At 47.3% G+C, this 255409-nt stretch overlaps 2 protein-coding genes across 13 annotated transcripts; both read right to left on the bottom strand.

Moving 5' to 3' along the window:
- Positions 1 to 23124: 23124 nt before the first annotated feature.
- On the bottom strand, positions 23125 to 55702 carry ttc32 (tetratricopeptide repeat domain 32). Of its 4 annotated transcripts, XM_072498905.1 has the most exons (7): positions 55535 to 55683; positions 46494 to 46656; positions 43228 to 43378; positions 37083 to 37295; positions 35299 to 35361; positions 29662 to 29798; positions 23125 to 23721 (listed from the first exon to the last, which is right to left on the bottom strand). In XM_072498905.1, the coding sequence occupies exons 2-7, from the start codon at positions 46552 to 46554 to the stop codon at positions 23654 to 23656; spliced, it is 693 nt and encodes a 230-aa protein (XP_072355006.1). In that variant the 5' UTR covers positions 46555 to 46656; positions 55535 to 55683; the 3' UTR covers positions 23125 to 23653. The 4 variants fall into 4 exon arrangements, with proteins under 4 accessions (XP_072355006.1, XP_072355008.1, XP_072355010.1 ...); XM_072498907.1 differs by lacking the exons at positions 43228 to 43378; positions 46494 to 46656; positions 55535 to 55683 and adding an exon at positions 40393 to 40761; XM_072498909.1 differs by lacking the exons at positions 23125 to 23721; positions 29662 to 29798; positions 35299 to 35361; positions 37083 to 37295 and adding an exon at positions 53262 to 53428 and having other exon boundaries at positions 43273 to 43378; positions 55535 to 55702.
- A 10697-nt stretch (positions 55703 to 66399) lies between these two features.
- Positions 66400 to 229074, bottom strand: wdr35 (WD repeat domain 35). 9 transcript variants are annotated; one of them, XM_072498896.1, is made up of 28 exons: positions 228903 to 229074; positions 222733 to 222850; positions 217936 to 218007; positions 211588 to 211680; positions 210027 to 210155; positions 206099 to 206232; positions 204827 to 204992; positions 199424 to 199569; positions 186532 to 186657; positions 184970 to 185155; positions 181449 to 181481; positions 180497 to 180557; positions 160999 to 161143; positions 157809 to 157881; positions 153564 to 153617; positions 146076 to 146185; positions 139654 to 139864; positions 136232 to 136312; positions 130856 to 130992; positions 123459 to 123662; positions 120902 to 121048; positions 112041 to 112173; positions 99869 to 99979; positions 98859 to 99023; positions 95696 to 95836; positions 82929 to 83085; positions 70826 to 71066; positions 66400 to 69085 (listed from the first exon to the last, which is right to left on the bottom strand). In XM_072498896.1, exons 1-28 carry the CDS (start codon positions 228924 to 228926, stop codon positions 68932 to 68934), a joined length of 3552 nt encoding a protein of 1183 aa, XP_072354997.1. In that variant the 5' UTR covers positions 228927 to 229074; the 3' UTR covers positions 66400 to 68931. The 9 variants fall into 9 exon arrangements, with proteins under 9 accessions (XP_072354997.1, XP_072354999.1, XP_072354998.1 ...); XM_072498898.1 differs by having other exon boundaries at positions 66400 to 69082; XM_072498897.1 differs by having other exon boundaries at positions 157809 to 157878.
- Positions 229075 to 255409: the final 26335 nt, after the last annotated feature.

Raw genomic sequence — 255409 nt, 5'->3', positions numbered from 1 at the left:
ATAGTTTCTATAAACTCCTCAAGGCTGCCTTGACCAACCTGGTTAGACCAATCGACATGTAGATTAAAATCCCCCATGATAACTGCTGTACCATTTCTACATGCATCTGTTATTTCTTTGCTTATTGCCTGCCCCACCATAATGTTACTATTTGGTGGCCTATAGACTACTCCTATCAGTCACTTTTTGCCTTGCTATTCCTGATTTCCACCCAAATGGATTCAACCTTATCCTCCATAGCACCAATGTCTTCCCTTACTGTTGCCCGGATGTCATCCTTAAATAACAGAGCTCCACCACCTCCCTTACCATCCACTCTGTCCTTCCGAATAGTTTGATACCCTCGGATATTAACTCCCAGTCATGACCATCCTTTAACCATGTTTCAGTAATGGCCACTAAATCATAGTCATTCACGATGGATTTGCGCCATCAACTCATTTACCTTATTCCGAATACTACGGGCATTCAGGTAAAGTACACTATGTTGTTTTTTTTACCTGTTCTGAATCTTATCTATCAGTAACCTCCTAAATTATATTTCCTCTTCACTTTTCTCCTAATTTTCCTTGTCGTTGAACCTAGATCTTCATGTAACAACCTGCCACGTCGCTTACCATTAATGTTTTTACTTCCAGTTTTATTCCTTTTCTTGTTCCTGGTCCTATTCAGCGTTTCCCCTCAGTCACTGTACCTTGTACTGTCGCCTTTTTTGATTTTTGACTGGCTTCTCTGCCTTACACTTTCCCCCTTACTGCCTTTTGATTCTGTCCCTGTTTTACTACCTTCCAACTTCCTGCATCGGTTCCCATCCCCCTGCCATATTAGTTTAAACTCTCTCCAACAGCTCTAGCAAACCCCCCCCCCCCCCCCCCCCCCCCGGACATCGGTTCCAGTGCTGCCCAGGTGCAGACCGTCCAGTTTGTACTGGTTCCAATGCCCCAGGAATTTGAATCTCTCCCTCTTGCACCATCTCTTGAGCCACGCATTCATCCATCCTATCTAACCTGACATTCCTACTCTGACTGACTAGCTCGTGTCACTGGTAGTCTTGCTCACCCTGTCCTTTTTTTTTTTCTGCTGATCGACTTGCCTGTCTCTTTCATTCTCTCTGGCTGGCTTTCCCTTTTATCCTTTCAAATGGTGGTGGTGGTGTATCTTGCATGAATGTTGGCTGTGCTCTAGGCAAATGTACCCTCCGAAGTCTGATCATAACATGATGGCTACAGCCCAGCTCTTAGTGCACATTGTACCAAACCTTACACCAAACCTTACAACTGTTAACCCCATTTCAACAGTGCCTGATGTAACAGTTCATGTTACCTTGAGGTCTGCACATCTCTTGATGAGTTGCATACTGGCCTTAGCTACTTTATGTAGCCCAACAGATCTTTGATCTGGACTGGATGTTGGTATTTCTCAATGTGCTTCAAGTCTCAGAACAAACACTAAATGGCCAGGTGCAAATTAGGCAACCCTAAGCACAATAAGTTGATCAATCACATTATTCAACCAGTGAAGTCTATTTGACAAAACAAGCTGGTTATCCTTCTATGCTGCCAAAATCTATATCACTTTTTTTTCTTTTGTAAGAAACGAGTAGATTCATCAACTAGGACAATACTTAGCTGGCTGTACTGTTAATCAGCTCTCAGCAGTGACCTCTGGACCAGAGCCACTGCAAGTCCTGTTTGTTTATAAAAAATAACAGAACAAACCCCAACAGGTCCCATTAAAGAGCACTTGCATGCAGCTCTCATTTCACTTATATGGGCAAAGGCAAGACTTAATTTTTACAAGCAATTTGTCTTCTGTTATGGAAGTTCATTTCAGAACATTGTTTTCCAAGCCTGTCTGGATCTCCTTCTGTACATTTTCAAACCAGATTCTTGCAGCTGTTTTCCCACTTTACTTTATACAAAAAGAACAGCCATGTGATTTGAGCATCTCTCCTTCCATTGACTGACACAGGCCATCTGTATTCCATTTTAAGTCTGAACTGGACAATGAGATTCTGGCCAGGTGTGGGTGTATTCCTGTGACTCTGTGGCAGTCTTCCCCCTGTCTGTTCCACCCCTAAATTGCCTGCTACATCTTTGTCTCCCTTGTGTACTGTTCCCAAAAGCTGACTCCAGGTCCTGGAGCTTGGCTGCAGGGGGATATCCACAAAGCAATAGGTGTGTAAGGGGCTTGGTAAGTTACCAAGTCCATTTAATTGTTTCTTTTAAAAACATGCAGGTCATAGGCTTTGCTGGCTAGGCCAGCATTTGTTGCTCATCCCAATTGCCCTTGGTGATGGTGAGCTGCTGCCTTGAATCACTGCAGTCCATGTGGTGTACACCCATGCTATTGGGGAGGGAGTTCCAGGATTTTGACCACGCAACAATGAAGGAATAGCAATATACAAGTCGGGGTGGTGTGACTTAGAGGGGTGCATCCAGGTTGTGGTGTTCTGTATCTGCTGCCCTTGTCCTTCTAGATGACATAGAATTAGACATAGAATTTACAGTGCAGAACGAGGCCATTCAGCCCATCGAGTCTGCACCGGCTCTTGGAAAGGTCCAAACGTCCACCCTATCCCCATAACCCAGTAACCCCACCTAATCCCCGTAACCCCACCCTACACTAAGGGCAATTTTGGACACTATGGGCAATTTAGCATAGCCAATCCACCTAACCCGCACGTCTTTGGACTGTGGGAGGAAACCGGAGCACCCAGAGGAAACCCATGCGCACACTGAGGATGTGCAGACTCCACACAGACCGTGACCCAGGCCGGGAATCGAACCTGGGACCCTGGAGGTGTGAAGCAATTGTGCTGGCCACAATGCTACCATGCTGCCCGTGCAAGGGTTTGGGGTTTAGAAGGTGCTCCTAAGGAGTATTGGTGAGTAATGAGATGTTTATTAGTTAGTCTAGGGTTATATTGGTTAGGGTACATGTTGGAAAATGTACACTGAAGTAAGTTGCTAATCTGTCTATAGACAATTCTAGGAAGTCTTCTGGAACCGGAACTGTTGCTTTGCATAACTTCTGGATTTTTGATAGTTAAATCTGTAGATGCATGAGCTTTAACTAGAAGAGAATTTACATTCTTTGCATAACTATTACTCCAATTCAGTTATGGCAGTAGAAAACTCTTGAATTTGGCGATCTTACACTGTTGCTGTTTTTGAAATTGGGAAACCACAATTTCTCTCCTTTTGTTGCGAGCAACATCTAATGGGCAAAAGTGCTTCCTCCTGCAATCCTGATTTCCATATGGAAGAGAACAAGAGCAACTAGTTCAACTCTCCAACCCTTGCCTCTGCATTTGGGTGCTTCTGCAATTCCAATTTGAATGTTACAATCCAATTTCACTCCTCCACATGCAAATGCTGGCCATTTCTCTTTACATTCTGATGGCTGTTCTTTTGCCAGAATGTGTAGTCTACCTGCAACAAGGAGCATATGATTACTTGCAGAACAACTCGCAGGGTGAGCCTGCTGGAACAATTTCCTTCCCCTTTTTTAAAAAGTGGATGACTGTCTCTATGATGACTGCTCCCACAGTCAAGTCGAGTGAACTATAGGGCTTTCTCTTATCTCTCTACCTGCAGTGCACAGTTATTAAAATCATTAATGTCATGTTCGCAAGGACTGACCAGTACAAACAGTTCTCTGTTGGGCTATGTAATTGTTCAGAGTAGGTGATTACTACATAGCTGATTAACTGTGCCTCTTCTTTCTGCTTTTGGATTTTAATTTATTATCATTCTTAATTCTCCTTGGAATAAGATTTTGGTTAATTGGGTATCCTAATTTGGGTTGGACACTGGTATTCGGGAGAAGTACCAACTCCAGGTCTCTTGAGGACTAGCCCATGGACATCTGTACCCTAAATGGGAACATGACTGGGTTTATACAGAATGTTTCAATGGTTATTTGAGAGATGTGATTATGATGGTGGTTATGGGGTTGGTTCTGGTAATCTGTCCCATTGGAGCTTTTATCATCCATAATATGGATGACCCTTACTTTCTGTTCTTCAGATGTCCTAATTTCTGCATAAGCTGTTTCTCAAGGTGGGCTAGTCTGACCTTGGCAAATTGGTATTTAGTAGTCCAATATCACTAGCATGATATCTTGTGCGTTTGGACTCTCACACACACACACACACACACACACACATATTATCTGGGGGGAAGGATTTGAGAAAGCCACAGACAACCTGGGCTCAGCGGAGTGTGTATTTGACCACCGCTAATTGGTGTGCTTAAAGAGGCTTTGTGTTAATGGGACCATTGCAGTTTATGATGTACTACTGTGTTAATATCTGTATGTAATTGTTTAAGCTTGGGGTGACTAAATTAATTTGTGGTTCTGTGGTGACTACTCCACGTTTAGTCTTTGGACTTCCAGTGCAGCAGCATGTAGCAGACGGATACACTTGGGTGGCTTCCCTGCTGGTCCCGGCACTTGGGCTTTTCTGCCCTTTTGTCTGAGGAATTTTGGGGATCCAACCCAACAGCCTAGAAAAGAGAATCTGGTGATGTTGAGGTCAACATAGAGGGGGGGGGGGGGGGAAGATTTGAAGGACCAAACCCAAATTAAGAAGGAACCAACATCATCCTCTGTTATGGCAAAAGAGCTGGAAATCGGTGGGCAGATAGACTGAGGATGGCAGATATGAGGGCATCATTTATGGTAAAGGAGGCTCTAGGCTTGGTTGAAGAGTAGCTGGGCAAGATGGCTAATGTGGTAGGTGAGCAGAAGTTGAAAGGCACAGAGGAGGCCTTGTCTCTGCACGAGGACTGAATGGGCTTGTTGGAAACTGAAATGGCGGTGATTGTTGGTAACAGCATGAGGGCCTCCAGGTGAAACCTGAGATTGAGAACAGATCCATGAACCTGAGGCTGGTGGGGCTGCCAGAGGGAGTCGTGGGTGCGAAGTTCTCTCTGTTGATAAGGGGCGAGGAGCTGTTTGCTGCATCAGAGTTGGACACCGTGCACTTGGCCTCGAGGTGGCAGCCACAACCGAGAGACATTGTGTGGTGATCACTGTTCCACTGTTTCCAGAGGAAGGAGTGGGCCGAGAAATGATGGAGCATTGGATTTACCAAGGCATTGGCATGGAACTGGCGAGGTGATGGTCAGCCTTCAATAAGGTGAAGACTGTCTTGTAAGTTTTTTTTTTTGGGGTGGTGACTCTGGGAGACCATGGGCTGGGCACTGTTTGAGGGATGTGGGTGGCTGGGGTTTGCTGTTCAGGTTCATGTTGTGGGGGGGGTGGGGGGTGCTAGTGCCAAGAAGCAGGCTGGTTAATGAGAGTAAAGTTGGAAATCTGGCTGCCATGTGTTGGGTTGGTGGGAAGACTGATGGTGACGAGGAATTTTTATTGTTCGACCAAGAAGTTTCACCACTGAGGTGGTGACTGGTCACCATCTTGTGTGGGCATATGGCCTGGGAATCTTCAGTGAAGCTATGGCCTATCGTGGTGGAGGGGTTGGGGTGTTCCCCCCCCCAAAAAAAAAAACTCGGGTGATCACCTGGAATGTGGGGGACCCACCTGGAATGTGGGAGACCCAGTTAAGAACAATTGATTTTTCTCATGCGTCTGGGGCTGGGTTCCGGAGATGATCATCATTTTGCTTGATAGGGAGAAAGTGTTTGATCGGGTAATGGGACCATCTGTTTGGAACGTGTGAATTGGGAACAGAAGTAGGCAATTCAACCCTTTGAGCCTGCTCTGCCATTCAGTCAGATCATGGCTGACTCTTCCTGGTCTTGAAACCCCACCCTCCCTACCTACTCCTTGTATCCCTGTACAATACTCCAGATGTTGTCTCACCAACACCCTATACAATTGCAACAACACTTCTCTTACTTTTATACCCCAGTCATTTTCCAGTAAATGCTAACATTCATTCCATTTGCTTTCATAATTGCATGTTGTACCTGCATACCGACTTTCTTCAATTAATGAACAAAGACCCCTAGATCCATCTGCCTAGCCGCATTTTGAATCTGCTTTCCATTTAGATAATTTGTCTTGTCTATATATTCTTTATAAAATCCTTATCGCCTCTTCACTTCCTTTCTTACCCATGGGAGCACAGTGGTTAGCACTGTTACCAAGGTCCCGGGTTCGATTCCTGCTTGGGTTACTGTCTGTGCGGAGACTGCACGTGCTCCCTGTTTCTGTATGGGTTTCCTCCAGGTGCTCTGGTTTCCTCCCACATCCTGAAAGATGTGTTTTTTAGGTAATTTGGTCATTCTGAATTCTCAGTGCACCCGAACAGGTGCTGACTAGGGGTTTTACACCGTAACTTCATTGCAGTGTTAATGTAAGCCTACTTGTGACAATTACATTGAAGGCATTTTTCATATATACATAAGCCAAACATTGGTATCACCACTCCTCCCAGCCCTCTGATGCCTCCATTCACTTGATTAAAGGGCTTCCACCTCAGGGTTGCCCCACCTCCTCCATTCCACTTATGGTGAACAACATTTTCCAGGTGTACCAATTCTGCCAGGCCACTCATCCATACCCTTGCTTTTGGTGCCTCTGAGTCCTGCCAACTCAACAGAATCCATCTCTGGGCTATCAGGGAGGCAAAGGCCAAGATGTTGTTCTCCGTCCACCTGAACTCCCAGATCTTCCGACACTCTGAATATCACCATCTCCAGACTCTGAGCCACCGCTACGCCCCAAATCTTGGACATTACATCCAAAACCCTCAGACACGCTCAAAACATATACACTTAGTTTGCCAGCCCGCCTGCACATTGCCCACGAACCTCAATCATCCCGTTCACTTTTCTAAAAAAGGATTTGGGAACAAAGATAGGGAGGTTCTGAAATACGAACAAACTTGGGCAGCACTGTCATTTTCACCCATCTGTATATGCCCTGACAAGGGCAACATATCCCACCTCTTGAAGTCTGCCTTCATACACTCCACTAATCATGCCAAGTTCAACTTGTGCAGCTGGGCCCAACTCCACACCACCTGTATCTCAAGATAGCAGAAACTCTTCCCCCACCACCAGAAACTCACCCCTACCACCTGATGTGTTGGGTGCTCTGGATCCATGGAACACATACAGGCCACCAACAAAAATAGTGCAACACTACTTCATTAAGTTAGAAACTGTTGAACATACTTTCACTGTGGGTTAACACTGTTAGATTAAACTAAAGACCTTTGCCTATCCTAACCAGTCTATGCACTCAGCACATGGTGAAGATCTGTGCTGTAAGCTCTGTCCTTCTAAGAGGCTGCATCCCAAGTGAGTGGGAACTCTGATGCCCCCTGTCTTTATAGTGAGGTCTTTATAGTGAGGGTACTCTAACTGGTGATTGGCTGTGGTGTTGTGTGTTGATTGGTCTTGGTGTGTCCATCAGTGTGTGTATGTCTGCACCATGATATACTGGTGTATATTATGACATTCCCCCGTATGTGTATGGCAATAAATAATGTATGGTGTGAATGTCCCTAACTACGAACACAGGTGAGGTGCGAAGACATATTTACAGGACTACGTACATGAGAACTAAGCTATTTACATGGGAAGGTGCCTGGTGCAGAGAAGCAGTATGCAACAAGGGTAACGAGATCAACACTATATACAAACCAGGGAAACGATCAAACAAAGCAACGAAACAATTCGCCAAGTTCATAAATTTAGTCTGAGGCGGATGACGAATACTGGTTGACCGCCTCCAGGGTGGGTCGAGAGCTGCCGGTTCAGGAGGGGGCTGGACTTAAGTCCGTGGGATGCAGAGTGACAGGGAGCTCTGCATAGTCCGTGGCAGGGTCAGCAGGAGGGCGAGGCGACACTGGAGGATCACGTGGCGAGCGTGGAATGAGACGAAGGGCACGTCGATTGCGGCACAGAATAGAGCCATCCGGTAGACTAACCAGGAACGAGCGGGGGGCCACCTGCCGAAGGACAACAGCGGTTGCAGACCAGCTACCATCCGGAAGATGGACACGGATGTTGTTATCTGGAGCCAGAGCAGGGAGATCAGCTGCACAGGAGTCATGAGCCGCCTTGTGCTGTGCACGAGACAGCTGCATCCGGCGAAGGACAACGTGGTCGAGGTCTGGGACATGAATGGACGGCACCGTCGTCCTCTGGATACGACCCATGAGTAACTGGGCTGGCGACAGGCCAGTGGACAGTGGGGCCGAGCAATAGGCCAACAAGGCAAGGTAGAAATCGGACCCAGCATCGGCAGCCTTGCATAGGAGCCGTTCGACTATATGTAGTCCCTTCTCCGCTTTGCCGTTGCATTGGGGGTACAGGGGACTGGACGTCACATGGGAAAAATTGTACCGCCTGGCAAAGTTGGACCATTGCTGGCTGGCGAAGCAGGGGCCATTGTCCGACATAACCATGAGCGGGATGCCGTGTCAAGCAAAGGTTTTTTTACATGCACGAATGACTGCAGATGAGGTGAGGTCGTGCAACCTTATCACCTCCCGGGTAATTCTAAAAGTAGTCCACGATCAGGACATAGTCTCTACCCAGCACGTGGAACAGGTCGATGCCCTCCATGGTGACGTGACCAACTCATGGGGCTGCAGGGTCTCACGTGGTTGGGCCGGCTGGAAGAGCTGACGAGTGGGGCAGTTGAGCACTGTGTTGGCTATGTCCTCATTAATGCCGGCCCAGTACACTGCCTCTCGGGGCCCGTCGGTGACACCTTTCCATGCCAAGGTGGCCCTTGTGTAGTTGTTCCAGGACAAGCGGGCGCATGCTATGCGGGATTACAATGCGGTCCAGTTTTAGAAGAACCCCGTCTACTACCGCCAGATCATCCCTGACATTATAGAACTCGGGGCATTGGCCCTTGAGCCACCTGTCCGTTAGGTGGCGCATGACAAGCTGTAGCAAGGGGTCAGCCGCCGTCTCGTAGCGAATTTGGACGAGGCGTTCATCCGAGACAGGTAGATTGGAGGCTGCGAATGCCACATGGGCGTCAACCTGGCAGACCAATCCCGCTGGGTCACATGGAGTGTTGACTGAGAGAGCGCCAGCAATGATGAGGTCTTTGCCTGGGGTGTATACCAGCTGAAGTCGTATCGCCGGAGCTTGAAGAATGTGCTGGAGGTGAGGCATGTCGTTCAAGTCTTTCTGTATTATATTGACCAGCGGGTGATGGTCTGTCTCGACGGTGAATTGAGGAAGTCCATAGACATAATTGTGAAACTTAACCACAGCGGTCGGAAGGCCCAGGCACTCCTTTTCTATCTGCGCGTAGTGCTGCTCCGTGGGGGTCATCGCACATGACACATATGCAACGGGGCCCCATGATGGGGCCTCATCACCTTGAAGGAGCACTGCCCCAATGCTGGATTAACTGGCATCGGTCGAAATTTTGGTCTCCTTTGCTGGATCAAAGAAAGCTAAGACTGGGGCCTTGGTCAGTTTTGTTTTGAGTTCTCTCCATTCGCACTCGTGGGCAGGGAGCCATTGGAAGTCTGTCGTCTTCCTGACCAGGTTCCTGAGAGCTGTGGTATGAGAGGCGAGGTTAGGGATGAATTTCCCTACAAAGTTGACCTTGCCCAGAAACAGAGGACCGCCTTCTTGTCCTCTGGTGTTTTCATAGCCGTGATGGCAGCTACCTTGTCCGTATCCGGCTGCACACCTAATTGGGAGATGTGGGCCCCGAGGAACTTAATTTCTGTCTGACCAAAAGAGCATTTGGCCCTGTTGAGGTGGAGGCCATGCTCATGTATACGTCTGAATACGCGCTGGAGGCGACTGACATGCTCCTGCGGGATGGTGGACCAAATGATTATGTCATCGACATAGACGCAAACACCTTCAATGCCTTCTATCATTTGTTCCATAATCCTATGGAACACTTCTGATGCAGATATGATCCCAAACGGCATCCTGTTGTAGTAATATCTGCCAAAGGGGGTATTAAATGTGCGAAGTTTCCTGCTGGATTTGCCAGAATCCTTTTGAGGTGTCGAGTTTGGTGAAGAGCGTGGCGCGAGCCATCTCACATGTGAGCTCTTTGCGCTTGGGAATTGGATAGTGCTCCCTCATGATTGCGATTTATATCCTTTGGGATCAATGCAAATTCTCAATTCGCCGGAAGGCTTTTTTTACACATACCATGGAACTGATCCAGTCGGTCGGTTCCATGACTTTGGAAATCACTCCTTGGTTCTGGATGTCCTGCAGCTGCTGCTTGAGGCGGTCCTTCAGGGGTGCTGGGACCCTGCGAGGTGCATGCACCACAGGCGTGGCATTCGGTTTTAATACAATCTTGTAGGTGTACGGGAGCGTGCCCATGCCCTCGAAGACGTCGTGGTACTGGTTGATAATGGCGTCGAGCTGCGCCCTGAAGTCGGTGTCCTGAAAGGCAGACGTGTCAGCAAGAGCGAGAGTGAACTCTCTGAACTAGGTTCAACAGCTTGCATGCCAAGCAGGGTGGCTTTTGAGAAGCCCACAATTTCAAAGGGAAGGATGGCTTTGCGTGACCTGTGCGTCACTTCAAATTGGCATGAGCTGCTGGCAGCAATGGCATTGCCATCATAATCAAATAGCTGGCAGGCTGATGGGAGGATGGCTGGTTTGACACACAGGCTTTGGAGGTCAGACCGCGCAATGAGATTGGCGGAGGCACCAGTGTCCAGGCGGAATCGTATTTGGGACCGGTTGACTGTCAGGGTGGCACACCACTCATCGTCTGAATCGATGCTGTATACCGATAGAGGCTGGATTCTTTGCTTCGGGGACACCCTGTTTTTTGTAACGATACCGACTCAGAAAGGCGTCCTCGGTGTCAATATCGGGTAGCAGGTCCACATCGGACTTGATGACCGTGGGTTGAATGGCCCGGATGTTCCTGCGAGGCTGGCTGGAGCGATAAGAGTTGGCAGGCTGAACTGATCTGCATAAAGCAGCATAGTGTCCAAGTTTGCCACATCTCGGGCATCGTCGGGATTTGGTGGGGCATTGCCGCTTTAAGTGGGCGGAGCCACAGTTGCTGCACATTGTAGCATCAGTACGTTCGCTGCGCCACCGCGCATGCGCGGTGCGGTCGTACGTGGTGCACGCCCGCACAGTACGTTCGTCTACGTCCCCTCGTTCGGTGCGCACAAGCGCGGGAGTCCACGAAAAGCGTGCAAAATGGACACCCTCATCCAGGCTGAGGCCCTGGAGTTGCTCGATTGCTTGGACCTGTTCTGCCTCATGGGGACCGTGCCGTTTCAGCCGCTTGGATGTGGGAATACCGACTAGTGGCGTGTTCATGTAGCACGCAGGTCTCGATGGCAATCGCTAGGGTGAGCTGCTTTACCTTGGAGGAGCTGCTGGCGTAGGGGGTCCGACTGAACACCAAAAATGATCTGGTCGCGTATCATGGAGTCGGAGGTGGGCCCGTAATTACAGGACTGCGCAAGGATGCGGAGGTGGGTGAGAAAGGACTGGAAAGGTTCATCCTTACCCTGCAAACGCTGTTAGAATACATAGCGCTCGAAACTTTCATTCACCTCGATGTCGCAGTGAGTGTCAAACTTAAGGAGGACCGTCTTGAATTTTGATTTGTCTTCACCATCAGCAAAGGTGAGAGAATTGAAAATGTGGATGGCATGTTCCCCGGCTGTGGATAGGAAGAGAGCGACCTTCCTGGTGTCTGAGGCAGCTTCCCGGTCTGTGGCTTCAAGGTAGAGCTGGAAGCGTTGTTTGAATATCTTCCAGTTGGCCCCTAGGTTACCAGTGATGCGGAGCGGCGGCAGCGGGCGGACGCTGTCCATTTTGCAGGATGGCTGTATGCTGGTGAAGGCCGATCACACATACAGGCCACCAACACTTAAAATAGTGCAGCACTATTTTATTAAGTTAGAAACTGTTGAACATACTTTCACTGTGGGTTAACACTATGTTAGATTAAACTAAAAGACCTATGCCTGTCCTAACCAGTCTATGCACTCAGCACATGGTGAAGATCTGTGCTGTAAGCTCTGTCCTTCTAAGAGGCTGCATCCCAAGTGAGCGGGAACTCTGATCCCCCTGTCTTTGTAGTGCGTGTGCTCTAACTGGTGATTGGCTGTGGTGTGTGTTGATTGGTCTTGCTGTGTGTCCATTAGTGTGTGTGTGTGTGTCTGCACCATGATATACTGGTGTATATTATGACACCACCCAGAACGGCAACTCCCCCATCCACCTCTCCTGCACCCTGGCATTCATCGGGAACATTTCGCTTTTCCTCATTCAATTTATATCCTGAGAAATGGCCAAACTCCCAGGATCCTGGGCATCCTGATCAAAACTCCCCACCGGGTCAGGAGGTCATCTGCATACAAAGAGCATATGTTCAACCCTCCCTGCTCAATCTCCCTCCACCCCTCGACACCCTAAGCGTCTTTGCCATTCTATCGCCGGAGCAAAAAGCAGCGGGGAGAGCGGCAGCTTTTTCGTCCCTGGTGTAGCCCAAAGTACTCTGAACTAATCCCATTTGCCTGGACACTAGCCTTCGGCATCTTTTTAGAGCAGCCAAACCAAATCCACAAACCCCTACCTGAACCAAGCCAACACCTCTGGCCATCAATATGCCCAGTCAAACGCCTTTGTCCATTGCCACCATCACTTACACTTCCTGCCCCTCCAAGGGCATCATAATAATGTAGAGCAGCCTGCGTACATTTACTGAATCTTTACGAACCCCGTCTGGTCCTCTATCATACCTGGCACACAACCCTCCATCCGCAATGCCAAGACTTTTGCCAACAACTTTGCATCCACGTTTAACAGTGAAATCTGACGGTATGATCCACACTGCTGCTCCTTTTAAAATCAGTGATATGGATGCCTGCGCCAACATGGGGGGAGATCCCCCTCCCCCCCCTTGCCATTGACTCATTATATATTCCAATAAGCAGGGACCCCAGTTCTGATCCAAACCCCTTATAAAATTTGGCGATTATAACCCATCTGGACCCGGTGCCTTCCCTGCCTGCATTGAACCCACACAGCATCACCTCTCTCGGCCCAATCGGGTCCACAATCCCTGCACCTTCACCAGCCCATCCAAGAACAATCTCCTACACACCTCCCCAGTCAGAGGCCCCCGATTCAAACAGCCTTCGATACAAGTCCTCAACGACCCCTTCAGTCCCTCTGGCTCCAACACCACCGTGCCTTTCTTATCTCTCATCCTTCCAATCTCCCTCACCGCCACCTACTTCCTCAACTGATGCGCCAACATCCTGCTCGCTTTTTCTCCCATACTCCTAAACCACCGACTGGTCCTCGGCAGTTCTCCTATACCTTTCCTATGGACACCAGCTCAAACTCCGTCTGAATCCTCTGTCTCTCCTTTTGCAACGCCTCCTCTGACACCACCAAATACCTACAGTCTGCCCTCAGGATGTCCTCAAGGAATCTCAGCCTCTCCTCCCATTCCACTCTCTCCCTATGTGCCCAAATCAGGGCTTGGAGGCCGTGATTGTAATGTTCTTGTCAGGTGGCCTGATTTATATTACAAGAACACTTGTAGCTAAAGCTATAAACAATTTATTAACTTTAAATGTGGGTCAAACATATACAAAACAACAGATGAATAACAGTATGAACATGCCCAAGCAACACCTCTCCCAGCTCCCCAGTCAGTCTGGGGTTACCGGACTCTAACATTCACTGATATACTAATGAGATTCCTAATGGTTAGTTGGTGAATTATAACACAACCATGATATCACTACATCCCCTTTCCTTTGAAGGAATAAATTAATACATTATCATCAGTATATTTACATGTGATATCATTAGCCTGTGAGTCTAACGGAATCACCCAGATTGGCTGCCATTGTTTTATAATATGTACACTTTTCTTCGTAAAATCTTGGGATCCATACCCATATCATTATAATTTACACTTGTGGTTTGTATCTGATTCGCTTGAGCCCCCTCAGAACTTGTAGGTAATATTTCAACATCAAAACTGAAGTACTCAGTTCTTTTTTTGAAAATATTTTTATTGAAGTTTTTAATATTTTAACATACGCAACTTAACCAAAAAAAAAATCACAAACCCCAACCCTCCCACCCCCAATAACCTAGAGCAACACCTACAATTTCCCCCTCCCCCTAAGAAGCTGACAGTAACCAGCTCTTTAAAATGTATTAAAAACAAACCCCATCTCTTGTGGAACCCCTCACTTGCTGCCTGAAAAAAATATTTGACCTTCTCCAAATACCATTAGATCCTCCAGCCATACTGAGACACAGGCTGACCTGCACCCCCAAAATGACCAGCCTGTGAGCAATCAGCGAGGCAAAGGCTAAAACATCTACCCCCCCCCCCCCCCCCCCATCCCATCTGCAGCTCCAGCAGAGCAGGTCCGACACTCCAAATATGACCTCTAGGGGACTGGGCTCCAAATCCACATGCAAGATCGCCAACATGGTGCTATAGAACCTCCCAAATTTCCTCAACTTCGGATAGGACCAGAACATGTGTTAGAGGTGAAAATATTCACATGTAGGCCTGTTTGAGTAAGAAAAGAAGCAGTTTATTATTTCAGATCTGGGAGAAAGATTTGGAGACTACGCAGTCTCTCAATACTCTTTCTCGCTTGAGCTAAGGCTCGCCTTGGGTAAATATACAGATTCAAGGGGTGGAATTAGTTGCATTCTCATTTACATACAATCAATCAACTATATTTGCGTCACAATTCATTACATACAGTCAATCAATCACTTATGGTTAAAGTGGGTGGTGCCTTATCCACCCCTATCTTCATGCAAAAGTCACTGAAGGCTAACATAAGGATATGTCCTGTCTGCAGCTGAGGACCTTGAACTTATTAAGGATACATTGCGTTCCTTGTTCTGTGAAGCTGTTATCAGCGGCTGTTAAAATACTCCCTATCCATACCCACGCCTGGTTCTCCGTTTACACAGTTTGTAACTTATTGTTCAGGAATGGGGCTAGTTCAGCCATTTTGTGTCTTTCGTATTGCTATAATAGTCCTTTCTGATATTAACAAGCATTGTGTATACAGTATCTATTTTTACAAATTGCCTCTTCTAAACAGGCATCTAAGCCAATGAGTACCTTTTGCCTCAGCAGAACAATTCAAAAGTAATATAGGAATAAAAATGTAGTTACAGAGCCACCTATAATTTATATCATAGTCCGGTATCAGAAAATGTCCCCCAACATATGTATGTGATTGGCCGGGCCCCTCCCACACCGCTCACAAATTTCCTCCACCCAACAAACAACCGGTTCATCTTCAACTTCATCAGGTCCACTCCATGTACTACCTTTAGCTTCATCAACCCAAGCCTTGAATACGAGGTTGAGGCATTCACCCTCCACAGCCCACAACCCCTCCTCCAGCACCATTCCCAGCTCCTCCTCTTGGCTTTAATCCCCTCCAGAGATGCCATATCTTCTGCAAAATCCTCCTGTAGATTGTCAGAATGGCCCCCTCCAGCCCGATCACTGACAACACCCCCTCAAACAGAGAGGAGGGCGGTGCCACCGGAAAAGCTGAGGAAAACGTCTGCACCTGCATGTACCAAAAAACTTCCGCCTGCGTGATCCCAAGCTTCTCCCCCAACTCCTCCAAATTTATTTTCATCACTTCTCGGTACTTCCATCCTCACTGGCTCAAACTCATGATTCCCTTGGATCAGCATCTATGCTGACTCCACCCCCTAGCCTAAAGTGCTGCTGAAATTGCCTCCATATCTTCAATGTGGCCACCACCACTGAACTCACCGAATGTTTCCCTGGGGCAAACGGGAGTGGTGTCATTGTCAGTGCTCGCAACCCTGACCCTTTTACAAGAGCTGCTTCCACCTTCTCCCACAAAACCACCGACTCCCTGATCCAGCCCCGTACCTATTCTGCATTCACCACCCAATAATAGAAGGACATGTTTGGAAGGGCCAGCACCCTAATTGCCGCCCTCTCTGAAGCACCGACCTCCTAATCCTCGCTACATTACCTGCCCACACAAACATGAAGGCCACCGACCGTTGGTCAGTGAGGAGAGTGAATCTCCTACTGGCCATGTAATGCCTCCAATGCCGCACAGCTTCCACTATGGCCTGGGCCTCCTTTTCCACTGCGGAGTGGCAGATTTCTGAAGCATGGAGGGTCCGGGAGAAAAAGGTCATGGGTCTGCCCGCTTGGTTGAGGGTGGCCGCCGGAGCTACGTCGGACGCGTCGCTCTCGACTTAGAAGGGGAGAGACTCATCGATCGCGTGCATCATGGCCTTTGCGATATCCGCTTTGAAGCGGCTGAAGGCCTGGCGGGCCTCTGTCGACGGGAAAAACCGTGGACTGGATTAGCGGACGTGCCTTGTCCGCGTAGTTGGGGACCCACTGGCCGTAATAAGAGAAAATGCCCAGGCAGCGTTTCAAGGCCTTGGAGCAGTGAGGGAGCGGGAACTCCATGAGGGGGCGCATGCGTTCGTGGTCTGGGCCTATCACTCCATTTCGCACTACGTAGCCGAGGATGGCTAGACGGTCGGTGCTAAACACATTTCTCCCTGTTGTATGTGAGATTCAGGGCGTTCGCGGTCTGGAGGAATTTGCGGAGGTCGGCGTCGTGGTCCTGCTGGTCGTGGCCGCAGATGGTGACGATGTCGAGGTACGGAAACGTGGCCCGCAAACCATACCGATCAACCATTCGGTCCACCTCCCATTGGAAGACCGAGACCCCGTTAGTGACGGCGAATGGAACCCTTAAAAAGTGATAGGGCCGCCCATCTGCTTCAAATGCAGTGTATTTGCGGCCGCACGGATATGCGGGGGAGAGGTACGCATCCAGCTGCGTGTACTTTTTGATGGTTTGACTATAGTCTACGACCATCCTCTGCTTCTCCCCGGTCTTTACAACTACCACCTGAGCTCTCCAGGGACTATTGCTGGCCTGGATTATGCCTTCCCTCAGCAGCCGCTGGACTTCTGACCGGATAAAAGATCGGTCCTGGGCGCTGTACCGTCTGCTCCTAGTGGCGACTGGTTTGCAATCCAGGTTCGCGAACAGGGAAGGCGGATTGACCTTGAGGGTCGTGAGGCTGCAGATAGTGAGTGGGGGTATAGGGCCGCCAAATTTAAACGTTAAACTCTGTGGAGGTTACACTGAAAATCCAATCCCAGGAGTGTGGCAGCACAGAGGTGGGGCAGAACGTAAAGCCGGTAGTTCTTGAACTCCCGCCCCTGCACCGTGAGGTTCGCGATGCAGAACCCTTTTATCTCTACCGAATGGGACCCTGCCGCCAGAAAATGTTTTTGATTACTCGGGTGGATCGGAAGGGAACAGCGTCTTACCGTATCGGGATGTATAAAACTCTCCGTGCTCCCAGAGTCGATTAGGCAGGGCGTCTCGTACCCGTTTGTAAATACTGTCGTTGTTGCTGTTTGGAGCGTCCGGAGCTGCGACTGGTCCAGGGTCACAGAGGCCAGTCGTAGTTGCTGCATCGGTGCGCTTTCTTCAGGCACCGTGGGGCCGTCCATCCTGGGGTCCTTAGCCGTCAGCTAAGATGGCGGCATCCACGGGTCCCACATGGTCGGGGGTGGACAAGATGGCGCCACCCATGGATCGCACTTTGCCGGAGGAGCACAAAATGGCGGCGCCCATCCCTCCCGCATGGAGTCCGGGACCCAAGATGGCGGCGCCCGTTGGCCGCACATGGATCGCTGGGGGGGGTTGAGTTTGGGGTTCTCCCCCGGAGATTGCGGCTACCCCCCTGGCCTGACACACTGCTTAAAAAGTGCCTCTTTTTGCCGCCCCATTTACAGCGGGCCGAGCGGGCCGGGCAGCGCATTCAGGGGTGTTTCCCCTGCCCACAAAAGTAGCAGCAGGGCCCCCTTGGGTGATCTGCCACTCTGGCAGCGCAGGCCTGCGGGGGGGGGGGGGCAGGGGCCCGGGGTTTCCGTCGCTGCGGGGGTCCACGGTGCCCAAGGGGCTGCCGCGCTGTTGGGGGTGTAGGCACGGGCGTTCTGCGATGCCACATCGAACGAGGCCACGAGGGCCCGTGCCTCTTTGAGGCCTAATGCGTCTCTTTCCAGCAATCGCTGGCGAATTTGGGATGAAAGCATACCTGCCACGAACGCATCTCGGACCAGTAGCTCTGTGTGTTCGTTAGCCGAAACCGATGGGCAGTTGCAGTTTCTCCCCAGTATTAACAGCGCACTGTAGAATTCGTCCAGCGATTTCCCAGGGATTTGCCGTCTCGTCGCGAGCTGGTGGCGTGCGTAGATTCCTATGAGCATGGCGAGCGCCGCCTGGAAATCGTCCACATCCTCTATGAGGGTGTAAATTTCAGGGCTCACCCTGGCATGCAGGACCTGCATTTTCTGGTCTTCTGTTGGTATGCTGGGGGCCGTTCGGAGGTATCCCTGAAAACACGCTAACCAAAAGTGGCCGCTGAGTTTGCCGCGTGGGGGCTGATTCGCAGACACTCCGGAATGATTCGGAGATCCATGTCCTTTAAAGTCTGCATAATAAATTGTAGCAGAATCAATCACTCACGAGACGAGATGAGAAGGAGTCGAACGATGGCTTTATTCCGCAGACTTGTTCCCCAGCAGCACAGTTACAGAATGCTGCTGCTCGGAGAACCCAGGCTCTTATACTCCGCCTTACTGGGTAGCGCCAGTAGGCTGCTGATCAAATCGGGACCCAGTGTCTATCCACCAATAGCCTCACGGAATCGCAGGGTACCTTAATACCCCAATACATATCACCTACCACAGGGGGGACTTTATCAGTGGCTGGGGGCACTGTTGGGGGTGGTCTGGGGTGTGCGAGCCGGCCAAAGTGGGGTCACTATTTCGCAGTCCGGATCAAAACTTGCCTTTAATCCCTTTCTCCACACCAGAAGATTCGGGGTAGGATCCTCCGCATACCTCCCATCCATTTCCAAAATTTCCTCTAACAGCCGTTGCCGCTCCTTCTTGCCTCCCTCTCCACCTGAGCCTTAAACAAGATGATCTCAACCCTCACCACCTCCCAAACCACTGATGGCGAAACCTCCCCATTCCTATTAAACCCCACAAAATCCTACCCTACTCTTAGTCACTATCAACCAACTACCCCTCCCCCTCTTCCCAAAAGCCCCCAGCCACTTCCTCTCAAAACCACTTCTCCTTTAACCATCCTCATCCGCAACCACCCCCCCCCCCCCCCCCCCCCCACCATTCACACCTTCCAGGCCCATCGAAACCTGTCCATACAGATTTCAGCAGCTGTGGCCCCTCCCCCCACCTCACTCCTGTTCACTATTTACGTTGGCTATCGGGGTGGCTCTTGCCAGAACCCTCTTCCCCCACATACCCATTTACAAAAAGAAAGCCAACACAAAGGCCCCTCACACAACGTCTCCACCTCTGAAGTTGTGCGTGACCCCTCAGCTTTGCCAGGTAGACCAGCCCAAACTGCACCTATACAACGCCGCCTTCGCACGACCAAAGGCCGCCTGCCTTCTTGCCAGCTCCGCCATGAGATGCTGGTATATCCGAATACTACTACCTTCCAAGCTCACCTCTCAATTCAGCTTCGCCCATCTCTGCACCTATTCCTTCACCTGATAGCTGTGAAGCAGACTATCACAGCTTTTGGTGGTGCATTCGCCTTTGGCCAGAGTGACCGGTGAGGCCTGTCCAGCTCATGAGGGAGGGGTCCTCCTGCACCTCCCCCAACAACATGTCAAATATCTCCGCAAAATACACCGTCAGCTTCCATCCCCTCGGACAAATCAACTCCGTGGGGCAGCACTGTAGCATTGTGGATAGCACAATTGCTTCACAGCTCCAGGGTCCCAGGTTTGATTCCGGCTTGGGTCACTGTCTGTGCGGAGTCTGCACATCCTCCCCATGTGTGCGTGGGTTTCCTCCGGATGCTCCGGTTTCCTCCCACAGTCCAAAGATGTGCAGGTTAGGTGGATTGGCCATGATAAATTGCCCTTAGTGTCCAAAATTGCCCTTAGTGTTGGTTGGGGTTACTGGGATAGGGTGGAGGTGTTGACCTTGGGTAGGGTGCTCTTTCCAAGAGCCGGTGCAGACTCGATGGGCCGAATGGCCTCCTTCTGCACTGTAAAGTCTATGATAATCAACGATCCTCAGATTCTGCCTTTGTGACCTGTACTCCATGTCCTTCATTTTGACTCTCAGCCCTTTGTTACTCTCCTGCACCTTCCACAGCTCCTCACCAATTGAGGTGAACTGGCCACTGTGCTGCGACAATGCCTCCTCCACCCCCTTCAACACCTCTCCTTGCTCCCGCACTGCCGTCAATGTCTCTCCCAAGGCCTCTTTTATCGGGGCAAATGTGTCATCCACCAACTCCTTGCTGAGGCCATCATCTCCTTTCAATGCCTATCAAAGTACTTGATGAACTGCCTCTCAAACTCAACCATCACTTGGGCGAGCGTGTCCACTATAATTGGCGCAGCTCCACCTGGCGAGCTTGCACCCGCCATCTTTCCTCCCACAGCAGTTTCCACCGAACTTGAGCTCACCGGCGAAGTATCACTTGCACCCTTTCTTCCCATATTTTTCTTCTGGTATTTCGACATCCTTTGTCTGCCTCAACTTTTCTCACTATCAATCACGTAAAATTCTCCCCAAATTCCTGGTGAAAAGAGCCAGAAAATGCAAGCTCTAGCAGGAGCCACTCAATGGCAGCACGGTAGCATTGTGGATAGCACAATTGCTTCACAGCTCCAGGGTCCCAGGTTCGATTCCGGCTTGGGTCACTGTCTGTGCGGAGTGTGCACATCCTCCCCGTGTGTGCGTGGGTTTCCTCCGGGTGCTCTGGTTTCCTCCCACAGTCCAAAGATGTGCAAGTTAGGTGGATTGGCCATGATAAATTGCCCTTAGTGTCCAAAATTGCCCTTAGTGATAGGTGGGGTTACTGGGTTATGGGGATAGGGTGGAGGTGTTGACCTTGGGTGAGGTGCTCTTTCCAAGAGCCGGTGCAGACTCGATGGGCCGAATGGCCTCCTTCTGCACTGTAAATTCTATGATCATCTATGAATGTGCGACCTCCACCTACCTACATGTCGCCACCGGAAGACCCGCAATACTCAAGTTTTTTTTTGTGAATGATAGAACTATTGTAGCGCATGGTCCCACAGATAAAAATGGGATTAATGATTATCAAAATAGTTCGACACTTCAGCAAACCTTAGACACTTCCACAAACCTAAGTTTACAGATCTAGCTTGGTAGCTTGGACTGCAGCTTCAAGTCATAATTTATACATTCTTATGTGCCCCACCCTTTAGTAACTCACCAGAAAATTCTCTGTAGTCTGGTTCTGAATGGCTGGCTGAGTTTCTACAAATCACTGATAGTATTTATGTCTTACAGGCCAGTTTATCTTTAGGTGTGTGCAAGGAATCTGCTAAAGGTGGGGTAGCACTTAAAAGCAACTGTCAAAATGGAAGCTCTTGCAGCATCCAGGAAAAAGTCTGTGTAAAGACTTTAAATGTAATGAAAGAGCCTAAAGTAGGAATGGAGAGTAATGTGATTAGGCAATTGCCAGAGCAGCCTAGTAAATCAGGAGGGTAGATCTTTTACTGCCTCTCCATAGCTTTATTGCCATTATAATATGACTGATACGAGGTAGAGATTGCCGTTGATAATTATATGGTATGATTTTGCAGGAGATATAAGCTCTGATTTCTGTAGTGCGAGCATGAAGATTTGAATTTATTAATCTCATGGAAATGTCAAATTTTACAATCCATTGTAGTACCATACCAATGCAGCACAATCATCTTCATCCACTCTATTTCAGATTTTGTTTCCTTGGCCAATGTGCAACACTATATAGGAAATCAGATGACCCCAATGCATTGACATTAGTGAACAGGCTTGCAGAATATTTAATCCTTTACATCAAATGAAAGACTGTTTTCTCCTTTTCAAATGCACAATTTTAAAATGTTCTGCTTAAATCTCTTAACTACTCCTAAAATAATTCTACTACATTTGGGTGATATTTTCCATCTGGATTGAATGATAGAACAGCAAAGGTTTGTATCATTCTTTAAGTGGTCTATTGAGCTTTCCTTCCTCTCTTTGCCCTCTACAGTATTCTAACCAAGCCCTTCAGAAACTAGAACCCCAGTTATAACATTGAAAGAAACAGCTTCAGACTTTGGTTATCTTGCTAGTTTTCCTGACTGTTCCTTACAACTAGGTTGTATTTTAACCTCACTCCTATTGCCAATTGTGTTTTCTTTATATTTATCTACGTTTTACGTATGTAATTTCATGTCATTTGAAAGACAACTGCAGGTAATTCTATGATGGAAGCTGGCATATCTGATGCTACTTAAATTGCTACCTTTCTTATATCCCAATCCTCAACTCACATCCCTGATATTTTCCACTTCTGAAACCAACAGCTCAACGCTAATAGGCCTAGTGTGTATTTTCACTTGTTTTTCAAAAAAAGTACATACATTTTTATTTTGAAAATTAATCCAAAATATAAACAGCTGGATTCTCCGTCCCTGAGACTAAGTGTTGACGCCGGGGCAAGATTAGTGGAGTTCCACGACAGTAAAACTGGGGCCGCACCTAAACCAATCCAGCGACTGTTAAGGGGCTAGCCGTTACCGATGCCATGTGGAACACAATCGATTCCAATGCGAAATGGTGAGGGATTCACCAGTTTCGCGATTGACACTCAGGAGGCTGAGAAGCCGAAGCCGCACATACTCACTTCACTTCCCACACACACCATCCCAGCCAACAAGGTGGCAGCAAGACACACAGAGCCAAGATTCACAGACGCCAAACTAGAGACCCTGCTGCCAGGGGTACCTTTGGCTGACACTGACTTTACTAGCGGTATGCTCCACGGCCCCCATCTGGCGTCCCCATAGGGGCTACTGTGGGTGTTGCCCTTGAGTGGGCCATATGATGTCCCGCTGGCGGCCGGGAGGTGGTATGGCAGAGGGTGGGGTCCAGGGGTGGGGCATCCATATGGCCGATGTCACTGTGGAATCAGGGGCCAAGGTGGGTGGACAGTGGTGTGTGCAGGCAATGGTGCTCTGTGCCTGGACAAGGCTCCAGTCCCATGGGGGTTCACCCCAGCCACAGCCTGTTTTCCCCCCCCCCCCCCCCCCCACCCACCACCCTAGCCTCTGCCCCGCCCGGCAGCCCTCAGTCACGCCTCTCTGCGTCCTACCTCCTCTCTCCCTCATCAACCACGTGCTGATTTCACGATTTTTTAAAGTGCAAGTGAACCTCGCCTTCAGGAAATCGGCCATTGGAGGCGAAGTACTGCAGAGGCTCGGAAAATACCGGGTCGGGCCAGCTAATGATGTGCCGTTGAGGCAGCGGGGAATGGCGATTTGGCCATGAAATCGGCACCAACCGCGATTTCAGCGTCGGAAACGATTCTCCGGCCAATCCCGATTCCGGCGTCAGCCGACGGAGAATCCCGCCCCAAATGTCTGGACTATTTTCTTTCACCATCAGTGGTGATATGCTGTTACAATCAGTCCTCCAAAGCATCACGACTAAACCTGAACCAGTTTTGTTTAGATGGTATGGCAAACAACTACTGAATGCTTCTTAAAAATTATCCATGTTGAGATGAAACTCCTATAAGGGATCTGTACTTTAAAAGGAAATGAGGTTCCTCTTGATGAACATTCTCAATGCTTCAGTAAAATCCTTTGCCTTCAAGTAGTTCTCCTTTTCCTGATCTTCCTGCATAAATTGGTGTTGTGCCTGAGGAAGAATAACAGGTTTTTAAAAATACTTCTCATTGAACTGGGAAATATGGAAAAGCTTGTATTTCTTTGTATTTCCTGAAACTACAGAGGCTGAATATAAACCACAAACTGAAAGCAAACTTTGAAGAGAAGTAAGGAACTCTCCACAAAACTCAGAATAGCCACGAGCATTGTACAGAAATATAAACAACTTTTTTTTTGAAGCATCAGTCAGGAATGTGCGCACTGCTGCCAATTTGTGTGCACTGCGACCAAATCAGATCATTTGCTTCTGGCGTTGATCAAAGGGAAAATTTTGCACAGGACACTGGGAGTAACTCCACAGTCTTTTTTAAGTAAGGGTCCTTCCTGTTTATTCCCTTACTTCCCCTTTTATTTTGCTGTTCTTATTTTGATCCATGGATGATTATTGGACACGCAGCACAGTGGTACAGTGGTTAGTACGGCTGTCTCACAGCTCCAGGGACCCAGGTTCAATTCCGACCTCAGATGACGGTCTGTGTGGATTTTGCACTTCTTCACCATGTCTGCATGGGTTTCCTCCAGGTGTTCCGGTTTCCTCCCACAGTCCAAAGCTGTGCTGATTAGGTGGATTGGCCATGCTAAATTGCCTCTTAAGTGTCCATAAGGTTAGGTGGGGTACTGGGTTATGGGCACAGGGTGGAAGCGTGGACTTAAGTAGGATGCTCCTTCCAAGGGCCGGTGCAGACTCGATGGGCCAAATGGCCTCCTTCTGCACTGTAAATTCTATGATTCCACATGTCTCTTTTTTTAATATAAATTTAGAGGACCCAACTCATTTTTTCCAATTAAGGGGCAATTTAGCGTGGCCAATCCACCTACCCTGCACATTTTTGGGTTGTGGGGGCGAAACCCATGCAAACACGGGGAGAATGTGCAAACTCCACACGGACAGTGACCAAGAGCCGGGATTGAACCTGGGACCTCGGCACCGTGAGGCAGAAGGGCTAACCACTGTGCCACCGGGCTGCCCTCTTTAAGGCAAGCAGCCCGTATCTTTAATTCAAGCAGAAGAATCCAGAGGTTACAGGAGAGATCATTTGCTAGCCTGTCCTGGTTTGAGCAGGAGACTGCAGACTTGACAGAATCAGTGAGAGAGATGGGTTGGGACTCGGTTTCATTAATAGATTGGTGGCCAATGAATTGGTCCAAAAGACAGTACTCTGCCTGGTAACAGGTGGTGATTGGATTATATCCAAGTGGAATGTTTTTCAGAATCCCAAGGTTTCAGTTTTGATTCTGTAAGAATCTATTAACTCTCTCCTGAAAGCTTGTGGAGCGGGCTATCTCTCTCCAGAAAGCTGCTGTGAGTGTTATCTCTCTGACAGATAGCCTGCTGTGAGTTCTACCTCTCTCCAGAAAGCCTGCAGTGAGTACTATCTCTCTCCAGGTAGCCTGCGGTGAGTGCTATCTCTTTCCAGAAAGCCTGGGGTGAGTGCTGTCTCTCCAGAAAGCCTGCGATGAGTGCTATCTCTCTCCAGATAGCCTGCTGTGGGTGCCATCTCTCTCCAGAAAGCCTACAGCGAGTGCTATCTCTCTCCAGATAGCTTGCTGTGAGTGCTGTATTCCTGAAACTATGGAGGCCTGAATACAAAGCACAAGCTGAAAGCAAAGTTTGAAGAGAAATAAGGTTCCTATCTAGAAAGGCTGGGAGTACTGTATTTCTAAACTACACAGAACTTTAGTGAATGAATGATTCTACAGAGAAGACCGGTGCAGGCTGCAAACAGAGACTTTAACTTGCAAGCTTGCTGTGAAGAAAGGCGTGCTAAAAACCGTCATCTGAAACAAAGACTCTTTTTCCTCTTTCTTATTATTTTTACTCCTTTCCTCCCTCTGCGTTCACCTGTCTTGTGTGTGTGTGTATATATATAATATATATATTTATTAGAGGGTGGGGGGCAAGTTAAAGTGGGGAGTTAGAAATTAGTTAATAGTTAACCAGTTATATTTGCTGCATTGTTCATTATAGTTCTTATTATAAATAACCAGTCATTGGATTTAAACGTAAAAATCTGCTGACCCCCATTTTCTGAATCAGGGGAGAATACAACCAACAAATTCACAGCTGGGATTGGCACAGTCGGCGTGTGTTGCTCTTAAACACACACAAGGTTATCATTTAACTACCACAGTTTTAAGGTGCTTAATTCAACAATTTTATTATATTTAAAGACTGATGTCAGACAGCAAGCATCCTGGGACTACAACATGCTCCTCATTTATTACACTAAACATTCTGATTTCATGATCATATACTTAAAGGCATACACAGTTTAAAAATGTTCCAATCCACAACTAACACATTATTGCATTGGGGAAATATTTATAATTGGGTGATTGAACTAGAACTTGGATTCTCCTATTGACACTTTTGCAATGTGGTGGGTCAAATGACTGTTAATCTGAAACCCTGCCATATCTTTGGAGAACCTTCAACTATATGGAATGGGTTGGAGATCGGAATATTTTCCTTCCATCAATTTTCAGAGGGAAGCATATACACAGGACCTACCGCATAGAAATAGGCCAGAATTTAACCCAATGAGTTTATGCTCCACTTGAGCTGCCTTCTGTCCTTCCTCATCTATCAGTGTTACCCTCTAATCCCTTCACCCTACTAGTCCTCAGACTCCACATTCTCTGACATTCATTAGTCTTTTATTTGTACATTATACAAGATCTTTTTTTTAAATTAGATAAATTGTGCTCCTTCTTTCTGTTTCCTCTTCAAAATATTCAAAAGGTTGAAGAAGCATTACTTTCCCTTGCATGCTAACTATTAATCTGTGCCATTGGAAACAGATTATCCTTATTATTCTCATCAAAACCTCTTTAAAGTTTGCTTTAAGGAACATCTTCAAATATTCCACATAAGTGAAGCCTCTAATTTCCAGCACTATTAAGGCGAGTGGCCAAAGGACCAACAGTAATATAAAGAACTTTTTGTGCGGCAAATGGTTTGGATCTGGACTGTACTGCTGGAAAGCATGATAGAAGCAGATTCAATCATGGCCTTTAAAGGGGAATTGGATAATGACCTGAAAATAAATAAATTGCAGGGCCAAGGAGTAAAGGTAAGGAAGTGGGAGTATCCGAGTTGCTCTTGCAGAGAGCTGTCACAGACAGAACAGGTCGGTGGTCTCCTTCTGTGCTGCAACAATTCCAGGGTGGCAAAGCTGAAGGAGCTTCAAACCTAGCCTCCTCCATATCTTTATTCTTCTCCTGTTCAAAGCATCAAAATAAACTTCTTCCATTGTAAATCTATGTCTGAGTGCTGCAGTCTTCAAGTAGAACTAAGCAGCAACAAAATATGTTGAGTTTAACCCCAAATTTCAAAGAAAAGTCACTGCAGATAAAGAAACACATACCCTTGGCAGAAGCAACACATTCCTTCCTCACTGCATTGCGCTCAGTGTTTCCTTCATAGAAGTGACCTTCATGGTCTCAACCTTCCTATCTGTAACACTCGTGTAGCGCTACAATCCTCCAAGATCTCCGTGTTCCCATAATTTTGGCCTCTTGCACATCCCCCTAGCTCTTTGACTGAGCTTTTGATCAACTGTCCAAATACTTTTGTCAAATTTTGTCTGTTAATTAATGCTTCTGCGAGTATTTTGGGATATTTTACTACATTAAAAGGCTAATTAAAAGCAAGTTATTGCTGATATAATGGCAGCAATTATTTAGGTATAAAGGATAAAGATGTCCCCTTGACCCAAATTAAAGATGGCAGAGCAGGGTTGTGGTGAGTGTTAAAGGTACCTGGTACTTTATTGACATAATGTGGAGATGCCGGCTTTGGACTGGGGTGAGCACAGTAAGAAGTCTTACAACACCGTAAGAGGTTTGTCCAACAAACCTGTTGGACTTTAACCTGGTGTAAGACTTTTTACTATTTTATTGACATAGTAACACATTTTTATGGTAGATTTAAGGGAGAAACCTTTAAGAGTGCATTCTATAGCCCAAATTCGTGCCAAACATAAGTCAGAGGAGACTTGGGTGTAATTTTGGATCACACTAAAACAACAATCTAAACTTTAGTATGTAATTTCACATTACTCCCTTTAATCTGTGGTTTATGGGGCGGGATTCTCCGAGCCCGGGTCAGAGAATCGCGGGGGGGGGGGGGGGGGGGGGTGCCATGCCGTTCCGACGCCGGGCCACCGATTCTCCAACGACCGGAGAATTGGCGCCAATGGTGCCAGCGCAGTAGCCACGGCACAGCGCCCGTCGGGGGCTGCTGAATGTGCCCCCCCGCCCCGGCGATTCTCCATGCTCAACGGGCCGAGTGCCCGCCGAATTCCCCCGAGTCCCGACTGCCGTTAAAACAGAAAATCCCGCCCATGGGGCGAAATTCTCCCCCAACGGCAGGATGTCCGCCGACTGGCGCCAAAGCCGGCGCCAATCAGACGGGCATCGCGCCGGCCCAAAGGTGTGGAATGCTCCGCATCTTTGGTGGCCTAGCCCCAACATTGAGGGGCTAGGCCGACGCCGGAGGGATTTCCGCCCCGCCAGCAGGCGGGAATGGCGTTTGTTTCCCCGCCAGCTGGCGCGGAAATGCGGCGCATGCGCGGGAGCGTCAGCGGCCGCTGTCAGTTTCCCGCACATGCGCAGTGGGGAGAGTCTCTTCCGCCTCCGCCATGGTGGAGGCCGTGGCGGAGGCGGAAGGGAAAGAGTGCCCCCACGGCACAGGCTCGCCCGCGGATCGGTGGGCCCCGATCGCGGGGCAGGCCACCGTGGGGGCACCCCCCGGGGTCAGATCGCCCCGCGCCCCCCCCAGGACCCCAGAGCCCGCCCACGCCGCCTGGTCCCGCCGGTAAATACCAGGTTTGATTTACGCCGACGGGACAGGCAATTTCTGGGCGGGACTTCGGCCCATCCGGGCCGGAGAATCCAGCGGGGAGTCCCGCCAACCGGCGCGGCCGGATCCCCGCCCCCGCCCAATCTCCGGGAGCGGAGACTTCGGCGGGGGCGGGATTCACGGCGGCCAACGGCCATTCTCCGACCCTGCGGGGGGGTCGGAGAATGACGCCCATGGTCTTTTAGTTGATTATAGCATCAATGTAAAAGGAAATAAATAATCATCAAGAAATCATTCGCGTGTGGTCCTACCCGGCGGCATCTTGCCGTTCTGGCTGTGGGGGCGTCCTGGTGGGGGAGAGGGGGATCCGACTCCGGGGGCCTCCACGGTAGCTAGGCCCGCGATCGGGCGCTACCGATCGGCAGGTGGGCTAATTCGGGGGGGGGGGGGGGGGGGGGGGCCTATGTTCCTCCGCGCCAGGCCCCTGTAGGACTCTGCCATGTTGCGTGGGGGCCGTTGCGGAGACTGCAGCCTACGCGCATGAGCGGACCCGCGCCGGCCGTGCTAGGGCTCGTATCGGCAGCTGGAGCTGCGTGAAGTACTCCAGTGCCGTGCTGACCCCCTGTGGGTTGGGGGATCGCTGCTCCTAGCAGCGATGACGCCGTCGTAAAACACTCCGGCGTTTACGACGGCGTCAACACCCTGCTGCTAAAACAGAGAATCCTGCCCATGTTCTTTTAGTTGATTACAACATCAATGTAAAATGAAATAAATAAACATCTAGAAATCATTCTCAGGAGGGAAGGCAATCTTTAAGCATTAGGATAAATTGATCAATGATCAGATTGTGCTGCTATTTGATCATTTCTAGAGGATAGTCTGCATATTTCAACTTGGATGAATTGCTCCCCAACTCCCCCCATCCCCCGCTAAACCCCATGATTGAAATGTAAAAGCAAATATCCTTTCTTTCATCAGTTCAATATTTTGAGTGTTTTCAGGATACCTTACATGCCACATTTCTTACAAGTGCTTGAAACCTGAATAAGTATCAAAGCATTCATGTTTATATTGTTAGGCACATATCCAGAATGTTAATGGCCATACCTGGATAGTCAATTCTGCTAAATAAGTGATCTTTATGACTTCTTGTGTAGAAGCACATGGTACAGTAGTCAAAATTGTCACATTCGGTGCAAACAAATCTGGTGCCCACAATCGGGTCTCTTCCGCAACCATCACACCTTTTTAGATCACAATAAAAGAGAATGTGCTGTTAAATTTTACATGTGGTTAAACTGCTGTTTGTATAAATTATTTAAGAACATTTAATACCATAGAACCAGGCTTTGCTGTCATAAGAAATTACAGCCACAATTATGTACAAATTATGACTTAATTTTTATCTTTTCCTGAACAGTTTCTTGAATTGTTATCAACAATTTGCTATGTTACTAAGTGTTCTTTGCCTCTTAAGCACACATATACTCGGAATAATTTTGTCTAGTCAGTTCAATTGCCCTGAAGTCACAAGAAAATGGTGCGACAAGTGCAAAAGTATTTTCCTTTCTTAATGAGAACACTGGACTCTGGCCTGTGCAAAAGCTTCATTTTTGTCAGTGTGAAGAACGTTTGATCGTGCAGTACAGAGATTTGGAGGAACGGCGGTCTGGATATATCATCCTAAAACGAGAGGCAGCTTTGCATGCCCAAACTGTTAATAATAATCTTTAATGCTACCAGATAAATTAAACTCATTATAGTGACCCAGGCTCATTGGAAGCCTACTCATGATATAAGAATGACATCAATCCTCTAACATTATACATTGGAGAAGTACCATCAGTACAATTTTCTTTTTCTGTTCCGGTTAGGTGGCCTTTTTGAAGTAGTCCAACTTACTCATCTAGAGGGACACATTGGAAAGTATTTAATAGAGACAATGGGAGGCTTGCTCACCAGCTGGTCAGCCAAGGGGAGCCCCATTTTGCCTCTTTTAGGGAAGGCCCGCTGTATTAAGTGTCACCCAGGGACTTAACTGGACAGCAGCAGGCCTTCCCCTCGTTCAAGCACATTGGGACGAACATACAGGTGCGAGTAATCTGAAGGGTGGCTGCTCTATTGAACGTCACAACCACCAGCTGAGGCCTAGTTTTGTTGTTAGATCAGACGCAACAGTTGAGTACTGGGGGAGTCAAGAGGGAGGTATGTCAGCAGCATCAACATAGAGGTGTCTCTCAACAGGACTTCCCCCTTCCCAACGCTTAGTCTCTCACTCAGGCACTGAATGAGGGACTTCCCTGGGAGCCTTAAGCAAGTCCAGCAGGTTTCCTTTTTTGGGCTTCCCACATGACGAGTACCCTGCTCAGTGCTGGATGAATGCCAGCAGCAGTGGAATGAGACCCTTAACATACAAACATATGAATTAGGAGCAGGAGTAGGCCACTCGGCCCTCGCGCCTGCTCCACCATTCAGTAAGATCGTGGTTGATCTGACTGTAACCGCAACCCCACATTCCTGCCTAGGCCCAAAACCTTTCACGTCCTTGTTAATCAAGACTCTATCTAGCTCTGCCTTAACAATATTTGAAGACTCTGCTTCCATTGCCTTTTGAGTGGTAGAGTTCCAAAGACTCACAACCCTCTGAGAGAAATTATTTCTTCTCATCTCTGTCTTAAGTGAGTGGCCCCTTATTTTTAACCAGTGGCTCCTGTTTCTAGATACTCTGACAAGAGGAAACATTCTCTCCACATCCACCAAACCTAACTTAACCTCTTCAACCTTTCTCCATAAGACAGCCTGCCCAATCCTGGAATTAGTCCAGTAAACCTCCTCCAAATTGCTTCTAACGCATTTACATCTTTCCTCAACTAAGGAGACGAAGATTGTACACAATATTCCAGATGACTCTTAAGATGGAGCCGGAGTGTGACTACTCTCGGAAGCTCTCTCCCACAGATCCTCTTCCCACATCTCTTATAACCATACTAACTTTTAAAACTTAATTCTACCACTAACACTATCTCTACCTTTCTTTTATTTACAGAATTTACAGTGCAGAAGGAGGCCATTCGGCCCATCGAGCCTGCACCGGCTCTTTGAAAGAGCACCCCACCAAGCCCACACTCCCACCCCATCCCTATAACCCAGTAACCCCACCCAACACTAAGGGCAATTTTGGACACTAAGGGTAATTTATCATGGCCAATCCACCTAACGTGTACATCTTTGGACTGTGGGAGGAAACCGGAGCACCCGGAGGAAACCCACGCACACACGGGGAGAACGTGCAGACTCCGCACAGACAGTCACCCAGTGGGGAATCGAACCTGGGACCCTGGAGCTGTGAAGCAATTGTGCTAACCACTATGCTACCGTGCTGCCTTTATGTTCACTTACAGGTCTGAAGATCCTCCAACATCCGTGAGCTGGCTCACATGACCCGCCTGACCTGATCAGGCGGGCACCAACGACCCGAACCTGGCCTTGACCTGGAAGTGGAAGAGGCCCGAACCGGAAGTCCAACCCCGATCACACTTAGGACATCACCTGGCTCCCGGAAAGTCCGACCTGGCCTGGAAAGTGACCCTGGCCCCCGGAGCACCCGATCCAGCTTCTGGAACCCCCGACCCGGTCCCGACCACATGACCTGGCCCGAATCGATCCGACCTGGAGAGACTCACCCAGTGACATGACCCGGAGAGGCCGGCCCAGGCCTACTCAAAGGCCCGATGTGAAGCACGCCCGACAAACCATCAACACTGGAACTGAACACGTGGCCTGGCCCAACGTGACTCAGGAAGACCCTGCCAGCAACCCAAACCTGGACTAAAGACCCCAAAATGGCAGAGACCCTGCGCCAGGACCCGAATGTGCCAAAAGTTAGACCCATCCTCATGGAACCCAGTGCCCAACTGGAGCGCGAACATGCCCCCACCCCGGCAACCCCAAAATCGCAACCAGTGCCCAGGACCTGCCAGATGCGACCCCGAAATCGCAAGCAGCACCTGGGACCCCGCCAGACGCAACCACTTACCTTCCACAAGGTCAGGCTTCTGCCACCAGATCCCGGGACCACCCAGAAGCAGCCACCGACTGAGGAAATGAGGGAAATGGGTGGTCTGCTGGTGAGACTAAAACAACACAGTTTCAAGATTCCTCTCCCTACCATACTCCCAGCAAACGTCGAAGCAATCAAAAACAAGTTGGATGAGCTTAATGCTAGACTTACCTCTCAGAGGCAAGTAAGACACTGTTGTGTGCTCTGTTTCTTGGAGACATGGCTCACCCCTGCCTCACCGGACCGTGCCATACAACCTGAGGGTTTCTCAATACACTGGATGGACTGCATGGCGCCATCTGGCAAAGCAAAGGGTTGAGGGGTTTGTCTCCTTATCAACTCCTCCTGGTGCTTGGACATGGTGACCCTGGCGAACTACTGCTCCTCGGACCTGGAATACCTGACTGTGAAGTGCAGCCCATACTACCTTCCACGGGAGTTCACTTCTGCCATCATCATGGCAGTCTATATCCTACCCCCAGCAGAAGTGAGAAGGTGCTTGATGAATTGTACACTGCTATAAATTACAATGAAACAGAACACCCGGGGGCCTTGTTCATCTTGGCCGGGGTCTTCAACCATGCCCACCTCAAGGGTGTACTGCCAAAATTCCACTAACACATCTCCTGTCCCATCAGGGCACCAACACCCTTGACCACTGCTACACAAACATCAAGGGTGCCTACTGATCCATCCCCCTACCGCACTTTGGAAAATCGGACCATAAGACAGTGCTCCTCCTGACATACAAGCAGAAACTTAACAGGGAGAATCCAGTTAAGAGGGTCATGCAGTGCTGGTCCGAGGTAAAAGAAGAGCTCCTACTCGACTGCTTGGAGTCAGTGGACTGGTCCATATTCAAGAATTTAGCGGCCAACCTAAACGAGTATGCCACCACTGTCACAGTCTTCATCAGCAAGTGTGCCAATCAAGGCAGTACGTACTTTGCCAAACCAGAAACCATGGTTTAATCGGGATATTCACTCCTTGCTGAAGGCTAGATCTGAGGCATTCAAAACAGGCAATCCTGACCTACACAAGAAATCCAGGTATGATCTCCACATAGCCTTCAGTGATGCCAAGAGACAATACCAGACTAAGCTAGAGTCACAGACTAACGACACGGACCCTCGTCGGTTGTGGCAAGGCTTAAGGAACATAACGGGCTACAAAGCAAAGCTGAGTAGAATCCCTGGCAGCAGCGCATCCCTCCCCGATGAACTCGATGCATTCTATGCGCAAAAAAACAACAAACCGTTGTCAACTGCCCAGCAGCCTTGGACACACCCATACCTAAAGTTACAACTTCCAAAGTCAGATTGGCCTTCTTGAAAGTGAACCTTTGGCAAGCAATGGGTCCTGATGGAATCCCTGGTCGTGCACTCAGATCCTCCGAGGACCAACTGACGGGTGTGTTTGCGGACATCTTAAACCTCTCCCTACTCCATTCCGAGGTTTCGACCTGCTTCAAGACAACCATCATACCAGTGCCAAAGAAGAACCTGACAATGTCCCTCAACAGATACCGTCTCGTGGCCTTGCCATGTATCATTATGAAGTGCTCATGCCTGGAGCATCTCGACAACAACAACTCCTACATTAGACTCCTATTCATTCACTACAGCTCCGCCTTCAACACCACAATTCCAGCCAAGCTCATATCAAAACTCCAAAACCTAGGACTTGGCAACTGAATTCTCCAATTCTTGACCCACAGACCACAATCAGTAAGGATAAACAATGACAACTCCTCCACGATAGCCCTCTACCGGGGCCCCGCAAGGCTGTGTATGTATCCCCCTACTATACTCCCTATACACACACCTCTGTGTAGCAAAATTTAGCTCCAACTCCATCTACAAGTTTGCTGATGACACACCATAGTGGGTCAGATCTCGAACAATGATGAGTCAGAGTACAGGAGGGAGATAGGGAATCTAGTGGCATGGTGTAACGATAACAATCTGTCCCTCAATCTCAGCAAAACTAAGGAGCTGGTCATTGACTTCAGGAAGTGAAGTATCGTACCCACCCCTGTCTGCATCAATGGTGCAAAGTGGAGATGGTTGACAGCTTCAAATTCCGAGGTGTGCACATCACCAACAATCTGTCCTGGTCCACCCATATTAATGCTACAACCAAGAAAGTACAACAGCGCCTATATTTCCTCAGGAAACTAAGGGGCTGGTTTAGCACAGTGGGTTAAATAGCTGTCTTGTAAAGCAGCCCAAGGCCAGCAGTGCGGGTTTATTAGTGTCACAAATAGGCTTACATCAACACTGCAATGAAGTTACTATGAAAAGCCCCTAGGCGCCACATTCCAACGCCTGTTCGGGTACATGGAGGAAGAATTCAGAATGTCCAATTCACCTAACAAACACGTCTTTCGGGACTAGTGGGAGGAAACCAGAGCACCAGGAGGAAACGCAGACAGGGGAGAACGTGCAGACTCTGCACAGACAGTGACCGAAGCCGGGAATCGAACCTGGGACCCTGGCGCTGTGACGCAACAGTACTAACTACTGTGCTACCTGTGCCACCTATTGGTAGCAGTTATGTATCCTTCCATAATGGCAGTAAAAAAAATTGCAAATCAACCTTTGTTAGTGATTCTATATTTCAGTGTCATTTCACTTTGTATGATTGCAGATAATTTAGAAACATAATAATACACCAATATTTACAAAATAAAGAGTTCTGTAATATAGTGTATCCATCCAAAATCGATATCATCTGTTTCTAGAATCCTGAAGTACAAAAAAGAGACAAGTGTGAGATGCATTCTTCTAATTTAAAGATATTTAATACAACGTGACGTCTTGCCCAATATGTACAAATTTAAGATTAAGGCTAAGATTATAAAGTTAAAAGCAGGATTCAAAGCAGATCTTTTTCACTTATTTACAGTTAATCATCATAACCTGCCAAAAGTTAAATTTAAAGAAGCATTGTTACTGATAGTGGGATATTGCAGGCTTGCCCACTTCTGCATTCCAACAAATAACCATCCCACCAATGCCTCTCATCACCTGAATCTGAGCTTAGGTGTGACAGAGGCAGAATTTTCGACATTTTAAAAATGTTTTACCTCCAAGGTTGACTGTGGGATTCTTAATTCTCTTTATTTTTAGTAAGCTTAGCCCGGAACATGGTGAACAATTCAATACAAATATATTCTCAAAATATATTTTTTTAATCCATATGTGTAAATTTCTGTTCAATTTGTTCATTTTTAGGGATTTTGTAAAGTATATTGTCAACCGCTAACGTTTTCATTTTGATACTTAATTAAAGGTAATCGTGGGTTCATAAAATTTGGATATCCAAATATGCTTTGAGAACCCATTCAAAAATCTTGGAGAGTATTCATTTAAAATGGGCCACACGGTAGCACAGTGCTTAGCACTGTTGCTTCACAGCACCAGGGTCCCGGGTTCCATTCCCGCTTGGGTCACTGGCTGTGCGGAATCTACACGTTCTCCCCGTGTCTACGTGGGTTTGCTCCGGGTGCTCCGGTTTCCTCCCACAAGTCCCGAAAGACGTGTTTGTTAGGTGAATTGGACATTCTGAATTCTCCCTCCGTCTACCCGAACAGGCGCCGGAATGTGGCGGCTAGGGGCTTTTCACAGTAACTTCATTGCAGTGTTAATGTACACCTATTTGTGACAATAATAAAGAATATTATTATATCTAAACAATTTCCATATTTTAAGATTTCAGCATTTGAAGTCAATGCAAACTGGTGTGCTATTTCTGTAATCGATTTAAATAGGCTCTGCATTAATTTTGCAGAAAACTTTATTTTGGTCGGGATTTTCTGCCCAAAAGTCCATTGACTTTGGCGGAACAGGAAGATCCCGTCAGCAGGCAGGGCCGGTGTCTTCACTTTTTTTTGTTTTTCATTTGAGGTTCAGCCAACAATTCATCTTTTCCTGGGCTTGGCTATTTACATTTCTGTAATTTCACTTCAATTTGTCGGAGTGTATTTTTATTTCCTGGAATTACCTAACTGCATTTATGCCAAAGATATCAATTCAAGTGACGACTGAATTGTTGTACAGCAAGACAATGCTTCAATTTGCTCCCTACTGCATACTAGGTTCTTATGTTTCAACTAGCTAGACATAGTTTTATTTCATTTCTTTTCTGGTCCAGACACTGGAAAGTGATTGCCAGAATTTCCTTCAGTTCTTTTAATCCTCAGCTAATGGAATTTGCTGCCGGGGTTGGTGATGTAGTCAGAGGCCCTAAACTCTTTTTAAAAAGTACCTGGATCTGCACCTTAAGTGCTGTAAGATACAGGGATATGGGCAGGATGCAGGAAAGGTGGGATTAGAAATGGCACCTGGGTGTCCTTGAGCTGGCATGAGCAAGATGGGCCGAACGGCTTCCTTCTGTGCTGTAACTTTTCTATAGTTCTATGGCTTTAAAGTTGGATGTGGATGATGATGAATAACACAGAACCTACTTATTTTCCTGTATCCATGTTTGAGCATTTTCTGAGCGCAGTACATGTCGCAGCACTGTTTTCTGACCAATACTTATGTTAAGAGTGTCAATGTCATTTTTCGTCATGTTCTTTATGCTTTCAAGTGTGGAAAGACCATGGTGTTTTAAGAGATTAATTGTTTCTTCATTCAGATAATGACATCTGCACCAGTCTTCCATGCTCCTCACAAACCTGTTAGTACAAACAGCATTTAGCTTAAAATCCTAACTATCTTATGCTGAAAGAGGATCTTTCATTCAGAAAAGCATCATATAAATGAAAATGATTTATTCCATATATGATATATATCAGCAATGCAGAAAGCTAACTTCAACTTCACCCGTAAGCTGTGTGACCTCTACCACAGGACGAGCAAGAGCAACAAAATCCTTAGAATTTCATCAGTGTTAGAATACTGATGTAAAATCTTTGTCTGTTCTGTGTTTACTTTTTAATTTTTGTCCTGGCTGCCTTTAATCTACAATCTTCTTGCTAGCTGCTGCAAACCAAAAACACCCATGGTCAAAAAGATTAGCTAGAACTTCCCCTTTAGGTTTAGTGGCAGAGCCTGTGATGTCAGTTTGATGGACTTGGCAAGCAGCCAAGTGGTGAATCTGAAATTCTGAGCCATCCCCTGTTGTTGCTTGCGATTTATGGAGCCATTCAGAATCTTCCAGAAGAAAGGCAGGTTATGTGAAGAGCTCCATTTCATCCTGGGTTCTGTGAAGAGATTCAGCCAGGAAGCAGCTAGAAGGCACTCTCTCTCTCTCTGCCCTCTCCCTCTCTCTCTCAAGTGATTTAGAGGCTGCTAGTCAGACCTGTGAAGGCACTCCTAGTTTAAAAGATGGACAGCAGTCAGAACTGTGGAGGGGTACTTCTTGACTGAAAGATTGCAAGCAGTTTTTCAACAGATCTGTAATACTATAATCCTCTGTCTGAATGGCTGGAAAGAATCCAAACTGAGAACTCGCTTTGTAATATAGCCGGACTTTCTGCACAGAGATCAGGCGAAGAGAAAAGCCTATAAAATTCTCAGGTATAAAGCTCCAGTATTATCTTAGGGAGACAGAGGCTCCATCTGGTGGCAGGAGGTCAAAATTGCACCAATCTGAATTTCCTGTGCAAAGCTCCATCAGGTGGTCGAAGGTCAGAATTGCACTGACCTGAATCTCTTGCATGAACCAGTTCCCAGAAGGTTGCATGTGGAGAGGACCAGTGCCTACCTACAGAGGCCACAATCACAGAAGTGGAGATTCATCTCAACCTATTTCTTCAATTCCTATTGTTTTAATTCTTCCCCTACCCTTACTGTGTCTGTCTTGTGTATGTGTCTGGGTGGAGGGTGGGACAGAGTTTGGGGAATAGGTAGACTAATAGACACTAGTGCCAATTATTTACTTTATATGTTCATCTTTTACTCTTGTTATAAATAAAGTTTGTTAATGTTCTACTTATAAATCTGGTTCTGGGAACAGTGTATTTCATTGTAAATCTGCCCCAGCCTTTATGTACATTTGCAATTTTTAAAATCGGTTTTATACAGAATTAATTTTGTGACAAAGGGTACATCTTTTATTGAAGCTTCTTAGGTAGAATTGTGATAAACCTTTTTGTTCTTCAAAGTATCAAACTGTAAGACACACAACAACAATAATAAAGTGAATAATTGTCACTGAGATAAAATAGTCTAGTCAAGAGCTTTGATTATGTCTGCTGTCAGCTATGCATCAATGAACAATTCAATAATATTGTACTGATTATTATTTTTCAATATTTGCATTCCCTTTAAACCATTACTATGGACATCAATTTTTTTTTACTCCAAGTCAAATCTCTATTTTTAAAGGGAGCATTTTGAACTTTGATTTGTGGAAGGCTAGCAGCCAGATTCTGCAATTACAGGACAATTATCTTGCTACAGTATTGTGGCTATTCAGCTTCACACAGTGTGACCTTTGTAGTTTTTTTTTAAGATAAGCTTTATGTTATTAAGCTGAAAGAGAAAGTTCTGAGATTCCATATTCATGTTCAGAAAACAGGAATTTCCAAGCCAATTATCCATTTGTGTTAGGAGAAACTGTAATTTCTTACTCCTGTGAAACAGTTAGTAAATACTAACATCAAAGAGAGAGAAAAAAGCATGATAGAGAAAGGATGACAGGCACCATCTTTCGTCATTTGACTTTTTAACTGAAGCCGAATTTTGAATACACCCATAGCACACATGAGCCAGATAGGATAGAAAGAAAGTATAGGACACAGGTAGAATGTGAGTGGCCTTTGAAAAAAATTAATTAAAATGGTAAGTGGATGAGTTACAGTTGGTGAAATGAATGACTAAGAGTAAGGGAAGCAAACAGTTAAACAAAGAATGGACAAGAGGGAAGTGCAAGACTGGAGGATGTGATGGGAGCAAGGCTGAAATAAAAATATGGGCTGGGGGGGGGGGGGGGGCACCCAGGGTCACATTTTCTCCAGAACACCCATCACCTATCTGTCCAACAGTTATCAGTGCCTCCTTTCCTCACAATACCACAGCAAGCCATATTACACTACATAAAACATAAAAGGAAAAGAAAAAGCAGTTGAGAAAAAGAGAGGCAGAAGTCGAACAGATAATGAGAAAGACATACAAGGGATAAATTAGATCATATTCTCTGACAAGTGCAACATGGAGTGAGGTTCCCGACCAATATTAATAATTAGGAGTTCAAATATCAAGACAAAATAAGAAATGAGATCAATGAATATATTTGCACACCAGCAGCATGATTCACACATTTAAGTAAACATTTTGTGCATTACAACAGTTCTGAAGTGCTGCATTGGCTGTAAAGTGCTGAGGAGCCTCCTGGACTGATGGAAGATGCTGGAAAGCAAGGGTTTATCTTTGATTAGATCTGCTCGGATGAAACTTTTGGCGATTATTCGGAAGTGACCATTCTTTTGATATTCTCCCCCTAATAGTTCCTAAAACATGGGTCATTCTTTCTAAACAACGGAGCGCACAAAACGGAATGAGAGGCGCACTGTAGTTTCCCAGCATGTTCAATTATAAACATGACAATTCTATCCGAAATTAACTGAAAATGTCCGTATATTAAGTGTAGATGGGCTATTCCCTTTAAAATACCGTACTTGCGCAAGAAGAATGGCTTAGCCCACAGTCAATGTCTAAGTTGTCTTCAAATCAAGAACAACCGGAAAGTAGTAAAATGCCAACAATATAAGCGGTGTCTCGGAAAAAAGAACAGAAAACAGTGCAAATTTCTGCTCTCAGTCAAGTTACCCGAATGCTCTGGCAATGTGTTTCTGCTCCCTCTCCAAGGATGGCTGTCGGCAACAACTACCCACCTGAACAACGTGAGCTGGTCTCCAACAACACTGTCACCATGATCTCTCGCCTGCCCATTGCACCAATGGGCGTGCAGAACACTGCCACTTTATATTCTCCATTGAATTAGGTGGGAGTTTCTAAACCCAACAGTAACTTTCACTAAGGAAGATTTATTCTTTAATAAGAACATAAGTTGCTCAGCAGGTCAGGCAGCATCCGTGTAGAGAAACAAATGTTTTAGGTCACATGAACATAGAAAATAGGAGCAGGGAGTAGGTCATTTATGATCATGGCTGGTCATCCAACTCAGTAACACTTAACCCCGCCCCATATCTTTTGATTCCTTTAGCCTCAAGAGTTATATCTAACTCCTTCTTGAAAACATTGTGGGCTGCATTCTCTGTCCCGGGATGCCCGGAATGCATTCTCCGATGAAGCAGAGAATCAGGCGTCAGAGTAAAATCGGGATAGGTGCCGGGCGCCAACCCGAACACGACGCTCCAACCGCCCCGCTAGCAGCATGAACAGGTTCCACACCGCAGGTCAGCGGGAGCATGTAAATTACAACCCATTCGCATTTATTTAGCAGGCCCGTCATCTATGCTCCGGCCTCCGGGTCCCCGCAGCCGGGAATCATGTGGATGCAGTTCACATGTGGTCTGTACAACTGTTGAGAGGGCCACGACGGTAGAAACAACCAAGGCCATCCGAGGCCCAACCCCCACCCCCACCCTGGCACTGCACAGCAGCCCCCAACCTCCAGATTGCTTGAATGCCCCCACACCCCCAAGTATGGGGTGACCCGACCTACCCTCTCCCAAGGATCCCTGTAATAAGTAGACCCCCCCCCCCCCCCCCCCACAGGGACCCATGATAGGAAGACCCCTCCAGTGACCCCTGTGATTGGGACCCCACAGAGGCCCCTGCAGAAGGGGGGACCCCTATAATAGGGGGGAGTCCCCACGTGCACCGATGTAATTGGGAAACCCTCCATAGGGACCCCTGTAATACAGGGATACCCTCAGAGACCCCTGTAATAGAGATGTAAGTGCACTAACAGCATTCCAATCACTCAAACGTGTGATTTCTGTGATGAGGTCTCAGTCTGAAGGTATAGGGTAGATCATTTAGGACTGAGAAGAGGAGAAACTTCTTCACCCATAGAGTGGTGATCCTGTAGCATTCTCTACCGCAGAAAGCAGTTGAGGCCAAAGCATTGTATGTTTTCAAAAAGGAATTAGATATAGCTCTTGGGGCTAAAGGGATCAAAGGATACGGGGGGCGGCGACAGGTTACTGAGTTGGATGATCAGCCATGAGCAGTCTCGAAGGGCTGAATGGGCTACTCCTGCTCCTAGGTTTGTATATTTCTATTGTTTCGTTTACCGAAGCCAGGAAATATTACCTCTGGAAAGACCACTTTTCCTGGGCTAAATTACCTACTTCTGATCTAGTTTCAGTGCAAGTTTATAACTTACTTCTAGATTTAACTTTTTATTGGCAAAAGTATTCTGAATAATTCTCATTGAGTCTCAGACCAGACATAAGCAATGCTATTGTCCACTGAAAGTCTTTAGAAACATGAAAAATGGTAGGAGTAGGCCATTCAGCCCATCAAACCCGATTACCCCATTCAATCCGATCATGGCTCATCCTCTATCTCAACCCATATTCCCGATCTCTCTCGTTACCCCTTGATCACTTTCGAGGCTAGAAATCTATTTATTTCTTAAATATTTTCAATGACTTGGCCTTCACATCCTCTGAGTGAAGAAATTTCTCCTAATCTCAATCCTATATGGCCTACTCCGTATCCTGAAACCATTACCCCTTGTTCTAGAACCATCCCCCCTCCCCGTGAAAACATTATTTTTTAAACATTTATTCCTTCGTGGGAATGGGCATCGCTGGTTGGGTCAGCATTTATTGCCCATCCCTAAGGGCATTTGAGAGCCAACTACATTGCTATGGGTCTGGAGTCACATGTAGGCCAGACCAGATAAGCTCGAGTTTCCTTCCCTAAATGACATTAATGAACCAGATGGGTTTTTACACATCCCTGCAGCCAGTCTGTCCAGCCCTGTCAGAAGTTTATACGTTTCAGTGAGATCCCCTCTCATTCTTCTAAACGCCAGTGAATAAAGGCCTAGTCGACCTAATCTCTTTGCACATAAACATTTCTCAATCTATCAGAATTGAAAAAATACTTTGCCATTCTGTTTTTTCCACACGCTTATCCACTTTATACTGCATCTGCCATGTATTTTTCCACTCACTCGACTAAATCACCTTGGAGCCTCTTTAATTCCTCATCACTCATAATTCCACCTGGTTCCTGGTTTCGTGCACACACATACACTCTGTCTAACTTGGGTTATATTGAGAAGTGCATTAATATCTCATACCTTGTCTATAGGAGTTTGCCCTCTTATTGATAGGATATTTGGAAGCTATTATAAATGTAAATCAGCTTCAAAGAAACTAAAATGGAACACAATAAATGCAGTTACCAGAGGGACTAAGCGAGTCTCTGGGGTGAGAAGTAAGAATGGAGCTGCCTTGACATTTAATCCTAGCCTTGATATATAATAGCAAATGTAACTCCTTTAATCAAAAGGGGGAGTCAGAAAGCAGGAAACAATAGTCTAATTAGCTCAACATGTCATAGGAAAAATGTTAGAAGCTATTATTAAAATATTGTAGCAGGGCACTTGGAAAAATTCAAGGTAATCAGGCAGTCAACATGGTTTTGTGAAAAGGAAATCATGTTTAACAAATTTATTCTCACCTGATGAAGGGGCTACGCTCCAAAAGCTCGTAATTCCAAACTAACCTGTTGGACTTTAACCTGGTGTTACTTCTTACTGTGCCCACCTCAGTACAACGCCGGCAGCTCCTCATCATGAATTTATTGGAGTTCTTTGAAGAAGTAACATGTGCTGTGGATAAAGGGGAACTGGTGGATGTACTGAGATTTCCAGAAGTCATTTAATAAGGTGCCACATCAAAAATTATAAAGGAAAGTAAGAGCTCATGGTTTAGGAGGTAACATGTTAGCATAGGTAAATGAACAGGACACAAAGTGGGCTTAAATGGATCATTTTCTGGTTGGTAATATGTAACGCGTGGTGTGCCACGGGGATCAGTGCTGGGGCCTCAACCTCTCACAAGTTGATGGCCCCAGCACTGATCCCTGTGGCTGGGATTTGGACGAAGGGTGTGAAAATCCAGTTGCGAAATTTGCTGATGACACAAAGATTGGTAGGAAAGTAAGTTATGAAAGGATAGGAGTCTGCAAAGGAATATAAATAGGCTAAGTGAGTAGGTAATGATCAGACAACCTGCGTATAATGTGGGGGAAATTTTGCAAACATTACTTCTGTTATAAAATATTTCATTGAGGTCAAAAATAAAGTTATAATAACCATGTAAGGAAATAAATTTAACAAAATTCTCATGCAAAGTGGAGTGAAAAAAAAAAATCACTGCTCAGAGAAAATAACTGTGTCAACTACTGCTTTGGGCAGAACCAATGTGACAACACAGTCTGGGTGCACATAATATGTCATTTTGCATGGTGTCCTGGTCTCTACCCTGGTTAAGTAGGTTGGATTCATATTCCAGCTTGCATGCAAGCTAACTCCAAAGATATACTCCCATCTTTGCAGTAGAAATTGAAGGAAGCGGCCCTAGAAATAGTAGATCCATTGGTGGTCATTTTCCAAAATTCTTTGGACTCTAGAATGGTTCCTACAGATTGGAAGGTAGCAAATTTAACCCTGCTATTCAAAAAGGGAGGTAGAGACAAAACGGAACTATAGACCAGTGAGTCTAATGTCCGTAGTAGGGAAGTTCCTGGAGTCCATTATCAAGGATTTCACAGCACAGCATTTGGAAAGCAGTGGTGTAATTAGACAAAGCCAACATGCTTGACAAATCTACTATAATTCTTGATGATGTAACTAGTAGAGTTGACCAGACTTTCAGAAGGCTTTCGACAAGGACTCACATAGCCGATTAATATGTAAAGTTAAAGCGCTTGGGATTCCAGGTAGTGTCTTGAGACGGATAAAAAACTGGGGCGGGATTCTCCGCAATCGGCGCGATGTCCGCCGACCTGCGCCAAAAACGGCGCGAATGAGACCGGCATCGCGCCACCCTAAAGGTGTGGAATCCTCTGCCCCTTGAGCGGCCGAGCCCTAACCTTGAGGGGCTAGGCCCGCGCCGGACTGATTTCCGCCCCGCCAGCTGGCAGGAAAGGCCTTTGGTGCCTCGCCAGCTGGCGCGGAAATGACATTGCCGGGCGGCGCATGCGCAGGAGCGTCAGCTCACGGCATCCCCACGCATGCGCAGTGGAGGGAGTCTCTTCCGCCTCCGCCATGGTGGAGACCGTGGCGAAGGCGGAAGGAAAAGAGTGCCCCCAAAGCACAGGCCCGCCCGCGGACCGGTGGGCCCTGATCGCGGGCCAGGCCACCGTGGGGGCCTCCCCGGGGCCAGATCGCACCACGCCCCCCAGCGCGCCTTGTCCCGCCGGTAAGAGAGGTGGTTTAATCCATGCCGGCGGGACAGGCATTCTAGCAGCCGGACTTCGGCCCATCCGGGCCGGAGATTCGCCAGGGGAGGGGCCGCCATCCGGCGGGGGGCTGGCGTGAATCCCGCCCCTGCCGGTTGCCGAATTCTCCGGCACCGGATATTCGGCGGGGGCGGGATTCACGCCAGCCCCCAGCGATTCTCCGACCCGGTGGGGGGTCGGAGAATCGGGCCCCTGGTTAGTAAACAGGAAGAAAAAAGTTGAAATAATGTGTTTTTTCTGATTGGCAGGTAGTAACTAGTGGGGTACTGCTGGAAACTGTGCTAGGACACCAACTGTTCACATTATATATTAATGATTTGGTTGAGGAAATTAAATGTTTTATCTTCAAATTTGCAGATGATACAAAGTTGGGTGGGAGGGTAAGCTGTGAGGAAGATGCAGAGATGCTTCAGCGGGATTTGGACAGGCTGAGTGAGTGGGCACATGCATGGCAGAAGCAGTATAATATGGATAAATGTGAGATTATCCACTTTAGTAGCAAAAATAGGACGGCAGATTATTATTTGAATGGGTGTAAATTGAGAGATACGCAGTGAGACATTGGTGTCCTCATGCATCATTTGCTGAAAGCGTGCAGGCACAGCAGGCAGTAAAGAAGGCAAACGGTATGTCGGCTTTCATAGCGAGAGGATTTGAGTATAGGAATAGAGATATTTTACTGCAAGTGTACAGAGCATTGGTGAGGCCACACCTGGAGTATCGTGTGCCTTTTTTGTGTCCTTATCTGAGGAAAGATGTTCTTGCTATGGAGGGAGTGCAGCAAAGGTTTACCAGGCTGATTCCTGGGATGGCGGGACTGTCATATGAGCACAGACTAAGTCGGTTAGGATTATCTTCATTGGAGTTTAGAAGAGGGAGAGGGGATCTCATAGAAACGTACAAAATCTAACAGGTTTAGACAGGGTAGATTCAGAAATAATATTCCTGATGGTGGGGGGGGTCCAGAACTAGGGGTCATAGTTTGAGTATAAGAGGTAAACCATTTAGGACTGAGGTGAGGAGAAATTTCTTCACCCAGAGAATGGTGAATCTTTGGAATTTGCTACCACAGAAAGTAGTTGAGGCGAAAACGTTGTGTAATTTCAAGAAGGAATTAGATATAGCTCTTGAGGTTAAAGGGATCAAAGGATATGGCGGGGGGGGGGGGGGGGGGGGGAGAGCGGGATCAAGGTTTTGAACTTGATGATTAGCCATGGTCAAAATGAATGGTGGAGCACGCTTTAAGGGCCGAATGGCCTCCTCCTGCTTCTATTTTCTATATTTCTATGAAACTGTTTTGCATCAATTCACATATGTCAGCAAAAATGAAAAGGATTAATTGTGGGCCAAATTGAACAAATGTTTATAAATCTCTGTAATTTCTGAGAAAATGTTAACAAAATGTACCCTCACAAACACTGAACTTTTATTCAAGATTATTTAGAATTGCATTTTTTTTAAAGCTTAGATATTGTACATACACAAAACCAATGTTTGTAATCCAGGTGCTATATCTTTAGTATCCTCTAAATTCTTTCTCATTTTTATCTATCAGTGTCTGTTCAAGACTCAATCTGGCATCTTTAAAGTCTGGATTCAAGGTCAATGTTCTCTTGAAGTCTTCCAATGCCTGGTCAAAACATCCTGGAAAACAAAAAATAGCAAGCAATTTTGTTTTCTATTATATAAAGTATGTGAATAATGTGCTGTTTTTTTTTTTACTATAACTGATAAAACTATTGTAAACCTTAGAATTATGTCTCAAGAAAATGTGAAAATGTTTTGTGTTTAAAGGGCATAATTAATTGAAATCCTTTGCAGAATTGTCACAAATAATGAAATAATGTGTGGGCATATCTATAATTGTTTTAAATGTGTACACAGGCTGAGAGTGGTACAGCAAGGGTGTATTCATAGCCAGCGGATGGAGGCTGCTTCGTGCAGGGGCACTAGCTTAGCAGCCCTGGTCACGGCGCCTCTGCTGCTTTCGCCGGCACGGTATTCCACCAGCCTGATAGTCGTGGCGGCTCTTCGGATCTGGGGCCAGTGGAGGAGGAATGTAGGGGAGGTAAGAGCATCGGTGTGGACCCCAATCTGCGTCAACCACCGATTTGCCTCGGGGAACATGGACGAGGGGTATCGACTGTGGAGGAGGGCGGGGATTGTGAGGATGGGGGATCTGTTCCTGGAAGGGAGCTTTCCGAGCATGAGGGCGCTGGAGGAGAGGTTTGGGCTGACGAGAGGGAACGACTTTAGATACTTGCAGGTGAGGGATTTTGTACGCAGACTGGTGCCGTCCTTCCCACGTCTCCCGCCGAAGGGGAGGCAGGACAGGATAGCTTCTAGGGGAGAGGTGGGAGAGGGTAGAGTTTCAGACGCCTACAAGGAGCTAATGAGAGCTGAGGATACGCAGACCGAGGACCTGAAGCTTAAGTGGGAGGAGGAGCTCGGGGGAGAGCTGGAGGACGGTATCTGGGCAGAGGCCCTGAGCAGAGTAAACACGACCGCAACATGCGCCAGGCTCAGCTTGATCCAGTTTAAGGTCATGCACCGGGCCCACATGACGGTGGCCCGGATGAGCAGATTCTTCGGGCTGGAGGACAAGTGTGCTAAATGCACCGGAGGGCCAGTTAACCATGTACACATGTTCTGGTCGTGCCTTAAACTCGTCCAGGAAGAGAGGGAGGCTGATGTTCTGGCCTTTGCTTCCCTGTTATCATGGAGGGACTCAAAGCCCCCGAGGGCTGAGGTATGGCTATCGGACATGGCGAGCTTTCGTGGCCTAGAGAAAGTCAAGTTCGCCTTGAGAGGTTCGCTACTAGGGTTCGCCTGAAGGTGGCAGCCATTTATTGACTTCTTCGCAGAGGAGTCAGCAGCAGGGGGGGGGGGGGGGGGGGCTAGGGTAGAGTAGGGGGATATTAAGGCAGGTCCGTGGGTGAACAGAGCCGTGGTTTGCATTATGTTTAATGTGTAATTTGTGTCTCAACTTCTTTTTTTGTTTGTACTGTACAATGTCATTTTTTCTATATGCCTAAAATACCTCAATAAAATTGTTTGTTAAAAAAAGGTGTATTCATAGCCCCATGCCTAGTTTTTCCCAGAAAGGGGGCAATGGGCTATCTCCTTGAACTGCTGCAGACTTAATGATAATGATATTCCCACAATAGTGAAGGAATTGCAGGAAATTCATCCAGTTACAATGGAGGAATGACAATATATCTTACCAAGTAAGCATAATGACCTGGAAGAGAACTTGAAGGTGTTATTTCTGAATGAAGGTGGTAAGATGTAGAAGAACATTTTTGCAAATATGAATTATCACAAAATGTTATAAAATTGTGACATCTTTGCAGCGAAATTTTAAATAAACAAACAAATTACATTTTCACCTCAATCAAAATCTTCTTCAAGCAAATAAATACTTTTAATAAAAAGCACAATGGCCTTAATCAAAGTGAACTCTCAACTGCATGATAAATCTCAACGTTCCTTGCAGTGAGCTCACTCGCCAATGACAACAAACTTCTGCCTAGCCACTAGATGGCAGACTGTGCACTCTCCTCAAAGGACTGGCAAAATCAGTCCTACTTTACAGAAGATAGCACTGATTTTTTTGGAATAATAGTCACTGTCTCAGCAATAAGAAGGAGCCACACAGTAGGAAGTAGCCTTTAGGGGTCTTTTTATATGTTAGTTTCTCAATAAGGAACAAAGCACCAAGATCAACAGTGTAGGATATCACCAAAGCTATAAAGAGTAAAAGAGAAAACAAAGTGAATTAGAAAAAGGAAGAATTAAATGGCCAAAGAGAAGGAAAGTGAAAAGAAAGACTCAAATTTTCACAATTGTTAAGGGGGAGTTACAGCACACACCAGTACTATGTTCTCAACACACTAGAAACGTAGGGATGAAGAAGAGCATATAGGAAATTTCTTAGAGCTTACAAGGAATGAGACAAAAGTTCAGAGGAGTTCTGGTCTTAAAAATATTGTCAAATAAAGAAAGATTGCGAAAGGCCAGATGTGAATGAAGGATCAACTATCAAACAATTTCTATCTTTTTTCTTGTCCAGAAAAATAAGGCAGCTGGTGGAATATCTGGGTGAAGTCTTGGATTGATTTAGGCTTCATGAAGAATTAAGAGTTGTCATAGGAAAACAAATGTTCGGAATGTTAGACGTTTTAGTTGCTGTGATATGAAGAGTCTAAAGTTCTGTTCCTTTTTCACAAACACCCATTTATTTAATTCCAACTGCCTTTGCACAAAACTCTAACTATACATCACCTGACAGAGGCCACCTGAAGCCCCTTTACATATCAGTGTCAATTAATGGATACTTAACATAAATGAGACAACTAATTGCAATGTCTCTTAACCCATTACTTAACACGGAACAATATAAGATAACAGTAGCAGGTTCAGCAAGGAGACATGGAAGTTCCACTTAGAGGTAGGATAATTAAGAATTTCAATGTATGAAGGAGAAGTAAGGGTGGCGCGATTAAAAGTAACTGTTGGTTAAGCTTGGGATCTAGAAGGGAAAAGCTAAGAGAGGAAACACTTCACAGTTTCTAAGAAGATCTCTTCTAAATTCCTTTTCATTAGTGATCTACACTCCTCATCCACTCTTCTGAACTAGATTTATAAGCAATTTACTGGGTGGGAATCTCCAGTCCCCCAGCCGCATGTTTCTCAATGGCGTGCTGTTCGCTGGCGGCAGGATCTTCTATTCCGCCGTTTGTCAATGGGATTTCCCACTGAAGCTGCCCAACGCCGGCAGGAAACTCGCAGGCTAGGGGAACGCTGCCGACGGGAAAAGAGAATCCCAACGGCCATAGAATTCCGGCCACTGTCTCTCATTTACGTCGCCAATTTACAAGCATCAACAATTAACCTAATTTTCCCTGGGCGCACTTAAGCAGCGGCCTCAGAAGAACAGCCGAGTAGCTAATAGAATCGTACTTAACCACCTGTGAATACCCATTCGTTGCACCAAATTATTTTTGCTAAAGCGTCAGGGCCCACAGCCTTTGCAATATCCAATGCCTTTAGCTGTTTCTTGGTATCATGTGGAGCCACCACTCTAACTCTTAGTTGCAGCACTAGCTGAAGCAGGATTATTTCATTATAACTCAAGCAAATTATTTTTGCGAAAGCCTTCCTGGGAATGATCACTCTGCAGTGTGAAAACTCTGCAACAAATGCGACCGGAAGGACTATCTACAAGATCATTAATTGATTCAGGATCTTTGTGTTCAAGCCCAGAATAAATTAATTGAAGAAATTATGAACTAGGTTACTCTCATATTAATGCCTGCTAATTCATGACCTGAAGTGTGAATGCCTTCTCCATAGTTTCTTCTTTCGTCTTTTCCTTTTCCTCTTCAAAGAAGATGGAAAGTCTCTCTGAAATCATTGGTTCTGGTGACTTGACTACAATAAAAGGATCATTAGGTTTTTAAAAAATATTTCATGGATGAAGCCATTGCTGGTAAGGTCAGCATTTGTGCCCATCCTTAATTGCCCTTGATCTGAGTTATCTTGCAAGGCCATATCAGAGAGTGGTTAAGAGGCAACTACATTGCTGTGGATATGGAGTCAGGTAAGGGTAGCAGATTTCATTCCCGGAAGGAGATTAGTGAAGCAGATAGGTTTTCATAACAATCAAAGTTACCATTACCGAGATTACTTTGCAATTCCAGATTTTAAAAATTAATTGAATTTAAATTTCTCAGCTGCAGTGGAATTTGAACCCATGTCCCCTAAGCGTTATCCTAGGCCTCTGGATTACTTGCCCAGTGACATTACCACTATGCCACCGTCTCCCCATTAGCATTGTTCTTTGCTCATTTGGAGCCTGGTCTTGTACTGAGCTTAAGGTATAATGAAATAATCCTGCTTCAGCTAGTGCTGCATCTAAGAGTTAGAGTGGTGGCTACAATTGATATCAAGAAACAGCTGAAGGCATTGGATACTGCAAAGGCTGTGGGCCCTGACAATATACCGGCAATAGTACCGAAGACTTGTTATCCAGAATTTGCCGCACACCTAGCCAAGCTGTTCCAGTACAGCTACAACACTGGCATCTACCTGGTAATTTGGAAAGTTCCCAGGTGTGTCCTGTACACAAGAAACAGGACAAATCCAACCCAGCCAATTACTGCCCTATCAGTCTACTCTCCATCATCAGCAAAGTGATGGAAGGAGTCATTAACGGTGCTATCAAGCGGCACTTACTCAGCAATAATCTGCTCACGGATGCTCAGTTTGGGTTCCGTCAGGGTCACTCAGCTCTTGACCTCATTACAGCCTTGGTTCAAACATGGACAAAAGAGCTGAATGCCAGAGGTGAGATGAGCGTGGCAGCATTTGACCGAGTGTGGCATCAAGGAGCCCTAGCTAAACTGGAGTCAATGGGAATCAGGGGAAAACTCTCTGCTAGTTGGAGTCATACCTGGCACAAAGGAAGATCATAGATCATAGAATTTACAGTGCAGAAGGAGGCCATTCGGCCCATTGAGTCTGCACCGGCTCTTGGAAAGAGCACCCTACCCAAGATCAACACCTCCACCCTATCCCCATAACCCAGTAACCCCACCCAACACTAAGGGCAATTTTGGACACTAAGGGCAATTTATCATGGCCAATCCACCTAACCTGTACATCTTTGGACTGTGGGAGGAAACTGGAGCACCCGGAGGAAACCCACGCACACACGGGGAGGATGTGCAGACTCCGCACAGACAGTGACCCAAGTCGGAATTGAACCTGGGACCAAAGATGGTTATGGTGGTTGGAGGTCAATCATATCAACTCCAGGGCATCACTGCAGGAGTTCCTCAGGGTAGTGTCCTAGACCTAACCATCTTCAGCTGCTTCATCAATGATCTCCCTTCCATCGTAAGGTGAGAAGTGGGTATATTTGCGGATAACTGCACAATGTTCAGCACCATTCATGATTCCTCAGATACTGAAGCAGTCCATGTTCAAATGCAGCAAGATCTGGACAATATCCAGGCTTGGGCTAACAGTGGCAAGTTACATTCTCGCCATACAAGTGCCAGGCAATGACCATCTCCTAAAAGAGTGGATGTAACCACTGCCCCATGACTTTCAATATCATTACCATCGCTGAATCCCTCACAATCAACATCCTGGGGGGTTACCATTGATCAGAAACTGAACTGGACTAGCCATATTAATACTGTGGCTATCAGGGCAGGTCAAAGAGTAGGAATCCTACGGCGAGTAACTCACCTCCTGACCCCCCAAAGACTGTCCACCATCTATAAGGCACTAGTGAGAAGTGTAATGGAATACTCTCCACTTGCCTGGATGAGTGCAGCTCCAACAACACTCAAGAACCTCAACACCATCCAGGACAAAGCAGCCCACTTGAATGCTCCCCCTTCCACAAACATTCAAACCCTCCACCACCGACAAACAGTGGCAGCCGTGTGTACCATCTACAAGATACACTGCAGTAACTCACCAAGGTTCCTTAGACAACACCTTCCAAACCCACGACCGCTACCATCTGGAAGGACAACAGGAGCAGACATCTGGGAACCCCACCAAGCTAAGGGGTTTCCCTCCAAGTCACTCACCACCTTGACTTGGAAAACTATCGCCACTCCTTCAATGTCGCTGGGACAACATCCTGGAACTCCCTCCCAACAGCACAGTCAGTGTACCTACACCTCAAAGACTGCAGCGGTTCAAGAAGGCAACTCACCACCACCTTCTGAAGGGCAACAAGGGATGGGCAATAAATAAATGAATTTAAAAAAGGAGGCAGTCACTATCTTAAACAAGCTAACCATAACATCCATTACTGAGGATGCAATGCTAAATCAGTTTTTTCAGGAAATCTCGAAAGAGATCTTTGACAAAGGCTCTTTCTGTTCAGAGAAGTACATTGGTGTTGATGGGTTCATTCAATTGCTGGAGTTTCTTCTTGGGCGTCAGTATCAAAACAGCCTCTGAATGACATTTGATCAGAACTAAGGCAAATGTGACAAACAATACAAGACTCTGGAGGAGGAGGGCAAAGACATTCAAGAACATAGGACATCTTTACCAATGCCGAACTACCAGTCTGATCAAAAGTATAGCAAGATATAATTTAAAGTCAGAATTTAAAACAGTTGATATCAAAAATATATGATTAACAATCTAACCTGACAAGGTTGATGTTATTTCAATATCCTACAATAGAAACACATGTGAAATGTAAAACAAAACATTACCCAGTCTATAATGTATCAGCCCTCGATTATAATAAGGAACTTCAAAATCCTCTTTGTTTTGAATTGCTAATGTGTAATCATCCATGGCTTCATAAAAGTCTACTCTTAAGTACTTGATTTGGCCTCTGTTGTTGTATGCATTAGCCAGATCCTCAGCACAGCATTTACTGAACAAGAAAAAAAAGTAGCATTAGTTACTAAGATATTATTAGCATCAATATTACAACCTATGGAGTAATTCTCGAACTTTAAATTGCAATAAATGATTGGAAAATACGATGCACTATGTGGCCAAACTTTTATATGTGCTTTTAGCAGATGGGATAACTCAGAAACAGCCACTTTTATCTTGAGATCAAATGCACCCTGTGCCCTCGGTATGAGGCAGAACCGGCTATACTTTACTAAGCTGAGTACTAGCGACTGTACTTGTAATCAGGAAATATTTAACCCTATTTTGTACAGATGACGATTGAAAAAGAAAGTTAAATGGGATTTTGATTGCTTCACTCGATTTATTTTTTTAAATTCAACTTGCTGTATAAATATTCAACAGACACTCAAGAAGAACAACTATCTGATTGGAAAGTATAGAAAACAAAAGCAATGGTAATGCATAATAAAATCAGAAAATCCCAGAAATATTCAGAGTTCAACCAGCTTCTGAGGAGAGAGAAACAGAGTTAACGGCCGGTGGAATTCTCTGGTCCTACTGGCAGCGCACTCCCACCCACGGGTTTCCCGACGGCACGGGGTGGCTTCAATGGGAATTCTCCTGCCGTTGAGATTCTCTGTTCCCGCCTGCAGTGCACCCCTGTCCGTGGATTTCCCGGCGGCATAGGATGGGACAGGGAGAGAACAAAAAGAAAGGTCTGTAATAGTTGGAATGCAGGCGAGATTATTGAGTGGCAAAAGGGATAATGGTGCAAGGCAAAAAGGCTTTGGTAAAAGGACGGCTAAAGGAAACCAAAAGACTGGTCCGGAGGAGATCAAAACGTAACAGCAGAAACATTATGGCCAGTACATTTTGTCTGAAAACAAAATGGGAGCAGTGGTTATGATCTGAAATTGTTGATTTCCCTGTTGAATCTCAAAATCGTAAAGCGACCAATCAAAAGGAAGGTGCTGTTCATGGAACTTCTGTTCAGTGTCATGAGAAAAGTATAGGAGGCTGAGGAGAGAATTAGAAAGGTCAGAGTGGGAATGGGATGATGAAAGAAAATGAGTCAGGGGGCACGATTCTCCACTCCCACGCCGGTTGGGAGAATCGCCTGGGCCGCCAAAATTTCCGGGGACGCCGGTCCGACGCCCTCCCAAGCGGCGGGAACGGCCCGGTCGAGTTTCGCGGGTCGCAGGCCGGAGACACGCAAAATGGCGATTCTCCGGCGCCCCCGCTATTCTGAGGCCCGGATGGGCCGAGCGGCCAGGCCAAAACGGCGGGTTCCCCCCGGCGCCTTCCACACCTGGTCGCTGCAGTCGTGGGCGGTGCGTGAACGCTGGGGGGGGGGGGGGGGGGGGGGGTGGGGGGCGGCCTGTGGGGGGCGAGGGGGGATCCTGCACCAGTGGCTTCACCTGGAATGTGGGGTGGCCCGCGATCGGTGCCCACCGATCGTCGGGCCGTCCTCTCTGAAGGAGGACCTCCTTCCTTCCGCGGCCCCGCAAGATCCGTCCCCCATCTTCTTGCGGGGCGGATTTGGACAGGACGGCAACCACGCATGCGCGGATGATGTCCGTTATGCGGCGCCGCTTTTACGCGGGCGGCAAGGCCTGGCGCGGGAAGATGATGCGGCCCCGATACTGGCCCATTGTCAGGGCCTGAATCGGTCGGGACCGGGGCCGTACGACGGCGCGGCCACTTCGGCGTGGGGGTGGAGAATCCCGCCCAGGGTCTCTGCGGTGTGGAGGAAACCGAATTATAATCTGCAAATACCGTACTCTCATGTTTTTTAAAGTACAAGTGACAACAATTTGACAAAAGGGTGAACAATGATTATTTAAATAAAGGCGGCAAATACGCACTTCAAATGAACAACTCAACCAGCGTCATGTATTAATTTCGGATGTAATCTAGGCGGGGGGAATCTGTAAATTAGAAGTCTGAGCTGCAGTTCACTGGTTTTACTGTAGCTGGGTGAGGTTGTTGTTTATCACTAGTGTCACCCCCCCCCCCCCCACCCTTTGCAGCTGGGGGAGGGGGAGATTCCACGGCCACAGTACAGTCGCTCTCTTCACAGTCCCAAGTCCTCCTGGCTGCGTCTAAAGGCCAGACTCACTTTTTCCATTCCCCCGCCGTGCAAATATGAATGAACTTGGTGTAGAATTCCTCTGCGGTTCTGAAGTTCTCCTTGTGGAATTGGAGCTCCGCTTCTCTCAGAACAGCCCGACAGTCCATATTCTCCCTTCCTGCAAGAGCCAGGCCTCCTTCCGGGATTACATCAGTGGGGGAGGCGCGGGCTTCACCTGCTGCATTTCACCCATTCACAATGCATGTATATGTTCAGTTCTGAGGGATCCAGAGGGGGCTTGAAATATTGCATTTTTATTTTAAAACAGCTCAGTTATAGAGTCATAGATGTTTACAGCATGGAAACAGGCCCTTCGGCCCAGCTTGACCATGCTGGCCAGTTTCTATCACTAAGCTAGTCCCACTTGCCTGCATTTGGCCCATATCCCTCTATACCCACCCTGCACATGTAACTGTCTAACTGCTTTTTAAAATACAAAATTGTACCCGCCTCTACCGCTGCCTCTGGCAGCCCTTTCCAGATGCTCACCACTGCTGGGGTGAAATTCTCCGTTATCGGCGCGATGTCTGCCGACCGGCGCCAAAAACGGCGCAAATCCCACCTGCATCACGCCACCCAGTCTCCGGCCCAGAATGGGCTAGCAGCGACGTAACGGGATCCGCGCTGGCTCACGTGGTTCACGCCGTGCGGCGTCATGCACGCCGCACGGCGTGACGGCTCAAAAGACGCGCTGCTACCCCCACCCGACCAGAAGACCCGACCGGATGGCCGCCGCTACTCAGCCCCGAGGTTCCAGTCCCGCGACATTCAGGCGCTCCTGGACGCAGTGGAGCAGAGGAGGGAGGCCCTGTATCCCGGACACGGCCGCAGAGTCGCCCCACGCCACAGCCGGCGTCTGTGGAGGGAGGTGGCAGAGGCCGTCAGCGCTGTGGCCCTGACACCACGGACAGGCACCCAGTGCCAGGTCAGGGCAGCCAGGGTGAGCCCCCCCCCCCAGCCCGATATCCATATCCCCCCCCTCCCCATATCCCCCTCCCCATATCCCCCCTCCCCCATATCCCCCATTTCCCCAAGTGAATCCAGCCCTAACCTTCACCTCTGCAATACATGCGCAACCGATGGCGTGCATTCATATACCTGTCTAACACTGTTGCCTCTTACCCCTGCCACCACCCCCCACAGGAGAAGCGCGCACACAACACCAGGGAGCATGTGAGGACTGGAGGAGGCCCAGCTGATGAGAGGCCACTGACCGAACATGAGGGAAGGGCCCTGGAACTGGCTGGCGGACCTGAGGACCGGGAGGTTGCTGATGTAGAGGTCGGGGGCCCACCAACAAGTGAGCCACCGATAGCCCGTCCCCATATCCCCCCTCCCCCATATCCCCCTCCCCCATATCACCTAATCACTGCCTGCGTGTCTAACCATGCATGCTTCATTGTGTATCGCAGGAGCAAACGTCGAGGCACCCATCCCCGCAGATGCAGACCGCCCGCATGATGCCCCTCGGAGACCACGGGAGACGGAGAGAACCCGGACCCTCTGGCATGCGACGCCCGCACGATGCCCCTCGGAGACCACGGGAGACGGAGAGACCCGGACCCTCTGGCATGCGACGCCCGCACGATGCCCCTCGGAGACGGAGAGACCTGGAGCAACAGGGAGACGGCGCCCCCGTCTCATGCGGGTGCGGCGATGCAGGCGTATTCCACCCAGCGACGAGAGGGGCAGCCACAGGCCCCCGTCACAGCCGAGCCACGAAACCACAACCCAGGACACCCCTACCCAGGACACCCCTACCCAGGAAACTGAAATACAGGACAGTGACACAGATTGGATGGGCGGAGACGAACCGCCACCCCAAAGTGCCATGGACTCAGAGTCGGACGATGCGCACGACACAACGCCACTGCTGTCACCAACACCCTCCACCATCGCAGAGACGCTCACCTCGGTTGGGCACTTTAGTGATGAGGCGTCTGACACACTCACTGGTGCGCACAACACAGCCGTCCCGGTACAGCAGGTGGAGGTAGGAGCAGCAGAGGGGCCGGGCGGTCGGAGGGCAGCCCGGCGCAAGCGAACATCTGCCGCCCAGATGGATCCCGGGTTCCTGGAGTTACCACACCCACCCATACGTCCGATGCAACCACCGAACCGGAGACGAGCGAAGAGGGTGACGGCCAGCTTGCGGCGGCTGCAGTCGCAGGTGGAGGAGTCCACCCGTGTCCAGGAGCTGGGAGTGGTGCCGGTCATCCGTGCCACCCAGGCCGACACCTCACGGGTGGCATCCGCGGTGGAGCCAATGGGTGCGACGGTGTCAGACATGGGGAGCGGTTTGCGAGGCCTGGGGCTTTCCGTGCAGGCGGCGTCTGTGGCCCAGGACATGGCTGCCCTCTCACAAGAGGCCATGAGCCAGCGGCAGGTGGCAGAGGGGCTCAACTCCGTGGCACAGTCTCTGAAGGCCATGGTCCAGTCTCAGCAGGCCATGGCAAGTCTCAGCAGGCCAACGCTGAGGGCATCGGCGCCATTGCCCATGTGCGAGCCGGCGTCGCACAGTCACAGACAGGGATTGCCAACCCCCTGAGCTCCATGGCTGCAAACCTGCAGACCCCTGTCGATACCAGCAGGGGCCTCTGGGACTGGCAGCGCCAGATGTCGGGGCCAGTCCGTTCGCATCCCCCACCCATGTAGAGGCCTGGGGGCCATCGGGCACCCCGAGGGAGGAGGAGGTGCTGGGGCCTGTTCCGGGTCCCATTGTAAGGGAGGTCCCGGAACACCTCGGGCTCCCCCCCTTCCGTCCCAGGTGCATCGGGTGGGCAACGGGCAGGACAGGCTGGCAGCTCGCCATCCCAGTCGCCCGGGCCGCAGCCTGGCCCATCTAGGCCAGGATGCCCCAGGAAACGGCCGCCAAAGGGATCCCGTGTCAGAGGGCAGGAATCACAGGAGTCCACCTCCAGTGCTGCTGTACCGTCTGGGGAACCACCTAGGCGTAGTCAAAGGGCCCTTAAGGCCAAACAATTAGGCACCGAGTAAGTTGGCACGGGTGCAGGGCACAGATGAGTTTTAGGGGCTAGGGCACGTGCATGAACTCCTTTCGTTATTAAAGTCAATGTTACACCTACAGAGGCTGCCTTTGAGCTCTGTCCAAAGCGTGCGGGGGTGTCATGTACGTTGAGCGCAAGTGTGTGTGTGAGGGGTGGTCTTACCTCAGCCCCAGGTGAGTCTGCCCCCTTCCCCCTGGGCCGCCATCAACATCCCCCCGGGCAGCGGACGGGACCGTGCGCTGCAGTGTCACAGCCGCATGCAGGGATGGTCCGGGTGGATGGTGGTACTGTGGCCATGGGTCAGATATAGTCCAACGATGTGGAGCCAGGAGCTCATCGCAGGGCGGGTTGTCATCATCCTCCATGATGTGGAGATGCCGGCGTTGGACTGGGGTGAGCACAGTACGAAGTCTTACAACACCAGGTTAAAGTCCAACTCTTGGTTTCCAGGTTGCGTCGTCTGCTGTAGAGCTGGTGTACGAGGTGGTTGAGGAGTGTGAGAGAGGTGCGACGGCAGAGTCTCTCAGCGAAGTCTGTGTTGTAGGTCGACTTGAGTGGGTTTGTGATCTGTAGCCCTTTCGGGATCTTGTCTGCTTTCTTGCATCTTTGTAGAAACTTAATGTCAGTGTCTATATGCGCGATCTTCCTGGAGATCCTCTCCACTTTGAGCCGGCAGTTTGCGGTGTCGTTGGTAGCCGTGATGTGGAGATGCCGGCGTTGGACTGGGGTGAGCACAGTACGAAGTCTTACAACACCAGGTTAAAGTCCAACGTTGGACTTTAACCTGGTGTTGTAAGACTTTGTATCATCCTCCATGGCCTGCAATAGACACGTGTCCACCGGCAACTGTGTGAGCCCGGCCTTTGTGCCGCAGGTGGATCGGCAATGGGGGGGTGGTGTGCATGCGGGTGGGGGGGTGGTGTTGGGGAGGGGGGTGAGGGTGCTGGGTGGGTGGATGGGTGGGGGGTGTGGGTGGTCGGGTGTTGCCATGGTGTGCGGTCTGTGGCCATACTACCCGATTCCCACGCCCATCTAGTCAGTGAAGCGGGCGTCTATCAGCCTGTCCCGTGCCCGCTGGGCCAGCCGGTAACGGTGGACAGCCACCCGCCAGAAATCGTGCCCGTCTGCCCTAACCGTTGCCCCCATCCCCCTCATCTGTGGAGGACTGCGCCTCTTCCTGCTGCTCCTCCACTCCGCCGTCCTCTGCCTGCGGCACATCGACCCTCTGCTGGGCTTTATTGTGCAGGACGCAGCACACCACAATGATGCGGCCGACCCTATCTAACCGATACTGGAGGGCGCCCCAAGGCACCTGAAACGCATCTTCAGCACGCCAAAGCACTTCTCTCACTCCCCTTGTCGCTACATGGGCATCATTGTAGCGGTTCTCCGCCTCATTGCGTGGCCTCCGTATAGGCGTCATCAGCCACGATCGCAATGGGTAGCCCCTGTCGCCCAGCAACCAGCCCCTCAGCCGGGGATGGCGTCCCTCATACATGCCAGGGGTGTATGACCGCGACAACACGTATGAGTCGTGTACACTGCCCGGGTAATGGGCGCAGACGTGCAGGATCATCATGCGGTGGTCGCAGACCACCTGTATGTTCATCGAATAGGTCCCCTTCCTATTGGTGAACACGGCCGTTATCTGCAGGTGGCCGCACGGCGACGTGCATCCCATCGATCGCGCCCTGGACCATGGGGAACCCGGCCACGGCAGAGAAGCCCATGGCCCGGCATCTTGTCTGGCCCGGTCCACAGGGAAGCGGATGTAGCGGTGCGCAATGGCATATAGGGCGCCTGTCACTGCCCGGATGCACCCATGTCTGCGATATGCCGGACAGGTCCCCACTCGGTGCCTGGAATGACTCCGTTGCATAAATGTTCAGGGCCACCGTAACCTTGACGGACACGGGGAGAGGGTGTCCCCCGCCAGTGCCACGCGGTGACAGGTGTGCTAGCAGGTGGCAGATGTGTGCCACAGTTTCCCGGCTCATCCGTAGTCTCCTCCTGCATTCCCGGTCCATGAGGTCCTGGTATGACAGCCGGGGCCGGGACACACGGGGCGCCTTCGGGTGCCTCCGTTGCCGTGGGGCCGCGACGTCCTCCTCCCCCTCCTCGTCCTGTCGGTCAGGTGTCCCTCCAGCCTGGTCGGCTGCCGCCTGCCCCTCTGCGGCAGCCTGCGCCGCCTCTCTGGCACGCTCCTCATCCTCCTCCTCATCCAGGGCAACATGGACATTAGCGGCTGCCGCCACGGCGGCCAACATCGCTGGTCTCTTTTGCATCTCTTTCCTCTCATCTTAAACCAATGTTGTAGACTCCTCTACCTTTGGGAAAAGATATCAACTATCTACCTTATCTATGCTCCTCATAATTTCATAGACCTCCATAAGATCACCCCTAAGCCTCCTACGCTCCAGAGAAAAAAGTCCCAGCCTATCCAGCCTCTCCTTATAACTCAAGAGGTAGCATCCTCATAAATCTCTTCTGCACTCTTTCTAGTTTAACAATTTCCAAGTGTGCTAGTGATCGGGAATTGTCGCGGGTTTCCTGGCACTTGTCCGGCGTGGCCGGCAACACCATTCAACACTAAAACACAACAACAACAAAAACACACCAAAAATAATAGCTAGGCCCCGGTGCACCTGTCTCCGTCACTCGAACGGAGTGGGTAGGTAGGGGGGCGGGGAAGGGCGGCTAATCAGGTTAAGCTCAGGCTCCCGTGCGGTGATGTTTATTTCTGCCGGTGTTCAGAGCCGCTCTGACCCCAGCGACAAGTTTTGTTCCCCCTGGTCCACTTAACGAAGCCTCACGGGCTTCTCGCCCTGATTGCCGGCTCGCCAGCTGATTCGCCAGGACCACGATCTCCAGCCCCTTGCTAATAAGGTCAAGCAGCACTTAAAACTGCACTTGCTCAGCCAACCCCAGCCAGCTCGCAACAATGCTGACCTGGGCAGGCACCTGGGCACGGTGGAGGCCAAGAGGGATGTCCTGTTCCCCCAGTGGTCCCGGAGAGTCAGCAACAAGGCAGCCAGTGCTTCCTGGGCCAAGGTGGTGGCAGCAGTCAGCTCAGGCAGTGTGACCAGGAGGACTGGCCTCCAGTGTTGGAAGGTCAACGACCAAAACTGGGCAGCACGAGTAAGTACACACCAACGTCCCCCCCCCCCACCCCAGGGGAGCATCCCCCCAGACAACCCCCAACCATCCCTCCACCTTCAGAACTCCCTCCACCCACCCCAACCCTCCCTTCATATCCATCCCCCCCCCAATTGTGAACCATGCGTGTGGATAACAATGCCCTCTCGGTGTCTCCTCAGGAAAAACTCTCCCGTAATCGGTGGGAGGGGGCTCAGACTGGCGGTGGAGTGCCAGACTTGAGAATCCTCACCTCCTATGAGGAGCGTGCCCTGGAGGTGACTGGTGTGGCCGAGGACAGGGCGGTCACCAATGCGGAGGCTGGCAGAGGCCGCAGAGCTGAAGGACCACCAGGCACCACCCGGAGGGCCTGTCAAACGCGAGTAGTGATTGCCTTACTGACCATCCCATCCCTCCCACTGACCACATGTCCATTCTCCCGCAGGCCCCCCAGCCAACAGCGCCGGCCCATCCTGGGTGGCACCCTCTCCTGACCCAAAGGAGAACACCTCGGAGGAGTTCTCCCGAGGATGCAACCGTTATAGACACAGCACAGCTGTCATCCCCACCCTCTACCAGCGCAGATACACACATCTTGGTGGGAAATGTTAGTGGACAGGCTTCGGAGGGAAAATCTGGTGAGCACCACAGTGCTGCTGATGTACATCTGGTGGAGGCAAGAACCCCAGGCGAGACAGCAGTTGGAGGTTTGCTGGATCCCTTGACCCAGCTGGGTCCCAGCTTGCTGCGGAGCCTCTAGAACAGGATTACCCAGAGCTGATGGAGACGATAGGGAGCGGCTGGGATATTCAGAGGGAGATGTTAGCGTCACTCCAGCAGGTCCATAGCTGATTGGAGAAGTCCCCAAGGCTACCGGCGCAGGAAATGGTGCTGGCAATGAGTGGCACCGAGGCCAACACTGCTAGGCTGGCGATCGCAGTGGAGAGCCTGGTCAGCACCATGAGTGAAGGTGTCAAAGGCGTTGTGTAGTCAGTGACGGGCATGGCTGAGGGTCTCGGCAGTATGTGCCTCATTAGGGGATGTCAGCCAGTACCAGGCCGACTTTGAGGAGGTTCTGCATGACATGTCCCGCTCTCTGATAGGAAAGGCCGAGGCGCTGTGGAGCTTGTCCCAGTCTTAGATGGGCATTACCGAGGCACTGCATAGCATGAGTCAATCACTGAGGAGCCTTGCTGAGGGCGTCAACACGATGGTGCAGATCATGGGCAGCCGCCAGGTCTGGCATAGCCAGATGATGATGGGGCAGCCGGGGCTCGAACCAGCTGCCCCTCCGTCCCAAGGTGAACCACAGGGCCCTATGGGTACTGATTGGGTGGAGAGGGTGCTGAGTGCCAACCCAGACTCATCCCATGGGGCGGCGACGGTGGCCACCAGCTCTCCCAAGTTCCACCCCTCTGATGAGGCTGTGTCTTGAGGTCAGCACACGGGACACAGCTGTGCATGTGCCATCGACAAGTGAGGCGAGCCCTCCGGCCCAGAGGACATCCGGCTAGAGCACATCAAGGATCACTGAGGGAGGGAAGGGGTGGGTGGATAGGGGGCTGCTATCGCGAAAGTGGGGACATATATTGAACAATAAATACCCTTGTGCAACAACCAGTAGGAAGCCTCTGTCACGTTCTTCTGCAGTGCATCACCACGTGCAGGTGATGGGTGTGAGCGAGCACTCTGCAGACAGGCAGGGGTCAGACTATAGCATAGATTGAGCACCAGCGGCCAACTCTCTGTGGGCTATCATCAACCCCCTGCCCTCGACAGTGACCCACTGACAATGCTGATACAGTCCCAGCACCCTGGGGTGATGTGACACATACCCTGGGAGAGTGGGTATTGGGGGTGGTAGGTGGGTAATGATGCGACAACGGACCAGGCCATGTCCAAGGTGAAACCAAAAAGAAAATGCTGGAAAGGCCACGTCCAAGGTGAATCAGGCCAGTATGAGGGTCTACCTCGCCCTCCGGGCTTGCCGGACTCTCACCACTGCCGTCTGTCCTTCAGCCTCTGGCTGGACCTCAGGTTCCTCTCCATCTCCTCCTCCGAGGTGGCCACATGTTCCTTGTCACCAACCTCTAGCTCGTCGCCCCGCTGCTCTGCCAGGTTGTGGAGGAAACAGTAAACAACAACAAAATGGGCGACCCTCCAGTGTACTGGAGAGCACCTCCGGAGCGGTCGAGGCATCGGAACCGCATCTCGAGGAGTCCGATGAACTTGTCAATACCAGCCCGAGTGGCCGCATGAGACTCGTTGTAGCGAGTCTCCACTTCGGTCTCTGGCCTCCGTACTGACGTCATTAGCCAGGTTCTCAGTGGATACCCCTTATCCCCCAAGAGCCAACCGCCCATCCTGGGATGCTCCTCGAAGAGGGCAGGGTTGACCGTCTGCCCCAGGATGTAGCTGTCATGCACACTCCCCGCTAAGTGGGCACACGTGCATTATCTTTACCTGGTGGTCACACACGAGCTGTATGTTCAGGGAGTGGAACCTCTTTTGGTTTGTGGAGAGCAGCCTGTCATCTGCAGGTGCCCATAGGGCACCATGCACCCCGTCAATCGCCCGCTGGATGCGGGACATCCCGTCGATGGTGGCGAACCCCGCTGCCCAGGCATCCTGGTGGGCCCGGTCTACATTGAAGTGGGTGTATTGACCCGCTTGATGCTCCTGTGCACCGCGATCTGTGCGATTCCGGACAGGTTCCCACTCAGCGCCTAGAAGGAACTCGTGGCGTAAACGTTCACGGCAGTACTCACCCTGACAGCCACCGGGAGCGGTTGTCCTACCCCATACCGTCACGGTGCCAGGTGTGCCATCATCTGGCAGATATGTCGCACTCAGTCCCTGCGGAGTCTTCAACGGCATGCCCGATCCGGCAGGTTCTCGAATAACAGGCGGTGCTGGTACACACAAGGCCTCATATGGCGCCACCTTGGCATCTCCTCGGCCTGTTGGGCAGCCTGCACTACAACATGGGCAATGCCACCTGTCCCTCTGCGGCCCCCTCCGCTGCTGTACGTTCTGCTGCTGCAGAGTCCTCCTCCTCGTCGAGCAGCACCCGCTCGTACAGCCATAGGGCATCCCCCAAGGCTGCGGCGAGTAGCAGGAAAGCCACCATTGCCGGTTGAATTCCAAATACATTGTCTGCAGGGGGTTAAAGGCCGACATGTTATCATGGTGCAAACCCCTGTGCCCAACCAGGTCTACCGGGCTACATGGTGGCCCTAGTTGGCATCCGGACTCTGCCCCCGCATGTCCCTCCCCCGCAACCCTGGTCCCACGGTGGCTGGCACCATGGAGACCTCTGGCCCCCGTCCTTGATGTTAGCTGGCAGTCCGTGCCTGGGCACCGCCCCAATCCCGTGAGGGGTCACCCCAGCCGCTCAGCCTGTTCCCCCCATTCCCCTCCCACCCCGGCCAGTGGTGCTCTTCTCTGCATCCTACCTTCTCTCTCTCTCCTTCATCAGCCATCATGCCAGTTTCAAGGCGCGGGATTGTCCGTTCGCCGACGCTGAAATTGCGTTTGCCGATCGGCCAGAGAATCAAAATTCGCGACAAAATCGAGGGGGCGCAGCGTCGTTTTTCACAATGCTCTGCCCCCTCCCCCCAATCGGCCGAGTTCCCGAAGGTGTGGGTCTGTCATCCTATTATTTGTCGGGAACTCGGCGTGGCTGCTGCGGATTCAGTCCAGTGCCGCCATAGTCGGGGGAGGGCCGAACCACGGGCAGGGGGGAAAGTTGATCCACAATCTGTGCTAATGTCAGATCTCAGAACTAAAGTTTTAACCGATAACAAAATAAGGAAGTGGAATTATGTCCAAATCATTAAAAATTCTACAAAATAATTTGCATGTAGAAAGAACTCCCAGAAAATACCATCTTAATTAATTTCTTTAACAAAAGATTTGGATAGAACAGTGTAGGAGCAGGGCTGCAATTATAGATAATTGAATGCTGTTTGTATTTATGCTGTTGCAATCTGAGATGAATCGAAATGCGACTGGACAAGTGCAATTATAAATCTAATGCTCTTCCAAATTATCCTTAAAGATCAGGGAGAAATTTCAGAGAACTTCTTGGAGGTTTGCTGCAGTTAGTTTACATTTCTCAGGAAATTGAGTGGATTGGATTGGGGACTGTGACGGAAATAGTTGAATTCTTGTTCCATGCTTTATATTCCGATATACTCAATAAAGGTCACCAGAATACGTTTAATTGACTACCTGCTGAATTTTCTGTTGTATATCCAAGATCTCAAGTTCTCGTGGCAAAGTGGGTCTGCCCCTGTCTCTGAGCCAGAAGCTCCACATTCAACTCCCACTCCAGAACTGATGGCCAAGGATGGAGTGTTCATAATGCAGCCAAACAGGCACAGTATCAACTTGTAAATCCTTTTAACATACACCAATAACTGGTGGTATGAGGGGAGAGATTCCTGGTCAGCCATGTGTTTGCAAAAGGCAACAGCAAACCACTGCAGTTATCTTGCCAAGCAAAGCCATGGATCAAGAAGTTCACGTTTGCCAACAACCTCTCAGGGCTTGGTACCTGAAGAAGACACCCAAAATCAGAGGAATTGCAGAGCTCTGAAGATCTGTGGCAGAAATCCTGAAGCTTTCTGTTCCAAAAGATTGTCTAAAGCCATTTCTAAAAACCTCACATTTAAAAACAATACATGTACTGTAACAGTGAAGAGTCTATTTTTGCAAGTGTAAACTCAATGTTTTATTGATATACACCAGAAGAGAAAATTACCACATTTAAGCCATATTATAATAGTCTGCGTTAAATACTCAGACTACACTACTACATACAGTATAAATTGTATAGATTGCAGAAAGTTAAATGAAAATTGAAATTAAAATCAACTTGTGCAACATTTTCCTGATCAATAGGCGACTATAGTAAAAAGAGTAAGGTAACAGGAGAAAAGAACACAGCTGTTTGTGATTTCACTGGACTCCATTTTATAGAAAACAAACTTAACAAAGCCCAAACAAAATTCTGTACTCTATAATAAAGTGATTGAGTTGGAGTATATAATATTCATTTATAAGGATATTTCTCGATCTCTTGAGCCTTGTAATACTCCGCTCCAACTATTGTGTACAACTTGATTCATTAATTAACTTTCATAACTATGGTAGTTAAATTGCCAAAATAGTTTCCTGTAATAAAAAATGTCATGTCCCTAAATCTCATCTTTCCTCAAAATCCAACTAAAATAATGTAATTGTCTTTGAAGACAATTCACTAAATGTTACTAGTATATACTAAATTGTTATGAAAATCTGACGTTTATATAATGCCTTTAACATTGAAAAATATCGAAAAGTGCCTCACATATTATAAAATGCGGAACCCAAGCCAAAGATGGCCTTAGAAATGAATGAAATGAAATGAAAATGAAATGAAAATCGCTTATTGTCACAAGTAGGCTTCAAATGAAGTTACTGTGAAAAGCCCCTAGTCGCCACATTCCGGCGCCTGTTCGGGGAGGCTGTTACGGGAATTGAACCATGCTGCTGGCCTGCCTCGGTCTGCTTTCAAAGCCAGCGATTTAGCCCTGTGCCAAACCAGCCCCAGTAATAATCTGGGGATTAGGCAGGGGTATGGGACTGATTGGACTGCTCGACAGAGAGCCGACATGAATTTGATAGGCTGAATGGCCTCTTCCTATGTTGTACTGACTTTATGCAAAGGTGTCAAAAAGGTTTGCAAATATTCTACCAGGTGATATCATTATGAGGAGAGGTTGTAAAAATAGGACAATAATCCTTGGAACAGAGAAGATTAAAAAGGTTCTATAATAGAGGTTTCAAGATGATGACAAGGTTAGCTAGAGTAGCTGGAGTAAAACTATTCACTCAGGGAGTAGTCAATAACCCGAGGCAATAGATTTAATATTTAGAAGGGGTAAGAATCTTTTTCTAGAGTTTTCAGGATCTGGAACTTCATAGAAACATAGAAAATCAATCTTCTACTTGAAATGGTGATGGAAGCCGGTTTCCTAAATAATTTTCAAATGAAGTTGGACGGTTACTTGAGGCTGAGGAATTTACAGGGTCATGGACAACAAAAACAGGGACGTGGGGCTAATTACAATTGTTGTTTCCAAGAGTCAGTACAGGCACAATGGGCCGAATGACCACTTTCTGTACTATAAGATTTTATGATTCTATGAGAAGTGGGCCATCACAGTTATAGATGGTCTTTTTGGATTCTGGTTACAGAAATTACAATAGCTGAAACATGGTTCGAGAGATTTAAACAGGAATTTGGTAGTGGCATGTTCATCAACGTAAAAGGAAAGGGAGGTTGGAAATGGGGCAGCAGTGAGCACGGACAAATGAGTTGGGAATGATGCTGGTGATTTTAAAAGGAAGAAAGACTGTAGATGAGAGAAGGGAACCATTTAAAATGTCTACTAGCATGAGAATTCAGAAGTTAAGTTGGATAGTCTGCAGTTTAGCCGGAAAACAGTCAAGGGAACATGTACGTGGTTGCGATGATTTGATAGAGAGGAAATAGGAAATAAATTAGAGGGAGAAATAGGTTCAAACGTAAGAGGAGAGAAGCAGCAGGGAGGTGAAAAAGTGCTCTCAATCTTAGTGACAAGTCAGACATGAGCTCTTACTGGAGGTGGAGAAGCAAGGCAAAGAGGATTAATGATGCATTTGGCAATAAAATAAATAAATGAAGAAGCCTTGGCTGTCCAGGATGATTCTGGAGTAGTGAGGATGATTTTGGCAGAGGAAAATGAACCTCAATGTTGCTTTGCATGATGCACCAGATCTGGTGGTGGATGACTAAGCCAATTGTGTACCAGATACACTCTAATCTGCAGACCTCGAAGTTGGGGAAGCAAAGATAGGAATCAATCTGAAGGGAATCCAAGATGGGAGGCAACAAATATTTTGCTGGGGAAAAGGTATTAAAAGTGTAAGCCCCAGATGGGCCTCAAGATGGCTGATACCGTACATAGAAATGGAAAATGTCACATTGGTAAAGTACACACTGATGACCTGAGTCCACATGTTTCTGAAATGGAATATATTGCAAGCCTCACCTCTAATATTAGCTCAATGAGACTTGGAGGAAAGAAAAAAATCATAAAATGTTAAAGTGGAGGCAATTCATTAAAAATAATTTTAACGCAACAATAAAGCCCAGCAGACATTTCTAAACCAACAATGCTTATAAAATAAAAGTTTACTTTAGCCTTTTCTAATCTATCCAACAGGATTATGACAGAGAGGACAAAAATTGTGGTTGCTTATGTCCTGTTCATGAGCACAATGTTTACAGACACCACACATCCAGAACTGGTAGTCTGCGATTGGCCGTCCGGTCACAACACAAGTTGGAAGTTTCCCTTCTCCTCTGCTGGAAAGAAATGAGGAAATTACACAGTTTTCATCAACACAACGTTTACAACAAATGCTCTGCAATATTCATAAGATTACATTGAAGTAATCAATTTAGAGAAGGCAAAAATCAAATAAATAAAAAAGTCGGTTTTAATTAGCTCTTCAAGCCTGTCTACTAACATTCAAAATGAAGAACAAAGCAAGAGAATAACAAGCATGGCTGATGTGGCCTTATTAGCAAAAAAATCCAGACAATACCTATCACGATGAGATGGTTCGCACACTATTAATATTTCAAGTTTGTGTGATATGTCACCACAGTGCCACTTTTAAAGCAAAATAAAGCATGAAATTATACCTTATCACATCTCCCAGAAACATCCCCAAACACTTCAATTACTGCTTTTGTAAGCAAACGTGTGGCCAATTTTGTTTACAAATCCTAATATATTCTGTGGAGTCCAGACCACTTTCTATTCATTGAAATTCTTCTAAGCTCATGTTGCTGCTTTTAGTTGCAAAATATCAATTTCTACCAGGAATTAATTCATAAGTACCGTAAAAAGTTCAACAATGTTTCTCATCCACCCATATGATCACTACAATAGTGCTGAGATTTCAACCTTGGCCTTTTTTATTTATCATCTATGCAGCAGTTATTGGCAGAATGATACATAGCTATTGACTTGACTTCCATATGTATGCTGATGGTCTCAACATCAGCTTCTACAATGCTTGAATCCAAGATCACCATTTGTGCTCTTTCACTGCTCATTTAACTTCAACTTATGAATCAACCAGAGCTGTTTTGAACTTAACATCTACAAAAAATGCAGCTATCAATTTTGGCCGCTAGCAAACTCTCGTCTCCATTTTCACCACCACTCCAGCCCTGCCCTTCTAATGCTTGGTATCCTGTTTGACATAGAACTTCAAAACATCATATCTCATCCATCATCGAGGTCACCTAATTAGAGCTCAAAACCATTATCTGCCACTCATCGCTCCCTCATCACCACCAAAACTTTAATCCATGCTTTACTCACCTTCAGGCTTTTTGAGTTCCACCCTATATAAACTTTAACTTGTCACATCCTGTCCCACACTAAACACTACCCTTCTAGTATTCCTATCCCCACCACCTTTCAGTGCTTCACATTTTCCAGTACACTAAATTCCAGATCCTTAGTCTTGCTGCCAAGTTCTTCCATACCCTGGTCACTCCTTTCCTCTGAAGGACCAACATGCACATTCTGCTCTTTCCTACCTGACCACATTTAGATTCCCTGACCCTGCTCCAATTTGGTGACACAGCATTCAGCTATTCTAATCCCCTACTGCATACTGAAATCCTTTCCTTATCTGCCTTCTAACCCACTGTCAAATAAGGGGCTGGGGCACAGTGGGCTAAACAGCTGGCTTGTAATGCAGAACAATGCCAGCAGCGTGGGTTCAATTCCCGTATCGGCCTCCCTGAACAGGTGCCAGAATGTGGTGACTAGGGGCTTTTCACAGTAACTTCATTGAAGCCTACTTGTGACAATAAGTGATTTTTAAAATTATTATTAAAATCCTTCTTAGCATCTTTTAGCCATTTAGTTATCTCCCCCAACTCTTCTACGATTGCATGGTGTAACTTTCCTCATTGAAGTACCGTGTAAAGTTTTACCATTTAAAGGCTTCTAGCTGTTATTACTAAACATCCTTATTAAAACCTTTTTGCAATATTAAAAACAATGAAACAATTTGTACTGACCCTTCTGGGAGACTGTCCAAATCAGATTTCTTGCCATCTTTGGGGCTGTGCTTGATGAATATCTCGAGGGCCAGATCTTCATACTGCAGTCTCTGTTCTGAAGTCAACATGTCTAAAGATTCAAGCTTTATAAAAGCTTTGGAACATGTCCCAAAAGCCCGATTAGCACATGCAGAGAGTGCCAATAAAGAGTAAATCTCCACTGATGGGATTATGTCTTCGTAGTCCCGCAAATGAAGTGCTGCAAATTTACAATGTGAAATTATATTTGGTTTCATAACAAACTTGCTTTAATAGTCACAAATAATTACAAGACTGTTCTGAAACAAAGGACAACTTCCGAACTAATGAAACTCAAAATTAAATTTTATTGAAGCGTATTATACATATATTTGCTTTGATAATTCTGATCCATATGTTTTGAGTCTCAATTATGTGGCTCAGGATGATCCTCCTGGGCAATGGACTTTCTGCATCAAGACTGAACTTGGGGAATAGCAGAGTCTGATACTGACTCTTGTTCTAAAACAATTACTAAACATGAGGTGTACAATACACAACGTCTCTATCCTAAGGATTGAACACAAAAGTTCATTAACATCTAAATATGCAAAAGAAAATGTAATCTCAGAGGGGCATAGGAGGCCTCAAATCCTGTAGGTGTGAGGTGATTCCAGTGATGTCCTCATGGTTGTCAGGTTTATTTCAAATGTTTCTGAATTTGTTGGATGATAATTTCCATTACGGCAGCGGTTTCTTTTGGGTCACTAATATTTATCAGCAGTTTTCAGACAGGTGGCTCTATCAATATTTGCACAAAGTCATTCCACAAATGTCAATATTAGTAGGTAGTTCCTTATACATAAAAAAAATAAAAAACACTTCCTGAGAAAATGTGATCGGCACAAATCAAACTTGCTTAAGAATAGGAAACAGTGGTCGCGATTCTCCCAAAAGGGAACAAAGTCCTCTAGCGAGCACGTTCAGCCACGTCTTTCCCATCAGCACGCAGTGAATGAGGGGCCTGAACGAGGATTGGGCGGCCGAAGCCTCACATAACCCCGTTTTGTACAGTGAGGAGCTCCACTCGCCGGAACTCCCCATTGCAGTGCGCGCTCAGGACCCCATTTCTCTGCAACCCCTCTCCCCAGCCTGAACACACTATGGGAGGGTCCCCAGCCCTGCCCCCCGCACGCCCCCTCCAAACAACCACGCTGGGCAACCCCGTCCCAATTGCGCATGTGCAAAAATGCCAGCTTGGCAATGCCAACCTGGCACCCTGGCAGTGCCCGTGCCAGATGGCAGTTCCACCTGGGTACCTTGGCAGGTGGCACTGCCAAGGTGTCAGGCTGGCACTGTCAGGTTGCCTAGGTGGCACCAACAGTACCAGGGCACCACCCTGCCCAGAGAACATGCAGCTGGAGGCCTCCTATCCCCTGGGAGACCCCCACAAGTGGTGTTCTGTCTGGTCCCCATTCGTGGGGGCCAGTGCTGAACGGCACTCGCCCAAGGTCTGTGAGGTGAAGTGGTGGAATCCCAAAGCCTCAGGTACCCCGGGAACCTGCACATTAGAGGGAGACATATGCCTCGCTCTAATATGCAGATTTTCCAAAACGTGATCCTGCCCATTGTGGGTGGGATTTACCTCGCAATGTCTCATGAGATCGCATGGCGGTCTGGGTAGATCCCGGGAGCGCGATCTCTCGTGGCGCAGCGTGGCCGTTGATCGCGCCCAGTACTACTGAGAGGTATAATGTCACATGGAAAGAGATAAAGAGACACAAAGTGTTCAATGGCATCTCACACAGAGCATTATTTTTAATTCCAAAATGAACTGGAATTGTGCTAATTTGCAGATATCAAAAATAGGAAGAGTGGGAAAGACTGAGGTTGCGGCAAAAGATTTGTAAAGGCATTCTGATCAGTTCTGCAATTGAGCAGACACATGGCAAATGGAATTTAATACCTAGAAAGATAAAGTATTGCACAGAAGTAAAAAATCTGCGCCATTACAACAGTGGCAATGCTTCAAAATTAAAGCCCTTTGGGACTGAGTTTCTAATGGCACAGTATAAGAAAGAAAGACTTGTAATAAACAATGAGTGGAGCCAAAATGGACAAGAGGACCAAGAAGTTCATTTTCAAATACAGAAATAGTAAAGAGTAATACAGGCAGTCCTCCACTTTATGAAATTCAAGTTACAATGAACGACACTTACAACATTTCCAAATTGGTACCTTATTTCGACTCTGCAATGTCCGTTTTGACATTACGGCGCCACGCCAGTGCACTGTTGGTCTTAAGCAATTGTTACATTCCTTTACGTTCCACCTTTTACAGCCGCAGGAAGAACAAATTACTTCTCAGATACAGTATAGTAGTGTTTTTGAAAGTGTAGGCACTATCATGGGAAATATACTACTGTGCACTACTGAACCAAAATCTCAAAAACTTTTCACTATTCAGTGAAAATAGAGTATTGTGCCTCGATTCAGGAACCAATCCCCCATTTATAACATTGTTCGAATGGGAAAACCGGTTCTGGCTTACGACTTTTCGATTTACAATTGGTTTCTGTAAACCGCATTGTATTGTAAATGGGGGGACTGTCTGTATTACTAACCCAAGGTGTAAAGGAGCTATGAAGAAAGATTAAAGAAGTTAAAGATTTCATCCAGAAAGAAGACGGTTAAACAAATATCAAAGTACATGAGAATATAGTTAGCCAATGAAGTAGGATCAAGGGCCATGTATGGAAATTGATAAATGTTATAGATATCACAAAAATATTCTTGATCAAAGAATGATACTAAGGAAGACAACAGGGGCAAAAACCCAGGTTGTCCGCTCTGCAATGACATGCCAAAATAGTTTAATGAATTAGAGGCAAACTGCAATAACAATGTGGACATTGCTGGTGAGGTCAGCATTTGTTGCCCATCCCGAAATGCCCTCGAAAAGGTGGTGTTGAGTCACTTTTGTGGACCACTGTAGTTCATCTACAGTACGGTAGCACAAGTGGATAGCACTGTGGCTTCAGAGCGCCAGGGTTGCAGGTTCGATTCCCCGCTGGGTCACTCTCTGTGCGGAGTCTGCACGTTCTCCCTGTGTCTCCAGTTTCCTCCCACAATCTAAAGACGTGCAGGTTAGGTGGATTGGCCATGCCAAATTGCCCTTAGTGTCCAAATAGGTTAGGCGGGGTTATTGGGTTTCGGAGTAGGGTGGAAGTGAGGGCTTAAGTGGGTCGGTGCAGATTCGATGGGCCGAATGGCCTCCTTCTGCACTGTCTATCTATCTATCTGGTGTCTGCAGAAATTCAGTATAAATGATTGGCTTGCCAGGCCATTTCAGAGGGAAGTTAAAAGTTAACTATTTAGCTGTGGGTTGGAATCACGTTTAGGCCAGACCAGGTTAAGGAAAGGCAGATTTACCTTCCGAATAAACTAAAAGATGCACCAATTTACATGGTGGGATTTGAACCCATATACCCTCAGCAATAGTCTGGGCCTCTGGCTTGCAAGCTACACTAGTGCAGTGGCATTATCAATATGCCAATTTGCCACTATCTCCCCATAATGATCCTGACTTTTCTTGTCTTCTTAAGTGTGCTAGAAACTAATTCAAATGCTTGTTTCCTTAAACAACTAGAGAAGATTTCGGAACATATGAGAGATAATTATTTCCTCTTATTCTATCACACAATTCGACTGTTAATTTTGTACTGTCTAACTCTTGTGAACAAAATGTATAATGATAGGCTCACCAATTTTAAACTACATTTCTAAAAGTTGACCAAAACAAATTTTAAAACAGCTCAAAATCTGAAGATTTAGAAACCAAAATCCTTGTTTCACCGACAAGGTGCAACAGAAACAATAAATATTTAATAACTCTTCTACAGTGTGAAACTTTGTATTTATTATTTTGCATGCATTCATTTTATTAATAGTGCATGGAAGAAGACACACTGAGAACTGTTGGAGCTTTTGATAGACATTTCATAGTTTTAAAATACTTTTGCTTATTAAAACATCTTCAATTTGGGATATCCCAAGCTCATGAAAGGCACAAAATAAATGCAAGTGGATGACAGGCAAGCATTTATGATTGACAAATATTTAAACTAAAACCAGGTGTTTCAATGTTCAAAGCTGTGCTGCAAACTACTTTACAAGAAAAGGCAGTGTTGTAGCAACCTAAAATATAACAGACTGCTTAATAAAATAAATTGGTGTCTCCGTGATGGTTTCCCAGAGTAAAATAGAACAGTTGATAAAAGATGCACTAGACATTCCACTGCGGTACCGCTACACAAGATTAACAGCATGACAGTATTGTAGAATGTACTGAAAGCAAGGAAATTGCTAACCAAATATGACAGTTTATCCGAGAACAACCTTTTCAGATAGATACCACTGCATATTTTGGAATCGTCCAAAACATATACATAAAATATACTTCTTTCCTACCCCTCTTATTCAGAGCCCAACTTAACCCTGCTTTCAAGCCAACCTGACCAGAAAATATTTTCAGGAGAACTCAACTCAATATCAAATTTGACCAGAAATGCAAATCAGTTATTCGAAATTCAGCTGCTCCATTTGTGAACAGAAGCTGATCCCATCAGAAAATACAAAGATGCATTTGCATATTTTATGCCAAGATCAGATGAAACTGGAACAGGGCAAATGCCACATCTTAAACTGAAAAGCTATCAAACGACTACCACTAAGGCGATAATTTAGACATGGAAGTGAGAATCAGCATTCTAAATAACATTGACTGGTCTATATTGTCAACTCTCATCTTAAGTTGTGATAAATGATTTGGGACTGGATTCTCCATTTGAGAGGCTAAGTGCCGACATCGAGACTAAATCGGTGGTGTTCTACAACCACGGAAGTGGCGCCTGTCACGGAGTAATTCAGGATCTGTTAATGGGCTAGTGGAACTAGTGCAATTCCAATGAAAAAGGCCATCTGATTCGCCAGGGTCGGGAAAGGTTGACAAGTTGCAGCTGCATATCCGCACTCCACTCCCCAAACACACACTCATTCCAACTAACAAAATGACAACCTGAAGAGCGACATCCTGTTTTGCAGATGTGGAGCTCGAGACCCTGCTGGACGCCATGGAGGAGAGGCAGGGCGCCCTGGTCCCCGGAGTGGGAAGGAAGCTGCCACCCGCTGCCATACACCGGGCTGGAAAAAGCTGCATGACCTCCTCAGGGTGGCCAGGGTGAGTAGCCAGCACCATGCCGCTGGCACAAACCCCTGTGCCACAGATCCGTAAACCAACAACACCACCACAGGGAGAGTGACTGAACTCCACTCACCAACAGTCTGTTCGCACCTCTTCCTGCAACACATGCCAACTCCCATACTGCGAGCCCTGGCCAGTTGCCAGGGTCACAAAGACCAACAGCTGCCCACCACCTGTGCGGCCCGCTTCCGACTGCCGACTGTGCATTTTCTGTCCCTTCCCAGGAGAAGGTGGCACACAACAGTGGGGGAGAAGACTGGAGGGGACCCGCCGGATCTGCAGACCTTCACCGTCATGCAGCGGTGGGCACTAGACCTGGTCGGTGGGCTCGGAGAGCTGTCGCAGAGGCGAAGGTCGGCATCGGGGAACCAAGTGAGACTCCGCTGAGTTGCGGTGCCCCTATGGCATGCATGGCACAACTCCCACACCGCCCCGCCTCCCCCACACCGCCCCACCACCTCCACACCCCTCCACCAGCCTAACAAGCAATCCAACCATGCCTCATGTCTTGTGTCTTGCAGTATCCCCTGGTGATAAGGAGGGCCCTTCTGGTATCCTCTGGCTCTGGCCACAACCCCAGGTCATATCGTGCGAAGACGGCACCAGACAGCGATGTGAGTCGACAAACGCCACCCCGCAACTTCCAGGAGCCCCAGTCATGGACGACACCGATTTTCCATCACAGCTGTCTCCAACACCCTCCACCATCCCAGAGACACTCACCTCGGTTGGGCATTATAGTGAAGAGGCTCCTGGGGCACTATCGGGTGTGCACCACACACATACAACAGTACATCAGATGGAGGTAGGAACGCCCGAGCGGGGGTAGGGTCGGAGAGCGGCCCAACCCCAGGGACTAGCTACCATCCAGAAGGGTCTCAGGCTTCTGGAAAGGGCAGTCCCATCGTTGCTGGAGATACAGACAGAGCTGGGGAACACATGAGGGGTTGTCAGCAACCATCCAGTGCCTGCGGGTGCAGTTGGAGGAGTCCAACCGCTGGCAGGAGCAGGAGATAGTACTGATCATGCATGCCACCCAGACCAACACCGCAGGGATGATGCCCACAGTGGAGGCCTTGGGGTTGAAGGTTTCAGCCATGCGTCATGATATCCAAGGCATTGGGCACTCTGTGCGGGAGGTGGTCACCTCCCTCTGGGACTGTGCCACGTCCCTTTGTGGCTGTCTCAGGTCAGCCAGCGCCCAGGCAGTGCCTTTACCCGCAGCCATGACAGGGCGGCCCTGTCACAGACAGCCATGTACCAGGGTCACCTGGACATGCAGGGGCACACCAGAGCTTGGCCCAGTCACAACAAGTCATGGCTGCCAGCGTCTATGACATTGCCTGGGCACTGGTTGACCTGAGCCAGTCACAGAGGGAGGTGGCCCAGTCCTTGTGCTCCATGGCCTGTAGCATCGTGCCCCAGTTGAGACGGGAACGGGCCTCCAGGCCTGGCAGCGGCAGGTGACGGTGAAGCCGCCAGTGCTTGCACCCTGTAGTGAGGCAGGTAGGAAATATGGAGGGGGTTGTAGGTGTGGGTGGGTGTGTGTGTGGAGGGGGGGGGAAAATGGGCAGTGGTTGGTGCAGGGAGGTAGGACATTGGGGGGGGGGGGGGTCAGCGGAGATCAGAGGGGTTTGTGGGGGTGGGACGGGATGGTCGTGTCGGCCGGCTCCCCTAGTCGGCAAACTTGGAGGTGATTAGCGTCTCATGTGCAGCGGCCCAGGCGCACACTTTGTGTGGTCTCCTGAGCCTGCCTGGACCCCATGCCTTGCCCATCCTGGCCCTTCCCCGTATCCTTCTCATTGGACAAGGCCTGGCGTTCATCCCCCGCATCCAGAGGGGCTGGTTTAGCTCATGGGGCTGGTTTAGCTCAACGGGCTAAATCGCTGGCTTTTAAAGCAGACCTAGGCAGGCCAGCAGCACGGTTCAATTCCCGTAATAGCCTCCCCGAACAGGCGCCGGAATGTGGCGACTAGGGGCTTTTCACAGTAACTTCATTGAAGCCTACTCGTGACAATAAGCGATTTTCATTTTTCAAGTTGCCCATCTGCTGTGCAAGGATGCAGCAGGCCACCAAGGTGTTGGAGATTATGCCAGAGCTATACTGAAGGGCCCTCCAGAGCAGTCTAGGCACATGAATCACAACTTCAGGACACCGATGCACCAGTGCCTTGGTCGTGGCTTGGGCGTTGTTGTAGCGGGTCTCCACGTTGGTCTGTGGCCTTCAGATAGGTGACAACAGCCCTAATCACAGCGGATAACCCCTGTTGCCCTAGAGCCAACCCCTCACCTGGGGGTGCGCCTCAAAAGTGTCTGGAACTGTCGAGTGTGGCAGGATGAAGGCATCGTGCACACTGCCTGGGTATTGGGCACAGACATGCATGATGTGCAGCTCATGGTCACACACCAGCTGCACGTGATCGAGTGGGAACCCCTTCTGGTTTGTGAAGACCACCCCCTCATGCGCTAGTGCTCGTAGGGGGACATGCATCCCGTCGATCAACCTCTGAACCTTGACCGTCCCTGCAAAACCTGCTACCTGGCATCCTGGTAGGCATGGTCCACATTGAAGCTGATATATTGTGCCGACAGGGCTTAGAGGGTCTCAGTTACGATGCAGGTACACCTGTGCATCAACGTCTGCAAGATCCCAGACAGGTCCCCACTCACTGCCTAGAAGGGCCCGGTGGCGAAAACGTTTAGGGCAACCGTCACCTTGATGGCCATCGGACGTTGGTGTCATCCCCCCCATACCCCCGCGGTTCCAGGTGCGCCATGATCCAGCAAATATGCCATAGGGTGCCTCTGCTCAGTTGGACTCTTCGACATCATGCCGGTCTGGTAGGTCCTCGAAGGACAGGCACTGCAGGTTCACGAGGCCTGATGCTGCGCCTCCTTCCCACCTCCTCCTCGGCCTGTTGGGCGGCTGGCTCTCCATCCTCACTGGCTAGCACCTGTACCTATGGGTCAAGCTCAGCTGCTGCAGGACCGTGCCCTCACATGCTCCTCCCTCCTCTCCCCCCCCCCCCCCGGCCATTCTCCTTGCCACTCCGCCCTCCACATTGCACCCCTGGTCCCATTGGTGCATGGCACCATGGGAGCCACTGGCCCCAGCATCCATCGCTGCCGGCAGGGGTACTGGTGGTTGGAGCTACCCATTCCAGTGGTATGCACCGCGGCCCTCACCCGACGCCCTCTTGCAGGTCGGAATTAGGGTTAGGATTTATGATTACATTGTCAGATGGCCTTATGCACTCAGATTAGCTGAATTATGTCTGGATGTGGTCTCTGGGAGCAGGCGCCATGGCCACACCTGGCTTCTCCTCACTTACTCTTCCTGCAGCTCCACTCCTCTCTGCAATGTGCTGTTGTGAAATATATATCAGACCACAACCATTCTGGAGACGCTTGATGGGCATATTGAAGGATGTTAAGGCACCTGAACCACATTTTCAGAAACCTATGATGGCTGCTGCGGCCATGTGGCTCCTCTATCGTTGGTAGGGTGCCTTACAGGAATCATCAGTCATGTCCTCCCAGAATATTTGTCTTCAAGCAGTCACCCTACAGGCAAGAACCTATAGATGTGTGCCATGGAATAAATCATGGCAACTTCCAGGATATCTTGCACAGACATATATATAATAACCTTCCAATGGACATAAATAAGCTGAGCATTGAAAGCGTGGAATCCCTCGCAACTGTTGTGAGGACATTTAGAACGTCACATGTGTGCAATCTATGACTCCTATACCTGTGTGAATCCACTTTAGCAAATATGACAGCCCTCTATGTTTGACTGGCCTCATCCGTGGTAGAGTTTATATAAGTGGCAGCCTTGGCAAACAAGGCATTCGTGACCTGGGAGATACATTTATATGTAGAAGATTGAGATTCTAGAGATGTCATCATGTCTCTGGAAGGAAGAAATTCAGAGCAGCAGTGACCTTGATGGCCATGGGCAATACGTGCCCACCTAGCAGTCTCGGAATGAGAGCTTGTTCCAGGAGCCTGCAGGTGTCAGCAAGTCCTGAGACACTGTTGCTCCATCATATCCAGAAAGCTGACCTCCTGTCTTTGTACCCTGCACTAGAGCACCACCTTCTTTGGCCTGGATCTTTGATTCCAGTCCCTTTCTATGCAGAGCAGACAACTGCTATTAGCGTTGCTGCTGCTCCTGATGTTTGTCTAACTGCTACTGTTGCCCCCTCAATTCTTTAGCTGCACAGGTTGTTGTAACAGAATTTACAGTGCAGAAGGAGGCCATTCGGCCCATCGAGTCTGCGCCGGCTCTTGGAAAGAGCACCCTACCCAAGGTCAACACCTCCACCCTCTCCCCGTAACCCAATAACCCCACCCAACAATAAGGGCAATTTTGGACACTAAGGGCAATTTATCATGGCCAATCCACCTAACCTGCACATCTTTGGACTGTGGGAGGAAACCGGAGCACCCGGAGGAAACCCACGCACACACGGGGAGGATGTGCAGACTCCGCACAGACAGTGACCCAAGCCGGAATCGAACCTGGGACCCTGGAGCTGTGAAGCAATTGTGCTATCCACAATGCTACCGTGCTGCCCTACCGTGTTCTTATAATTCAGTGTAGGTTGACAGCAAGAAAGTTCAGATCAAGGTGAGTATGATCCAAGATAGGTGAAATGACTGCTAAAAAGTTTGAAATCACCCTTAAAAGCACTGAAATAAGGCGCTAAGTTCAAATCCTGTGAACACAAGCCTTTGAACGGATGGTCAGGAGCTAGGCCATTTCGTTCTTTGATGGCTTTCCAGCTTGTCATATACCTTGAACATAATTCTCCCCTCGGCTCTTGACATGCTAACTATGGTAAATGCCACACAATTCAGGAAGCCCATACGTTGACTGTTAAAGCTAAATGCAGAGTTCAATTCACAATTAATTAGCTATTTCCACATTGAAATTAGTTATGTCAGCTCCACTGGCGTTTCCCGCTTGCCTCCAAAACCTCCCAGGTTCAATCCACAAGTGGGCAGGATCATGTTCGATTTCTGACCCAATGATACTTTGAAGCTTTAACCTCTCACCCCCTGTCTGACCTGAATCAACTTGGCAATTTTGTTCCTGCATTGTATTGTTCTTTATACATGGACAGGATGGGTATAGAGGGATATGGCACAAGGAAGTTGAGGGTTTTGGCCAAGGTTGGTATCAGGCTGTATTGTTCTTTGTTCTTTAAACTTCTGCTTCAGGCACCAGTTGATAGAGCAGCACTTCTCGGGACTTACAGATTATCCTCCCCAAAAATGTTACACAAAGCGTTTCTGTATTGACAGTCTTTGTTACCCTCTTTACCACTCCCTTAAATGGCACACTAAAATATATTTAAACCAGTTAACATTTATGCCAATTCAGATGCTTAAAAGCCCCATGGCTGGATTCTCTGCAACCCAATGCCGAAATCACGGCCGGCGCTGGGGCGGAGAATCCAGTTTGATGCCGTAATCGGGCCCGGCGATTCTCCAGGCACCGAAAATCGGCGTCACCGGGGAGTACGCCACGCCACCGGGGGCCATTGGCAGAGGCCTGCTCAGCAATCCTTCACCCCCGACCGGCCAAGTTCCCGACGGTGTGGAACTAACCTGCTATTGCCGGTTGGGATGCTCGCGTGGCGGCTGCGGACTCAGTCCACGGCCGCCCTGGTCGGGGGTGGGTGGACTGGAGGCCAGGGGGGGGCCTTATAGGCGGCCGGGGACTTAATGTACGGTGTTTGAGGGTCGGGCGCGCGGCCGAGCGGGGGGGGGGGTCTCCTTTATGGGTCTACCTCCGCGGTATGAGTCCGCCATGGAGCACGGCGCAGCCGCTGGACACCGCTGCCGTGTGCATGCGTGGCCTCTGACCCGGACGTGCGGGGACCCGGATCTGCAGCAAAGGCTGCGAGATTCACTCCGGGTCCCTGCGAGCCCCCTGCAGGGCTATAAATTTGTTTCACTTTTTTGCAGGATTTTCAATTTTCAGGAGTAAAATTCCACAGTTCGGACGCTGGGGTGGGGACATCGTCTCAATAATGGAGAATCCAGCCCCCTGTCTATTAGTTCTCCAGTCCCTCTAACGTGGAGTCTAGAGTCCAGACAGCAATCATTTGAACTTTCACCAAGTTGCATTTCTATTCTGCAATTATTTGTATTCTAACATGATCATAATTGTACAACCCTTTATTATTTTATGTTATTTTAATGGTCATATATAACTAACTATGTTGTGAATCATGCTTACTTGGTTTATTTGTATCATCATAACTTAGCAATTGCTGCTGTAAGAATTTTTCAATAAACCAAGTATCTAACTAAAGGCTGATGACATGCATTAGTCGCATGTTATGAGGCCCCAGTGCAATGTCCCTGGAGAAGACCACAAACTCCAAAATGGACTGCGGATCGATGATGCTATCTGTCAAGACAATACACCAATGATAGATTGACTCCTCTATAATTACAGCCATGGCGCTGAAGCTCTTCAACGTGCCTTTCAGTGTATTGTCTAACTTCTCGTGTGTGGCAAGCAGTTTTATTTTCATTGCTGGTCCAGAGGTAAGATTTTCTGGCCTTGACACCAGCAGGCATTGTTGCGGGCAGGAAAGAAACATTTGTTGACTTTGATTAGCTCTCCAAATGTTCCCACTCATCCTGAGATGATGCTGCTGGTATGAGGGCCAGAAAGTCCTGCTGCACATCCCTGTCCTCCCAACCTCACCCTCTTCCAAGCTATTACACTTCCCCTTTTGCACAAAATAATTCTAATTTCATGCCAAAAGCAGGGAGAATTTCTAGGCTTATTTATTTTGTACATCACATGAACCATACCTGTTTTCATTGCAGCATCTACATAGCCTTCATAAAGCTGACGTTGTGCTAGCAAAAAGAAGTGATATGCCTCCGCCCCACGCCAAGCATTGTCGATAATACGATTATCTGACAAAGAGGCATCTTCTTCAAGTAACCCAGCTAGAGCTGTTGTAGCCTGAAACAAAGCAAAGAAATATAGTACACATTATTGCATTTCATCTTTAAGCCTAACAGAAATTTAGAAAATTAATATCAAAATGGAAAATATGCTGTAACCCAAAATATTTATTAATCATTTTCTTTTCAGATGTTGCTTGATGTGCTGCATATTTTCAACATTGTAAATACCAATAAATCAATTAAGTCATTCTATAAACGAAAATGTGCAAGAGTACAATTTCTGGTCTCAATGAAGAAAATCGAAACAGATCTTCAGAAGATAAAGCTGAAGCATTCGCAACAATATTCAGCCAGAAATACTAAGTTACCATTGGCGGCAATGTTGGATGTTCCCTGAGCAAAGGGAAACCCCGGAGTTCAGGGGTCAAGTCTCATGGTGAGAACAGTGACAGTGGCAATTTTGGATGACCCTCTAACAAAGGGAAACCCTGGAATGCAGGGGCGCATCCACAAGGTAAGTATGGTTGATCCTGCAGGGTGGTGAACATAAACCCCCCAGGAGGGGGGAGTCAGAAACCCCCCATCAGTACGTCACCTGGAACGTTAGGCGACTTAACAGCCCAGTGAAAAGATTCAGCGTTTTCGCCCACCTGAGAAGTCTGAAAGCCGACATAGTCTTCCTCCAAGAGACGCACCCGAGGGAGAGGGTGGGTAAGGAAGGGCTGGGTGGGATAGACCTAACATTCCTGCTACGGGACAAGGGCTAGAGGGATAAGCAAGAGGAAGGCGACAAAGATGGACACGGACCAAGGGGGACATCATTGATGTCCTAGACAGAGCACTGGTAAGTCCCAGTAAATGTGTACGTGCCCAACTGGGACGACGTGGATTTTAGAAAACAGGCCATGCCGGAAATCCCAACATAGATATACACCGACTAATCATGGGGGGGGGGGGGGGGGGGGGGGGTATTTTAACTGCGTACAGGAGCCATTGATGGATCGATCAAACCCCAGAATGGGGAAACGACAGGCATGGCTAGGGAACTGGAAACGTTTATGTAACAGATGAGGACAGTGGACCTATGGCGTTTCCTGTACCTAGGTGAGATGAAACGGTTCTTCGATGGACTGGATGTGCCAGTCGAGGGGGACGACAGATGGGGGGAGCAGGAAGCACCAATACAACTGGAAGGTCATGGAGAGTAGCAACTCCATGCCGGCAGGGAAGAAACCGGGACCGGACGGGTTCCTGGTGGACTTGAACATAGAACATACATTGCAGAAGGAGGCCATTCAGTCCATCGAGGCTGCACCGACCCACTTAAGCCCTCACTTCCACCCTATCCCTGTAACCCAATAACCCCTCCTAACGTTTTTTGGTCACTAAGGACAATTTATCATGGCCAGTCCACCTAACCTGCACGTCTTTGGACTGTGGGAGGAAACCGGAGCACCCGGAGGAAACCCACGCAGACACGGGGAGAACGTGCAGACTCCGCACAGACAGTGACCCAGCGGGGAATTGAACCTGGGATCCTGCCGCTGTGAAGCCACAGTGCTATACACTTGTGCTATTTCACTGCTCATTGTGGACGGGAAAGTACTCGTAAAAGTCCTGGCCAGAGGACCAGACAAGCTTTGTCAAGGGTAGACAGCGAACATCAGACGCTGCTGAATGTGATACTGACCCCATCCGGGGAGAGAACACCAGAGGTGATCGTCTCCCTGGACGCAGAAAAAGCCTTCAAGAGTCGAATGGAAGTACCTCATCGAGGTACTGGAGCGTTTTGGGTTAAGGACAGGGTTCACCTCATTGGTGCAACTCCTGTACAATGCCCCCAAAGCGAGCATTCAGACCAACATCACCAGCTCCGAATACTTCCAATTGCACAGAGGCACCAGACAGGGATGCCCACTGTTCTCGCTCCTTTCCGCTGTGGCAATTGAACCCTTGGCGATCGCCCGGTGAGACGCGAGAGGTTGGAAGGGTATCTGAAGAGGAGGCAAAGAGTGATGTGAGTCTCATTCACATCATGCGGATGATCTTCTCTTCTACATCTCAAAACCGCTGAACGGCATGAAAGAAATCATGAAGCTCAGGGAAGAGTTTGGGGGCCTTCTCAGGCTACAATATCAACCTGGGCAAAAGTGAGGTTTTCCTGGTGAACCTGAATGGGAGAGGGACAGAGCTGCAAGGTCTCCCATTTAAAATAGCCCAAAACAAATTCCGCTACCTAGGGTTTCTGCTACCTGGGGATCCAGATAGTCCACGATTGGCCACGGATTCATAAGTGGAATCTGACTAGTCTTTATAATAATTTTTATTGTCACAAGTAGGCTTACATTAACACTGCACTGAAGTTACTGTGAAAATCCCCTAGTCGCCACACTCCGGCACCTGTTCGGGTACACGGAAGGAGAATTCAGAATGTCCAAATTACCTCACAGCGCGTCTTTCTGGACCGTTAAAAAGGATCTACAGAGATAGGATGTATTCCTGCTTTTCCTAGCGGAGAGGGTGCAGCCGATCATATTAAACATACTTCCAAGGTTCCTCTTCCTGTATAGATCCATACCGATCTTCATCCCCAAGGCTTTTTCCAAAAAAATAGACCAAATGTTTATGGAGTTTATGTGAGATGGGGAGAAATGAGAAATCCAAGAATCCCGAGGACAACATTTCAGAGGAGGAAACGCATGGGTGGCTTGGTTCTTCCGAATTTGCAATACTACGACTGGGTAGTCACAGCCGAGACAGTGAGGGGATGGGTAAGGGAACCAAACATAGAATGGGTGAGGATGGAGGTATCCTCTTGCACAGGAACGACCCTCCGAGCCCTCACCACGACAGTGCTCCCATCCCCACCGGCAAAACACACATCCAGCCCAGTGGTAGTGGCAACACTTAAGAACCTGGAATCAGATGAGACAACCCTTCCAAGGTGTCCACCATGGCCCCCGTCTGCGGAAATCACAGGTTCTCACCAGCCATGCTCGACGCCACTTTAAGAGATGGAAACAGGACAGGGGGACGCCAGCTGTCAGGGACTTTTACATGGGGGACGAACCTGCGATCTTGGAAGAGCTCACGGAATGACTGGAACTACCGAGCAGACAGGAACTCTGACAGGTACAAGTGAAAACCTTTCTCCGCAAGGAGAGGACGAGGTACCCTAGAGCCCCGAGAGACACAATGTTGGAAGAGCTACTGGACGAGGACAGTACGGGAGAAGGAAATTGCAGGGACATATATGGATGACTTTCAGAAAGGACATGCTCACCACTGGACGGAACAAGGCAGAAATGGGAGGACGAATTAGGGACGGAAGGAGGGTGGGGACTCTGGAGCGAAGCACTGAGCAGGGCCAACTCCACCTCGTTCTGCGCAAGGCTAAGCCTCATGCAGTTTAAAGTGGTGCACAGAGCATACCTGACAAGAACCCGAATGAGCAGGTTCTTACCAGATGTGGAGGACAAATATGAACGGTGCCAGGGAGGCCTGACTAACCACGTCCACGTATTTAGGGTATGTCCCAGGCTTGTGGGGTTCTGGACAGCCTTCTTCGAGGTGATATCTAAGGTTGTGGGGGTGAGGGTAGAGTCGTGTCCAAGAGTGGCAGTCTGTGGGGTATTGGACCAGCCAAAACTTCATATGCGGAAGAGGGCCGACGCCCTTGTATTTGTTTCCCTAATCGCCCACCGGAGAATCCTGCTCGGCTGGCGATCAGCAGCACCGCCCACAGCTGCAGGCTGGTTGGCAGGCCTATCAGAATTTCTCTATCTGGAGAAGATCAAATACACCATACGCGGGTCGGACGATGGCTTCCACAAAGCATGGGGGCAATTAATCAGCCTGTTCCAAGACCTGTTTGAAGCCAACGACAGATGGAATGGGGAAGAGGGGGTAGAGGACACATGTTAAAAATGGGAATGCAGACAGGAACGAGGGGGCGGCAAAGGAGGGAGAGACCCAAGAAAATGCCAGGAGGGATACCAGGGAAAGACTGACATGGGGCCAGAGTGCCCCTCACAAAGCTATAAGAGCAAATCAAAGGACAAATTAAACCATTTACGTAAAGCTTCCGGCGGAGAGGAAACAGGGGGAAGGTGGTTTTGGATCCAACGGGGGTAAATGATGTGTTTGGGTAGTTTTCTACTAAATTGTATAAATCGGAACCCCCAGCCGGGGAGGAGGGTTTGAAGCCATTTTTGGGAGGGCTGGAGGATGGATGAGGTGTTGGTGGAAGATTTGGGAGTCCCAATTGGGCTTGGGGAGGTTATAGACGGGTTGGGGACAATGCAATCGGGTAAAGCCCCGGGACCAGACGGATACCCAGTTGAGTTTTATAAAAAGTTTTCCGGGCTGTTGGGGCCACTCCTGGTAAAGGCTTTTAATGAGTCAAAGGAGCTGGGAGAGCTCCCCCCAACGTTATCGCAGGCAATGATTTCCTTTACTGGTATAAAGAGCTGTGGCTTGAATAGGCCAATCTCCCTGTTAAATGTAGATGCAAAATTGCTGGCAAAGATGTTGGCCACACGCATAGAGGATTGTGTTCCGGGGTAATAGCGGAGGACCAGACGGGATTTGTTAACGGACAACACCTGACGTCCAACATTACGCTGCTCCTAAATGTAATAATGATGCCTGCAGAGGGGAGCGAGGTTGAGGTGATGGTGGCCATGGACGCAGAAAAGGCCTTTGATTGAGTGGAGTAGAAGTACTTGTGGGATGTTCTGGGGAGGTTTGGGTTTAGGCAGAGATTTGTAGATTGGGTCCGGTTACTATATCAGGCACCGGTGGCGAACGCAAGGACAAACCGGGTTCAATCAGAATATTTTAGTCTGTGATGGGGGAACAAGACAGGGGTGTCCACTCTCCCCACTACGGTTTGCCCTAGCCATAGAGCCTTTGACAATGGCGCTGAGAGCATCGAACATTTGGCGGGGGATAGTGAGAGGGGGGTGGAACATAGGGTCTCGCTCTATGCGGATGATTTTCTCCTTTATATACAGACCCGTTGGGGGGAATTGCAGGAATTATGGGGATACTGGAGGAATTTGGTTGGTTCTCAGGTTACAAACTGAATATGGGGAAGAGTGAGCTTTTTGCAATCCAGGCAAGAGGGCAGGAGAGGAGACTGAGGGAGATGCCATTCAACGTGGTGGTAGGGAGTTTCAAGTACCTGGGGATTCAAATGGCAAGGGACTGGGGTAGGCTTCATAAACTAAATTTGGGCAGGTTGATTGAGCAAATGAAAGGGGACTTCCGTAGGTGGGACGTGCTCCCGCTGTCAGTGGCGGGGAGGGTACAGACGGTGAAAATGACAGTCCTCCCGAGGTTGCTGTTCGTGTTTCAGTGTCTTCAAATCTTCCTCCCCAAGGCATTTTTTAGGAAGATGAATGCGGCGATCTCAGGTTTTATATGAGCCGGGAGAGCCCCGAGGGTGAAGAAGGTCCTTCTTGAACCGGGGCAGGAAGAGGGGGGCTTGGCCCTTTTGAACTTTATTAATTACTTCTGGGCGGCTATTATATCGATGGTTAGGAAATGGGTATTGGGGGAGGAGTCGGTGTGGGAAAGAGTGGAGGCGGCATCTTGCAAGGACACAAGTCTGATGTTTTGGCCTTTGCCTCCCTGGTGGGCCGGAGACGGATTTGACTGGGATGGAGGGATTCGGCGTCTCCAAAATCAGGGGTTTGGGTCAGTGACATAGCATCAAATGCTGCCTTGATATCAAGGACAGTCACTCTCATCTCACCTCTGGAGTTCAGCTCTTTTGTCCATGTTTCTTAGGCTAGAGAAAATTAAGTTTGCCTTAGGGATTCATTACAGGGGTTCATTTGGAGGTGGCAGCCGTTCAAGGAAAATTGACCGTCAGCAGGGGGGGGGGGTATTGGGGGCATGGAAGTGACGAATAAGGACAGGGAATCTAATGTATGGGTAGCTAGGGTTTAGGGCTGGGGGGCGTTGGGTGTGTTATTGTGGGTTTTTTGCGTGTGTTGGATCTCTGTTGTTTAACATGTTAAAATTATAATTGCCTCGTTAAAATATTTTCTAAAGAAAAAAGTAGCATTTGCTTAGCAATAACATGCTCACTGATGTTCAATTTGGGTTATGCCAGGGTCACTCAGCTCCTGACCTCATTACAGCCTTGTTTCAAACATGGACAAAAGAGCTGAACTCCAGAGGTGAGATGAGAGTGACGATCCTTGATATCAAGGCAACATTTGACTGAGTGTGGCATCGGTGAGCCCTAGCAAAACTGGAGTCAAACTCTCCGCTGATTGGAGTCATACCCAGAAGGCAGGAAGATGATTGTGGAGGTCAATCATGTCAGTTCGAGGACATCATGACAGGAGTTCCTCAGGGTAGTGTCCTAGACACAACCATCTTCAGTTGCTTCATCAATGACCTTCCTTCCATCATAAGGTCAGAGCTGGTGAGGTTCATTTACAATTGCACAATGTTCAGTGCTATTCACAACTCCTCAGATACTGAAGCAGTATCCAAATGCAGCAAGGTCTGGACAATATCCAGGTTTGGGCTGACAGGTGGCAAGTAACATTTCTGCCAGGTAATGACCATCTCCAACAAGAGAGACTCTAAATATCACTCCTTGATATTGTAGCGCACAATGACTTACGAGAGAGATGAGTAGAGATGAAGTCGATGAGGCTTTATTAAGCGAGACTTGTCCCCAGCAGTTCAGCAACAGAATGGAGCGGCGGGGAGAAGCTCGGGTTCTTACACTCCGCATTCAGGGCGGAGCCAGGAGTCAACAGCCAACCAGGACCCGGGATCTGTCAGCCAATAGCATCACGGCTTCACAGTCCCACATGACCCCTAATACATACTACCACATTCACCCCTTGTTAAAAATGAACCCGGCGGGGTGGTGGTTCGCATGGTGGTAGGGGTTTACAAGCTTCGTCCTGGGAGGAAAATTTTCAGGCATGTCATTACAGTTTTAGCCCTACACTGGGCTATGTACAAGGTTTGTGAAACTATTTACAATATTAGTAAGAGATAAAATTTTTGTTACAGTCCAACAACATTCTTGGTGTCACGCCGATGCCACGAGTCGAGCGGGCGGTCTGGTCTTCCTCGTCGATCGCCTCAGCCCCGGTGGTGGTGCAGGTGCTTGTTCCGGCGTTGTCGTCTCCGGGAGCGTTTCGGTGTTTGTTCCTGTTTCACTCCTGGGCGGACACGGGAGGAGGACCGATCCTCCCGGGAAGGGGGTGATCGCGGGGTGCGCCGGTGGCAGGGAGGGGATGATCGGTGTCGGGGGGGTGTGTGTGTTGCCGGCGGGCGCCAGGTCTCGCAGGGAGACCGTGTCCTGTCGGTCGTCGGGGTATGCCACGTAGGCGTACTGCGGGTTCGCGTGGAGGAGGTGAACCCTCTCGACCAACGGGTCCGACTTGTGCGCCCGCACATGTTTCCGGAGCAAGATGGGTCCTGGGGCCGCCAGCCAGGTCGGCAGCGACGTTCCGGAGGAGGATTTCCTGGGGAAGACAAGGAGGCGCTCATGAGGCGTTTGGTTAGTGGTGGTACACAGCAGCGACCGGATGGAGTGGAGAGTGTCCGGGAGGACTTCCTGCCACCGGGAAACTGGGAGATCCCTGGACCGGAGGGCCAGTAGGACGGTCTTCCAGACCGTGCCGCTCTCCCTCTCTACTTGCCCGTTCCCCCGGGGGTTGTAGCTGGTCGTCCTGCTCGAGGCTATGCCCTTGCTGAGCAGGAACTGGCGCAGCTCGTCACTCATGAAGGAGGATCCCCTGTCGCCATGGATATATGCGGGGCAACCAAACAGTGTGAATATGGTACCAAGGGCTTTAATGACAGTGGCCGCTGTCATGTCGGGACAGGGGATGGCGAAGGGGAAACGGGAGTACTCGTCCACCACGTTCAGGAAGTATGTGTTGCGGTCGGTGGAGGGGAGGGGCCCTTTGAAATCCAGACTGAGGCGTTCAAAGGGGCGGGAAGCCTTGATCAGGTGCGCTCTATCCGGCCTGAAAAAGTGCGGTTTGCACTCCGCGCAGATGTGGCAGTTCCTGGTGACTGTACGGACCTCCTCCAGAGTAGGGGAGGTTGCGGGACTTTATAAAATGGTAGAACCGAGTGACCCCCAGGTGGCAGAGGTCCTCGTGGAGGGCTTGGAGACGGTCTATTTGTGCGTTGGCACATGTGCCGCGGGATAGGGCATCGGGCGGCTCGTTCAGCTTTCCGGGACGGTACAAGATCTCGTAGTTGAAGGTGGAGAGCTCGATCCTCCACCTTAAGATCTTGTCATTTTTAATTTCGCCCCGCTGTGCATTATCGAATATGAAGGCTACCGACCGTTGGTCGGTGAGGAGAGTGAATCTCCTGCCGGCCAGGTAATGCCTCCAATGTCGCACAGCTTCCACTATGGCTTGGGCTTCCTTTTCCACTGAGGAGTGGCGGATTTCTGAGGCGTGGAGGGTTCGGGAGAAAAAGGCCACGGGTCTGCCCGCTTGGTTAAGGGTGGCCGCCAGAGCTACGTCGGAGGCGTCGCTCTCGACCTGGAAGGGGAGGGACTCGTCGATGGCGCGCATCATGGCCTTTGCGATATCCGCTTTGATGCGGCTGAAGGCCTGGCGAGCCGCTGTCGACAGGGGGAAGGTAGTGGTCTGTATTAGCGGGCGGGCCTTGTCTGCATACTGGGGGACTCACTGGGCGTAATATGAAAAGAACCCCAGGCAACGTTTTAGGGCTTTGGAGCAGTGGGGGAGGGGAAATTCCATGAGGGGGCGCATGCGTTCGGGGTCGGGGCCTATTATCCCATTGCGCACTACGTATCCCAGGATGGCTAGCCGGTTTGTGCTAAAAACGCACTTTTCCTCGTTGTATGTGAGGTTCAAGGCGTTAGCGGTCTGGAGGAATTTTTGGAGGTTGGCGTCGTGGTCCTGCTGATCGTGGCCGCAGATGGTTACGTTGTCGAGATACAGGAATGTGGCCTGCAACCCGTGCTGGTCAACCATTCGGTCCATCTCCCGTTGGAAGACCGAGACCCCGTTCGTGACACCAAATGGGACCCTTAGGAAGTGGTATAGACGCCCGTCTGCCTCGAAGGCTGTGTACTTGCGGTCACTTGGACGGATGGGGAGCTGGTGGTAGGCGGACTTGAGGTCCACGGTGGAGAAAACTTATACTGGGCAATCCGATTTACCATGTCGGATATGCGGGGGAGAGGGTACGCATCGAGCTGTGTGTACCTGTTGATGGTCTGGCTATAGTCTATGACCATCCTTTGCTTTTCCCCGGTCTTTACTACTACCACCTGGGCTCTCCAGGGACTATTGCTGGCCTGGATTATGCCTTCCTTCAGCAACCGCTGGACTTCAGACCGAATAAATATCCGGTCCTGGGCGCTGTACCGTCTGCTCCTAGTGGCGACGGGTTTGCAATCCGGGGTGAGGTTTGCAAACAAGGACGGCGGTTCAACCTTGAGAGTTGCGAGGCCGCAGATAGCAAGTGGGGGTATTGGGCCGCCGAATTGAAATGTTAGGCTCTGCAGGTTACACTGGAAATCTAATCCCAGTAATGTGGGCGCGCGCAGAGTTGGGGAAGGACGTAGAGCCTGTAGTTTTTAAACTCCCTCCCTTGCACCGTTAGGTTCGCGATGCAGAACCCTTTGATCTCTACGGAGTGGGATCCTGCAGCTAGGGAAATCTTTTGCGTACTTGGATGGATGGTCAGAAAACAGCGTCTTACCGTGTCGGGGTGAATGAAACTTTCGGTGCTCCCGGAGTCGATCAGGCATGATGTCTCGTGTCCGTTGATCAGCACAGTTGTTGTCGTCGTCTGGAGCTCCGGGGCCGTGATTGATCCAGCGTCACCGAAGCCAGTCGTGGTCGTAGCGTCTCGGCGTCTTCTTCGGACCCCGTGGAGCAGTCGATGCTGGGGTCCTTTGTTGTCATCCAATATGGCGGCGTCCATGAATCGCACGCGGCCGGGGGTGGACAAAATGGCCGCCCCCATGGATCGCACGTGGTCGGGGGTGGACAAAATGGCCACCCCCATGAATCGCATGTGGCTGGGGAGTCACAAGATGGCGGCGCCCATCCTCCCTCATGGTGGCCGGGACCCAAAATGGCGGCGCCCGCGGGTCGCACATGGGGCGCTGGGGGGGGTTTGGGGAGCATTTGTGATGCGTTGGGCTCGTTCTTCTCCGGGGATTGCGGCGACCCCCCGGGACCGGCACACAGCCGCGTAATGGCCCTTCTTGCCGCAGCTTTTGCAAATAGCTGCGCGGGCCGGGCAGCGCTGCCGGGGGTGTTTCGCTTGCCCGCAGAAATGGCAGCGGGCCCCCCCGGGATGATCTGGCGCTTTAACCGCGCAAGCCTGTGAGGGAGTAGGGGTGAGTTGTCGCTACGGGGGCCCACGGAGCCCAAGGGGCTGCCGCGCGGTCGGGGCCGTAGGCGCGGGCGTTTTGCGAGGCCACATCTAGGGAAGGTGCAATGGCCCGTGCCTCTGAGAGTCCTAGCGACTCTTTTTCTAAAAGTCTTTGGCGGATTTGGGGAGAGTTCATACCTGCCACAAACGCATCGCGAATTAGCATGTCCGTGTGTTCAATCGCGTTCACCGGCGGGCAGCTGCAGCCCCGTCCCAAAATTAGCAGCGCGGCATAGAATTCCTCTAACGATTCTCCGGGACTTTGCCGTCTTGTTGCGAGTTGGTAGCGTGCGTAGACCTGGTTCACGGGGCGAACGTAGATGCTCTTCAGTGCTGCGAGCGCCGTCGGGAAATCCTCTGCGTCTTCTATGAGAGGGTAAATTTCCGGGCTTACCCTCGAATGCAGGACCTGCATTTTCTGGTCTTCTGTGATCCGGCCGGGGGCCGTTCGGAGGTAGCCTTCAAAACAAGCTTGCCAGTGTTTAAAAACAGCTGCCGAGTTCGCTGCGTGGGGGCTGATCTGCAGGCATTCCGGGGCGATCCGGAGCTCCATAGTCCTTTAAGCTCGCTTAATAAATTGTAGCGCACAATGACTTACGAGAGAGACGAGTAGAGATGAAGTCGATGAGGCTTTATTAAGCGAGACTTGTCCCCAGCAGTTCAGCAACAGAATGGAGCGGCGGGGAGAAGCTCGGGTTCTTATACTCCGCCTTCAGGGCGGAGCCAGGAGTCAACAGCCAACCAGGACCCGGGATCTGTCAGCCAATAGCATCACGGCTTCACAGTCCCACATGACCCCTAATACATACTACCACAGATATTCAATAGTATTACGATTGCTGAATCCCTCACTGTCAACATCCTGGGGTTACCAATGACCAGCAACTGAATTGGACTAGCTATATAAATACTGCAGATTCAAGAGCAGGTCAGAGGCAAGTAATCCTGCAGTGAGTAACTCACCTCCTGAATCCACAAAGCCTGTCCAAAATCTACAAGGCACAATGATGGAATACTCTCCATTTCCCTGGATGGGTGAAGCTCCAACAACACTCATGAAGCTTGATACCATCCAGGACAAAACAGCCTGCTTGATTGACACCCCATCCACAAACATTCACACCCTCCATCACCAAAGAATAGGGGTAGCGTGTATACCATCTACAAGATGTTTTCTTATAAAGCACATTCCAAACCCATAACAACAAACATCTAGAAGGACAAGGTCAGCATATACATTGAAATACCATCTGGAAGTTCCCATCCAAGCGAAACACCATCCTGACTTAGAAATATATCACCGTTCCTTCACCATCGCTTGGTCAAGAATTCTGGAACTCTCTCCCTAACAGCACTGTGGGTGTACCTACACTGCAGCAGTTCAAGAAGGCAGCTCATCACCACCTTCTCAAGGGCAATTAGAGATGGGCAATAAATGCTGGCTGAGCCAATGATGCCCATATCCCGTAAATATGAAGAAGAAATGTAAGCATTAGCGATTTATAGAAAATTGTTCTTACATATGAATTTCCAACCCTTGTTTAATTTTAAATTAATAAACACTTGCTTCACTAATGGGTCCGTTTTTAAACAAATTGTGCAGTGTGTAACTGAGCCATATCCGGAGGTGGCTGACCTCAGTCAGACTGCCTAGTTCTCCAAAGATTGAGAGAGTGGATTCCCATTCATAAAGTCAACAAATGACATGCCAAAGTAAAGGTCCCAGGCACTCATTAAATTGTTAAGAGAGCCTTGAGCTCGACAGTGGGACTCCTGTTCATCCTGGCTCCACTAGGCAGATTAAAAAATGAAAATCCTCTTATCTTCTGACTCTGCTCCCCTCCCACTAGGTTGACCAGGTGGGAAGCCAAAATGGCTTTCCCATATTTGTAGTCAGGTTTCGATGTGTGCCTCGCTAACTTACAATGAGAGTAATTTATTCCAGCTCAGAAGAGCAGATTAAGGTCTTTAAAAAGTGGTCTTTTCCATTAAAGCCAATAGAGTTAAAATCAGCTTTTCATATGTGTACTCAAGCATAAAGAATATTTACTTTGGCAACATAATTAAGCCAGTAGCTATGGAACTGCATTCCAGCATCTGTCTATAGCTGAATAAGAGATACAAAAAAGTACATACACTAAAAATATCAATATCCTTTACGCAGAAAACTAAAAAAAAACATCAATTTAAGTACTTTATATCGGTGAAATTAGAAGTTGACCAAAGTCAAGGATCAAAACTATATGCAATACCTCTGATCTTCTGCCTTTCAATTTTGCTCTCTGGGTGTTCTTTATCTGTTCATGGTAATCTTCCACAAGTAGTGCTGCCAGCACGTAAAGTTTTTTAACACGTAATGGTTTGGTTCTCTTTTTTACTTCTCCCTCAGCAATCTAAACAAAAACACAAAATAACTGATTTCTGGAAGAGAAGATGAAAAAGTATACTAAACAGATAATATTCCAAAACCACAACACAGTGTAATATTTAATAATTTATAACATATCACTTTGTGAAGACCTAACACTTTATTTCAGAGATTCACAGTTCATGGGGTATTTCATGGGGTATTTCTTTCCCATCTCAAGACAGATGAACGTTTTACACATAATAATGGTGAGTGACGCTAAATTCACCATTATTTTGGCCACAAAATCTAGGCTAGAACTAGCACTTGCTGTAATTAAAGAATTGAAACAGCAATACAACTACTGGTACTTGTGTGAACAGGGAAACTAACTGGCTTCTCATGCAGTTGAAGAATTCTTGCTGAAATATGCACAGCATAACTTTTGATAGCTCCTTCAAAGGCTAAAGAGCTTCTGGTAAATATGGGATCTTGAGCTGAAATGGTGGTTTAGGCCATGTTTGACATTAGACAACATTTTAGTGAAGGAGTTGAAGCTTGCGCTAAGAACAGTTGATTGGAAAAATGCCAAAGGGATGATTGCCTGCTTAAATTACCTACTAGTTCTCAACCATGAAGCTGCACCGCATTTTGGTGGATAGTTTTTGACCCAATGGCTGTTCTCAACAGCCACCAGCTGTTTGGGGGTATACAAGTTATTTCATTATGCTCATTATTTCAAGACTTACTCAAAAGATACATCACACTTCACTTTTTACCTACTGCTGGAACTTTTAAGTGAACTTTGAAACACATCAGAAGAATCTATGGAACCTTTTTTCAAGACTTCAACAACAATCTATCAACATTTATTCTGTCAATTCTCTATGCAGCTACACAGTATTTCTCCTCCTCTGGACCTCCTCCAACAGTACCCTGCGACATTGCATTGAGGCGTCTCCGCCCTCAGACCAAGATGTCCTGAAACTGTTTGTGTGCCAACCAGCACACACTACGCCTTAAGCAGAAGTGGATGCATGAAGCCCACATACACTGCTCCACAATATTTGTCCCTCATCAACACTTGAATGTTAAACATGCTGGTATCTAGTTTAGGCGTCCAGGCAAGTTCAAATTATAGTAATCAGCAATTAGAAACAAAATTGTGAGCTAAAACCAGACTTCAAACAGGTGGACATTATTAGTACAGTATCTATTTTATCCTTTCACCAAAATATCCCTGCCGAGTCTAAACTAGGAAAGTAGGGAATGTCTAATTCAAAGCCAACTCACAAGGAAGGAATAAAGTGAGTAAAAGAAAGATGCTATCAGAGTGAAAGCTAAAAGCACCATAAAGAAGTTAAAAAAATTAAAATCTTTAATTCAAATTGGAACGAATGAGATGCGACAGTTTTTAAGCAAATATTTAGAGCCTGGTGGATTACTTGAGTTAACACACTAAAAATTCACTTACACTTGAATAGACAAACCCTAACTTTTATAGGCAAGCCCTAACTTTTATCAGCATGTTTATTAGGTAAGTAGCCCAACTTCACATCCTTCGTGCATTTGAATGCAAAATTTCTTGGAGAGACACCAGTGCAGTGAACTTTCTGGAGGACAACTCGGACATTAATTTCCTGATTTCCACATTTAACAGCCTGTGTTCAGGCACCAGAAGTTGCTTTCCTATTTATTGCTTAGTAACAATCAAACCGATAGCAAAATCTAGACCCTTATTCCAACAATTTCCGATTATATCTATCAGAGATTATCACCTTTTAATAGTTTTTGAGAATTACAGAATCTTGCATTTCAATCTGATTATCTAATCTACTGCATTTTTTAGATGACAGAAATACCTATTATAAATTACTGTTAAATTTATGTTAAAACAATAAATGATATCTTTGCAGACCAACTTATTTGTCAATGGGAAGATCAGGAAATACATGGCTGAATTATTTGACTTTACATTGTGACACTGTTTCCCTATGATCGCAAGATCCATAATTTTTTCACATTCTCCACAGGTACAAACAGATTGTGCAAGAGTTGGTCAGTGAACTGCTCTTCATAATGCACCATAACTAATTTAAATTTGCTGTATTCTAAGATTGGTCTGTAAATCGTTCAACCTTTAATTGGTCAATAAAATTATCGGATAAAGGGTACAAAACCAATTGTAAAATTCACCTGCTCCTATACTTCTAATTATAAATTTCAAAATAAGGGGCGTCATTCTCCGACCCCCCGCCGGGTCGGAGAATGGCCGTTGGCCACTGTGAATCCCGCCCCCGCCGAAGTCTCCGGTACCGGAGATTGGGCGGGGGCGGGAATCGGGCCACGCCAGTTGGCGGGACCCCCCGCTCAATTCTCTGGCCCGGATGGGCCGAAGTCCCGCCGAGAAATTGCCTGTCCCGCCGGCGTAACTCAAAGCTGGTATTTACCGGCGGGACCAGGCGGCGTGGGCGGGCTCCGGGGTCCTTGGGGGGGCGCGGGGCGATCTGACCCCGGGGGGGTGTCCCCACGGAGGCCTGGCCCGCGATCGGGGCCCACCGATCCGCGGGCGGGCCTGTGCCGTGGGGGCACTCTTTCCCTTCCGCCTCCGCCACGGCCTCCACCATGGCAGAGGCGGAAGAGACTCTCCCCACTGCGCATGCGCGGGAAACTGTCAGCGGCCGCTGACACTCCCGCGCATGCGCCGCATTTCCGCGCCAGTTGGCGGGGCACCAAACGCCATTTCCGCCAGCTGGCGGGGCAACAAACGCCATTTCCGCCAGCTGGCGGGGCGGAAATCCCTCCGGCGCCGGCCTAGCCCCTCAATGTTGGGGCTCGGCCCCCAAAGATGTGGAGCATTCCGCACCTTTGGGCCGGCGCGATGCCCGTCTGATTGGTGCCGTTTTTGGCGCCAGACGGCAGACATCGCGCCGTTGGGGGAGAATTTCGCCCAAGATTTCCGACATTCTTATGGGCAGACATCCAAATTATGAAGATGGGACAAAATGCCTCTTAAGAAATCAAAATATGTACTCAATTACGGCAATATGGGGAGACTACTGCTGTACCTTAAACATGAGCTTTGCAGCATCAAGAAAATGATGGGCCTTTCGGTAAAGTTCAATTGCTTCCAAAATTTTATTCTTCTCCAACAAATGAGATGCATACTTAGCCAGAAGTGATCCAATTTCTTTCATATTGTGATTCTTAGCCAGTTCAACAGCTTTGTTCCACTGGAATGTTTTGAGAAAATAGTAAAAATTAGTATGATTTAGTTCATTTCAGTAGGAAGAATGAGGAGAAACAATAACTAAATGGTCTAATTTTAAAGGGGGTACATGAACAGTGATGGCTTACATGCACAAGTGTTTGAAGGTAGCAAGACAAATTGAGAAAACTGTTAAAAATCAATGCAGAATCCTTGACTTTAAAAGAAAGACATTTATGGTAAAATGTATAAAACACTGGTTAGACCCCAGCTGAAGTGCTCTACCAACTTTGGGCAACACACTTAAGAATGTCAAGACTTTAGAAAGGGTGCAGAGGTGATTTAATAAAATGGTAACAAAGGTAAAAACTTCAGTTTATGTAGAGAGACTAGAGAAACTACAGTTGTACTTCCTTGGGCAAAGATAGTTAATTGGAGATTTGAGAGGTGTATTCAAAATCTTGAAGGGTTTGATGGAGGAAATAAGGAGAAGCTGCTTCCAGTGACAGAAGGGTCAGCAACCAAACAACACAGATGTCCGGTCATTGACAAAAGAACCGAAGGCAACATGGGGACATATTATTAAGGGCAATAAGTTGTTATGATGTATTATGCACTGCCTAATAGCATTGTGAAAGCATTCAATTGTAAAATACAAAAATGAATTGGGTAATTGGGTTACAGGAGAGGAACAGAGGAGTGGGGCTAATTGTACAAGTCTTTCAAGGATGGCACAATGGACTGAATTGCCTCTTTTTTTGTTATATGATTCTTAGTAGTCGACCGCGATATATTCTATATTTTGCGAATTCATTAATAAAAAGAAACTATTGCAGAAAATTGTACATTTCTCTTTTTTTATTATCCTACCTGGTTCAGATGTATACAAGTTTCAACTGCAGCTTTGGCTTGGTTACATTTCAGGAATGCAGCTACAGCCTGCTCACACATACCTACAGTAACAAACATGTGAGCTATTTCCTGTAAAAAAAATCAAAGCATTCAAAAATTCTGTTGTGTCAAAAAGTCTTAACAACTGTATAAAGGAACTACTATAGGTTGAAATTGTTGAAGAAAATTCTTTCCGGCATCTGAATGTTGGAGGAATTCCCAGTGGAAAGGGAGACAAAGACAAATGTTTCACTGTGAAAGCATTATTTTGTTTAACTTGCCAATGGAAATTTCAGGAGATTTTCTTGGAATAAGTGGAATATATGTCAAGAAGCTCAATTTAACAGGGTTATCAATTAAATCCCACTTTAAATTATTAATGAGACCTTTCTGGAGCAGTGTGATGATTTTAAAATGATATGTTTGATAGAAATACATTTCTTCTAGCAGCAGATATAATGTTAGTCATCCATCACAAATATGCCAATATGTCTAGTGAATACATCTTTTTTTAAAAATAAATTTAGAGTACCCAATTCATTTTTTTCCAATTAAGGGGCAATTTAGCATTGCCAATCCACCCAGCCTGCACATCTTTGGGTTGTGGGGCGAAACCCACTCAAACACGGGGAGAAGGTGCAAACTCCACACAGACAGTGACCCAGAGCTGGGATCGAATTTGGGACCTTGGCGCCGTGAGGCAGAAGGGCTAACCACTGTGCCACCGTGCTGCCCCTCGAGTGAATACATCTTGATAATGGGCTTGATTCACAGTTTTGGAGACCAAAGGTCTCGTTTTGGGCATGTTTAGGGGGGGTGTTTCTTGGCGCCTGCAGTGCCGAGAACGACACGGCTATTTAACAGGACTTTGCTAGGTTTTTTTGGCTTTGGCGAGGAACTCCCCGCCGAGGCCCCACTTACCTCATTTCCTACAAGTTCAGCTTGTGGATGGTGCCCCATTTTTAATTGCAGCCCGGAACTTTCAACTACCTCAGCCATCCCACTGTGGCCTCCGTGTCCCCCACTGCACCCAACTTACCTCTTCCAGGGTCCTCGAGTCCCTCCTCACCCCATCGCTTAAGGGCACGGAATTCCCGGGTCCGATCCTTGGCAAGGGCAAGATGCCATCCGGGCACCTTGCCACTGCCAGCCTGTCACCTGGTCAGTGCTCCTGGCAGCACCAATGTGCCAGACTGGCAGTGCCAAGGTTCCCAGGTGCTACCCTTCCCAGAGCCTGGGAGTCGCTAATGGCCTGGGAGACGACACCCTCCTCCTCCCCCTCCCCCCCACATCCCCCAGGCTCTCTGAACATTTACAGGACCCATTGAGCAATCAGCAGTGTGAACAGCCTGCAAGTACGTTACGCCTGGTCGACGTTTGTGGAAACCAGTGCTAAATGGCACCATGGCAAGGTCTCCTAGGCGAGGCCATTAAAGACCCCCAGGGCCCCGGGAGAATACGGTGCCGACATATTTAATATTTAAATATGTTTATCTGGGTCTCCCACTGAGGGAGAGATCCAGATTGCATTTTTGCGCGAGATCTCGTTAAATCTTGCAAGGCATTTCTATTTTTACTATTTTCTCATTAGTCGCTTTTCACCAAGTTGGCGCAATGAGGCCATTAAATCGCACTCTCTGTGTTCCCACTGGAACTGAAGAGCATGTAATTTGCGTTCCCATTGGGGGCACTATTTGTTCTGAAAATGAGGACTTGCAAATGAGCTGGCACTCTGCAAGTGTGAACTAGAAGCAGGGGCTGAAGAGCCTGATAAGATAGAGCTGTTTATAAGCACTCCAGTCATCGCACACATTCCAGGCACAAGGTGGCTCAGAGAAGACCTGTCCCTGATTTCGGGAGTGTGAAGTGGACCTCCGACACGATGCCAATGAGAGGGACACCTTCTTCCCCAGAGTGGGCCACACACTCAAGCCCGCCCTCCTGAACAGCGTCTGGGAGGAGGTGGCAAAGACAGTGCTTCCAGGAGGAGACAGCTTGTGATCCTGAGGGGTGGGTGTCACTGGTGTGGCCTCTACTCTGAGGGGCACTGTGCTAGGGAGGGTTCCAAAATCCATGATTGGGTGAGCTTTGCTAATTCCCTGCTTCCTCTGCAATGGGGCTGCGCCTCTGAGGAGTGCACTTGGAGTGCCAACACCTGGTGAGCCAGTGATTGAGCATGGCCATGCCCAACCCCTTGATGCTGAGGTATGAGAGTTTCCAGAGGGGCAGGCTCAGTGGGCTCCCACATCACCAGAGGCTCTCTGAACGTTTACAGAACACAGTGAGCAGTCAGCAGTGTGAACTGCCTGTAAGTAGCACCAGAGGGATGCATTTACCATACATACGGCAGCAATGGCAGTCTGAGCCAAGCCACCCCGATCCAGAGGGGGACACCCCGAGTCATTCCCCCACTACTCCCAGTGGCCCAGAAAGCCCAACAAGTTTTGAGAGTTTTCTTACCCTCTCGCTTTCCCTTAACAGCTATGGTGCCCAGGCCTCGCTTGTAAATACTTGCACTAATCTGTACACTATCTACAAGATACAAGTCAGGAGTGTGGTGGAATACTCTCCACTTGCCTGGATGAGTTCAGCTACAGCAATACTATTCAGGACAAAGCAGCCTGATTGATTGGCACCCCATCTTCCACCTTCAACATTCACTCCATTGATACACAGTGGCAGCACTATGCAGCATCTACAAGATGCAAGTGGCAACTCACCAAGACTCCTTTAACAACACCTCCCAAACCCATGGTCGTTTTGAGGATGGCAGCCGGTGACTAGTGGTGTGCCTCAGGTCTTGATGTTGGGATCACAACTTTTCACAATATACATTAATGATCTGGAAGAAGGAACTGAGGGCACTGTTGTTGAGTTTGCAGATGATACAAAGAAATGCAGAGGGACAGGTAGTATTGAGGAAGCAGGGGGGCTGCAGAACATAGAACATGGAACATTACAGCGCAGTACAGGCCCTTTGGCCCTTGATGTTGGGCCAACCTGTGAAACCACTCTAAAGCCGATCAACACAATTCCCTTATCGTCCATATGTCTATCCAATGACCATTTGAATGCCCTTAGTGTTGGCGAGTCCACTACTGTTGCAGGCAGGGCATTCCACGCCCTTACTACTCTCGGAGTAAAGAACCTACCTCTGAGATCTGTCCTATATCTATCTCCCCTCAATTTAAAGCTATGTCCCCTCGTGCTAGACATCACCATCTGAGGAAAAAGGCTCTCACTGTCCACCCTATCTAATCCTCTGATCATCTTGTATGCCTCAATTAAGTCACCTCTTAACCTTCTTCTCTCTAACGAAAACAGCCTCAAGTCCCTCAACCTTCCCTCATAAGATCTTCCCTCCATACCAGGCAACATTCTGGTAAATCTCCTCTGCACCCTTTCCAATGCTTCCACATCCTTCCTATAATGCGACGGCCAGAATTGCACGCAATACACCAAATGCGGCCGCACCAGACTTTTGTACAGCTGCAACATGACCTCATGGCTCCGAAACTCAATCCCTCTACCAATAAAAGCTAACACACCGTACGCCTTCTTAACAACCCTCTCAACCTGGGTGGCAACTTTCAGGGATCTATGTACATGGACACCGAGATCTCTCTGCTCACCCACACTACCAAGAATCTTACCATTAGTCCAGTACTCTGTCTTCCTGTTATTCCTTCCAAAATGAATCACCTCACACTTTTCTGCATTAAACTCCATTTGCCACCTCTCAGCCCAGCGCTGCAGCTTATCTATGTCCCTCTGTAACTTGTAACATCCTTCCGCACTGTCCAGAACTCCACCGACTTTAGTATCATCTGCAAATTTACTCATCGATCCTTCTACGCCCTCCTCCAGGTCATTTATAAAAATGACAAACAGCAGTAACCCCAAAACAGATCCTTGTGGTACACCACTAGTAACTGGAGATCAGTCTGAACATTTCCCATCAACCACCAACCTTTGTCTTCTTCCAGCTCGCCAATTTCTGATCCAAACTGCTAAATCAACCTGAATCCCATGCCTCCATATTTTCTGCAGTAGCCTACCGTGGGGAACCTTATCAAACGCTTTACTGAAATCCATATCCACCACATCAACTGCTTTACCCTCATCCACCTGTTTGGTCACCTTCTTAAAGAACACAATAAGGTTTGAGAGGCACGACCTACCCTTCACAAAACCGTGTTGACTATCTCTAATCAAATTATTCCTTTCCAGATGATTATACATCCTATCTCTTTCAACCTTTCCAAAACTTTGCCCACAACAGAAGTACGGCTCACTGGTCTATAGTTACCGGGGTTGTCTCTACTCCCCTTCTTGAACAAGGGGACAACATTTGCTATCCTCCAGTCTTCTGGCACTATTCCTGTAGACGAAGATGACTTAAAGATCAAAGCCAAAGGCTCAGCAATCTCCTCCCTAGCTTCCCAGAGAATCCGAGGATAAATCCCATCCGGCCCAGGAGACTTATTTATTTTCACACTTTCCAGAATCTCAGTATTCTCCTCGACAACATTGTCTTTTTCCTGTGTGAATACGGACGAAAAATATTCATTTAGCACCGCTCCTATCTCCTCAGACTCCACGCACAACTTCCCACGACTGTCCTTGACTGGCCCTACTCTTACCCTAGTCATTCTTTTATTCCTGACATATCTATAGAAAGCTTTAGGGTTATCCTTGACCCTACCTGCCAAAGACATCTCATGTCCCCTCCTGGCTCTTCTTAGCTCTCTCTTTAGGTCCTTCCTAGCTAACTTGTAACTCTCGAGCGCCCTAACTGAACCTTCATGTCTCATCTTTACATAAGCCTCCTTCTTCCTCTTGACAAGTGTTTTGACTGCTTTAGTAAATCACGGTTCCCTCGCTCGACCACTTCCTCCCTGCCTGACAGGTACATACTTATCAAGGACATGCAGGAGCTGTTCCTTGAACAAGCTCCACATTTCCATTGTGCCCATCCCCTGCAGTTGTCCTCTCCATCCGATGCATCCTAAGTCATGCCTTATCGCATCATAATTGCCTTTCTCCCAGATATAACTCTTGTCCTGTGGTATATACCTATCCCTTTCCATCACAAAAGTAAACATAATCGAATTGTGGTCACTATCACCAAAGTGCCACTACCTCCAAATCTAACACCTGTCCTGGTTCATTACCCAGTACCAAATCCAATATGGCCTCGCCTCTCATTGGCCTATCTACATACTGTGTCAGGAAACTCTCCTGCACACATTGGACAAAAACGGACCCATCGAAAGTACTCGAACTATAGCGTTTCCAGTCAATATTTGGAAAGTTAAAGTCCCTCATAACAACTACCCTGCTGCTTTCGCTCCCATCCAGAATCATCTTTGCAATCCTTTCCTCTACATAGCTGGAACTTTTCGGAGGCCTATAGAAAACCGCTAACAGGGTGACCTCTCCTTTCCTGTTTCTAACCTCAGCACATACTACCTCAGTAGACGAGTCCTCATCAAACGTCCTTTCTGCCACCGTAATACTGTCCTTGACTAACAATGCCACCCCTCCCCCTCTTTTACCACCTTCCCTGAGCTTACTGAAATATCTAAACCCCGGCACCTGCAACAACCATTCCTGTCCCTGCTCTTTCCATGTCTCCGAAATGGCCACAACATCGAAGTCCCAGGTACCAACCCATGCTGCAAGTTCACCCAACTTATTCCGGATGCTCCTGGCATTGAAGACACACTTTAAACCACCTCCCTGCCTGCCGGTACACTCCTGCAACTTTGAAACCTTACTCATGACCTCACTACTCTCAACCTTCTGTATACTGGAGCTACAATTCAGGTTCCCAATCCCCTGCTGAACTTGTTTAAACCCCCCCGAAGAGCATTAGCAAATTTCCCCCCCAGGATATTGGTACCCCTCTGGTCCAGGTGTAGACCATCCCATTTGTAGAGATCCCATCGACCCCAGAATGAGCCCCAATTATCAAGAAATCTGAAACCCTCCCTCCTGCACCATCCCTGTAGCCACGTGTTCAAGTCCTCTCTCTCCCTATTCCTCGTCTCGCTAGTACGTGGCACGGGTAACATCCCAGAGATAATAACTCTGTTTGTCCTAGATCTAAGTTTCCATCCTAGCTCTCTGAATTCCTGCCTTACATCCCTCTCCCTTTTCATCCCTATGTCGTTGGTACCTATGTGGACCACGACTTGGGGCTGCACCCCTCCCCCTTAAGGATCCCGAAAACACGATCAGAGACATCACGGACCCTGGCACCTGGGAGGCAACACACCAACCGCGAGTCTCTCTCGTTACCACAGAATCTCCTATCTATCCCCCTAACTATGGAGTCTCCAATGACTAATGCTCTACTCCTCTCCCCCTTTCCCTTCTGAGCAACAGGGACAGACTCTGTGCCAGAGACCTGTACTCCATGGGTTACCCCGGTATGTCCCCCTAGTCCCGTCCCCCCAACTGTATCCAAAGCGGTATACTTGTTACTAAGGGGAACTGACTGCTTCCTGCCAGCCCCTCTCACCGTCACCCATCTATCTTTATTCTTCGGTGTAACTACATCCCTGAAGCTTCTATCTATGGCCATCTCTGCCTCCCGAATGATCCGAAGTTTATCCAGCTCCAGCTCCCTAACGCGGTTTCTGAGGAGCTGGAGATGGGTGCACTTCCCACAGATGAAATCAGCAGGGACACTGACGGCGTCCCTCACCTCAAACATTCTGCAGGAGGAACATTGCACTACCTTCCCTGCCATCCCCTCTAGATAAAAAAAGAAAAAGAAAGAGCTTACCTGTTATTCACTCTACCCCTTAAGTTAAAGGAGGTGGAAGGACGGGGGAACACTACAAGTGTAGTGTCTAGGGTTTTGAAACTGCCCACTTAAATACAGGTAAAAATAAAACACTTAACCAGCAACCACTGCGCCCCACACAAAAACAGCAATCAGCTGTTATGGGCATGCACAAACAATTTAAACCCTTACTACTTACCCAGCAGTCACTCTGTCATCACTCCGACTGGATTCAGCTGGAAACTCCCTACAGTAAGTTTTTTTTAAATTTACTCCCCTTCTCAGCAAGCACTCACTCAGCAACGACTGCGCCCCGCACGATAACACCTCAGGGAAAAGAAATACTACTTACCAGTCATCAGTCAATCACTTACCTGCAGGCTGTGACGTCACGGTTCAACTTCTTTCTACTTTTACCTGCCCTCGAGCCTTCCTCTCGGCTGGGATCCTTCCAGCGGTTGTTTTGTTTTGGTTAGAGGAGGGGGTAGGGAGGGAAACACTGAAGAAGTTTTTCGGGTTTAAGTGTCCCTTGACAACAGCTCCTCCACAAACCACCTTCAAGTTATGGTGACCACAATGCACGTATGCAAATATCCCCTGCAACAGCCAATCAGCAGCTCTGCTCTACTGCCCTCTGCTCAGAAGGAACTGAACAGGCTTGGAGAGTGGGCAAAGAAGTGGCAGATGGAATACAATATGAAAAAGTGTGAGGTTATGCACTTTGGTAGGAAGAATGGAGGCATAGACTATTTTCTAAATGGGAAAAGGCTTAGGAAATCAGAAGCACAAAGGGACTTCGGAGTTGGGAAGGCAAATGCAATGTTAGCATTCATGTCGAGAGGGCTAGAATACAAGAGCAGGGGATTACTTCTGAGGCTGTATAAGGCTCTGGTCAGACCTCATTTGGAGTATTGTGAGCAGTTTTGGACCCCGTATCCACGGAAGGATATGCTGGCCGTGGAAAGGGTCCAGAGGAGGTTCACAAGAATGATCCCTGAAATGAAGAGCTTGTCATATGAGGAGCAGTTGAGGCCTGTGTCTGTACTCGGTGGAGTTTAGGAGGATGAAGGGGGGGACCTTATTGAAACATACAGGATACTGCGAGGCGTGGATACAGTGGATGTGGATGATGTTTCCACTTGTAGGAGAAACTAGAACCAGAGGACACTATCTCAGACCAAAGGGACGATCCTTTAAAACCGAATCTAAAGAGCCTCTCTCTCCGCGCTCTTTATTGAAGTCTCGCCTCTCTCTCCGCACTTTATTGAAGTCCCGCCTCTCTCTCCGCGCTCTTTATTGAAGCCCACCTCTCTCTCTGCGCTTTATTGAAGCCCGCCTCTCTCTCCGCTCTTTATTGAAGTCCCGCCTCTCCCTCCGTGCTCTTTATTGAAGTCTCGTCTCTCTCTCTCCCGACGTTATTAATGTCCCGCATCTCACTCCGCTCTTCATTGAAGTCCCGCCTCTCTCTCCATGCTCTTTATTGAAGTCCCGCCTCTATCTCCGGGCTCTTTATCAAAGTCCCGCCTCTCTCTCTGGGCTCTTTATTGAAGTCCCGCCTCTCTCTCCGGACTCTTTATTGAAGTCCCGCCTCTCTCTCCAGGCTCTTTATTGAAGTCCCGCCTCTCTCTCCGCTCTTTATTGAAGCCCGCCTCTCTCTCCGCTCTTTATTGAAGTCCCGCCTCTCTCTCCAGGCTCTTTATTGAAGCCCGCCTCTCTCTCCACTCTTTATTGAAGTCCCGCCTCTTTCGCCAGGCTCTTTATTGAAGCCCGCCTCTCTCTCCGTGCTCTTTGACGTCTCGCCTCTCGCTCTGCTCTTTATTGAAGTCTTGCCTTTTTCTCCGCTCTTTATTGAAGTCTCGCCTCTCTCTCCTGTCGTTATTTTAGTCCCGCCTCTCTCTCCACGCTCTTTATTGAAGTCTCACCTCTCTCTCCGCTCTTTATTGAAGTCCTGCCTCTCTCTCCACACTCTTTATTGAAGTCCCACCTCTCTCTCCACGCTCTTTATGTCACTGGGTCCTTCCAGGGCTCAAGTGGGGACGTGTGTGGCATATCACACTTGCCCACAGTTGCATCCGGGAGGTCACGGATGCTCCGAATCCCTGGACATCAGGCTATATCATCTTCGAGCTGGACCAGACCCACCAAGATGCCCGGGCTGCAAGATTTACTGCCATCACCGGGATGGCACGCATGTCACCCTGTGAGCACTGGGGCATCAGGGAGTGCCCTATATTAACATGAAGGGGTTCTACTCTCTGAATGTTCAGATCATGTGCGACCTCCACCTCAGAATCATGTGCCCGCTACTTTGGGAGCATGTATGACAGCTACATCTTGGGAAACCCGAGATCCCCTGTGTCTCCGAGGGTTGGCCCATGAGGGACATGGCTGATGACGTCTGTGTGGATGCCGGAGACCGAGGCGGAGGCCTGATATAATGAGGACCACGTTGCCACCCATGCTGTAGTTGAATGGTGCATCGGGCTGCTGAGAATGCGGTTCTGATGTCTTGAGCATTCTGGCGGTGACTTATAGTTCTCCCCCAAGAGGGTCTCCCGCTTTGTGGTGGTCTGCTGTGCCCTCCAGAATCTGGCACAGCAGCGGGGCGACATGCAGGATGAGGAGGAGGTGGCGGAGAGACATGCGGCCTTGTCTGAGGATGAGGTGGTCTAGGAGGGACTGGAGGATGAGCCAGAGGAGGAGCAGGAGGATGGAGGACAGGCCAAGAGGACCACCAGTTTCTCCTCAGACGAGACTGTATCCGTCAGCACAACCTTCCTCTGCCATTTCCCCCCACCCCCATCCTTCCCTCAGCACCCCATCCCCCACATTCCCCACTTCCTGCCCCCATAATGCCCAGCAGTCCCGCCCCCTCCCCCCATTCCTGGCCTCTGCCGCCTATTCCCCGCCACGCATTTCCCTGGGACTGCTGGGCAATATGGGGGCGGGGGGTGGGGTGCTGAGGGAGGGATGGGGGTGGGGGGAAATGGCCCCAATCCCAAAGCCCTTCCCCCCCCCCTTTAACTTCCCTCATTTGTGCCTTAGGGGTGGGACGGGGGGTGCACAGGAGCGGGGTGAGGGCAAGATTAATGTGACAGATGCTTCACATGTATGAGGTGTGACATGTTTTAGTAGTGAACATTTTACTGTGACAGATGTCCATTCCTCCTACCTACAGATAGCCACCAACGCCGACTCAGTGCTCCTCTTCTTGGTCTTTTGTGGTCTACTGCTACTTTTAGGCATCTCTCCAGGATGCACATCAGAGGTGGAGGCAGCCTGCTGCCTTCTGTGACATTTGATGCCCTTGGCGGATGTCCTCTGGAGGGCCTGGAGTCACGAGAGCCCTGGCCAATTTACTGGTGTCACTGTGCCATCCTGTTTTGCCCGCTACCTTTGAGATGCGCAGGTGTTAAAGGAGGGAAATTTGGAAGAACTGGAGACCACCATAGTCTCCCTTGTGGCAGGCCCTGGGTTGGCCTCCATTGCTTCCTCCTCACTGGAGTTGCCCGTAGGGCCCTGAGACCTTTGAGTCACCGGGCGCTGACGGTCCTGGAGGCTTCCCATTGCCTGCACCATGGTATCGATGCCCTTAGTGACTGGGCCATGCTCTGTAATGCCTCGGCAAAGTCCTGTCGACTGGAACATGATGTTGAGGCCCTCAGCCATGGTTGTCTCAGACTGAGCCTTGCCTTGGACACCACCACTCAAGGCGTGGATGTTGTGCTCCAGGTTTCCAACTCCAGTGGCCATTCTAGCAACCTCAGTGCCATGTATTGTTGGCACCATCTCCTGCTCCTGAAACCTTTGGGACTCGTCCAATTGGCCTTACAGTCGCTGGGATGTCGTTGACACCTCCTTCTGGTGCTCACCAGATTGTATCCCAGACACCTGTCCACTGTCACCCACCGAGGTATGTGTCTCTGAAGCTGTGGGTGACAGCTGTAACACATCACCAGTGGTCTCGAAGCACCGAGGTGCTCTCTTGGCTGGCAGGAGGATACAACTCTGGATGGCCCAGCCTCATCAAATGGAGATCCTGTGAGACAATGGACATGTGGTCAGTGAGAGGCAAGAATTATTTTGTCTGACATGAACAAATTACTTGACAGGTCATCTGGGTGAAGGGACTTTGGATCCTCACCTCTCTGGTGCAGGCCAAACTCGCTGTTGGTGGCTGTTCTCTCCTCAGGCAACCCCACGATTTCCAGGGCCTATTCCTCCTAGGGGATGGGGACTCGAATCTCTGGGATTTCACCCACAACCCGCGACAAAAAGAGGCAATGTAAGCAGCATGCTTGATGGATCAGGGAAATCTATAGCAAGTGACATGTGTGGGCACCACACAGCAGGGTTGTGCTGGTAGATGCCAGGGGGTGCTGAGGAACAAACATGAAGATCGGATGTGGGGAGGGTGCGAGGTGTAACCCAATGGATTGGACAGGGGTGGGTAGCAGGCGGAACTGATGTCAGGAGAGAGTTGGTAGCTTACTCTTGCAGCTCGTTGGAAATCGTTTGTCTTCTTCCTACACTGGACGGCGGTCCTCCTGGTCATGCTGCCCACACTGACAGTTGCTGCCACTGCCTCCCAGGTGGCATTGCTGACCCTGCTGGCCCTCCGACCCCCTCGGGGGAATAGGGTGTCAGCCTCAACCGGGCCCTTGGATTCATGTCTCACTTCATTTAACCCCCTCCCATCTGGCCTGGGCTTGCGAAATCCTACCAACAGTCCTGGCTTGAGACAATTCACACCACTTCAGTCTGTGATTATCCCTCTCTCCAGTCGCACCGTCTGGACCTGTAAAGACTTAATTACCTGCAAAGACTCGCATTCAAAGTATCATCTTGCATCATTCGTCATTGGCTTTGTCTATATATGCTGTGTTTGTGCAACCTACCTCTTCACTCACCTGATGAAGGAGCTAAGCTCTGAAAGCAACTGATTCCAAATAAACCTGTTGGACTTTAACCTGGTGTTGTAAGACTTCTCATATATATATATATATATCAACCCGTTTTCAATTAATTTGGTAATTAGGTTATCAAAATTTTAAATTTCACCCAAATCCAGACTTTCAAAAATATTTTCTTTGGATCAGTAGGTAACAAAAGTTTTAAATTAAGCGCCACTTTATTCCAATACAGAGGAATAGATTCATTAATCATTTAATATGTACTAGTGTGAAATGACTTATTCTGATTCACTAGTTAAATTTCATTCGCTTAACATTTCCCTTACAATTTATTATAACTTTAGACAGAATTCATAATGAAGATCTATTTTGTCCTACTTGTACAGAGAGAGAGATGAACCTCAACATTTTATTTCAGTAAGAAAATATTATGCCCACGACTTACAGGAAGCAGTTTGTTATTTTCTGGTAGGGCATTTGCCAGTTTCTCCAAACCTTCATAATCTTCAAGCATATAATAGCATTCTGCCAGTCGCTCCTGATTCCGACCTTGAACATAATATTGAACAGCATTCATCCTGCAAATGCAAAAGGAATATTAAATCACACCTATTCTGAATGGTCTTCTTTGGTATCAACTTTTTCCACAAAGTATCTGTTTCATAATTATCCAAAAGTATCGATATGATCATGCAAGTCTGAATATGTTTTTTGCTTGAAATTATAGACTATTGTATCTATTTAACTGGGTGGGATAGCCAGCTGAGAAATGCTATGCCCCTGACAAAATTCCCCAGGTGGACTGGCAGGATACCATAAAGTTCTCCCCAGGAGTACAAAATTGGCTAAGAGATAGAAAACGTTGTGGGAGTACCCTAGATTTCAGTACTAAGGCAATACTGTTTTTACTATATATTCATAATGAACTTCGGGTACAGGCACAATTCTGAAATTTGAAGATGATGCAAAATATGTAAGTGTAACCTACCAAATTCCCGCCCAACATTTCCACAACTCCCTGTCTGAATTCCGACAATCAGGTTTCTGCTCCTGCCACAGTACCAAAACAGCTATTATCAAAGTCACAAATGATGCAAATACGTTATTACTAACCAGAACGAGGAAGTCTCACCTTCCACGTCCAGGGAGGCACTGAAGGCTGTGATCAGGGGAGAAATTATAGCCTACAAGGCTCGCAGAGACAGGGAAGAGAGCGCAGCCGTGCAACAATTGATCAACTCCACCCTGGAGGTCGACAGGAAGAACTCCCAGGACCCAACCGCAGAGCTTCTGGCGGAGAGGAAAAAGCTGCAAATGGACTTTAACCTGATATCCATACCAACTCCGCCAGACATGGGTGACCTTTTACGAACATGGAGAAAAGGCTAGCTGCCCACTGGCTCACCAGCTGAGAAAGCAGGCACCCACGAGGGAAATAGCGCAGATACAAAACAGCGGAGGCAGACTGGTAACTGAGCCAAAGTGGTCAACCGGGCATTTGAGACCTTTTATCGAGGGCTGTATATCTCCGAGCCCCCCCAACGAGGGCGCGGGGATGAAACAGTTCCTCGACGGACTGAGAATGCCAGTTGTTGGGCAGGACAGGCGGGGGGAACTGGAAGCACTAATAGATCTGGGAGAAATCATGGAGAGCATCATCTCCATGCAGGCTGGGAAGGGTCCGGGACCCGACAGGTTCATGGGCGACTTCTATAAAAAGTTTGAGCCGACCTTGGCCCCACACCTAAAGGATATGTTTGCAGACTTGCTAGTAAGGGGCACCCTGCCTCCTACACTAACATAGGCCACGATTTTGCTGATACCCAAAAAAGTCAAGACCCGACAGAATGCAGATCATGCAGACCCATTTTGCAGCTCAATGTAGAGGCAAAGATATTCGCGAAGGTCCTGGCCAAGAGACTGGAGAACTGCGTACCAGAGGGCTTTGTCAAGGGTAGGCAGCTAACTGTGGACATCAGGCGGCTGAAGAAATGTAATACTGACCCCGCCTTGGGAGAGAACACCAAAGGTGATCATCTCCCTGGATGCAGAAAAGGCCTTTGATACCGAGTGGAAGTACCTCTTTGAAGTACTGGAGTAGTTTGGGCTAGGAGCAGGGTTCACCTCCTGGGTGAAAATCCTGTACAACGCCCCCAAGGCGAGTGTTCGAGCAAACACCACCAGCTCTGAATACTTCCAGCAACACAGAAGCACATGGCAGGGATGCCCACTGTCCCTGCTCCTGTTTGCCTTAGCAATTGAACCCCTGGCGATCGCACTGTGAGATGCAAAAAAGCTGGAAGGGCATCCAAAGGGGAGGCAGAGAGCACAGAGTCTCATTCTATGCAGATGATCTGCTCCTCTATGTTTCGGAACTACAGGAAGGCTTGAGAGCAATCATTCAACTGAAAGAGTTCGGAACCTTCTCGGGTTATAAACTTAACCTGGGCAAGAGTGAGGCATTCCCAGTGAACCCAAACGGGGGAGGGACAGAGCTGGAGGGACTCCCATTCAAACTAGCCCAAAACAAATTCCGCTACCTGGGGATCCAGATAGCCCACGACTGGACACAGATCCACAAGTGGAATCTGACCAACTTGGTGGAGGAAGTCAAAAAGGACCTACAGAGATGGGACTCGCTCCCTCTCTCCCTGGCAGGGAGGGTGCAGACAATCAATCAAAATGATTATACTGCCACCTATACCGATCTTCATCCCCAAGGCCTTCTTCCACAACGCAGACAAAATGATCATTGCATTTGTGTCGGGGGGTAAGAATCCAAGAATCCCCAAATCAACACGGCAGAGGAAAAAAGTAATGGGTGGTCTGACACTACCGAATCTACAATACTACCATGAGGCAGCAACGGCAGAGAGAATGAGGGGATGGATCGGTGAACACACCACGGAATGGGTGAGGATGGAGGAGTCTTCCTGCAAGTGGTGCAGAGGGCGCCTAACCAGTACCTGAATGAACAGGTTCTTCCCAGAGGTGGAGGATAAATGTGAACGGTGCCAGGGAGGCTCAGCCAACCACACCCACATGTTCTGGGCTTGCCCCAGACTTGTAGGATTCTGGTCAGCCTTCTTCGAGGCAATGTCCAAGGTTGTGGGGTTGAGGGAGGGGCCGTGCCCGAGAGTGGCAATCTTTGGGGAATCAGAACAGCCAGAGCTACACATTGGGAAGAGGGCAGACGCCCTTACTTTCACTTTCCTAATCGCACACAGGAGAATCCTGCAGACTGGCTGGCAGGCCTGGCGGACTTTCTCCATCTGGAGAAGATCAAGTACACCATCCGAGGGTCGGAAGAAGGCTTCCTCAAAGCATGAGGGCAATTCGTCGGCCTGTTCCAAGACCTGTTCGACTAGGGAAAGAGTGAGAGACGGAGGAGAGCAGACAGAAATACACAACACGGAAGAGGTACAAAAGGGAAGGGGAGGGGGAGGAAACTCAGGGGAACCACAGGAAGAAGCCTGGAGAAAGGGGAGGGAGAGGGGACAGGAAGCCCCCCACCCCCTCCCAAACACACAAGGCCTGCAAGAAAAAACACAAAAGGAATTGGGGAGGGCAGAGGGGGGTCGGTGGGAAGGGGAGAACAGGAGCTCAAGGACAGAACACCCAAAGCGGAAGAGGGGGATGCCAAGGAGGGGCCTGGGAGAGGGGAAGTGGGGGGGGGGGGGAAGAGAGAAGGGGATATATCTAGAAAGATTGTATTTTTAAATAAGAACTGTATAAATTGTCGGATGCAAAGTTTCACTATGTAAAATTGAAAATGCCAATAAAAATACTTTTTTAAAAAGTCACAAATGACATGCTGTGCCACTGTGACAAAAGTAAACTACTCCTCCTCGTCCTTCTTTGACACTGTTGACCACATCGTCCGCCTCCAAAAGCTCCTTTGTGTATCCAGGTTAAGATTGCCCTTGTCTGGTTCCATCCTTACCTATCTAATCGTAGTCAGAGTATCACTAGCAATGGCTTTTCTTCCTGCTCCAGCACAATTACCATAAAACCATAGATCCACAGAATCCCCACAGTGCAGAAGGAGCCCATTCGGCCCATCAGATCAACACTGACACCTCGATAGACCAGTCTACCTAGGCCCATATCCACATACCCCGCCCTATCCTGTACGCCCACCTAAGCAGCACACCTTTGGACGCAAAGGGTCAATTTAGCATGGCCAATCCACCTAACCTGCACATTTTTGGACTGTGGGAGGAAACTGGAGCACCCGGAGGAAACACGGGGATAGTTCCACACAGTCACCCAAGGCCGGAATTGAACCCAGGTCCCTGGCACTGAGACAGCTGTGCTAACCAAAATTTCAATCCTCCTCTGTTAAAACTCAGGGATCTATTCTTGCCCCTTCTTATTTCTCATCTACATGCTGCCCTCAGCAACATCATCCGAAAGCAAATCATAAGTTTTTACATGTGCTCAGCTCTACCTCATCACTATCCCTCTTGACTCCCCCATTATTGCAGAATTATCAGACTACTTATTCAACATCTAGTACTGGGCGAGCACAAATTTCCTACAATTAAATATTGGGAAAATGAAGGCATTTCTTTGAGTCCCCACTCCAAAATCCATTCCCTAGCTACCAACTCCATCCTCACTCCAGCAAATGTCTGAGAATAAACCAGACTTTTTGCAACAATTATGTCATTTTTGACACAAGATAAGCTTCTGATCACATATTCACATCATCACTAAAACTGAATTTATTCACTTCCAGAATATCGCAGAACTTCACCCTCAGCTCATCTGCTGCTGAAACCCATATTCATGCCTTTGTTACCTCGTGACGTGAGCATTCCAACACAATCTTGGCTGGTCTCCCACATTTGTACCCTCTATAAATCTGCGGTCATGCAAAACTCTGCTGCTAATATAACTCATACCAAGTTCCATTCACCTATCGTTCTTGTGCTCCATATCTCCATCTTGCTTTCCTCCTTTAAGTCACTCCTTTAAACCTATCACTTTGGCCAACCTTTGGTCATCTTATCAAATGTCTCTTTATGTGGGTCAGCCTCATATTTTGTTTTATAATGCTCCTATGAAGCATTTTGGGACCTCTTAGTACCTTAAAGAGGCTGTATACCACAGAACAACAATTAATTATATTTAAAGTGTAGAGGGAAAGATAGTCATAGACTTCAAAAAGACAGTCTGATGGATAGGGCGGACACATGGCAGATTAAGTTTAATGCAGATAAATAAGGTTGTACATTTTTGGTAGAAATAATAAGAAATGACAATACAAGGTAAATGGTAAACAAAAGTATTTGAAGGTTACAGGACAGTTTAACAAAGCAGTCAATAAAACATTTGGAACCCTGGACTTTATAAACAGATGCGTAGAGTAAAAAAACCAGGAAATTATGCCAAACCTACATAAACTAGTTCACCCTCAACTGGAGTGTGGTGTCTACTACTTGGCACTCTACTTGAGAAATCACAAGATGGCTTTGGAGAGGGTATATTGGGCTGGATTCTCCATCCCGCTGCACCAGATTTCTGGTTCAGCATGATGGGGAGATGCTCTGTTTCACCTGTTGGTCAATGGGGGTTCCCATTGTGGGGCAGCCCCACGCCGTCGGGAAACCCCCGGCCTGCTGGCAAAATGGAACATCCGACAGCGGAGAATCCAGCCCACGGTTCTAGGGATGAGGGATTAGGCATGAGAAGCTGGGGCATTCTTCCTAGAGCATAGACGATTAAGTGGAGATTTGATGGAAGTATTCAATATCAGAAAGGATTGAGAATGTATGAAGATAATCTGTTTCCAATAGCAGAATATCCTGTAGACAGAGAATGATTGGCAAATTAACCAGACGTGACATGAGGAAAATTAATTTTACAAACAAGTCACACTCAAGATGGCGCCGGAGCGTGGCGACGCTCTGCGAGCTCTCTCCCACAGATCCTCTTCCTACATCTCTTATAACTGTACTAACCTTTTAAAATTCAATTCTAACACTAACACTATCTCTAACCTTTCTATTTTACATTGTGTATTTATGTATGTCCTATATTTTTTCATGTATGGAATGATCTGTCTGGACTGCACACAGAACAATACTTTTCACTGTACCTCGATACACGTGATGATAAATCAAATTCAAATCCAAAGTGATTAGGATTTGCAGTACACTGCTTGATAGGTTTGTGGAAAGAGATTCACTAGTAGCTTTTAGAAGTGAATTAGATGAACACTTGAAGAAAACATTGCTGGGATCTGGGGAAAAGAGTTGGGAAGCGCTCTTTGAAGAAGCGGGAGAACGTGCAAACTCCACACAGAAAGTCATCCAAGGCCGGAATTAAACCTGGGTCCCTGGCGCTGGGAAATAACAGTGCTACCGTGCCACCCGTATGGTTTATGAATATGGCTATAGATTTTACTGGTTAATTATTAGATGCAGTATTGCTAATGCAAGTAGTGAAATTGTTGAAGCAGATCTTGCTAATTGTGAAGCAGAATAGTTTATGTTTCATATGTAGAACAAACATGGGGAAAGTTACTTTAGGAAGAATCTATTGCTAGTTTGTTTATGTAGTAGAGTGGAAATCATAAATTATTTTAATATTTTAAATTAAACGTTGCGTAAGTGGTAGAATTTTGTGTCTATGTTCACATGTGTTCCATTCCATTTCCATGAGTACTCTGCCGAAAGGCAGGTCTTTGGTTCACTGTCTTCTGATACTTGATCCTGGCCGTTTCTCTTGGTAGTTTATTTGTTAGTGATGGCGTGCCATTGCCTTCAACTCTCAGGGCAGATGCCAAGACAGGTCCCAAGTCTTTCCCAGCCATAACGGAAATCAAACCCATGCTGTTAGTGTTATTCTGAACCACATGCTAACAATCTAGCCAAATGAGCTAACCGGACCCTTGGCAGAAATGGGCACATGGACAGTTGACTATGCCTGAGTGACATGTAAATTGAGTAAGGTGTTGGGAATTTGGTTCAGGTGGGAATGAGGGGCAGAGGAGTAAAGAGGTGCTCCATTTACTACTTTTTCAGCTCCAGTGGTTTCCGAGTATCCTTCCTCGCTACCAAGTGTAACTTGTACTACTTATTGTGCAAATTATTAACTAATTGACTAATTAAATAAATACGGTTGGATCAAAATGGCAGGTGTGATGTGACTGCAACATGTGGGATTCTGTGGAATGCACTGCAATCTCGGGCAACCGATACAGTGGGGGTGGGGTGGGGGAGGAAAGGGGGGGCTATAGAACCAGAGGACACAGTCTCAGAATAAGGGGTCGGGCCATTTACAGGATTTGAAGGAATTGCTTCACTCAAGAGGGTAAGTGTTGGGTCTCTGTATCTATTCATATACCAGTAACGCCTTACCATATACCAAATAAAAGAGACTCAAGACTGGCTTCTTGGGTTAAAGGCAATTTGCCACCTTTATTTTGTCAGTTTCTAGTGTAAAGTTTCAATTTTCACACAAGTACAGAATTTAGAATGTTCCGACTAGTCCTGTAGCAAGCTAATCAGAATTATTGCCTTTCGCAAATACAGATAAGTTGAATTCAAAATACAATGACAGCTCATAGTAATTTCTTCAAATCACGATACACAGTACAAAAGGACTGCGCAGTTTAAAATAGAATAAAATAGCAATTTTGCAAAGCAAGAGGATAGAACAGATTTTGGAGGATAGGCGGAATTGATTCTGGAATGACTTTCCCGTCCCGATACCTAAGAAGATTACTATCTATAAAGTCCCATCCTCTCTACAGCTGTGATTGGTTTTAATTAATCTATAATTTGTTTAATTCTACTAAGGTGTCTGTTAATTTAAGAGATAAAACATTTCATGTATTTTTTCACTCGATAAAAAGCTTTCTCAGCAAAATTCCTTTCCATGGGGTGATTTTGTGGTTAGCATGGACACGGAATTGGATCTTAGCCCATCTCTCTAACACAAAGAGTCTTTCTGTCAGTTCGGCCTTGCAAACCCTTGCAGTTTTCTAATCCATTCTTTTCACAAGCTCTCAGCATTTTCTGCTGTTGTGGTTAATATATGACTTTTAATAGTATAATATCACTAAATCATTTATTTCTTTAAACTTTATTATCTATAAGAAAAGTAGATTTCTATCGGTAGGGAATCTTTGGAATTCCTTGCCTCAAGAGGGCAGTGGTGGCTCAGTCATTTAGTATGTTTAAGACTGAGATCAATAGGTTTCTGCCTATTTAGCTCAATTAGCGAACAGCTGGTTTGTGATGCAGTGCAAGGCCAACAGTGCAGTTTCAATTCCCGCACCGGCTGAGGCTCTTCATGAGGCCCCACTTTCTCAACTTTGCCCCTCGCCTGAGGTTAAATCACTACTAGTCAGCTCTCCTCCTCCCACCCCTTTCGCCCTCTTTGTGGGCATGAATCTTGTGACTTTGCCAGTTAAGGCGCGGGGATAATCAGGAAATACAATCTCTCTGGCAAGAATCGTCTTTACTGATTCTTTTAGGATTTGCTGCCCGCAACGCAGGTCCTGTGGACGGCGAGTGCAGGCTTAACATCATGTCCATAGTTACACAACCCACAACAATCTTCACTAATACGCAAAATACTGGCTCTGTACTTTTTTTGCACTTGTGTGCATAAAGGACTGTCTGCATAAACTGCTTCCGGTTTGGTATTTACATAAATGAAGATGCAGCCTTTTACATATCTCTCCAAAATACCAAAGAGATAAATTAGTCAATATTTCTCTGTTCTTTGAGGGACCTAGTTACATACTAATTAGCTGCCTTATTTGCTTACAAGACAGCAACTTGAAAACTATTCTGCTGTGATGTGATGTGATATGGGGTTTTCTGAGTATGCATACCATATAATACAAGTTATTTCTTCTTTCAAGGGTAGACAGTTAAATCTTGGTGTTAATAGAAAATTAGAAATGTAGGCAACTTTTGCTTTCAGTAAGAGTGTTTCAAGACTTGTTATCTGCTGGGGTGATGGATAAGATAATTATGGAGAATTTAGAAAACAATGATGGGACAATTTTTAGGAAGGGAATACTGGGACATTCAGAAAAGTGATTTGGAGGGTAGGCTATATGGACCAATGGTCTACTGCTTCCAGACATTACTGGCTTGAAAATTTCACGGGGCTTCTGCCAGTTCCATTACTATAGAAATAGTTTAAATGGCTGATTTCACTTTTCTCCAAGATATTCATCAGTCCCCCACAAATTTATGACAAGAAACTGGAAGAATATTCATGGACCTTTAGAGCCTCCTACTATTTATTTTAATTATCTTGCATAATGGCGCTGTTACTTACCACTTCTGACGATCTGCAAAATAATCTCCAATGGCATTGTAAGCCTGCTCAAGCAGGGCATCATCTGCATCGCCAGAACCAGTTTTTAACAACTGCAATACTCGAAACCAATCTCCCAACTTGATCCTTAGATCAATAGCCAGATCTCTAGAAGCAGAAAAGAATAAAAAATCAAATTCTAACCACAAACATGTGAAAGCCAAAGTAAAACCAAAACTTTGGCTCAACTTTGCTTTGCATCTTCCAGATCATATGCTCTGGGCGTGATCCTCCAGCCACACTGTACCGGAAATGTATCTCGCCGCGCGCGGAGCATGGCCAGTGAAAGCCGGGATCACAATCTCGTGAGATGTTGCAAGTGGAATCTCCCACCCACAATGGGCAAAATTAGCAAATCTGCATATTAGAGTGAGGCAGCAAGCCTTACTTTAATGTGCAGATTCCCGAGGTACCTGAGGCTTTAGTATTCAATCCCTTCGCCTCGGGGACCTCGGGCAAGTGCCATTTGGTAGTGGTCCCCACAAATGGGGACCAGACGGAACGGCACTTGTGGTGGGCTCCAAGGAGATTGAAGGCCGCCAGCTACATGCCCTTTGGGCAGTGTGGTGCCTGGGCACTGCTGGTGCCACCTGGGGACCCTGGCACTGCCAAGTGCCCAGATGACACTACCAGCTGGAAGGGGCACTGCCAGGGTTGCCCCAATCTCTCCCATGTTGCATTTGGGGAGGGGGAGCGGATCAGGACACCACCAATCTCTTGCTACAATGGGGAGCTCTGCTCGGTACAAAATGGAGCTATATGCGGACTCGGCCATGCGTTCCCCTTATTCAAAGTGAGTCGCGTTGAATAGCCACATGTTTCTCGGCACAGCGAGTGTCGGGAAACAGGCGGTTATACGCGTTCACTCGGGGGCTTTGTTTCCTTTTGGGAAGATCACACCCTCTACCTCATTCAAGTATCCAGTGTAAATATTGCTACTCCCAAAGCTAAACAAACAATTCTGCACATCTTTCAGACATCCTTTTTTCTTGTCAGTGAACCAGGTCTGATAAAGTTCTATTAACCATCAACCCCCCATCCATCAACCCAAGCATCAAAGCATGTCCGCTCCTCTGAAAGTCCTGTTCAATTAGAAAATTTACTCATCACCAAATATTTAATACTTAATTTTAAAAGAGTTTGTCATTGCAGCCTCAACTGCTTTTCCTGGGAGTCTTCGCCCACAGACTGGCGGACATGTGAAGGAAAGGGGAACATTTTAACCGTCAGTACTCTCAAAGCAAGTATGCTTGTTGGGCAAATGGAAAACCGGCATTCCGGAGCTGGTACGGGAATTGAAATGTGCTGCCGGCCTGCCTTGGTCTGCTTTAAAAGTCAGCTCTTTAGTCCTGTGCTAAACTAATGCAAGTAAAAGCTAGTGAGGTAGATGGGTGGAAAAATATGAGGGATGCTTGCATGACAACCCCCACCATCTTAACCCCTTGCCTACACCATTCCCGCTAGGTTGGGTGTTCCTTCTAACTTCTAATAAACTGACTCTGTAGTTCTATGCTCAATATCAAGTTAAATAACAGGCTTACATCAATAACATTAAGCATTTTAAACGCATTGATCAAGATTCTGCTCAATAATGTTTTCTCTAATGAAGAACTTTAAGTCCTGAAATCAGGAAAGAAAAAAACACTTCTGTAAAAGCATCAAATGATTCCTAAAGAGGCAAAGCAGAAAGCTTCCCATTATTTTGGGGATAAAGGAGCATCCCAGGCTTAGCCTACCACCAAGAATTTGACTAGTTTATATACAGCAATGATGAACTCCTTTAGTTTTTCATCAGCTGATAGGTGTTGACTGAATTCTATGGTAACTTCACTGGAGATAACTAGCAAAATAACAATAATTAGCGGCAAGCGGCCATATCAATATGCTGCAAACAGACTCCAAAGACTCTGGGAGCAGAATCACTGATCAACTTGAACAGAATCTATCTAATGGCCTATCTGATTTTAAGCACTAGCTCAGGAGTCAGGATGTGAAGTAAGCTCAAAATGGGAAAAGATCTAGTACAAATCCATGTCATACCAAACAGGAACCCTTCAACAATATTGAGGGAAGAAAACCAAACAGTTCTGTAGAAGGGTTAATGGACTCAAAACATTAACTGCATTTCTCAATCCACAGATGTCACCAGACCTGCTGAGTTTATCCAGCATTTTCTGTTTTATTTCCTATTTTGGTTGGTATTTAACAGTTGAGGAAAAGGAAATAAAAATAATATAGCAAAATGGCCTTTATCACAGATATGAAAACACCAATGATATTCTTTTTGTCTTCATTCTCCACTCCACATTATCCCTCACACCCACATCTGATCGGAACTTAAATTTCATTTAGCCTACATGTCAGGCAGCATGTTTTAAATGCTAACCGACAGAAATTTGTTCAAAAAATCTAACCACTTTCAAATGATAAAAAAATTGATAATTAAATTAAAGAAAAGCACCATGTGCAGTTTTTAGTTTAAAGCAGCTGAAGAATATACAATAAGTATTCTGAACACCTTCTATCCATGTTTAGATACATCCTCTCGGCTTCCTCAAATCTTCCAAAGTAAGCTGCAACTTCCGCCTGTTTCATGGATTCACTCTGAAGGTTTCCAAGGCGTTTTACAAACTCAATCCCCTGGTAATCCTTACAACGGACAAATGCCTGTTCTGCTGTTTTAAGGTCAAGTCTCTGGAGAGCAGCTTCTGCAAGCAAGCGCCTAAAATAAAAAATAAATTACTTTCTTAGCAAATAGGAATTTAGTTAGTTGCACTTCACATTAAAAACAAACTGGTACCTCATTTTGAGAGTAACATAAAATTGCGTAAGTAAACATGTCAGTGTAAGTTAGGTATTACTTAATCAATGATGCAAGATAACTGATGGGAGTCTGTATTACACACTCCACATTGCAATGTAAACTCTACCCAGTGGAAAGCCACATTTTAAAACGGACAAAGCACTTAATTGGAGCTTCTTCAAACTTCTGAAATTTCAGGTTAAATTGGCCACTTTCTCGTAGTATTAAAAATAAACCACCACTACAAATACATAAAAGTATGCATGTGCACAGCTCTGTTATAATTTGGTGTTGTTTACATGGAGGTTACACTGCTGTATGGCAAGAATTTACCAACTATGCATCACAGACAGGAGATACCACTCTCAGATCAATACCTATCAGTATAATTGTAGCTTATTAACTAGGGGGTGATAGGAATATGGGGTTGAAGTTACTATAAGATCAGCTTTGGTCCTATTGAATGGCGGAACAGGCTCAAGGGACTGAGTGGCTAACTCCTGCTCCCAATTGATATAATTTTATTTCCATGAAACCAGATATAAGGGGCGGAATTCTCCGACCCCCGCCGGGTCGGAGAATTGGCGGTGGGCCGCGCGAATCGCGCCACGCCGCCCCGATGCCGGCACTGTGGAGAATCGGCGCCATTGGGGCCGGCATGGTCGGCGCGGCGCTGGTCGGGGTATGCGACGACTCTCCGCCCCAGGCCAGCGCACCGGTTCTCCGGCCCACATGGGCCGAACTGCCGTCATCAAAAGGCCGAGTCCTGCCGGCGCCGTTCTAACATCCTCTGAGCCGGCGGGACCTCGGCGTTGAAGGGGCTGGGGGCGGCCTGTGGGGGGTGGGGGGTGGGGGGGGGGGGTGGAGGGGGTCCGACCCCGAGGGCCGCCTCCCTAGTGGCCTGGCCCGCGATTGGGGCCCCAGCAATCGACGGGCCGGCCTCTCAGCCCCCCGGCCTCCTTTCCTCCGCGTCGACTCCTGTAGCCCTGCGCCATTTGGCGTCAGGGCCGGCGCGGGGAAGAAGGCCACTGCGCATGCGCTAGTTAGCGCCGGCCGAACTGCGCATGCGCGGACCCGCGGCGCCAGGTTCAGGCCAGGATCGGCAGCTGAAGTGGAGTGGGCCGCATCAGCGCCATGCTACCCCACTGTGGGTCGCAGAATGGGATCCCAGAACGAGCGCCGACGTTGGAGTAAAACACTCCCGTTTTTACGCCGGCGTCGGCACTTAGCCGCCCAATGGGAGAATCCTGCCCAAGATGAATTGATTTAAAGGAAGGATCGAATGCATCCACGGAAGAAATTTAAAAATATTATAAGATTAACTGCACAATCTTAGTAGAGTGAAAGTTCATCCTTGATCATATTTGAAAACAAAAAAGGGCATCAATTTTAGTCAACTTCAAAAGTAAGCCGACCAAAAGAAATAATTAACCAGCTCAACACTTGTGTACTTAAATGAGGAGCAATTATTCTGTAATTCCACATCTGTAGCAAGTGTCATCAGAATATATATATATTTTTTAATAAATGTTTTTTATTGGATTTTTGAACAGATTATATTTTGCCGTTATGTACACAGGATATGATATATATATAATATATATTATATATATATATATAAGTAGGCATCCATTTGTGCAGGGAGGCACTTCCGGAGAGCTATCCTTGAGTGCGTCTGGTGCCGGTGTTGCCCCTCGCTTCTCCCGGCCGGATTTCGCCGCCGTTGTCTTCTCGTGCACGCTGTCGCTTCAGCCGGCCCTCCCGTCCTCTGCCGGTATTCTCCTTTTTCTCTGTTCCTGCGGATGTCAAGTTGGTTAACGTTTCCCTGCCTCCGCCCCCCCCTCCCCCTCCGTCCCTCCCCCTCCCCCTCCGTCCCTCCCCCTCCGCCCCCCCTCCGTCCCCCCTCCGTCCCTCCCCCTCCGCCCCCCCTCCCCCTCCCCCTCCCCCTCCGCCCCCCCTCCCCCCCCCCTCCCCCTCCCCCTCCCCCTCCCCCTCCGCCCCCCCCCCCCCTCCCCCTCCGCCTCCCTGGCTCTCTACTCTATTGTTCCCTGTCTCTACCCCCCGCCCTCCCTCCTCCCCTGCGGTTCGCCTTTCCTTCCCCCCCCCCCCCGCGGTTCGCCTTTCTCTCAGTGCTAGTGGTGCTTCCAAGCCCCATTTTCTGCCCTCTCTCACGACTGGTATGTTCAGTCCATCAAGGAACCGTTTCATCACGGATTCCCCCATTGGGGGCTCTGAGGTGTACAGCCCTTGGTAAAAGGCCCCGAATGCTTTGTTGATCTTTTCTGGCTCTGTTTGTAATGCACCTCTGGTATCCCTGATTTGTGCAATTTCTCTGGTGGCTGCCTGCTTTCTCAGCTGGTGTGCCAGCAGGCGGCTGGCTTTGTCTCAGTGTTCGTATCGGGTCCCACGTGCTTGGCGGAGTTGAAGCACTGCTTTCCTGGTGGAGAGCAGATCAAAGGTCCTTTGTAACTCTTTCTTCTCTGCCAGGAGCTCTACGGTCGGGGCCTCAAAGTATTTACGGTCTATCTCCAGTATGGAGTCGACCAGCTGCTGCCTAGTCGCCCTTTCCTCCCTATGTCTTCGCGCTTTGAAAGCGATGATTTCCCCTCTTATTACAGCCTTTAGCGCTTCCCAGAATGTGGAGGGTGAGACCTCCCCATTCTGATCGTTCTCCGTGTATTCTGCTATGGCCCACGATATCTTTTCGTTGAAGGCCTTGTCAGTTAGTCGAGCAATGTCCAACCTCCATGTGGGGCGTTGCGCCCTGCCCGTTTCCAGCCTCACATCCATGTGGCGTGGAGCGTGGTCTGATATCACAAATGCGGAGTATTCCACTTTGCCTATCCCCGGAAGCAACGTTTTCCCCACCACAAAGAAGTCAATTCTGGTGTATACTGGGGAGGAGGAGGAAAACTTCTCCCCTGGGTGGGTGAACCTCCAGGGGTCCACCGCTCCCATCTGTTCCATAAAGTGACCGAGTTCCCTTGCTATGTTTGAGGTTTTCCCGTTTTGGAGCTCGATCTGTCAGTCGTTGGGTCCTGTACACAGTTGAAGTCCCTCCCCATGATTAGCCGGTGCGTCGCTAGGTCAGGGATTTCTGCCATGGTCTCCTTGATGAAGCTCAGGTCGTCCCAGTTGGGCACGTACACGTTAACTAGTACTACAGGTGCCCCATCCAGGGTCCCGCGAACCATGACGTACCGTCCCCCTGGGTCCGTAACCATCTTTGTCGTCCTAAACATCGTCCATTTGCTGATCAGTATTGCCACCCCCCCGGCCCTTGTCCCGTAACAGGAATGGTAGGTCTGTCCCACCCAGCCCTTTCTTACCCGCAGTCGGTCCTGCTCTCTCAGGTGCGTCTCTTGAAGGAAGATTATGTCTGCCTTCATGTTTCTTAGGTGGTTGAGGACTCTGGATCGTTTCACTGGGCCGTTGAGTCCCCTTACGTTCCAGGTGACTATCCTGGTGAGGAGCTTCTGTCCCCTCGCTCCTGTGGGATTAACCATACTTACAAAAATTTGTGCATCCGCACGATCACTGCGCGTGGCGGCTCCCCTGTTTTCGGCCTCTGCCTTAAGGACCTATGAGCCCAACCACTTCTGGAGCCTTGTCCAATTTTTCCTGCTCCACCAGCCCGGTCAACATCTTAGTCACATATTTTGTGGCGCTCGGTTTTTGCACGCCTTCTGTCAGCCCCACGTTTCGAAGGTTCTGCCATCTGGCCCTGTTTTCATGCTCCTCCACCTTCACCCTCAATGGTTTACACAGGTCCCCAGGGTCCCCACATCTGCCTCCAGGGATACAACCCAGTCGCACTGGTCTTATATGCAAGTTGAATTTGATTTGGGGAAGCCTACATCAGAAAAAGAACAAAGAACAATACAGCACAGGAACAGGCCCTTCGGCCTGTCATGATACCAACCTTGGCCAAAACCCTCAGCACTTCCTTGTGCTGTATCCCTCTATTCCTATCACATGTATTTGTCACGATGCCCTTTGAACGCCAGAAAGTATGGATTGTTTTGAACTGATGTTTTTTTTTAAACTTTATGTAGTCTGCAGATATCTGTGGCAAATGATAATGAATGTCGACTCATTCCAACTCATCTTTTTTCTCATGCATGGAAGATGGTTCATAAATCCTGTTCTTCATACTTTGCTCAAAGTTGTTTGAGTTTCACTTGGCTCACAAAATCATAGCTAAAGTGATCTCCGCTTCCTCATATTGCTGGAATTAAAGATACCATCGGGGGGGGGGGGGCACGGTAGCCCCCCACGGTAGGCCTGCTGGAAAGTTTGTGTAAGGAGCACGGAGTGTTCCCCATTACCGGCGGGACAAGGCGGCGTGGGCGGGCTCCGGGGTCCTGGGGGGGGCGCAGGCCGATCTGACCCCGGGGGGTGCCCCCACGGTGGCCTGGCCCACGATCGGGGCCCACCGTTCCGCGGGCGGGCCTGTGCCGTGGGGGCACTCTTTCCCTTCCGCCTCCGCAACGGTCTCCACCATGGCGGAGGCGGAAGAGACTCTCCCCACTGCGCATGCGCGGGAAACTGTCAGCGGCTGCTGACGCTCCCGCGCATGCGCCGCCCCGACATGTCATTTCCGCGCCAGCTGGCGGGGCAACAAAGGCCGTTTCCGCCAGCTGGCGGGGCGGAAATCCCTCCGGCGTCGGCCTAGCCCCTCAATGTTGGGGCTCGGCCCCCAAAGATGCGGAGCATTCCGCACCTTTGGGGCGGCGCGATGCCCGTCTGATTGGCGCCGTTTTGGGCGCCAGTCGGCGGACATCGCGCCGTTTGGGGAGAATTTCACCCCTGGTGTTGAACAGGAGCAGTAGAATCTTGGCAAATTTGGAAAGAGCTCGAGAAACAATAGTTTCTAAAGTTGAAAATACCTCCATATTCCATCCTGATACCGCATGTGAGAGCAGAAAACAAAATGCTTGGTTTTAATGCTGCAAACCTTTAGGAACAAAACTATTGAAACCGGAGATCTTGTAAAAGTCAATTGAAATTCCCGAGGGCCATTATGGTGGATTGTACTATTCATCCAAGTTAGCATATTGATGAAATAGACTCCTTTCACATCCTTCCCTGACAGGTCTGGAGCTACTCTAATAAAACCATCAGCTGAGTTTACAACTAGGCTTTTGTTGCTGAGACTGGAAGTTACTGAGTGATTGAAAAGAATGTGGATGTAATGGACTTTTCTTTCGAGGTTCATGCAGGTTTAGTCTTCAATACAAATTTGCCACTGGTCTGAAAGGTCAATTCTGGGCTGTAAGGGTTCAAGTTGGTTTTTGTACTCAATAATTCCTCCAAGAATATATTAAGAATGACAGGATTTCTTGATACTTACTGGTTCATAGAGTCATAGATAGAGTCATAGAGTCATAGATAGAGTCATCGATAGAGTCAGAGATGTTTACGGCATAGATAGAGTATTTTGGCCAATAAAACCTAGCATGCTGAATGTCTTCTTCACCACCCTGTCCACCTGCGACTCCACCTTCAAGGAGCTATAAAACTGTACTCCTAGATCTCTTTGTTCTGTAACTGTCCCCAACTCCCTACCATTAACTGAGTAGGTCCTGCCCTGATTTGATCTACCAAAATGCATCACCTCACATTTATCAAAATTAAACCCCATCTGCCATTCATCGGCCCACTGGCCTAATTGATCAAGAATTCACTTGATGTTAACTTCAATTCAAGGTAGTTGAAAAAAATGGTATAGTAAAGCTACCAAACAAAACTGGAGAAAACCAATAGAATTTTGACAGTTGTATACCCAAGAAAAATTTCAAATGAATCCAAAGATTTTACAGCATGGAAGACAAAGTATTCCATGAATTGAGGATGAGCCTTTGTATATAGCAAGGACAGAGAAGTCCACTTGAAGCAATACAAGTAAGTAGTCTCTCTACCTTGGGATAACTGCAAAGGTAATTTGCATGTGAAGACTGTCACAGAATCATGCAGCACACAAAGAGGCCATTCAGCCCATCTTATCTGCGCCAGCCATCAGGCACATACCTATTCTAATCTTGTTTCCCAGCACTTGGTCCGTAGCCTTGTATGCTATGATGCTTCAAGTGCTCATCTAAATGATTCTTAAATGTTGTGAGGGTTCCTGCGTCTACCATCCTTTAAGGCAGTGAATTCCAGATTCCCACCAACCTCTGGGTGAAAATATTTTCCCTCAAATCCCTTCTAAATCTCCTGCCTATTACCCTTAATCTACACCCCTTGGTTATCGACCCCTCCACGAAGGGGAAAGTTTCTTCCTATGTACCCCATCTATGTCCTTCATCATTTTGTACACCTCAATCAGATTCCCCCTCATCCTTTTCTGCTCTAAGTGGAACAACCCTAGCCTAAACAGCTTCTCTTCATAGCTGAAATGCTTCAGCCCAGGCAATATCCTGGTGAATCTCCTCTGGACCCTTTTTAGGGCAATCACATTCTTCCTATAGCATGGCAACTAGAACTGCACACAGTACTCTAGCTGTGCCTAATGATCATTTTACACAGCTTCATCACAACCTCCTTCTTCTTAAATTCTATGCCTCGGTTAATAAAGGCAAGTATCCCATATGCCTTTTTAACCACCTTATCTACCTATCCTACTGCCTTCAGGGACCTATGGACATGCACCTCAAGGTCCCTCTGGTCCTCTGTACTTAATTACATATTCCCTTATCTTGTTAGTCCTCTCAAAATGCATCAACTCACGCTTTTCAGGGTTAAATTCCATTTGCCACTGTTCTGTCCATCTGACCAGCCCATCTATATCGCCCTGTAATCGAAGGCTTTCCTCCTCGTTATTTACCAAACCACCAATTTCTGCGTCATCTATGAACTTACTGATCATACTGCCCAGGTTCCCATCTGGATCATTAATGAACACTACAAACAGCAAAGGACCCAGCACTGGTCCCTGCGGTACACCAGTGGACACAGGCTTCCCAGTCACAAAAATAAGCTTCAACCAACACCCAACGACTGAAGTATGAAACTGAGACTTTGCCAACCAGCTGAAAAGCTAGTACAGTGTGATGCAAGTTGAAAGTAAAATAACAGAAATAAAATATTTGTTATGTAGATACACTTCTTACCAAAGTCTAGGATGAGGATTTTCTTCAATGAACATGCAGGCATCTTCAATCCCAACAGTCTCAATAAGACTTCGGCTATCACGTAGTGAACGGATTTCAAAATTAATTATATAGTCTTTATTGGGCTGGCTTGGCTCCTAAGAGAAAAATCAACATGCACCATCTTTATTAAATTAAATCCACAAGATAAATGATCAATAGCATATTTTTCATCAACTTATAAATTAGACATTCTTGTATAATAGTAATGGGGCTGCAGAAAGCAGGCGAGACAGTGCAATGAATTTATTCATGCAGCATGACTCCAATGATAGGAACACATTTTTTCAAAACAAAGTAAGTTTCTGATCTTCGATGGGAAGTTCAGACCAATTTGCTCTCTTGGGCCCCTATCACTGAATCAACAATAAACCAAAGGTTTGGAGACTGCTTGACTATCATATGTACGGAATCAAAAGACCTGATAAATTAATAAACCATTTTAATACAGAAAAACAACTGAAGTACAGCGCAAGCCATTTATAAAAGAGTAATTTGTCTTACTTGCTATAAACAGTTTTACGCTATAAAACCAACTTTAATCCAGGGAACAATGTATTGGTGAGTTAAGTCATGGACCTCAGAACCTGGCAAATAATGAGTGATGATTGTCCAATATGACTTCTGGCGAGTGTGTGTTTATTCTGCAGCGGGAAAACACTTCATTGCCAAATCGCTAAGGGCATCTGGGTATCAAGGTTACAAGCCTGAAACTAGTAAGAGGCTCATTTCGACGAGAAAACCACGGTCTATTGCTGTTTTCAGAACCTTTTCCCACATTAGATTTAAATTGACCACCGTGTGTATGCTGGAGTCACGTTTTGTTGGGCCAATAATATTCATACAAGGGTCTGCAAAGGGATAGCAAATACGAGAAGACTTTACACTGAAGAAAGACTATTATAATCCTCAGCCTATTTCAGGTCACCAGGATGGGTGCGTCACTGGACACTAATTTGTATGGCTCAGCAGGGAATACCTCCAGACATAAGCAGAAACCACACATACTGAGCAACATTAAAAACTAACATCACTGCACCCAAACTAAAGAGCTTTTAACATCTGCCTAATATTTGTTTTAAAGTTTGTTTTATAATGCTTCTGTGAAACGCCTTGGGACATTTTATGTTTTTTCTTTAATTTTTCCAATTAATAGGCAATTTAGCATGGCCAATCCACCATTAAAGGCACTAAATAAATATTAATTTTATTGATAGCAATAATATCTAAGCATCTATTATACCTTTTCTAAATAGCCTTCTCAAACTGTCTTGCATTTTTGAAGATTTGTATACATATAACCCAAGGTTTCAATGGTCCAGTATCCCCTTTGAAATTATACTATTTACTTCGTATTGCCTCTCCCCATTTTTCCCACCAAAAAGTACATTATCTGCATTAAATTTCAACTGCCACATTTCTGCCCAATTTCACAATTTTTCTACGTCTTTCAGAACTCTGCTCCTATCCGCCTGGTTGTTTAATGTTTGCAAGTTATGAATTTTTCCTAAACTTTATTATGTCCTGTATGCCCACGTCCATAAATATCAAAAAGAGCATTTGATTTTTACCCATGGGGAACACCACTATATACTTCCCTCCAATCTGAAATGCAGCTCCTCGCCTTTCTATATGCTTTCTATCCCTTAGCCAAGTTACTATCCATGCTGCTCCTATCCTTTTAATCCCATGAGTTTTAATTGCTGCCACTGTCCCTTTAATCCCATGGACCTCAAATCGCTCCTACTTAATTTTCAAATTAGTATTTTGTGCAATTAGAATAATTCTCTAATGCTGCCTTGAGTGTCAGATGTAATTGAAGATTGAACCATAATAATAGTTGGGTGATTTTAACTGGAAAAGGTGGTTCGAGAGGGGATCTTTTTTATCATTTTTCTATTCATTCATGGGATGTGGGTGGCGCTGGCATGGCCAGCATTTATTGTCCATGCCTAATTATCCATGAACTGAGTGGCTTGCGAGGCCATTTAAGAATGCACTTAAGGATCAACCACAAAGCTATGGATCTGGAATCGCACGTAGACCAGACCAGGTAAGGACATCGGATTTCCTTCCCCAAACGACATTAGTGAACCAGATGAGTTTTACGACAATGGTTTCTTGGTCATCATTAGACTTTCAAATCCAAATTTTTTATTGAATTCAAATTTCACCATCGGCCGTGGTTGGTGTCAGGTCCCCAGAGAGAGGCAGAGGGAGAGGCAGAGTCACTGGGGCCAGGCTGCAGGCCCTGTCGAGGGTAAGAGGGGAGTGGGGATGTGGGCAGGGTGCAAAGCGCAGGGTAAATGAAGCGGAGGGGTGGAAAGACCTTATGGTGGGCCTCCAATTGGCAGAACTACATCCAACCCCCTTGATTGGTCACCTGCCCAAACAGTGAAATCTTCTGAACTGTACACTTGATTTCATGCTGTCAGGGTGAAATCCCAGCAATAGCGGTAGAACGTACCCATTAATGGCCATTAATTGGCCACTTAAGGGCCTCAATTGGCCCTGTGCTAGGTGGGCCTCCCGATGCTTACCCTGCTGCTGGTAAAATTACAGTAGTGTGGAGGTGGGCAAGTAAGTATCAGGAATGATGCACATAGCATCGTGCCTAATTTTATAATACACCCATCATTTACATGCCAAATAAAATAACAAATATACAGCCTAACCTCATTTTCTACCTCTTGGGTCTGTGGCCCAGTAACAACTTATAGAATTTTATCAAATCAATTTTAGCATCTTAACTAGATAACCAAGCATTTTTTAATGAAAAAGTCGCCTTCTGTCACTCTTTTATGCAGCAAGTTCCAGAATCCCATTACCTTCAGGGTGAAAACAAATTACTACTCAACGCTATCAGTTCTTTTAAATCTGTGCCCTGCTGCTTTTTGCTAACAGAAACAAGACTTTTCTATGCACTCTATCCAAGCACCTTGTAATTTTATACACATCAGTCAAACCTGCCCTCCTATGTTCCAAAGAAAACGACTGTAGCCTATTCAATCTTTCCTCACAGCTAAAATTCTCCATTCTTGGCAAATCCTCATAAATCTTCGCTGTTTCCTCTCGAGTGAGATCACATCCTTCCAGTGACCAGAACTGTACACAGTGTTCTAGTTGTGGTCTGATTGGTGTTCTAAACAGTTCTAACATAATCTTTGGCCAAGAAAAGAAAGTACTCCATTTGTCTTCTTGACCACCTTAGCTATCTGTCCTGATATCTTCAGAGATCTCTGGACATGCACTCCAAGGTCCCTCTGTTACTCCACAGTTCTCAAGAATTCAACCATTTATAGTGTATTCCCTTATGCAGTTTGTTCTTTCGAATTACATTGTCTCACACTTCTACGGACTAAATTACATTTGCTACTTTTCTACCCAACTGACTAGTCAATAAATATCTTCCTTCAGTCTACAGCTTTCTTCCGCACTCTCAACCACATGGCCAATTTTTGTATCATCTGCTAATTTCTTTACAATTAAGTTTAAATCACTGATGCAAATCACAAACAACAAGGGACCCTATACTGAGCCTTACAAAACCCCACTGGAAAAAGCCTATCAGTCACACAAATACCCATCAACCATTCCTATTACTTACTACTACTGAGACAATTTCGGATCCAACCTGCCACTTTGGATCCCAAGAGCTTTTGATTTTTGACCAGTCTGTTGTGCGAAAGTCCATCAAAAGCCTTTCAAAATCCAAATACATCAAGCATGCTACCTCCTGACAACACCAACACCAAACCCATTCGAGTATTGCCCACTGTAATTGTTTCTCCGGCACCCAAATGCATATTTATCTCCCCAGTCTCCCCCCGCCCCCACCACCCACAAACAGTTGTCTACTTGTGTGTTGTAAATAATTTTGCCAGTTGTACAGAGTTGTTGCTGTTGTGCTGGTGCACAATACCCTACCAGTTATTCTATTTTATTTTTTATTATTACTTTTTTTCTTGGTATGTTTGGGTGAGCCCTTCTCTTCTATATATGTGTATATATTTATATTTCTTATTCTGTGTACATAATGGTAAATATACTTTGTTCAAAAACACAATAAAAAACATTTATTTTTAAAAAAAGCATGCTACCTTCATCGATTTTCCTTATTATCCTGCTAAAGTGAACTAGGAAAATAGGTTAAAAAATAGGGCAACAGAGAACCAGTGGCAAAAATGTTGTGAGCTGTTCCATAACTCTCGGCAAAGATATGTTACATTTAGAAAGAAAGACTCTATGAGAAGGATGTACCATCCCTGATTAACTAAGGAAGTTAAGGATAGTTTCAAATTGAAAGAAAACGCATACAATACTACAAAGATTAGTGGTAGGAAAGATTTTAGAAATCAGCAAAGAATGGCTAAATAAATGAGGGACGAATTAGAGTACGAGCGAAAGCTAGCTAGAAATATAAGAACAGAAAATAAGAGATTCTACAAATATTTAAAAAAGAAAAGAGCAATCGCAGAGAGTGAGAATGGGGAATTAATAATGGGGAACATGGCAGCATTATAGAAGAGAAAAACACACCAAGCATTTGCAAAAATCAAGAGGCAAAAGGGAGAGTGGAACTTAAAACAATTACACAAGAGAAAAGGTTCTGGGAAAATTATTCAAACTAAATGTTGACAAGTCCACAGGATCTGATGGCTTATTTCCGAGGGTCTTAAAAAGAAATGACTGCAGAGATAATAGATGCATTATTTGTGATCATTAAAAATTCCCTAGATTGTGGAAAGCTGCCAGTAAATTGAAAATTGTGAATGTAGCGCCTCTAATCAAGAACAGAGGGAGCGAGAAATCAGAAATAGTGAAATAAGAGGCAAGAACGTGTCTCCAGCAACTTAATGTTTTTGAAAGTATGCCTTTGTGGACTAGAAGAAGCAAGCAGGAGTGCTCCACTGGTCCATCAAGGAAGCCTTTAGCCTGCCTTCTGCTAATCCTGCCCCCTTCTCACTGCAATCAACAAACCGGCCCGCACCAGACAACCAAGCCCCAATCCTGAACCCCAATCTCTCTTTTCTTCCCTCCCAGTCGCTGGGCTCCGACATCCCCACATAGCTCTGATTGCTGACATTTTATACATTTTACCACACTCACTCACAACCTCCGCGGTTCTTCCTGAATACTGGGGCAAGTATTCAAAAATAACTGGACCAGTGACATAGATGAGCTACAGAATAACACATAGATTCTTTATGGATAAATATTTTTTAAATCAATTAAAACATTAAAATGCACCATTAATGGTCTTTGCCAAAATTCACTGGGCAAATAGTCTTCCATGATTTATTTCTTACACAAGATAAACATTGTATCAAAAATTACCTTCAAAATTTCATCCAAAAGTACAGACTTGATTTCCAAATTTTCAAAATTGCATATATACCCGGATGTTTGAATTGGTTCCTATAAAAAAATTATAGAAAATTTCAGCATTGAAAGTACCAAAAAAACTACTGTAGCACAATATTGGCTTCAAAATATAACTTACAACAGTATTCAGCATCATCTCGATTACAAATGAATAGAAGCATGAACTCCCAAAATACACCCAAATATATCAATGCAAATTTATACCTAAAAAGCACCACTGTGGTAAATATCATAAAACTAAAATGTACATCAGACTTTCCAAATAAACCAGTTTTCAAAATGTCATTTGCGATTTTAAGCTACCCGGCTGGCAGCAACACTGTCAGATTACTTCCTTATGAGAATTCTTTGCAGTGTTATCGATGTCATTACTGCCAGTTTGATTTGACATCGGTGGAACAAGAGGAGCAGTAGCAGGGTCCTCAATAGCTAGTACATGCAACAGGTGAGCCAATTAGAAGATGGCAGAAGAGGATTTACCCGGCAAACAGGTCACCACCTGATTCGCATTGCAGGTTAAAAATCAGGATTGAAGTTTCAATAAACTAGCTAAAATTGCCATTCCTTCTGTGACACCCCAATTAATTCTTTCACCAACCTACCACTTAACCTCTTTTCCCTTGGCCAATTCCCATTTAAGTGAAGGGCATACAATACCTGCCAATTCATACCCTCACACCACTGATCAGGGCCCAAAATACTGGCTGGGATTATGCGTTTCCCGCCGCTAAGATTTTTTTCATGAGTCAGCCATTTTGTTCTGAAGAAAAGTACAACTGTGGGAGCTGCCCCTTCACTTTCTACAAAGCACTCAAGAACAAAGAGGCTGACTCATTAAAAAATTGCGGTTAGAGAAGCAGCTGCTACCCAAACTTAATAATGAATCCCTGCAGAGCTATAAAAATAAACAATCTGATTGTTTGCTTCGACAGCGAACTGTCAATCACAATGCCATTAGCAGGTAAAGGGGTGCCGATTTCAATGTAAACAATCCAGTTCAAAACATTTAGTCTCCTAACGATACACAGTGCCTTCAATACTTCAAAAGGCAATGAAGTGTGACAATCACTTCAAAGGTTTCCATCACTTTAAAGGTATAACTTTCACCTTCATCTCACAGACCTTTAGACGTGGCATGCTGACAATGTTTAAAGGGTTTTGAGGTACAGGTGGGATCACTTTCACTGCATTATTTATTTATTTTAGAATTATTTTTTTAAAAAATCCAATTAAGGGGCAATTTAGCGTGGCCAACCCACCTACCCTGCACATCTTTGGGTTGTGTGGGTGAGACCCACGCAGACAAGGGGAGAATGTGCAAACACAGACAGTGACCCGGGGCCGGAATCAAACTCAGGCCCTCGGTGCCGTGAGGCAGCAATGCTAACCACTGCGCCACCATGCTGCCCTTTCATTCCATTATGAGAAAATGTTATTTTGTACATACTGACTTACTGTTTAAAGGATTTAGCTGTGCAGACAAGAACATTTTCACTTTAATATTGGGAAAACGTTTACATACTGAGTGACTGTTTAAATGGGTTTTAAAGGCTGCAGATAGGGAGAGCAGCCATAGGAGCCCCATCCCAGGGAAGAGCCCTGAACTGAGCCGCTCCAGTCCAGCACATGACCCCCGACCCCCACCTCCCATGAAAGACCCCCACCCTCGGTCTCTGGCAGCAATTGTTGGGAGGACACTTACCCCCTTGGACTGCAAGGTGGCCGGTTGGCACTGCCAAGGGTTGGGGCTTGAAGAGGGACCTAAAGTGAGGGTCTGGGGAGTGAAGGGGTCTGAGGGTGTTGATTGGGTCTTGCCAGCGATCAGGGTAGGGTGGTGCACTGTCTGCGATCCGGGGTGGGTGGACAGGGCTGCAGCACCTAATGGAGATCAAAGCACCCTTTAAAAATGGCGCTCCAATCTCAGAGGTGTGGGACCTGTCCAGGAGATATGGTCTCGCCCCTCACAGTTACAGAATGGATCCCAGCATTCCATTGAATGGCACGGATAACCTGATTTGGAAATAATTTTCTTTCCAAGTGCCAGTCCCAAATCTTCGCTTGCGGAAGCATTTAGACTCCTGAAGGGAGAATCCGTACCTTACTTTTTCCAAGTAAGATAGCAATTTGCATTCTTCCAAACATACAGCATTTGCTACTCCCAGTGCTGCCTCCTCTATTGGGCAACTGTTGTTTGGCAAATATTTTTGTTCCCTCCACCAATATGACCCCAAGCTCCATATCACACACCATTTTAATATTCTGTTCCCCCATACTGTCAGGTGGATGTACCTTTAAGAAATAGATGTTTATCAAATAACTGCAGTGCTGTCAGTGTGTGGGTGGTGCTGGGCTGTCTGTCTTTCACTTTCGTTTTTGAGCTGGCAGGCGCAGTGTGGTTTTCAGAGGTGGATAGCTGCATTCAAAGCAAGCAGCTGTATAATGATCTCTCTCCCTAGGAATGTCTCCAGATCATTGATGATTTCAATGTAATATCTGTTTCTGTAGAGCATTTAAACCTGCTGTCTTTATTTTAAAAAGGATTTAACTTATGGATGTTGTTTGGGAAATTATTAAGGGTTACATATAGAATATTGTACTTGGGAAAGTATCAGTGATTGTAGTTGATAAGATGTTTACTGTGTATTTATAAAATGTTAACTGGATTCATAGAATAAACATTGTTTTGTTTTAAACATACTTTAGCTCTCTGTTGCATCACACCTGTAAAATGGGCCCTTGTGCTCCCCATAACCAAAATCTATTTAAAGTTGTGGGTCAGGTGAACTCCATGATATACTTTGGTGTTCTCGAAACCCTGGCCCATAATAATACTAAATCTGACAGATATGTATTTGCTATCTACAACTTTCTCAAAGTTTAATGCAGGCTTGTGGAACAGCTTTAGGAAGTTTACAAACCTCTGGTCTGTCTATTCATTTTAAATCTCGGCTCCCATAGTTCCTGAAGCAGTAGGTCCTGTGGTGTGGAATTGTGCGTGTTGGCGTTTCTGAAGGTGGGGTTGTTGGGGATGGAGGGAGGGGAGGGATTGCTGTTTAAGTGGATAGGTCTGAACCCAAAGTGTCAATCCAACTTTGCTCCTCCCAGGATGCTGCTGCCTGCTTTTTGTTAACAAGTCTTTCATACTTTGATTTTTATCTGCCACATTCCCCATCTCCTCAACTATTCAAATTTCTTTGTGTCCCTTTTCAAATGTTGTTCATCTGTAATCATTCAGTTTTAACACAGAGTTTACACCCCAAACAATCATTTTCTTCGTCTCCATTGATGCCTGACCTGATGAATGTTTCCAACATTTTGTTTTTATTTCTTGAAATGCCGTGTTAGTTTTAATTCAGGAAATATACAAATCTCACCTCAGGATCCAAGTTTCTAAAAACATACATTCTCGTCTTCTCCATCATGGCAAACAAATCTGGATTGTCATTTGCCCACTTCATATCCCAGACATCTTTACGCTCAAATTTCAGCTGTTCGCCCAACACTTGCTGCCCTGTACTGTCCGTTATTCTTGTCTCAAGGTCAAAAAAGGTCAGAACACCTGCAATATCAATGATAGCAAGGCGGCTAGACAAATAGAAGAAGTTACATTGTTAGTACTTCCATTCAATATCGTTCAATTTTTCTACATCACCTGTGTAAATATCTTGTGATTCTATTTACAGATATTGAGTGTGCAGAAGCAAATACTGCAAATGGGGTAAATCTAAAATAAAAGCAGACGGTGATGGAAATACTCAGCAGCTTATGCAACATCTATGGAATTAGAAACAGAGGCCGCCAATTTCCAAAAGCTATAATTATCTCAGTGGAGGCTGAGATAAAGGATTAGCTGTCTTTGATGTAGGGTGACAAATAGAAGTTTGTTTTACTTAGATATTGACCCCTTGAGAATTAAATAATTAAATCAACTTTCATGAATGGGAATTATTTTTACAATAGTGAAGGCTTAATCATATTTTTAGAACTTTATTGTATTTCATCTCAACATGACCCTGAAGTCTGCGCAGGGTGGATATCGGGTGAGATGGCACAGAGGGTGTGAGGGCCAAGGGTAGTGGGTGGCCTGTCAAAAGTTGGCATGAGGGCTATAAGTGTCATTGAGTTTGTGGGGGCATGAGTTGGCACTAACTTGATATCAAGCAATAGAGGTGGCATGGGGAGTGGCAAAGGGGTTTGAGGGGTAAGGGCTAATGGGCCAAAATACCTAATCCAACAACTGGGTGAAAGCCTCAGAGAACCGAAGAAGAACCTTTTTACAAGCCAGCCTCGGAACTCTACAGGCCTTGTAGCTGTCTCCAATCGTCTTTCTACCGGAGGTGAGTTTGTTGAGTCAGGAAATCTTCCAGTTTGAGCAACCCACCTCCATAGCAGAAAAAGCCCGGCCCAATGCTTCAGGTCAATAATCTCCCATCAAACTATTAGACATAGTCAACTTGCACCATCATCTTCAGACCTGACAAAAGGGCATCAACCTGAAACGTTAATCCAAAAATAAAAAATTCAGACCTGAATATTTCCAGCATCGTCTATTCTTATTTTAGATTTCCAGCACAGCATTTTGCTTTTGCACCTTTTGTCATTTACTTTTCCTTCCACCCTATCTGACCTTCCATTTTGTTCTTTCCCCTCTCTGTCCTTTTCCTGCCACTGTACTTGTTTAAATGGTCGACCAAAAATGTTTATTCAGTTTCTCTCCCCATATATGCTGCTGGTTGAAGATTACCACCATTATCTGCTCATATAATTATTTTAATTCCAATAATGGCCATAAGCAGTCTCCATTAAAAGCAATGATTATCACTAGGTATTTCTACAGCAAGCATAAGATTGTCATTATATCCAATCAAGTGTGATATTAGGAACCTGGGTGCAGAAATGGGGCCCAAGATGGAACAGGACATTTAGTGGTTAAAAAGACTGCGAGCAGCAGAGTTAGAGGTCTATGCCCACTGCACTGTCCCATTCAGACTTAACCTTGTTAATGGAAAGACAAAGGGGGCGCGATTCTTCACTCCCACGCCGGTTGGGAGAATCGCCTGGGCCGCCAAAATTTCCGGGGGCGCCGGTCCGACACCCTCCCGCAATTCTCCCAAGCGGCGGGAACAGCCCGGTCGCATTTCGCGGGCCGGAGAATTGCCGGAGACACCCAAAATGGCGATTCTCCGGCACCCCCGCTATTCTGAGGCCCGGATGGGCCGAGCAGCCAGGCCAAAACGGCGGGATCCCCCCGGCGCCGTCCACACCTGGTCGCTGCAGTCGTGGGCGGTGCGTGAACGCTGGGGGAGCGGCCTGTGAGGGGGCGAGGGGGGATCCTGCACCGGGCTTCACCTGGAATGTGGGGTGGCCCGCGATCGGTGCCCATCGATCGTCGGGCCGTCCTCTCTGAAAGAGGACCTCCTTCCGTCCGCGGCCCCACAAGATCCGTCCCCCATCTTCTTGCGGGGCGGACTCAGAGAGGGCGGCAACCACGCATGACGTCCGTTATGCGGTGCCGGCCGCGTCATCTATGCAGCGCCGCTTTTACGCGGGCGACAAGGCCTGGCGCGTGTAGATGACGCGGCCCCGATACTGGCCCATTGTCAGGGACAATGAATCGGTCGGGACCGGGGCCGTTCCGCGCCGTCGTGATCCTCGACGGCGTTCACGACGGCGCGGCCACTTCGGCGTGGGAGTGGAGAATCCCACCCAGGATGTCCCGGTTCAGCTAGGATGATCTACTCTCCATTGTCATTTGGGACAACCTTGTTTGACCAGCCACAACCCATCACAGAGCCTGATGACCTATTTGTTTGTCAATGGAAAATTGGGGGGGGGGGGGGCCAGAGCAAGAGAGAGAGAGAGAGCGAGAGAGCGAGAGAGAGAGAGAAAGGTGTTCTAAAGGAACTTGACCTGCAGCAGAGAATTGCTTCGTAAATGCGAGTATCATCTTTGCCTGGCTATATAAGTGGATTGAGAGCTGTACGTTTATTGCACGTGTTATCAAACTGGAACTAACGTGTTAAGGTTAAGAAACTGCATGTAATATTTTAGGGTTAGAACTGAAGAACAAGTTTAAATATTGTTCTCTTTTCTTTTAATAAAGTTTGTTTATAAAATAACCAAGCCCTATTTCATATAGTATCACTCCTGGAATGAATTGATCTTTCTGCACAGTCTTAAAACTTAACAATGTTACACGTCTGGTTCAGGATCATAGCCATTGTTGAGAGCTGACCAGGCGTCTGTAACAAGTTCACTTAAATGAATTAAATACAAAAACGTTTGAAATACTCGGCTGGTCAGTCATTATCTGTAGAGATAAACAGAGTTAACATTTTGAGCTGATGACCTTTCATAAGAACTGAGAAATTATATAAATATGAGAGTAGAAGGGGGGAGGAAGCAGGAAGAAAATAATTAAGCTCTGTGATAAGGTGATAGGCAGGAGAGTAACTAACAAACTTTCTCATGATGCAAAAGCCAAAGAGACCGGTGATAGGTAAAGGCATAAAGAGACAAAGATGAGGCATGTATACAGCAGCCATTTGAATGCAACAAGAAGGGATAAAGAGAGAAACAAGACAGCATAACCATTCATTCCGCAAGGATAACCCCAAGCTTGTGGTCACCTGTCATTTGAATTCTACACCTTGCTCCCACTCTGACCTTTCTCTCCATGGCCGACTACTATGTTCCAATGAAGCTTAGCCCAAGCTCATCTCGGCACTTTCCAGCCTTCTGGATTCAATATTGAGTTCATTCAATTTTAGATCATAACCTCTGCCTCCTACTTGTTCCATGTGGTTTTTCTTAATATCTTTTTTGCAGCTTGTTTCTTTCTTTATCAATTCATGCTGCAATCAGATGGCTGCTGTACAGCCATTCATGCCTCATCTTTGCTTCCTAGGCCTAAACATCTTCAACTGTTTCATCAATGACCTTCCCTAAAACATAAGATAAGAAATGAGGATGTTCACTGACAAATTCAGTGTTCAATTCCATTCACAACTTAGATAATGAGGCAGTCTGTACCTGCATGCAGTAAGACCTGGACAATGTTCAAGCTTGGGCTGATAAATGGAAAGCAACATTCACATCACACAAGGGGCAGCAATGACCATATCCAACACCAGAGAATCCAACCACCTCCTCTTCCTGTTCAATGGCAGTACCATCATTGAATCCCACACAATCAACATTCTGGGGTTGGGGGTAGAATTGTGGCTTTAAGAGTAGGTCAGAGGTTAGGAGTTCTGCAGAGAGTAACTCATCGCCTGACTCCCCAAACCTGACCACTATCTATGAGGCACAAATCAGGAGTGTAATGAAATATTCTTAATTTGCCAAGATGAATCCAGCTCCAACAACAGTCAAGAAGCTCAACAGCATCAAGAACAAATGAGCCCCTTGATAGGCACTCCTTCCATCACCTTAAGCATTTACCTTAAGCTTTTTACACGTGCATAAAAAGCAAGAGGGTAGCCAGGGAGAGGGTAGCCACTGACGGATAGACGAGGGAATCTATGTGTGGAGCCAGAGGAAATGGGCGAGGTACTAAATGAATACTTTGCATCAGTATTCAGCAAAGAGAAGGAATTGGTGGATGTTGAGTCTGGAGAAGGGCGTGTAGACAGCCTGGGTCACATTGAGATCCAAAAAGACGAGGTGTTAGGCTCTTGGAAAATATTAAGGTAGATAAGTCCCCAGGGCCTAATGGGATCTACCCCAGAATACTGAAGGAGGCGAGAGAGGACATTGCTGAGGCCTTGACAGAACTTTTTGGATCCTCACTGTCTTCAGGTGATGTCCCTGAGGACTAGAGAATAGCCAATGTTGTTCCTTTGTTTCAGAAGGGTAGCAAGGATAATCCAGGGAACTACAGGCCGGTGAGCCTTACGTCAGTGGTAGGGAAATTACCGGAGAGAATTCTTCGAGACAGGATTTACTCCCATTTGGAAGCAAATGGACATATTAACGATAGGCAGCACGGTTTTGTGAAGGGGAGGTCATGTCTCACTAACTTGATAGAGTTTTTCGAGGAGGTCACAAAGATGATTGATGCAGGTAGGGCAGTGGATGTTGTCTATATGGACTTCAGTCAGGCCTTTGACAAGGTACCTCATGGCAAACTGGTACAAAAGGTGAAGTCACACAGGATCATGGGTGAGCTGGCAAGATGGATACAGAACTGGCTAGGATGGAAGGGTGCTTTTCTGATTGGAGGGCTGTGACTAGTGGTGTTCCGCAGGGATCAGTGCTGGGACCTTTGCTGTTCGTAGTATATATAAATGATTTGGAGGAAAATATAACTGGTCTGATTAGTAAGTTTGCAGACGACACAAATGTTGGTGGAATTGCGGATAGCGATGAATACTGTCAGAGGATACAGCAGGATTTAGATTGTCTGGAAACTTGGGCGGAGAGATGGCAGATGGAGTTTAATCCGGACAAATGTGAGGTAATGCATTTTGGAAGGGCTAATGCAGGTAGGGAATGTACAGTGAATGGTAGAACCCTCAAGAGTATTGACAGTCAGAGAGATCTAGGTGTACAGGTCCACAGGTCACTGAAAGGGGCAACACGGGTGGAGAAGGAAGTCAAGAAGGCATACGGCATGCTTGCCTTCATTGGCCGGGGCATTGAGTATAAAAATTGGCAAGTCTTGTTGCAGCTGTATAGAACCTTAGTTAGGCCACACTTGGAGTATAGTGTTCAATTCTGGTTGCCACACTACCAGATGGATGGGGAGGCTTCAGAGAGGGTGCAGAAGAGATTTACCAGGATGTATTCTGGTATGGAGGGCGTTAGCTATGAGGAGAGGTTGAATAAACTCGGTTTGTTCTCACTGGAACGACGGAGGTTGAGGGGCGACCTGATAGAGGTCTACACAATTATGAGGTGCATAGACAGAGTGGATAGTCAGAGGCTTTTTCCCAGGGTAGAGGGGTCAATTACTAGGGGCATAGGTTTAAGGTGCGAGAGGCAAGGTTTAGAGGAGATGTACGAGGCAAGTTTTTTTACACAGACGGTAGTGGGTGCCTGGAACTCGCTGCCGGAGGAGGTGGTTGAAGCAGGGACGATAGTGACGTTTAAGGGGCATTTTGACAAATACATGAATAGGATGGGAATAGAGGGATATGGACCCCGGAAGTGCAGAAGATTTTAGTTTAGACGGGCAGCATGGTCGTACAGGCTTGGGAGGCCGAAGGGCCTGTTCCGGTGCTGTACTTTTTCTTGTTCTTTGTCCTTTGTTCACTCCCTTACACCAGCAGTGTGTGCCATTTACAAAGATACACTGCAACAACTTGCCAAAGTTCCTTCAGTAGCACATTTCAAATGCACAACTTCTACAACCTAGAACAAGGGCAGTTGGCACATATCACCACCACCACTGCAAGTCCCCCTCCAAGTTCCAATCATTACTGTTCCTTCACTGTCACAGACTCACAATGTTGCAACTCTTCCCTAATAACACTGTGGGTGTACATACACCACGTGGACTGCAATGGTTCAAGAAGGTGGCCCGCCATCGGTTTCTCAAGGGCAATTAGAGATGTGAATTAGCTGTTGTCCTTGTCAGCAATGCCGACAACCATAGATGAATAAAAAAAAGAGAAAAGAGACCGAGCCTATTTACCCTTTCTGTCATTTGGGATAAAATTGGTTGCACTATTCGCTGTGGCAGCCTTACATACAGTAATGTACAACTAATTTGGAAATGATGAGTGTCTAGTTACAGAAAAGGATATTAAAAAAACAGAATTTTATGTTTTGTTACTTTACGAAAATAACTCACCTGGAATTACAGTTCAGTGATAGCTGATAACTTCTGTAATTGAATAGATACTTCTGCATTAGACTAACATTTGGTAAACTATATTTCTGAATTTTCCCTGATTCACGTCCCTGGAAAATACAAGTTAAATAACTAATTTTTCACACAATTGATCAAAAATGTTTCAAAACCTTTTACTTTTCAATGTTCTTATTTACGAACAGCTTTGGCATTATTAATTCAGTCATAAACAAACCCTTGCACCAGCCATTCCCCACCTTAACTAGAAAAGCTGGAGAACTGAAGGTTGCTGACTTATTTCTACAATTTAAAATAATGGAGTCAGAGATTCCTGACTTGTGGTGGATCTACATTGGTCTTCATACATGAAGCATCCTTCACACATTGCTGGAGTTGGACTAAGCTGCACTGTGTTCAACTTACTACAACGTATATTCATATATAGTGCCTTTAACGAAACGTAATGCCCCAAGGTACTTCACAGCAGCATTATAAAGCAAGGTATGACACTGAACCACATAAGGAATCAGTTCAGAAGACCAAAACATTGGCCAAAGAGGTGAGTTTTCTGAAGTGTCTTAAAGGAGGAGAGGGAGATAGAGTTAGAGAGCTGTGAGAGGGAATTACAGTTTGAGGCCTAGATAAATGAAAGCATTGTGGAGCAATTATAATCAGCTGGAGGCTAGAATTAGAGGAATGTGAGGATGGAGAATTTACACAGTTGGGAGGAGTAAGGCAATGAGGGGATATGAAAACGAGGACGAGCATTTTAATGCAAGACATTGCTGACCAGAGGGCAGTAGAGCGGAGATGCTGATTGGTTGTTGCGGGGACAATTTACATCAGTGCATTGCGGTCACCGTATCTTGAAGGTGGTTTGTGGAGGAGCTGTTGTCAAGTGACGTTTAAACCCGAAACACTTCTTCAGTGTTTCCCGCCCTACCTCCTCCTTTAACCAAAAAAATAGACAATCACTGTAAGGATCCCAGCCGAGTAAAGATCAAGAGGGAGACTCGAGGGCAGGTAGAAGTAGAAAGAAGTTGAACCGTGACGTCACAGCCTGCAGGTAAATGATTGGCTGGTGACTGGTAAGTAGTTTTTCTTTTCCCTGAGGCGTTATCGTGCGGGGCGCAGTGGTTGCTGAGTGAGTGCTTGCTGAGAGGGGGAGTAAATCTTTTTAAAAACTTACTGTTGGGAGTTTCCAGCTGAATCCGGTCGGAGTGAGGACAGAGTGACTGCTGGGTAAGTAGTAAAGATTTAAATTGTTTGCGCAGGTCCATAGCAGCTGATTACTGTTCTCGTGTGGGGCGCAGTGGTTGCTGGTTAAGTGTTTTATTTTTACCTGTATTGAAGTTGGGCAGTTTCTAAACCCTAGACACTACACTTGTAGTGTCCCCCACCCTTCCACCTCCTTTAACCTAAGGGGTAGAGTGAATTACAGCTTTCTTTCTTTCTTTTTCTTTTTTTAATCTAGAGGGGATGGCAGGGAAGGCAGTGCAATGTTCCTCCTGCAGAATGTTTGAGGTGAGGTACGCAGTCAGTGTCGCTGCTGATTTCACCTGTGGGAAGTGCACTCATCTCCAGCTCCTGAGAAACCGTGTTAGGGAACTGGAGCTGGATGAACTTTAGATCATTCGGGAGGCAGAGGTGGTCATAGATAGTTGCTTCAGGGATGTAGTTACTCCAAAGAATCAAGATAGATGGGTGACGGTGAGAGGGGCTGGGAGGAAGCAGTCAGTGCAGGGATCCTCTGTGGTTGTTCCCCTCAGTAACAAGTATACCGTTTTGGATACTGTTGAGGGGGACGGCCTACCAGGGGTAAGCCACGGTGAATGGATCTCCAGCACTGAGTCCGTCCCTGTGGCTCAGAAGGGAAGGAGGGAGAGCAGGAGAGCAATAGTTATTGGGGACTCGATAGAGGGACAGATAGACGGTTCTGTGGCAGCGAAAGAGACTCACGGATGGTATGTTGCCTCCCAGGTGCCAGGGTCCGTGACGTCTCGGACCGTGTTTTCAGAATCCTTAAAGGGGAGGAGGAGCAGTCACAAGTCGTGGTACACATCGGTACCAATGACATAGGTAAGAGAAGGGACAGGGATTTAAAACAGGAATTTAGGGAGCTAGGGTGGAAGCTGAGAGCCAGAACAAACCATGTTGTCATCTCTGGTTTGTTGCCGGTGCCACGTGCTAGTGAGGTGAGGAACAGGGAGAGAGTGCAGATAAACACGTGGCTGCAGGGATGGTGTAGGAGGGAGGGTTTCAGGTACATAGATAATTGGAGCACATTCTGGGGAACGTGGGACCTGCACAGACAGGATGGTTTGCACCTGAACCAGAGGGGCACCAATATCCTGGGAGGGAAATTTGCTACAGCTCTTCGGGGGGGTTTAAACTAATTGGTCAGGGGGCTGGGAAATTGAGCTGTAGTCCAGAAGCCAGTGTCGAGAGTAGTGAGGTACTGAGGAGGGTATCAAGGTCGCAGGTGTGTACCGGCAGACAGAAAGGTGGGTTGAAGTGTGTCTATTCAATGCAAGGAGCATCCGGAATAAGGTAGGTGAACTTGGAGCATGGATTGGTACTTGGGACTACGATCTTGTGGCCATTACGGAGGCAAGGGTTGTCTGGAGGTCTCCGCCACCAGAGAGTTGGCGGGGGCGGGAATCGCGCCGCGCCGGGCCCACCCCCGCCGATTCTCCGGCCCACGATGGGCCGTAGTCCCGGTTGCTGGAATGCCTGTCCCGCCAGCGTGGATTAAACCACCTTTTGAACGGCGGGACAAGGCGGTGCAGGCAGGCTCCGGGGTCCTGGGGGGGTGCGCGGGGCGATCGAGCCCGGGGGGTGCCCCCACGGTGGCCTGGCCCGCGATCGAGGCCCACCGATCCGTGGGCGGGCCTGTGCCGTGGGGGCACTCTTTTTCTTCCGCCTTCGCCATGGTCTTCACTATGGCAGAGGCGGAAGAGACCCCCTCCCCTGCGCATGTGCGGAGATTACGTCAGCAGCCGCTGACACTCCCGCGCATGCGTCGCCCGGCGAAGACCTTTCGGCCCCGGCTGGCGTGGCGCCAAAGGCCTTTCCCGCCAGCCGGCGGAGAGCAAACCACTCCAGCGCGGGCCTCGCCCCTCAAGGTGAGGGCTTGGCCCCTAAAGGTGCGGAGACTTCCTTTAGGTTCCCGCCACTCCATTACACCGGAACCCCCCGCCCCGCCGGATAGGGGAGAATCCCACCCATGGTTAGAACAGGGACAGGAATGGTTGTTGAAAGTTCCGGGGTATAGATGTTTCAGTAAGAGTAGGGAAGTTTCAGTAAGTGTAGGGAAGGTGGTAAAAGAGGTGGAGGAGTAGCATTGTTAATCAAGGATAGTTTAACGGCTGCAGAAAGGCAGTTTGAAGGGGATCTGCCTACTGAGGTAATATGGGCCGAAGTTATAAATAGGAAAGGAGCGGTCACATTGTTAGGAGTTTTCTATAGGCCCCCAAATAGTAATAGAGATGTGGAGGAAGAAATTGCAAAATAGATTATGGATAGGTGTGGAGGTCTCAGGGTAGTTGTCATGGGTGACTTCAACTTTCCAAATATTGATTGGAACCTCTATAGGTCGAACAGTTCGGATGGGCAGTTTCTGTACAGTGTGTGTAGGAGGGTTTCCTGATACAATATGTGGATAGGCCGACAAGAGGGGGGCCACATTGGATTTGGTACTGGGTAATGAACCGGGCCAAGTGTTAGATTTGTTTGTGGGAGAGCACTTTGGAGATGGTGACCACAATTCGGTGTCTTTCACTATTGCAATGGAGAGGGATAGGGCCATACGGCAGGGCAAGGTTTATAATTGGGGAAGAGGTAATTATGATGCGATTAGGCAAGAATTCTTTGGGAGGCAAGGGATGAGATTGCAGAGCCTTTGGCTTTGATCTTTGGGTCCTCGCTGTCCACGGGAATAGTGCCAGAGGACTCGAGAGTGGCGAATGTTGTTCCTCTGTTCAAGAAAGGGAATAGGAATGATCCTGGTAAGTATAGGCCAGTTAGTCTTACTTCAGTGGTCGGGAAGATAATGGAAAAGGTCCTGAAGGACAGGATTTATGACCATTTGGAAAGATGCAGCTTAATCCGGGATAGTCAACACGGATTCGTGAAGGGTAGGTCTTGCCTCACAAATTGATTGAATTCTTTGAGGAGATAACTAAGTGTGTTGATGAAGGTAGAGCAATTGATGTCATATACATGGATTTTAGTAAGGCGTTTGATAAGGTTCCCCATGGTCGACTCATGAAGAAAGTAAGGAGGTGTGGGATAGAGGGAAATTTGGCCAATTGGATAAGTAACTGGCTATCACATAGAAGACAGAGGGTGGTGGTGGATGGAAAATTTTCAGACTGGAGACCAGTTACCAGCGGTGTACCACAGGGATCAGTGCTGGGTCCTCTGCTATTTGCGATTTTTACCAATGACTTGGAGGAGGGGGCTGAAGGGTGGGTCAGTAAATTTGCTGATGACGCCAAGAATGGTGGAGTAGTGGATGAGGTGGAGGGCTGTTGTAGGCTGCAAAGAGGCATTGATAGGATGCAGAGCAGGGCCGAAAAATGGCAGATGGAGTTTAACTCTGATAATTGCGAGGTGATTCATTTTGATAGAAAAAATTTGAATGCGGATTACAGGGTCAACGGCAGGGTTCTGAGGAATGTGGAGGAACAGAGAGATCTTGGGGTTCATGTCCACAGATCTCTGAAGGTTGCCACTCAAGTGGATAGAGCCGTGAAGAAGGCTTATAGTGTGTTAGCGTTTATTAACAGGGGGCTTGAGTTTAAGAGCCGCGGGGTTATGCTGCAACTATATATGACCCTGGTGAGACCACATTTGGAGTATTGTGTGCAGTTCTGGTCACCTCATTATAGGAAGGATGTGGAAGCATTGGAAAGGGTGCAAAGGAGATTTACCAGGATGCTGCCTGGTTTGCAGGATAGGTCTTATGAGGAAAGGTTGAGGGAGCTAGGGCTTTTCTCTTTGGAGCGGAGGAAGATGAGAGGCGACTTAATAGAGGTTTATAAGATAATGAGGGGGATAGATAGAGTGGATGTTCAGAGACTATTTCCTCGGGTGGATGTAGCTGTTACAAGGGGGCATAACTATAAGATTTAGGGTGGGAAATATAGGAGGGATGTCCGAGGTAGGTTCTTTACTCAGAGAGTGGTTAGGGTGTGGAATGGACTGCCTGCTGTGATAGTGGAGTCGGACACTTTAGGAACTTTCAAGCGGTTATTGGATAGGCACATGGAGCACACCAGAATGACAGGGAGTTGAGATAGCTTGATCTTGGTTTCGGACAATGCTCGGCACAACATCGAGGGCCGAAGGGGCCAGTTCTGTGCTGTACTGTTCTATGTTCTATGTCCAGGTGCCAATGTAGGTCAGCGAGCACAGGTGTGATAAGGAAACAGGGTTTGCAGTGAGTTAAGACAGATACAGCTGAATTTTGGATGGTTACAAGTTTACAGAGCTCAGAATGTGGGAGGCCAGCCAGGAGTATGTCAGAATAGTTGAGGGTCAAGGTAACAAAGGCATGATTGATGGTTTCAGCAGCTGATGAGCTAAGACAGTGGAAAAATCGGATCCATGTTTTGGGGATGGAAATGGGCAAAAGCCACATGGAAATTACCATGTCATTGCTTTTTGATTTTTTGATGTATTTTTGATAGAACAACCAACCAGTGTTAGCGGATAATTTCAGGACCTTGTCTGATATTGTTCAGGGGATTATCTTACATATTCTCTTGGGTACAGCACAAGTAGTCACTCCAATAAGCAGTCCAAGCATCTCATGCTTAGGCCTGTACTTGTACTGCCTGATATCCAGCTATAATATAGCATAAATCAGGTATGTAACAAAAATATTCCCCAATGATCTTAACTGGATATTTTTGCTTTTGCACATGCCTTTCTTCCATCTTTTTAAAAGCAGACTGATAAAACACTTAAGATAAAACCTCATATGAATCATTAAAATGTTATTCCATTGCAAGTGGCAGCACTTTCACTTAAGAGTCAGATGTTGCACCCCAGTCTAGGTCTAGAGCATAAACATGTAGGTTAGCACTCAGTAGCCGTCACCTTTCCTATATTACAACAGTAACAACGCTTCAAAAGTACTTAACTGTTGTAAAGCACTTTGGGATATCTGGTGGTCATGAAAGGGGCTGCAAAATGCAAGTCTTTCTTTTTTGAACATACAGGACACTGGTCTTGTTATGCTTTACTGAATTCAATCAATACAATTTGCTTTCACAATGAGCAAGCTTCAGTTCCCCACATCAACAGCTTATCTTGCTTAATTTCACTGCCTGGAGGTATCACTGCCTCTTATTAATCTTCTCCTATTCGCAGCCAAAAAGGTACCAGGCAGTTCTGAACACAGTGGGGTTGAGGCGTTTATTATTACCAAGTCAGGCTGATAAGTTGTTTCTTCATTGAGTTAAACTTAAGCCATAACATTTTATTTAGTCACCTAGTTTCTTGCTACTCTTTATAAAAATAACTTGTGCACATGCACTAGGCAATTTCTGTGGAAGAATTGTAAAAGATCCAAAAACATGACAATGACCTCAACTCACACTAGAATTCCTCCCCCAGAATGCAATAAGCAGAATAAAATTCTGTGAATGATGTGTAAGGTCTGAAGGGTGGTTTTCTGAAGGTTGCTTCATTTTCAATGAATGAAGACAAGCCTAACGGGCAATTTAGCATGGCCAATGCACCTAACCTGCACATCTTTAGACTGTGGTAGGAAACTGGAGCACCCAGAGGAAACCCACACAGACACGGAGAGAAAATGCAAACTCAACACAAGACAGTCACCCAAGGCTGGAATTGAACCCAGGTCTCTGGCGTTGTGAGGTAGCAGTGCTAACCATTGTGCCACCCCAAATCAGGCACCAATTTGAAAAAAATCCCATGGAACACCATCAAAACGGAGTCAGAACAACTGCAAGCTGCCAGAGTGCTGGTGAAAGACTGTTAAATCTAACAAAGTAGCACCAGTAGAACATGCTGAGTTACTATTCAAGTAAGCCTCCTGCCGGTTAGCACCACATTGTGCTGTGTGACCTCAGCAGGTGGCAATTTAAGCGCTGGGGTAATCCAAAATCTGTAATGGGTCATTTAAAAAGTGCAGGACCCTAATTTACTTGACTTATTCTTCACTCTTAATATTGCCAGTATGTGTTCCTGTTGCCAGCTTTCCCTTTTGCTGGGCTGCATAACGTGAGCCAGAAATGTGTGTGCTTCCTACCTATCATATTGGGAGCTTCAGTAGGTTGGTTAGCTCCTGAAAAACAGGAATCAGCCATCTGAATGTAAAGGCATCATCTAGTGTGATGAAGTTAGTCCATACTGAAATCCATGCAACTATATGAATAAACCTTTCAAAGTAAAATATTAATTTAAACCATCTTATATTAATCAGTACTTCTAAGTTAAATTAATAAATAGATTTACCACAATCAATATTTTATCAGATGCAGTGATGCAGCAGATCGCATCCTTTGTTGTCTAAAGGAAGAAAAACATGATTGAAAAATGAAATGTGAACTTCATCTAGCCCCATTCAAAATTAAATAATGCATTAAGTTCAACTCTGTACAATCAATTTCATGTCTCAAATCGCACACTACATTTTATAAAGAATGACCTGTGTAAATCACCAAATCAGTCAATTTACAGAATACTTGCGTAACCTAATCATTGGTTAAGTGTCTCATTGTATCAATGTACTGTTCTCAGGGGCTGGTTTAGCTCAGTGGGCTAGACAGCTGGTTTGTGATGCAGAACAAGGCCAGCAACGCGGGTTCAATTCCCATACCAGCTGAGAATTCTGAATTCTCCCTCTGTGTACCCAGACAGGTGCCGGAATGTGGCAACGAGGGACTTTTCACTGTAACTTCATTGCCTACTTGCGACAATAAGTAAATAAGTAAGCCTACTTGTGACAATAAAAAGATTCTTATTATTATTAATCTGTAATATTCACTGAAGAAAATAATTCTTATAAAGGCCTATAAAATAATGAGGCGCATAGATCAGGGAGATCGTCAAAATCTTTTCCCAAAAATTAGAGGAGTGTAAAACTAGAGGGCATAGGTTTAAGGTGAGGAGGGAGAGATACAAAAGGGTCTAGAGGGGCAATATTTTCACACAAGAGGGTGGTGAGTATCTGGAATGAGCTGCTAGAGGCAGTAGTAGAGGCGGGTACAATTTTGTCTTTTAAAAAGCATTTAGATAGTTATGTGTATGGAGGGATATGGGCCAAATGCAGGCAACTGGGACTAGCTTGGTGGTTAAAAACTGGGCGGCATGGACAAGTTGGGCTGAAGGGCCTGTTTTCATGCTGTAAACCTCCATGACTCCTCTATGAACCCCAAAATACAAAATGATCTCAGATTTAGATGGCTTCTAATAAAGGGTTAAAAGCTTCAAAATAAATCCAAGTATTAGAACGGAATTAACAACAGTAAAATAACATTTTAAGTCACTATAAAACCTAAAGCTATATTAATAACAAGCTATAGTCTAACTATGCCCAACAATACCACAAAGTGAGCACCATAAACACAGAAATTAATAAAACTTTACAGGGACAAATTTAACAGAGGAGGATGTGGTGGAAAGAGCAAACAATGAAAGAAGCAAATGAAAAATAAGTCTTCTGTGAAGAAAGTCCATTAAGGCTATACTCAAGTCAAGAGCAGTGTCAGAGCAGCCCTATAGAGGTGGTTGAAGGACTGCGTACAGTCTCACCTGTGCTGAACACAGAAATTGCAAGAAATAAATCTGCAGATCTAAGGGAAGTTGCCAAAATAACTACACTTACATGTTGCTTGATTGTACAATGCTTCTTTACAACGCACCTTAACAGCACTCTACAGCTAGCCTGGTGGATCATTACAATGGATGATGCATGACATTGCAATACCTGTTAAATGATTCCCCTAACACACAGGATGTCTTTATTTTACAAGCGTACTCTGTATTCATCCCATGCCAATGTGTTAATCCCACCACCCATTAAAAATGGCACAAAACAATCACTAAGGAAACAAAACACATGCTACCTGATAAGTTCCAGCATGCGAGATACCACTGCCTCTTCCTGCCCAGCCACAAGGCATAACTCAGCTAAAGTAACACAGGCAGGGGTGCAACCTGAGTTTATCAGAAATTGCTGAATGTAGGTGATTATGATGGTATTGATATTAACAAGCTTGGATATCAAAATTGGTCAGTGAAAGTGCAAATCTTGCTTATTTACTCTCAAAGTAACAAGTATTAGTCACAAGATGGGCCCTGCTGTGGCACTATTTAAAGGGCCACTCAACAAGTTGTAGTGGAGGTGCTTTTGGCTTACTTGTGCGCCTGCAAAATTGGTGGAAACATCATGTTGAGTGCCAGGGTAATTTGGAGGCTTTTATTTACCAAAGAAAGGCAGAAAATAACATTTCCTTTCATAAGTATGGATGGAGGCTGTATTTGCTATGCCAATTGAGCAGGAGAGGTGGAATCAGAAATCTCTGAGGAGGAAGGAGGGCTTTCGTTAAGAAGCCAAAAGGGTCTTTCGGGAGCACCACTTCTACACTGCAGTGAGCCAGGAGTAGTGCCCCACGAGAGACTATGCTACTTAAAAAAGCTCTACCTCCTTCACAGTAACCTGGAGTCTCAAACGGGACAAGGCCCTCCCAGTGACTGTGATGGTCACCAGCGCCTGTTTCTTCTACACATCCTTACAGGCAGCAGCAACCGACACCACAATGTGACTTGGTTATTAAGGCCCAGCCGCTACCAATAGGGATCTGAAGGCCACCATGGAAGGATAAATGGAAATCGGAGGAGGAAGAGATGACATTCACATGTAACTGGATAGAGCAAAAGGGACCACATTGTGACAGTTTTCTTCAGTTAGAGGGAACTTCCCAAAGCCCACCACTTCCTAATGATACAGTAATTTCAAGTACCCCATGGCAAGTCCTCTTGGTCAACATCGCTCAACGGTCAACAGCAAAAATCTCCACTCAATAACTTTATCTAACAATACAAAACAAAAAAAAACACTCTTGTGAATCCTCCTTACTACCTGTTTTAGAAATACTATTAATCCATGTGAACTAGACAGAAGGTTGGGAAAATGTTGAACAAAATGCAAGGTTTTCCAATAAATGTGCCAGATTCAGCTGATGTGTTTTACATTGATAGTTCAATAAACAGCCCAGAGAAAAATTAACAAAGTCAGCCCAGAGAAAAGTTAAGCCACCACCTAGCCTGGGTGTCCTGCATAGTACTATCCCAATAGCTGTAGCATGACTGACAAAAGACTCTTGACTTTCACTGGGAGAGGGTGCAGATGGCTTTACAGGATGCCGTCAAGCAGCCAGTACCTTCAGGCTATTTGGTTGGCCTGTCAAACAGCAGTATGCTGTTAGGCGAATTGGACAGTCTGAATTCTCCCTCAGTGTACCTGTACAGACTCCATAGTGTGGCAACTGGGGGATTTTCACACTAACTTCACTGCAGTGTTAATGTAAGCCTACAAGTGACAATAATAAAGGTTATTATCTTGGCGGACATTGTCATCAGCACTTTTTTTCCAGTCCTCATCCGAATCCCCTGCAGAAAAGCTCATCTTTTACCTTACCTTCTCATGGATTTGAACACAAGCTGAGCAATTCCCTGTCTTGGCTACAGCTAACTTATGCCCAATGACTCACAATGTGAGAATCCCGACCCGAAACTAGCCTCTAATGTTCACACAGTACCAGTATCTGGATTAGTGTCTGAGTGTTAGTTCAAATGAGAATGCTTCTTCCTCAGTTGTGCTCTCTCCCTCACCTTTTTATCTGAAGATGGATTCATGATTCACAGCCCCACGCCCAAAAATTGAAGTAAATTGATTTCACACCCTAAATATTCTTCCAACACAAAATACTGAAGGCTGCATGCTTACAAAAGTGGCTGCTGGGGCACTTTGAAAATATAAATCCCCTACTGTAACATGTATAAATTGTTCTATGTCCTTGTAGAAGAAGGCTGACATAACAATCATTTGAACCAGAGGGAATCACCTAATTTAATTCCTTATGAATTCCTGAGATTCTGGATCTTGAAGCATAGATAGAATTGAAAGAAAAGGGATAGGTCAAAGGCTTTATCCAAACTCCAGAGGGATTTCTGCAGCACAAACCACCTTGCTCGATGCCCTAGCTCATGAATATCTTTCACAATAAATGTTCTGAATTAGCATTTATAATGCTGTGCCAATGGCCATAGATCAACTACAGAATGGAGGGGAAGCGAAAAATCACTGAATGTGATGGTGAGGACAGATCACAATGATTGAAGGGAGGTCAAATGTTTCCTTGAGTAGCTAGGGTAAGAACTCCTAGTTCCCCCAACTCACTAGGAGTGCCATAAAAAGTAATGACTTACTACATCTGGCATCTCTCATTTCAAATTTACAGTCAGGTCTTCCAGCACTAAATTTAAATCAGGTTTCCAATTGTATTGCAGGAGTCTGATTTAAATATGATAATGAAGTCCCCCTTCAAAGACAGGCAAAATATTAGAAAATAAAAATGGCAGCGGTCACATAAGCAGCAGGTTAGTAAAGAGTTTTGCAGGATTTATCCATCTCCCCAAAAAATCAGCAGTACAAACGTACATAATTGTTTTATCAAAAACAAAAGAAACACTTACCGAAAAGGCTTTGCTGAAATCTAGTGTCCCGTCTCCTCCAACAGATGATTCATCATCAACGTGATAAATTCTGCTAGTAGGAAAGAGAAAAATCAAATTTCTTTGTTAGAAGGCAATTTTGTCTGATAAATTAAAAACCCACACATTAAAATATTTTCACCCACATTTGGCAAAATATTAGATTAAAGAATACCAAAGTATGCAGGGTGCAAATACTAAAATATACTTCTCCATTAATCAATCATTACATTACAATTAAATTCAAATGGGATTAGGCAGCACGGTGGCGCAGTAGTTAGCACTGCTGCCTCACGGCGCTGAAGACCCAGGTTCGATTCTAGCCCTGGGTCACTGTCCGTGTGGAGTTTGTACATTCTCCCCGTGTCTGCGTTGGTTTCACCCCCCCACCACCCGAAGATGTGGGGGTAGGTGGATTACCCATGCTAAATTGTCCCATAATTGGGAAAAAAAGAATTGGGTACTCTAAATTTTTTTTAAATTTAAATGGAATTAATGGATGAATGTTTCCGTCACATCCAATTATTGCTATAAAGTCTCCATTGAGCTACTAAAATAAGATATCAACCTAAATGCATTTATCAAATTTAATTTTACAAGAGGGCAGCACGGTAGCACAAGGGCAGCACAAGTGGCTAGCACTGTGGCTTCACAGCTCCAGAGTACCAAGTTCGATTCCCCACTGGGTCACTGTCTGTGCGGAGTCTGCACGTTCTCCCCACGTCTGCGTGGGTTTCCTCCGGGTGCTCCGGTTTCCTCCCACAGTCCAAAGATGTGCAGGTTAGGTGGATTGGCCATGATAAATTGCCCTTATTGGCCAAAAAGGTTAGGAGGGGTTATTGGGTTATGGGGTAGGGTGGAAGTGAGGGCTTAAGTGGGTCGGTGCAGACTCGATGGGCCGAATGGCCTCCTTCTGCACTGTACGTTCTATGTTCTAAGAGACCAAGAAATGTATTATTTAACTGAAATTTAACATCCAAAAATAGAATTCAATTCTCTGCGTCTCATGGCTGAGGGAGGAGTAAAGGTGTGATGGGTATCACACTGTTGGCAGAATTCGAATTAGAATAAAGACACTTATAAGAAGCAGAAATTAATACACCAAGTGAAGAAATGGAAAACACACTGAAAAGTTGCCAAGAGAAATATCCATCTTGCATCAAGTAATCTTACACATCTCTGCCAAGATAAGTGGCTTTGAAAGCTCACTTTGAAGACAACTACATTGCTCTATCCAAAGGAGACAACAATCATTATAGGCAATCTGCTTAGGATCATAATTTGCTGACCCGAAAGCATTTTGCACTCACCATTAAAGTGAATTTAACCATAAGATCAGAGCTGGTTCTCAATTTCATTTTAAAAGCAGAAATGCTCCTCTGCTAATCTAGGTAGGAATGTGAAAATGAGGAGGATGCAAAGAGACTTCAAAGGGACTTAGACAGTGAGTAGGTAAGAACATGGCAGGCAGAATACAATGTGGAAAAATATGACGTAATCCACATTGGTTGGAAAAACAGAACTGCAGGGTATTTTTTAAGTGGTGAGAGATTGGAAAGTGTTGGGTGTCCAAGGGCGACCCATATGTCCTTGTTCATGAGTTACTGAAAGTTAACATGTAGGTTCAGCAAGGCAAATGTTACGTTGGCCTTTATTTCAAGAAGATTTGAGTAGAGAAATAAAGATGTTTTTTTGCAATTGTAGATCGCACCTGGAAGTATTGTATACAGTTTGGTCCCCTTACCTACTGAAGGATAGCCTTGTCTTGGGAGTGCAATAAAGATTCACCAGACTGATTCCTGGGACAACAGAATTGTCCTATGTGGAAATATGGCCTGTACTCTCTAGAGTTTAGAGAACGAGGCAATCTCATTGAAACATACAAAACTCCTACAGCGCTTGAAAAAGTAGATGGATGAAGCAGGCATCCCCTGGTTAGGGGGTCTAGAACCAGGAGACATGGGGCGAAATTCTCCCCCAACGGCGCGATGTCCGCCGACTGGCGCCAAACACGGCGCCAATCAGACGGACATCGCGCCGGCCCAAAGGTGCGGAATGCTCCGCATCTTTGGCGGCCTAGCCCCAACATTGAGGGGCTAGGCCGATGCCGGAGGGATTTCCGCCCCGCCAGCTGGCGGAAATGGCATTTGTTGCCCCGCCAGCTGGCGCGGAAATGCGGCGCATGCGCGGGAGCGTCAGCGGCCGCTGTCAGTTTCCCGCGCATGCGCAGTGGGGAGAGTCTCTTCCGCCTCCGCCATGGTGGAGGCCGTAGCGGAGGCGGAAGGGAAAGAGTGCCCCCACGGCACAGGCCCGCCCGCGGATCAGTGGGCCCCGATCGCGGGCCAGGCCACCGTGAGGGCACCCCCCGGGGTCAGATCGCCCCGCGCCGCCCCCAGGACCCCAGAGCCCACCCACGCCGCCTGGTCCCGCCGGTAAATACCTACTTTAATTTACGCCGGCGGGACAGGCAATTTCTGTGCGGGACTTCGGTCCATCCGGGCCGGAGAATCCAGCGGGGGGTCCCGCCAGCCGGCGCGGCCCGATTCCCGCCCAATCTCCGGTACCGGAGACTTCGGCGGGGGCGGGATTCACGGCGGCCTACGGCCATTCTCCAACCCGGCGGGGGGTCGGAGAATGACGCCCATGGTCTCAGAATAAGAAGTAATCCATTTAGGGCTGAGATGAGAAAGAATTTCTTCACTTGGAATTCTCGACGCCGGAAGGCTGTGGAGGCTGAGTTATTCAGTATGACCAAAATAGAGATCGCTAAATTTCTAAATAGTAAAGACACCAAGGGACATGGGAATGGTGCAGGAAAATGGCATTGATGTAGAAGATCAGCCATGATCTAATTGAAGGGTAGAGCAAGCTTGGGGGGTCGAATGGCCTAATCCTGATCCTAATGCTGGACTACAGTTGCACAGGAGTCATCAACCCTCAAAGGGGTTCTTTTTCATGCATTGGTTTGTCGTGAATGCCAGAAGAGAATTTAATCACAGGGGGAATTCATAGCCCAACCCAATCCTGCCCCTAATCAAAATACATGCAGGGGCACAGGTCAGAAGTCAAAAAAAGGGAATGGTGGTTGTTGCTGTTTCTCAGTCACAGTGGCCTGTCCCTCTGTCAAACTGGTTAGAACTTTATTATATCTCTAACAATTGATAATACTGACCTCTCCCGCCCCTCCTTCCTTGTTCGTGCCACCTGGTTGATTTCCATTGCAGTGAGTTTCTTGGCTACACGATATTGCCAGGTATAGAAAGCTTCTTTAGAGGCCACAATTACATGTGTTTTTGTCATGGTTATAAACAAGGGATCTATAACAAGAATAATAGCTTTCATTAATATGTTTAAAAGTTAAACAAAAGCAACTGGCAGTAAAACCATTATAAATCTAAGATGTGGAGATGCCGGCGTTGGACTAGGGTGGGTACAGTAAGAAGTCTTACAACATCAGGTTAATGTCCAACAGGTTTGTTTGGAATCCCTAGCTTTCGGAGCGTAGCTCTTTCATCAGGTGAGTGAAGAGGTAGATTACACAAACACATATACAGACAAAGCCAAGAATGCAAGATGTTACTTTGAATGTGAATCTTTCCAGGTATTTAAATCTTTACAGGTCCAGACGTTACGACTGGAGAGAGGGATAATCAAAGGTTAAAGACTTGTGAATTGTCTCAAGCCAGGACAGTTGGTAGGATTTCGCAAGCCCAGGCCAGATGGTGGGGGGGTGACTGTAATGCGACATGAATCCAAGGCCGTACTCATGTGTGCGGAACTTGGCTATCAGTTTCTGCTCGGTGATTCTGTGTTGTCGTGCATCCTGAAGGCTGCCTTGGAGAACGCTTACCTGAAGATCAGAGACTGAATGCCCTTGACTGCTGAAGTGTTCCCCGACTGGAAGGGAACATTCCTGTCTGGTAATTGCCAGTACAAATGTATCTCACTTTGCTTGGTATATGCTTAAATTATATACATAAAATATTTAATAAAAATATTTTTCCAGAAGATTTCGCTGAGAACATATTTGCAAGAAAAGTTCACAAGACTGTACTGAATATTTCTTCAGCAATTGTCACTATCTCTCTGCCCATCATGACCCCATGTCAAAAAAATAAAAGTGGAATGCATAAACAATCTGCAAAGCAAAATATAAACAATGAGTTGGATTCTCCAACACCCGCAACAGAATTCCCAATGCAGTAGAGACTCCCGACAGCGGGATTTGCGATGCAATCTTTTGCGATTCCCTCTATGTTTAAAGTTGCATGGCAAGAGATACTGAATCGCTTCTGGATACCACTTCCAGCGCCTGCGCGAAACAAAAGCAATTCAGCTCTGGTGGCAGAACATAGTCTCCCGAATGCAGAATCTAGCCCAATATTCAATTATCATCAGCCACAATATCCCAAAAGGTAAAATGATATATTAATAGCTACAATAATCTTGGAAAATGTGCTGAACAAACCTTAGGAAAAACAGAAAACAGATTATGGCAGGATGATAATAAAAATCTTTGATTTATGTAACAATGGACTGAACATAAACCTATTTATCATTAAGCTTGGTCGTTCTTAAACTATGTGCATTTTACTCAATCATAAATTCGACTTCACTTATTTTTCTTTTGGGAAAGTAGTGCATCAATATTCCTCGACTCCCAAATTCCAGAATAATAAGCTTGGTCTGATTTTTAAAAAAAATATTTTTATTCCCTTCCTTTTTCACATTTTCTCCCAAATTTACACCCACCAACAATAAACAATAATCAGTAACGAATATGTCAATCCCCATATCAATAACAACGATCCCATCCTCCCAAATCCCAAACATTAGCCCGCATGTTCACATAAACAAATGATAAAATGGAATCAGGAATCACCCATAGTCACCATTAACACACACCCCCCTCTCCCCCCAACGCACGCCCCCCAACTAATGTTCGATGTTATCCAGTTCTCGAAAGTGCATAATGATTAATGCCAATGAAATGTAGAACCCCTCCATCCTACCCCTCAGTTCAAACTTAACCTTCTCAAGAGTCAACAAGTCCCCCCGCCACGCCAGGGCACAGAGTGGAGTGGTTGCTCTCCATCCCATCAGGATCCGCCTTCGGGCAATCATCGAGGTGAAGGCTACAGCATCTGCCTCTGCACCCGTTTCCAACCCCGGCTGGTCCGACACCCCGAATATGGGCTCCCGAAGGCCCGGGTCCAGTTTCACGTGCACCACTTTAGAGATTACCCTAAAAACCTCCTTCCAGTAATCCTCCAGCTTTGGACAGGGCCAAAACATATGAACGTGATTTGCGGGGGGTCCCCCGCAACGTTCACACACATTTTCTACCCCTTCGAAGAATCGGCTCATCCTCGCCCTCGTGAGGTGTGCTCTATGTACCACTTTCAACTGTATCAGCCCCAAATCCGCGCACGAGGTGGAGACATTCACTTTCCGGAGCACCGCACACCAGAACCCGTTCTCCATACTCTCTCCCAACTCTTCCTCCCACTTTGCTTTGATCCCTTCCAGTGGTGCCTTCTCCTCTTCCAAAATATCTCTGTAAACCGCCGACACTACCCCCTTTTCCAGTCCCTCTGTCGTCAGCACCTCCTCCAGCAATGTAGAGGCCGGCTCCACCGGGAAGCTCTGTATCTCCTTTCTGGAAAAATCTCAAACCTGCATGTATCTAAACATTTCCCCCTGCTCCAGCCCATACTTCGCTTCCAGCTCCTTCAATCCTGCAAACCGACCCCCAAGAAACAAATCTTTTAGTGTCTTAATCCCCTTCTCCTCCCATTTCCGAAAATTTCCATCCCACTTCCCTGGCTCAAATCTGTGGTTCCCCCGAATCGGCATTTCCCTTGACCCTGCCCCCAACCCGAAACTGCCTCCAAATTCTCAATGAAGCTATTATTACCGGACTCCCTGTGTATTTCCCCATGGCCATCGGGAGCGGCTCTGTTGCTAGTGCCTTCGATCCCGACCCCCTGCACAAACTCTCCTCCATTCTGACCCACTGGGAATCAACCCCTCTGACCCAGCTCCGCTCCTTCTTCACATTCGCAAGCCTAGTAATAATACATCAGGTTCGGAAGACCAAAGCCCCCTGCCTGCCTTCCCCTCTGTTGTAGCATCTTTCTAACTCTGGCCATCTTTCCTCCCCATACGAACGAGGTAATCATTCCTTCAATATCTCTGAAAAATGCCTTTGGCAGGAAAATCGGCAGGCATTGGAAAATAAGCAGAAATCGCGGCAACACGTTCATTTTAACCTCCTGTACCCGACCCGCCAGTGACAGAGGGAGACTATCCCACCTTGCCAGATCAGCTTTCACCCTCCCCACCAAACTAGAAATGCTGCCCCCCCCCCCCCCAACTCCCGGGCAACCTGCACCCCCAGGTATCATAGAATTTACAGTGCAGGAGGCCATTCGGCCCATCGAGTCTGCACCCTTCTAACCTTCTAATACCCTTCTAACGTTTGAAAAGAGCTGCCTCCCTCTCACGAACCCTGTCTGATCTTCACTTATCACCTTCGGGAGGCACTCCTCCAGCCTACCCGCCAGTACCTTCGCCAATACTTTTGCGTCCACGTTTAAAAGTGATATGGGCCTATACGACTCACTTGCCCTACGGAATGGCAGCCCCCCCACCCCTGCCAAGACACCACAAAATAAATACTCACTCTTGTTTAGAATTAGTTTGTCCCAAAAAAAACAAACAACCGAAGCAGTTCCAATGTTCCCCCTATTGACACACTTGGTTCCAACACGAATAACAGCAAGTCATCTGCATATAAGGATACTCTATGCTCTGTCCCCCCACCCTGCACTATTCCTTTCCATACCCCGGAACTTCTTAATGCGATGGCCAACGGCTCAATCGCGACTGCAAACAGCAGGGGGACATTGGACATCCCTGCCTAGTCCCACGGTGGAGAGAAAAGTATCTCGAGCTGATGTTGTTTATACGGACACTCGCCCTCGGCTCCTTATATAGTAGCTTTACCCAGTCCACAAATCTTGGTCCAACCCCAAACCGCTCCATTACTGCCATCAAGTACCCCCATTCTACCCGGTCAAACGCCTTCTCAGCGTCCAAAGCCACAACCACCTCTGTTTCCTTCCCTCTGCCGGTGCCATAATCACGTTCAATACCCTTCTAACGTTTGAAAAGAGCTGCCTCCCTCTCACGAACCCTGTCTGATCTTCACTTATCACCTTCGGGAGGCACTCCTCCAGCCTACCCGCCAGTACCTTCGCCAATACTTTTGCGTCCACATTTAAAAGTGACATGGGCCTATACAACTCACACTCCGTCGGGTCCTTATCTTTTTTAAGCAACAGAGAAATTTTTGAATAAAATATATTTTTAAAAAAAGTGATATGGGCCTATACGACCCACACTCCGTCGGATCCTTATTTCATTTTGGCAACAGGGAAATCGATGCCTGCCCCAAAGTTTGTGGCAACACTCCCTTCCCTTTCGCCTCCTCAAACATCCCCCATCAGATGTGCCAGCTTATCCTTGAATTTTTTATAATATTCCACCGGAAACCCATCTGGCCCTGCCACCTTTCCCGACTGCATCCTCCCAATCGCATCTTTTATCTCCTGCTCCACTATCACTCCTTCTAATGTAGCCCTGTCCCCCTCCCCTAACCTCGGGTACTCCAGCCCGTCTAGAAATTCCTGCATCTCCCAGTCTCCCCCAGGTGGCTCTGACCTGTACAACCTCTCATAGAATTCCTCAAAGACCTTGTTAATCAGATCCAGAGCCACCACCAACTTCCCTGCCCTGTCCCTCACCTGAACAATTTCTCTTACGGCTGCCTCCCTCCGAAGCTGACCTGCTAACATACCTTACCTGCCTTATCTCCATGCTCGTAAACTGCACCCCTTACTCACCTCAGTTGGCGCACTGCCTTCCTGGTAGATAGTCGGTCATAGCTCGCCTGTAGTTCCTTCCTCTTTTCCAACTTCGCTGGGTCCCCATCTTCTGCATAACTCCTATCTACCTCCAACATCTCATCTATTACCCTCTGTCGCCCCAACCTCTCTTCTTTGTCCACCCTGGCCTTAAACAAGATCACCTCACCCCTCACCACCACCTTTAGAGCCTCCCAGACAACTGCCTTCGACACCTCACCCGTACAGTTAAAACCTACATATTCCTCAATTACATTTTCAATTTTGTCACAGAGCCCTCGGTCCCCCAACAATCCCACATCTAATTTCCACCCCGGTCTCTGTGCTACCCCCTTCTCCAGTACCATATCCATCCAATGCGGAGCATGATCTGATACTGCAATTGACGACTATTCCGACACCTTACCCCAGCCAGCAAAGCCTTCCCCACCACGAAAAAGTCTAACCGCAGGTATACCTTATGGACTGCAGAGAAAAACGAGTACTCCCGCTCCATCGGGTGCAGAAACCTCCAAGTGTCCACCCCTCCCATTTCCACCATTAGCCCAGCCAACGCCTTTGCCCCCCTTGATGGGACCAGCGAGCGCAGCTGTGGCCTGTCCAACCTTGGCTCCTGCACCAAGTTCCAGTCCCCCCCACTATCAGTTTGTGTGTGTCCAAGTCGGGGATGGCCCCAAACACCTTCTTCGCGAATCTCACATCGTCCCAATTGGGACCGTATACACTTACCAGCGCCACTAACCTCCCCTCCAGCACCCCTGTCACTATCACATATCAACCCCCCTGATCTGCAACCACATTCTCCATCTGAAACCGTACTCTTTTGCTGACCATTACCGCTACCCCTTGAGTCCTTGTCAAATCCAGAGTGAAACATCTGACTAACCCAGCCCTTTTTAAGTCTCACCTGGTCCTTCACCCTTAAGTGAGTTTCCTGCAGCATTGCTACATTGTCTTTCAAACTTTTAAGATTATCAAGCACCCTTGACCTCTTGACTGGACCTCCTAACCCCCTCACGTTCCACATGACTATCCTCACTGGAGGTCTCTCACCCCCTCACCCTTCTTATCCACCATCCATCATACCACCGGGCCCTGCCCCATGAGCCTGACCCGCCCCTATCCATTATTAACATCGAACCCCCCCCCTGAATCCCCCCTGCATTTCCTCTCAAAAAAACATCTCCCAGTATCGATTCCTTCCCCCCTCTTGCTCGCCTCGTAGGCCCATCGAAACCTGCTAACCAGGCTCCAATGTCCGCAGCCCTCCTCTCACTTCACCTCCGTTCACTAGCCGACATTAGTTAGCTAGCGCGGGTGGCTCCCCCCGCCAAGGTATACCGTCCCTTCGCACCCAGTCCCAGAGAAAGAAAAACAACAATCCAACCCATACAATTCACTAAAATAAGATATAACCATCGCAACAAAGAATGCCAGTCAACCCAAACAATAACTTGAACTCTGTAACAATGTGAAGTGAAATAAATTACAATACACGTCAATGAAAAGAAAGTTATAGCATTTACACATTTTCCAGCTCCCCAATCACAGTCCACAGTCTCTCTTCCAGCTCCGCTCCTCATGTCTGTCCCAAGCCTTCTGCCTTCACGAACGCCTCAGCCACCTCCACTGTTACAAAATAAAAGTCTTTGGTGTTATACGTCACCCTCAGCTTTGCCGGGTAAACCATGCCAAATCGCACCCCCTTGTTGCACAGTGCCGCCTTCACTCAGCTGAACGCCGACTCCACCGTCAAGTCCTGATAAATCCGAATGCTAGCATCATTCCACTGCACCTCGCGCTTCTGCTTCGCCCAGCTTAACACCTTCTCCTTCATGCGGTATTTATTGAAACAGATAATTACTGCTCTTGGCGGCTCATTCACTTTGGGCTTCGGCCTTAATGACCGATGAGCTCTGTCCAGCTCATACCGGGAGGGGTTCTCACCCTCCCCCATCAACTCCGCCAGCATCTTAGCAAAGTACTCTGTTGGCCTTGGACCCTATCCCTTTGGGCAAGCCCACAATTCTCAGATTGTGCTGCCTCGAGCGGTTCTCCAAGTCCTCGAGCTTTGCTCGGAGTCCTCTATTGACCTCCACCACTCTCCGCAGCTCGTCCCCCATCGAGATGAACTGGTCGCTGTGCTGCGACACGGCCTCCTCCACTTCCTTCATCTTCTCGCCCTGCTCTCTCTTCTTGGCCGATGTCTTTGCCACAGCTACCCTCATTGGGGCGATTGCCTCCTCCACCAATGACTTAAATGCGACCGCTATCTCCTTCCTCAAAGCCTCCATGTGCCTCGCAAACTGCTTTTCCAGCTCCACAGCCATCACCTCGGTCATCTTGTCCACCGTAAGCAGTGCGGCCCCACCATGCAGTCCGGCATCCGCCATCTTGTCATCGCTTTTGCTGGTCCTCTCATTCAACAGGGAGCCAGTATTTCCTCCCTTCTTCGACGCTGCTTTTCTCATCCTTTAACGACTTCTTTAACGACCTCCTTTCTTTCTTCAAGCTTTTAAAAAAAAAAAATTCTTCCTTCAAAATAAAAACAAGTTTTTTAAAACTTTCTTTAAAAATTTTTCCTTTCTTTTTTAGATTCCTCAAGAATTCCCCTGGGACCGGGAGCCACCCGATGTAGAACATCTTCACTACATCGCGCTCTGGCTTTGGGCCTGCCAGCTCGTCCTCAGTTTGGCTCCGCCTCCGCTGCTCCAAACACCGTGCGCTCTGGGCCCGACGCCTCAGCTCCAGCTGCCCAACACTCGCGCAGGGTTTCTCGCCGGTTCGCAAACCGGCCCAGCTTGACGCCCGGGACGGCCCCAAAGGCCGACAACAATCGGGGGGGGGGGGGGGGGGGGGGGAAATCGGGGAAACCCCCGAAAGCGCCGTAGACAGTGGCCACTGGCGGGAGCTCCTCTCAATGCGGCCGACCCACTCGCAAACGCCACCGGAAGTCTAATCTTGGTCTGTTGCACACCAGACACATTCCTCCACACTCACAGCAGCAACCACTATGTCACACAGAACAGTGGGCATCTTGGTTTAAATGTATAATCATCAGATCAGGTATTTTATACAGCTATTTTTACACACATCGTGGTCACACTTTCCGCTGGGTGATCTATTTTAGCTATTCGAGACTTTTTAATCCATCATCCAAGTCTCACGTTTCAAAACGGCCAAGAAATTAGGGAAAAATGTGTTTACTATACATTATGACACAAGGCCTGATAAAATCATCCTTTGGATAATTCAGATTTTATAGAAGGATCACTAAATTTAATAAAATGGCTGCATTTTATTAATCATTACATTCAGTTTTTGTTTCAAATATACTTCAGTTTGGCTTCATTACAGCATTCTCGGTTTGGAGAGTTCAACCCCCACTTCAGAACTTGAATAGAAAATCTAAACGGAGTGATTACTACACTGTTAGGAGGTCCCATGTTCTGTTAAATCGAGGTTGTGTCTGCCTGTTTTGGTAGATCAGATGGATGGCAAAGAGCCTGTGGAATTACGTAAAGAGCAAAGACTTCTACAGTGTCAGTCCGACAGCCCTCCCTCAATCCATTTCTGGGATCTTCCTGTAACAAAAATGGCTGTTGTGTATATACACGTTAATAACTGCAATTCAAAGTAGTTTTTTCGGTATGAAGCACCGTGATATTGCCTAGAAGCAATAATGGTCTCTTTGAATGTATATACTTCCTCTCTGTAACACTTTGAAGGAAATATCACTGCTAAGAAGCAAAATTGCAATTCTACAATTTAGTAACAGAAATGTAATAACAGGCAGGATTCTCTCTTTGGGAGACAAAGTTCTCCCACTGGAGTAGAATCGCTCCTGGTCTGAAAGCTAAAGAGTGGAATTACTAATATTCTTAAACACTGTGAAGCACATTTGTGAGAAAAGATAAATATAATGTTAAATCCCATAGAAGAAAGAAAAGATTGAATGAACAAACTTGCATTTATAAAAGTTTCTTATACTCAAAATAAAAATGAAATCTTCATGCACGCTTCTACATGGCCTGCATCAGATTCAAGAAAACTCACCCTCATCTGAAAGGGTAATGAGGAATGGGCAATATATATGCTGGCTTTTCCAGTAATAACCATGGGCGTCATTCTCCGACCCCCCGCCGGGTTGGAGAATCGCCGGGGGCTGCCGTGAATCCCGCCCCGCCGGTTGCCGAAGTCTCCGGCACCAGATATTCAGCGGGGGCGGGAATCGGGCCACGCCGGTTGGCGGGCCCCCCGCTCGATTCTCCGGCCCAAATGGGCCGAAGTCCCGCCGATAAATTGCCTGTCCCGCCGGCGTGGATTAAACCACCTTTTGAACGGCGGGACAAGGTGGCGTGGGCGGACTCCGGGGTCCTGGGGGGGGCGCGGGGCGATCTGGCCCCGGGGGGTGCCCCCACAGTGGCCTGGCCCGCGATCGGGGCCCACCGATCCGCGGGCGGGCCTGTGCCATGGGGGCACTCTTTCCCTTCCGCCACGGTCTCCACCATGGCGGAGGCGGAAGAGACTCCCTCCACTGCGGATGCGTGGGAAACTGTCAGCGGCCGCTGACGCTCCCGCGCATGCGCCGCCCGGGGATGTCATTTCCGCGCCAGCTGGCGGGGCAACAAAGGCCGTTTCCGCCAGCTGGCGGGGCGGAAATTCCTCCGGCGTCGGCCTAGCCCCTCAATGTTGGGGCTCGGCCCCCAAAGATGCGGAGCATTCCGCACGGACATCGCGCCGTTTCGGGAGAATTTCGCCCCATATCTCAAATGAAAATAGAGGCAGTCATTGTTAAACCAATTCAGTTCAGTTCATTGGTGAAACTTACCATGCATTTGGTTTGAGGAGGTAACTTCTCCTCAAAGATTGTTCTGCTGGCCACCATATTTTAGGATGGTTGGGATTTAGAGGAAGATAAAGCAGGATAGACAGGAGGGCTTCTTGGATACCAGGGTGGTGAGATACCAACAAAGGAGCAAGGCAATCTTATGCTGTTAACCCACTAGCAGAATATAATTGGCCATAAAAAGCTTTTTTTAAATAATCAACACAGAAGAATTTTGCAGGCTCTGGTTCGGCAGGGAGGTAAGGAAGATGTTTTGCGACCTTCTGAGGTCACAAGAGAACTGCAGGAAGGCAGTACCGGCATGGTTTACCAATGGGCATTAAGGTTACCATAACAATTATTCATGTATAGGGGAATATCCAGGGCTGGGGATGGGTGGGGGTGGTAATAGCATGGGGGCAGGGGGTGTGGTTTGGGGGGGGGGGGGGGGGGGGGGGGCTGCATTCCCAGCCACTTTGTTCTTTTGTTCTTTGCCACTTCATTTGTGTATTCAGCAAGTAAGCAATGCATTGAACACGACAACCAACTACATTAACTGCCCTAAAGAACTGGATCTGCACACTATGCTTTCCTACATGCCTTGCACTCCCAAACAAACTAGTAAGTTCCCTCCCAGTTCACATGATGCCTCTTGCCAATTCATATGATGCCTTTAGTTTAAGGAAAGCTGTTGCCTATCTGCCTTCATGAGAGAAAGAAGAGAGTGGGAGTAAAGCGTAGAGTGGCAAAAGGTGGGACGTAGTGTTCCACATGGATCAATGCCGGCATCACTGCTGTTCAGAATTTACATTGATGATTTGTACTTTTAGAATCAAAAATGCAAATTAAATTGGCAGATGACACCAAATTGGGAAGGGTAGGATGGGAATAGTCAATACTGGGGAGAACTGTAATAACTTACAAAACATTAATAAACTTGAGAGAACAGGAAAATCATTGGCAAATGAAGTTCAACACAGATAAATGTGTTGGTAGGAGGTTTTGGTAAGTGGAAAGGATTACTTATTACACAAAGGTGCAAGACTAAGTGGGGTAAAGAAACAAATGGGCTTGGAGAGCAAATACAGGGACTTTACACAGTAACTTCATTTGAAGCCTACTTGTGACAATAAGCGATTTTCATTTTCATTAAAAAACAAGCACAAGATTTTATTTCTAAAAGAACAGGATTGAAGAGTAGGAAAGTTAGGCTAAACTTGTATCAAACCAGCAGCATGGTGGCGCAGTGGATCCCAGCCCGGGTCACTGTCCGTGTGGCGTTTACACATTATCCCCGTGTCTGCATGGTCTCACCCCTAGAACCCAAAGATGTGCAGGGTAGGTAGATTGGCCATGCTAAATTGGCCATTAATTGGGTAAAAAAAACTTGTATCAAACCTTGGTTAGACCAAGAGTACTGAATGCAGCCACATGATGGAAAGGATATAGAGGTACTGGATAGGGAACAGTGGCTAGTGCGATAGATGGTGTATTTGTTTTTATCCAAAACTCCCTAGGTTCAAGGAAGGTCCTGTTAGATTGGAAGATAGCAAATGTAACTCATTATTCAAAAGGGAGGGAGACAGAAAACAGGAAACTACAGGCCAGTTAGCTTAACATCGGTCATAGGGAAATTGGCAGAAGCCATAAGCAGCTACAGCAGGGCACTAGGATAAGTTCAAGGTAATCAGCCAGAGTCAACATGGTTTTGTGAAAGGTAAATATTGTTTAACCAATTTACTGGAGTTCTTTGAGGAAGTAATGTGCTGTGGATAAAGGGAAATAATAATGATCTTTATTAGTGTCACAAGTAAGCTTACATTAACACTGCAATGAAGTTACTGTGAAAAACTCCAAGTCGCCACACTCCGGCGCATGTTCGGGTACACAATTCAGAAGGTCCAACTCACCAACAAGCACATCTTTCGGGACTTATTGGAGGAAACTGGAGCAACCGGAGGAAACCCACGCAGACACGGAGGGAACGTGCAGACTCCGCACAGCGTGACCCAAGCCACGAATCCAACCTGGGTCCCTGGCGTTGTGAAGCAACAGTGCTAACCACTGTGCTACCTTGCTGTCAACTGGTGGATGTAGTGTAATTTGATGTCTAGAAGGCGTTTGATAAAGTACTAAATCAAATGTTGGTTGCGGAAAATAAAAGTTCATTAAGCTTGGCTCGCTAAGCAGAGAATAGGCAAAATGGGTCCTTTTCAGGTTGGCAAGATGTAACGAGTGGTGTGCCACAGAGATCAGTGCTGGGACCTCAACGGTTTACCATTTATATAAATGAATTGGATGATAGGATGGCTGTCAAATTTCTGAGTCAGGTAAGAACACAAGTTGTGAAGAAGACATAAGGAGGCTACAAAAAGACAGATAGGTTAAATAAGTGGGCAAAGATCTGGCAAATGGAACATAATGTGGGAAATGTGAAATTGTCCATTTGTGCATGAAGAATAAAAGAGAAGCATACTATCAAAATGGTGAGAAATTGCAGAGGTCTAAGATGCAGAGAAATCTGGGTATCTTAGTACATGAATTGCAAAGGGCTGGTGTGCAACTACAGCAGGCAATTAGGAAAGTTAATAGAATGTTATAATTTACTACGAGAGGAATTGAATACAAAATTAGGTAGATTATGCTTCAGTTATACAGAGCACTAGTGAGATGACATCTGGAGTACTGTATACATTTATTGGTCACCTTATTTAAGAAAGGATGTAAATTTGTTGGAAGTAGTTCAGAGAAGGTTTCCAAGACTAATACCTGGAATGGGTGGGTTGGCTTATGAGGCAAGGTTGTATCCACTAGAGTTTAGACGATGAAGTGGTGACTTAATTGAAACATAGAAGAACCTGAGGGGTATTGACAGGATGGATGGATATTCCATCTTGTTGGAGAATCTAGAACTAGGCATCACCATTTAAAAATAGAACCCTATTTAAAGACAGAGGATTGATTCTTGGTAAGCAAGGGGGTGGTAAGTTATCAAGGGTATACAGGATGCAGATTCAAGGTTACCATCAGTTCAGCCGTGATCTTATTAAATGGCAGAGCAGACACGAGGGGCCAAATGGTCTACTCTTGCTCTTTGTTTGTATGTATGTTTGTGGCATACATGTTAGAGGGGCTGGTTTAGCACATTGGGCTAAATTGCTGGCTTTTAAAGCAGACCAAGGCAGGCCAGCAGCACGGTTCAATTCCCATACCAGCCTCAACGAACAGGCGCCGGAATGTGGCGACTAGGGGCTTTTCACAGCAACTTCATTTGAAGCCTGCTTGTGACAATAAGCGATTTTCATTTCATTTCATTTAAACAGGCCGGTCTCTTGTCTTGAGTAATATGCTGATGGGTGACCTAATAGAGGGTCTTTAAAATTATTATTTTTTTTAATTTAGAGTACCCAATTATTTCTTTTCCACTTAAGGGGAAATTTAGCGTGGCCAATCCACCTAACTTGCACATCTTTGGGTTGTGGGGGTGAAACCCATACAGACATGGGGAGAATGTGCAAACTCCACATTGACAGTGACCCAGGACCGGGATTCAAACCCGGGTCCACAGCGCCGTAGGCAGCAATGCTAACCACTGTGCCACGTTCCGCCCTTAAAATTATGAAAGATTTTGATAGAATGGATGCAGAGAGAATTATTTTGGGAGAGAGCATAACTAAAGGCCAACAATATAAGACAGTCAGAAAGAAATCCACAAGTGAATGCACAAGAAATTTTTTACCTAAAGAGTAAGAATGTGGATCTCCCTACGACAGACGGTGCTTGAAGCAAATAGTATAGAAGCAGTTAAGGGGAAATTAGACAAGCATATGAAGGAGAAGGAAATAGATGTTACAGTGGTAGATTTACATGAGAAAAGACAAAGAAAGGACAGAGGTTCCATTGGAGTATTAATGCTGCCATGGATTGGTTGGGCAGAATAGCCTATATCTGTACCAAATATCCTATATAATCCTAGAATCATAAAATTTACAGTGGAGGAGGCCATTCGGCCCATCGACTCTGCACTGGCCCTTCGAAAGAGCACCCCATTTAAACCCACACTTCCAACCTATCCCCATAATCCAGTAAATCCCACCTAACCTTTTTGGACACTAAGGGACAATTTAGCATGGCCAATCAACCTAACCTGCACATCTTTGGACTGTGGGAGGAAACTGGAGCACCCGGAGGAAACCCACGCAGACACGGGGAGAACGTGCAGACACCGCTCAGACAGTGACCCAAGCCGGGAATCGAACCTGGGACCCTGGCGCTGTGAAACCATAGTGCTAACCACGATGCTACCGTTCTGCCCTAGGTAGGCTGAAGTATTCCAGGAGCCACCACCAAGTGCCCAATGTCAGATGCAAAGGTGAATGAAATTTTGACTGATCAAGCATTTTCCGGATTACTCATCAACGATCCTAAAATCAACAGCATAATCAGGCCAGTCCCTACAGTGCAAAAGGTCAGTTGGCCCAGCGAGTCTGCCCGGACCCTTCATAAGAACACTCTACATTGGCCTATCTCCATAACCCTGTAACCCCAATTAACCTGCACATCGTTGGGCTATAGGAGGAAACTGGAACACCTGGAGGAAACCCACGCAGAAACGGAGAGAGCGCGCAAACTCTACATAGACAATCATCCAAGGCTGGAATTGAACCCAGGTTCCTTGCACTGAGGCAGGTGTGCTAACCATTATGCCACCATGCCTTAGAATTTTTAATTTGACCTCACAGACCAAAGAGAAATTGCACAATATATTTATTGTAACAAAAAGTTTTATTAATCTAAAATACAACTACACCTAATAATTCCTAAAAATCTTTCTGATCACTGGGTAAGCCTATTGTCATGCTTCTTCTCAGTGCTGGCCACTGACAGGGGCCAGACAGATGAAGAAGAGACTGCCACAGACTCCTAGGATGCAATCTACCGGCTGCGTTCTGACCGAATGGGGGCGTGATGCGGCCAGTAGATGCCGGGGAGGCCTTTTCCAGGCTTCCCAATGGCCCGCGTGCATTGTGATATTTAACCAGATCTCGCTAGGCATTGCGAACTGGGTCTTCCCCACAACAGGTGGGACCCAGTCGCGCACGGCTAAGTGGGTTTGAGAACTCACTTAACCATGCCGACGCCAGATCTAACTGGCTCCCGGCATCGATCAGCCTCCCCAGGGAGACGTCAGCTTGACGCCGATTAGTAACTGGCCATTGGTAGTCAGGGACAGGGCTTTCCCCTTGGCACCCAGGCACAGTCAAGCTGGCACTTGGGCACTGCCACTCTAGCACCATCAAGGTGCCAGGTGGTACTGTCAAGCTGGCAGGTGCACTGCCAGGGTGCTAGGATGGCAGTGCCAGGGTGCCCAGCGTGTAACTGCCAAGGGTCAGGGCCTGCGGGGGCCATGCCCAAGAAACAAGGGATGAGGGGTGAGTGTGTGTTGAAGGGCAGGTATGAAGAGGCCTCCGGAAGGTTGAGGAGGGTGTGAAGGGTAGAGGCACTGGAAGGGTGAGGGGCACAAAAGGGGGCATAGGAAGGCCTGAAAAGGGGGGGCCTTCTGCGGGGTGTCCGCACGGTGGGAGGGGCAATGCCTTAAAATCCCAGCCAATATCTATTATGTGTAATCATGTTAAAATATGTATTACATTCTCCAACAACACTTGATACAAGGTATTCAGCACAATTACATACCTATCACAGTAAAGCAATTTCACTCTTTTATATTTTATGAGAAACATTTTACATTATGTTTTAAAATGTGGTGGACTTTTTCTAGAGTGGTGGACTTTTTCTAGAGCCAATTAAGTATAGAGATATCCTGTAACGGTCACCACAGCTTGATATGAAACTGTTACAAATTTATTTTCCTACTAGATTAACTTTAAATTCAAGATTTATTTGTCAATCCTTATGGCTACAATATCTTACAAATCCAATCTTACAAAATATCCCAATTTATCCCATCACTACATTACCATTACAAACAAGACTACAAAATAAAGACTGCCCCTCTTGGCCCACAAATCCTCATTGGGTTGCTGAAAAGATAGAAATTCTGCTACAAATGCAATTATTAGAAATTCTACAAGTTCAATTATAGAAAAAATAGGTGACTACAATAATACTGAAATTGATAGAAAGCTTATTTGAAAGATAAAACTAAAAGGAAAGGTTCCTAGAATTGAGGGCACTTTAGGAAACTGAGGGGTGGAAGAATTTAATGTCCGAGTGCTTTGCGAGCCATTTTAAATTTTGTCAGTATTTTTGTTATTCAAGAGTTGACTGTCGTTATTTTAAGGTTTTATATATTTATAGTTTTATGAAATAAGAATTAAAATGTGTTCATTCTTGTATAAAATAGTTCCTTTTCCTTCAAGTCAAAAAAAATTCTAAATAATAAACCCACACAGAAAGTTAACAACTTTTTTGTGACATTTAACAGTGCAATATTCTCAATACAAAAAACTTCATGTGTACAAATCTTTCATTATGGGAAAAAAATCAATCAATAGTAAAGCCAAAGTGCAAATGTTTTTGGGCTTATACCAAAGTACAATAAAGTTTACTGAATAGAGGAAATATAATATTTTGTACATGTCATCAATTCTTATAGAATGCTAGCAAACTATTAAAAATTACTTTTAGATACTTTCCAGCTTGCTGGAGACCAAGACACCAAGTATGTCTGAATGGAGAAGTTGGCTAGACTTCAAAGTACAGTGGCTGAGAACTCCAAAATCTTACACCATTTTATTTCCAGCATTATGTCAGCTAAACACATTAAATATTCTCAACATCCTGGTGCTCTTGTGTACGGAAGGCTTACCACACTGAAAAAGAATTTTGCAGGATGTCATTGAGACAGAAAAAGAGAAGAATACTTGGCTGCATCTGTAACGTACCGATGAAAGGTTTCACTGTTAAACAGGCTAGTGAGACAACATAACTCATTCAGATCCAAGACTACAAACAACCTCAACTTACCATACTTACCTTTCAATCAAGTTAAATGTATTCATTATTGAAATACCTATAGCTGAATAGTGTGGTAGCTAACTAATAGCAATAGCATTGCAGTAAAAAAATCAATTGCTTTTCAAGGCAGATGAAATAATGCGATTAACCAAACAGAACAAATAAGACTGCACAAATACACAAACATCACATCAGATGTTTTTTCTGTAAGTTGAATCTAATCATTCAAATCACCAATATTTTCAAATATACACAATTGGATGTATTAGATACATAACTCAAAGAAAAATAGCAACAAACCAATTGCTGCATTGCCAATATTAAAATTGTGTAATAATCCAAATTATTAACATTGTAGAAATTAGCAAGATAAACACCTCTGCACATTTTTACTTCAGTGCCCTCAGCATCCTCCCACTCTTAAGTAAAGAGAATCAGTGCATTTGCAGAGAGATATTCAACACGTGCAATATCCTAGAACCATTTACATTACGTTAATTTGATATTTTTCTAGTCATCTTCTTTTATATTGTAACAAATGGCCATCACTTTATAAATAACAAAATCCCCATTAAAAGTCATGCAGTTATGAAATTTCTCCTGCTTAGTATACATAAACAGTTCAGGTAATCCTTTTGTTAGTCATCCTGTCAGGCGTTTTTAAATCGATCATTTGAACCAAATTAAAATTTCAGGTAAGTCAGCTAGTGGAGTATAATATTTACATCAGTAATTCTCTGGGCAATTGACAAAGTATAAAGATGAAAAAAAATTGTAAAGAACATTATTGGATCACTAAAAATTTTCACATTCCCGATCTCTTTTCACACTATTTTCTAAGAGCTCCAGAAAGCAGACTGTTGAACAAGCACAGAAAAGTTAACAGCTCTTTTGATTATGGCCTTTCCTAAGCTGTGACAAAATGGCTAGATAACAGTGGAGTCCACTGTCCTGCCATCAACCAATATCCAGGATTTGGCATAATTTGCCATTTGTGGAAGAGTTAAAAAATTCCAGTACCCTTTGCATAAACAAATGTTTCCCAAGTTTGCTCCTGAAAGATCTGGCTCTATTTTATGACTCTGGCCGCCCCTAATCCTAGACTGCCTCAAGCGGAAATTGTTTCTCTCAATATATGTTATCTGTTCCACTGAAGATTTTGAAAACTTGCAGCAGGTCACCATTTAACTTCAAAATTCCAGAAAATGTAGTCTATGTAATCTCTCCTCATAATTTAATCCTTGGAGTCCAGATATCATTCAAGTATGCTGAAAAAAACAAATGGCTGGGAAGTTACAGGGCTGTGGTGGCCCCGTCCAACTTCCAGAAGGTCAGGGATTCCCTCAGTTCTGCCAGTCATGGAAAACCTGACTGAATTTTACATTGATCAAGCAATTCATTACTAGCAGTCATGGCATCTAAAAGAGGGAGCTGGATTCTCCAAGCCTCCACGCTTAAATCGCATTCAGCACGGGGAATGGAGAACGGTCGTCAACCCAGAAATTCGGACCGGCGCCGCTCATGATTCTCCAGTCACCAGAGAATCATGCGCGTGCGAACTACGCGGCGGGGGTAGGGGCCATTAACAGAGCCCCCCCCCCCGCGATTCTCTGCACCCAACTGGCCGAGTTCCCGACGGCGTGGTTCTAACCTTGGGAGCTTCGGGTGGTGGCTGCGGACTCAGTCCACGGCCGTCCTGGTAGGGGGCGGGGGAACCTACTTCTTCCATCACGGTCCGCGGTGCGAGTCCGCCATGTCGTACGAGTGGCCGCCGCTGTGCGCATGTGCGGACTCCTGACCGGAAGTGTGGGGCCCCGCAGCCAGAGTTCTGGGGCCCTGCCAGCCCCCTGCAGATGGGAGAATCACTCAGGACTTTCTTAAGGAAAGTCCAGAGTAAAGCGTCAGCGTTTTTACACTGGCGTGCGGACATCGCCCCATCATTGGAGAATCCAGGTACGATGTCATCCTCCAATAGCTGCCAGCAAATCGGTTGGCTGACAGCTCTTCAGTCACAGCAGCGCCACTGAGAGTGGTGGCTGCTGCTGGTATTGAAGCAAGTCCCATAGCAGCAGCCACCGAGGGAAAAATGCAGGTAAGTGGAGGGCAAGCAGGCCCCGGTAAGTGCAGGCAGGTTGGGGGGAGTTTACGTTGGGGGGGGGGGGGGGGGGGAGTTTACGTTGGGGGGGGGGGAGCTGCTGTCCATGAAGCCAGGGAGGTCATTTATAAGCAATTACAGTACTTGCTGTTGTGGTACGGAGGTCTCCATAGGCTGCAGGGTGACTGATCAAGTACTCACCCCCCATACACTTCCCCGTGCCCACAAAGCAGTCACCAGGATCTTCTCTGTCTAGCAAGGTTCCCACCTTGAGGGCCTCAATTGGCCTAAGAACAGGAAGGCTGTCTGCCATCTACACTGCCACTAGTAAAATCCCAGTATTGGAGGAAGGCGTCAGGCATGTCAATTGAGGACAAGACTAATGTAATCTTCCACCATCCCAGTCCATCTTACATCTCCCCTGCCACTGAGTCGCTCCCTGGGGCCTTGCAAAATTCCAGCCAATGTTTTTATTTTAATTGAGCAGGCAAAAATGTATCTTTTATCACATTGGCCACGTGAATGAAATGAAATGAAAATCACTTATTGTCACAAGTAGGCTTCAATGAAGTTACTGTGAAAAGCCCCTAGTCGCCACATTCCGGCACCTGTTTGGGGAGGCTGGTACGGGAATTGAACCTGCACTGCTGGCATTATTCTGCATTACAAGCCAGCTGTTTAGCCCACTGACTTTGGTTGACGTATAGGGAAATCTGTATCAGTCACATCAGAAGAAAGTGGCTAAAGCAAACAAACTGCAACTCTTAACATTCTGAATACAAACATTACCGGAAACAATAATTTTCATATTTTCATCCCCAAATGAAATTTATACACTCACCAATATCAATGTATTTTGAATCCAAGGGTGTTCCAATGGAATTACACAACACGAGAACATACTGAAACAGGAGAAAATTACAGGATGCTATGACAATGATTTTAAATATAATCAATTACATCTTTAAATAATCACATTGTGTGGCCTATATTTTAATTGGCATGCAGTTAAAATTAATACAAATTCATATAAAATGATATTACTGAGCTGAATATTTGCACCTTAGGATTTTTTTTCTGGACAGTGGGATATTTTTGGTTAGACAGCCCAATTGTCGCTGCAGTAGGCCTGCTGGTACAATCTTCCAGGAGGCACCCAATTAAGAGGTGCCTCTGGGATCAATGTCCAACTAAAGTCAGCAGGCAGGTTGAGGAAGTGTGATTCAGCATGTGTGATTGCAAGGGCGGCCAGTAGCCTTCATGGTGTCTGCAATAAGAATGCTGCAGAGATGTTTGAGATAAGAGAGAACAGGATAGAACAGAAGCACGAAATGGCAAGAGGAAACAGCAACCACCTCTTCAGCACCATCTCCAGGAGACTTTTGTCCCAGATAATCATGCAATTGCAAGCCTCTGCCTGTGGTCAACCTCAGCCATAGTGATTTGCTCCTTAGCTGTGCAGATTACATATAATTTTCATGACACTCTGGATTCCCACTGTGCACCCCGCCTGTTGTGAGCTGCAAACATTGTGGGAGTTCCATGGTCCACTGGTCAAATTCAATTGCTCTCAAAAGTAAGGATAATTGCTTTATTAGCAACTGCATTTGACTTCTTGCCTCTGCCAAGTAAGTTGCCATATTTGCACAGAAAACCGGGAGGGACAGGAACACATCAGCATTCATGTACAATGTCATTTTTTTCTAGTTTTCTTCACTTCCCGCCTCTAAACCCATCTCGAGGGCCGAGTATAATTCCCCGTTAGCATCTAAATAAATTCTAGAAATGGTTACCATAGCAACTACAGATTCCATCTCATTCTCATCCTTTCAAGTGCAGCACAAACAGAAAAACAAATTAGGCTATGACAAGCAGTAAGTGACGAAACAGAATAAGCTGACAATATTTTTAGTTACTTTGCAAAGTTATTACTTAACACATTAAATAATAAGATAAAGAAGTTGTGGATATGTTTATAAGTAAATGCTTCATGAGAATATTACATTGGTTGTGTTTGTAAAACACCAAGTCTGTATATAGTTATTTACATAAAATTCACAAGATTGTTCAGTAGTTTTGTTAATTCATTCTCGAGATGTGAGCATCATTGGCAAGGCTTGCTTTTATTGTCTATTCCTCATTGCCCATGAATACAATTGAGTTGCTTAATAGGTCTTCACAGTAACTTCATTACAGTGTTAATTTAAGCTTACTTGTGACACTAATAAAGATTATTAATTAATATCAGAGGAAAATTGAAGAGTAAATCATATTCATGGAATTTACAGTGCAGGAGGCCATTCGGCCCATCGAGTCTGCACCGGCTCTTGGAAAGAGCACCCTACCCAAGGTCAACACCTCCACCCTATCCCCATAACCCAGTAACCCCACCCAACACTAAGGGCAATTTTGGACACGAAGGGCAATTTATCATATTGTTTTGGGACTGGAGTCAAAAATAGTCAGACCAGGTAAGAACAGCCGATTTCCTTCCCCAAAAAGAAGCCAGTGAACCAGATAGGTTTTTACAATAATCTGTAGTTTCACTGTTACTGACACTAGTTTTTTATTCCAAATTTGATTAATTTAAATTAATTAGCTGGTGTGGTGGAATTTAAATTCATGTATCCAGATCATTCGTCTAGCCAATAACATAACCACCAATTTAACAATTGTATTGCTGAAGCACATTTTCCATTACAGGTCCGCACGGTAACTGAATACATTTTTAAAAATGAAAAAGGTAATTTGACCAATAAGCCTACTCCTTTTGGTTGACCTTGGTCCCATCTTCCTAGCATATCCCTGAATTTCAGTCATTACCATAGCTTTGAATGGGGTAACCCTGAAGTTGGTTCTTTTGTTACTTTCTTAATCTTACCAACATTATTTTAATTCCAGAAAACTGGTCATCTTTGCCTCCTATAATGGACGCTTAACACAATTATAATTCCTCTGAGAAGGTCCTGCACAAAGTAGTCCAGTTGGGATTTAATCAGTGTATTCTAAAAATGCATCACCTGTTTAGTAATAAATCCTTCTGCTAATTTAACACAGTAACTTGTTTGCACTTGATGGTTTCAGTCACACTGTGCCCTTCCAACTTGGGGGAGTGGCGTTGAGGGCAGGAGCATCGGAAACAGGCAGTAATTATTTGTTTGGAACAAGGTTTATTAAAGACAAAAATAAACATTAAACAAAATCAACAGTTGTGCTGGTTTCATGATTATGAATAATTTTGTGTGGTCATTATGAACTGCTTCTTGCACATTTTTCTTTTCCTTATCCTTTCCCTTTTCTTTTGTCTTTAACTCCATTGTCAGTGTCCTTAAATGTAGAGGAGAACCCTGAGCAGTAAATACAGTAAATAAATTTTAAGAAGTACATAAACATCACTTTCACCTATAGGGTCCATTTGGGGTCTTGGACGAGGAGAAGGGAGGAGGTAAAACAACATGTCATCTCCGATGCCAACATGTGAAGGGGAAGGCATTTGAAGAGACTAGGAAGTGGGCTACGGTATTGGGGAGGTAACAGCCCCTTTGCAATGCTGAAAGGAAAGGGAATGATGTGTTTGGACGTTATATCATACTCGATGTAGTAGAAATGGTGGGTGATGATATGTTGAATGCAGAGACGAGTGGAATGGAAGGACGTTGCTGTCAGGCCTTTGAGCATTTCCAATACTTTTCTGATTTTAATTTAGGTTTACAGCATCAGTAGTATCTTACTCTTGTATTAGTACTTATTTAGGGGATAGTTGAAATAGTCACACGGGATTTTTTCAACTAAAGACCAAGATAATTTCTGGGAAATACAGTCCTAGATACATTGTAGAGACAAATGTAAAATGATTTTGTTGAAGGTTGATGTATTTGTGGTCTACAATTCTGACAAATTTCAAGCGGCACAATTGTTGCTTGTGAATAAGGGAATTAAAACAAATCATAGAATCCCTACAGGGCAGAAGGAGGCCATTCGGCCCATCAAGTCTGCACCAAACCTCCAAAAGAGCACCTAACCCAGGCTCACTCCCCCACCTTATCCCTCCTCTTAACCCCATAACCCCACCTAACATTTGAACTCTAAGGGGCAATTTAGCATGGCCAACCCACCTAACCTGCGCATCTTTGGACCGTGGGAGGAAACCGGAGCACCCGGAGGAAACCCACGCAGACACGGGGAGAAGGTGCAAACTCCACACAGACATTCACCCAATGTCGGAATTGAACTTGAGTCCTTGGTGCTGTGAGGCATCAGTGCTAAACACTGCACCATCCTGCCACCTCAGGGACAAAATTAACATTGTGATTTTTAGACAATATATTTAATGACTTTTGATTTTAGGGTATATAGCAGAGGAAATTGTGATTCGATCTTTCAAAATTCTGATTATAGCTAGATTATGATTGTATAGAAGTGTGATCCGGGAGAATATGGAATTAGGGAGGAAAATACTAAAATAAGATAAGTTGATTGGTGAATTACAGAACGAGGAAACAGCTGATTAACAAATGGAGGCATTTCAGCCAATTTTCCTGATCATTTCCCCTCCAAACAGGTGTTCTTAACTTCCCACCTCCTTTTCCAGATCATTCACTGGTTGGGTGCCTGAGTACAGCGGTGTCCAGAGAACATGACGCTGCAGTTGGCCTGCACTACTGCAGTACACAGGGCTCTCGAGAGTCCCAAGGTCAGGCCAAAAATTGAAAATAAAGCTACTTTATTAAATTACAGTGCTGCCTACCACTCCACCTCATCCACCTCCACAAGATCATTAGATGGAATTGAAACTTTCTGGCCATCCATTTCTATCAGTAGTCAGATGTTTCTGATGTCCGGAGCTGACCATACATCTGCAGGCTCAATTTAGGACAGGAACGTCTGGTGATCTTGGAGCTTGAACTGGAGCAGTATGTTCTTGGTGTTCATACTTCATTATTTGTATTCATTGTACCATTTTCTGGGATCTGAAGCTTTCTTATCCTTGCCTTAGAGTATTACGTCCTTTCTCTTCCCTGCATCTTGTTGCTCTAATCTGTTGTCAAGGAAATATATGAAGCCAGACAGAAGGAGACCATTCAACTCATCTAGTTTGCACGGCGATTCAACTAAATCATAGCTGATTACTACCTGAACTTAATTTACTTGTCATTGTTCCACATCATTTAATATACTTTCAGAACAAAGATCTCAGTCTTGCAAGCATTTTATTAATGTCAGTTCTGGGAAAATTGCTGAAAGAACAGTTGACTAAATATTTCAGTGACAATACTAATTTGGAATGTAGTAAATAGTAAAATTAATCTCTTACCTGCGGAGAACTCTCATCAGCCTTAGTTGCTAAAATGCAAAAGTCTCCACATGTAGTTATTGAAATCAGACTCCTTACGTATTTTACATACTTTTCATTGTTCTTGGTGTCCCAAAAGACTACACAGTATTCCAATCGATCTGGTCTGGTATATGCATATACTACTGTGTTGGAGCAATAACCCCACTGCCAAAAGACAAAACTTGGATCAGTATGTTTGCGTAAAATAACAAAGTTACTGTTGCATGAAAGAAATGTACTCTTTTGACCCCATAAATCATTAAAGTGGCAGACACAAAATATTAGCATCAGGTACAGTAAGTAATTAGTAAGATAAATGGAATGTTGGCCTTTATTTCAAGGGGGTGGCGTATAAAAGTAGGGAAGTCTTGCTACAACTGTCCGAGGTGTTGGTAAGACTAAATCTAGAGAACACCATACAGTTTTCATCTCTTTATTAAATAGTGATATTACCTGCATTGGAAGTAGTAGATTAATTCCTAGGTTTTAGGAGATGTCCTATGCAGAAAGGTGGAGTAGGTTGGGTCTATACTTTTTGGAGTTCAGAAGAATGAGAAGTGATCTTATTGAAACATACGAGAAAATGAGGAGAATTGACAGAATAGATACGGAGAGGATGTTTCCCGTCGTGAGGGGATCTAGAACTAGTTTTAGAACAAGGAATCTGTGACTTGTTCACATAAGGAGATATTAAAACAGTTGACTAAAACTTGGACAAAGAAGAATATTTTAAAGAGGGGATCAAAAAAAGAGGACTGCGAGTGTTTTGGAGAGGGAATTGAAGAGCTTAAATCCATCAAAGCTGAAGGCATTGCCACCAATTTTGAAGCAATTACAAACAAAGATAAGGCCAGAATTGGAGGAACGCAGAGATGGCTTGTAGGGCTGAACGGAGTTACAGAGAAACGGAGAGGTGAGATCATGGAAAGATTTGAAAACCAGGACAAGAATTTTGAAATTGAGTTATTGCCAGACTGGGAGCCAATATAGGTCAGTGAGCACAAGGGAGATGGTGAATAGGAACTGGTGCAAGTTACGAGATGGGCAGCAGGGGATTGGAGGAGCTCCAATATACAGAGAATGCAAAATGGAAGGCAGACCAGGAGTCCACTGGAATAGTTGAGTCTAGAGGTAACGAATAAATGATGAGCATTTAAGCATCAAATGAGCTGGATCAGGAGCAGAGACAGGGGATGTAGAAGACATGGAAGTAGCCACCCCCATCCCAATCAGGCACAGAGTGTTTAAGAACAAGAGACCACCTTCAGAACCCCCAATAAGGTTTGCTGGGCAGCTTCCCCAAGTGCCAAGTCCCTTGCCTGCCATTGGTTGAATACCAGTGGCAGGATGAGGACTTTAACTGGCCACTTAAGAGCCTTAACTACAAGCCTTCCTGCCTGGACTTAATCAGAGGGAAGATGGCGAGATCCCGACCTGCACAATCTTTAACAACACCAAATGCAAGCATTTAACGTGAAGGAAAAAATGCCTACTTAACTTCAGAATACACAAAAATATTTCGGGATAGTAATAAGTTTTACCTTGTAATCCGGTCTGATGTTGGCAAAATAAATAAAAGAATCAACAGCAAGGGCAATTCTCAGCCCTCCTCCTTCCCATGATGCTGCATACATCTGCTTGCCAGACACTTTTAATGTGCGCAAATGCTTGAAGAAATGGGCAAAGTGAGAAAAATATCAAGTAACATACAACATGGGAACATCCTTCAAATTTAGCAATTGCATTATTAGTCTGAAATTTATGTTTATCATGATTATTTAATGTATTTTGAATTATTTCATGTACTCTTCAACCCCAATGGATAAATAAATTAAGGGACGATTGTATTTAGATAGTGTACATTATTTTCTTAGAAAATCCTAAAGCATTTCACGACCAATTACTTTGTTAGCTACTATGGCAGACAATCAGTACAAGCAAGAATTTAATTTGCTTAAACTATGCTAACGATTTATTTAGTTCAACTGCTTAGAATATCATCTCAGTTATTCAGGCTGTGTAATTCCGAACACGCATTACCCTTCTCTTTTTTTCTAAAAGCTGGGTTTTTTTCATTCAATGACATATATAGTTGACTTGGGCAACCGCCAACCGTCTTCCAGTGAAAAGGATGGCCTGAGCAGTCGGACGCAAGGTAGCTCTCCTCCGAGGAACAAGAAAATAGGCACATTTATTCGAAATTAGCCCACAGAAACCAGACTAGAACATCCCCTCACCCTCAACAACACAATGATTAGCAGAAGCTGCCATGAAGCAGCAGCTCCAGAGAAACAAAAAACGGCAGTAAAGGACAGGAGAAGCAAGCGAGCGGATCAGTGGGCACACTAGGCGGGGTGGTCCCCATCCACAAGAGAGAGAGGGAGACAAGCGCCCACCCCATCATCCCCCCCCCCCCCCCCACCCACCTACTGACGGAGAATGGTTGGAAGACGTTCCTCACAAAAGAACTGAAGGAACTGAAGAAAGAAATAAAAGTCAAAATCAAGGCGACAGTCAAGGTGGCGGGGACGGAAACGTGGCCCTCAACAACGTGGAAAAGTGACTAGAGGCCCAGGGAAATACAATCAAAGAATTGGAGAAAGCCTCAACGGACCAGAGTGAACAAATCATTGCCCGAGAAGCCAAAATAAAGAGATTGGTGGCGACTCAGGGGAAGGTGAAGGTCAGGAGAACCGGTCGAGGCACCAAAATATTAGAACAGAAGTAACCGAGGGCAGGGACCCAACGGACTATGTGGCCCAGATGCTGGGAAACCTGGTGGGGAGGGACAGCTTCTCCAACCCACCAGAGATCGACAGGGCCCATAAGTTGCTCCTGCCAAAACCCAAGGCTGGGGAGCAGCCAAGAGCGATCATCAGCAAGTTACACCGGTACCAAGACCGGGAACGAATCCTACATTGGGCCAGGCAAACAAAAACCTGCAGCTGGGAGGAACATAGCATCATGGTCAGGTCACAGGACATTGGGGCGGACCTGGCAAAGCGCCGGGCAGTATTTAATAGAGTAAAGTCAGCCCTGTACAGGAACAAAATCAAGTTCAGGATGCTGTACCCAGCCAGACTTTGGGTAACATACCAGGGAACATTATTTTACCTGCCCTGCAGATGTGGACAAGCTTGTCCAAAAGAATGGACTAGATAAACAACAGAACAGGCCGCGATAAAGCAGACACCGGCGAGACAAAGAATGTTAAAGGACAATTTGCACGGGACGTACCGCCTCTATCTGAACCGGGCAACTTGTTCATAGAAGAGGGGGCGAGAGCAGCAGAGCACCGGAGAGGGTGAGGAGGAGACAGAGGGGAAGTGAATACAGTGAGCGCAGGAGGGGGTCGGGCCAACCCCAGGAGGAGGGCCACCACACTAGCAGGAAGACTAATGCCAGGATGAAGAGTGAGGGGGGGGCTGCAGCACGTCTCGCACTAGGGAATGTGTGTACCTGGCAAGGGGGGGGGCAGCCACTTTGGAGGGACCCTAAACAAAGGGAAACCCCAGAGTGCAAGGGCTCACCCACATAGAGTACGCATAGTTGGCAGCCATGCTGGTGCCCCCTGGACAAAGGAAACCCCGGAGCACAGAGGTCCAGCCTCATGGTGAGAACGTGGCCATTTTGGATGACCCCTTAACAAAGGGAAACCCCGGAGTGCAGAGGCGCATCCACAAGGTAAGCATGGTTGATCCCGCAAAGGGGAGTGGAACAAAAAAACCCCATCAAATTAATCACCTGGAAAGTCAGGGGACTTAACAGGCCAGTGAAAAGATCCAGTGTCTTCACCCAACTGAAAAGTATGAAAGTCGACATAGTCTTCCTCCCGAGAGCCACACCTGACGGAGAAGGACCAACTGCGGATAAGAAATGGCTGGATGGGACACACATTCATGCTAGAGGGCAAGAGCAAGGGGGGTTACTGTACTGCTTAGTATGAGGGCAATATTTACCGCGAAGAGGACAGTTACGGACCCAGGGGGACAGTATGCTATGGTCAGCAGTGTCCTGGACAGGGCGCCAGTGGTCCTGGTGAATGAGTACGTGCCCAACTGGGAAGATGCGGAATTATAAAGAGGACCATGGTGGAAATCCCGACATAGACACCTAGTTCGTTGTGGTGGGGAAATCAATGCTTCCAGGGAAAGTAAGAGAGGAGTACTCCGTGATCGTAATCTCAGATCAAGCTCCACGCTGAGGTTGGAGAAGGGGTGTGCCCAATGCCCCCCCATGGAGGTTAGACACAGCTCTTCGGGCCAACAAGGTCTTCTGCCAGAAAATATCACAGGCCATAGACGAGAGTATACAACTAACAGCCGGAATGGGAGGTCTCACCCTCCCCATTCTGGAAGGCGCTGAAGGCTGTGAACAGAGGAGAAATTATCGCCTACAAGGCACGCAGAGATAGGGAAGAGAGGGCGGCTGGGCAACAACTGGTCGACTCCATACTGGAGGTAGACGGACGGTACTCCGTGGCCCCAACCGTCGAGCTTCTGGTGGAGAGAACAAAGCTAAAAATGGAATTTAACCGGCTATCTACCAGGAAAGCAGCGCACCAACTCTACCAGACATGGGGGACATTCTATGAATACGTAGAAAAAGCCAACCACCTGCTGGCTCACCAGCTGAGAAAGCAGGCAGCCATGAGGGAAATAGGTCAGGTGAAGGATTACAAAGGCAGACTGGTAGATGAACCAAAAAAAGGTCAATGAAGCATTCAAGGTCTTATATAGAGGGCTGTAAACCTCCGAACACCCTGACGGGGACTCAGGGATGAAGCAGTTCCTCAAGGGACTGGACATGCCAGTCGTGGGGGAGGATAGATGGAGGGGGCTGGAAGCACTACTCGAACTGGGAGAAGACGTGACTTCGGGTGGCAGCCATGGAGCGAGTGATCGCTTATTTGGTAGCTCCCGCTCGTGGTGCACCTTTGAGACCTTTTTCCCCAACTTATGGAGGATTTGATCAGCAAAATAGGAGGTTGGTGAGGTAGAGGAGAGGAATTCCCCACCAGTGTATGGATCCATGGACCAGAAGTGGTCTGAAAAGGAGAGATCGTTGGTCAACGAGAGTGGAGTCTGCAGCACAGAAAAATATGGCAGAGGCTCAGGGACTTGGATTGCCGGCCCAGTGGTCAACGGAGCAGGTGCTGAACTTCCTTCAGAAGAGCTTTGCCAAGCAAAGACAAGAGTACCTGGACCCGATTAAGATGGAAATTGACCGGGTGGAGCAAAGATTGGAAGCCAAGGGGCAGGCGATTCAGAAGGTGGAAGAGGTGGTGGCTGAGGATCAGCTAACCGCGATGGTGGCGGAGATGGGGCTGATGAGGGACCAAAAGGCTGCAAGAGAAAGTGGAGGATCTGGAAAACAGGTTGCGCAGGCAGAACTTGAGGATCACTGGACTCCAGGAGGGCAGCGAGGGATCGGACGCAGGGGCTTATGTGGCGTGTATGTTCGAGAAGCTGCAGGGGGAAGGTGTGTTCACTCGGCCCTTGGAGGTGGACAGGGCGCACAAAGCGCTTATGAGGAAGCAACGGATGAATGAGCCGCTGAGGGCGATGGTGGTATGAATGCACCAGCTCCTGGACAAGGAACAGATCTTGAGGTGGGCCAGGCAGACAAGGAGTTGCAAATAGGAAGATAACGAGCTGCCCATTTACCAGGACATGGGTGCGAACTGGCCAAAAAAAGGGCGAGCTTCAATAAAGTTAAATCGGCCCTCTTTAAGAAGGGGGTGAAGTTCGGTATGCTGTATCCAGCTCGTTTGCGGGTCACTTACGAGGGCCAAGAACTTTATTTTGGATCGCCGTAGGAGGCAATGAACTTTGTTAAGAACAGGGGACTGGCAGGTAATGGAGGACATTGAACATAGGGGCAAGTAATTCTGTACCTATGCTGCTAAATTTATTTTCTCTTTGGGTTCTTTACTGTCACTTGTAGCAATTTTTGGGCCGTTGCTCAGTTTTGTATGCGGCTGAACTTTGTTCTTAATGGGGGATGGTAGGTCGAATTTTCTTCTTTGTTGGGGATTGTTGTGTTTTGCATATGTGTGTTCGAGCTGGGGTGGGGAGTCAGTGGGGGGTAGGTTGCTTGGTGCCATGGGCGGGGGCTACCAGGCTAGCTGGGCGGGCCAGTAAAGAGAGCATGCGTGTTCGCGCACTTGAAGAGTTTCATGGAATTTACAGTGCAGAAGGAGGCCATTCGGCCCATCGAGTCTGCACCGGCTCTTGGAAAGAGCACCCTACCCAAGGTCAACACCGCCACCCTATCCCCAATACTCAGTAACCCCACCCAACACTAAGGGCAATTTTGGACACTAAGGGCAATTTATCATGGCCAATCCACCTAACCTACACATCTTTGGACTGTAGGAGGAAACCGGAGCACCCGGAGGAAACCCACGCACACGGGGAGGATGTGCAGACTCCGCACAGACAGTGACCCAAGCCGGAATCGAACCTGGGACCCTGGAGCTGTGAAGCAATTGTGCTTTCCACAAGGCTACCGTGCTGCCCCAGTTTGAAGGTGGACGTGGCAATAGGAGACACACCCGAGGGTAGTGGATCTGACTCGGTTGAGGAAGGGGTGGGTTGGGCAGGTGTTTCATTCGGGGCTAGACTCTAAAACTAGGGGGGTTGCTATCTTGATCAAGAAGCGGGTGTCATTTGAGGTAGGGAGTATAGTGGCGGACACGGGGGGGTTATGTTATGGGGAGCGGGAAGATAGAGGGGATGCCGGTGGTATTAGTGAATATCTATGCAGCAAACTGGGAAGACGCAGAGTTTATGAGGCGGGTGTTAGGGAAGATTCGCATAGGTTGATCATGGGGAGGGACTTTAATATTGTCATTGATCCCAGGTTGGATCGGTCGAGTTCAAGGACAGGGAGGGTGCCAGCCGCGGCGAAGGAACTAAAAGGGTTAATGGAGCAGATGGGTGGGGTAGATCCGTAGAGGTTCGGACGGCCAAGCGTGAAGGAGTTTTCTTTTTTCTCCCATGTTCACAAAGTGTACTCCCGGATTGATTTTTTCATTTTGAACAGGGCTTTACTGGCGGGGGTGGTAGATGCCGAGTATTCGGCAATTGTTGTGTGGACCATGCCCCACACTGAGTGGATTTACAGGTGAGCAAGGAGGGGCATCAGCGCCCACAATGGAGATTGGATGTAGGACTGTTACTGGATGAGGAAGTGTGCGGGTGAGTGATGGAGGCCATCCAGAATTATTTTGAGATAAATGACATGGGGGAGGTTTCGGCAGCAATGGTATGAGAGGCTCTGGAGGCAGTAGTTAGGGGGGAGCTGATTTTGATACGGGCTCATAGGGAGAAGGTGGAGCGGGCGGAGATGGACAGGCTGATTGGGGAGATGCTCCAGGTGGACAGAAGGTACTCTGAAGCCCCAGAGACGGGGTTGTAGAAGGAGCGGCAGAAGCTGCAGATGGAGTTTGGTTTGATATCTACAGAGAAGGTGGTGGGGCAGTTGAGGAAGGCAAGAGGGCGATATAAGAGTATGGTGAGAAGGCCAGTAGGATTCTAGCACACCAGCTCAGGAAAAGGGAGGTGGCCAGGGAGATGGGACGAGTGAAGGACAGAGGGGGGAACACGGTTTTGGACCCAGCGGGGGTGAACGGGGTGTTCAAGGAGTTTTATAGTCGGTTGTACGAGACGGAGCCCCCAGCTGGGGTGGAGGGGATGAGGCAGTTTTTGGAGGGATTGGAATTTCCGAAGGTGGAGGAAGGATTGGTGGAGGGGTTGGGAGCCCCAATCGGGATTGTAGAAGTAGTAGAGGGATTGGAGGCCATGCAGCCGGGTAAGGCCCCGTGACCGGACGGCTACCCAGTGGAATTTTCTGAGAAGTTATCTGGGATGCTGGGCCCACTGCTGGCGAGGGCATTTAATGAGGCAAGGGAATTGGGTGTTCTTCCCCCCAACAATGTCACATGCCTCGATCTCATTGATCCTGAAGCAGGAGAAGGACCCAGAACAATGCGGGCCATCAGACCAATCTCCTTAAATGTAGACGCCAAATTGCTGGCCAAATTCTGGCTTCGAGGATAGAGGACTGTGTTCCGGGAGTGACAGGGGAAGACCAGATGGGGTTTGTCAAAGGCAGTCAGTTAACGGCCAATGTTAGAAGGTTCTTGAATATAATCATGATGCCCTCCGAGGGGAGGGAGGTGTAGGTAGGCCTTTGACTGGACCGTTGAGAGGTCCTGGGACGATTTGTGTTTGGGCAGGGGCTTTGTTGACTGGGTTCGGTTGCTGCACCAGGCACCGGTGCAGACGAACCGGGTGAGCTCGGACTACTTTAGGCTGCATCGGGGGGACAAGGCAGGGATGCCCCCTCTCCCCACTGTTGTTTGCGTTGGCCATGGAGCTATTGGCGATGGCGCTGAGAGCGTCAAAGGACTGGAAGGGGCTAGTCCGGGGTGGTGGAACACAGGGTCTTGTTGTATGCGGACGACCTACTCTTGTATATTTTTGACCTGTTAGAGGGGATGGGAGAGATTATGCGGATCTTAGGGGAATTTGGCCAGATCTCGGGGTACAAAATGAATTTGGGTAAGAGCGAGGTTTTTGTGATCCAGGCGAGGGGGCAGGAGAGGAGACTGCGGGAGTCGCCATTTAAAGTGGTGGGAGGGAGTTTTCGTTACTTGGGTATTCAGGTGGCACGGGGATGGGAGCAGTTACATAAATTAAATTTGGCCCGGTTGGTTGAGCAAATGAAGGAGGGCTTTTGGAAGCCGGACATGCTCCCATTGACACTGGAGGGGAGGGTACAGGGTACAGACCGTAAAGATGGCGGTTCTCCGAGATTTTTGTTTGTTTTCCAGTGCCTCCCTATTTTAATACCAAAGGCCTTTTTTAAGCGTGTGAATGCAGTGATCTCGGGGTTTATATGGGCATGTAAAGCTCCGCGAGTAAGGAAAGTGTTGCTGGAGCGGCATTGGTGACGGCTTCTCTGCTGTTCTCTTCTCGCCGACCCGGTACTCCACAAGCCCGGTGGTAGTAGTGGCTCTGAGAGTTTGGGGGCAGTGGCGAAGGCACATGGGAGTGGAGGGAGCATCAGTGTGGGCTCCAATTTGTGGTAATGACGGATTTGTCCCGGGGAGGTTGGATGGGGTTTTCAGAGGTGGCAGAGAGCGGGGATTGAAAGGCTGGGAGATCTGTTTATTGATGGAGCATTCCCTGTTTGGAGGATCTGGAAGAGGAGTTTGAATTGCCGGGAGGGAGTGGATTTGGTTATCTGCAGGCGAGGGATTTTGTGCGAAGGCAGGTTTCGACCTTTCCGCTTCTACCGCCACAGGGGATACAGGACAAGGTAGTCTCTAGACCAGGAGGGGGGCGCAGAAGATATCAGAAATCTATAAAGAACTTATGGAGTAGGAGGAAACCGAGATAGGTGAGATAATGCATAAATGGGAAGATGAGTTGGGAAAGGAGTTAGAAGCGGGTCTGTGTGAGGATGCTCTGAGCAGGGTCAACGCGTCCTCATCATATGCCAGACTCAGCCTGATACAATTCAAGGTGGTTCACCGGTCACACATGACGGTGGCCCAGATGAGCAGGTTTTTTAGGGTGAAGGACAGGTGTGCGAAGGGTGCAGAAGGGCCCGCAAATCATGGCCACATGTTTTGGGCATGTCCGAAGCTTAAGGGATTCTGGCAGGGATTTGTAGATGTCATGTCCACGGTGCTAAAAACGAGGGTGGCACCGAGTCCAGAGGTGACGGCTTTTGGAGTGTCGGAAGACCCGGGGGCGACATTTTGGCCTTTGCCTCCTTGGTAGCTCAGAGACGGAACTTATTAGCGTGGAGGGACTCTGAGTCCCCAAAATCGGGTATGGGCTATCGACATGGCTGGGTTTCTCAGGCTTGAGAAAATTAAGTTCGCACTGAGAGGATCACTGTTAGGGTTCGTTCAGAGGTGGCAGCCATTTATCAACTTCTTTGGGGAAAACTAAACTGTTAGCAGATTCAGTAAGGGAGGGGGGGTTAGGGATTCAGGGGGGCAGGGGGAGTTAGGTTAGTTTAGTTCAATTAAGGCGGGAACAGTGAGAAGAGATGGAGGGGGTAGAACATAGAGCATAGAACAATACAGCGCAGTACAGACCCTTCGGCCCACGATGTTGCACCGAAACAAAAGCCATCTAACCTACACTATGCCATTATCATCCATATGTTTATCCAATAAACTTTTAAATGCCCTCAATGTTGGCGAGTTCACTACTGTAGCAGGTAGGGCATTCCACGGCCTCACTACTCTTTGCGTAAAGAACCTACCTCTGACCTCTGTCCTATATCTATTACCCCTCAGTTTAAAGTTATGTCCCCTCGTGCCAGCCATATCCATCCGCGGGAGAAGGCTCTCACTGTCCACCCTATCCAACCCCCTGATCATTTTGTATGCCTCTATTAAGTCTCCTCTTAACCTTCTTCTCTCCAACGAAAACAACCTCAAGTCCATCAGCCTTTCCTCATAAGATTTTCGCTCCATACCAGGCAACATCCTGGTAAATCTCCTCTGCACCCGCTCCAAAGCCTCCACGTCCTTCCTATAATGCGGTGACCAGAACTGTACGCAATACTCCAAATGCGGCCGTACCAGAGTTCTGTACAGCTGCAACATGACCTCCCGACTCCGGAACTCAATCCCTCTACCAATAAAGGCCAACACTCCATAGGCCTTCTTCACAACCCTATCAACCTGGGTGGCAACTTTCAGGGATCTATGTACATGGACACCTAGATCCCTCTGCTCATCCACACTTTCAAGAACTTTACCATTAGCCAAGTATTCCGCATTCCTGTTATTCCTTCCAAAGTGAATCACCTCACACTTCTCTACATTAAACTCCATTTGCCACCTCTCAGCCCAGCTCTGCAGCTTATCTATATCCCTCTGTAACCTGCTACATCCTTCCACACTATCGACAACACCACCGACTTTAGTATCGTCTGCAAATTTACTCACCCACCCTTCTGCGCCTTCCTCTAGGTCATTGATAAAAATGACAAACAGCAACGGCCCCAGAACAGATCCTTGTGGTACTCCACTTGTGACTGTACTCCATTCTGAACATTTCCCATCAACCACCACCCTCTGTCTTCTTTCAGCTAGCCATTTCTGATCCACATCTCTAAATCACCCTCAATCCCCAGCCTCCGTATTTTTTGCAATAGCCTACCGTGGGGAACCTTATCAAACGCTTTGCTGAAATCCATATACACCACATCAACTGCTCTACCCTCGTCTACCTGTTCAGTCACCTTCTCAAAGAACTCAATAAGGTTTGTGAGGCATGACCTACCCTTCACAAAGCCATGCTGACTATCCCTGATCATATTATTCCTATCTAGATGATTATAAATCTTGTCTCTTATAATCCCCTCCAAGACTTTACCCACTACAGACGTGAGGCTCACCGGTCTATAGTTGCCGGGGTTGTCTCTGCTCCCCTACTGAATTATGTTTACATTTGTATCTTTTGTTGTTATAAAACTATAAATACCTTAATGAAATGTTTGTTAAAAAAAAAAGAACTGGAAGAAGTCATGGAGAGCATCAGCTACATGCAGGTGGGGAAGACGCCGGGATCAGATGGGTTCCCGGCAGACTTCTACAAATGATTTGCGGTAGCACTGGCCCCGCACCTGCGGGAGATGTTTGCAGACTCACTAGCGAGAGGTACATTGTCTCCTACACTAGCACAAGCCATTATGTCGCTATGCAAGAAAGAAAAAGTCCACACCAAATTTGGATCCTTCAGGCCCATTTCGCTTCTCAATGTGGATGCGCAAATACTCGCAAATATCCTGGCCATACGATTGGAGAACTCCGGACCAGAGCTGGTCGCAGAAGACCAGTCGGGCTTTGTCAAGGGTAGACCAGCAAACAGTGAACTCAACGTAATAATGACTCCATCCAGGAGAGAGAACACCAGAGGTGATCATCTCCCTGGATGCAGCAAAAACCTTTGGCAGATTCGAATGGAAGTACCTCATTGAGGTACTAAAGCGGTTTGGGCTGTGGACAGGTTCACCTCCTGACTGAAACTCCTGTACAATGCCCCCATGACAAGCATACGGACCAACACCACCAACTCTGAATACTTCCAGCTGTGCAGAGACACAAGGCAGGAATGCCCGCTGTCCCTGCTCCTATTCGCCGTGGCAATTGAACCATTGGCGGTCCCCCTCAGAGCAGCGGAAAACTGGAACGGAATCCAAAGAGGAGACAAAGAGCACAGAATCTCACTCTATTCAGTCAATCTGGTCCTCTACAACTTGGACCCGCAAAGCAGCATGGAAGGGATCGGATCATGAAGCTCCTGGGAGTTTGGAGTCTTCTTGGGCTACAAGCTCAACCTGAGCTAGAGTGAAGTCTTCCCGGTGAACCCGAAAGGGGAGGGGCAGAGTTAGAGGGACTGCCATTCAAGCAAGCCCAATGCAAATTTCGCTATTTGGGGATCCAAATTGCCCACGACTGGATATGGATCCACAAATGGAACATGACCAGTCTGGCGGGGAAAGTAAAAAAGGACCTGCAGAGATGGGACACATTCTTGATCTCCCTAGTGGGGAGGGTGCAGACGATCAAGATAAACGTGCTGCCCAGGTTCCTCTTCTTGTTCAGATCCATATCAATCTACATCCCCAAGGCCTTCTTTAACTCAGTCGATAAAATGATCATGCCCTTTGTCTGGGGGTAGGGGTGAGGGGAGGGAGTCATCCCAAACCTACAATACTACCACAGGGCAGCGATAGCAGAAAGAGTGAGGGAATGGGTGAAGGAACCGGAAACGGAATGGGTCAGGATGGAGGAGAGATCCTGCACAGGGACAACCCTCTTGAGCCCTGGCCACAATGGTAGCCCCTCCAGTCAAGCACACAACAAGCCCAGTGGCGGTAGCTACACTCCGAATCTGGAACCATATGCGACAGCACTTTGGCCTAACCAAAGTGTCCACTATGGCCCCCATCTGCGGTAACCACCTTTAAGAGGTGGAGACGGGATGGGATGACGCTGACTGTTAGGGACATCTGTACAGAGGCCATACTAGCAATGCAAGAGAAACTGACAGAAAACCACAACTACCCAAAGGGAATGAACTGCGACACCTACAGGTAAAGAACTTCCAATGCAAGATGGCAACATACACACGGATGCTGAGACATTCAACGTCAGAAGAACTACTGGACGCGATCAATCTGGGTGGGGGGGAACTGCGGGAACCTGTACGCACGACTGCTAGATGGGGCATGGTCCTCACTGGACGAGACATGGGAAAATGGGAGGAAGAACTAGGGACTGAAATAGGGTGGGGACTCTGGAGTGAAGCATTGAACAGGGCCAACTCCACCGCACGGTGAAGCCTCATGCAACTGAAAGTGGTGCACAGAGCACACATAACCAGAACCCGAATGAGCAGGTTCTTATCGGAGGTGGAGGACAAGTGTGAACGGTGCCAGGGAGGCCCTTCCAACAACACCCACATGTTCTGGGCATGCTCCAGACTGGTCGGGTACTGAAACGAAAACAAAAAAAATACTGGACAATCGCAGCAGGTCTGACAGCATCTGTGGAGAGAAAAGGGAGCTAACGTTTCGAGTATCGTGATGACTCTTTGTCAAAGCTGGAGAGAACTGGAAATCCTATCAGAAAGAGCAATACTTCTTTAGGGTACTGGACAGCCTTCTGTGAAGCAATGTCAAGGTTGTAGGGGTGAGGGTGGAGCCAAGCCCGAAAGTGGCAGTCTTCACAGTATTAATTCAGTCAGAACTCTTTATGGGGAAAGGGGCTGATGCCTTGCCTCCCAAATCGCCCGCCGAAGAATCCTGCTCGGCTGGTTATCAGTTGCACCACCCAAAGGTGCAGACTGGCTTGCCGACCTGGCAGAATTTCTCCACCTGGAGAAAATCAAATTCACCATCCAAAGAGGGCTCCCACAAGACATGGAAGCCAGTCACCAACTTGTTCCAAGACCTGTTTGAAGCCAACAGCCAATAGACTAAGGGGAAGGGGGCGGTACACATAGGGGCCGCTAAAGAATAGGAAGGCGGAAAGGAGGGTAGGGGGCAGGGAGAGGGGGGAGCGGAAACAGCCAGGATAGACAACGGACAGCCAAGAACAAGACCACAAGGATAGGGCCCTGTGGCAGGGACAAAGGGTCCCAGGTCAGCCAAACCCTGTAAAAATGCAAAACAAACCAAGACGCCAGGGGAACACCTGTGGAGGGGGAGGAGAGGAAGGATGGGGCCATCCGACAGGGGGAGGAGTGGGAGGGGGAGGAGGAGGGGTTTATTCCTATGTGATGATCACTTTCTGTAAACTCTGTAAAAATCGTAAAAATCTTAATAAAAACATTTTTTTTTTTAAAGAAATTCCCACCAACCCAAAAGAATGTTACAAAGCCCCAAAGCTCTCACCTCACCAAAAGGAGTGTAGAACTGCACAACATTGATCTGCTTGTCTTGGCCAGCTGACACTTGGGAACCAGCAATAGCCAATACACTCCCACAGTAGTTCCACTGAATGCCAACCACATTTATGCCAGTATCAATCAGGACAGGATCTATCATGATAAATATGAGAAGATTGCGTTATTCACTCCAGATGTGGGTGGAGTTTCCACTTTAACAGCAATCGGAAAATTGCACACAATGTCAGCTCACACACTGGTTAATTTACGTTTCAACTTTCTACGGAGGTACATTAGCATTAGCACAAACTTAAAATCTTCCACAACGCAGTCCAATCAGGCAGTGTAATTCAACATATATTTCCTTTGTACAGAAAAACATTGTCATGTGTTTAAGAATTAGAACTTTTATTGAGATAGCTTGAAAATCAATTTATCACAAAAATTAGCTAGATTTTACACTCCTCCTCCATTGGGTTTGAAGACATAAAATCCAGTGAGTGGCATTCCCACCCCCATAATTAATCAACTCACTGTAAGAGGAAGATCAGCAAAGATCCCCATCCTCAATAAGTACAAAGACAAGACAGTTGCAGCAATCTTCAGCCAAGTGCTGAATGGATGATCCATCTTGGTCTCCTCCAAACGTTCCCAGCATCACAAATGCCAGCCTCCAGCCAATTTGATTCATTCCACGTGTTATCAAGAAATTGCTGAAGGCATTGGATACTGCAATGGCTATGGGCCCTGGCAATATTCTGGCAATTGTTCTTTTTGTGCTCCAGAACTTCCTGCACCCCTAGTCAAACTGTTCCAGTACAGGTACAACACTGGCATCTACCTGTTAGGTGAATTGGACATTCTGAATTCTCCCTCTGTGTACCCGAACAGGTGCTGAAGTGTGGCGACTAGGGGATTTTCACAGTAACTTCATTGCAGTGTTAATGTAAACCTACTTGTGACAATAATAAAGATTATTATTACCTGGAAAATTGCCCAGGTATATCCTGCCCACAAAACACAGGTTAAATCCAACACAGCCAATTACCACCCCTATAAATCTGTTCTTAATCCACAGGGATTAGTGCTGGGGGTTTTGCCATTATATAAATAATTTGGAGGAAAATATAACTGGTCTGATTAGTAAGTTTGCGGACGACACGAAGGTTGGCGTAATTGCCAGGGCTGTCAGAGGATACAGCAGGGTATAGATCGGTTGGAGACTTGGAAGGAGAGATGGAGTTTAATCTGGACAAATAGGAGATAATGCATTTTGGAAGGTCTAATACAGGTGGGAAATATACAGTAAATGGTAGAACCCTTAAGAGTATTTACAGGCAGAGGGACCTGGGTATACAGGTCCACAGATCACTGAAAGTGGCAACGTAGGTCAAGAAATGAAATGAAAATGAAAATCGCTTATTGTCACAAGTAGGCTTCAAATGAAGTTACTGTGAAAAGCCCCTAGTCGCCACATTCCGGCACCTGTTCGGGGGGGCTGATACGGGAATTGAACCGTGCTGCTGGCCTGCCTTGGTCTGCTTTCAAAGCCAGCGATTTAGCCCTGTGCTACACCAGCCCCTTAATAATTGCTTGTCACAAAATAGGCTTCAATGAAGTTACTGTGAAAAACCCCTAGTCGCCACATTCCGGCGCCTGTTCAGGGAGGCTGGTACGGGAATTGAACACGCACTGCTGCCTTGTTCTGCATTACAAGCCAGCTATTTAGCCCACTGTGCTATACAAGTCATTCTTGCCTTCATCGGCTGGGGCATTGAGTATAAAAGTTGGCAAGTCATGCTGCAGCTGTATAGAACTTTTGTGAGGCCACACTTGGAATTCTGGTTGCCACACTACCTAAAGGATGTGGAGGCTTTGGAGAGGATACAGACGATGTTTACCAGGATGTTCCTGATATGGAGGGCATTAGCTGTGAGGCGAGGTTGGATAAACCCAGCTTGTTTTCATTGGAACGACGGAGTTTATGGGCAACCTGATAGACGTCTACAAAATTATGAGGGGCATGGACAGAGTGGATAGTCAGAAGCTTTTTCCCCCCAGAGTCAATTACTAGGGGGAATAGATTTAAGGAGCAAGGGGCAAAGTTTAGAGGAGATGTGCGAAGGAAGTTTTTTTTAAACACAGAGGGTAGTGGATGCCTGGAACTCACTGCCGTGGAGGTGGTGGCAGTAGGTGAAATAGTGACGTTTAAGGGGTGTCTTGATAAATACATGAATAGGATGGGAATAGAGGGATAGGGATACCAGAAGTGTAGAAGGTTTTAGATTAGATGGCAGCATGGTCGGCACAGTCTTGGGAGGATTGAAAGGCCTGTTCCTGTGCTGTACTTTTCTTTGTTCTTTATTCTTTGATCATCAGAAAAGTAATGGAAGAGATCATCAGTGCTATCAGGTGGCACTTGCTTCGCAATAACCTACTCACTGACCCTCAGTTTGGGTTTCACCAGGGTCACATGTCCAAATGCAGCAAGACCTCAACAATATCCAGGCTTAACGAGGTGGCAAGTAACATTCATGCCACACAAGTGCCAGGCAATGACCATCTCCAACAAGAGCGAATCTAACCATTGTCTCTTAAGTGGATGGATCATCAATGCAGCACTCCTGACTGAAGATTGCTGCAAATGTTTTAGCCTTGTCCTTCAGTTAAGGCGATGGCATAGTAGTTTAATCAGTGGACTATTAATCCAGAGATTCAAGGCAATGCTCTGGGGACTGGCAGATGGTGAAATGTGAATTAAATAAAATACTGGAATTAAAAGTCTAATGATGACCACAAAACCATTGTTGATTGTCATAAAAACCCATCTATACTGTATTGGAGAAAAGTCATTAGAGCAGTGTTCTATTTATTTCAAAATTTTCTTATTCCATTTGTTATGTTCTGTGTTGTGGCCATAGTACAGATGCACACAGAACATCTAGTTCTTTGACGAGTAAAATAATTTTATTAAAAAGATCAACACGTGGAAAGATAACTAACAAACTATTATACAAATGGTAACAAAATAAATGAATTCAGTAAATTCTCCTGGAGCTACGTCTAGTACGACTTACTACCAACTGTCCGATATCTCGAGTCACATGATAGATTTCTAATGCTACCAGCTGGTTGGAGGTCGCACATATACATTGATGAACAACTGTAGACAGAACTGTACACAGACATATCACCACAATTCACAAGCATTTCTGTTCATTCAACTGTTCTGGAACAGATCCTCAGGCTTGTAACGCCTCATAACAGGCCAGAGAAAACAAGGCAGTTTTCTACATGATGGGCGAGATTCTCCGACCCCCCGCCGGGTCGGAGAATCGCCGGGGGCTGGCGTGAATCCCGCCCCCGCTGGTTGCCGAAGTCTCTGGCACCGGAGATTCGGCGGGGGCGGGAATCGCGCCGCGCCGGTTGGCGGGCCCCCCGCGCGATTCTCCGGCCCGGATGGGCCGAAGTCCCGCCGCTAAAATGCCTGTCCCGCCGGCGTAGATTAAACCACCTACCTTACCGCCGGATCAAGGCGGCGCGGGTGGGCTCCGACGTCCTGGGGGGGGGCGCGGGGTGATCTGGCCCCGGGGGGTGCCCCCACGGTGGCCTGGCCCGTGATCGGGGCCCACCGATCCGCGGGCGGGCCTGTGCCGTGGGGGCACTCTTTCCCTTCCGCCTCCGCCACGGTCTCCACCATGGCGGAGGCAGAAGAGACTCCCTCCACTGCGCATGCGCGGGAATGCCGTCAGCGGCCTCTGACGCTCCCGCGCATGCGCCGCCCGGAGATGTCATTTCCGCGCCAGCTGGCGGGGCACCAAAGGCCTTTTCCGCCAGCTGGCGGGGCGGAAATTCGTCCGGCGCCGACCTAGCCCCTTAAGGTTGGGGCTCGGCCCCCAAAGATGCGGAGCATTCCGCCCCTTTGGGGCGGCACGATGCCCGACTGATTTGCGCCGTTTAGGGCGCCAATCGGCGGATATCGCGCCGTTTCCGGAGAATTTCGCCCGTTAAATTCATAGTGTAACAAAGACAGTCCAAGCCTCTGTTTTGTTCAGGTCTTGCTGCATATGGACACAGGACTGCTTCAATAACTTCAGAAGTGGCAAATGGGACTGAACACTGCAATCATCGGCAAGCAAGCCCACATGATCAGGATGGTCACTGATGAAGCAATTTAAGACGGTAAGGCCTAGGACACTCCCTCAAGAAGTCTTAAAGCAATGTCCAGGGCCTGAAATAATTGGCCTCCAACAACCACAACCATATTCTTTTGGGCTAGGTTTGATCTAACCAGTGGAGAATTTCCCCCTGAATTGCTTGGACTTCAATTTTACCATGGCTCCCTGACACTACCCTCAGTCAATTGCTGCCTTGATATCAAAGGCAGTCACTCCCAGCTTATCTCGAGTTCAACTCAAAGTGAGCACGTTATTGCTGTGTACATAACGTATTTTTGCACTGTTTACAATACCTTCCATCACTTTGCTGAGATTGAAAGTAGACTGAGAGGGACAGTAATTGGCAGGATCAGATTTGTCCTGCTTTTTACAGATAGGGCATACCTGGGCAATTTTCCACATTGTCGATCAGGTAAATGCCATTCTTGTAGCTATGGGGCCCCACGCTGATGCATACAGCCAAAGAATAATGCAATTGCTGTTTGCTGCATGCAGAAATTAGTTAAAGCAGCAAGCAGCGCAAATTTAACGTACTGTCTACATCACAATGAACGATTGAGTTATTGTACACAGCAATGCTCACACCTGGTTTCAGTCATCCAATTTAATCCCTGTATATTCAATCCAATTTAAAGCTTACCGCCGGATCAAGGTGGCGCGGGTGGGCTCCGAGGTCCTGGGGGGGGACGCGGGGTGATCAATTGTGGAGAGTTACAAGAAATAAAGCGAATACCATCTGATCAGGCAAGACAAACACTTCATGGCTTTTGAAGTATAGTTACTACCGTAATGCTGGAAACAATAGCCAGCAAGCTCCCACAAATAGTAATGTAATAATGACCAGATAATCTATTTTTGTGTTGTTGATTGAGGGCTAAATATTGCCCATGGCACTGGGTATAACTCTCCTCTTTTATCCAAAATAGTGCCACAGGAGCTTTTATATTCACCTGCGAGGGAAGACTGGGTCTCAGTTTAAGGCCTCCTCCAAAATATAACATCACCAACAGTACATCACTATGATAGTACTGGACTGGAAGTGTCAGATTTTGCTTTTTGTGCTCAAGACCTGGAGTGGATTTGGGAGTGCTGCCAACTGAGCCACAGCTGACATTAATATTAGCAATATTCGTAAGTGGTTTGTAACAGACTGCACTAGTTTCAGATATGGGTGTGCAATGATGAATTAAACAAAATTAAAATTCCTGAATCTGTCATAAATTTATACTTACTCTCGTCGTGCTCGTGACGCATTATTTGACATCGACCATTGTCTAAGCAGATAGCTAAGCAGGGGCAGTCCGGTTCAACATAGCCTTCAGTTCCAGAATACCAATGGATGCCAACAATGCTGACTGCACCAGTTACATTTGCAAGACACTGCAGCACCAGTTTCACCTAAAAAACACAAAGATATACAGAATACATACAAAATTAGATTACAGATAAGCATATGGAAAGGTTTTAATCACAATATCAAACAGTTCTGAAACTTAAAATGAAATACATTTTGCCATTATATGCATTTATATACAATTCTGTTTTTTCTATGTTGCTCCCAATCGACGAAGTCTGGTTAGATAATGGCCCGGACCTTCTGAGAAGCAGCAATCAGCATTGGATTGCGACTCGCTCAAACTTTTCTCCACCTCAATGCTGCTCTGCATTTCTTGCCAGGTCTTCCATGCCCAACTTAACTAGAAATGTGAAGCATAGTGTCCCTCCAAGAACTCCATCATAGCATTGTAGAGCTGAAACACCATATGGTAACATTAAAGGCCCAGTATGAATGACAATAAATGGGTGAAAGTGAAATGAGGCAAATGGGTAGGGTGGATGAGGTGGCAGGTGGGTGAGGTGAGTGGGCAGAATAGGTGCATAGGGTGGATGAGTAATCAGGTATAGTCAAGTCTGCCAAGGAGGATATGAATTAGGCTAGGATTTTTCTGTTTAACATTTCCTGGCTGACTATTCAAGTAAGCCCCGGAGAGCAGTCTGAATTCTCCGAGTCTAACTTACAGTAAGAGGAGGGTCCCAGGCAGCCGGGTAATTGCAACTCGAAAGTTCAAACTTCTCAGACAATTCCCAAGGAGGTCAACGTGTCAGGATTTCTGCAGGATCCTGATTTGCATATTGGGTCCCACATCCAATCTCCAATCCGAAGATCAGAAGATTTGGGCCACCAAATATATTCAATTGCTGAAGTAGAAATTAATTTTAAAATTTTAATTCTTCCTTAAGTGGTCTTTATAATTGATAATTTTCAAAAGTGTGCTCTTTTGTTTTACCCTTCCCCAAGTACACACAGGTAGATAACCCTACTTAAAACTCTACTAGCTATGCACCTACAAATCTGAGGCAAATTTGAATGCTCTCAAATTATTGCCACTAGTTAAAAATTGCATTCACTTGTATTCATTCTCAATGAATATGCAAGTAGATCCATACGTTCTATAAAAGAGGCAAGAAAATACAAACAATCATAAAAAAAACTAGAAGCCTACAATAAAATTTCCTTGGCTGTCATATATGTGTATTTCTCCATTAGCCATGCCAAATATAAGAATCTTGCTATCCGGCGACCATGCAACTTGAGTCAGTTGGAGGCCCTTCAGTTCCTTGCCCCAAATACGGTTACCTGACAAAACACAGAAAACATGAGATAATCATTTTTTAAAAGTTAAAAATTAATAAGACAACATTAATTGACAGTTAGCAACAAGTTTTACGGATAGTAGAAAGGCAGTTGACAAAACGTTAACAAATATAATGACCTATATTAAATAAATAACGAACAATGTTCTGTTACAGTCAGGTGAGGAGAAGTGGAAAGGTTTCCCTCTTCTACCAGCTCCTCATTTGACTACAGCAAGATTTAAGAAAGGCTATTCTTGCCAACTTGGTAAGTGATAACTGTTTACTTGTGGTGACTGTAAATAAATTCAGGGTTCCTTGAGTTTCTTTAAAAATGAAAAAAAGAGTGATTTTTATCATGGCTAATCTGGTCCAACATTCACACATACAAAAATAGTTTACAAAATTGGAGGATAAATTAAGTGATATCTTACAAATCAATAAAAGATTAAAGTGATATGGTTGGGGACCATGTGACTTTGGAAATTGTAGCTTTTCCGCAGGCTCTGGCCCCACTCATTTTATAATTCACTTTTATCCCGTTTGCACAGCACAAGCTTGCCGAATCCAAGAGTTTTTTAAGGGGCAATTTAGGATGGCCATTCCACCTACTCTGCACATCTTTGGGTTATGGGGGTGAGACCCACGATTACACGGGGAGAACGTGCAAATTCCACACAGATAGTGACCCGGGGCCAGGATCGAACCCAGGTCCTCGGCAGCAATGCTAACCACTGCGCCACCGTGCTGCCCACCTAATCCAAGAGTTAATACTTAGTAATATATCCATGGAAGACTTTTGGATAATTTTAGGTGAGGTACTAAATGAATACTTTGCATCAGTATTCACCAAAGAAAAGGAATTGGTGGATGTTGAGTCTGGAGAAGGGTGTGTAGATAGCCTGGGTCACATTGAGTTCCAAAAAGACGAGGTGTTGGGCGTCTTGAAAAATATTAAGGTAGATAAGTCCCCAGGGCCGGATGGGATCTACCCCAGAATATTGAAGAAGGCTAGAGAGGAAATTGCTGAGTCCTTGACAGAAATCTTTGGATCCTCACTGTCTTCAGGTGATGTCCTGGAGGACTGGAGAAGAGCCAATGTTGTACCTTTGTTTAAGAAGGGTAGCAAGGATAATCCAGGGAACTACAGGCCGGTGAGCCTTACATCAGTGGTAGTGAAATTACTGGAGAGAATTCTTCGAGATAGATCTACTCCCATTTGGAAGCAAATGGACGTATTAGTGAGAGGCAGCATGGTTTTGTGAAGGGGAGGTCGTGTCTCACTAACTTGATAGAGTTTTTCGAGGAGGTCACTAAGATGATTGATGCAGGTAGGGCAGTGGATGTTGTCTAGATGGACTTCAGTAAGGCCTTTGACAAGGTCCCTCATGGTAGACTGGTACAAAAGGTGAAGTCACACGGGATCAGGGGTGAGCTGGCAAGGTGGACACAGAACTGGCTAGGTCATAAAAGGCAGAGAGTAGCAATGGAAGGGCGCTTTTCTGATTGGAGGGCTGTGACTAGTGGTGTTCCGCAAGAATCAGTGGTGGGACCTTTGTTGTTCGTAGTATATATAAATGATTTGGAGGAAAATGTAACTGGTCTGATTAGTAAGTTTGCAGACGACACAAAGGTTGGTGGAATTGCAGATAGCGATGAGGACTGTCAGAGGATACAGTAGGATTTAGATTGTTTGGAGACTTGGGCGGAGAGATGGCAGATGGAGTTTAATCCGGACAAATGTGAGGTAATGCATTTTGGAAGGTCTAATGCAGGTGGGGAATATACAGTGAATGGTAGAACCCTCAAGAGTATTGACAGTCAGAGAGATCTAGGTGTACAGGTCCACAGGTCACTGAAAGGGGCAACACAGGTAGAGAAGGTAGTCAAGAAGGCATACGGCATGCTTGCCTTCATTGGCCGGGGCATTGAGCATAAGAATTGGCAAGTCATGTTGCAGCTGTACAGAACCTTAGTTAGGCCACACTTGGAGTATAGTGTTCAATTCTAGTCGCCACACTACCAGAAGGACGTGGAGGCTTTAGAGGGGGTGCAGAAGAGATTTACCAGGATGTTGCCTTGTATGGACGGCATTAGATATGAGGAGCGGTTGAATAAACTTGGTTTGTTCTCACTGGGACGACGGAGGTTGAGGGGTGACCTGATAGAGGTCTACAAAATTATATGGGGCATAGACAGAGTGGACAGTCAGAGGCTTTTCCCCAGGGTAGAGGGGTCAATCACTAGGTGCCATAGGTTTAAGGTGCGAGGGGCAAAGTTTAGAGGAGATGGACAAGGCAAGTTTTTTTTTTTTTTTTTACACAGAGGGTAGTGGGTGCCTGATACTCGCTGCCGGAGGAGGTGGTGGAAGCAGGGACGATAGTGACATTTAAGGGGCATCTTGACAAATACATGAATAGGATGGGAATAGAGTGATACGGACCCAGGAAGTGTAGAACATTTTAGTTTAGACAGGCTGCATGGTCGGCACAGGCTTGGAGGGTCGAAGGGCGTGTTCCTGTGCTGTACTTTTCCTTGTTCTTTGTTTAATATACCTTGTCTTCTAGATCCTGTGTTAGTACATTTATAGAATCATACCATTTCTACAGGGCAGGAGGGGCCATTCAGCCCATTCGGTCTGCACCAACCCTCTGAAAGAGCACCCTCCCTAAGCGCACTCCACCTGCCCTATCCCCGTAACACCACCTATCCAACACATTTTTTGAACATTAAAGGAAAATTTAGCATGGCCAATCCATCAAACCTGCACATCTTTGGCTTGGGAAAAAGTCTTGGTTTAAAAGACTTGTGATGGATTATCGATTTATTAATTCATTGATTTATTCATGCTTTTAGGTGCTCATCAAATGCATAGCTAAAAGTGAAATTATTAAAGATGCCTTGACTGTGAAAATACAGTCATTGTTTTAGATAATGCATCAAAAAATGAATTGTATTGTCTTGTCTATCGATATTTAGACATTGTTTCAGCAAATGTTTCATATAATGAATAGAATATTGTATTTCAGTGTATTGAGCAATACGAATGTATCAACTAGTTAGTTACAGCAAGATCTGTGGCCAGCAGTGGAGTGAGGCTGTGCACCTAGACACTGAATTGGCTTAGATGGACACCAGTAAATCTTAAGTGATGGCCAGTTTGATTAATAAATCATCCTCTAAGTAACAGACATCTATTTGAACAAATCAGGAGGTCGCAGCTGAGAATTAGAAACCAATGAGAGTAAATGAGGGATTAGATCATCGATAAGGATTCCCTTAAAGTAAGATCTCATTGCCAAGGCCCGCTCTCTCTGAATCCTACCTTCCTGAATTCTTGAATCATCCTATTTGTTTATTTTGAAGTGATCAGGTGACCCCTTGATCAGTACTTCAATTATCCATGTAAATTATTCAAAGTTAGAAGTTATTACAATGGGGAATGGATAGTGGCTATTCACACCTACTTATGATGAAATGGTTCCTCTACAGATGTGCTTGTTAAGTTTCGAGTTCAGAGACAATGGGTCTGTGAATCTAGGTATTGAGTTTTCAAATCCATACAAAATAGAGGGTGTGAATGCCGCAGATGGGTTCATCTCATCAAAAAGTAAAAAATAAAGTAAATTAGGTTTATAGCTGACAAATGAAGTGGACAATCACATCATCTATGTTTAGGGTATTTTATATTGGTATTGACAAGGAATTTTATTAAATTGCATAATCAATTTAAACAATTCTACATCTGAATGTCAAAATCTAATTCATATCATAATTTTGCAGTCTAATATACATTACCGTCTACCGAGCCCACAATAACAGCACCATCTTCATACACAATGCAGATTTTCTGTCCATCAGCATTCCAGCTCATACTGCGAACTACAGATTTATTTCTGTTGTTGATCATTTCCTCATACCAAGAACCTGTAATCAATTCACAAGCATTGAGTCTAATTTTTTTTAAAATCCCTATTTCCAATTTTGTTCAAAGAACTGGAAAATTGCTAGTGAGCATCTTTATTTATAGTGCAAAGGAACTTTGCTTTTTTTCCATTTTTCCTAAATGAATGCATTAATATATTTAACCCCACTAGTTCAGTTATAAGGCAGCACAGTAGCATAGTGGTTAGCGCTATTGCTTCACAGCTCCAGCGTCCCAGGTTCAATTCCCAGCTGGGTCACTGTCTGTGCGGAGTCTGCACGTTCTCCCTGTGTGTGCGTGGGTTTCCTCCAGATGCTCCGGTTTCCTCCCACTGTCCAAAGATGTGCAGGTTAGGTGGATTGGCCAAGCTAAATTGCCCTTAGTGTCCAAAAAGTGCCCTTAGTGTAGGTTGAATGGGGTTACTGGGTTATGGGGATAGGGTGGTGTGGGCTTGGGTAGGATGCTCTTTCCAAGAGCCGGTACAGACTCGATGGGCCGAATGGCCTCCTTCTGCACTGTAAATTATATATATATATATCGTCCTAATTAGGTCTTTCCTCATTTATCACTTTTTCTGTCTTAAATTTGTGTTTCTGATACTTTTACCTTGTGTGTGTGCGTGTGTATGTATATATATATGTTACCAACTTATAATTCACCATTCTCTCTAATTTTGCTCCTCCTATGTTTTTTTCCTCTATTTGTATCTTGTGGCTTTGGTATTTTTTTAAATGTTTCTTTCAGTTATAAGATAGTGCCTCCAACTACCTCCAACCGATTGGTTCTCTCCTTTGGAGAAATGAAACATTATATATATTAAATCATCTCTAGTCAAACTACTTAGTCTCACTTACAATTTTTTTAATCCTTTATTTTTAAATAGTGTTATCCAGAATAAACAAGGACATTAGATACAGATAGGTTGGTAAACTGTGACTCCAATTCTCAAACAAATTCACGCGCGAGTTAGATATTAGAATGAAATTAATCCAAGGAGTGAGTTTAAATTATTCCTGCCCAATAGTAAGTAAGAAAAGAAGGAAAATAAAGGGGGCAATTGTCCAATATGGAGCCCAAGTATTCGCGCCGTTGCGAAGGCCAGCCCGCTGATCGGTGGGCCCTGATCGCGGGCCAGACCCCATCGGTGAAGGAGCCCCCCTCCCCCCCCCCCCCCCCACAGGCCGTGGTGCGGTTGCGGAAATCAAATTGGGAATTCAGAAGAACTTCTTTACTCAAAGAGTAGTAGGAAAGTGGAACTCGCTACCACAGGGAATGGTTGAAGTGAATACAGATGAGTTAAGAGGAAGGTTGACAAACATTTGAGGGAGAAAGAAATAGATGGTTACGCTGATAGATTTAGAGAAGAAAAAATAGGAGGTGGTTTGTTCATATCAAAATCAATTTTACTGCTTACCATGAGAAGAATTAACTGACCTTTGTATAACATCCACACAATAATGAGACCATTCTGGTCACTAGTTGTTAACTTCTGGTACTGCTCATTCCAAGTCACCACCTGTACAGCACCTGATCAAACATAGTTTAATGAAGTTAACTGTCCAACAGAAGAAAAGTAATTTATAATTTATGTCAAATTAAACTTTTCCAAAAACTGATCCAATTAATAATTAGACACTGTGAAGCAACAGTGCTAATCACTGGGCCATCATGCCACCCATATGACTATATATTTACATTGTTCAATGTGTCTATTTTCTAGACTGCACCTCCAAATTTGGAAAAGCAAACTGAGTAAAAGAAAAATCAGGAAGAAAAGTTGGGTTTCCTCTAGAGGTTATACTGCTCCTTCAGATGATTAGCAAGATGGTAAATTAGCTAATACACTACTTAGAGTAGTCACATGTTAACATGATACCAACCTTATGCTGGCATAATGGAGATAAATTCAAAGTATATCTAAACAGGTTGGTTACTATACGTAATTACAAAGTTGGCAAGTAGAAGCCAGGCACTTTCTTATAAAGGGGGACAAAGTAAACAATTTACTGGAAGAAAATACCTTGCAAAGAAAAATGTAAGGGGAAACATGCTTGTGTTGCAAATCCCCATAGCAGTCAATTAATTCAAAACTGCTTTGGTAGAAACCAGAAAATGTGACTCAAGACATTGAAATAACTAATGCACGGTAGCATTGTGGATAGCACAAATGCTTCACAGCTCCAGGGTCCCAGGTTCGATTCCGGCTTGGGTCACTGTCTGTGCGGAGTCTGCACATCCTCCCCGTGTGTGCGTGGGTTTCCTCCGGGTGCTCCGGTTTCCTCCCACAGTCCAAAGATGTGCGGGTTAGGTGGATTGGCCATGTTAAATTGCCCATAGTGTCCAAAATTGCCCTTAGTGGTGGGTGGGGTTACTGGGTTATGGGGATAGGGTGGACGTGTGGACCTTGGGTAGGGTGCTCTTTCCAAGAGCCGGTGCAGACTCGATGGGCCGAATGGCCTCCTTCTGCACTGTAAATTCTATGATGAAATGAGCAAGAATAAAGGGAGTGGAGGGGGTGATTAAAAACAAATATTTTTCTAGAGTAACCAATTCCAAATTTCTGCATATGTATCATGAGGAGGTTATAAGACATGATTTCTAGCTCACCAATAGGCATACATAATAACTTAATCAATAAAGTTGCCAGTAAATGAAGGTTAAGGAATTCTCCCACAAACTTTCAGCTTATAATTACTTGACAACAAACATTTGGTAGTAAGTAATTAATGTGATAAATTAGGTAGAAATTTAATGAAGCAACAACTAAATTATGCATGACAGAATGACCTGAAGGATTAAATTTATTGCATCTCCCAGTCATCATGACATGTTGCATCTTCAACACAGATATCACTGAAATGGTGTTGAGTTTATTATGTAACAAAGCATTGCGCAGGTCAAGGAGACACAGCCTGAGTGAGTGAGACACAGACAGAGTGAGAATTTGGTAATTTGGTGCAGTGAGGTAACCAGGAAAGGTAAGTGGTTAATCTAATTTTGCTGTTTTTCAGTTAAAAGTGCAGTGTAGATTAGTGTCTGATTGGCTGAAGCTGCCCCCACCCTAATTGCTGAGAGGAAGTTATCTGGCAGTCACCTGAGGCCTGTTAAGGGGCACAAAGGTACACATTGTATTCTTCGCTTTGAAGTTTTAGTGTGAGTCATCCTAAAGTCTGTATAAAAGACAGACAGAAAGCACACTTAGTAAGCATTGCGCTGGTCAAGGAGACACAGCCTGAGTGAGTGAGACACAGACAGAGTGAGAATTTGATACAGTGAGGTAATTCGGTGAAGAGTGGGAGGTGGTGCTTTTTCCCGACTGTTTTGTTCTCTCTCTTTCTCCGGGCCTAATTTCGGGAGCCGTTCAGAGGAGGAGGAGCAGTCTCTGTGAGTATAAAAACCTAACAGTAACTTCGTTTTCCAGGTTTTTTTTCCAAAAGTGACGTCAGAGGGAAGCTGTGGTCTGATTGGTTGATAGCAAATCTGCCCCAAATTAAAAAAAAAAAACACAGCTAATCTCGTTAACTTAAATTAAACTAATTAATTAATTAGTGATGGCTGGTCAGGTGATGTGCTTGAGCTGCTTGATGTGGGAGCTGGCAGATCCCATTGCGAGCTGCAGCGACCACATCTGCAGTAAGTGTTGGCTGCTCAAAGAGCTCCTGCTCAGAGTTGATGAGCTGAAGTCTGAGCTTCAAACACTGAGGCACATCCGGGAGGGGGAGACTTACCTGGACACTGTGTTTCAGGAGGCAGTCACACCTGTCAGAGTAAGTAGTTTAAATCCTGCCAGTGGCCAGGGACAGCAGGGTGTGACTGCAAGTCAGGCAGGTAAAGGGAACCAGCAGTCAGGAACTCAGGAGCCTCAGTCCTTGACCATGTCCAACAGGTATGAGGCACTTGCGCCCTGTGTGGATGGCGAACAGGGCTGCAGGAAGGATGAGTCAGCTGACCAAGGCACCATGGTTCAGCAGGCCATTCAAGGGGAGGGAGTAAATAGGCAAGTTGTAGTTGTAGGGGATTCTATTATCAGGGGGATAGATAGTATCCTTTGTGAGCAGGATAAAGAGTCCCGCATGGTGTGTTGTCTGCCCGGTGATAGGGTGCGGGACATCTCTGACCGGCTTGAAAGGATACTGGAGAGGGAGGGGGAGGATCCAGTTGTTGTGGTCCATGTCGGTACCAACAACATAGGCAAGTCTAGAAAAGAGGACCTGTTTAGAGAGTATAAAGAGCTAGGATTCAAATTAAAAAACAGGTCCTCAAGGGTCATAATCTCCGGATTACTGCCCGAACCACGTGCAAATTGGCATAGGGAGGCAAGAATAAGGGAAGTTAACACGTGGCTGAAAGAGTGGTGTGGGAAAGAGGGGTTCCTTTTCATGGGACACTGGCATCAGTTTTGGGACAGGGGGGACCTATACCGTTGGGATGGTCTCCACCTGAACCGAGCTGGGACCAGTGTTCTGGCGAAAAGAGTAAATAGGGTGGTCAATAGGACTTTAAACTAGAGATTGGGGGGGGGAAGGGAAAGTCAGGGAACCAAGAGGTGAAGTAATCAGTGGGAAGCGTAGCTGCTTAGGAATACAAAAAAGCACGAAAAGACAAAACTCAGGAGAGGTTACGATAGTCCCCATCCTACAAAATATGACAGTGTATGGAAAGGCTCAGTAAACCAAGGTCCACCACACTAAGAAAACAAAAAGGGACGGTCAATAGAGAATTAAAGGTGCTATATTTAAATGCGCGCAGTGTACGGAACAAGGTAGATGAGCTTGTGGCCCAGATTGTGACTGGCAGGTATGATGTGGTAGGCATCACAGAGACGTGGTTGCAGGGGATTCAGGACTGGCATTTAAACATCCAGGGATTCACAACCTATCGAAAAGACAGAGAGGTGGGCAGAGGGGGCGGGGTTGCCTTGTTAATTAGGAATGAAATTAAATCAATAGCACTAAACGACATAGGGTCAGATGATGTGGAGTCTGTGTGGGTAGAGTTGAGGAACCACAAAGGCAAAAAAACCATAATGGGAGTTATGTACAGGCCTCCTAACAGTGGTCAGGACCAGGGGCACAAAATGCACCATGAGATAGAAAGTGCATGTCAGAAAGGCAAGGTCACAGTGATCATGGGGGACTTCAATATGCAGGTGGACTGGGTAAATAATGCTGCCAGTGGACCCAAGGAAAGGGAATTCATTGAATGTTTACAGGAGGGCTTTTTGGAACAGCTTGTGATGGAGCCCACGAGGGAACAGGCCATTCTGGACTTAGTGTTATGTAATGAGCCAGACTTGATTAAAGATCTTAAAGTAAGGGAACACTTAGGAGGCAGTGATCATAATATGGTAGAATTCAATCTCCAATTTGAAAGAAAGAAGGTAGAATCAGATGTAAAGGTGTTACAGTTAAATAAGGGTAACTACAGGGGCATGAGGGAGGAACTGACGAAAATCGACTGGGAGCAGAGCCTAGTGGGAAAGACAGTAGATCAGCAATGGCAGGAGTTTCTGGGAGTAATTGAGGACACAGTACAGAGGTTCATCCCAAAGAAAAGAAAGGTTATCAGAGGGGGGGATTAGGTAGCCATGGCTGACAAAGGAAGTTAGGGAATGCATCAAAGCAAAAGAAAAAGCCTATAATGTGGCAAAGAGTAGTGGGAAGTCAGAAGATTGGGAAGGCTACAAAAACAAACAGAGGATAACAAAGAGAGAAATAAGGAAAGAGAGGATCAATTATGAAGGTAGGCTAGCCAGTAACATTAGGAATTATAGTAAAAGTTTCTTTAAATACATTAAAAACAAACGGGAGGCAAAAGTAGACATCGGGCCGCTCCAAAATGACGCTGGTAATCTAGTGATGGGAGACAAGGAAATAGCTGAGGAACTAAATAAGTACTTTGCGTCAGTCTTCACAGTAGGAGACATGAGTAATATCCCAACAATTCCGGAGAGTCAGGGGGCAGAGTTGAATACGGTAGCCATCACAAAGGAGAAAGTGTGAGAGAAACTAAGAGGTCTAAAAATTGATAAATCTCCGGGCCCAGATGGGCAACATCCTAGAGTTCTAAAGGAGATAGCTGAAGAAATAGTGGAGGCGTTAGTTATGATCTTTCAAAAGTCACTGGAGTCAGGGAAAGTCCCAGAGGATTGGAAAATCGCTGTTGTAACCCCCCTGCTCTAGAAGGGAACAAGGAAAAAGATGGAAAATTATAGGCCAATTAGCCTAACCTCGGTTGTTGGCAAGATTCTAGAATCCATTGTTAAGGATGAGATTTCTAAATTCTTGGAAGTGCAGGGTCGGATTAGGACTAGTCAGCATGGATTTAGTAAGGGGAGGTCGTGCCTGACAAACCTGTTAGAGTTCTTTGAAGAGATAACAAATAGGTTAGACCAAGGAGAGCCAATGTATGTTATCTATCTTGACTTCCAAAAGGCCTTTGATAAGGTGCCTCCCGGGAGACTGCTGAGTAAAATAAGGGCCCATGGTATTCGAGGCAAGGTACTAACATGGATTGATGATTGGCTGTCAGGCAGAAGGCAGAGAGTTGGGATAAAAGGTTCTTTTTCGGAATGGCAACCGGTGACGAGTGGTGTCCCGCAGGGTTCAGTGTTGGGGCCACAGCTGTTCTCTTTATATATTAACGATCTAGATGGGACTGTGGGCATTCTGGCTAAGTTTGCCGATGATACAAAGATAGGTGGAAGGGCAGGTAGTATGGGGAGGCTGCAGAAAGATTTAGACAGTTTAGGAGAGTGGTCCAAGAAATGGCTGATGAAATTCAACGTGGGCAAGTGCGAGGTCTTGCACTTTGGAAAAATGAATAGAGGCATGGACTATTTTCTAAACGGTGACAAAATTCATAATGCTAAAGTGCAAAGGGACTTAGGAGTCCTAGTCCAGGATTCTCTAAAGGTAAACTTGCAGGTTGAGTCCGTAATTAAGAAAGCAAATGCAATGTTGTCATTTATCTCAAGAGGCTTGGAATATAAAAGCAGGGATGTACTTCTGAAGCTTTATAAAGCATTAGTTAGGCCCCATTTAGAATACTGTGAGCAATTTTGGGCCCCACACCTCAAGAAGGACAGACTGGCACTGGAGCGGGTCCAGCGGAGATTCACACGGATGATCCCAGGAATGGTAGGCCTAACATACGATGAACGTCTGAGGATCCTGGGATTATATTCATTGGAGTTTCGGAGGTTGAGGGGAGATCTAATAGAAACTTACAAGATAATAAATGGCTTAGATAGGGTGGACGTAGGGAAGTTGTTTCCATTAGCAGGGGAGACTAGGACCCGGGGGCACAGCCTTAGAATAAAAGGGAGTCACTTTAGAACAGGGATGAGGAGAAATTTCTTCAGCCAGAGAGTGGTGGGTCTGTGGAATTCATTGCCACAGAGGGCGGTGGAGGCCGGGACGTTGAGTGTCTTTAAGACAGAAGTTGATAAATTCTTGATTTCTCGAGGAATTAAGGGCTATGGAGAGAGCGCAGGTAAATGGAGTTGAAATCAGCCATGATTGAATGGTGGAGTGGACTCGATGGGCCGAATGGCCTTACTTCCGCTCCTATGTCTTATGGTCTTATGGTCTTAAGAACTGATTAAAATTGTTTTTAGTACAGGCAGATCAATAAATTCTGGTTATGCATGCTAACTATTATAGAAACTGTTTTAGAACCATAGCAGTAACCAATACAATTAATTAGGAGCCAACAACCAACAACTTAAGTAGCATAGACCATTCCTAATCAAGCAGATATATAGAACAAAAAAATACTTACCACTGTGTCCTTCTAGTGTCTGATTCATGGAAAGGTTACTGGGTGCAGCCAATCCCTTTAATCTTGTATCATCTACAGAAATCCACAATGGCCAATTAGAATCTAAACTTAAATCCCATTTCATAATATTGCTTGACGTTGCTATAATCACAAATCAGGTATACTTAAGAAAACTTAACAGATACCAAAGAGATCAAAAATGGTAGTATAGTATAGTTCCCTAAACCAATTTCCTCTCCTCTCTCTTCTAAAAGTAGTGGCCTCTGTGGATGCAGGCCAGTTCAACCAAAAACACACCTATTCTAGGGTCAAGCCAAGCTCAAATTTCTGGGGAATATCATTTGAACACACCCAAAAGTAAAATGACAGAAATCAGCAGAAATAATCAAGGCTGAAGAAAAGCACCAAATTCACACCATTAATTTCCATCTATTTATTTATTATTTGTTTTTTTTTTCAAAAGAGCACCCATTTCATTTATTCCAATTAAGGGGCAATTTAGCATGGCCAGTCCACCTAGCCTGCACATCTTTGGGTTGTGGGGGCGAAACCCACGCAAACACGGGGAGCATGTGCAAACTCCACACAGACAGTGACCCAGAATCGAACTTGGGACCTCGGCGCCGTGAGGCAGCAGTGCTATCCACTGCGCCACCGTGCTGCCCAATTTCCATCTATTTAGATGAAATATCTGGTTCAACTCATTCAACAATCACTAATGCATATTAGGCATAGCATGTTTAAAATCCTGCCGTTGGGGAAACATTTCAACATCATTGTGATTATGTGGTGACATAAATGTATTACAAGTAACAGACAAAATAGTGCAAATCTCGGCGAGGATAACAAGTTTAAAAATATTCAATAAATTGCAATGAAACAACAGAAAAATTATTTTGTTGTGCTGCTTCGGGTAGTCTGTTACTAAAGCTAGGGGAGAATGTGAGCAGCCAACTGCCAGGAAACTCACACATAAGCCTCCGTAGCATGAGATGGAGCAATTATTATTACTCGCAGGTCCAAATACAGTGACCTTTTAGGCCATGTATTTGCAATGTACCCCAACTGAGCATATCTCTCGACGTAAATATCCAGGAAATTCTAGCCCAACTTCTCATGCCAAGTACAACTACAAATCAGCCCTATTTAAGCCATGTGCAAATTCTTCATTTGAGTAAAATTTTGACAAGTTATTTAACGGTGGGAGTATATAGCACAGCATTGTCCCATCCATGTATAATTCTGTGTCCTTAGGCATTAGCAGTTGTATTTTATGCCATTCGGCTTTCCCCACAAATATCAGCTAACATATTGAATGTTTCTAATATTTTCTGATTTTATTTCAAAAGGTAGTCTAACCCATGGTCAGATTGACCAGTCAGTTGAGCTGAAAACAAGTCAGAAAGCTGGGGCAATGCATTGATTAATACATTTTCAACTATATGCCCACCAATAACCATACTTGCACCCTCCTGCAGGTGTCAAATACAAATCCTCGTGCCATTTTTCTCCTCTTCCATTACCAAGGGACAAGTCAAATTGAAATGCCTCCACCACCACTGCAGTAAAGATTGTTTAATTTACAGTTTATATTTAATATAGTTCCTTTCTCATTTTATCTTATTCTCCTCCTTTCCCAATTGGTTTTAGACTTCTCCCCTGCACATATCTGAACCAAAACAAAACCTCAGCGAAGTACATCTTGCGAAGTACATCTTGATACGAGATTAGCCCCACGCCACATCAAAGCAGATTCACCCTGAACTAAACTTATGTTACACTGCACACTGATAGCTTCCATTAAATAAATACAAATAAATGTTTTTACTACATCAGCCTTCATTATGTTACAAAGTATGATTCTATGGCATTCTATGTGATAGTATGTCAAGGATACACTTGCCTACAGGGTCACTTATGTTCACTTCGCTTGCCATATTTTGTCCACTCCTACTTGCAATACTTTAGAGGATTTTCCATTACTAACTTGAAGATTTTTCTCCTCTTTGGAAACTAATCAAACCCTGATCAGAGTCTCTTGTAACAACAACCATCAGAACATGTTCAGAAAATAGTTCAATTTGGTCACTATTATCAATTTAGACCTTTTTTTTTTTTAAATCAGGAGATTATTTTAACATCCCCACTTTAGTAAAACTAATTTTCATTCGTGTCATTCTTAGCTCCAAATCAGAAGGTTGTGGATTTAAGTAATAAGTCAGAAACGTGATCATGTAATCTAGGTAATACTTCAGTGCAATACTGAGGCAGTGGTGCTGTGTTTTGGATGAGATGTTGAAACAAAGCATTATATAGCAGTTCAAAAGGTCTTCAAATGTGCCAGGGCTCAAAAAATAAACCAAGAAAACAGATTGGCTGTGCTTTGCAGTCAGAAGCAAAGAAACAAAGCTAGCAGCTGACATCAAAGATAGTTGCCCACAAAGATCTAGCGATCTCTGTGGCTCAAACTTCCTCTTTCCTGAAGTCAGTTTGATTCTAGTACCAAGTCAAGGTGATCTCCAAGCGACCATAAAGAAAGGTAGGCAGCCAATCACACGGACTTATTCTCACATAAAGAAAACCAGTAAGTAAACAACAAATACTGAATCTATTCATTTTTTAGAGAAGATTTTACAGATAGTAAAATGAATAAATTGATGTACACATCAATTAAAATAGAAATGAAAAAAATCCTAAACAAACTTAATTTTTTTTAAAACATGGAAAAAATTTGACATTAAAAAAATATTAAATTACTTCTTTCAGGGCCGGTGAGGCTGTGTAATAGTAATCTATGAACTTATCACATGTTAAACCACCTTATTCAACAGAGTGCAATTCCTGCAAGTGTTTTTACAGTGATACTAAAAGTGCAAGAGTGAATTTCTCATCAGTTCAATGATTTCTTGTTGATTGCGTTCTGAGGGGTCCTCAACAGCGCATTCTCAAGAGAAGTGTGGAATCGCTGACGGCAACTTCGGGATTTCACCATTTAATCTGAATTTCACCATTTAACCGTACACAGTAGACTCCAGAATGTGTTGTCAGTTGCAGAGGACTAATGACAATGAACGGTGGGCCAATATCAGCTTATTTCTGGAACTGCGAGAAACTTAGCGATCACATTTATCCAGCTATCAATGTTGACTGCACTTCAAAAATATATAATTGATGATGTATAATTTTGAGACAGCCTGAAAGCATGAAGAACATAATATGAATGAGTTTTTTCTTTCTTTTAAAATAATATATAATTTGATGACGGTCGTTATCCAATGGATTTTAAAGATGAACCTACAACCTGTAAAGTCACAAGATCGCATTCAAATGGCTGTTCCAAAGACCCAACTTTACCAACCACCCAGTGTGACATTTCATTCTTCTTAAACCAATTCAATCTGGCCTAAACATTCCCTTCACAACATTAAGATTGTGTGCCCTGTCCTACATCCTTGATTTATATATTCTAGATTTACTTCCTCTAGCCAGTTTACTCACTGGGCGCGATTCAGCAGACTCAAGTTAAAGTCCGCTGAACACGTGTTTAGCGGGGCGATTCTCTTTTTTTCTAAAATAAATTTAGAGTACCCAATTCATTTTTTCCAATTAAGGGGCAATTTAGCGTGGCCAATCCACCTACCCTGCACATCTTTGGGTTGTGGGGACGAAACCCACGCAAACACGGGGAGAATGTGCAAACTCCACACGAACAGTGACCCAGAGCCAGGATCGAACCTGGGACCTCGGTGCCGTGAGGCAGCAGGGCTAACCCTCTGCACCACCGTGCTGCCCTGCGGGGTGATTCTCAGCAGCTGCAGTACCGCGAAACATCCCACTGTCCAACGGCACTTTGTCTTTTTGTTTTGGCCACGTGGAGATTCCCGTCAATGAGGCTGCGGGATTTCCTGCTGGCAAGGGCTCCTCGCAAATCGGGTATCATTTTGTCCGGCAGTTCAGATTCCCCCCCCCCCCCCCGCCTATCAGGCCCCCTCAATTGATTTCCACCCTCCCCACCCAACATTAGAGAGGCATGAAGCCCCCTCTACCTGACAATGCCCCCCCCCCCCAGGCCTGACCAATGGCAGTGCCAGAGTGGCACTGCCAAAGTTCCCACTGTGCTAGGCTAGCAGTGCCAGGGTGCCATGGGAAGTGCCAGGGTGCCACCTCCCACCCAGAGATCTCCAATGGCCTGGGAGGCCCCCCACCCCCTCTCACCACTAGGAGCCCCCCCCACCCCAGGTTTGTGTGGACCAGATCAAAACGGCACCCTGACAAGGTCTCCCAGGCACCGGATGAATCTGGTGTTGGGGTATTTAAATGAGCCATAGGGTTCATTTAAATATGCAGATTTGGATCTCGCCTAGCCATGGCAAGATCCAGACTTGAGCCAGGCAGAGCAAGTTGGATAACTCGCGATTGGCCTGGCGCGGAGCCCGATTTGGGGCTCGTGCATGATTCACCCATTGCGCCCGGATCTGTGCCGGACATAATGGGGTCGCTGAATTGCGCCTACTATCTCACATGTTTCTATAACATTTGGCATGTCATTATATAAATCCAAGTCTTTCTTTTTTTTCAAGGCTGAATCAAGTCATTCTTCATAGCTGATTACTCTAAATCAACATAACAGTCTGATTGCTCTTTTCCCCCTCCATGGAAAACAGAGCAGTACACTGTTTCCCAGGTACATCTGGACCTCTGTACTTAATAACTTTAGTATGTATTTTGGAAACATATCAAAAAATATATGCAAACATTTTTATTGCATACATTTTGCCTTTTTAAGTTTTTCCTTACCTGTCTGTGTTTCAAGTTTCAGCACCTTTAAAAGACCATCTTCCCCACCACAAGCAATAAAGCCTTGGTCTTTATTCCATGATACACATCTCAACTGGTTGTTATTAGGAATGGCAATCTGAAACAAAATACAAAATAAACACTATCCAAAAACAAGGCCAACCTTAAAATTGGATGCACTACAAGTTTTAAATACGTAAGTAACAAACACATTTTTTAAAAGATGAAATTGCAACTGCAAACAAAAGGCCCCTCCCCAAAAATTAACAGTGCGCCAAACTACAAATTTATTGAAGGCTCTTCTCCACATTCCTGAAACTAATGCAATGTCACCCATGGTTTTCTGATCACAGCTGACACATACAAACTCCATCTTAGTCCAGATTTTGACTTCCTATTGCTAGCTGGGTCAGTCGCAACCTCAACTAATTTCTTCATCCATTTCTTCCTGTTGCTCAGAGAAGAGATAAACTTAGAAAACAAGTCACACCCAAGGAACAAGTGCAGCAAAAAATGCCTCCCAATCCTCACATGCAGTAACACCAGTGAGGCACCTAAACTTTCACTAGTTTACATAGAAAACTAGACAAAGATTCATGAGAATTGTTCCAGGGATGAGGAATTTCAGTTATGAAATTAGGGGCGGCATGGTAGCATAGTGGTTAGCACAGTTCCTTCACAACTCCAGGGTCCCAGGTTCGATTCCCGCCTTGGGTCACTGTCTGTGTGGAGTTGGCACTTCCTCCCCGTGTCTGCGTGGGTTTCCTCTGGGTGCTCAAAGATTCCAAAGATGTGCGGGTTAGGTGGATTGGCCATGCTAAATTGCCCTAAGTGTCCAAAAAGGCTGGGTGGGGTTACGGGGATAGGTTGGAGGTTGGGATTAAGTGGGGTGCCCTTTCCAAGGGCTGGTGCAGACTCGATGGGCTGAATGGCCTCCTTCTGCACTGTAAATTCTAAGATAAATTAGAGAAGTTAGGACTGTTTTCCTTGGAGAAGAGAAGGCTGAGAGGAAATTTGATAGAGGAATTCAAAATCAAGCAGGATTTCGACAGAGTAGAAACTGTTCCCACTCATGAGAGGATCGAGAACGAGAGGGTACAGATTCAAAGTAATTAGTAAAAGAAACACAAGTGATATATGAAAAAACGCAGCAAGTGGTTAAGGTCTGGAATGCATTGCCTGAGAGTTGGGTGGAGGCACTTTCAATGAAAGCATTCAAAAGGGAATTAGACTGTTAGCTGAAAAGGAAGAATGTGCAGGGGGAAGGGGAGAAAGCGGCAGAATGGCACTAAGGTAAGTGCTCATTCAGATAGCCGTTCCACACAATAGGCCAAATGGCCTCCTTCTGCACCGTGACAATTCTGTGTACCAAAACACTATCTGGGAATTTGACAAGTAACTAGTTTTCAACAATCTTAGCCCAGATTTTTCTTATTTATTGCAATGACCAATCTCTATCGACTAAATCGTAAGTAAGTGGTTTGAGGAATAATTTTCTTACTTGCTGCCATGAGTGACTCAGTACTTGCAGAAGCAGGAACATCCCACAAATGTCATTCCTGTTCACAAATACTATCCCACCATACCCTAAAGACAACTGACAGCCTAAAAATGGGCATAATTATATCAGAATGAGCATATGATTTTTCGCCTCATTACGATACATTTCTAAACTTTTATAAATATTTTCCCTGAACTTGCATTTAATCTAAATTTTATTTCAAGAAGTTTCCGACCTCATATTCATACCATCACTAAGATTGCCGATTTAACATCTCCCTACTTTTGCCCTGTTGCAACTCTGCATTTCATCTGAAAACCTTGTTCGTGCCTTTGTTACCTTCAGACGATTATTCCAAGGGACTCCTGGCCTACCACATTCTATATTCTGTAACCTTGAGGTCATCAAAAATGTTGCTGCCTGCATCTTAACTCACAAGCCCCTCCCTGCCCCCTCTCCCCTCCCTTCCCTACACTGGCCTCAATCAAGCAACTGGATTGCAAAATTCTTCACCTTGTTTTTAAATCCCTCCATGGCCTTGCCCCTCCCTATCTCAGTAACCTCCTCCAGCCCCACAAGCCTCCAATATATCTGCACGCTCTAATTCTGGTCTCTTGAGCACCCCTACTTTTAATCACACCACCATTGGTGTCTATGCCTTCAGTTACTATGGCCCCAAGCTCTGGAATACCACCCAAACTCCTCCCTACACCTCTCTGTCTCTATCTCACTTTCCTCCTTGAAGAATCACTTTAAAACCTCGATCAAGCATTTGGTCACCATATAAGGCAGTGTCAAATTCTGTTCTCTGATGCTCCTTTGATGTGCCCTTGGGCATTTCATTAATTTAAAGGTGCTATATAAATATAGGTTGATGGTGTGATGTCCAGGCTTGCAATCTTTAGTATTCCAATCCCATCTCATAATCAGTTGTAGTGCCTTCAGACGCACGGTCTGTGGGAAGTCTGCAAGTTCTCCCGTGTCTGCATCGGTTTCCTCCCACAGTCCAAAGATGTGCGGGTTATGTGGATTGGCCATGCTAAATTGCCCTTAGTGTCCAAAAAGGTTAAATAGGGTTACTGGGTTACGGGGATAGGGTAGAGAAGTGGGCTTGAGTAGGGTGCTCTTTGTAAGGGCCAGTGCAGACTCAATGGGCCGAATGGCCTCCTTCTGTACTGCAAATTGTATGATTCTCAGCCTCACTGTCTTGAACTTTAAAAGCTATCACCCCACTTGTATCTTTAGAAATCTTCTTAAACATTGTATGTCAATTTCCAGCTACCTCTTCTAAATCTACCAACCAGCTGAACAGCAGTTTCATTTGTTTTCCCCCAAATATAGAATACAAGCAAAACTGTTGTCAACTGTAACTGATGTTGACAAGTAGCAGCCAATTAGGAATAGTTGTAAACAGACGTTTTTAGAATTGATTAGTTTCAAGGTCCTGATTGTAGATTCCTTTTACAAATATGAATGAGGATTAATTTAAAATATCCTGTAAGAACCCAAACTGTCCCATTCCACCCCACCGAACTTCACCTGTGTCCAGTTATTTTCAGATCTGTATATCTTGGGGCTGGTTTAGCACAGTGGGCTAAACAGCTGGCTTGTAATGCAGAACAATGCCAGCAGTGCAGGTTCAATTCCCGTACCAGCCTCCCCGAACAGGCGCCGGAATGTGGCGACTAGGGGCTTTTCATAGTAACTTCATTGAAGCCTACTTGTGACAAGAAATGATTTTCATTTTTCATTCCCTTCTGCACTTAGTTCTGGCAGTTTTTTTGGATGTGACCGTGCATTAAAACAAAGCATCTGCCCATCAAGCAGCTTCACGATGCACATTCAAACTTTGGACAGGAAAATAAAACATTCCTCCAAGTTGTTGGGATGGGCTCCATGAACTGTTTTAACGGTACGAAGTCTTACAACACCAGGTTAAAGTCCAATAGGTTTGTTTCGATGTCACTAGCTTTCGGAGCGCTGCTCCTTCCTCAGGTGAATGAAGAGGTCTGTTCCAGAAACACAGATCTGCGGTGCGGCAACCGAAGAGGAAAGAGTCGAATTGGACCCCTCCGGAAGGCCGCTGCCTTAGACTCGACATGTATGCTCAAGCCGTCAGGAGTCACGTCAATGCCAGATTCATCAGTCGCATTCACAAGACAGCCCCGAACGTCACCCAAGCACAACGCAATGCCATCCGCGCTCTCAAGACCAACCACAGCATCGTCATCAAACCAGCAGACAAAGGGGGGGCCACTGTCGTACTGAACAGAACGGACTACTGCAAAGAAGTATACCGACAACTGAACAACCAAGAACACTACAGACAGTTACCCGCAGATCCGACCAAGGAACACATCCGCCAACTTAACAGACTGATCAAGACCTTGGATCCAGATCTTCAGAGCACCCTACGTGCTCTCATCCCACGTACTCCCCGCATTGGAGATCTCTACTGCCTCCCGAAAATACATAAGGCCAACACACCAGGCCGCCCTATCGTTTCAGGCAATGGGACCCTGTGTGAGAACTTCTCTGGCTACATCGAGGGCATCTTGAAACCCATCGTACAAGGTACACCCAGCTTCTGTCGTGACACGACGGACTTCCTACAGAAACTCAGCACCCATGGACCAGTTGAACCAGGAACATTCCTCGTCACAATGGACGTCTCGGCACTCTACACCAGCAACCCCCATGACGACGGCATTGCTGCAACAGCCTCAGTACTCAACACCGACAACTGCCAATCTCCAGACGCAATTCTGCAACTCATCCGCTTCATTCTGGATCACAACGTCTTCACCTTCGACAACAAGTTCTTCATCCAGACGCACGGAACAGCCATGGGGACCAAATTCGCACCCCAATACGCCAACATCTTCATGCACAAGTTTGAACAGGACCTACTCACCGCACAGGACCTTCAACCGATGTTATACACCAGATACATCGATGACATTTTTTTCCTTTGGACCCACGGCGAAGAATCACTGAAACGACTGCACGATGACATTAATAAGTTCCATCCAACCATCAGACTCACCATGGACTACTCTCCAAAATCAGTTGCATTCTTGGACACACTCGTCTCCATCAAGGACGGTCACCTCAGCACTTCGCTTTACCGCAAACCTACGGATAACCACATGATGCTCCACTTCTCCAGCTTCCACCCTAAACACATTAAAGAAGCCATCCCCTATGGACAAGCGCTCCGTATACACAGGATCTGCTCAGACGAGGAGGAGCGTAACAGACATCTACAGAAGTTGAAAGATGCCCTCGTACGAACGGGATATGGCACTCGACTCATCGATCGACAGTTCCAACGCGCCACAGCGAAAAACCGGACCGACCCCCTCAGAAGACAAACATGGAACACAACCGACAGAATACCCTTCGTCGTCCAGTACTTCCCCGGAGCGGAGAAACTACGTCATCTTCTTCACAGCCTTCAACACGTCATTGATGACGATGAACATCTTGCCAAGGTCATCCCCACACCCCCACTACTTGCCTTCAAACAACCGCGCAACCTCAAACGAACCATTGTGTGCAGCAAATTACCCAGTCTTCAGAACAGTGACCACGACACCACACAACCCTGTCATGGCAATCTCTGCAAGACGTGCCAGATCATCGACATGGATACCACTATTACACGTGAGAACACCACCCACCAGGTACGCGGTACATACTCGTGCGACTCGGCCAACGTTGTCTACCTCATACGCTGCAGGAAAGGATGCCCCGAAGCGTGGTACATTGGCGAGACCATGCAGACGCTGCGACAACGAATGAACGGACATCGCGCAACAATCACCAGGCAGGAATGTTCCCTTCCAGTCGGGGAACACTTCAGCAGTCAAGGGTATTCAGCCTCTGATCTCCGGGTAAGCGTTCTCCAAGGCGGCCTTCAGGACCCGCAACAACGCAGAATCGCCGAGCAGAAACTTATAGCCAAGTTCCGCACACATGAGTGCGGCCTCAACCGGGACCTGGGATTCATGTCGCATTACATTCATCCCCCACCATCTGGCCTGCGAAATCCTACCAACTGTCCTGGCTTGGTACAATTCACACCTCTTTAACCTGGGGTTACCCCATCTCTGGATCTGTAAAGATTTAATCACCTGCTAATGCTCGCATTCCAAGCATTGTTTGGCATCTTTGAATTTGTCTATATATGTGTTTCTGGAACAGATCTCTTCATTCACCTGAGGAAGGAGCAGCGCTCCGAAAGCTAGTGACATCGAAACAAACCTGTTGGACTTTAACCTGGTGTTGTAAGACTTCTTACTGTGCTCACCCCAGTCCAACGCCGGCATCTCCACATCATGTTTTAACGGTGATTTTGAACCAAAAAAAAGAGTGGAACATGAGAAATCTTCGACGATGTGGACTGGGAGTGCGTCAGTGAAATCACAGCCATGACAAGCATAAGCTACTTCATACATTAAGTAACCAAAACAAAAATGTTTTGCTTTAGTAATCCCCTCTTTAACCACAATCAGAGGCTCTGCAATGGGAGGACAGTGAGGGAGGCCAGTGCGCCTTCACCCTAATCCCCGCCGCCGCTACTCGTGTTGCTCGAGCACCGTCCGTTGTTGTTTAAACCTTCCGGAGCTCCTGCGGCCTAGTCTGTAAGAACCACCGACTATCTCACCTTCTTACTCAAATAGATAAACATGGTCCAAGTGGCCAGGGAGGGAGGCGCGCGGGCTATTGACGCTGCCTTTCCGCCAGCCTCTCACTCTCTCTGTCTCTCTCCCCGCTTCCCTTGGCTGCTGTAGGCGACCGTCGCCTGGTAACCACGGCCAGCAGCGCCTCTCCGCCAATCGCTGCGCGGCGCCTTCCCAGCCATTCCGTGTGAGGTGAGGGGGGACCTTTAGCCAATCGGTGACCGGCGGCGTTGACGTTGACGTCGCAATGGATCCTGGGATGTGACAGCCGTCTGTGCCTTCGCCACCTTGACGGAGGTGATGGGGAGACAGGCAGGTTGGATTGCTCGTGTGTCTCCATCATCTCGTCAGCGATGCCGCCCGCCAGCTCCTTGTCCGCATAGGACTAACCCATGGCAGCGAGGCCATGGGGAGACGGCAGCGGCGGACTAAAAGTGTGTGGACCCAAAAGTCCCCAACGGCAGAACAACCGAGGGAAGACTGTGTTTCCAAAGAGAAAATGCTGGGAAATCTCGGCAGGTCTGGCAGCATCTTCCCACAGTGCCCCTAGCCCCGAATAATGTTCTCCCCTGCCCGCGGATCGTCCCTCCCCCCGACTGGCAGCGCTGGACTGAGTCCGCAGCTGCCACGCCGAGTTCCTGACGGGTGAGACCATGAGAGACCCAGGACGAAGCATCAGGGGGCGGACCTCAGAAAATGTCCTGAGGCCGTTGATACGCTTTGGAGGGGGCTGAGCACCGCGAAAGCGGTGCTGCCCCCGATTTGGTCGGGAATGCAAATTCTCCAGCCGTTCACTGAACGCGATTTCTGCGTCAGCGACCAGGGAATCCAGCCCCTGGTTTTCCACCACAATGGTGAGATAGATCTTTCAGAATTAAAAATGAACAAACCACTTATTTTCAGTCTCCAAGAGAAGCAAATTCTGAACAAAAATCATGAGAATATGCACCCACCCTTTAAAAAGTAGTTCTTTTTCCAAATACCTTTCTTTGGAAAATTGGTCAAATATCCAGAAATGTGCCACTTGGTGTGGGAGAATTGTACTGCTTTTAAAATTTGGGCACATGAGGAATTTGTTAAAATCATCAATAAATAGTGTGAAAATGACAGCACCCCAAAGTTAAATTAAGTCATGTGCAAGCTTTTACAAGGGTCCATCTGCTAAATCCTTTGACAATGAGGACACGGCTGGGAACCTGCATTCAAGAATCTGTGCTCAAGTGACAGATGTATGATGGTCATTGGACACCTGTGTTGAGATAGAGGTGTCCTTGGGCAGCAGTTTACTGAGACTGCGACTGAGCAGTCCTCTTCAGGATACTTTCTACTCACCCCAAATGGAGAGTTCACTAGAAAGGTGCCATAAAAATAATCTGTCCCACTTTTTCCTGGCTGGGAACCACGCCAAACCGGATCATCAGCCTTTGTGGCCAAAAAAGAAACCTTGGGGCGGGGACAGGTGCCAGGGCCAGAGGCCCCCATGGTGCCAGGAACCGATGGGGTTAGGGGAGGGGGGGATATGTAGAGGCAGGGTCTGCAGTGCCATCTGGGGCCACTGTGTCGCCCGTTGGACCTGATTGGACACAGGGATACACACCATGCTAACATGTCGGCCTTTCACCCCCTGCAGACTATGGACGTTAGAATTCAACCAGCAATGATGGCATTCCTAGTCACCGCAGCCCTGTGGCTGTACGAGCTGGAGTTGCTCAAGGAGGAGGCAGCTGCAGCAGAGGAGCGTGCAGCAGCGGATCATGACCCAGAGGAACAGGAAGCAGCGCCCAACAGGCCAAGGGAAGAACGAGGCGGTGCAAAGGAGGTGCTGCGTGAGGCCTCTTGTATACCGGCAGCCCCTGTCATTCGAGGACCTTGCGAACCAGACATGCAGTCGAAGACTCCTATGAGCAGGGGTCAGTGCAACATCCAGTGCCAAATCACGGTGGACCTAGCACCGTGGGGAAATAGGGTAGGACACCCGCTCCCGGTGGCCATCGAGGTGATGGTCGCCTTGAACATCTACGCCACGGGCTCCTTTCAGTCACCGTGGGGAACTCTCCAGGATCTCACAGAGCTCAGTGCACAGGTGTATCTGCACCATCATCTATATGCCAGCACAATACATCCATTTCAATGTGGACCGAGCCCACCAGGATGCCCAAGCAGCGGGGTTTGCCGCCATCGCCGAGATGCCCTGTCTCCAGGGGGTGAACGATGGGATGCATATTGCCCTACGAGGGCTTGCAGATGACAGGCCACTCTACACAAGCTGAAAGATTTCCACTCCATGAACGTGCAGCTGGTGTGTGTGGTATTATCAGGTATTGCAGTACCCGAGAGGCTGAAGTTCCATTGGTTAAACCTAGGGGTTTACCATTGGCTGTATAGTATGTAGCTCCGCCCTGATAGGCGGGGTATAAGAACCGGTGCCATCCCAGCAGCCCTCATTTTGTACCTAAGCTGCTGGGGAACAGTTCTAGTCTATTAAAGCCTTCAGTTATGCTACAACCTCGTTTTAATAGTTATTGATCGTGCATCAATTTAATAAACTACAACTTAAGTTGAAAGGATGGATCTCCGAATCAAGCTGGAGTGTCTGCAACTCAGTCCCCACGCGGAGAACTCGGCGGCGATTTTCAAGCACTGGCTGGCGTGTTTCAAAGGCTACCTTGAGACGGCCGGAGGCACACCCTCGGGGGAGCAGAAACTGCATCTCCTGCACTCAAGGGTAAGCCCTGGGATCTACACCCTCATCGAGGAGGCGGAAGACTTTGATGCAGCAATCAAACTTAAAGGACGTTGTATCCGCCCAGTAAATCAGGTCTACACACGTCACCTGCTTGCAACAAGACGGCAAAGCCCGGGGAACCGTTGGAGGAGTTCTACCGCGCGCTACTGGTGCTGGGCAGAAGCTGTGGTGGCCCGCAAGTTTCGGGGAGCGAGCACATGGAACTCCTAGTCCGGGTTGCCTTCGTAGCAGGTATGAGCTCCTCAGAGATCCGCCAGCGTCTTTTAGAGAAAGACACCCTGGGACTTAGGGAGGCACGGGCCCTGGCAGGGTCCATGGACGTTGCCTCCAGGAACGCACAATCCTACGTGCCCGACCGCGTCGCGGCCTCCTGGGCAGCCTGGAATCCCGCAGCGGCAGCCCCACAGACCTTCCCCGTGTCCCCGCAGGACTGCACGGTAAAGCGGCCCGCCAACTCCGATGGGCCCCGCAGCGCTGCCCGGCCCGCACATCCACCTGCAAAGGGTGTGACAAGAAGGGCCATTTTGTGGGGATCTGCCAGGCACGAGCGGTGGCCGCGGTGTCCAGCGGCGACTCCGGACTGCCGCAGCGAACTTCTCCTCGGGCCCCAGGCGGCCAGCAGTCACCGCCACCCCCGCATCCTAGGGCCACGTGCGGCCCACGGGCACCGCCATCTTGTTCCTCGGACACCACGCTGGACGGATGGGCTCTGAACCAAAATCGACCTCGAACACTCTCAACAGCAACGACAACGGTCTTCATCAACGGCCATGAGACGTCCTGCCTAATCGACTCTGGGAGCACGGAGAGCTTTATACACCCCGACACGGTAAGGCGCTGTTCACTTTTTACCCACCCTGTAAATCAAAGAATCTCCCTTGCCTCCAGCTCACACTCAGTGGAGATAAAGGGGTTCTGCCTAGCAAACCTCACAGTCCAAGGAAGGAAATTCAACAATTTCTGCCTTTATGTCCTGCTGCACCTCTGCGCGGCTACACTCCTGGGGTTGGACTTCCAATGTAACTTGCTGTGGTAGTATGTATTAGGGGTCATGTGGGACTGGAAGCCCTAATGTCATTGGCTGACAGATCCCGGGTCCTGGTTGGCCGTTGACCTCTAGCTCCGCCCTGAAGGCGGAGTATAAGAAGCCGGAGTCCTCCCCCGCAGGCCATTCTACTATCGAGCTGCGGGGGAACAGACACGCTTAATAAAGCCTCATCGACTTCACTCTATTCGTCTCTCGGAGTCTTTGTGCGCTACACTTGCAAAGTCTGACCTTCCAATTCGGCGGCCCTATACCCCCCCTTACTGTCTGCGGCCTCGCGACCCTTAAAGTCGACCCGCCTTCCCTGTTTGAGAACCTCACCCCGGATTGCAAGCCCGTCGCCACCAGGAGCAGACGGTACAGTGCCCAGGACCGGACCTTCATTAGGTCGGAGGTCCAAATGCTACTGAGGGAAGGGGTCATTGAAGCTAGCAACAGTCCCTGGAGAGCTCAAGTGAAGACCGGGGAGAAACATAGGATGGTCATTGACTACAGTCAGACCATCAACAGGTTTACGCATCTGGACGCGTACCCTCTCCCCCGCATATCCGACCTGGTAAACAGGATCGCGTATTATAAGGTCTTCTCCACGGTGGATATCATGTCCGCTTACCACCAGCTACCCCTCCGCACTAGTGACCGCAAATACACTGCCTTCGAAGCAGATGGGTGACTCTATCATTTATTAAGGGTTCCCTTCGGTGTCACTAACGGGGTCTCGGTCTTCCAACGTGAGATGGACCGAATGGTTGACCGGTACGGCATGCGCGCAACGTTTCCGTATCTCGATAATGTCACCATCTGCGGACATGACCAGCAGGACCACGACACCAACCTCAGAAAATTTCTCCAGACCGCTAAAATCCTTAACTTAACGTACAATAAGGATAAATGCGTATTTAGCACCGACCGTCTAGCCATTCTCGGCTGCGTAGTGCGAAATGGAGTTATAGGCCCCGACCCTGAACGCATGCGCCACCTCATGGAGTTCCCCCTCCCTCACTGCCCCAAGGCCCTGAAGCGCTGCCTCGGGTTTTTTAGTGACTACGCCCAGTGGGTCCCTAACTACGCAGACAAACCCCGTCCCCTGATCCAGTCCACAACCTTCCCCCTGTCGATGGAGGCCCGCCAGGCCTTCAGCCGCATCAAAGCAGACATTGCAAAGGCCACGATGCACGCCATCGACGAGTCCCTCCCCTTCCAGGTCGAGAGCGATGCGTCTGACGCAGCTCTGGCCGCCACCCTCAACCAAGCGGGCAGACCTGTGGCCTTCTTCTCCCGTACCCTCCATGCTTCTGAAATCCGCCACTCCTCAGTCGAAAAGGAGGCCCAAGCCATAGTAGAAGCTGTGTGACATTGGAGGCATTACCTGGTCGGCAGGAGATTCACTCTCCTCACTGACCAATGGTCGGTGGCGTTCATGTTCGATTGTGCACAGCGGGGCAAGATAAAAAACGACAAGATCTTGCGGTGGAGGATAGAACTCTCCACCTACAACTACGAGATCTTGTATCGTCCCGGGAAGCTAAACGAGCCTCTTGACGCCCTGTCCCGCGGCACATGTGCCACCACACAAGTGGACCGCCTCCGAGCCCTCCATGAGACCTCTGCCACCCCGGGGTCACTCGCTTTTTCCACTTTGTTAAGACCCGCAACTTGCCCTACTCCATCGAGGAGGTCAGGACAGTCACCAGGGACTGCCAAATCTGCACTGAGTGCAAACCACACGTCTACCGGCCAGAGAGGGCGCACCTGATAAAGGCTTCCCGTCCCTTTGAACGCCTCAGCATGGACTTCAATGTGTCATGTGTCCCCTCCACCGAACGCAACACGTACTTCCTTAATGTGATTGACGAGTACTCCCGGTTCCCCTTCGCCATCCCCTGCCCCGACATGACCGCCTCCACCGTCATCAAGGCCCTCCATGGTATCTTTGCACTGTTCAGTTTCCCCGCTTACATACACAGTGATAGGGGGTCCTCCTTTTTTAAAAAAATTAATTTTTATTAAGGTTTTCATAAAATATCAATAACAAGATGAAAAAAGAACCCAACAGGGTTAAGTACAAAACACAGTCTAGAAAAGCAACCCTCCATAACACCCTCCCCCCTGTACATAAATAATAAATTAACATTAACACCCCGACATAACACAAGTATATACACCCCCTCAGACCCTTCAGTGTAAATAACAAAAATAAAGTAAACCCCCCCGCCCCGAGATGCTGCTGCCACTGACCAATGTCTACCGTTCTGCCAGGAAGTCTAAGAACGGTTGCCGCCGCCTAAAGAACCCTTGTACCGACCCTCTCAAGGCAATTTTCACCCTCTCCAATTTAATGAACCCCGCCATATCGCTGATCCAGGATTCCACGCTTGGGGGCCTCGAATCCTTCCACTGAAGAAGAATCCTGCGCCGGGCTACCAGGGACGCAAAGGCCAGAATATCGGCCTCTTTCGCCTCCTGCTCTCCCGGCTCCTCTGCCACCCCAAATATTGTGAGCCCCCAGCCCGCTTTGACCCTGGATCCTACCACCCTCGACACCGTCCTCGCTACGCCCTTCCAAAATTCCTCCAGCGCTGGGCATGCCCAGAACATATGGGTGTGATTTGCTGGGCTCCCTGAGCACCTAACACACCTGTCCTCACCCCCAAAAAACCGGCTCATCCTTGTCCCGGTCATGTGTGCCCTGTGCAGCACCTTAAACTGTATGAGGCTGAGCCTCGCGCACGAAGAGGAAGAGTTCACCCTCCCTAGGGCATCTGCCCACGTCCCTTCCTCAATCTCCTCTCCCAACTCCTCCTCCTACTTAACTTTCACCTCCACCACCGAGGCCTCCTCCTCCTCCTGCATCACCTGGTAAGTTTCCGAGATCTTCCCCACTCCCACCCACCCCCCCCCGAGAGCACCCTGTCCCGTACTGTGTGTGGCAGTAGCCGCGGGAATTCCACCACCTGCCATCTGGCAAACGCCCTTACCTGTAAGTACCTGAAGGTGTTCCCCGGGGGGTGCCCATACTTCTCCTCCAGCTCTCCCAGGCTCGCAAACTTCCCGTCCACAAACAGGTCCCCCAACTTTCGTATCCCTGCCCTGTGCCACCCCGCAAACCCTCCACCTGTTCTCCCTGGGGCGAACCGGTGGTTCCCCCGTATTGGGGTCCACGCCGAGGCCGCACTTCCCCCCTATGCCGCCATCCACTGCCCCCAAAATTTGAGGGCAGCCGCCACCACCTGGCTCGTGGTATACTTCCTTGGAGGGAGCGGCAGCGGCGCCGTTGCCAGCGCCCCCAGACACGTACCCACACAAGACACCGCCTCCAGCCTCTTCCATGCAGCCCCCTCCATCACCCACTTGCGCACCATCGTCGCATTGGCGGCCCAGTAGTACCCACAGATGTTGGGCAGCGCCAGTCCCCCCCTATCTACTCCGCTCCAGGAACACCCTTCTCACCCTCGGAGTCCCTCGCGCCCACACAAACCCCATTATACTCCTGTTAACCCGCCTAAAAAAAGCCTTCGGGATAAACACGGGGAGGCACTGGAACAGGAACAAAAACCTTGGGAGCACCGTCATTTTGATTGACTGCACCCTACCCGCCAAGGACAGCGGCAACGCGCCCCACCTCTTGAACTCCTCCTCCATTTGCTCCACCAGCCTTGTAAAATTAAGCCTATGCAGGGCCCCCCAGCTCCTGGCCACCTGGACCCACAAATACCTGAAGCTCCTCTCCGCCCCTTTTAGTGGGAGCTCGCCAATCCCCCTCTCCTGGTCCCCTGGGTGAACCACAAACAGCTCGCTCTTCCCCATGTTGAGCTTGTACCACGAAAAGTCCCCGAATTCCCTAAGAATCCTCATTACCTCTGGCATTCCCCCCACCGGGTCCGCCACATACAGCAGCAGGTCATCCGCATAGTGCGACACCCTATGCTCCTCCCCACCCCGCACCAACCCCCTCCAGTTCCTTGACTCCCTCAGTGCCATAGCCATGGGTTCAATCGCCACTGCGAAGAGCAGGGGGGACAGAGGATGCCACTGCCTCGTCCCTCGGTGCAACCGAAAGTACTCGGACCTCCTCCTGTTTGTGGCCACACTCGCCATCAGGACCTCATACAACAGCCTAACCCACCTGACAAACCCCTCCCCAAACCCGAACCTCTTCAGCACCTCCCACAGGTACCCCCACTCTACCCTATCGAAGGCTTTCTCAGCGTCCATCGCCACCACTATCTCCGCCTCCCCCCTCCCTCGTCGGCATCATGATAACGTTCAAAAGCCTCCGCACATTCGCGTTCAACTGCCTCCCCTTCACAAACCCCGTCTGGTCTTCATGGATGATCTGCGGCACACAATCCTCGTGGCTAAGACCTTCGCCAGCACCTTGGCATCTACATTTAGCAAGGAAATCGGTCTGTAAGACCCACACTGCAGGGGATCCTTGTCCCACTTCAGGATCAAGGAGATCAGTGCCCGGGACATCGTCGGGGGCAAGGCCCCCCCCTCCCTTGCCTCATTGAAGGTCCTGACTAGCAACGGGCCCAACTGGTCCATATATTTTTTATAGAATTCGACCGGGAAACCGTCCGGCCCCGGTGCCTTCCCCGCCTGCATACTTCCTATCCCTTTGGTCAGCTCCTCCAGCCCAATCGGGGCCCCCAATCCTGCCACCAGGCCCTCTTCCACCTTTGGAAACCTCAATTGGTCCAGGAAGCGGCCCATCCCTCCCTCCTCCCTTGGGGGCTCGGATCGGTACAGTTCCTCGTAAAAGTCCCTGAAGACCCCATTGATGCCAACCCCACTCCGCACCACACTCCCTCCCCTGTCCTTAACTCCCCCGATCTCCCTAGCTGTGTCCTGCTTCCGAAGCTAATGCGCCAGCATCCGGCTTGCCTTTTCCCCATACTCGTAAATCGCCCCCTGGGCCTTCCTCCACTGCACCTCTGCCTTCCTGGTGGTCACCAGGTCGAATTTGGCCTGGAGGCTGCGCCTCTTCCTCAACAATCCTTCCTCGGGCACCTCCGCATACCTCCTGCCTACCCTCACCATCTCCCCCACCAGTCTCTCCCTCTCCCCCCGCTCCTTGTGGGCCCTAATGGAGATCAGCTCTCCCCTCACCACCGCCTTCAGCGCCTCCCATACCATCCCCACTCGGACCTCCCCGTTGTCGTTGGTCTCCAAGTACCTCTCTATACTTCCTCGGACCCGCTCGCTCACCTCCTCATCCGCCAACAACCCCACCTGCAAGCGCCACAACGGGCGCTGGTCCCTCTCCTCCCCCATCTCCAAGTCCACCCAATGCAGGGCGTGGTCCGAAATGGCTATTGCCGAATACTCAGTATCCTCGACTCTCGCTATCAGCGCCCTACTCAAAATGAAAACATCGATTGGGGAATAAGTCTTATGGACATGTGAGAAGAATGAAAATTCCCTAACCCCCGGCCTTGCAAATCTCCAAGGGTCCACCCCTCCCATCTGGTCCATAAACCCCCTCAGCACTCTAGCCGCCGCCTACTTCCTACCCGTCCTAGACCTGGAGCGATCCCGTGCCGGATCCAGCACCATGTTAAAGTCTCCCCCCATTATCAGGCCCCCCACTTCCAAGACTGGGATCCGACCCAACATACGCCGCATAAAACCTGCATCGTCCCAGTTCGGAGCATACACATTGACCAGTACCATGCTCTCTCCCTGCAACTTACCACTTACCATTACGTACCTACCGCCATTATCTGCCACAATGCTTGACGCCTCGAATGACACCTTCTTTCCCACCAAGATCGCCACCCCTCGATTTTTGGCATCCAGCCCCAAGTGAAACACCTGACCTACCCACCCTTTCCTCAATCTTACCTGGTCTGCCACCTTCAGGTGTGTCTCCTGGAGCATAACCACATCCGCCCTGAGTCCCTTCAGGTGCACGGAAACACGGCCCCGCTTAACCGGCCCATTCAATCCCCTTACATTCCAGGTTATCAGCCGGATCAGGGGGCTACCCACCCCCCTCCCCCGCCGACTAGCCATGACCCCTCCTTGGCCAGCCACGCGCCCGCACCCCACCCCCGGCCCGTTCCCCACGGTGGCAGACCCCCATCTCGACCCCCCCCCCCCCACTCGCTCCAGCTCCCCCTTGACCATAGCAGCAGCAACTCGACCCCCCCCCCCCCCCCCCCCCCCCCACCCGGCTAGGACCCATCCTAGATGATTTACTCCCCCCATTGCACTTCCGCAAGTCAGCTGACTCCTGCTGACCCCGGCCACTCCCGCCTCTCCTTCGACTCCTCCCATTGTGTGACACACCCTCCTCTCCCGTTCCCCATCCATAAGCTCTCCCCCTCCCCCTTCCATTCGAAGCGCGGGAAACAACCCTCACTTCCCCGCCCCCTCCAGTCTTCAGCGCGCGAAAAAGCCCGCGCTTTCCAACTACCCGGCCCCGCCAGTTCTGACGCAGCTCCTTTTACAGGTCCAGTCCCCTCACCCCCGACTCAGGCCTCCCCCTCCCCCGCGGGGACCCATCTCACCACCAGCCACCACCCCTGTTCCATTTACCTACCCCCCTCCAAGAGCCCCCCGACCAACCCAACCAAAACAGTGCCCAACCCCGCCCCAACCACCCTCACCGACCCGAAAGAGGAAAACACAGAGAAAAAGAAACCAGGAGCAAAGCAAAGGCCCCCCCTCAAAAAACATTTTTTTTAAATAACATATCAACCGCAGTCCCCAATCGTCCATCCCGACTCTCAATCTGTGTCCAACTTCTCGGCCTGAACAAAGGACCACGCCTCCTCCGGAGACTCAAAATAATGGTGCCGGTCCTTGTAGGTGACCCACAGTCGCGCCGGCTGCAACATGCCAAACTTCACCCCCTTCTTGTGCAGCACCGCCTTCGCTCGATTGTACCCGGCCCTCCTCTTCGCCACCTCCGCACTCCAGTCCTGGTATATTCGAACCTCTGCGTTCTCCCACCTGCTGCTCCTCTCCTTCTTGGCCCACCTGAGCACACACTCCCGATCGACAAACCGATTTAACCTCACCAGCACCGCCCGCGGAGGCTCGTTAGCCTTGGGCCTCCTTGCCAGCACTCTATGGGCCCCTTCCAGCTCCAGGGGCCCCTGGAAGGACCCCGCTCCCATCAGCGAGTTCAACATGGTGACCACATAGGCCCCCAGGTCCGGCCCATCCAGCCCCTCCGGTAGGCCCAGAATCCGCAGATTCTTCCGCCTCGACCGATTCTCCATCTCCTCGAACCACTCTTGCCATTTCTTGTGGAGCGCCTCGTGCGCCTCCACCTTTACCGCCAGGCCTAAGATCTCGTCCTCGTTGTCGGAGATCTTTTGTCAAGCCTCGCGGATCGGCACCCCCTGAGCCGTCTGTGTCTCCAGCAGCTTATCAATAGAAGCCTTCATTGGCTCTAGCAGGTCCGCTTTAATCTCTCTGAAGCAGCACTGGATACCCTCCTGCTACTCCTCCGCCCACTGCATCCACGCTGCCTGGTCTCCGCCTGCCGCCATTTTGTTCTTCTTCCCTCGCACCTTCTTCGGGTCCATTTTTAGTCGCCCCGCTCCTAGTAGAAGCCATATACTATCGGGGAGCTGTTATAATCTCCTTCCCACACCGGGAAACGCCGAAAAAGCACCGTTGGGGGCCCTGAAAAGAGCCCAAAAGTCAGTTTTTGCGGGAGTCGCCGAATGTGCGACTTAGCTCCGCAAAGCCGCAACCGGAAGTCGATAGGGGGTCCTCCTTTATGAGCGACGAACTGCGTCAATTCGTGCTCAGCAAGGGCATCGCCTCAAGCAGGACGACCAGTTACAACCCCCTGGGAAATGGGCAGGTAGAGAGGGAGAACGGAACGGTCTGGAAGACCGTCCTGCTGGCCCTACGGTCCAGGAACCTCCCAGTCTCCCGCTGGCAAGAATCCTCCCGGAGGCCCTCCACGCCATCCGGTCACTGCTCTGTACGACCACCAATGAGACACCTCACGAACGTCTCCTTGTTTTCCCCAGGACGTCCGCCTCCGGGACCTTGCTCCCGACTTGGCTAGCAACACCCGGACCCATCCTGCTCCGAAAACACGTGCGGGCGCACAAGTCGGATCCGTTGGTCGAGAGGGTCCACCTGCTGCACGCTAACCCCCAGTACGCCTACGTGACGTTCCCTGACGGCTGACAAGATACGGTCTCCCTACGGGATCTGGCGCCCGCCGGAACCCCACGCACACCCCAACCACCACCCCCCCCCACCCCCCCCCCCTCCACAGCACCTCACAGGAGGGTCAGTCCTCCCGCCGCCCCTGCCTAGGCACTCCCACCCACCAACATCCCCTACAGGCGCCCCCTCCCAGGTCAACCGTTTGCCCCACCAGCGCCATCTAGGGGTGACGAAGCTGCCATGGAGGCCGAAGCCACGCTCCCGGAGTCGCAGACGCCCGGACCCCCACCGGAATCACCACCGAGGCTCAGACGATCCAGAAGGACGACCAGGGCACCCGACCGACTGATTGCTTCAGTTTAACCGATCTGTAACTGTAAATAATAAACACTGACTGTATATATCTGCCATGACTATAAATATCCTCTAAACATTGGAAGGAGGTATCACGGTACCTCCATATCTGATCATACCGTGTTGAATACAGTTGTAGCCGCTGGCCACCACCCCCCGCCGGACTCCTTTTTAACAGGGGGTGAATGTGGTATTATCTGGTATTGCAGTACCTGAGAACTGACGTTCCATTGGTTATACCTAGGGGTTTACCATTGGCTGTATAGTATATAGCTCCGCCCTGATAGGCGGGGTATAAGAACCAGTGCTGTCCCAGCAGCCCTCATTCTGTACCTAAGCTGCTGGGGAACAGTTCTAGTCCATTAAAGCCTTCAGTTATGCTGCAATCTTGTTTTATTAGTTATTGGTCGTGCATCAGTGTGTGACCATCAGATGCCCGGGCAGTGTGCACAACACCTTCATCCTGGCAGACTCGACGATTCCCGGTCTTTTCAAGGCGCACCCCCATCTGGGGGGGTTGTCTCTTGAGCAACAGGCGTTATCTGCTGCATTCGTAGCTGATGACACCTAACCGGAGGCCACAGACCAACGCGGAGACCCACTACAACGATGCTCATGCAGCGACCAGGAGCATGATCGAGCGGTGGTTTGGCTTCCTGAAGGCGTAGTTCAGGTGCCTGGACTGCTCTGGAGGAGCCCTCCAATACGACGCTGAGAGGGTCGGCCGCATCCTGGCGGACGACTGCGTCCTCCACAACATCACGCAGCAGAGGGGTGACGTGCTGGAGGAGGAGAATGAATGCCAGACCTCGTCCGAGGAGGAAGATGTGGGAGTGGGCGAGGATGAGCAGGAAATGGGGCCTGGGCAGGCACGGGAGGCCGCACAACCTGTGCACCAGGGCCAAAGTGCGCAAGACACTCTGATTACCTCCAGACTGGAGAGGGGACTGGCCAAGGGCACGGACACCGCATCCCCCCCCCCCCCACCTCCAACCCCCTCCATGATACATACCTGCCACACTACGGGGTGGGGCCCAGGGTTGGCAGTAATAGCGGGTCTGGTCCATTGGATGATGACAATCTGCTCTGCCATGAGCTCTGATGCGCCACATCATTTGGCAATGTCTGACTCCTGCCCAAGGTAGCACGTTCCACCGTCCACCTGGGTGAGCACTGCATGCGAGCTGGCCATTCCATCAGACGGTCCCATTGAATCCCCTGGGGTAGCGGTTGGGGGGACGGTTTGGTGGGGTGTGGGGGCGGATGGGGGTCAGACACCGGAGTGGTGATCTGCGGCCCCTGAGCCAAGCCCACCCACAATGTCCACCCATTCTCCCCACCCCAACCCGCGTCCCATCTGCGCCAGACCAGCCCATCTCTCGCCCTCGCACCCTTCTGACAGAGCACTGAGACAGGTTGTAACATTGTGCGCAGGTGTTTAATGTGAAAACATATATACAGATATATACAGATACGTGTCCTAGCCCCTATTACTAAACTGTGCCCTGCACACATGCCAACTTAACTGGTGTCTACTTTTCTGGCCTTTCAGGCCTTAATGCTAGGTCTAGGTGGATCTCCAGGTGCCTACTGCTCTTAATTCATATGTGGGCAGGAAAATGGCAAATTAAATTCAATCTGGAGAAGTAACAGATAATGTATTTGTGGAGGACAGTCAAGACAAGGGAATATACAACAAATGGTAGGATTTTCAGAGTGTGGAGGAACAGAGGAACTTTAGAGTGCATATCCCCATATCCCTGAAGGTAGCAGTAGAGGTAGTTGAGATGGGCAAGAAGGCATACAGAATACTTTCCTTTATTGGCCGAGGCATACAGTATACAAGGAGGAAGGTTATACTGGAGCTGTATAAAACACTAGTTATACTGCATTACAGGGTGGATTTGACCGTGAAGTATACAGAGGTAGGTTACGAAGTTTTCACCAGTAACGAAGGATTTTGGCGCCTGGGGAAAGATTGGCTAGGCTAAGGCTGATTTCTTTGAAACAGAGGAACCTGAGGGGAGATTTAATTGAGGTGTACAAAATTATCAGGGACCTAGATAGAATGGATAGGCAGAATAAGAAAGCTGTGCGCACATTTGCTGCTGAGTGTTCTAAATAACAACCGCGATTACACTTCAAAAGTATTTCATTGGTTGTAAAGTACTTTGGGACACCTTGACATGTGAAATGTGCTATATAAATGCAAGTTCTTTCTTTCTGACACATGAACAATGTTGCTTTCATTTTAAAATTATGCCCTTTCATTTTGTATCGCTCCAACATAGACCATAGGACCAGAATTAGGCCACCTGGTCCATTGAATCTGCTCCGCCATTTAATTATGGCTGATGGAGGCATTGCTGGTTAAATCAAAGCCACATCCTTGTGGCAAAAATAACTATGATTAGAACAAACCTGATCATCATTTTGAAGACATCGCAGGCAGCATGGAGGTGCAGTGGTCAGCACTGCTGCCTCACGACGCCGAGGACCCAGGTTCGATCAGAAATCTAAGTGCAGTTTAATCCAACCAAAACAATATATTCTATTGCACTATAAATATTTCAGAAATATATTTATTTCCTTTTTTTTCTTAATTGTGTCATCTTATATTGTCACTCACTCCAGCTAAATGCAGATGCGATTGCTGTTAGCAAGTTGGAATGAAATTAAAAGTAAAGAATTGGATTAAAAAAACGGATAGGGATTTAGCTGCATTGTGGACATGTGAGATAGAGTTGGGACTACATCACCATGCATATACTACTGGAAGTCTTCTGTAGCAATTACAAGGCCTATAATTTATGTTAATACTCTTGCTTTCGCTAGTAAAAGATCATAAGCAAACTACCGTGCCTGTAGTTATTTGCACAGGACAGAAGGGATGAGATCATAATTTACAGTAGCTGGAAGTGGGAAATCATGATAACAGACATGACTTTCTTAACTTCAGGAGCATGGGTAAGGACGCTCTTTCATTCACTCAATTTGTCTATCTTACTCTGCTTCAGAGTCGAAGGAATTTACAAAAATCACAGAACAAATAATGTAGGCTGTTAAAAAGGAAAATGGGTTTCTTGATTTTATTACTATAGGCACAACAGCAAGGAATTTATGCTAATCTTTATAAAATACTGGTTAGGTTGTAATTGGGGTTTTGTGGCCAATTCTGTGCACCAACTTTAGGAAGAATATTAAGACCTAGGAGAGGGTGCAGAAGAGATTTTCCAGAAGGGTACCAGGTATGAAGGACTTCAGTTCAGTGGGGAAAATCTGGGGTTGATTTCCTGAGAGTAAAGAAGGTTAAAGGAAGATTGGATAACTCTATTGATGTCTTCAAAATGATTTTATTAAATTTAGAGTACCCAATTCTTTTGTTTTCCAATTAAGGGGAAATTTAGCGTGTATAATTCACCTAGCCTGCACATCCTTTTGGGTTGAGGGGATGAGACCCACACAGACACGGGAGAATGTGCAAACTCCACATGGACAGTGACCCGAGGCCGGGATCGAACCCGGGTCCTCGGCATCGTGAGGCAGCAGTGCTGACCATTGCACCACCGTGCTGCCCTCAATGTCTTCAAAATGATGATTAGATTTGTTAGAGTAAGTGAGGACAAACTGTTTTCAATGGCAGAATAATCAGTAACCATAACTAAGGTGATTTATTGGCAAAAGAACCAGAAATGACTTATGAGGTATTTTATATGCTGTGAGTTGGTATGATCTGATGCATTGCCTGAAAGAGGAATGGAAGCAGATTCAATAACTTTCAAAAGGGAATTGGATATGCAATTGAAGAGAAAAAATATGCACATTTAAAAGGAAAGAGCAGGGCAGTGTGATGAGTTGGATCACTTTGAATGAGGCAGTAGAATAATGAAAGGTCAAATGTCCTCCTTCTGCGCTGTAACATTCTAATTCTATTCTCTGATTTTATGGGTGAGAACATAATTCATTCAAAATCCGCCCACTTGCACTGAAATAAAATCTGGCCATATGTATATATTATATATGTCAATATCTGTATAGTTTCTGTCCTAATCACTCCTGTTATCCCATCCCAATTTCAACTTTATTTCTTGACCCCAGAGAAACCAAGCAGTTTATGGGAAAAGTAGTTAAAATATTAAAGAGGGAACAGAATAATATATGAAGCCTCATTTAATAACATTCCTCTTAGACTGGAAAGGTTCACCATTCACATCATTTCCCATATACAATTGACTCAATCACCAGGGAATGTAGAATGTACTGTCCAACCTCAGCAGACAGTGGACCATTTTCAAACCATTTGTTGGAAACAGAAATTATGTCTTTATTAGGTCTTTGAGTTATGTTCAGCGTCCTCACATGTGTAATAAATGGCATGTCACAAAAATATGGTCAAGAACATTTAACAATAGAAAAGAATTCTGATTGGCACAAAACTTACATTGGCGACATTTTGAATTGAACCTTCTATTTGTTTTGTAAAAGCCTAAAGTAACATCTTAAAATGTTAAGATGTGGCATCTGGAATTTTTGTAAAATCCCAATAATACCCGCTTTTTATATTTCATGTTGACTTGAATTTATTGCCTTTACTTTTTCCAGATATCTGCACTCTACTTCCATCATAATAAGCCACAATCATTTTATCATTGTAAATGTCAAGTTAAGGAGCCTATAATTTCTGAGACCACAGTTATAGCTTAAAAAGAATGTCATCACACTAAAAGACTTTTGAACTTCTATCATCCTTGTCCACAATTGAGTTAACAAAACTGCTGCCACATCCCCTTCTCTCGAACTGATATTTGCTTTAGTACTGTCTGTTACATTCCACCGTGGCCAAAAAGACTTGCGTTTGAAAAGTGCCTTTCACAACCACCAGACATCTCAAAGCAGTTTACAGTCAATGAAGTACTTTTGGAGTGTTGTAATGTAGGAAATACAGCAGCCAATTTGCACACGGTGAGTTCCTATAAACAGCAGTGTGATAAAATGCTTTATAATGTGTTTTTGTGATGTTGACTGAGGGGTAAATGTTGGCCAGAACACTAGGAATAACCCCTGCACTTCCATCACAATAAGTGCAGACGGGCTTCGCTTAATGCCTCATCTGAAAGACGCCACCTCCAACAGTGCAGCACTCCCACAATACAGCACTAAAAATGTCAGCCTTGATCTCTGCTCAAGACCCTGGAGCGAGACTTAAACTCACATCATTCTGACTCAAAGGAAAGAGTGCTACCGACAGAGTCGCAGTTTATTAACCTTCAGCAACTAAGCTTTATCAATATCCAAGTATTCATTTTTAAATGAACATTTAATTCTTTGCTTCTTTTTTTCTGGTGCTTTGGAATATTTTCTGTAGTGACAACTGTGGGGAAGTCCATAATATTAACCACCTCCATTTTTGTCACTGCTGATAGAAATCAAAATAATTGCCAGCTAAACTGGCTCCATGATTCTCTCAAATTAAAAACTGCATGGAAGAGAACATCATCGTGAACGATAAGGAGTCCTGACAATGCCCTGTCCTACAGCCCTCTAACGATCTGGGGCATTCACCCATGCGCATCCCCCTATATTGGTTACCTCAGTTAGCTGGACGGCCAGTTTGTGATGCGGATCAACACCAACAGCATGGGTTCAATTCCTGTACTGGCTTAGGTATTCCTGAAAGCACCACCTTCTCAGCCTGACCCCCTCCTCTGAGGTGTGGTGACCCTCAGGTTAAATCACAGCCAGTCAGCTCTCTAAGGGGAGAGCAGCCTATGGTCCTCTGTGACTGTGGCAGTCCAAAGATGTGCAAATTTGGTGGATTGGCCATTCTAAATTGCCCTTCTGTGTCTAAGAAGGTTAGGTGGGATTATGGGTGGGGCCTGGATAGGGTGCTCTTTCGGAGGGTCGGTGTAAACTCAATGGGCCGAATGGCCTCCTTCTGCAGTGTAGGGATTCTTTGGTTTATACTTTTTGCAATGCAGACTAAATTGGTACAATTGTCTCATCAAGGAAGGGTCAGGGAGCTGATTAGGCAACTGGCTTCCCCTTGTGGCGGCTGAGGTACATTTGATGCATGTAAAGACTGCAATTTGCAGTCAACTTTATCCTAAGAGTACGAAGTCTTACAACAGCAGGTTAAAGTCCAACAGGTTTGTTTCGATGTCACTAGCTTTCGGAGCGCTGCTCCTTCCTCAGGTTCACGCGTGTGTGGAGCACAGAGTCTCGCTCTATGCAGACGACCTGCTTCTGTATGTATCGGACCCATTAGAGGGGATGGAAGACATCATGAGGATTCTAGGGGAATTTGGCCGTTTTTCAGGGTATAAGCTAAATATGGGGAAAAGTGAGATGTTTGAGGTCCAGGCGAGGGGACAGGAGAGGCGATTGGGGGAGCTGCTGTTCAGATTAGTATGAGGAAGCTTTAGGTACCTCGGCATTCAAGTGGCGCGGGAATGGGACCGGCTGCATAAATTAAATCTGGCCCGGCTAGTAGACCAAATGAAGGACGATTTTTGGAGATCGGACGCGTTCCCGTTGTCATTACCTGGGAGGCTGCAGACGGTGAAGATGACGGTCCTCACAAGATTCCTGTTCGTGTTTCAATGTCTCCCCATCTTTATTCCGCGGTCCTTGTGGTGAACCACTGTAATAGGAGATGTAAGGTAGGACCTGCACTACAGGTTCGCCGGTAGCTCCTGCCGGCTGGCTCCGCCCACGGAGAACTGTATAAATATGCATGACCTCCATTGCCCTGCCATTTCGCCAACTGCAGCAGGAGGCCACGCATCTGACTGTAATAAAGCCACAGTTGTACCCAACTTTAGTCTTTGTGCAATTGATCGTGCATCAATTTATTACAGTCAGATTTTCCACAGAATGGATATCCGAATTAAGCCCGATCGCCTGCAGCTGGATCCGTACTCGCCCGATGCCAGGAAAGACTTTACTCACTGGCTAGCATGTTTCGAGGCTTACATCAACGCGGCGGACCCCGCGCCAACGGAGGCTCAGAAGATAAACGTCCTGTACTCCAGACTGAGCTCCAGCATGTTCCCGTTGATCCAAGATGCCACGAATTACACAAAAGCAATGGAACTCCTCAAAGAACACTACGCGCAGAAGGCGAACACGCTCTTCGCCAGGCATGTACTCGCCACCCGCTCGCAACTACCTGGTGAGTCCATCGTAGACTTCTGGCGGGCCACTCGTCCGGGACTGTGACTGGCAGGCTGTCATGGCCGCTGAACACTCGAATCTCCTCATGCGCGATGCCTTCATGACGGGGATTGCATCGGACCGCATCCGAGAACGATTGCTGGAAGAGGACATGCTCGAACTGGCAGAGACGAAAACCTTGGCGCTCTCCATGACGGTCGCATCCCGCAACGTACACTCGTACCTCTCCCGCCGCGCTGCCCACCCTTCTACTCCTTCCAACCACTCCTGGACCCCGCCGACGACTTCCTCAGCTGGGGCCCTGCCTTTGCAATACGCCTGCACCGCACACCGATCCGCGCACCCCGGGGGTCCCTGCTGCTACTTCTGCGGTCAGCAGAAGCACCCCCGCCAACACTTCACGACCCGCACTGCCGTTGTAAAGCCTGCAGTACAAAGGGCCACGTCGCGGCTGTGTGCCAGGCCCGCGCAGTCGCTGCGATCACGCCCACTATTGCCCCCTCCCCCACGCCAGACGCACAATGGGAGCCGCCATCTTCTCCTCCCGGGTCCATGTGCGACCAATGGGCGCCGCCATCTTGTTCCCCTTCGGCCACGTGCGCCCCATGGGCATCACCATCTTGTCCCAACCCCGCAATGTGCGCACCATGGGCGCCGCCATCTTGTCCCGATCCCGCAATGTGCGCACCATGGGCGCTGCCATCTTGTCCCCCACGGGGTCTCCGGACATCCCGACATCGGAACCACACACGCTCACCACTCGAAGCATCCGATGGCTACCCACAGTTCGCTTCGATGACACTGGACCAATCTCGCCCGCACAACCTGGCCACCGCGTCAACGACGGTTAAAATCAACGGCCACGCGACCTCGTGCCTGCTGGACTCCGTGAGCACTGAAAGCTTTGTTCACCCAGATACAGTAAGGCGCTGCTCCCTCGCGGTCCACCCTGCCAATCAAAGGATCTCCCTAGCCTCCGGATCCCACTCCGTCCCGATCCGAGGCTTATGTACAGTCACCCTCACGGTCCAGGGCATAGAATTTAGTAACTTCCACCTCTATGTCCTTCCTAATCTCTGTGCTGCACTCCTGTTGGGCCTGGACTTCCAGTGCGACCTCCAGAGCCTCACCCTCAAATTCGGCGGGCCCTTACCCCCCTTTACCGTTTGCGGCCTCACGACCCTCAAGGTCGATCCCCCCTCCCTTTTTGCCAATCTAACTGTGGATTGCAAACCTGTTGCCACTAGGAGCAGACGGTACAGCACCCAGGACAAGACCTTCATCAGGTCCGAAGTCCAGCGGCTGCTTAAGGTGGGTATATTCAAGGCCAGCAACAGCCTCTGGAGAGCCCAATTGGTAGTGGTTAAAACTGGGGAGAAACACAGGATGGTCGTGGACTACAGCCAGACCATCAATCGGTACACGCAGCTCGACGCGTCCCCCCTCCCACGCATATCTGATATGGTCAATCAGATTGTGCAGTACCGGGTCTTCTCAACAATTGACCTGAAATCCGCCTACCACCAGCTCCCCATCCGGAAGTCGGACCGGCCATACACTGCCTTCGAGGTGGACGGCTGCCTCTGCCACTTCCTTAGGGTCCCTTCCGGTGTCACAAACGGGGTCTCGGTCTTCCAAAGAGAGATGGACCGAATGGTCGACCAGTACGGTTTGCGGGCCACCTTTCCATACTTAGATAATGTCACCATCTGCGGCTATGACCAGCAGGACCATGATGCCAACCTCGATAAATTCCTCCACACTGCCACTCTTCTCAACCTGACCTGCAACAAAGAGAAGTGTGTGTTCAGCATGACCCGGTTAGCCATTCTCGGCTATATAGTCCAAAACGGACTTCTCGGGCCCGACCCCGAGCGCATGCGCTCCCTCATGGAACTTCCCCAAGGCCCTCAAACACTGCCTGGGGTTCTTTTCCTACTACGCTCAGTGGGTCCCAAACTATGCGGACAAGGCCAGCCCACTCATTCAGTCCACACAATTCCCCCTTGCGGCTGAGGCACAACACGCTTTCGCCCGCATCAGAGCAGACAGCGCCAAGGCCGGGATGCGCGCAGTGGACGAGTCACTGCCTTTCCAAGTAGAAAGCGACGCTTCAGACGTCGCCCTTGCCACCACTCTAAACCAGGCAGGCAGACCTGTGGCATTCTTTTCCCGCACCCTTCATCCCTCTAAAATTCGACACTCATCCGTCGAGAAGGAAGCCCAAGCTATCGTTGAAGCTGTGCGGCATTGGAGGCATTACCTGGCCGGTAAAAGATTCACTTTTACCAACGGTCGGTAGCCTTCATGTTCAATAACACACAGAGGGGCAAGATCAAAAATGATAAAATCTTGCGGTGGAGAATCGAGCTCTCCACCTATAATTACGAGATCTTGTATCACCCTGGTAAACTCAACAAGCCCCCAGACGCCCTCTCCCGAGGTACATGTGCCAGCGCACAAGTGGACCAACTCCGGCCCCTATACGACAGCCTTTGTCACCCAGGGGTCACTCGATTGTACCATCTGGTCAAAGCTCGCAATCTGCCCTACTCCATCGAGGAAGTAAGGACAGTCACCAGGGACTGCCAGGTCTGTGCGGAGTGCAAGCCGCACTTCTTCCGGCCAGACCGTGCACGCCTGGTGAAGGCTTCCCACCCCTTTGAACGCCTCAGCGTGGATTTCAAAGGGCCCCTCCCCTCCACCAACCATAACACGTACATTCTCAATGTGGTCGATGAGTACTCCAGATTCCCCTTCGCCATCCCATGCCCCGATATGATGTCTGCCACCATCATCAAGGCCCTCAGCACCATCTTCACTCTGTTCGGTTTCCCCGCCTACATCCACAGTGACAAGAGATCCTCATTCATGAACGATGAGCTGCGTCAGTTCATGCTCAGCAGTGGTATAGCCTTCAGCAGGATGACCAGCTACAACCCCGGGGAAAGGGGCAAGTAGAACGGGAGAATGGGACGGTTTGGAGGGCCTTCCAGCTGGCCCTACGATCCAGGAACCTCCCAGCCTCTCGCTGGCAGGAGGTCCTCCCTGACGCTCTGCACTCCATCCAGTCACTATTGTGCACCGCCACTAATAATACACCCCATGAACGTATTTTTACCTTCCCCAGGAAGTCCACATCCGGGGTGTCGCACCCAACTTGGCTCGCTGCTCCAGGACCGGTCCTTCTCCGTAGGCACGTCCGACTCCCTGTCCCTTGGTGGACAGGGTTCACCTGCTCCACGCTAACCCTCAATATGCCTACGTTGAGTTCCCCGACGGCCACCAAGATACTGTCTCACTCAGGGACCTGGCACCGTCAGGTTCCACCCCAACCCCCCCCCCCACCAATGCGGCCCCCCCCCACCTCCCACCGGGCCGCCAATATTGACCCCACCAGACCACCCCCCCTCCTCTTTTCCGCACAAGAGGATGAAGAGGACTTCTGCATGCTCCCGGAGTTCCCCGATGACTGGCCAGCATCAGCACTGCCACCACCACCATCGGTGCCACGCCACCTTCATCACCGCCAGCACCGACTTCGCTGCCACCGCTACGCCGCTCCCAACAAAGCACCAAAGCACCGGACCGGCTGAACCTTTGATTGACTCCGGACCGTCAACATGGACTCTTCTTTCCCTGCCACTGTACATAATTGCACTAATTGTATATAGTTTCACGTCACCCCCGCCGGACTCATTTTTAACAGGGGGTGAATGTGGTGAACCACTGTAATAGGAGATGTAAGGTAGGACCTGCACTACAGGTTCGCCGGTAGCTCCTGCCGGCTGGCTCCGCCCACGGAGAACTGTATAAATATGCATGACCTACAGTGCCCTGCCATTTCGCCAGCTGCAGCAGGAGGCCACGCATCTGACTGTAATAAAGCCACAGTTGTACCCAACTTTAGTCTTTGTGCAATTGATCGTGCATCAGTCCTTTTTTAAACGGGTCAACAAAGTGATCTCTGGCTTTGTTTGGGTGGGCAAGGCCCCGCGGGTAAGGAAGGTAATGCTTGCGCGGAGTCGGGGAGAGTCAGGCTGGAGCTGCCAAATTTTAGTAACTATCATTGGGCGGCGAATATAGCCATGATCAGGAAGTGGGTGGTGGGGGTGGTGTCGGCATGGGAGCGTATGGAGGTGGACTCATGCAAGGGCACCAGTTTGTCCACATGTTCTGGGCATGTCCGAAGCTTAGGGGATTTTGGCAGGGGTTTGCAGATGTCATGTCCACGGTGTTAAAAACAAGGGTGGCGCTGAGTCCAGAGGTGGCGATTTTCGGGGTGTCGGAAAACCCGGGAATCCAGGAGGAGAAAGAGGCAGACGTTCTGGCCTTTGCTTCCCTGGTAGCCCAGAGACGGATACTATTAGCTTGGAGGGACTCAGCTCCCGAAGTCGGAGACCTGGCTATCGGACATGGCTAGCTTTCTCTGTTTGGAGAAAATCAAGTTCGCCTTGAGAGGGTCACTGTTAGCGTTCGCCCAGAGATGGCAACCATTCGTCGACTTCTTCACGGAAAATTAATCGTCAGCAGAAGGGGAGGGGGTTAGTTTAGCTTAGAGTAGGGGGTTAATAAAGCTGGGACCTGTAAGGGAGGGAGACGGCTTTTGCACTATGTTTATAGTTTCATGTACATTGTTTATTATGTTGTTGTTATAATACCAAAAAATACCTCAGTAAAATGTTTACTAAAAAAAATGATATGCTGATGTATTTAAATTTGATTACCATCCTTCCGTGTCAGGATTCTCTTTACGTCACCGGTGAGGGGCCTGGAAAATCGGGAAACGCGATCTCGCCGACAAGAATGGAGTTTCCGAATACTCACCGTATATTGTGCCCGGGTCACTGTTCTCGCTGATGGCTAATGTGGGCTGAAAATCACCCCCTCCCTTATCTGTTTAGTGTATTTGAGAAGCAAAGGGAAGACAGAACAACAGGCTGAATGGAGTTTATCCTTTAAAGAAACTTCTACCTTCTGCGTAGCACATAGATATGCAGACTGGAAAATAATTGATTTCTAGTCTATGCTGAGCTAGTTAATCATATCTGAGTGACATCAGCAAAGCTCCAATTGGCTTCTATGTCCTTAATTTAGGAAAGGAAAAATCATCTAGCATTCATACTCCTGATCATTTTGAAGTAATCCCTACTAGAAATGTAAAAATCAGGTGCAGAGAACTGGAGATACCTATGATTCTTCTAGAATTGAATATCGTGCTGACACACTTGTACAAATATCTCTGCAAATGGACAAATCTTTCAGGACATAGAATAAAGGGGAGAAAACTGACAAGAAAATAAAGTATATGTTGCGGCTAGGAGAAAGAGTGACACAGATAAGTCTTTGGGGAATTTATTATCATTCTGTAATCTAATATTGGCTGCTGTGTTATGCCATTCCACTGTTAGCTTCACAAATGTTTGAGTTTTGAATTGTAACCAGTCTGATTGACACCATGGCTTTCCATGATCATGCAACTGTGCCATGAGGCTGCCTCTGGAGACAAGATCAGTTCAATCAAACCTCTCACAAAAACAGACACTGAAGAAGACTGCTGACCTTGTACACAAAACAACAAGCACAATCTTGATATTGCATTAAATTGGACGAGGTTGCAGCTTTTGCACAGCAGATATGGACTAAACTTGTCAAACAAAGTTGGCTCAAGTCATTTCAAGTCTAAGTACTAATTTAACAACATGGTAGGGCAGCACAGTGGCCCAGTGGTTAGCATTGCTGCCTCATGGCACCAAAGGCCCGGGTTCGATCCCGGTCACTGTCCGTGTGGAGTTTTCATGTTCTCCCTGTGCCTGTGTGGGTCTCACCCCCACAACCCCAAAAAATGTGCAGGGTAGGTGGATAGGCCGTGCTAAATTGTTCCTTAATTGAAAAAGAAGAATTGGGTACTATAAATTTATTTTTTAAAAACATGGTGAGTGTTGATTGCTGCCGATCAAACTCACTGGCACTGAAAGATAACTATTACCATTCAGCTGAGCACAAGAAAGGCAGCAGCTGGTGATGAGAGCATGGTTTCTGAATATTGGATCGAGTGGCATTGAGGATTAATATCCTCAGCAGTCGAGGCAAACACTCAGGAATAAGGGGAGAAGAGGGGAAGAAGGCAACAGAGGCCAAACCCTCATCATAGGACCTACTGCCAAAGACCACTGGAGTTGGACATATCAGTGAAACAGTGCCAGAGAAGATTGCGCCAATACAGATGGTCATTGAGATTTGTGCCCTTGTGGTGAAATATCTCACACCTCACTGCTGTGAGAACTGCTCACCATACCCTACCAGTAGCCATCAAAGTCACAATGGCCTTGAATCTCTTTGCTTCTGACTCCTTCCAAGGCTCAACTGTGGACTTTGGTGGGAGCTCGTATGTGTCTGCATCTTACGGGTCACTGATGCCCTCTTTGTGAAAGCTGGATATTGCATACAATTTCAGACTGATGGGATCTCACAGGCACGGAGAGCAGTGAATTTCACCTCCATCACTGGCTTCCTCCAGGCGCAGGACATAATAGAAATCAGGGACATGTCATGACAGGGAGATATTAGGAACTTAGGTCCAGAAATGGGGTCCAAGATGTAGCAGGCATTTTAGGGTGAAATAGACTGAAGGAAAAATTGCTAGTAGCAGAGACAGAGGGATATGCCCATAGCCTGAGTTACCTTGTCCCTTTCAGACGTGATCTCATTAATGGTAATAAACAGGAGGTCCCGGTTCTGCCAGAATGATCAAGTCAAGATCCATTGTTATTTGGGACAATCTTGTTTGAACAGCCATCAGAGCCTGATGACCTATTTGTCCATCAATTGAAGGTTAGTTGCACATAAATGGCATAGCTCTGTTCTTTTGTATAAACGGGAGTGGGCAATCAGCCAAGATGATGAGAACAGATTCAAGTCTGGCCATCTCAGGGGAGAACCTTTGTTTGAGGGGCAGGCAGAGCTTAGATCATAGAATTTACAGTGCAGAAGGAGGCCATTCGGCCCATCGCATCTGCACAGGCCCATGG

The sequence above is a fragment of the Scyliorhinus torazame genome, chromosome 4 (genome assembly GCF_047496885.1).
Source record: "Scyliorhinus torazame isolate Kashiwa2021f chromosome 4, sScyTor2.1, whole genome shotgun sequence".
Classification (NCBI taxonomy): Eukaryota; Metazoa; Chordata; class Chondrichthyes; order Carcharhiniformes; family Scyliorhinidae; genus Scyliorhinus; species Scyliorhinus torazame.
The sequence above is the reverse complement of the archived record's forward strand: the minus strand, read 5'-3'. Positions and strand labels throughout refer to the sequence as shown.

What these genes read in the sequence shown, in the direction of transcription:
- ttc32 (XM_072498905.1), bottom strand. Translation starts at nt 46,554, where the DNA reads ATGAGAAAGAATTTAGAGGATACTAAAGATATAGCACCTGGATTACAA. An exon ending in ACATGGATACAGGAAAATAA is followed by an intron (nt 35,362 to 37,082) that starts GTAGGTTCTGTG and finishes TTTGTACTTCAG; the next exon opens with GATTCTAGAAACAGATGATA. An exon ending in ATTACAGAACTCTTTATTTT is followed by an intron (nt 29,799 to 35,298) that starts GTAAATATTGGT and finishes TGATCTAAAAAG; the next exon opens with GTGTGATGGTTGCGGAAGAG.
- wdr35 (XM_072498896.1), bottom strand. Translation starts at nt 228,926, where the DNA reads ATGTTTATCTATTTGAGTAAGAAG. An exon ending in TTTGCAGATCGTCAGAAGTG is followed by an intron (nt 112,174 to 120,901) that starts GTAAGTAACAGC and finishes TTGCATTTGCAG; the next exon opens with GATGAATGCTGTTCAATATT. An exon ending in AAAATAACAAACTGCTTCCT is followed by an intron (nt 99,980 to 112,040) that starts GTAAGTCGTGGG and finishes TTTTTTTTACAG; the next exon opens with GAAATAGCTCACATGTTTGT.